Consider the following 267,663-nt stretch of genomic DNA (forward strand, 5'->3'; position numbering starts at 1 on the left):
CACAAAACCTGAAAGACAGAAGCACTTTCTTTTCCTGTAAACATAGAACAATCTCTCTTATTGTAACATGGCACCTCTCATGTTTGCTTTTTCTTACATCACTGTGAAACACCGGTGCACACAATGCCACTGACAGACAGCAAATAAAGTACACCAGAGTGCACTCACTCCACGTGAAAAAAAAGCTTCATTTTGCTCATTTGGAGGAACAAACGCAAATAAATAAACAATTCGATTTCTCCAAAGATTTCATTCTTTCACATTTCAAACACCACAGCAGCTAATTATAGCCTTAAGTCAGGCGCTTTGATGCATTTTCCCTCAGCAGGAATCCCTGGCTTTCTTTTCCTGGAAGTGCTTTTCCGTCGGTCCTGAGGTAAACTGCCCGATGGCGCACAGCAGGCTCTGATCACTCTGAGCATATAGTGCATTTATCTATGTGTGTTATGTGCATCTATGAGAAGAAAAAAAGAGAAGAGAGAGATGACCCCATGCCATGTTGTCTCCAATGTGTAATGGCACAAGATGGAGATTGCAGACTTTGAGGCTCTAAAGAAGAAACCGCAACCCAAACCCGATATTGACATCTTGCAGAAAATGTGCGTCTACATATCAAAAAGAAAAACCAGGAAAAAAAACCCCTTCCTGGTTAAAGTTGTGGACTCTCAGCAGTGTGGCCCTCCACGTCTGACATTGGCAGGCCCTCTGCGTGTGTGCAGCGCGAGCCCAAGATCAACAGCGAAGAAGGAGAAACCACCCCGTGTGTCGGCAGACCGCTGCTGTTGGGCTCGTCACACGCAGGAGGGCTGCTGCTGTCACACTCAAATGCACAAAACCGTAAACTTGTCTGGCCTATATGAAATGCCGAGGAGGGAAGAGGGGTGTGGGGGTAGGGATCTTGTGTTCATGCAGGGGTGGAAGTGTATACCCTGGGCACTGCCGTTTCCTCTTGGCTCCCTTCCCGGTCTGTCTTGAAGCCCACACCCCGCACAGGCATTCAGGCTGCCTCACATGCAAAGAAGTGTGAATGTACTAGGGGGGTTCACTCAAAGGCTACAAAGGTTTCTCCAAGCAGTGACGCAGCTCCATCGCTCTCCCCTCCTATTAAAGTCAACCCAGGGTGACATATGACATCTAGACATGCAGGGAATAATTGTTTTCACTGATGCTCCCTGAGGATGCCCCGTCCATGTATGAGGCTCCTTGTCTCGGCGGACTGATGCTCATGTGTTTCCCATCAGGAAAGTCTGTGGTTACCTTCCTGATTTTGCTGGACTGGAAAAACATAGCTAATATGGTGTGATCTGGAAAAAGCTTTGATGCAGGGGCTTTACAAATAAACCCCCGAATGCCATATGGTTTGCATTCATCTCTTAATTTATTTCCTATAAATGTCTATTGAATATTCTGCCGAGCCAACATGTGTGTAACCAGACTTGGAAAACAGAAGGCCAGGGAGAGCAGTTTGTGGCAAAGTGTGATTATTATGATTTGTCCGTTTTCTTCTCCTTGCTGCATGATAGATGAGTTGCAAAGCCGTTCCAAAGCAAGCAAACAAGAAAACATGCAAACAATTCCCCTCTGAGCTCAACAGAGTCCCGGCTCACCTTACCGTGCCAGGCCCGACACAAAGAAAATTCCACTCAAAGAGCAATTAAAAAGTAATGATTGTAAGCTCGGCGATGACTCATCAACTGACAGACTTTTCCCTATGAAGTTGGATATTGGGTTACCACTGACATAGAAGTCAACAGACAGCAGGCGTCCAGTGGTGGAGGACATGGAAGTGAGCTTTTCCAAACGCAGCAGACTTTCCTACAGCGGCTTCCAACACAGTCAAGATATAACCTGCTTTCTGTGAAAGGCTTCACTCCGACAACAGGGAGCCCAACATTTGTCATCGGCAGCCGTCTGTGTGGGTGTCAGCTTTAGAAAACACACAGTATTTTGTTCCTTTATTATGCTCAAAGGCTTCTATGCAAAAACACCAAGGAACAAACATGTCAAACGTTCATTTCACAGTTGCGGTCAACAGTAAACCTACAATAGACAAATTTTCCACTTGCTTGACCTTTTCCACAATGTGTTTAATCTCTGCTGCTGTATGAAAGCTTGTAGGAAGCGGCTCGGGTGATAGAGTTTCATTTTCTGCCCACTAATACTCAAGAAACACACCAAGAGATAAACCCAGAGAGTGAAAAAAAGGGAAAAAAGGGCAGTAGGTTTGAACAAACAAAACAAAATTATGATTATAGATAGATGGAGGATGGTGGACGCAAAACAGGCGCCTCAGAGAACATGTCACATGGCATTTGGTGGCCACTTTAAGCCAAAATGAGACATTTTTAGCACGTCTGAGGCTCCTGGCAGTGTCAGTGCCACGCTGTGCTGTATACAGAGCAGTGAGCTATTAAAGGATGCACTTGCAGCATGTGACACTTAGCGGCACATGGTAAATATGTACCAGACAGAATATTCATGCCTATCCCTCTGGTCCCACCAAATGCATTTTAGTCCGAGATAGTGGAGTCTCGTATTTACTTTCAGCGGGGCGAGAGGAGGGGAGGCTATAATCACTGATTGAAATGTAAATGTGAGGTAGCTAACTGAAGTATTAGGGCCAGCGAGCGCGCAGAGTGGAGATATGAATTACAATCTGTCTGACAAATTTTTCTCATCGGACATTATGTAAATGGAAGTATAAGTGACTGGTAGTATTTGAAACAAAAATCGATGCAGTAGGCGATAAGTGAGAGTGGTTGACAGAGTGGTTGTAGATATCCACAGATATTTCAAATTCAGGGATGATAATTTGATCATGCAAAGTATATTCATTACATAAGGGCACCTGCATGCTAAAACAAGACATTATGTGTTCTGTAAAGTTAATATTTACTATAGCTGATCATTTATAACTAGATGTTTTTGTCACAGCGTGATTTCTGATTAAACTAAGATTAAATATTTATTGTTGCTAAGAGATTATTATGTATAGATATATAAATGTATCCTTGGTGTTTGTTTTGACTTGTGTACTGATTTGGTGACAATTATAATTAACATGAAGATTATTATTTTTTTTTTTTCTGCAGTAGTGCAGCAAGCATAAATCAAACCATGGTTTTCTCTCATTTTTAATAATGCAAATGACTAAAAATCAAGCTTGGAAACGTCACTTCATATCCACATATCCAGATAAAGATGGTGTTGATCTTGTTTATTTAATCTTTTTACATTTAATAATGTTTTTAGAACCCTTTGACTAACACCACATATGCCTGAGGCGAGCACTGGTGTGTCAAGAGGTTGTGGTCAGTTGACAGACAATTGTTGATTATCGATGATTTCGAACAATACGTTCGACCAGTTCAGTTTTTACGCTGACAAATTCATTGTTGTTTAATGTTGCTAAAATCACAAAAGTTGAAACGCCTCATGATAAATGTTGTAGTGAATTCCCATTAGTCTTTGATTATTGACAGTAAACCTCAGCTAATATGCTAACAGAGTAGGTACACCGGCCTGGTTGTGACATCAGTATTGGGATCCCCCAGTGAGCGCTGCCTGATGATGTTATCACCAATCACTTCAGCTCCAATGGCCACACATGTGTTGACCAACCAACATTGCTAACCAGTTGCTTTAACTTTTGACAGCCTGTCATTTGACATCACTCCAACACATGAAAGTGAGACTGCTAACGCTAGATAGCCCTTTTCCCCTTTTATAATGTGAGACAAATTCAGCAGTGACTGTGCAGGAGCTGCTGATGACAGGCTGTGTTGAAATAACATGCTCCAAACATCATCAAGTGGGATTCACCGCTAATGTTGGCAAGAACTAGCTTCCACTTTCTGACAAATCTGAGCAGCACAAAGGGTCCACCCAAATGTTGACACGTCGTACAGGGGCAGACAGCTTGAATAGCTAACAATGACAGCTAACACTTTGTGGACTTTGAAGTGGAAAAGGACAACATGTACCAATGTTCAAACTGCACCATCAAGTCAGAAGCTTACCACAGAAGTTGAGGCCGTTTCCACCATAGACCGTATAAAACATGGACGTGGTACCTGTGACATCACCAACAGGTTTCTGAAGCTCAGAATGTGGCAATGTAGATCTGAAAATGTACAAAGACATGGAATGTGGGTGATGACACCTGGGTGCTCAAACAAGCTACCTGTAACAGCACCCACCTGTCAATCAAAGCAGCCACACTGTTAATTATGTTAACATAACTTTAAGCCTCAATTTGCAGGCTGTTTAACCAGGCTGTAAACATGTTTATTTCTACTGTGAAGTTGGACATTTTAACATGGGGGCTTATGGAGATTGACTTTCTGTAGCCAGCCTCAAGTGGCAGTTTGAGGAACTGCAGTTAAAGGGTAAACGATGCACAGTAGCTGCTGTATCCATATAATATAGTTTCTTACACAAAAATAGTGAGGACAATGAAAAATGTCTTCTAAAAGTCACTGTGCATTACTGACTGATCCAGTTCTAAGAAGCTGTGATTATGTTTTAATTCAGAGAAGAAATGTTAAAAAAAGAGTCTGATGGAGACCTGAAATAACATCAAAGTGAAGTTCTGCTTGACAGTTTTATCTTTTTCCTTTTCTGTTTAGAAATGGAATAGCCTTGAGAGGCGTGGGTGGAGGTGGGGGGTGGGTGGGAGTAATCGGGGTGGACCGTCCCGGTCTGCACCCAGCCCAGTTCCCCGTCTGTAAACAATAGGGGTGTGGATTAGTTTGGAAACAATGTGTTTATTTAAAAAGCCCACTTCCTGTATGCACTCAGCAAGTCTCCCATTAATTTTATTGGCGGCGGCTCCAGTTCTAAAAATCATTGTTTAGAGGGGGGAAAAAAATACAAAACACGCAAAGGCAAAAAGGAACGCTTTGCATCAGCAGCTTGGTTCCTGTGTGATAGGACGACAGCATTAATAGAATTGGTGCTAGCTATTTGTGTGTTTTTTAATCATCTGGAGGGATCTCACTGTAGGTACAGAGGAACACAAATGAGGAAACATTTCAGTGTTTTTGTTGAGTCTGCTTTGGCATACGATCCCTGCTGCGTGCCCTACGTGTAGAGATGTGAGTTTCATGAAGTTTAAAAAAAAAAGAAAAAGAAAGCCAAACACAGTTTTTCTGCTTAGTCTAAACTGCTATGAGCGGTCTACACAATCTGCCTGCAGGGGCTGAGATTCAGCTGAGGGCTGTGGAGCCCAGAAGCGACGCCCACCATCCCTAACTGCCCAAAGCCACATCCTGTCCAAAAGGAAAAGACTTGCACTTTCTCTTAAAGGAGGAACACATGCATTAATGTGATCTCAATTATCCACAAAGCCGTCGTGCGGCAGCATTCACACCTCACAGCCTCATTCAGCGTTGCTCACATCCTGCCACACACATGCGCTTTAACTTTAGCTGATCTGATTGCTGCTGTGGAAAGTTTTGAGACCCCCAGAGCAGGAAACAAACACAACTCCTGATGTGCCATTACGCCAAACCAATTTTGCAATGCTGAGTAGCCTCGGTGGAGTTTATGAGTTCATTTCTGAGACTGACAGATATGAGGGGGGATGAAAAGGCATTAGGAATAAGCAGAGAAACCTTAGCCCATCCAGGCACACGCTCAGAGGCCAGAGAGTAACAGGTAAACTCGGGGGAGGGTGGTTAAGCCCTAGTTAGGCATGTAAATCCCACCCTTTACAGGCAAAGCGCTCCAGTAGATCCCTGTCAATTTCCTGCAGCTGTGCTTGGGCGGATTTACATGAATACACTCTATCACTAGCGCTTAGCCTCCTGTTTTATACATTTACTCAGTTTACTCGGTTCTAAAATTGGTTATTTTCTTTTTACTTTTTTTGTCCTCTGTAGAGAAAGAATGGTTTTATTTACAAGCCACCCGGCATGGCTTCTTTTGTAAATTGACTCCTCAGTTTTGTCCACGAGCCAGGCACAAGAAGGTTAGCTGCCTGTTTCCTGATAAGCTGGCAGAACCTATCAACCCCGGCAAGAAGATAGTGCTCTGTATTTCTGTCATGCTTTATCATCAGCTGGGGTGAAACTAAACCGGTGTTAAGCGAGAGTAGAGGGACCATTTCCCTGGATTACAGGCGTCAACTTTAATTTCAAAGACCAATGGTGTATCCAGGGAAGGTGCAGGCTTCGCTTGCCACAGATTGGCAGCGGGTTCCTGATAAGGACTCAGTAGCGTTGTTCGCATTCACCACGGGGGCCTATTGATCTCCGAGCCGCTGGTTCATTTCATATAACACAAGGCGAATGGTGTGGCAGTATGGCTCCCTATTCACCACACGCACTGCGCCCTGTGCCAAGCTGTCTCGGCTCTGTGCTGTGGTGAACAGGAAATGCACTGCGGGAAGACAGGGTATTTGTCAGTAGTCATTAAGGAAGGAGGTGACAGTTCAAGCTTTTTGCTCGTAGAATACAGCACAACGGCTTTCAACGGAAAGATGCTTTTTCTTTATAACAAAGCCGAGTCAGGATACAAGCAAAGTTTTGTTCAGAGAATTCCTTCAGCTCGGGGTGAGATGCTCTCACTGGTCAGACCGAACCTGAGCTAAAAGCAGAGCTGTCATCTGAAGGATCAGTGTGATGTACACCATCTGAGAGTGAAATTCATATCAACATATTGAGCACTTATTCATATTGAAATGCCCTTTTTTTAAACCAAATTTATGAAAAGCATAATCACAACATGAGGGCCCTCTTATTTTATTATCAGTGGGTGTTATTATTAGAAAACCATTTCAAATGATATGTCACATGGGAACAAATATCATTTACAAACCACTAATGACTTGCAAACACTCCTCTAGCCTCCGGTGCTGAATGACGCCGTCTCACAGTGTGTGCTCGGCTCGCCTCTCCACGGGGACGTGCAGTGGGACGCTGCACGCTTTCAGAATCAAACAGAATAAACAGGAAGAGCTCTTTCTTCAGCACAGGCCATACAGTGGCAATAACACATTAATTCTTAAAAATCAGCCCATTTAAACCTGTCATTACCACGGCCGTCTGATGGTTTTAAGGTGTGTGTTTGTTGCAAAAATTCAAATGAGACACTAAAATATGTACATATTCTCTGCAGAGATGGATTAGGTTTTGGATATTAATAATTAAGCAGGCATTATTATTATTACACTTTGCATCTTCTGGGTGGATCAAACTCACCTCAGTGCTCGACTGCTAATAATGAGTCATCAATAAAACATTCTCATAATGTCAGGAAGACACTTGTGTAGATGCACAGTCTAATTTTACATGGGCTGACTTGGTCATTAGTTCACTTTGGCGTGAACGCCTCGCCATGCAAAACACAGAGGAGGTTACAAAGGTGGCCTGATGTGGCCTGACAGTCGGTGCATCAAGCTGCTCCTTCATTAATGTTAATCATCTTGAAATTGTGAATAACCAAATGACTGCACCTATATGCAAATGTTTAAAGCATTTTACTTTTTAATGGAAAAAAAGGTGTTTTTTGTTTCTAGCACTGTCATTTGCATAGTAATAGTGTCTATTGTGTCATGTGTCTTTAACCTCGGACTGGCCTGGATGAGCACTGGATAGTCATCTATGTTTGGATTGGAGCTCTAAATGAATAGATAAAGGCTATAGCACACAGACAGAAGAGGAAATCATATTAAAAGTCCATGTAAAAGTTTCCTTCCTCAGCTCAGGAAGCACGCAGGCTGTTGGACTTGAAACCTTCCAAAATTTCACAGAGCTGTAATGAGAAACTAAGAAAAGCACAGACCAGAGGGAGAGAGCCGACTTTATTGCCACCCAGACATAATAACTTAATGCAAATTGTAACTAGTTAAGCACAGCAAAATAATATGATACCATTGTCTGCGGCAGATTGATATTATAATGTTAGCATGTGCAAATAATCACATTTTCTCCCTGATACAATTACATTATTTGTTATGGTTGTATCATACACCAATAAAAGCAAACATCATATTAGGATTCATGGCACTTTTCGCATTGCGTTATCAATATGTGGAAATAATTGTCTGCTGAGAGATTAAATTACATTATTGTGTATCTTTTTCATGCCTAATAAATAATGATGGATGGCTCTTATTTTCATCACCACCTGCAACCATTTTGTCTTCTTCCCCCTGCAAGTTAAAAATGAGAGAATAAATAAAGAAATAAAAGGCGAGAGTGAAGAACCTCGAGCGAGATGAACCCGGAGGTTCTTGTTGAAGTTTTAACGTCTTATCAAGGCGGGGAAACTGCAAATATAAGACAGACAGACACCCTAAAAGTCAACATGCCACTGTTTATTCTTTGTTACATCGTCTGGGAAGCACACACATTAAGATGACGAATTACTGATTGACAAGGAAAAAGCCTTGCAGCGTATTTTCTGTGTATCATGACTTTATGAAATGTTTTTCCTTCAAACTGCAGTGTATTTCACGCAGAAGGAAAAACAGTCAGAGACACTATACAAAAACATTTTTACTTATTTTTCCATATATTTAGATTTTTTAAAAGATAATTTAACAATAGTGTGAGTCATCTGAGGTGTCAGATTCTAAACCCATCACTGACTCATCCAGACCAATTCAGTTGTATATTAAGAAGCCACACTACATATAAATAAATACAAAATCAAGATAATACTTAAAAAGGCACATGGATATATAATGTTTGTATATAGAGTTGCAAAAATGATGAACTGTATGCCATATATCAGTTAATACAAAGAATTATTAAAGGTATAGCTATCGTCAAATTGTTTAAGTACCAAATAGCCTCTCTTTACAGTTACTTAGTTATGTCAATATATCCAAATTTTCAGTTAGCAATCAGCTTACATATTTGTTATGGATGTGTACTTTTTTCTCACGCTATGTAAAAAGTAGCTGAGGGGTGATGCTAGATGCTGAGGTGTGGCTCACAGTAAATACCTGACAGAAATAACTGATCCCATAAATTTCCATACGAAATGAAAACAGTTGAGTTCACAATTCAAAAATGTTGGTTCCTGACAGAGTAGCAGAGGTAAATAGAAATGAATTGATTAATTCATAAACTATGCCTGAAGAATGACATTAAATGCTCTTGGAAATAAATACTGAAACAAAAGATAGCTAGTTGTATTGTAGAGCACTACAGAAAATATTTGACTTTGAAAACCATCTGTGGTTTGAGTTCCCACATTTGAAATGTAATTTAAAATTCTGCAGTTTCTAAAAATTGCTCAAATCTGACAAACTTTTCACATCTAATAAGTCTGGCCCTTGACAAATCTGAAAATTCCCAAGAGGGAAATTCAAAAATATACTTTCGTGTTAATTAATGAATTACTGTCACGCTACATAAAATGTAGCTGAGGCATGATGCTAAAGCGCGGTGGTTCAGGTGTGGTTGACAGTAAATACCTGACAGAAATAACTGATCCTCCTTCCTGCCCTTCTAATCCACACAAATTAGAAGGGCAAAAATTTTGTTGAGAAATGAAAATAGTCACCAAAAGTTGTACTGAATAAAAACGTTCACATCTAATCATTCAAGTCTGCTGAACTTGTACTGGTCAAATTCAGACACCTAAATAATAATAATAATAAAAAAGGTGGAATTCAAATGTGTACTTCCATGTTAATTGTAAATAGTAAATTGTCACGCTATGTAAAATGTATCTGAGGGATGATAAATGCTGAGATGCTGAAGTGAGGTTCGCCTTACAGAAATAAATGCTAAATTGTACTGGTTAACGCCAAAATGAAACAAACAAAAAAAAAAAATTGTGAAACGGCAAGTTTTAAATCATAAAATTGAACCTTTTGGACATTCCAAACCATATACATTCAGATATGAGGTTTGCAGAGAACAATACTTTAATCACTACATTTCAACACAAAATAATCCATGTTGTTCAAATTCCACAATCAGATTTAAAAATCCAATTATCATGGCCTTTCTTAGCTTCCGTAGCGACCTGAGTCCACTGTACTTTTAGCGAGTTGTTTTCTAGTCTTGACAAATGTCTGAGATAAACCTGTATGTCCAGCAGCAGCAGACAGATGTGTGGCCATCTGACTCATTTACAATTCTCTTTCACTCTTTTATTTACATAACCTTAATTTTAATCACTTCATTTGCACTTTAGGAAGATAACAGAATTGATTAGCCACCACTCTCCAAGGGGCTTCGTGTTTGACTTTTATTTTCTTCCAGCCCACCAGTCTTAGTCAATACAGGATGTGATATCTGTCAATACCTGAGACTCTTGTTGCATGTGATGTATTTGTACCGCACTATTATGTGGCGATAAAACCAGGTAAGGACATTATAGTCCCCCCACCAGTTAATTGGCATCAGAGAGAGAAACGCTGTTATAACTTCATAACTTCTTAAGTCATGCCTTGTGCACAGCTAGACATACGGCGTTGTAAAAAATTTACATTTTAATGAAATATTTGAATAAGCACTTGAAATTCACTCTACCAGGTCTCCCGCTTCTAAAACCAACATTTCATGTTTGTGTTTTGAATGGCAGCGTCAGAGAAATTAGCATGCCAGTCATACAGATTAGGAGGGCATCAGTGTAAAGTCACAGGCTTTCTCAATCAAGGTTCACTGCAGGTAAACACTACCCATGACATGTTTAAATGATAGCTTTTTTTTTTTAAAGGAAGGAGCGTGGAAAAGCATTAAATTCACAGTGGAAGGAGAGAAAGACCATACAGGAATCAGATCAGGAGGGAAGTGAATAGAAATTCAGACTGTAGGCAATGAAAGCTATCTACAGTTTCCAATAATGCGCTTCTTTTTAACTAAAGCTGTCAGAGAAACACAAAACTACCATTTACATTTCCACATGGGTGCTGCTTCTACATCAAACATACAATGAAAGCTTGTGTATTCTGAGCGATTAGTGTAGTTGTACATAATTCATAAGCGCTACATATACTAAATATAAAATATATAGTTTCAGTTGGTTTGACGGTTGGATTTGCCACAAGGTTTTTTATTTATGAAATAGTGTAATATTTGATCAGTTTGTTCTAAAGCAATAGGGCGGCATTATCTGCTTTCTGTTAAAGAAATCAATACCACTCTTATGTCTGTACAACAATGACTGCAGTCGGCTATCCTGCCTCTGCCACCTCCCGACTGATCTAAAAATCGTGGATCATCAGATGTGGATCATCGGCAGACCCAAGGAGGGCCGAATAATGCCTGGTTGCTCAAACAAGCCATCTATAATGGCACCCACCTGTCAATCAAAGCGACCACGCTGTTAATTATGCATAACTTCAAACCTTCAGATTCACCCTCAGTACAGTTGTTATGAACGCTGAAATTAGATATAGAGACTACAACCATTTTTTTTGTAAACATGTTCATTTCTGCTGTGAAGTTGAACATTTTAACATGGGGACTTATGGAGACTGAAATGTTCAAGGAACTTGAACATAGAATTTTGCAACTTCCATGTTGGTTTCATTTCCCAGCCATGGAGGTCAAGTTAGTTAGTATTAGCATTTAATCTTATTAAAGCAAAATAAACAGATTTTGCTGTGATTTAAAAATTCACACCACTTATGCCACCAAGATTTGTGTATTTGCATTGACAGCTGTTTCCCCTTGTTTTTTTCACCCGATATACTAACCAGCTGCAAACTGTAGCTTTATTGATTACATAGCTTTGTTGAATACTTAATTCCGATTGGTCAATTATGACATTCTAGATAGCAGATATGTCCGCTGTGAATATGAATTCTGATAATAGACTCTGGAGGAGCAAGAAATCATTTTAAAGGTCCAGTGTGTAAGATTTTGGCGGAACTATCAGCAGTATATGACTAAAATGGAATTTAATATAAGTATATATATCTCTATATATTATATATATATATATAAGTATAATCACCTAAAATAAGAATAGTTGTTGTTACCTCAGAATGATATTTATATCTACAGAGATAGCAGGTCCACCATGTTTCTACAGGAGCCCAGAACAGACTAAGATATTGCTTCAACCATTGTAGGAGGGTGAGGCAAGGGGTATTTATTCAGTTGCAATCTGCAACCTAACTGCTAGATGCCACTAAAGGCTACACACTGAACCTTAAATCAATATTTCATTTCAAATTCTTTTTCTTCAGTATGGGCCACTTATTAAAGGTTTTGCTTCAGGGTTTATTTTACAACAATGACCGGCTTGCTGTACATGATCCCTAAAATGTAGCATACACACATGAAGATGGTAGTGATCTTCTCATCTAACTCTCAGCATTTTCCCCAAATCTCAAACTAATTCCCTTGAATATAGTGTACTGCAATTCCATAAATGTAAATTCAGTGTAAATGTTAAAGTGTAAAAGTGTAAAAGTACATATTATACCAAAAAAACAAACAAAAAATCCAAACCTTGTTCTTGGTGACACTCTTCTCCTCATCTGATCACAAATCTCTTTTAAAAAATGGTCCCAGCAGCAGCTGTCAGCTCTCTCTGTTAATTTGCTATGACGTAAAGTGCATGAGTGACACGTAATTATTCATGTTGTTTTGCATCTCTTCAATTATTCAAACTAAACATTTCTTACAGTGATGCTGGCACATGAGTACAGGTCAGACAGTGAGGGCTAGAGTGCAGTTCATCACCGGAGTCACTTTGTTTGCAGCCGACCAGAGGCGCCGCACTCCACACCTGCTCCACGTGATCAGGTTAAAAGTGATGATGCAGTTCATTATTATACTGATACGTCTCGTAGCTTGTTGACTATCAGATCTAATGGGTTTTTATCTGTGTAGAGTGTAGACCATTTGGATCCTGCATGCACCCTTAAATACTTCTCTTAAGTCTCAAAACGTCTTTGCTGAACTGGGAACTGCCATATAGTGTCGCTTTCAGGCCAACACAGACGAAAAGGCCTAAATATAATGAGCTTACACATCAACTCATCTATCTCCATACCAACTGAGCTGACTGATCCGCTGAAGAAGACAGTATGGTGCGGTTAAAAACCCGAAGAAGAAGTTAGGAAGCGGACATTGAGTTGGGTTCAAAGTCAAAAATAAACTTTAATGCTTGACATAAAACTTCAAAAGTGTTGTTGACTGTTAAAAAAGAATAAAATGCATCACAAACAGCCAAATATTACACTCAAACTGGTAGAAGAAGAGAAGAAAGTTGAACCAACTGAACATTGACATTCAGTTCCCATCACAGCACTTGCATTGTACTGTTAGTCATCTCCATTTAGTGAACTCATCAGTGGATCCAACAGCTCCCCCACCCTTAACCCACTGTTACCAAGAGAAGGAGACATCTGAGCATCTCGGCTATTTACTCAACGAGCGTAATTACCATTGGCTACTCAAACGAGGCCTGATAACTGATGTGATAAGTACCTTTATACTTTCATCTTCCTTTAGTTCCCTTTTTAATTGCTTGGACTCTCTTTGAAACCTAACTGTGCCTTCTAATAAAGAAGAAAGCAGACACAGCTGGGATTGTTGTGTTGGAGCTGGAGCTGCTAGTAAAGCAGGCCTCGTGGTGTTGTTGTGTATGTGTGTAGGTGTGTGTACGTGTGCGTGCGTGTGTGTGTGTAGGGGCGGGGGGGCAGCGAGGCATGCCTTTTGAACAGCAGGTGGTAATTGAAACAAAACAAGGGCTGATTAGGGAAGCGTCTGGCAACTCATGATCCAAACAGTGAGCCGCCGAGGAGCCCAAACACAAGAGCCCTGGAATAAAGTGGTCATCATCTAATTAACAGAACACGTTTTAATTACAGAGTAAACCAAGCAGTGCAGTGTGTCAATTTAACTGATGTGGTAAGTGCCAGTTTACAATATCAGAAACAGACAAATAATTGGAATCTAATTACAAGCAGGTCTATTGCACACCAGCGCCTGCAGCCCATCTTAATAAACAAATTTTTACATCAAACCGTGAATAACAAACACTGCAGGACCGCTAATTGCCTCGCTGCAATGTTGGGAGTTTGCCAGCTTTGACTATTTGACTGACGCTCTTGTGTGAATGGTTGAGGCTGTGCCGCGCTTTAATTAGAATAAAGTGAACAGGAGCCATCCACGTTTGTTTCTGTGATCTAACAGAGCGAAATAATACGACTGGTGATCTGTTCTAGTCACATTTTCTCAGTTACCTCAAGCGGCATCCAGTCATGTTGACGGTTTTAGTTCATTCACACAGGTTTGAAGATATCACTGAGATCTCTACATGATGGAGGTGAATGGAAGTTCATCTGTGGTGCTCACACCATTGAGAAAAATCGACTGGTTCCAACATGAATTATATGGAAGCTCATTTCTGCCAAGAATATAAAAAAATAGATGAAACTTTATGCATGATAACAATAAAAAATAGTCCTGGCTGGTCAAATTATGATATATCGGGTTACAATTTTGAAATTCTGATTCAAATTTGAATCAAATGATCACATAACAAACTATGATACCATATCAACATTTTCATTCGTTATCTCACTTATTTATATATTTTTTAGGGGGCAGAAAATCATCCACATCACCAACCAATTGACCAATCACAACTGCAGTCAGGATTAAGAATGCTGACAGAATAATTAGCTAGCTCCATCCCTAAAAATTAGTACGAGAAAAAAGGCCTACAACAACGCACAGTCAACTTAAAAGTCTTAAATTGGCATATTTCTTTAATAATTGTGAAAAACGTTAAGATAACTGCTCATATAATCATCGCTACTGCAGCTTCCATGTCAAATTAAATTGACATAAAAAGTCTATTTCTCTGGTAGGAAGTAGTTGGACACAGCTGGTTATCTGCAGCAACCACAGCTTGTCTTTAAATGTATCACTGCTGTGAGCACAAGTAAAATTCTATTGACTGAAATGTGGTGAACAGATTGATGCTTTAAGTATTGATATTGCTGATACTAAGTCTTGTTTCAATAGATCACATTCTGGACATGTCAACACTCACGCAGTGCCTGTATTACTGGCTTCTAAGCAGCAGGATTGAAGGAAAAGACGCATTATGTAAAAGCGAGGCGTTGGTTGAAGGGAGGAATCAAAAAACAAAATGGAAAGCTTGCAAGTTATGAATGTGCAATTCAGAGAATTTGTTTGTTTTCATTCTGCGGTTATGAAAACACATACTGAAATAACTCTCTTCTTCATTGATCTCTACTTGAGGCAGAAATCCTGGACATCTCAAGACATGGGCAGATTAAACCCCAAAAATATGTGCAAGACCACAGATAAGATGAGAACAATTCATGTTTGTTATTGGGTGAACTGACATCAGAGAACCGTATTTAAACCCTGGTTTGTTTCATGAACAGGTTGATTAATATAGAATTGCACCAAAACATCATGTTACACTGGTGTGTTGTCGATGGTCTGCAGGGATATTCAGATTTATGTGTAGAGGGCCGGTATTGGCTGATCATGTCACTGCACCAATATATCTGACACAGACACATAGTGTTCCCATAATATTTCATCCACCTTTATGGTCTATATTAATATCATATGTTAATGCCTCTGTGTAAGTTACTGTGCGGAGATTAATTGATGTGAATGCGTCTGCTCTGGCTGACTTCTGAACACAAACATCTTCCATTAGTGTGTGTTCTTCTAACTTTATGCTATCCAGTTTGTGATCAGTGTCATGAAAACAACACGGGTCTGCGTGGATCCTGACCGTCCTGTGAAATACTGCCTACAGAAAGATTGCTTGTGATTTTATATCGTTTCCATTAAATCTTGTCTTTCAAAGGCCTTAATTAATAATACACTTGACATTTATGTTTTCCAGCAATAAGCTAAGCAAGAAACGATTTATGTCACCTAAAGCTTTTTAACAAATCAATGCAACTATTTGTAATTGCTTGTTTCACAAGATTAAAAGTGCTTAGACTTGATCTCTGTCTCCTGTTTAGTGGCCAACATGACCTGTACCTCCGTCGTAAAAATGCAAGTCCTGGTCATCAGCATTAGTTCCCATCACCAAATCCATATCGCTATTATTTCTAGAATTTTAATGCTGTTACAATTTATAGCTTATCAAATGCAGTTACCTAAATTGCTGTTAGGAAAAGACAGTTTAACTGTCTCCTTTTAATTACGATATAATTTAATGTTGAGGCTGAGACAAGAGTCCTGCAGCAAATGACAAACAGGTCTGTAGGAAACAAGCAGAGAGAGGGGTTTTAAAGGTGATACCTGCAAATCTGAACACTCTTGACATGATAATATATTTAGTTATATTATAATCTATCAGTCAGGAGTGTTTTCCTTTAACTTTTGGTGTGCAGAGTCTACTTTGGTTTATAGGTGCTGCAAAGTTCATCTTCCAAGCGCAAGTCATGACAAAAAGTCGTGTAGATGTATTCAAACTTTAGATGACTGCTCAATTCTGCATTAAACCTTTCTCCTGTCATCACTGGAGGTCATGTGATCGAGTTGAAAATGTGCAGCCACACTGTAACCAAACGAATACAATGAGACACTTGGAAGGAAACGATGTGAACAACCAGCATTTTATTGCATGTTTAGAATGCTCACGTCAGTCATCGCCACTGACTACAACAGAGTGGTCTGCATCAGACAGACGAGGAATGATGAGGAGGTTACAGACTGATGGAAGTGATGAGCAATAATATTTCTTATCAAAAAAGAAGGAAAAAAAACAAAACAGGAAAAAAAGAAACTACAGAATACATCTTCAAAGAAGAACAAGGAGAGAAAAGAAAAGCTGCTGCAGGATGAGAGCACCGTGACAGCTCCTGGGCGGCCCCCCACCCCCCCATTTGGGAAAAAAAAAAAAACCCAACCCCAAAAACAAAGTGTGGTGTGAGAGAGAGGGGGACGGTGTGACAGCAGGCTGGATGGTTCGTGATGGATGAAATAATGGCGTTTTAGCTCGGGTGCCAGTGTGTGTGTGTGTGTGTGTGTGTGTGATGTCGAAGGGGGGGGGGTCTGATGCCACACGGCCGCAGTTTGCAGGACGTTAGTCTCCAGCAGCGTCTGACCTTTGACCTGCCTGCTGTGCTTGGTTTGACTCATTTACAATGACCCTTGAGATAAAAATATAAATATCTTGATGCCAAACAAAATGTGCTTCACCTACGTGACATGGATGAGAAGGACACGTCTTTGATGTGCGAGTGAAATGAATTTTTCAAAAAACAAAACAAAAAAACCCCAAAACAAAACAAAAAAAGACAGCATTTAACAATATTCTTTACATCTTGGCACTGCATATTTTTTTTTTGTATTTTTCCTATTGATTTCATATAAAATATCATTAGATTGATACACCCTTATATTATTACTGACCACTTAAACCATATCCCCACCCCTCCCATCTCTGACCCTGGGATTAGTCATGCAAGATATCTCCGCCTTGTCGAGGAAATATACCTGTCTGCCCTTTTCTCAGAGCAGTAATCTTTAACATACAGCCACAGAAGGCAGTGGTTGGACCATCAAAAGGAAGTATCAAAAAACAGCTTAACACAAAGAGGGAAAAAAATCTGTACAAAATGCTTAGGTCAATGATAACAGAGAAAAGTCTGTTTTCTATATTACAGTTTAAAATCCAAAATCGGGGATAATCTCCCCCCCAGCCTGCCCCTGCCCAGCTCACCCAGATGTCTGCGTGGATGATGTGATTTTTTTTTTTTTTTGCCTTTTTTTTTTTTTTTTTTTTTTTTTTGTTTTAAAGCAAGGATTACTAAGTAAAATACATTTGCAGCACAGTTTGCTATTCCAATACATACAGCAGTTTTTTTCTCATAGCTATTTCATAGTTAATACAAAGCAGTCGCGATAAAGCAAACATCATAACACAAATGTATTTTTTGATCTTAAAAAAAAAAAGCAAGAGAAAGAGAGAGAGAGAGCGAGACAGAGAGTCGGGGAGGAAGGACAGGAAAAGACAAAAGGCTATACTGACATGTATGTACAACCTAATATTGGAACACTCTTAAAACAAGCCATCAGTACATCAGAGAACAGGCTTTGACAGGATGAATGGTGCCACACACAGCTGGGTGATATTTGAATGAACAAAAGGCCTGAGGTTTGGATTGGTTTGGCAAAAAAAACAAAACAGGATGAAACGTTTAGGATAAACAAGCTCTAATTTCATTTTTTTTTTTTTGTGTGGTAATTTTCTCTCTACAGTATCAGACTATACATGCAAGACACACAACCAAGTGCAACTGAGTGAAATGTTTGTTTGTTTTCTTTTCTCTCTGGTTTAATTGAATCATTCCCTATAGGTTTGAACTGAGGTATGCGTACAAACGGTTTTCTCATGCTGTTATCTTTAGTAATGTCGAGCTACACATGCTGAGAATGTTCTAATCTACCAGCGCGTTCTCCTCCTTTCTGAATACCAAACAAACCGGCCATGACTGGAGGTTTGTGGACGAGCTAGGCCCCGTTCTCACGATCCTAGCCCGGCTGTAACTGACCCATCCCACAGCTGCCTGGACATTAAATACATCTTCTGGAAACCACAGATTGCCCTTATCCATTTTAATTAATGAGCGGTGAACTTAATAATAATAATAATAATAATAATAATAATAATAATAATGATGATAATAATGATAATAATAACAATAACTGCCATAAAGTACCTTGTACCCAGCTTATTAGTTGACAGGAGTGTTTTTTAATATAAAAAGTAATAAGTTGACAGAAACTAAACACAATCATAAAGTCTTGCCAATCTCAACAAAGACACTAGAACCCCTACAAAGTGGCATACAATCATTACAAAGGATACAGATGAATAAGGAACAAAAGAAGAGAAACATTGAATCATTGTGTGGTCCAGTTGAAGCATAGAATCCGTTTCACATTGTTCTCTGCAAAGCTTTTTCCATTTACCAGTATATTCTTCCTTTATCTACATACCCTTTATGTTGCACACAAATCTGCTCCTGACCAAAAAGCTCCCTTTTCCACTCACTGGCCCAAAGACAAAGAAAAAAAAAATTCCCTAATTTGGTCATAATGTAGTCAGACTATCAGCGCCTCCCATTCAGATTTGGTCACTGCAAACATTACTGCAGCTGTCCTGTTCAAGACACTCCCTTTGGTTTATTTATTTATTTTTTCTATAAAAATGAATGAAAACACCAGTTTGAGGAGCGTTTTCCCTCGATTCGATCTGCCACGGGCTCGATCACGGCTGCTGAGATCGTCCAATGGGAGAGAATGGAGGGGAGATATTTGGCCTTATCTGCTATTGCATGGAACACACAACATTGACTTTGTAGTTTATCTTTGGTAGTCACAGAACAAGATATTCAAACACATCAACAACTAAAAAGGAAAAAAAAGAGCCAAGTAAAACATAAAATAATAACAATACTAATAATAAATAACATGAATTAAAAGTGGTTGATTGCAGTCTTGAAATTCATGGTCTCTTTTAAATTTGACTCTCTACCAAAGCTGGAATTTTTGTTGCTGCATCACAAAACCACATGTGGATTCCACTCGGTTCAATGTTGTGGACTACAACTATTGGCTTTTTGGATGACACTGAAGTCGAGGTTTCCACATTCTCTAAATGGCATGGACTGTATGCTTGGGCCCTTTATGACGGCTGTCAAATGCTGGAATGTGCAATGTTTAGGTCTTATTGCAAGTCTTTTTTTTTTTACCCCTTGATGAAAAAAAAGAGAACATTTTCATCCACTGTGCAATTATTAACACTCACTAAAAAACTTAAAACTAGCCATGCGCGTGATACAAATAAATCTACAGGGAATGCACGTTTATCTTCAAGCACAGAATGAAATTACAGCGTGGAAAAGCAGACACGTTTGATTAACAATGACAGTTGTGTTCTGGAATCACAATTAGTTGGTCTAAATCATTATCTTTGCCGGTGCACACCTGACATTTTCATTTTTCCTTAACGAAAAAAAAAAGAGAAGAAAAAACCCACCCCGGAGCTTGTAAGTGATCAGAAATTCTGTTGCAGCTCAACATGCTCTGCTGTGAGGGGCTGTTTTAAAGTATAATTTCATAAGGATAAATCATAACCTGCATGATTTCTCTGTCATTCATTCGCATCTTAAATTAAACTTCATTGATGCGTGGAGAGAGCCTTCATTATGAGTAGTGCATTGCCAATGGACTTCATGAGCAGGAGGAGGAGGTGGTGGTGGTAGAGGGGGTCAGGGGTGGGGTACATGTTTTTTTCTTTTTCTTTTCTTTTGAAGATTGTGGAATAAATGACAGAAAAATACTACTTGGTATCTGACATTCTGCTTCATGTGTGTGTGTGTGTAAAAGAACAGCATGAAAGGAAATCATAAACATTCATCATCGAGTGCTGACCACACAGAATCTCCACAGCATGGGCATGAGGTCTGATCAGTTTAAAAGAAACAAACACAACAAAAAGATGCGACATCAATAACAGCATTGAATGGAAAGACACATTATGTTGATATTCTATAACCTCTCACCCCCCAAACAAAATAATACACCCCAAATAAAAACAACACCCCTCCCGTCCGAAATGGAAACAAACCAATGAGAAGTGTTGAAGGCAGTGACAATGAACTGAAGTCCGCGCTTGCTCTCCCTCGCACACACACACGGTGTAAATTAAACGTCAGTCATTCTCTCTCTCTTGAGTTTGTGGTCAGAGGTGTGTGTCTGAGAGAGGGAGGCAGAGAGAGAAAGAGAGAGAGAGAGAGAGATACAGAGAGGATGGGGGGTGGGTGGGTGGGGGGAAAGACACAACCCCTCTCTTGCAGTCCGCTGAGTGCAAGTCCATCCTGGCTCCATGGTGAGGGTCTCCGTCCGCGAACACGTCGACCCCGTACCAAACAAGTCCGATCCCACACATGAGTAGAAATGAAGTTTGTTTTCACTTTTTTTTTTAAGCTTTACTTGAATCAAAAGTAGAAAGTAAGCGGAAAAAAATCCCTCGTGTGGGGGCGTATTTTGTTTTTTGTGTGTGTGTGAGTTCTTTGCTATGTTTTTTTTGTAATGGCACTAAAAAGTTAACTTGGAGACATTTGAGCGCTGTCTTCAGTGGCTGAGACTGCAGTTCAGTGTTTGGTATCTGCGGAGAGTTTTCTGTCTCCCAGATGACCCAGACTGCCTCTGCCTCTGAGGCTGTGGGGAAGGGGAGGGGGGGAGGCGGCTCTAGCCTTACAGCATGTCGTCGTGGCCCTGGTCGTCGTCGTAATCTCTGTGGTGATCAAAATCCGGACTGTGATTGGCAGTCGTTACCAGGGAGAGGGGCCCTTCGTGGTCTTCGGGGTCCAGTGGTTCCTCCTTAACGCTGATGTGATGCCTGGAGAGAAGAGAGTGAAAAATGAAGCTCTGCTATCTTTAACTTTCTTAAACCTTTTTTTTTTTTTTTAATAACCTTTCACACACACAAAACGATACAGACCTGTGCTGATTCTGTTTATAAAGAAGGAAACAGGGGAACAAAAACAAATGTCTGGCATCAGTGAGACTGTGAGCGGGGGCCTCACTGGTGCTGATGATAATTTCAGCTTTCTTTTGAGGTATTCCAATCCCGGCAAAGCTGCAGGCTTTTTATTTTCATGGCAACCGACAACAGGGTATTCACTTAGAATTGATAAATGAGGAAGATTAACAACGTGAGACGAGGAGAGGAGAGAATGGACTGCGCGGAGCGAGTGGGCTGCCGCTGTCAGCCTCCTGGTGGCGGAGGATCAGCGGCGCGCTGTGTGTTCCCCTTCCTGCTCGTTAACATGCACAACCTGCGAGGCGGGTCTCCAGAGGACGACCCCGAGCCGGCTTCTATCATTAATCAACTTCAAGCAAACACAGCGACCAGACACCGCCGTACATGCTTTAAACTCCAGAATTAATGCATATTTTCAACCAAGTGTCAATAAGGGAAGAAAAGCGCTGGCAGGAAAGGCGCGCGAGGAGAGCAGCGGCGGCTCACTCAGCACAACACTGTGATAAGAAACAGAGCCCTTATGAGAATAATAACGCTGTCACTTGTAAACAAGGCAAAAACATGAGCCCCCCTCCCCCCACCGCCCCCCTTCACAGCCTGGGCAAAAGAGCCACTAAAGAGATGAGATCTGCCAAATTTCTCATTACAGAAGCAGAGCAGGAATAAAGCACAGGGGGAGAGCAGGCCTGGCTGTGGCAGAAAGGAGAAAGAAAGAAAAAGAAAAAGAAAAAAAAAAAAACTAAAAACATTATGAGCAGCTGCAGGGGACTTGCCGCTCTAACCCGCGGTGCCAGGCTGCCGTAGAGGAGGTAGAGCGGTGTCAGGATGAGGCACCAGGCTCATTTACTACAACAACAAGGGACACTGGCACATTCTTCATCACCAAAGCCACACATTTGATTTATTCACTCCAAGACGTCTTGTGTGATTTGCAACTATTGTGATGGAGACACTCGTATGCTAATGAGCCGACATATTTTTTGTGTAAATTATAAAAAGGGGAAAAAGTAAAGTCAGCTTCTCTATCATTTTCACATCAAAGTAACTCCACAAGTGCTGTAGCCTCGGGTCTGACTCTGTGGCTGCAGGGCAGACATGAAATTGTTATTATGATGCTATTGAACTGCATGCTGATTCTACACTTTGCTTATAATTAGCCGTCTCTGGATACCTGCTTCTCGTCTGGCTGTTTAGGAGAAGTGCTCTGGTTTCCTCACAGTGTTAAAAAGCTGCGTCCTGTCAACCGGCAGCAACGCTGGCACATGTGGAAAACACATGTCGTTACACTGTTAACAGTGGTGATGAACTTGTATCGGGAACACTGTGAGCCGGGGCGTCACAGTAAAACAGGGATATCTTTTGCACATGTCAGTTTATTGCTTCTCCCCTGAGCCAGAGGAGACTTCCAGTGATGGCGCTACTGTATATAGCATTTAATGCTCAATCCGTAGGCATGAAACAGTGGGTATGTTTTGTTAATAAGAGAATAAAGTTCTTTAAAAGCAAGAGAAAACAGACTGAACTCATTTTGTGCTTGAATAAAGCTTATAGACATAATTATGGAGGAAGAGTTTGCGAGCTCCATCAGCCTAAAGATAGAAGCAGAGGGGCAAAGGGAGAAGCAGGCTGCCTTTAGGCCAGCACACCCATCCTGTCTCTGCCTTTCCTGTTCCACAGCCATGCTCAGAGCTATGTTCACAGTGATTAGGGATGGCACTTTCCTCCATTTGGCCAGGAGCTCATTACTGCACCTTTTTTTTTTGTTTTCAGGCACAATTTCCCCCAAGCTCAGACATTTCAGGAGGCCATCCCCGAGTCTACCCGCATCGGTGGTCTGCCCCCACATCTGGAAACGATGCAGCGTGCGCTGTATTATTTTAGGCTTCAAACAACTTAGCAGACACTCCTATACAACAAGTGAATGGGGAGCTGTGGTTTCCAGGCCGACCACAACTTTCCTACATGAGAATCTTGGATGATGTCCTCCAGACTAATTATGCTTTTGTGTTGTGTTTTCCTTTCAGCGGCCCAGAGGCGTTCCTGAAGGTGTCGCGGCTCATGTTTCACCGCGTCGGAGCTCTGTCACTCTGCTTTCCGGCATTTTGAATATTTGAACAAATTGGAATGCTGATTATTAAGACTCCGACAGACAGCAGGACACATGGAGGGGAGTTCATAAACTTGCTGTTAAAATAACAGAGAGGCTCCGCTCTTTTCTTTCTTCGAAAAGGTGGAGTTTCCTCTTCTGCAGGGAGGCGAGCCACAGCTCTGTCCATGACCTCACACACCACTCCAATATCACCCCTCTTCACTTTATTTATTGTCCTCTCCGGCATTGTTTCTGTTTCATCTGATGCCATGCATTAGGTAATATTAGAGCGTTCTGGGTGGGCACTGAAATAATATTCTGTCTAAATCTATTTAGAGTGTTGCTGTCTTGGTGGAGTAGGCAGCTCAAACTCTTTACCCCCACTTCTCTTTTCTTACACAGACTGTAGTGGTGGAGATAGAAAGCGTGTGTGCCACTCACATAGCTGGCAGGGGCGAGCGTCCCGGGCTGCTGTCACTGCCGTTGCTGTTTCCATGGTCCATCGCTCCATTCATCTCCTCACGGATGGCGTTGGCCAGGGAGTTGAGGGTGGGACTTCCAATGGAAGCAGTAGTGTATAGAGGTATGTTGTTTTCTGCCATTGAAGCCTGAAAAGCAAAGCCCGAAGCATTAAATGTGAAGCGGAAGAGAGTTGTCAGCACTTTCTCAGTTGCCCATCACTCTTTTCATACCAGCACAGCCCTTCAAAACAAAGACTAGAGCAGAGACTTTTATTATTCACTCTCTCAAAGTTGGGAGCGTGGCAGCTAAAGATGAAGTCACTTTAGTTTTGTTTTTTTTTACCTGGAAGGCGGCAGAGAGGGTCGGACCATAGCCCAAGCTGGTCTGAATGTTCTTCACTAAGGCTGGACTTCTGCAAACAGACAAATTCAATTACAAACCACAGACTCGTGTCTCACCTAGCATGCATTCTTCAACTACAGTATCTTATTTCATAAAAAGAAATCAATGCACTTTGTATAAGAACTAAACACATTTACTGGTGTAGTAATATGGATATTAAGGCTATAGTTCTAAGATGTTCAATCACTTGACAATACCACACAACTATCTTCAACACATTTCATGGGAAGAAAGAACAGGTTGATGGAGCATGATGGATAGCGAGCCAAACACAAAAAGCATGATGACAACACCGAGGCGGCGGAGAAGGAGGGAGATGGGGGGGCGGCATGCAGGTGGGGCTGGACCCTCTGGAGTTTGCAGAGCAGGCGGAAGTGCTTACTGTACGAGCAGCTCATCAAAGTTCTCATCAGCGACGTATTTCCGAGGGCGGCCTCGCTGTATGTGGCGGCCGCGCTTAAACTCCTCATCATCAACAGTCCAAAAGGACCCAAACTCATCCTCTACTCTCACAAAGCACTTATGCAGGGAAAGGTTGGTGCGAATGGCACCCTGGGAAAACCACACCAGCGAGAAGGGGGGGAGGGGGGGGTAGGCAGCCAGATGCAGATGTAGTGATGGACAGTGATAGAGACAGAGGACAGACACCAGGACAGACAAAAGGAGGACAGAATGTGAGGATCAAAATAAAAAAAAAGCCATTGTTATGAGGCATCACCAAAAGGTTTCTGAAAGCATGAAGGGGAGGCACGCCAATGCAAGCAGGGACGTCATGGCACACAGACAATGACATGAAGCAGCAGCAGCCTTTTCCCATCAGTGAACGGTGAGACACACTCTAGTCGGGGCTAAACAGGCTGAACCTACCCACTGATCTTTTGAGGCCGTCTCTTTTGGAACTCTATTTCGTCGACTGTCCACACAGCCCCTTTTACGTTTTCTACCCGCACAAAACACTTGTGAAGACTAAGATTATGCCGGACTGCATTCTGCAGTTGGTGTAAAGACAAGGAGAGAAAGAAAAGGTTGCTATCAGTACAGTAAACATGTCTGCATGGTTAAAAAAAATCATTTCAAAGAAGAAATATTTTGACAGGAACTGGATGAAACTTGAATGAAAACAATAAATAAACCAGAATCTTATTGGCAGTAAAATGGTCCCGAAAGTTTCAAAAGACTTAAAACAACACAGAAATATTTCTTGGGTTTCCATGGTGATGGGGTTAGTGACATTTCTTTTTTTTTTTTTTTTAATCATTCACAACGTTGCCTTTTCTGATCAGCCGGTAATGAGTTAGATACAGAAACTAACATTTTTATTCTGAATATTTGCACTGACTAGGAAAGGTCATTTAGACATGACCTCATTACAATGTAAGGAGAAAGAGCTATTAAAACTTAAATCCACCGTCCAGTCCAAATCATTTAGGCATGAAAGTAGACCTGCATACATCATCCCTCTGATTGCATGGGTGTATAATAAGTGTGTGTGTGGAGAGAGAGAGAGAGAGAGAGAGAGTTGTGGAATAACACCAATGTGCCCTCTGTCAGTCAATGTAGGAGCTGATGGAGACAGGGGTGAAGCAGGGTGGTGGTGGTATTAGTGTGTGTATGTGACAGATCAGTTAAGGCTGAAGAGAGACTTTCAGTGCTTCATCGCTGTCTTTCTTATCCAAATCTCACTTTTTGACTCAGATTGTTGTTTTGTTTTTGTTGTGTGTGTGTGTGTTTGCATGTGTTTGTGGCCTGGTGGGAAACACAGTGTTCCCTTCAGAAGTGAGTGTGAGAGGCTCAGCCAGGAGTCACTGGCAGAGCACTGCAAAGTTAAACTAATGCCACCCACCACCAGAACATCCCCACATATTACGGGGAGATTTTTCTTTTTTCTTCTCTCTCTCTTTCTCCTTCTTTTTTTCTGTCTTCTCCTTACAAGAATGCACATACTGCTTCTCCACCTCTTTCGGTTTTTCTGTGTGGTTCATATGTTTGTTTAAAGGGCGGTTCATTTGGACAGAATAAGTGGAGTATTGTTATGTGTTAGGATAGAGGCTCATTTATAAAAAGGTATTATGCCTGGCTATCATTTAATTCTCGCTAACATCAACACAATGTCTCCATCTGGTTTAAAGAAGTCGGCAGGAACAGCAAAATTACCTTCCATGTCGCTGCGTTGCGCCTAAAATATGCAAACATTCGTGTGAACCAGTTGTAGATTTCGTTTAGTGTTAGCTGCTTTTCTGGAGATTCGAGGATTGCCTGGATGAGGAACAAGTGACAGAAACAAACACTTACAATATTGCCCATTAATAATTCACAAGAGGCACGCAGGTTTAAGAAAAAACACAGACAACAAGCAGAGGAACTGTGTATGTGAAGTGTTTACAGGAATCTTGAGCACTTTTTCATTCCAAACGGCAGATTTGAATATATTTTTCTTTGTGGGTGTAAATGAAGGGCAAGCGGAAACATTTCTCAGGCAGATTACAGGGCAGCAATTATGACCAGCTCAGATTAATTCCTGAGATCCCAGATTACTGCGGCTGAGCAATAATTGACTGGCCATCTTAAAACAGGTTCATCCCTACTGTTGTGTGAAATGAATTTGGTAATAATCACCGACACTGAAAATGCTTAATCAAATGCAATTGTCATGTGTGGCTGTTTTTGGAATCCTGCACGCATTCTTGCACTCATTTAAAGATGCTTAATCTGCTCCTCTGTCTAAATTGTGTTTGAAATTTAACAGGGGAGGAACACAGAAATGTAGCCGGTGACCTTCTTAATAGCTGAGTGCATCTCTCACTATGACTGTGCAGTGTGGAGGCTGTTAAAGGCTCCTATTTCCCCAAATCTACACAGATTAGTAAAACACAAGCAAAGAGTCCTTACCTGTCTTATTAATGAAGCGTACGTGAACGGCGGTCTAACATCTGCATTCATGTAAAACTCTTTGTTCTGACTGAGATCTGCACACAGGGAACAAACACAAACCGTCAACGTGGGATAAAATACTCAGGTGTCAACAGTAAGTGTCCTATCAGTGACTGAGAGCACAAATTATAGCATGATTACACAGTTGTGTGTATATACAGACACGTTTTGTCACTGAGATGAGTGTGTGTGTGTGTGTGTGTGTGTGTGTGTGTTGTGTGTGTGTTTATCCTGCAGTACCTGGAGAGATGGGCATGTTGTACTTTTCCGAGTAGCGTCGTCGCATGGGGCCCATATTGTGAAGGCTGTTCGGTGTGATGACGGAGTGGGTCTGGGTCAGCGGCGTGAGGGGTGCCGTAGGTGTGGTGGGGGTCTGTGGCAGGCTCAGAGGAGGAGAGGCCTCGGGAGCCGATTTGGACAATGTGACGTTGGACACCAGGTTGAGCTGAGGAGAGGGAGAGCAAACACACAGACAGACAGTCAGACAGGGGCACAGTTAGTCCTCTAATTACCCCTGTGTCTCAAACGCCTCATTGGCTATGCACATCTCTTCTCTAATTGCAGGCGGGCCTTAAGATGATCCATGAACGTTCGCTAAATGTTTGGAAAACAACCCTGGAGGCCCGCTCCTCCACCTCCTCTATTCTCCACGCTCTGCTCCCTCCTCCCTCCCTCTCTGTCGTTGTCGTGTCGGGCACGTTCCCAGCTTTCTGTTTCGTCGCCTTTTGTTACATCTTTTGTCCCTCTTGTCCTGTTTGGACAACACCACCCCACCTCATCCATCCACTGTGGGTCCGCAGCATGCTAACTGGTGTGGGCTGTGAGTATAGAAGGGAAGATGGGCGGCCCCGAAACAGCTCTGAAAAATGACAGTGTGATTCTCACCTACCGCTGAGCAGCCCCGCTAATAAGGCAGCCAGAGGAAGAAGCCAATCTGGGCTAATTACGAGCCGAAATTGTATTGTGAGGACTCTAATTAGGAGCTGCTTATGGAGGTGATCTGATGATTAAGTACTGTATCTGACTGACCTCCATCATCAGGGCCACGATGGCCGCTGTAAAGATGGCCTCATAGTATTTTCACGGACACAGAGGATATTTGGTTTGAACACAGAGCGCTGCATGTGTGTGGATGGGCTGAGGAGAAGGAGGGATTTAAGTAATAATGGCTACAAGGTAAACTAATTATGGCAAGTGCTCCAAAGGTATAGCATGGCTTCCAGCAGCTGTGGCGGCTCTGAGCCAAGTGCCAAGCCTCCATAGTGGAGCAGCAGTCAAGTGGAAAATTCTAGCCTGACCCCCCCCACACTGCTCCAGCTATTAATTGGCAGGAAAACTAATGACACAGATACATATTCCAACAAAATTGTTCTAATTGCTAATTTGCCGAAGGAGGCCAGTTTCCAAATTAAACATGACTTCAGACTGTGAGAAAAAGAGAGAAGAGAAAATACAGAGAGAGAAACGGAGGGCTGGGAAAAGACACATCTCACGCGTGACATCACGTGTTGATCGCGACGGATCTGATGTGTCTTTTTGTGCTGATCATGTCGCAGAGGTGGCAGAGGGTTTGACGACAGACTGTGAACGTGAACTGACGTCTGACTGTACGCATATCCTCTACCCACGCGATTCACTGTTGACATTTCATTGTCACATTTCATTGTATTTTATGGTTTGTTTTGTTTATTGTTAATTTGAACTTATTTTAATTTTTGACCAGAGATATACATCTCTTTTAAATTATTAAGTTTCAAACTGCTCTGATCAAAACTAGAGACAGACATGTGTCCAAGTCCTCACAATGTTTATTTACGTTTTGGAAGCTGAACTCTGGCTTTTTTGGCAGAGTCTCCCCGAATAATTTGGATTACTGCTGGGATGCACAAAAGTACACTACATCCTCACCAACAGTAGCAGAAGACGTGTTATTCTAAATCACGAGCAAAATAAATCACACTAGGGTTCGCGTGTTTCTGACACAATGCTATCAATAGAGTGGGGCTGCTGTGTTGACTTCTCTTCCTGTGGATTAGCAGGCTTTGTTTCATGTTTCATCCATATTCCCTGGCAATAAACACAGAGAGGCTTCAACAATAGGCCAGACAGGCTGGTAATAGCCTTGCCTTTGTTTGCCTCACCATTTGGGCTCACTCCAGTGCCTAGACAAAATGAGACTTCAGACTGAAATTAATTAAATGGTAATTGGTGATCTAATTATACTGGCTTTGACTCGGCAAGCTGCTAAAGAAAATAAACAAAAAGTCCCTCCTTAATTATGTATGGCGTAAAAGGTCAGATTTCTGACAAGAATGCTTAGTGACACCGAGTGCAGACACCCACCCACACACCGAGAGGCAAATACAAACACGCACACACGCGGGCATACACACACACAGAAACAGGCATTGCTAATGTGGCACATTTGGTTTTGATCTTCCTCCCGCCCCCGTCCACCTCAGAAGAATAAAATGAGTCCTATTCATTTGACGCCGTGCATGCACAGTATCAGTTTGTTTGTCTTTAATTATAACTAAATGTAAACCAGCAAATTCATCTGAGCTACTCTGCTATGACAGTTGGCCACTTATAAATGCCTTTATTATATGCAACAGCAGAGAACAGCAGAAAAGCATAACTAGCAATTACTGGAAGAACACAATCGTTTCTTCAGAATGGATCTCCAGTCAGCTCGGAGAATACTTTCATTCTGTATCAACTCAAAGGAGGATTTTTTTTTTCTCTCCTTCGTTTGGTGACCACCTCTGATGCTGCAATCTCACCAAAGCTTCACTGGGGCAAGGGGGGGCCCTGACCTGTGTAAGTCCACCACTCACCCAGCCAAAGCCAGACATATTTATCATAGCATTTCATAGCGGCTTGCAGCAGGCAGAGCGGCGCTGGAGAATGGGAGTCTATTTATTTGAATAAAAATCTCAGCTTGCCCCCTTGAGAGTGTTAACGCTGAGCTCTGACACAGCCATTCTCACAGGCCCCGGGGACAGAGGAGAGGTAGTGAACTCAAGATGCTATCTGCCGCCCCTACCACTTTTCATATACAAATGTCCCTGTGTCAGAGCCCTCGTTCTGCACTCTAATCTACACAATCAGAGTGTGTGTGTGTGTGTGTGTGTGTGTGTGTGTGTGTGTGTGACACAGGCGCAGCTTTTACAGACAGCCTATTGTCGTTCGACATCTCCGGGCGCTTTATGACGACTGGCTGCACTGCGTGGAGCGCACATGCAGCCTCTGTACATCAATAGCCAACTCTCTGACTGTAAATAAATGATCCAAGCTGCACATGGGACAAGACCGCTGCATGTATACTGTGTATCTGTGTGTGTGATTTCAGATTCACGCCCTGCAGTAAAATGATCTTTGCACATTTGGCTCTCTGAATGGACTGTCATACAGGCTGAAATATGGTGCTGAGGCCCCTTCTTAAACATGACAAAATAGCGCAGACACTTAAATGCCATATGTTAAGCCCTTGCCCCTATAGGATAGGGATTAAGCAGCAGGCTTTATGGCATGGCATATATTAAGAGTGATAAGCACGATGTCTGGAATGTATCAAGAAGATAATAATTTGATCTGCTGTTACGTTTATTTAGATTCTCAGTTGTTCACATGCAGCAAAACTTCTCACTGGTCAGACATTTTATTTTATTTACTCATCCTGAAAGATTTGAATTTGCTCTTCATTCTGGCATTGGCTTTGATGCCAAACTCAACTTTAAAAATTGTATCTACAACTTAAATCTGAAAAATGTGAGACATTTTTATTTGTCTGAATGTTTGACTGGAGTAAATTAAACCTCCACCAAAAATTAGCCTCTGTTTGGATCTAATTTTACTGCTTTATTTTATACATGGCCGCGTGTAATTCCTGACCAATTGTCAACTCTAAATGAGGAAGAAAATCAATATTAAAATAAAAATCTGCAAGTGCTACTCACACCAAGATTTTTAAAGACATCAGAATGTTTCTTCAATGTATCTTTAATATACATATCAGTAAAATCAGATTTTCAGCTCCTACTTAAAATATAGCAATTTTAATATATTGCTTCAATTGTTTCATAAAAAAAATAAAATTAAAAATAATAATAATTATAATTAATTTCTTGTTGGTATTTTAATAAATGTTTCTTTAATTTTATGTCTTCTGACAGAAAAGCACTTTTTGCACTAAAATAAAATGTTATATTTGATCTCTTTATAATATATAATGTTTTTATTACTGTGATTCCGCTGTTTCTTGTATTTTCTGTCTGCCTATACATGTGCTGCTTCTCTGAGGCTGAGGCTGTTACAGAGTGTGCATCCAGTTCATCACAGACACCAAATTGAATCTCGGATGTCAGCAGATGTGGTCCAAACAATATTTACTGCCTCCCTCAAGAGAACAGCTGTTTTTATTTAGACAGATAAATAAGAAGATGGAGGAAGGGATTAATGAATACATGTGTGCCAATTAAGACAAACAAAAGGATGGGGGAGGGACGAGAGAGAGAGACGTATGACAGGGCCGCTGCTCACCGGCTGTGGGGTTGCTTTGGGCTCCGTAGACTTGACATGAAGGTGCGTCATCATAGCTTGCAGACGCTCTTTGTCTTTCGCTAGCTGTAATGAGAAAAGAGAACATTTTATGAACAAAAGGAAAAAACATCTTTTATTAATTCTATACATACTATAGATTCCTTGGCATTGTAGGCATCTTTTACAATCATCGATCTTTTTGCCTTCGAGTTTGTCTAATTATTTATTGTCAAAATGCTTTTTGAGGCTGTCAACAACTCTGAACTTCAGAAAACCTAACTACTGTCTCCAATTCAAGGTTAGAAGATACCGTGTCTCATTGCCAATAACAAGCCGAGGCCCTTTCTACCTGTCTGAAACTCAGCGCTGTCTTAGCTGCCAGCTTAAATCATGGTGATAGGCTGCCTGCAGAGGAAGTCTGTGTCTGATAAACCTTCACGCCATCCCTCTGGATCATACACCAACAGAGCGGAAATAACAGGATGTTGGTACGGTGTAATGTTTGAGCAACTTAACTCTCATTGTTTAAGTTTAACATCCTGCAAACCGCAACTGTGTTATACTCATTATCAGTCATTTTCGGGGTATTATGTGGCTAATATGGGAACCAGAAGAGAAAGCTGCACAAAAATCTGGAATGCATTACATTTGATCCTTACTGTGTTTGCGTTGCAACTGCGGCAGCAGAAAATTAATAAAAATACAGTTTAATGGAATGGTTGGTTTTATAATAATAAATAAGTGCAACCTTACATTAACACAGTGGTCGTGTTCGCCATTTAACCCAACGTCGTCACACAGACACTGGCCTTTATAATGACCCCCTAATGGGATGACAGTGATCCATGTTTTTTTCTTAATGTACATGTGCAGATTTTAATTTCTCGAAGAAGTAGAAAGATCACACATATTAGAACTTATTGTCAAAGGTTTTCTACTGTTTTTTGCTTTGAGTCACTCGCCTAGCCACGCTAACACTGACGAGTCATTTCACTAAGTGTTTTATTGTTGGTGCCAAACAGTTAAAAGTCATAAATAACTTTAAAACCCAGTAAAATTCAAAATGTAATTATCTTCTCTACTTAGCCCCGGGCCCTTCATATATCTTTTCCTGGCTGTCATGCATACATAACACATTTTTAATGACTGATTACTTGCAAATGCACAAAATTATTTTATTCTGCCCCCCCTCCCCTAACCACAATGAGTGACCCTGTGATATCAGGGACAGGGAGGGGCTGGGCAGACACTGAGGAAGTGTCAGGAGAAGAAGACACACAAATATTTGGGCCAAAACAAACTCAGAGACAATACCTGCAGCTCCAGCTGTTGTACGACCTGCATTTGCACCCGACACTGGGCCGTGCTCCTGTCATCCAGGGCGTGCTCATTGTTAAGATGCCTGGAAAACAAAAAACAGAGAACACAGACAAAAAGCTGATGTCAGTCTGAGTTTCGCTGTCTGCAGCCTTCTTATACATGTAAGAAACAAAAGTCCTGTGACGTGTCATGCAGTGACACATTCTGGTAATTGAGTCAAAGCGCTATGCATGGAGAATTTGTGGTAACATTTAGGTAAATATTACTCAGAGCTTCGACATGAAACTAACAACATGCTGCAAAAGATTAAACTCGCAAAATCTGCAGCACCAGAAGAATTACTTCTTTTACCGTACAAGAATGATACTTAATATTTCATGACAGTCATGTCTGCACCAACTACAGCTCACAGATAAGACGAGCGATTGAAGAATTTCAGGTTGGACTCCTTTGCTAAATTATGCACCGCTGCCCTAATGCCATTTCTTCTTATTCTTCTTCTTTTGCCCTTTTTTTTTGGGAGTTTTTTTTGTTCTGCTAATCGTGTCATAACAATTAAGAGAATTTGAGCAAAGCCGGACCAAATGCCGAGGACAACAGGGCGAGGAGGTGGGATATGTCACAAACTTGAATTATGGATATAATTATGCGTGATTATTTTATACAGGGAAGATGTTCTCTTTTCCTGTACGTTTATAACTAATCTAAATAAGTAGCTCGCCGGGTAGCAGACAGGGTTTTTTCTGTGATTTATATAAAATGGTGGAGATAAGGTTCACAAGTGAAGGAAATATGATTGGAGGAATTTTATCAGCCGCCGCATGAATTACTGTTTGAAAATGCTTATGCAGGGGCATTTCATTAATCATTTAATCATAATCCGAGCAGGATGTTTGAACTGATTTCACAAATACCCTTTCATTTCACTACTTCATTATGCTCGCTAATGGATCCAATATATTATATATATCATAAATTATATCACATCTTCGGTGACCATGTAGGTCACTGTCACCAGGCATGTCTGTGTGCATAGAGTGGCGCCGGCAGACGGGGGGGGAGAGGTGTGTAAACGTGCCTGCCTTTTCAAATGCACTTTTTCTGTCATTTACTGCAAATCAAAAATAGCCAACGAGTCAACGTGTGATGGCGTGGTGGCAGCGCTGGCGTTATGATAGCCCAATAAATTTGAACGCCGTTGCTTTATGTACAGACAACACGTTTGTGCATTAAACACAGCGCAGACGCTCAGAAAACAAGACACATGTGGAGGGAAGCAGAATTGATAGTGCTCTGCTTGAAATGTGAAGGTTTCTGTTCAGCTGTGGAATTTTCAACCTTGAGGTGAATGATTTAAATCTTTTCAGAAAACGTGCGCCCCTCCATCCCTCCCACCCTCCCACCCTCCACTCTTCAGGTCCTCCCATTGTGTTTTGATAATACATTTTTCAAAATGACTGTGATATACATTCAGCACTTGAAGTTAATTATTGTGACGAAAAGGGAATTAAAACGGCATATTTAAAGAAAGCGTGGGCAATAACCCCCTTTGCTGAAATCAATTCAGACTTCTTCTGGGCTTTCCATTTGTTTGAGTCAAATAAATGCCCCTTTAATTAAGTAGGTCGGAAAATGAAACTGGTAAACATTTCAGGACATCTTACTAAATCTCAAAGAAGAAAATAATAGGTAAAGACGTTTCAACTTCAATTTAACTGGCACAGACTGAATTTTCAATGAAGGGTGGCCTACGTGAGCAGCTTTGGAATTTCTCTGTTCATAGGAGACATGTGCCCTGCTTCTTTTCATCCTTTGTTACATTCCACTTTATTTCTTCTAATGACATGGAGAGTCACAGTGCATAATTAATAGGAAATGAAATATTCAAATGGCCCTAATGCAGCCTTGAGAGGAGTGTCTGGACACGGGAGCAGGGGATACGGGGGAATTGACATCGAGAGAGACTATGAACGTTGGCATGTGTCACTTTCCGGACTTCAATGAAGCCACTTTTAAAAGCTCTCTGGCAGGATGACAGTCCCTAATGTAAATTGCCACAATAAAACAAGTTAAACAGACATCCCTGTAACAGTTGGCTTTTTACATATCAGTTAGTTTGCCTACTAATTTTTTTTTTTTTTTTTGTTTGTTTGTTACGATTTATAATTATATAGACTGGACCCAGAGTTTAAGGCTGTCTTTGAGGGGAGGTTTATCATCTTCACCGTTTGGTGGAATTTAAAATTAAATCACACATCTTTACAGTAGTATTAGCATTTAAAATGCATTAAACATTTCTGATGCATATTTCAATTTTTTTCTTTTTTCTTATTATTTAGTATTAAGTATTAAAATATAGCACAGAGGATTCAAATTTGATGCGACGATTTCAGGTTTTTTAAACACTCGTTTTATTTGATATTTGAGTTATTTCATGTTTGGCTTATTTGTGTTTTTTTCTGAGTGGTGCAATCACCACGTCGTGTCGAGCTGTGAGAGAGGAGTGTTAGTGTTTCCAGCAGACAGACAGTGCAGCACTAGAGGGCACTGCAGTGTTTCACTGGCTCTGACCTCTGACTGGACACTGAAGAGAAGGGGTCCTGACCCCCATAAAAACACCAGGCTCTGCCGTGAACCCAGCCCCACCCTTCTGTGTGCTGAACCCAAAAAACAGGAACAGGGATTTTGGTGCTTTGTATTTATCAAGATAGTGAGTGTAGGTATGTAATGTTTTCTTTAAAAGATAGAATAAATACACACACAGTTTAAAACAACATTTCAGTCCCGTGTTAGTTGTTACTGTTGGCATGTGGAGCTGAAATCTGGTTGACGTTAGAGTCCTCCTCACCTTTCTTTCTCTCTGGTACACTGTGTTGTGCTGACTACACACACACACATATCTTCACTTATATTTTCATAATTTCTCCCAACCTTTGGAGACTTTTGTACGAGCATTATAATGCCTGATGTATTCTTTATTATTATATTTTTGATTGTTTTTGGAGGCCCACAGTATCAGTTGCTGGGATTCATGTGGAAGTGCTTAAGGGTTTGAGAGTTAACACCTTGGTGAGCTGCTCGCACTCTTGCCTGCTGTTAAACAAAGGCAGCTTTGTGGAGACTCTCCCCAAATGTTTTCTTAACATGTTCCAAGCAGTTTGAGCAGGCAACTAAAGTAAACAAGATGTTGCCATGATAAAAACACTTGTAAAAACATTGCAGAGTGCACTTAGAGACTTTTGAAGGCAGAGCTTTACCGGGCACACTGAATTTAATTCCCCTCTCTTCTATAAACAAAGGGTGAGGCAATGTCAGAATACAATAAATAGTGATGGATTTAAGGGGGCACTCCCAAAGCTGAAATATGTGTGTCTATGTGTGAAAGTGCGTACGTGGTTTAATAAGTATGTGTCACAGGATGTTTATAAAATGAAAATAATATTTTAAAAAAAGAACATAACTGCCTGTTTTCATTTTGAACAGAAACTGTACCTATCCAGTGTGATAAGCTTTCCTAAAGCAAACTGCGCTCAAAGTGGATTTAAGTAAACAATCAAAAAGCGAAAAGAGGATTCAAAATGTTGACAAAGAAGTCAAACTTCCAGCTGCCTCCGAGGCATCTCCTCCGCAGCACCTTTCCCTCCTGCGTCTGCGAGGAAACTCTGTGTTCGCTGAGTGCTTGTTTTAGGATAATGGAATTGTGTCATATCTTGTTTAAAGTGCGACTAATCCGGGGTGACAGTGAGCCATTGATCTGCTGCCACAATGCAGATGTTTTCATCCTCTCCGTAACCATGGTGCTGTTATGTGTTGGATTACCTAGGGCGCACTGCAACACAGGGCTGATTAGTGAAGCAGGGGCCTGACTCAGACAGAGAAACACGGCGCAAAACAAAGGCCTATGTCAGGGTGGACAGGGTCAAACCTGTTCCACAGTTCACACTGGAAAGATGCTACGCAGCAGGTGATATTGACTGAGCAGGAGCTCTTTAAGTACAGCATATACTGTTCATTTTAACATAGAGCCGAGGTGTGGGCCTTGAGCCAAGAACAAAAGCATGAGAGAGGAGAGGAAATGACAAATAAACCACAGAGAAAAAGGCAAGACACACACACACACACACACACACACACACACACACATCCCTCTGTCCAGTGACAAGGGCAAACATGCAGAGCGCCCTAAGTGTGGGCTGCCACAGATAAACATCCTACCGTTGTTTGTTTGGGAAAAACGGCCCCCGTCACCATGGGAACTGCACTTATCACGGGAATTAGAGGCCCATGCCGTTCTCAGAAGGAGACCCCGCCACAGTACCCTTGTCAAGAGAGTGCCAACCCAGGCACCCACACTCAGAAATAACAACCAGCTGCACCTGTAGTGCCTCTGAGTCGCCATGGGGGTCACAAAAATGTGTAATCGACCCAACACGAGGAGAAACAAACTGTGACAGAAACACCTCCGGCTAGGACTTTTACTTACTTGAGGAATGAATGGAAATCGTCAAACACCGCCTCACACCCAGGCCACTTGCAAACACCGTGACCGTAGAGAGGGTGACTGTGGTGGGAGGGCTCGTCTAGTGTGGACCTGAAAGAGAAATTCACAGAAAGAGAGAGACGGTTATTAATCTAAACTGATTTTCAGGTTCTCTAGTTGTAGTCACAGTTAAAGGCCTTTGGTCACATAGAATGAGGAAAAGGTCACAGAAGATGGTTTGTCCTGTTAAGCTGGTTAGCACCTCCCTGTGTGTACTGGATGTTCTTTTCCACATGAAAACATGAACCTCGATACGTGTGGAATCAGTGTACCTGCGTGATCTCTGCTTGCTCTTCTCTTAAAAGAGGGGACTCACGTTGTGAAAGCACGACCGAATCAATATGTAATTATTTACTATCACTGAGCCGTGCTGCAATTCACTTTGATCAAGACTACTAGGGGGCTCCCTCAATCGCTGCTTTCCCTGCTGCATCATGTCCCGCAGGCCCACCTGGAGGAGCGTGTACCACAATGTGAAACCCCCGAAAGCATCAGGCACTTTCACGCCGTGCACAAACTGTAAACATCCCCGCCTGGTATCAATTTATATACTGACCAATCCATGTCACCGGGGGGCTGACAAGCATGCATCTATGGGGAGCGTATGGCTTCGTACAATCAGTCTAAATAGCGGGAACATCCCTGAAAAACAAACTTTACAACATCTTCCATATGGCGAGAGGCGTGGAACCACAGCTAACCACAATCAGCACTGAGAGAGAGAGAGAGAGCGGCCCGTGTGGAGGCAGTGTCTGCTAAGAGAGCGAGACAGGCAGCCATATGGACACAGGCACTATACAAGACACACAACTTTCAGCAACAAGAGCCTGGGGGACTGGCCTATATCGCTACCACCTGTGCTTCTGGTGGCTCGTGAGCACAACGCTGCTGCTTCTCCTCCAGTCTGAGCCCTGCTCTCTAAGACAACAGGCCAGATAGGGAGATTCATTACACCACAAACTGTTGTGTTGCCATGTGGGAATAACTCCAGCCAGTAAAATCTCATTCATATACATGTATTAAATAAGAGATAGTGTCTAATGCTACTACTTCAGGGGATGTCTTTAGAGGAAGAACAAATACTGAAAATAACATCTTGCATGGCTTAGCCAATCCATCTGTTGTGATTTAAAAAAAAAAAAAAAAAAAACGGATATAAAAATGAATCAGTGAAAAAAGAAAGTCATCTAATCATGCGTGTGCCAATTTTGCAGGATTAAACAAGCTGATGTTCAGATTAAAATCTCATTTGTATCAATGTTAGTAAAGCTGTAAACCTCAAGTAGGAATTTTCAAAGGTCGTCACAGGTTTCCTTGTGTTATAATTACTTGCTTAAGAGTTCACATTGTTCATAACGTGATAATTGCATTGCAATTAGGAAGCAGTCAAGCATTCATGAATGTGGTTAGCAGCTTTTTTCCCCCCTCCCCTCTTTCAAAAGTCAGAATTTTTTTTTTATTCAATTATGAATTATGCATTCACAAGACCTCTGTTTTGATACAGCTAATAAATAGATGGCAGAAGACCTATTATAATGAGTTTTTAACAAGGAAATGTGTGGACTGTTGAAGGTAGCGCTGGTTTTTAATTTAAAGAGATCCTTTTTTTAATTCTTTGCGAGCAGGCTTGTTGGTTAATTCTGTATTAATAAGATATTGAAATGTGGAGTGCGCTGGGAATCAGTGAGCACAAAGCGCTGTGAGGGGCTGGCGGCAGAAGAGCACTTTTAAACGGTGGATGGCTAAACAGTAGTAAATGACAGAATTTACACCAAATGAGCTACATTAGTGTAATAGGAGAAGAGTGTAGGATTCATGGGGTTTTCTCCCATTTGAGAACATGTTGAAGGAAAAAAAAAGAAAAGAAGAAGAAAACGCTTTGCAGTTCCCTGCGTGGCGTTAAATTTGACTTGCACCCATGACAGGTCTGTCAGGATGTTATTATTGTCAGGCAGCCCGGGGGAAGAGCACTCTAATGATCTTGTAACGGCGATGAGGAAAACCGTGTCATCAGCTTCCTTTAAAAGGAGAAAGGACATTAAAGTGCCTATAGACCTGGACAGAAAGTGCGCAAACCTTCCAGGTTTCCAGGTGTTGCTCTATGTTCATGTGTGGACAGACAGGAGGAACTGCACAGACTCCAACAGCTGCCTGCCAGTTGTTGTTTTTTTTAGTTCACCTCTTGTGATGAGATGCTCGGGCCATAAACAAGTCATGATCTATGGCATTGCGTGCTGATGGACTCAATCTATCAGCAACAGTAAAAAGATTGATGTCCGCCATGCTAGGTCAGAGTCTGGCCACAGTGTGAGAAGCCAGTCACAACAGTCTCCCTCACCACTGGTACTAATGTTAGCCTATTCCCTCGTGTCCTCCCCCTCAATCCTGCATCCACACCGGCTGCCCTCCTCTTTTTAACTCTCTCGGCCCTATACTGGATCCTTTCCTTGTGCCTTCTCTGTGCCACTGCATGTTTTACCCTAAATGATTTAATTATCTTTTTTTCCTAGTGTAAGACAAATGAAAGGCAAGAGAGATGGGAGTGCTGTGCCAAATCTGATAATTTATCTCCTTAACAGATTGCTGTGTTACAGTCCCCGAGCTGTGGTTACTGATGGTTGTTGGGAAGTAAAGTGGGCCAAGCGCTTTGTGAGGATGCTCCCCCTTACAAAGCTGATGCAGCACTGTATTGGGAATTTGTGTCAGATACAGATCAGGCACATTTCATTTAAATAAGCAAATCATTGAATAAAGATGACCTGGCTCACAGGGGTATATCTCTATCTATGCATCACAGTTCGTGGGCCGGGAAACAACACGGGTTGACAGATTCAGTGACTCAGGCCCTGGTCATATCAGGGATGTTGTTCAGACAAACAGAAATCCCAGCCTGCCTTTCCAGAGTGTTCTTTGAGACAAGTAAAAGCAGGCACACGTGCCTCGTCTTCGGTGTGTCAAGCCGGCAGTGATTGAATTTCTCCTCCTTCCTTAAGACGGAAGTGCAAAGCCGGTGAGTGATTCCTGTGGATGCACTTAAGGTTTTAGTTGCAGGCGTCGTTGTGCCTGGGCAGATTTTATATGACACATGAAACTAACTACATGGTACTTAGGGCCTGCTGTAAACCAATCTGAAGCCAGTCGGGAAAACAGGCCCATCAGCAGAGAGGCTTGTTTCTGTTGCATGACAAAAGGACTTGCAAAACCGCATCAATTAAAAGTTCATTAAGTTCAGCGCTGGGAGGATGAGTGGATGCTCTCTATTTACGCCCAGGCCGGCCCAGCCCATTATCTTCAACCTGATTATTCAAATCCCTGGATTATAACAGACGTTTTTCTCAGAGCCTTGCTTAGAATAATCATACTTAATAATATTTAATTTTTCTTCCCATGGAGTCTGATTAGAATTGAGTCTGCATCATCAAAAGAGAGGAACAATACTGTTGATAGTTGTGTGATTCGAATGTGCCAAAATTAACACAAGAGAGGATTATTGGTTGTGTGAATCTAAATTAGCATCATTCAGCGTTTAATATGGAATGTTTTGTGTTCACTTTGTATCAGTCATCTATTCTTAGTCATTTGAAACTCTGGCGAGGTTAATCCACAGCTTCTTGCAGCAGATGGGCTGGATGAGAATCACCTGCTTGTTTTTTTTTTTTCTGACAGATCTAAGATACTGCGAGAATATTCAGTCTGAGGCTGCCTTCTTCACTTAAGCTCGTGTTAAACTGCTGTTGACATCTTCTTTAATCTCTTGACAGTCAGTGCGAGGCAGAGGGGGCTGCCAGCTCTTGCGTTATGTCTTCCCCGATGTTTCATGGAGCCCTCAGCCCAGGCTGGTTCTTGCCGTTTCCTGCCATCGATGCTCACCTTGTTTGCTCGCTCGCGACAATGTGTGATGGAGTGAGCGAGTCAATATCCTCCCCTGCGATTTGTCTTCAGCTGCACAAAAACCAGACATTCAGCCAGACACTGGATGAAGGACTGGGAGCCTGTGGATACTGTCAACTGTGGGAGCAACTAACGCCCTTTTTTTCCTTCTTCTTCAGTGTCTGTGCTGTACGATAACTTTGAAACACAGTAAAGAGGATAAGTCTGCGCAGGTAATATGAATCTGTTTGAAACCGATACCAGTGCTTAAAACGAAATAGCTGCTTTCCGTTTGTATCTCTCCATCAGCGAATCATAGTATTCCCTCTCGAAGTCACTCAGATCCTCTCTGCACACCCCCCCACCCCCACCCCCAGCCAACTAGCAGCCCCTCTTCACCTCCAAAGGCCTGCTGGTTTACTGTGCTAAACATGTTTTCATCGGCATTGCTTTCATAACGATGCGTAGGTTTTGATCACTGAAACACAAGTCAGATGTTATGCAGTGAGCTCATGGTGCCTGGAGGCTCCTCACTAGCAGTTCAAAGATCAGGCTTTGGTGCAAGAAAACAAGCAAATGTGTAAGATGCCAAATTAATTCCTTCCTTAAAGACACAGACACACCGCTCAGAGAGCAAATGCCTTTCAGAGATGATCCACGCCGTTTTTTTAAAATACCATACACCCAGAGTTTGTTTTCTTTTTTAAGTGTACGACCAGAAGTGTTCTTTGTTTTGTTTTTTTAATTTGAATTGCTGAACTGACAGATGAACATGTTGAATTCTACATGTGAACTAGTATACAAAGAAGTGTTTTTTTCCCTTCCTGAACAGACACTGGTAATCTGAATGTCTTCAAGGAACAGCTGCACCGAAACAAAAGCAGGACCCCCTCATTAATACCATGGTGCACATTTCTCCAAATCCCTGCATTCCTTCCAGGTGTTCCTATGAAATCCCTAGCTGCACCCAGGCACATAGAACCTAGTGACCTTAATGGAAATAATACTTACAAAATATAAATTAATAGTAATCTCAGTGCAAACCCTATGGGGACGTGTCCATCAACCGAGGCCCTGTGAGAAATTTCTATTTTAAATGGGCCTTGTGTTTGCTTCACACTAAGATGACAGTGAAGAGCAGTTTAATTACCAGTTGTAGGTTACAAATAACGTGAGAAAAAGTGCTTTTAAAAAATGTGAAGCTTGTGTGTTTCGTGTTCGTGCCAGTGTTTCTTCACTGGCCCGCGTTCTCATTGTGAAACACAGTCAAGCAAAATCAAAGGAAACAAGAAAAAGACCTCGCCAAAGGCAGGACTCACCCTTCTCTCTTGTGACTCATGTACTGCCCGTTGGTGGAGACGTGCTGGTTGAGGAGTGGGTTCTTTGGCGGTGCCGGGGATGACAGGTCAAGGCCCCGGTGGCCGTTGTTGCTGCTGTTGATGTGCTCCTCCTTCACGTGAGCATTTGTCACCTCCTTCCACAGTTGCTGCAGCTCTGCTGGAATCATGCCTGAGACAAACAAATTGGATAATTAAATCAATTAACAGCTAATCCAACTCTTCTTCTTCATCACTTAATTAAATCAAAGCGTCTGTAAACAAAGCCGAGTATTAATTAGAAAATATTCCACTACAGGGTAATGTACTGAGAGCTGTAGCCTCTTCTCCACCCCCTCCTTGCTCCTCACCGCCACCTCCTTCTCTCTCTACCATTTTTCCTGTGATCTGAAGCGTGTTTGTATACACAAATCCCTGGCATTCACGCAAATTTCATGCCCAGGGTAAATAATTAACATCCAGACAAGGCATGAAATCTGAATAATCACCATAATTTTCTCTCAACAACAGAGATGTGCAGAACATACACAACAAAAAAGTTTACAATAGCAACACTAGAAAACATCCCACCCCTGCCTCCTTGAGAAACAGGACCCTGGGGTAATATTCTCAAAAGCGCATTAATGTGCAAAATACTTAAAGCTCTGCACCGCCTCCAATTGACACAGAAGACTTAAACCTCATTTAACAAGTCAAGCACACTGCAGCTCACGCAGCCTTTTGGAAAAAAAAAAAAAAAAAAAAAAAAATCCCTTGAAGACAGAAGACATTTTTTCAGTGTGCTGGAAACACGTCTACGGAGTGCGTGTTTTTTTTTCCGCCTGTGAGTGACAGCGATCCCGACACACAGGGCCAGAGTCAGGATGAAGGATAATGCCGTGTTTGTGCACCCCACTTTCCATGTCTGAGAGAAGAGAGCCTTTGTGTACATGTGTCCAACTATGGTGTGTGTCTGTTGCTGAGAGGTCTTCTTTTATTTGACACAAATGAGGACAAAGCTGATATGTAAAATGAGATAAAGCCTTGTGGGTTCAGAATCTGTGGCTATTTGTGTTTTAAGTCAAAACATACGACATCTGAGAAACTCTGGTTTTAATAGCATACTAAAAAAACTCTAATATGTGTGGATTTGTATTGTACATTCAAATCCATGCTTCAATAAGCCGCGTGTTTTAAGTATGGTGAAAGAAGCCCTTGGATATGTGGTGAATTTAACCACAGAGCAAATGGGCAAGACCATTCGTTTAACATTACAATTAATTAAATCCATTCTCAAAATGAGCACTGGAAAATGAAAGATGATTTGCACATGCTTATCTAACTTGGGTTTATATTCCCCCCCTCTTCTCCCCCTCCCTCCCCATTTCTCATCAGCAGCTCTATAGATACCAGAAGTGCTCCTTTCAAGCACCAGATTGTGTGCAAAATGCTTAGTCTTAATTTATTCCTGTTGTGGAAAATAACTGTGAGGTGAAGATCTCAATACGATCAGCAAAAATATTTTTAATTTGATAAGCTACTAAAGATTTTAATTATGCTGGTAATGGAGAACATTGGCCTAATGAGGCGGAGGACTCCAGAGAGACGCAGGGGCTAAGAACTGTGAAATGAGTCTGATAGGATTGCTGTAAATTCACACTAGATCGTTTGCATATCAAAGAGCAGGAAATGATTACAGGACAAATCAATAACCTTTCCACGTTCCAAGGAGCGTCTTTCCTCATTCGAATATTTCAACACCCTCGCTCTATTCTGCCTGCCTGTATTCTCCCGTATTCTCTTCAATGCCTTGATGTGCCCTAATCGAAGTGCACGTCCATGACAGGCTAAACATGCTTAATATTGCGCTCTGTGTTGTAGCATGCTAATCCACTGCTCGCTGATTTCCAGTGGCATTATCAAAGGATTCATTGTTGTTCTGATGGGATACGGAGACTTTAGAGTAAAAGTCTTTTCTTGTTTCTTTCTTTCTTTTTTTTTTTCTGGTTTGGAAGCGGAAGGTCACTGGTGATGCGAGTGTCCTGCGCTCCGACAGCGGGAACAATCATTTTCCCCCCACTTGGTGCCCGGTGACAGTGGGCGATGTATTTTTAGCCGATGTGCTTGACAGGGCGGCCCACACTGGCTCAATTACCCAGCAGTCCTGGTGACCCCGACACCACTGTTTACTCAGATGAAACCGCAGCGGATAGACCGGTCTGATGAGAGGGGTAACGGAGTGGGACCAGGCTGTCTCTTTCTGGATCTAGTTCGTAGTTTTATTGCTCTCTGTTCGCCTCTTCCCTCTCGGTGCTCCTTATCTAACCCTAACCTCTTCAAACACCACAACAGCTATGGCTCATGATTCCACATAAATGACAATAAAATATCATTACACAAATGTCTCAGAGGGTATTATATTTTGTGTTTGGACAAAATGCATTGGGTTTCTCTCCATCTGATTACTGTGGGACACATAATGACATTGATCTGTAAATCCTGTTTCTTGGGTCCCCAGTTTGTCCATCCTTTAAATGCCGGATTGGTTTATCTTTCCTCTTTCCATTTTTCAACACAACTATTTCACTCATTACGACTGGGAAATACGGACAAGCACTCTAAAAAATGTATGTTGTTGGGACACTTGATTGATCACCGGCCTCCCAACTCAATTTTACCTCTGCAGGTAGCTCTGGCACCGAGACAGGCCGAGCTCTTCAACCTTTTCCTGTCCTTGTCCCCCTGTACCCAGGTGACCATGTTCAAGCAAGCAGAAAGTTGATTTAAGGTTCATAATGACATCAGTTGCAGGCCATCATCCCCCAAATAAAAAATGGCCCCCAGTGCTCCGGGCTCTTTAAACCGAGCTGTTACTTCTCACACACAGTGCCGGTGCCATGGGGGGACGGTGACATCGCTATTAGTTTATTGTTCCGTCAGGCTGGGACCTTTACTGCACCCCTGTTTATGTTGCCGTAATCACTGGCCTGCTGATATGCACCCCTTAGGCCTGAAATATGTCCTGTCCTAATGCTGCAGGAACTATTACCAGTAGCCCACTGCTGGATGTATCAATCACTGACAGGTCAGCCGCATTACCCACCGCTGTCCCTGATGTGCTGCTGTTCTGTGAGCACTTCATGGCTCGCCACATTCTTTGCTTTCATATTACCGACAAATTTGTCTTGTCACTGTCCCACTGGCCTCTCCTAGACAGCTTAAATGATGTTGTGCAGCTACAAGAACTCACTCTCTTGCAGAGCAACCTCTGCCGCTTTAGCCTGGATGTGCACAAACACTGCCAACCACTGTAACACACACACAGCTGCACACATGTGCATAAACATGAACACACACACACACCCGTACAACACCTGAGCAACCTGAGCATGAGCAACTACTGACTCACTTATCAGGTCAAGAGGACAGGCTTTTTTCTGAGGAGGGGGAGGGGAGGTGGATCAAATTTATATTTATGAGAATCATATCCTCCCCAAACACACTGTTGTAATTTATAACAGATACCGTCTGGCCGCTTCCAAGACTTTGAACATTAATGTCAAAAGAATTTATGACAAGAGAAACAAATTATACTCCAGATAATGTGAGCAATTGTTTTTCACTCAAAACGCCTATCTACAAGTTTAGACTTAATTAGTGCTATCAAATGTTTTGAAAAGCTAATTCAAATGCATTCCTTCAGTCCATCGTTTTGGCAGAACAAGACAAAAAAAAAAAAAAAAAAAAAAAAAAAAAAAAAAAAAGAGGGTGTAGTGGCTCAGTGCAAGTGATGCAAAAATAAGCTGCAAACTGCATCACGGTGCCCTAAACACAACTGCAGACGGCACACCTACTTTCCTTTAATTACACTGTTACAGTGACCTATTATTTGAAACCCTTTTGTTCCTTTTCGTTTGTCTCTGCAAAAAGGGAAGCAGTGAGCTGTGTGTGATAACAGCGGCTTTTTGAAATAATCTTATTGATATCTACATTTGGAAATGAAAGAAATAAAAACCATCAGTTAAAAAGTCATGCCAATTTAGCCCCCCCCCCCCCCCCATTCATTAACCATTCTTTGAATCCATAATCACCGGGACGCGAGCAGAGCAGATCAACTCATCACTTCCGACGCAGCGCTAACTGCTAGCTGAATATTGCAGATTAGATCTGAGCACCATAGGCCTGGCCCGCTGATGCATGAAAGAGTTTAGTGATGTGGAAAACAGAAAGGTCATCAATAACTTCAAACAGTCAAGCAGAAAATGTGTAGAATAGGAAGACAAACTGGGGGCCTGAAGCACTAGCCTAAGTGTTGTAACAGCTGTCGGAGGCACAGAGTTAACCATCAATGGATTGCAAGGGCAAACTAACCACGTTCCCCTGGTCGAGACACACTGAGACAAAACATGGAGTGATTCACTTCTTGAATGTTTATGTACATGATGACATCAAGACATGTTCTCTTGTTCTGAGTTCATTTCAATAGATTTTTAAAAGGGGAAAAATTCCATAGAAATTTTTTAACATAATTTTCTTACTCAGAAACTCAAAAGCAAGATTTTATCTCAGGAGACATTTTCTCAACTGAAAATATTTTCTCTGTGACTTCAGTGTGTCCATAGCACCTTATTGTATATGATTCACGTATGAATGTATTCTTGTTACTTGACGATGACAGCTCGGGGATAGATTAAATATATGGTGTGATGCACGAATCCTCCCCATTAAGGCGAGTCATAATTCTAATGCTTTAACAGAGTTAACCGTGCAGCTCTGACCAAGCCTGAAACTGAAAATAAATTAATTCAGTGGACCTAATCTCTTGGTAAAGTGAGATGCCTTGAAGGCATCTGATGATGGCACAGTATAAACAGGATGTTCTGGGGCTGTTGTGAAATCCATCAAGACTACAGTACCTAGTCATATCACCCATATAATGCTTTACTCAAAGGGTGTGTGTGTGTTTGCAAGACATCTGACACAGAGCAATTCACCAATATACACACACACACACACACACACACACACACACACACACACAGGGCTCTACGCCTGTGCCCATGGCAATTGTCTGCGAGTGGATGAGTGATTCCATACCCAGTCCAAACAATAACACCACTGTACAAACCGTGTTTGTGTTTGCCTATTACCTAAGCACCCCCCTTGCTTCAAACCCTCCCATTTTTATCACTCTTATCTTGTTATTTCAAAACTGTTTGTCTTTGCCGGGAATGAATAGTCCATGTCATGTTCTAAAACCCTCGTGACGGTGTCTTTGTCACAAGGCGGCCACTCCTTAGCAAAATATTAAAGAATAAATAAAGACATAAACTTCCTGGCCAAACAACAAGTATTGACTCCCTATCAAGTAACAGGCTGTTTCACAATGACAAGTTCACTGGCAGTTTACGAACAATAGATCCAGTCTTCCTCCAGGCTGAAGGAGACTGCCACCAGGATGCCAATCACACAGACACGGGACAGAGAGTTCAAGGACAAAGCATCGACATCAAGCTCAATCTTCATTTGTAAACACTGCTAAAAATTTCTTCTAGTCTGGTCTAAGTCTGGCATGATAACAAACAAAGTGCAGCATACCTGAAAACTGCTATGTTGCAATAAATAATAGACCAGGACAAAAAGCGTGAGATGCCATTTAGAAAATTAGAGAAATGTAAGTGGGGATTTACAGTAGGTGTGTCCTGAATCAGTGAAACCACATACGTATAAGTATGTGGTTACATACTTAAGTGGGCCATTGTTCATTTTGACTAAGCAAATTTGTGCAGGTTTTGTAGAGCAGAGCAGCATGACAGCAACAGATTAAGCCACTCTGAATATACAGACATATACACTGACAAAAGCTGCAATGGTAAAATAGATTGCCGGTAAAACTGGTTTCTGAAAACCTCCCCAATTTCTAAAATGCCACACCAACAGGTCTTATTGAGGGTTACACACACCGACATTTTTCAACAGGGTGCTTATAGTTTGTGCTGAGATCAGTACAAATGGTACATGTGTGCCAAAAAAAGCCAAATTTTTCTCCGACGACTATTGGAGATTAAAAGGCCCATGAAGCAACATTCATCTTCACGATGATCATGTGACTCTTAAAGCTGGCTCACATAAAAAAATAAAAAAAAAAGATTTTAGATGCGTTTGCAGGTATCACTGTACCTTTTATAGACATTTGATTAAAATCCTCCTACACTACAACTCAATCCTTTCTCTGCTTCCATATTTTAACATTTTTGTCGCCTTACTATAAAAATACAACCCCCATACTGGAGGGTAATGGAGGATATAAACTGACAGATATATTTTAATTACAAGGTCAGGATCATCATCAATTTAGAGATGTATTAGCATAACTCTAATGGCCATTGTTGTTGTCTTATAACCCAAACTGTGTGTCTTCAACAGCAATCAAAATTTCACTTTACGTCAGCAAACATGTTTCCACGTACACTGGAGGTAAAAAGAGGTGTCGGATCATCCGCTGACATAGTTTGTTACCACAAATGCTCCTGTTGAGCAGTTGAGGACTGATGGACAGGACATTTGACAAAGTGCAGTGGGTCAGTAGTTCAGTACAGTGCTGTGATTTTGGGTACTGACCCTGAGTGAGGGAGTGCAGCGGCAGGCTGGTCTGTCCGGGCTGGATCGTGAGCAGCCCTTGCCTCTGAAGGTTGAGCAGATGCTGCTGCTGGACCTGCTGGACCTGCAGGAGCTGCTGCTGGAAGGCCAACTGCTGTGCAGACACCTGCTGCTGATGGCACAAACACACACGGACACATACACAAAGAGAAAGAGGCACACCATCAGCAAACACATATAAATATACATAAAAGCAAAACAGCCAGTGTAAACATGTAAAGTTGAATTTCAGGTTTGTACATTAATGGACTGGACTCGTGTGAGCATTCTGAAGAAAAACAAGTCCAAGGCCACAGAGTTCATAGATCAGGTTGTAAAGATTAACACTTTAGAACACGTTCATTCACAAAACACAAAGCTAATGGATTTTGCGTCTGCTCACACACACACACACACACACACACACACACACACACACACAAGCACAGTGTAATTTTCATAAATTTTGCCTTTAACGGTGGGTTTGTCTGCGCCCACTTAAGACAGGTAGAGTATACATCTCTCTCTCTCTCTTAATTAACGAGGAGTCGGGAGGCAAATGACAAACAATGAAACAACATAGTTAATCATTCATAATAAGAGCCACAGGAATTTAATTACAGCCATTCATAATTCAGCAAACAACGTGTGACTAAATCAAAGTGCTTAATAACCACCCTAGCAACTCTCACAACTCTCCCAGGCATGGCGCTGAGCTCAGGGATACACTCTACACCCCCACCCTCGACCAGCGCAGCAAGCTTTGTTCCATCACATACTGTGGACGGACTGAGAGACGGCTGTTTTGTTGATCTAACTGCTCCGCGCCTGTTTCATCAAGACGTTTTTTAATGAAAAGCTGGTGTGTCCTTACTGATTTAGCGGTTGAGGGGATGGGCGGGGGGCGTTTTGGCTCTGGTAAGTGAAACGTGTGAACTCTGATAGGATGAAAAAGTGATATGAGAGTAGAAAATGGAAAGCAGAAAAAGACAAAGTCAGAATAATAAATAGAAGGAAATTATCTAATATCCCCAATCTCCTTTGAGTCAAAACAAATGAGAGATGTGATCTAGATAACAAGGGCACGGAGGAGAGCGATGACTTTTAACCCTTTCATTAATCCCTGCTCTTAACAACTCACCAAAACGTCTATCATTACCAATTAAAGGACAAACTCCGTCAGAGCGCCTTCTGTCTTTTCTAATAGATAAAAAGAAAATGAGCATGCCTGAAACTTAACGGCACACCAGGCCTGTTTACAAGGCCGGTTGTCAAAGCGGGAAGAGAGGAGGGGGGCACTGAAAGTAGTGCAGGGGCTGCCAAGCTGTGCACCGCACCCTGTTACCAAACACAGGATACACCACTTTGTTTACTTCTCACAATTGAGTGCATACAAAAAAGGTCTCGGCACAACGTGGCTGTCAGGTCACTCGCTGGCGGCTCTGAAGCAGCCAGATAAAACGCGTCCCACCCCCGTTTGGCTTGTCAAAAGGGTCTAGCGGCCTTCCTTTCCCTTCCTCTCCAGCGCCTCCACCCTACTCCTTCCCTCTCCTCCTCCTGCCTCACACCCTGCCCACTGTTCCCGCACTGGCTCACTAAAAATAAAGCTCTGGGCTAGTACTGGTCTATTACAGCGAGCCGGGTCGTCTCATTGGATCAATCAGGGGTAGAAGGCGCGTTGACAGTGGATGGCGGAGGCTCATAATTGAGGAGTAACCACATTCATTCACAGGCTCATGTGTGATCTAACCCAGGAATGAGTGAAGAGAAAAGTGAGGGAGAGTGACACGACAGAGATCGTACAGAGGCTTCAGTGAAATTTGGCATGCAGGTGGCCTGTGATCTCCTATCTGTCCTATTTATGATGGCTGCTTGTTTCTTCCCCTCCATCAGTGTGAGAAAAGTTTCTCATGTCTTCAGTAATTTTCTGTTCTCCTGCTCCTCCCTGACAGCCTGAGACAAAGATAATAGTGCTACGGGGGTGGGAGTTCACAGGGAACAATGTCTTTCATCAAGACGCTAAATAAATAGAGGGTGGCTTTTCAGAAAAAAGAAAGAAAGAAAAATCGAGTATTGCAAATGAATTTAACACTCTCCCCTTCACATTTTTTTTCTCTTCTGGTCCCATCAGCTGACAGGAGCTCCTGTGCGCTCCCAGCATGCAGACACATTTAAAACCCCAGACCCAATAGACCAAATAAGAGGTTAACAAGAAGTGGCACGAGGGAGAGAAAAATACAGTCGTTGACAAATGATAAAGAGTGGCACTGGCAGGCCTTTATTGTCAAGCTTCAAATATAAAGTTAAAGATCTTTGAAAAACTAAATTTTGATGTCTTTAAAATAAAAGAGGCACAAAGCAACAACAGGGGGTTATTGTCTGGCAGCCACAGGGGAGTCACTGCGTAATTCTTATTCTGTCTTTTGATGGCTGCGAGAAATGCGACTGAAAAAAGAGAGAGCGATGGGGAGAGAAAGAAAACATCGGCAGAGGGGGAGAGCCTCTCGAGGCTGCATCCATTTCCTGTGATCATACATAATATGCTTCAAAAGTTGTTTTTTTCTTTTATTCTCATGCTCCATTCAACTGATCAATTGCACCTCCTTGTACCCCCCCACCACCCCCCTCCACCGCCTCCCTCTCTTTTCTCCCTTGCTCCTCTAGTGTTTACATCAGATGCGACTTGGTGACGGCCTATTCGAGGCCGAGGGAGCTCTGCTGTCATGTTGATTTATGGGAGCATCACGCCGCAACTTGTCCAAACTGAAGCCCGCAGTTCATTAATTAGGGAGCTACGACTTTGAAGTTGGGGAGCTTCGACAGCACGCGGACGTGTGTGTGTGTGTGTGAGAGAGCATGCGTAGATGTGTGTGTGTGTTGCGCCTGCTTTTAAACATTGGGCTTAATTTTCTATGGGTCCTCTACTCCTCCAAACATGGAACTCAATGGGGATGAGAGCAAAAAAGAAAAAAAAAAAGAAAAAGAAAAATCCCAGATTGCCTGAACTTTTTCTGACCGCACAATAATAATGCTTTGTCCACAGTGATGCCTGTATCCTCAAGTCATTAACACGCATTAAGCTTCTGCCTATGAGCGAGCCCCGCTCTGTACTGGAGGGAGCGAGAGAAGAGAGAGAGGGAGGGAGAGATGGAGAAAAAAAAGAAGAAGAAAAAAAAAAAACTCAACACAGGCAACAAAGCTGGACGCTCCTGCACTGGATATCTCACAATTACATGCCTTCTCTTCCTCTGCCTTTCCATGTTAAATACCGAGAAAAGCCTCTCAGATTTATGTGCTCCGTGTTCCTGCTCTTTCTCCCTTCTGCCTTTCATAGTCCTACACGAGGCTCACCAGGAACGGTCATCTCTTTGTTGCACAGGACACTTGTTTATTTGGATGGGGGGGGGGGGGGGACTGAACAATGGACTGAGGCTCAGGCTCTATAAAATATTATACATTTAATGCGGAGACGGTTCCAGAAAAAGAGACACTGTATTCTTAGCACAGTATCAGTCAGTTATTCCCATTTATCCACCAAGTCTGACATGCTAATCAGAAGCATGAGTGCACTTGATTCTCCCCCTCTCCTCTCTGCTTTAACCACAGTCTGGAAGCAGATGGGGTTGAGGGAGGGAGCACACATGCCTTCCATGCTCTGTCTGGCCAACGGGTTCGGTAATGGCAGGCGGTTGGAGTGATGTCAGCCTACCTCTTTACTCTGCTTGCTGCCCGCATGCTGCTGCTGCTGTAAAAGCTGGAGGTGGAGCTGTTCCTGCTGCTTTTTGTAGAACTCTTGGAGTTGCTGCTGCAAAAGAGACAGGAAGGCGACGTGTGAGTCTGTCACTCATATAAAGTCAGCAGTGAGCTTAGTGAGAATTTTCAATACTTTGAGGAATGTTGTCTTTGAGGCTCGGAGAAGTAAAAAGAGCAGCAGTTCAAAGTGAATTTATCTTTGTGAAACGCTGTCCATACATGAGAAGCTGTGACAATCCGTCATTAGAAACACGTGTGACAAAATGACTCATGACATGGATGTCAGTCGCACATTACCTGCTGTAACATGAGGGCCTGTTGCTGCTGGAGAAGAACCTGGAGCTGCTGAGGGCTCAGGACTTGCTGCTGAAGGATCTGCTGCATTTGCTGTGGAGTTATCACTTGAGGTGTCATCATAGCCACTGAAACTGGGACCTGCACAGACACAAAACGAGAAGAGGAGATGTTAAAAGAAGACTAACACGGTACAGAAGTGGGCGTCTAAAGCTTTGAAGAGCATTGACAAACTCTCAAATATAGATAACGTAAAAGACAGGCATGAGTACTGCTCAGCTGAATATATATAATATGTATAAAATGGCCTCTTGCTCTTGACTGGATTCTAAGAAGTCATCACAAGTGTCATCTTGATGTGTTACAAGCTGCACACACACGCCCTCACACAAACACATTTCAACCCCTCTAACCGTTATGACACCACACCACACAACACTGAGGCGGGCTAAAGGACACAAGACAGGCAGGCTCAGATCACGCCTGTGGAGCGAATGGCCAACCTCCATCCTCCGACCTTCCCCTTTCTCACACTCACACTCACACTCACACACACACACACACACACACACACACACACACACACACCATCCAATACTTTCTCTGCGTGTGCTGTGACGCTTCTTGGGAGTTTACACCGCTTGGCAAACCTGAGGACGTGCCATACCTGAGGACGTTAAGAGAATAAATAAAGAAATAAAAAAGTGCTGCGGTTGGCTCATCGCGCTCGCTCAACATGTCATGTGAGAAGATTTCATTAGAGACGCTGTCAACAGCGATCTATTATTGTGAAGATATAGAGTGCCTGGAGGAGGAGCCACGGTGAAGAACACGCAGGCCTCTAACTAACTCCCAGCAGAAAGGTGTGAGTGCATGACTCCTCAAAACAAGTGATTTGTTGTGACACTGAAAGAGCCCCCACAGTTGTCAGGGTGCCTTAATTGCTCCGGCGGCGTAGGGGACTCGGAGTGTGTCTGGATGCTGCCACTCACTGCTATGATGTGCAATACCATTAAAAGCTCCTTTCCCTGACATTCGGATGACAAACGGCAACTGAAGATGCACATGATAGTGCCGCGCCTTCACAGGCGTTAACGTGTTTTTTGGCGATCGTTCTCTTGCGTATGTGCACGTATGTATTAGTATGCACGTGCATAAGTGTGCTCCGTGTCTCTGAGGCTGGTGTCAGCAGCTGATGGAGCGGACATAACGGGTGACAGGCTGTCTTCACCAAGGTTACCCAAATTGTGTAGCCACCTTATAGCTAATGACACCCTTTGAATTTTTCATGCATTTCAGAATGTTATTTTGCTATTTAAAACCTCGTCCGCTAACTAAGGGGCTTTTCTTGACACACACCCTGCATGCATATCACCTTATTCGTTCTCCCCGCTGTAGCATAAAACAAAAACAAAGCACTGCCATAATGAACAGCTTGTACTGCAAATGCAGAGGAAAGGGCAGTGATGTCAAATAGGACAGAGTGGCGTTGATGCTCTCCGTTAACTTTATTGAGCAGTGCCAGACTTACACTGTGCTGTCTTCTACCAGCCCCAAGAGAGCAAAAAGAGGTTCAGCCCCACCCAGGACTAACACACACTTCACATCTCTCATCTCCAGCACCCGGCGTAAGGAGCGCGAGCAGGAAAATGCAATATTAATTCCCCCCTGTATTATGTCTTAATATGCAGTTCATCTTGACTTTTGCACATGACTTGTCCTGTCATTTGCATAGCCCCGGCCTCCCATTTCCTAATTTCACAGTCATTATCCACTGAAGTCCTTTTTTTCTGGGCATCGCTAATTTTGATGAACTATTTTGAAGGTCAACCAAAGCAGCCCTGTCTTGCTGACATGCAAGGGCCATACATGATGTGATATATAGTTCCCGTCTAAACATGACATTTACCCCCCCGCGCATACTGAGGATAAATAATAATGCCCCTCCCTCCCTCTCCTCCTTTTTTTTTTTTTTTGAAGCTTTGCTTTAACTGCGTGCATTAAAAACCTACTCCATTCTTGTCATGCTCTATTTTTTACTACCGTGTTAAAGCTGTAAATTTAGTCTTATTTTCAAATGTATAATCATTTTGCCATGCCACATTATATAGAGTGCGATGTGGAAAAAAAGGGAGAGCAAACTCCCAAGTGAGCACAGAGATTTTACACACTTAACCAGCTCTCAATAACTGCCAATTTCATTACAAACTGCGTTCAGTTTAACCGCCTTAATTCTTTACACCTTGGGTGTATATCTCATCATGGTTTCACACTTCGCCTTGTCAGGAGCGTCTGGCTCACAGTAACTACAGCTAGAGCAGCTTTCTCTGTGCACAACCCCAGCAAGAGGCTATTACAGACCCCCATTTTATTACCCATTACTACTGAGGTCATTAGCAGCAAGAGGGATTGTATGCTTCTTAACCTATTGATCAATGTAACTACTACCATTTAATCCTGTGCTGAAGGAGTGAAAATCTGCCTAAGACTGGATCCTATTGAGAGGAAAGGCGGGAGGGAGCACTTTAACTGAAAAATATTGCCCTGGCCGCTGTATCATGCCCATTTAACGCAAACACAGGACGCCAGTCGCCATTTAGAGCACTCCCATATGGTGCACTCCCTTATCTCTTGGATAACATCATGACTCCAGATGATCCACAAAAATATATCACCATCTAAAGATAGTCTAAAAGGAGACTCGTACTGGGCTAATAACTGGAGGGATCCACTGAACCCAGCTCTAATCTACTCTACCAATATGAGGGTGTGAAAAAGAGGACATTCTGAGGATGCCAGAAATAGCTGACGTTTATGAATTTCACGAAGGTGTGGTGCTCTCCAGGTGCCTCCCATACATAAACATTCAAACCTGGAACATTCTCACACAGCTGCAGAGTGACTGGAGGCAATATACTGTACCAGCACAGGCCTGCTGGCCAAACACACACACAAATGTAAACTGTGGCATGTTAACTGTCACAAGCACATACAGGCACATGTGCAGCCCGTAACACAGTGTATATGAGGCAAACAACCAGATTTTCCATATGGAGTAAGAGAGAATGTTCACTGTATTGTATATTTAGTGTAAAAAAATCTATATATATTGCAATAACTTAAAAATAATAAACAAAGAAATGTGATTAATTCAATGATTTAAGATAAAATGTCTAAATATTTATCATCCATTTCTCTGAGCATGCATTGTCACACACACACACACACACACACACACACACACACACACACACACACACACACACACACACACACACACAGAGAAAGCATTTGTCATTAAAGGACACCTGCAGCAAGCTTCTCTTTGTGCATCACCACTCCGACGAAAAGTGCAAAATATGATAATCTAATGAAAGAACACAAACCGCACATCTTAACGCATTGGAGAGCCACTGATGCAGAGTTAATGAAGACGCTCCCCGAGCACCCCCTCCTATCACAAGTCAGAGGTCAAAGCCCGGTGAAAAGGAGTAGGGGTGAACAAGGCTGTAAGACAACCCCTTTCCCCGGCACTGAGGCAATTAAGATGAACAGAAATGAGGGACAAGGAGGTGAACGTCTGTGAGACCGGCACAGGCTTTTCACTGGCTACTAAGGTGCAGCTCGCTGGAAAGAAGAAGAAGAAAAAAAAAAAAAAAAAAAAAAAAAAAAAAAAGCAAGAAAATTATCAAATTTTTATTTGTGCTCCCTGGGGTCATCTTGTTTTGTAAGGGCATCAAATGGAATGAAGAAGTAAAGAAAAAAAAATGAAATAACAAGCCCTGGAGAAATCACTGAGTCTATTCCGTTTGATGCTGTTGTTTTACCTTGGCCTGCAGTGGCGCAAGAAAACGACTTCCCATCCTGAATATCATCTCCTGCATGAAAATGTCGCCGAAATGAGGATTTCACGGGAGCTATTGTACTTAAGTGATGTGTGAACATAATTAGTCGTCGACAGGACTGGAAAGACTAATTCCGTATTACCCATTCAGGTTGATTGAAATCTCTGAGGTGGAGAGCGTTTATTTCCCTATAAAAAAGAAAGAAAGAAAAAAAACCCTCTTTATTCACAACGCTAACCTTTTCTCCTATTAACAGTAATAATATTAATTATGGTGATAATAATAATAATAATAATAATAATATTAATAATAATAACAAATATAATGATATCTTAATATATTAAATGTTACAAAACATTATTTGTGTAAGAAAGCAACACATTTTGCATCTGATTCTTTAAAGAGCCTCCATCCCTGCATGTGTTAAGAATGCCCAGACTGTTAAGGAGTGTTAATTCCTCCCTCGTCATCCACAATCAAGCTGTTTTAAAAATGTTCAGAGCTCAGATAAACAGGATAATCACAGCCACATTTCGTCTCCATTCACCATACACTATACAATCTCAACTGGGTGCAGGGGGGGGGGGCTACAGCAACTGTAAAAACAAAAGTTGAGATTGAATTTTAATTAACTTTTCAACCACAAACAAACAGGTTTTGACCGGGACTGGTCCCAGTGTCGGGTTTAAACAAACAAACTGCATGGAGAAGTGAGCGAGCTCTCACACCAACAATAACAGCTGAGTTGTGAGCTGGACGCCGTTTCCCACACTGGGAGGCAGCCACCACTGCTGCAGGTGACCACTGCTGAGGGGAGAGCACACACAGGGCACCCGCCCTCCATCCACCCCCCACCCCCCCCCCCCCACACCCCACACCCACCACACCCAACAACCACCCACAAACACACACACACACACACACACACACACACACACACACACACACCATGCTTTGCATCACCATCGTTTTTTAGTAATCAAAATTTACTATTTATGATTTTATTTTAGAATAAAAAAAGAAAAAAGGTGAAATCTTTTCTTTTTTTTAAATAGTAGAATTATTAATAGTGCAAATATTAAAATAGTAAATATGACTGATGCAGGTTTATATTTCTGTTTTGTTTTTGTTTGTTTTTTTTTAACCCAAAATATAAAAAAATTAAATGTTAAAATAAAATTTCAAGTTAACATAGAAGTGGTTCGTTACCCTTTGACATGTGACTCAATGTCCTGTCACTTTTTTTTTTTTTTGACCTCTTAAGCCACACCTCCAAGGGCGTACTTCACAGTCACAAGACATTTCAGGTCTTCAACCTGGCTGACTAACTCAAGCTGCCAACTCAGTTCACTATTTTAACCTTTTTCTAGAAATGTCTCGTGAGCAGCGTCGGGGTGAACAGCGTGCCCCGTGATCTATGGTTTACGAGCATTACACGGTTATGCAACAATGCATGTCTTCAGATGCATTATTTGAGTCAGTTGAGATTTAATTAAGATCACAGCCTCTAAAATCCCTTTCAAATGAAACTGTAGTCAAAAGACAATGGCTGACACATCCTCACGCAGATTGTTTCTATTCTCTGCACACCAGCAATGCAAAGCTAATCCTTGTTTCCATGACGGCAGACAAGAGGGCCACAAATTGTGTTGCTTCTTGACACTCTTAATGTTGTTGTGTTATGTGACTCATATAAAGTACACAGCCAATTAACAAAATAATATAGAAAAAGGTATTCAGTGTCAGCAGTTAGGCTGAAAGTGTTAACTAAAAGGCAGGACATGTCAAACTTATTTATGTTCACACACACCCTTATTTTCAAGGTGCAACATGTCAATACCGTCCCGTATTGTTTTAAAAATATATAGGTCGTGACAGAGACGAGTGGTGAAAAAGACCTGCCGCCATAAAACACTCCACACCGTGTAATCTCATCATTATCCGACCATCTCAACCCTTTGAAACACATGGCATCTCAAGTGTAGAGTTAATCTCCCAATCTGAAACAGAGACACACACAGTAATGACCCTTTAAAAAAAAAAAAAAAAAAAAAAAGAAGGCTCGAAAGGCTTTTTCAAGTAAAAACATGTTTTAGTCCGGAAAGCAGAGAATAACAGCAGAGAGCAGCTGGTGGCTCACTATATCACAGCTAAACTATTCCCCCGTCTCTCCTCTCCTCTCTGTCCTGCCTGCTCCAGTACAAAGCCAGAGACCGTCCCTGTAAAGGATATCCCAGCGAGCCGCGAGGCTCTGGCAGCTACCCCCTGTGCCCCCCTCTCTCCGGGTACACGGCTAATATCTGGTTGCCTATGTCATGGTTTAGAAATGACAGGTGCTGGCAGCCCTTCGCCTTGACAGGCCACTGCACAAATAACGCCCCTGCCTGAAAGGGCTAATGCACTACTAATGAACAATAAATCAACTTTGATTACAAACTGTCAACCCAATCAGCTCGCACTCCAGCTCTCCCAAACTGCGAGTCTCGGCACAGCTGCACAGCATTACGGTGCACGCTGGCCCTGTTTGGGCTTAGCTCGCCTCCTCCACAACCATCTGATATTCTCCTCCACTGTTCTCCTCCACCTCTCCCTTCAATCAGGCACACAGTTTCTTAACACTGATGTAAGGGTGCTGAAACATTGCACTACCACCCCAAAATAAAAATAAAAAAATAAATAAAAAACACACACACACACACACACACAAAACATTAAAAAGTTTGTCTAAACGGTGAGCAAGAAAAAAACAGCACTCTGAAAAAGTCTTCTCTATAGTTGCATTACTTGAAATGGTTGCAATAAAAATACTTGAGATCATTAAACAACAGAAAGTCAATAGCTGTCTTATGTGCAAAACCTCAAAGCTTTCAAACAGGACTCAAAGCTGACAGCAGAAAAGATGGAAGAAAATGACCACAACTTTCCCTCCTAGGCGCACTCCCCTTTTGTTGCAGCTACCACAACACACATGCACGTACAAACAACAGAACACACTCTTAACTTTTCAGGAAGATGCGAGCGATGACATTCGGAGTGACAGCGTGTCTCTAACGTGGTTTTGTGGTGACGGTGTCAAATATAGAGCTGTGCCAAAGCCTGTCTTAATTCACTGTGACACCACGAGGAAGAGTGAGGATTAGTTCAGAGCATGTAGCCCGAGAGCAGGCAAAGTCTGCACACTCACCGACTCACACCAACAAATAATCACAAAATAGACTCAATGAAAAAAAAAAACAATAATAATAAAAAAAAGAATATTTTAAATGCCTCAAACAAAACAATTGAGTAATAATCTGGAGATAAATGACGTAAAGGAGAAGGCTCTTCAAACTTTTCATAATTCAAACAGCATACAGTACAACACTGGATCCTGCTGAACTGGTTAGCTCACTATCAGCAAAGTAAACAAAAAGACAAAAATGACAATGGAAACTTATTCTACATGATTATATATCTAATACAGTAAGTGACAAACAGTCAGAGCAAAAGGAAACTGTTGCTTCAACTTTTTTTTTAGTGACATGCTGAAAACCGCCAACCGGACAGACACAGCACAAAAACAAGGAGCTGGTTATCCGTGCAGTCTTATTTTGAAAAGCACAAAGAGTAAATGTAAAGTACATGACACCTGCTCACTGCGCCTCTCCTGTCAGGACAACACTGCAAACTGTCAGCGGCAAAGTCAGCCCCGGATAACCGCCACACACACACACACACACACACATACACGCTGCATGACAAAATTAACCAATTACAATGATAGAACATCAACGATAGACAGACAATAAAGCCTCTATTTCTCTCTTTTTCCCCGGTCAAATTAAATTGTCAAGTTTTTTTTTTTTTTAACACAAGAAAGCTGGCAAAATCACAGAAATCAATCATATTGACAAACCTGACAAACTCCATTTAGCTGGCAGGGTAAACAGAGAGCTGGGCCACGCGGTGTGGAGTGAAGCAGAGCGGAGAGCCGAGCGGAGAGGGAAGGAGAGAGAGAGAGAGAGAGAGAGAGAGAGAGACAGAGAGAGGGAGGGAGGGAGAGTGAGAGAGAGAGCGATAGGGAGAGGTAGGAGCGCGCAGGCTGGCTGGTTACGAGGCTGGGAGAAGCTGGGAGGCTGAGAACAAGCGCCGCTGTGCTGCTGTGAAGTCTCCAACCTTCCTCGGGATACAGACAGATTGCACGCGCAAGGTTGCTCCCCGGCTGACAAGATACAAAACTATCCAATCAACCACGCCCTTCTCAGCCAATCACAAGCAGCCTTCTAAACATAATCAATTCAAATGGGGCCACACAATAGGGAGCCTCGGGCTGGGCTGCAGGTGAACTCGTGCCTTTGTGTAGGGGCCCCTTTAAAAAAAAAAAAGGAAAAAAAAAAGGAGAGAGGAAAAAAAAAAAAAAGACAGTTGACGGCTGTTAACCCTTTGACCCCTGCCGGGACTCCGGCAGTGCTATTGAAACAATGGGAGCCTAAAGAAAAGAGGCCCTTTAATTAAACAACAGATAAGTAAACACAGCTATCCAACAGAAAGAAAGAAAGAAAGAGAGCAGGCTGGCCCCGCTATCAGCCCTTTATTGTTCTGCTAAATGGAATTGTTTACAGTGGCGGAACAAAGACACAACTCATTTCACATGCTGAAAACAACAAAATGCACAAACAGTCGAGACGCTTTGTAGTTATTTGGACTTCTTCTTCCTTTTCAAATTCCCCAAGCCGAGACAATAACACATGTATTTTATTTTCAGAGTGAAATAATGTATTTATGAGAACACTTTGTTTTGCCTTGTGTTTGCTCCACTAACTTTAATGTGTGCTCATGCGCCAGAGCACGCAACTAGTTGCAACGCAATATACTTTGACAAGTTTGTCTGTTTGCTCATAAAATCAACCACAGCAGCATGAACTTTTCTCTCTTTTTTTTCCTGCAGTTTTTAAACACTTATCCTACAATTTGGCCCGAGACAAGCTAAAACCACTTACATTAATAGCTAACATTACACCAGCTACCAAGCAATCCATCCAACTCCATCCCAATGAGAGCAATTAGCTGTCATAATATCATCACACTCTTTAACACCCGTGTGCACTCTTGTAAGGGGAAAAGACAGGAGAGGAAAACAGGACTGTGCCACCTACTGGAGATCTTACTGAACTCGCCAGGAGAGAGAGAAGTCTTGCTCCTGTCAACATGTACACGTTTGAACCTTTTAACTGAGCAAGTGTGTTTCATTCTATAGCACATAAAAAAACATACAGGAACGGAAAGAGCTGTTAATCAGACCTACTTTAAGTAAGAACAATAAAATCAGGTTCACTAACATGTGCAACCCACTTAACAAAGAATTAGAGAAAAGGCATGAGGCTAAATTAACACCTCACTTTGTTAATTATCATGACAATAAACACAGAGCTGAATAACAGAGCTCTAAAACACAGCTCATATCAACAGCTATAAACCCTTGGCCATGGATAAAGGAATGTTCACGGGATGTATTCCAGTCCACAAACACACTGGTAAAATAAACAGAGCGCCTGCATAACAAGCCACTGCTCTCATGTGCTAATAACTAACAATGAGCTCTGCTAAGCTGGCCTGACCTATATAAATTATTGACTGGGACACCTCAAGTGTCAAAAGTGACAATTCCAATACATATCATAGTGAATAATTAAGTGGAAGAAAAGGACGCTTTTATTTTCTATCTGACGGCTCACCCGAAAAGACAGTGACATGCAGGCATGTGCTTACAACTGCATGCACACACACACACACACACACACACACGCACACACATGCACAAAGTGGTTTAGGCTACGGCCACACTCTTCTCCCCCGGCACTCTCCCTGGGGTGGTATGTCGGCGTATTCTCAATAAAACACCTTCTTAGCAGTAATAGGCCACTGTTCTCATTTCAACGCTCCCAAAGGCCTCATGATAAATTTAGCAGACGCACAGTTCAAGCTTCTCCTCTCACACACTGTCTTTCTAATCCATTGCCTCTGTGCCTGCGCCATGTGAAATAATTACACATATGTGTCGATGTGATACACACGCTATATGGATTTTTTATTTATTTTTTTTCTTCCTGTGTGTGTGCACAGGGAAACATCAATATCCTTGAGCCTTGAACCGGCGTCCCCGGTGATAGTTTACAGAGAGTAGTGAGCGATTGTGTTCATGACAGAGTGGATGACATTATAAAATACTCCCATTTCCTGCTTGAGTTAGAGTGAAAGTATGAGTTAATGTCTGGTCTGGCCGGGGCTGTGCTCCGCTCGCAGATAACGACTCGGCTCCAATTACAAAGCCTTCCCAAAACACTAACACAGCCTGTGAATAAGCTGCACCGCCATGCCAACATAATGTCTTACTGCTACTATGGAAAGAGAAGCAGAGAAGTGGAGGGGAAGTGGAGAGGAAAACACAAAACTACAGTCATTTCTTTTCTTGAAAGGCTCTGGTGACCTGTACCATTGTCATGAGAAAACAAACGCAGTCTGTTTCCCTGTGTGGGTGTAGAGTAAATCATTGTTTACTGATGGTGGGAGTCAGCAGGGCAGGTGTGGGACCTATATAAATAACAGCTGCTCTATATAATATTGCCAAGGCAACAAAAATACCTTTTCGATCCTCAACACTACCATAATGTGTGATCTTCCTGTTATTCCTCTCTATTATCTCGACTGTCCCCTATCAAAGTCAGAACAGACGCAGAGCGTTTCATCACACAAATAAATCACACGACTTATGGTTTGTTTGTTTTTTTTTAACTTTGCACTGTTCAAATAGATCCCACGTTTGATTTTGGTGACCCGCTCACTTGCACTGACACCACAAAGGAGGGTGCAGAACGTCATGTCACTTCTGCAGCAGTAAAACAACAGCACGAAATCCTTTCTGAAGAGGCGCAATGGTCCTCTGTATTTCTAATCTCAAGCCAAGGAATGCAAAACTAAAGGTGATACATTTAACACACTTTGATTTGGTTTTCAATGTTATTCAAACTGCATTTATTTAATGCACACTTTAATTTCCCTGTGTTTCAGTGTTTTATTTTTATTTATTTTTATTGCTTGTGCTGTTGGTTTTAAAAAGTTAAAATAAAGTATTTCCACAGTAATGACATGACAGTGAACTCAGCTTTTAACATGTGCAACCCACCAACACTCCCTCTGATACTTAGAATAAGTCATATTTAGAGTGAATGGAGAGCAGAATGGAGTTACAGTAAGTCACGCCTGAGTCACCGTGTTCCTCCTGGTCTGTTATATATGGGTTTGGTTATTTACTTTTAATTTCTGTATTCAGGAACACATTGTTTAGTCAGCACATGTGAACTTTACAAAATATTTCCTGAGGTGATATGCCAGCCAGTGTATAACGGAGTTTATGTTTCAGCGTGTACCGTCTAGTGTGGTTTTTAGTCTTAGTCAAAACAAGAACACTTTGGGTTTGACATCGATTTAAGGAGGTGGGGGAATTTCTGCGCCGTCTTGTTTGGTGATTGATTCATCCTTGATTTACAGATGACAAACTATATTAATACACAAAATTGTTTTTTAATAAGCAATAACACTTGTTCTGTGTGGCCCGTGAAGATAAAAAAAATAACTTAAGCACTAAATCTGAAGCCACAAAAAGTTTGTGTGTTATTTTAATGATAATGTCATACTGTAATTTATAGGCGTTGATATGCAATCACAGATAAATGAGATTTACTATTATAATTATACAGATCCCGAGCAGAGTCTAAGCACGTCTGTCTGTGGGTGGCTCCTCTCATCACTTTTTCAGAAGACTCTGAATGTAGGACGCACAGTAAGCCTACAGCACCGCTAACCACTATGATTAACTGTTTAGCTAACCTTTTCTGTGGTGTTATTAAACTGTATTTGTTAGCCTGTCCTGTTTCCAACACTAACCCATAAAACTCCTCAGGAACATTCCTGGAGGTAACAGATATAGATGAGCACTCTTCATGCAAATTTCTTTGAACCAAAAAGGCAAAAAAAATTTAAGTGCAGCAGCACAGTAATGTTACTCTGACTTGAAGCTTTCTGAAGATTGGGTGTAGCTCGTATGGCTGTGCTGTGCACTGTGATGGTTTACTGTACAATGTCCAACACAAACATAAAACATAAAATACAACTCCAAATTATGTCCTCATGTAGCTGAAGGCCCCTCTGTCTCTGGATCTCTCTCATGCTGTCAGAGCGAGACAATATTTCTCTTTCCTACTCCTGACCAAAAAAGTGAAAATGAAATCAGAGAATCGCCAAGCTGTCAAAACTGTGCAACGGCACCCAGAGAGAAACAGCTTTGTGAGCTGATGCTGACTTGACTGCACCTTGCATAGCTGTTAGTGTTTATTAATGCTATGGTTGACTGTGCATCCATCCATCCTTCCACCCCTTCTGCAAAAGGGCGTGTGAATCACTCCGATCAACGCACGCTTGACATCAAGACATAGTGCCAGAGGATGACACAAAGATACAACAGATTTTAGGGGGAAGCTTATGTGTATCTGTGTGTAGATGGGTGGATGACTGAGTGGGGTGGAGGGTTGAGAGGGCTCACTGCTTGAAGGGAAACATCAGGTCTAAAATGAAAAGAGGGTCCTGAAAATGGTAAGTGGCTCCCAGCACTGAGACTGCAGTCGGTTCGACAGTCATCGTCTTGGCTGGGAGAGAGCTCCTAACATAGCACACCCCCCACCCACCCCACCCCTCCTGACAAGTCTCTGCTTGGCAGCGTGGAAATGGGGACAGATGACTTCATTCTGACAGGATTAACCCAAACCTGGTTCTAATCTATACAGTACACATAATACATTTTTACAATATGACAAGGAAAACAAGCAGTAAAAGAGATGGCCTTGATCCCAGGGTTCCACGCGAGCACCGGCCTTGCTGTCATGTTGATCATTCCTGACAGACTGAATCACAGCAAAGCAACGCACGCTTCAAACAGGAGATTTCTTTACAGCGTCACCTTGGGAACACAAAGAGATGAACTCCTTCTGATGATCACGCATAGATGAATGAATGACGAATTATAGGATTTTACTATTGGGGATTGATAGCGGAGTTCCGAATGACATAAAAATACTGATGGCATCACTGCATGCTGAAGACAAACATTAACCTGGAACCTGGAATCTCTGCTGGGTGTCACTGATGACGAGACTCTATAATAGTGGTTTCCAGTCTTTGCGCTAAGCTAAGCTTCAAGAACTGCGAACACTTGATGTTGCTTGTGGTTGCGTCCACATACTCGTTGAATTATCTCCTGCTCAACCTGCAGAGATTTGATCTTTAATAGACTAAGGCTAATCTTGGCAAGCTTAAAGCAGTCGCTAAGTGAATCAATTAGAAATTGGCAATGCTTTGATTTGGTTCAGCGTTTTGAGAGAGTGCCACCACTCCATCTGTCTCTCTATGTTCAGCACTTCTTTTCTTACACACTTTTTCCTCCCGTCAGTATTATTTCCTTGTCTAAAATTCTTCCACTGTATTTTCACTGAGTATAATTAGGCACTCCTGTTGTCTTAGCCAGCTCTCCTTTTGTGTAAAAGCGAATCTGTATCTCACAGCAACTAACCCAGAACATTAATCCAGTCTCGTGCTCGCCGTCACCTCGCCAGTGGGCTACCACTGCCGTGCCACTTTGGGCCACTGGCTGTGGGAACACCTCGAAATGCTGCCTCAGATCGCCCCTACAGCACTGGCTGAGCTCCAGCTGACAGGCTTCGGCCTAGTGCTCTAATGACTTACAGATTGGAGCGCTGTGGTATACATGTGTCAGGACAATGCCATGGGCCTACTGCAAAAACAGTAGGAGAGGGAGAGAAAGAGAGCCGGCGGCTTCTCCCTGTCCTGTCAGACAGAGGCTTGGCCCCTGGATTGTGTCACATCACGCTTCCCCCCAACAGACCGCAAATGAAGGATGTGAAGAGCGAATGCGGGGAGGAGGGGTGTCGGAGGGGGGCGCTGTACAACTTAAAAGGCTTTCATCCTGTAAACCGAAAAGACATTATCTTTTGACCTGGAGATGCCCTCTGTCAGGCTGTACACTATGGTGTGAAAACACAGGGAGAGAGAGAAAAGAAGGGATATAAAGAAAGGAGTAAGGAGTAAGAAGTCTGGATTGTGGTATCAACTGGTAATAGTATAGATAAGAAAACTGTCTGCTGGCATGGTTTTTGAAACATTATCAGTATTTTCTGATCAGTGTTTGAGGAATAACAAGCGATGCACCTTTGACATCATGAAAATGTTCAATGCAACATTTATCAGAGAATACTGAAGACTGTTTCTCATTTCAAAAACAAAAAGGCCATCACACAATTACAATAAATATGAAAAAACAAAGAAACTCAGAGGACAGAGATGTTCCTTTAGCTTCACATTTTTTGCATAGAAGATCTTCACTTGAAGATGAAACACGAAAGCTCTCAGTAGTCATCCTTCTCTATCAGTAGACTTTGAACCACAAGTAAAAAATGCCTTATATTAAAGCTACAAGTGTTAAACATATCTTTACTTTCCCACATTATCCACCTGCCTCCCCTCAAACTCACTGTTCATGCATCCTCATTACAGTGCAGACGTACTGCAGACAGAAACCAGTCAATGTCATTCAAACAGCGTCCACACAGGGAACTTCAGCTGGCTGCTGGCCATTCCTCACACTGTACCAGTGACATGAATAATGAAGGCCAATCTCAGGCACAATCCTGGATGGAAAACAAGCATAATCTGAGCATTACACTGATAGTGAAGACACCATGTTGACACAACATCTCCAGCCCAGCTGAATGCCACATAATCCCCTGTAGGAGGTGGATGTCTACGTAGGATCTCTTCTGCAATGAGGTGTAGTTAACCAGCCAGGCTCGTGAGCAACGCCACAAACGAGCTTCAATTTCCCCCCCTCCTCCTACCTCGGTGCTGGTGGACTATCAGCGAGGGTCCGACAGTGTTGTTCCTAATTACCTATTTCTCCACTCCTGATCCTGCGGCTGGCATAATTAGTTACCTGGGGCTGCAATCCAATTTGAAGTGATGACAAGAAAGTGATCCATGAAAAAGTAATAAGTTAAATCCAATTTCAGCCTGCCTCTAATTAAATGCACATGGAACTAATGAGTCAAACCCTACCATTTCACTGATAATGGTAATTAGCGGGGTGGGAGTTGCCGGCTCTCGTTGTTGTGCCACTGTAGGTGTGAAGCGCAGAAAGGTAAAAGCGGCATGGATTCTTTTAATCACACGTGTCATTCTGTCAATGTAATTTACTGGCTTTTTGACCAGTCAAGTATGTTTAGCTGCTTTCCAGCCTGCGTAGCAGCTGTTTGTATATCCAGTCTGATTAAAGCGCCTCCAGGCTGCTGAGTATACAGCGGAGGCATCTTCATCCAGAGGCAGGGGTGGGCGGTTTAGGGGTGAGGGGGGTGTGCGTGTGTGGGGGGGGCACCCCTGTTGGAGATATGAAACCAAAGAGCCATTTAATGCTGATCAAGGATTCTGAGGCTTGTTTGACTCATATTTTTTCCTCTTTCACTACTCTATGCAGGTCTTTTTTTTTTTTTTTTTAGATATTCTGGATATACCGTGCTTCATTATTTTTGACTTGAATAAGAATGAATTGGAAAGTGAGTCACATCTCCAAATGAGTAAAAGTCTCTCCGCACATCTCCTTGTGCCTAATGGGAAGACCGCTGAGATGAATGGAGTCTCGTCCGCAGATCAGGTGCTTTTATGGGGTGTCAGCTTACTACACAGCCTCATAATTGTTGGATCATGTCTTTTGATGACCCAGTCCAGCTCAACAGAGAATCATTATCCAGGCTGTGTGATGGAGATAGTGAATGTTCTGTGTGAAGGGGGCTCCTCCAAGCACGGGTTTGTTCTTAAAAGAGGAAGTGAGATGAGACTCAGACCGTTACCCTCTGGTGTTTCACAAAATATGTTTGTGTGTGTGTGTGTGTGAAAGAGAGTGAGAGAGATGGTGCGAGAAAAAAAAGAAAAGAAAAAAAACAAGAGAAATCTCACCACCAGAAAAAAACCCCCAACAAAAACAAATGTAATACATCCTCACACGGAACGGCACACTGATGTTTATGTATGAACGCTTGGCTTTAAACTCTGTGAGTGCGTGTGTGTGCGTATGTGTGTGTGTGTGTGTGTGTGTGTGTGTGTGTGTGTGTGGTTGGGGTGTGTTTAATTAGCAGAATATGTAATTCAGAGATAAACAAACACTTGTCTGGACCTGTGGCTTTTTCATAATGGCAGTTTCAACCCAGCAAAATGTAACATACAACATTAGAGAGAAGGCAATTTACGGTGTTAGTTAGATACTACAGCGAGCCTGCGCTCTCTTCACAAGAACCGGGCAGGAGAGAGGGGAGGGGAAGCGGGGGAAAGGGCCCGACTCTCTTTTCAATAGCTGAGTGACAGCTTGGCCAAGCTCTCTGTATACATTAATAAATTAGAATTTTAATTTTGTCTTTGTCTGCAGGAGATGGTCTAGTACTTCACTATGTACCAACAACTGGCTGTACGCTGGAATCTGCCGTTGTGGTCCCCTCTGTTGACCTCTGCAGCACAATTCCCTGCCAGGCTGGGGAAACTATTTAGTTTGATCCTTTCAACTTATTTGAATCCTGACAAATATGCACACAACTGAAAGGTCATCACAGTCATATTTCATCCTCTGGAGCTATTCCGAAGACATCTGCACAACAAAGAGGCTTTTTCACAACCTGACATTAGACCTAGCTGCTACAATAGCTCATTAAAAAGGGCCCCCAATGGGATAGTAAGGGTATTAAATATTATATATATATACACACATAGAGAACAGGGCCTCCGTATTAATTACCAAATATGCCCTGAAGTCGTTTGCAATTTCACACTGACACAAACAACCGCTCCTTGTTCAAACAAAGATATACATCTCTGAGGCAGCTGATCTGAAATTAACGTAAATATTGCATCAGATACGCAGCGCCAATCATATTAAAAAGCAGAACGGAAAAAAAGAAAAATGAAAGGATTTTTTTCCCCTTTGCATCACAAAAGCAGTCCAAATAACTCTCCCCAACGCCTCTTTACCTCTCCCCACCCTCCCACTTTCCCACCCTTACTCCACCTCCAAAACCCTCCACCTGGATCACCCACCCTGCTCATGGGCTGCTCTATAGCACCTCCTGCTGCCGGTGGTAGGCACCTGCCTCCTCTTTTTTTAAATTTGTATTTCTGCTGTGTGTGTGTGTGTGTGTCTGTGTGCGGGCATGTGCAGGCAAACAGGGAAAGCATGGCGCTTCCTCAGATTGACCCGACTCACTTCTCTATGGGAGGAACGGAGCTCTCTCTCACTTCCTCTCCCCCCCCCCCCTCATTCAACTTCTCTCTATCTCTCTCTCTCTCTCTCTCTCTCTCTCTCTTTCTCTCTCTCAAGCTGCACACCTCCTAAACTTCAGTTCAGTCAATAGAAAAGGCCTTTTCCACTGCAGAGGTCAGCCAGACATGCTGATGTGTGTTCCTGAACTGGAATGATTCTGGCACTACTGGTTGAGCTCGTGATCTAAACTTCTCACACAGAGGCTTTTCTAACATTCTGGACTATATATTTCACATTTCTGCTTCTAACGTTCAATGTCAAGACACATGGTTGATTGCTTGTGTGTGTGTGTGTGTGCGTGTGTGTGTGCAGCTAAATCACACATAATGCGTGAGCATACATAACTGCAAATGTTGCACTGCCAATTTTAATTTCCTGTTTGTGAACTTAGCCTTGCGCTGTTTCTCGCACACTATGTTCTAGAGAGAGTTGCATAAGTTCACTTTGTTTTTTCTTTCTTTTCATTGGATCAACCACAAAGTCAAATAACAGAGCTATCTGATAATGGTGAGTTAATACATGTGAGTGTCTGAGAGCGACAGAACATATTTACGGTACCTGTAGACTTTGCTGCTTGTCGTTGACTTTGGGGGATTTGCGGCCGGTGTTTTGTTGAGACTGCAGTTGCTGTGACTGGGACTGCTGCTGCTGCTGCTGCTGTTGATGTTGTTGCTGCTGCTGGAGGAGTATCTGCCGAGCCACTTGAAGAGCCTATTAGAGAGAAATACATATAGAAAAAAGATTTTAGAAAAAAAAAAAGAAAAGAAAACGTCCAATAAGAATGCTAGAAGTAGAGATGCTGAAAGCCCCTCGAGAACACTTTGATGCCTATTATCAGAGCAGATGTATCCCCTTACAACAATATCCCCTTGGCCTGGTGATAGATAACAAACAAACACTGTAAACCATCTTTTAATACTCTCCCATTCAGAGTCATAAATCTAAAGCCGGCATAAACAATCCCTCTGCAAAAACACAGGCAACAATGATCTGATGTCAAACAAATTCACAGACAGAAAAAAAAAACAAAAAAACAAAAAACAAAACTGCATCCATCCAGAAGAAATATTAATCTGCTGATAACTTAACAGCAAACACAAATTGTCACAGAGACGCTAATCAGTGCTTTTGATCCTCCTTTAACTCAGTCAAACTCCACAAATAAAAGGCTTTATGACTGCTTCAAATATCTGTTAAAGGACACGGCCTTCTCAGTGGAAAACAAAATACAGTGCAGTCACATGTTTATTGCTCCAGCTACTCCCTTTTCCCTTACGATAAATAATCAAACATGCCATCCAGAGCAAACAAAGCTGGAGAGAGCTCGGGGGAAAAAAACACAGTGGTCTTGAAAACGGTCAGCGATACCAAGAAAAGCAAGCGTTGTGTTCCCACAGTGAGCTGGCCAGCCTCACACCTCCACCAGTAAACCATCTGGGTAAATAACTGGCCTCATTCTTTCCGTGTTCCTCAGACGATTGCTCCCACAATTAAACAAACAGTCGGGGGAGGGTGGTGTGTGTGTGTGTGTGTGGGGGGGGGTGGGGGGGGGTGGGGGGGGGGGGGGGAGACATATCCGAGCTCATCTCACAGACAGTGGAGAAGTTCTCCGGTCGATTACTTGAGAAGTTTGAAAATTGTGAAAGGAAATGGTGGAATGTTTAACAAGAAGATAGTGAGATAGGGAGAGAGCACAAAAAAAGGAAAAAGGTTCACGCGACATGTGAACAAGTGAGTGAGACCTATGAAAGGCTGTGTGAAAGTAAAATATCTACAGGGAAAGGGCAAACAGGAAGCTCTGTGGACGGATGAAAAGGTAGACAGAACTATAAGAACTGGTCTTAGTGGTGGTAAAGTCTGACAATACTTTAAGGCAAAAAGGGGAGAGACAGTTCAGGGTTGGAGTGAACAGCTGTATGATGGTCTGTGTGTGGGTGTATGTGCTGACCCTCCCAAACACACGGCTGTCGGATGACATCATGAGGCATAAATATGACCACGGGCTACAAAGAGGCCACACTCCTGGCATTTCACCAAGCTTAACTTTAAAGCACATAAATTGTCCTCCTCTCCGTCCATCTTTGTCTTTCTCTGAGCTCTTGTGAAAAGACAAATGACACCAGAGCAACATATCTCTTTCTGCATGCCTAATTGTTTTTTGGAGGGGAACCCCCTTTTGCAAGCAGGTTTACTCATAAAGCGTATAAATTGAAACTAAGAACTACGTGAGCGAGATTCACTCCCACACGATTTCAATATTTACATTTACATTTGAGGCATTTGGCTTTTTCAAAAAATATGGTGTGAAGAGACATGGGGAGCGGAAAATCTTCTCATGCAGAGGTAATATTGAGAGATTGTCTCTTTGTAGTGACAAAGCGCATGATGATATTTTTATCACGTTATGAAGCCCTTTAATTGTTAAAACAAGTAAAAAAAATTACATTAAAATGGCAAAGTATTATTACATTTTATGTTTGGGGGGGAAATTCACCTTAATTTCCACTCACAATTTAAACCTAAAAATATAATATTTCAGCATCAAATCACAATATCAAAGTTACCAGTGTCACCAGCTTTTAGAATAATATTCATAACAGTAATCTATGTGTGAGATAGAGTGATTACTCTGAATTAGTGGCTCGGATAATCTCCAAATCAATGTTTTGTGTTAGCTTCTGCAGCACCAAAAACTTCAAATGACTAAGATGGCGAAACGCTGATAATTCATGAGGAAATTCAAAAGAAAAGAAATTATTCACGACGACCAAGGCGTGGTATTACGGGCACATTGAAGAGTAAACAAAGTTCACTGTTTTCTTTTCCGCTGTAACTGATGACACATGCAGTGAAATGTGTGTGCGGCATGTGTGTGTGTGTGTCTGGGTTTACAACCGAGGGTGTTGGAACAAAGAGAGTTGAGTCAACAGTAATGGATGAAGAGATACATTTCTGGGAAGTCTTCCTTCACTGTCATCTTCAAATAAAGCAAAGAAGACGAAGATAAAAAGCAGACTGCATCTGCTCTGTGATCAGTTAGCACATGTAGATAAAGACACGCTCTTGAAACGACGCGCTGTTAATGAGTACATGAATATTCTAATATTGTTACTATTAGTTATGATATAACCACACGTTACTCAAAGCGAGGTTGTTTGCAGAGCATTCACCATCCAATCAAAAGGCAGGTAACACCTATATTTGACAGCCACGGTGTCCGTGTGTGTATGTAAGTTTGTTTGCGCTTAAATTATTACAAGAACTGTCTTTGTATTCATCCTTTAGTAACAGGGAAGTTACATGACGGGAGATAATTATGTTTGAATTAAGGTAGAGCCTAATGTGACAGTTTAAACTATGATCACATTTTGCAACATCGCACGAAATTGGGAAAATGAACGTGGCCACCCGATATTCACGTAAGCAGCTTCATCAAATCATTCTTCCAATTAAAGTAAGGGCAATAATTATGCGCTCAGGCACTCCAAAACACAGTCAATGATCATCTCGACACAGACAAATGAAGTTAAATCACATGGTTGCGTGGCAGCACATGCCTGGATATGCAGTTTTAATAACTTAATGTGACTTTTGATAGCCAAACATGAGTAAACGCTGTTGTTGGTATAGGAAAATAATGAGCGGAGAAGGCGAGAGGGGCTGAGAACCTGCGCCGTGAGCTCTGCTCCACTGTTTAGGAATGTTGCTGTCATGTTTGTATTTTTAAAAGGGCACTGGAGCTGGCATGCCTTTGAGAGGCCTAATGCTGAGCTAAAATAACCTATTGTGGAGTGTCACCGCCATGTTTACACAGCAACCACTCCTCGATTTCAGACCTCTTACCCCACCTCTTCCTCCACCTCCTCCTCCTCCTCCTCCTTTGGAATTTATCTTCTTTTGATCTTCCATTCAAAGGTACTGGATGCTTGATAGACACGCATGTGTAAGAGATGCTCCAGGCAAATGTGACAAACTGGAAACTGATGACAGGCACAAGACATCTGAAGCACAGAGAAGTGAGAGAAACATCGTGTTGTGTAGGTGCAATACAAAAGAAGAAGGTTACGTTCAGGTCAAGTAACGATAACTAGAGTAGGTTCCCCTGAGACAAATACAGTGCATGGAAAATGCTCTGCAACTGAACAGAATCATACGTTTTATTGTATCTATTTATGTCTACACAATGTACATAAATTGGATTTGTGTAGGTTTCATCAGTGGCCCTGTTATAACTCAAAATGACGCTGTTTGGGAGGCAAGCTTGTTACTGGAATAAGAACCTAACTGCAAAGCTAGACGCCTACGTCCACACACAATTCACTGTTTGTAGGTCTACACGAGCACAAATACACACACGCACACACACCATAGAGGGAGCGAACCCTCCAGGTGCTTTTGATTAGAAAACACCCTCCAGCACATGACAAAGGTTTTTTCTTTTCTTTTTTTTTATCAGCAACAAAGCTGTTGCAATTTGGTATCCTTGTCATTTGCAGTCCTCTTTTATATTCCCCGTTTCAAATGTGTTCAAAGTTCACACCCTCTTCCCCGTGTTAACGCAACTTCCTCAATAAACAACAGGCATTTTATTTTTTATCTGCATCTACTTTCACACCACATTAGTGAATAGAGGCAGGAGCGTCTCTTATGTCCCTGGGCCATCACGCTGTGATAAGGGAACTGCTAAGTACTAGATGTCTTTATGTGCCGTCTGCACATGTGGATTATTTACAGGCTTTGGGGTTTCCTGCTGCTAAAGCCAGCTCTGGGTGTCTTACAAATCCCAGCTCAGAGCATTGCCACACAGTCAAGCCTTCTCTCTGCCGAATCCCTTGCTACACCTCTTTCCCACTACCACAAGAAACAACATATTTCAGATATTTATCCAACTCTACTGACCCATGGGAAAAATCAAAAACAGTTCTAAGAGGTCAAATCCGTATAACGTAAATAGATTTAAGTGTGACGGACACACACCTTTTCTAAATGAAGGGAATGTGACAAAAGGTCCAGAGAAAATAGAGATGATGTGGGTGTAAATGTTTAGGGGGGAAATCAGAATCAGAGTGTCTCCATCAGGAGTCAGACAGTGAGGAACAGGCCAGCGTTGTTTGTTCAGCCCATCAACAGAGAGACCTCTGTAATTCTATAAACGTCCGGCTCGTCTTGCCACAGCTGGCGGAGACCTTGAACGTGAAATGGTTTCAAGCAGATTGCTCCTAATTGCTAGAAGATGTGCGAGCAGGTGTAACCAGATCCCTGCGGCCACTCAGAGAAGAGGAGATGTGCATCTGTTTGTGCGTTTCTGCACATGTGTGTGTGTGTGTGTGTGTGTGTGTGTGCGATTCGGTGTATTTACTCAGTGGCCACGTTTCACCAGGCTTTAATAGTAAGGAGAGTGTGGCTCAGAGACAGCCAGCAACAACACGACTAATAGGTTAGCTCTTAATGTAGTCTCAGGCTCTGAAGACACCGGGCCCTCTGGTCTCACTCTGCAGCCTCTGCGGGGTTTCCACACCAGCGGCCTAAATGTCAAGGTTATCTGCCTGACTTTTTCTGACTGATCGCACGTCTCAGCTCACCTGACATTTATCACTTGTGCTGTTTCTTTTTCAAAGGCGAGGTCCTCTGCTCCTCAGCGGTAGCCTAAACAGGAAGAGGCCAGGTTCTTCTCTCGCCAGCTCCTCCGCGTAAGTTGCTGATGTGCTAAGACTTTCACACGCAGCCCAAGGAAGCAAAGTGTTTCAGTCGTTTCGGACGTGATATTGGACTGTTGTAATATGGCAGATATGGTGTTAGAGGGGTATGGACTGTGCAAACATATAGAAATTCACTCGGAATACTTGTCATTTTAATTGAAATGCATATGCTTTTTATTTTTTATTTTTTCGGGTTGGATGGGGGGTGGGGTGATTTTTAAACATGTAAGCGGATAAGCAGTGAGGATCATGTCTATTTATATTAATTGCATTTTTTCTCTTTTCCTCAGTAATACAGACGTTTATCTGCAATGCAAAGCAGGCAAAGTCTGCTTTCCCAGTAAGTATATAATTAATGCCATTTCCAAAAAGCCACTCCACATGGAAAACAGGCCCTGATGCTCAAACCTTGCGCATTACAGGGCCCTCGCAACAACACTCTCCAGTCTGTGTTTAGATTTCCAAACTAATTCATGTAGAATACATAAATAAATCAACGTTTTATACCCACTTCAAACCATTAGATTCCCTTCCTTCGCTGCACTTTTCAACTAATCTATTAATATTTATGACAACACTAAACATTTCAAATATCCACGTTTAAACAATAAGGGAGTGCGTGCACTTACATAAGACAAAATCTGACTTCAGTAAAAACCCCATTTTGTTTGTCCAACACATCTCCCCCCGCCTGTAACCCCCTCTCCCCTCCCCTCCCTCCTCTCTCTCTCTCTCTCCCCATAACAGGTAATGCAGTGCCTTGACAAATGTTTTGTAGGGAAAAAAATGACTAAGAAAAACAAGACGAAAGCAAAGTTATTAACTGTGAGTGGAGATAGAAGAGAGGGGGCTGTGAAGCAGGACTGATGATGGAGGGAGTGGAGTGAAAAGAGAGAGGGGGGGCGCAGACAGATGGAGAATAAGAGTGTGAAACAGAAACAGAGAAGAGGAGAGGTAAAAGGGAGATGGAAAGAGAGGGGGGAAAGAGGAGAATGTAGAAAGAGGGGAGGCGGAGGTTGCAGTAGGTGCAGAGGGGAGGGTAAACAGCGCCCCAAGCAGGCGGTGCGGGCGCTCGGAGCCTGGTACAGAGGGGGTCAACCCCCCCTCTCAACACCACAACCCGGCGAGGTCAGCTCAGCTATGCAGGCCTGACAGCTTCCGTTTGCTGTGTGCGCGGCGTTTGTTTGGATTCCCCAGCCTTGCTTAGCCAGCAGCTTAACAACAGATGGCTAAAGAAGGCCTCTATTCAGAGCGGTCTGGATCAGAAAATCACACCAAGGAAAGTACACAGGCTGCAGACAAAACACACAGATGCATCGCAAGCACACACATGCAAATGACATGGATCGTCAGTGTTGCACATGCTGCAAATGGGAGCAACGGCAAATAAGGTTTTTGCTTGCTGCAAACACTTGTTTCATCTGCCCACAAAAATACATGAAAAACACGCGCAAAGACGGGACACACGCAATAATACGCAAGCGAGCACCGCAAGCACATGCACGGCATCGTCTGATCATTCCACAACAACTTCCTGGGACGATTCAATAACTGAGAAAATCTGAGTGAAAGCATTTCCGTCCTCCGCCATTATTAAACGAATACTGTGTTTATTACAGCTTTAGTGCGGTGTAAACTCATAAACACCCTCCCAGAGTACAAGAGGAGCTGTCAACTAAATATTGTTTCTCTCATGAGTCGCTCTTCCACCTCAATTACGCCTTTCAACTTCATAGGCTCAGTATGATAAAGTGGCAGTAAAAATCATTCACATTAATACTCCATTGTGCATCTGCTGCTAAAGGTAATTAAAGAAGTAAATGACTCATAAGAATAGACATATTAGCCGCAAAATGAAAGGCAACTGGGCTGCCTCATGAAAATATGTACCATTAAGATACTGCATTTTCATATTGGGGTAATCAGCTCCACTAGCCTGATGCTGATTTAATCCACTCCAGTGGAAAGTCTATCAGCGCACAGCCGCGTGTCACTGTCTCTCTTATGTCTACCCGCCAAGAGCCAGGCATTCTACTTCAGCATTGCCTATGAATGGCTCTACTAAAGGAGGGAGGTCACACACAGGCAAATCAGTCGGGGAAGCAGTCAATGCTTAGGTGTCATTTGGAGGCAGATGGAGAGAAAGAGAAAAAAAGAAGTATGAGCGTGAGAGGAGGATAAAATGAGCTAAAAAGAGTTTTAAAAAAAGAAGAAGAAAGAAAAGCAGGGGGAAGGCAAAAGCATAAACGATCTGGGAACAATGCAGCGGGCAGATCTCAGCAGCCCCTCTCTCCCTGACCTTAGCTTTTTGTTCTGAGCATATGATGCCTCAGGATGCCCACCACTGAATACGGCGATAAAATCCGTCAAGTTGATGAAGTGGGAGGAAAAGAACAGAGGCATGCCAACTGTGCTGGGTACTTAGATGGACTGTTAGAAAACACGCGCTCCTGCCGATTGCATCTTCGTTGGAAGTGTTGCATCACTTTGTAGCGGGGAGTGTTGTGCTTGGGAAAATGGGTGCTTCCAAAAGCCCAGCGTGAGACCTAGAATACTGTGAACAGATTTTATCATGCGTGAATGATATTGTTTAGAATGGGAAGATCTGTCTGCCCTGGTCTCAAAGACGGAGGACTCAACATTATTGATACGCTCGAGACATCAGGGATATGACCAGTAAAACCCCTAATCTCCCAATTTAGTTGTGGTGAATATAGATGAATGTAGTCCACACTCAGCTATAGAATAGTGTGAGGAGGGGAGGAGTGATCAGGTCATGGAGCGCCACAGTGCTCTTTGGCCTCTGAACAACTCAGTGCAAGTCATCTAGATGAATAATCCACTTAAACAGTAAAACAGACAACAAGCGGTGACACTGTCCAAAGCAAATTTGGACTGTTCCCTCAAGAAAGGGGAATAACATCTGTCCAAAGAGCAGATGGGTCTCCTCTCAACGTCTCCTCTTGATATTGTTAAGACACGGAACTTAAAACCATCTTTTGTTTTCTGCATCTTGCATCCAACAGCCGTACCGTAGCCCGTACGGTGAGGCTTTCTGTGCTTTTCGACTGTACATCTTTTCCCACTGATGCTCACTGCCTTGAACTGTCCTGACCTGAGACCTTACACATCATGAGCTGCTGAGGGAGAATTCCCAGTGTGTGTGTGTGTGTGTGTGTGTGTACGCATGGAGCGAGAGTTCTTCCGAAGAAGAGGATTTTCTATAAATCACAGGCCAGCCCAATTGGCTATGGATTGAGTTGCAGCGGGGAGAGACAGCTCCCTGGGAATAGCAGTGTCTCTGTTGAAGTCATTCCAAGATGGGTAATATGATCCTATGCCGCCAGGAATAAAGGAAGGGAAGAGAAAAGGAAGAAAAAAAATCTGATTGCTCCGGCCATAAAGAGGAGTAATCTCCAGCAGGGTCAGACACATCAGCCATCACACTGGACTGTAATGTATTATAGTCTCAAAGGCAGATGATGTGACACATGGTGGGCCTCACTTTTTTTTTTGGTGGTTCAAGAACTGATTTTTTGGATATTTTTTCATCTTTTTTCTCTTTTATTGGCAAAGTAGAAAAATGTGAAAGGTGTATGGGAAAACAAAGGGTTGCCACTTCTGGTGCAGTGGTAGATGAAGACCCTCAGTCTACTTGATAACACAAAGATCCTGTCATTGTAAGATGGGCAGAGATGAATCTTCCAATGATCCTCCAGCTAATTTAGAGTTATGTTTAATCTCTCTATATGTTATATTTGTGTACGTAAAAATACGTAGAAAGCATGTGGCATTACAAATAAGATGAAATAACAGAGGTAATAAAATAAGTAATAGATCAAATAAATAAAATAAAAAAGGTAATACTGTAAAAGGGGTTTTCCGACTACCATGATGATTTCTAATGTATGCAAATGCTAGTACCAACGGTCTGAAGCCAATAAACAACAAAACTGCCTGGCTGAGGTTAACCTTGGCATAAAGCAATAATGATCCCACACTCATAAACTGTATGTTTGGGCAAGATGTGGTTGAACAACCTCAACTGTAAAGTCCCAACAGCCTATCCAGAATGCAACGATTTGGGCTGTACGTTGTCCTGAAGTAGCATGAACACACCTGAGAAATGGTTTAACACATCCAATGGATGGCAAAACAGGTTTGTATTTAGCAGTGAGGGCGTGTACACGGGGGCTAAGAGTGGTAACAACGGTTTAATGTTACACAACCACCTAAAGCTGCAGCTAAGTAACATTATTTAACTATTTTACCTTAAAGCAGCTTCAAAATCATTTTGATGACTGTATTTGGAATTTTCATTAATACTCTGTGTCCTGAACGCCTGTCCGTGCACTATAGGTAACTAACTATGCACAACTTTGGGTTGAGCGGGTACGATCTCCCATCAGAAGTACGTTACACCAACAAGTATAGGTCTTGAGCTAGCTATGAGAAGAAGATAGCTCAGCTAGCATAGACATCAATGCAGAAATGAAGATACCAAAGAGGATGTTGATGGAGGATGGCAAGAATAGAAAAAGAGAGTGGCCAAGCAAGAGGCCACCAAGAGTAAATCTCAAACTAGCTTTTTTTATTAGTCATTAGTGGGACGTTGTTGTGTAACAGGGCTTTAACGTGGAAAAAACAAGGGACTGCAAGTCATGCTTCTTTGCTTCTTTCAAGTAAACTAGATGGTAAATGAAGCTGACAATCACACATCAATGAAAAAGCTGAGTGGAGAGCAGTCTTCCATCCCAGTCTGTGATAAAACAATTGGCAGCTGTTCAGAACAGAGCATTCGAACCAGGAAATAAATGTAATCAAGTTTAACAGGGGGCAGGGGATTGCTCAACATTTCTAGGAACTGATCACCAACAATATAAACACCCACTTAATGGCACATACATGATATTTTCCAGTAGCCTTAAGCCAAGAGCTGATCCCCAGTTAAGCACAGTTTACCTCCCTTTAAAGATAAAAACTTTGGCCTCCACAAGTATTTAGTCATCTGGGACTTTAGATTGACCAATCACATTCACAGTTCACATTTCCGACTTACAAATCCTCTTTCATTTCAGCCTCTTTTCTCGAGTGTTTATGGACTAACAAGTCATGAAAAAAGGTCCTTTGAGCGTAAGCACTTCTCCAAACCACCTCAGGCTTAATTAACATGCATAGTGCGGTGTGGTGACAGAATTGGCCGCCCTCAATCTGCCTGAGCCACCTTCAGCTTTAGGCGCTGAGACCTGCAGGCTGCAGGCTTCAATAAACGTCTCAGGAGAAGATGATCACAACTCAAATTAAGTTATGTGCTAATCTTGAAGGGCTTACATAAACATGGGATGGAAATATTAACAATATGTAACAACGACAAACTGAGGGAACAGAGAGAGAGAGAAAAAAGCAGGTCCTGATGCAACTTGAAAACCATTTAAAATAATGCAATTGGGTGAATAATTTGCCCAGATGTTAAATTTTCATTGATGACTGAACATTGCATATATACAATAAATCACCACCCTCCTGTTTTTCACAGAGAGGTACTTAGTAGCGGCTGGCGCGAATGAGAGGTAAAAGTGAAATGCAGGTGGCAGAAGTAGCCCAAACAACAAGCACTGCAGGAACCAAGGGCATGTGGGCTATAGAGCTGCTGGGGTGGTGGGCGGGGGGATGACAGACTGCTGTTCAACTCCATTAGCTGCTATGTGAGAGGGGTGCATCTAGCAGCACACGACCTGTGAAGAATCTTAGATCTCACTCTATCTTGGAATGGGGATTGCCGCATTAATTCTAGGAAACTGTAATCTCTCAAGCAAATCAAATTACTCTCATTAAGCGCAAGAAGAAAACTGCCTCTGTAATAAGTATGTATAAAAAGTATTTATTACCAATAATCACCTCTTTAATATGAGCTAGCTTACAACGGCTTTTATTTTTGCTGATTAAGTTTAAAAATGGGGAAACAAGGAAGGGCACATGCTCACGGACGCATATACATGGCATTCTCACACACACACACACACTAATACACACCTCATGGAGTTTATGAGAGCGGCTGATACAGTGATTAAAGGGGAGGGTAGAGGGATACAGTGCTTGAGGGCCTTGGAGAGGACGTGCCTCACCTAGTCATAAAAACACACCTCTGTCTTTAAGCCAGCACCAGAATCGCTCTCAGTGGGTTCACTTGGAGGTGAATCACTAAAGAATTTACATGCAAAGTAGCACATGTCATCACCCCCAGACAGTGGTGCTTGCACACGTAGCGTTGCGCTGTAACTTGGCATACGCGCGCTGACCGCCACATTTTTTGCAACGGTTTGCGAGGTTGACGGCCTGACCCGGGGCAGGCGCTCTCGCTGAACAACGCTATTTTTGAAACACACACAGCTGCTGCTTTTCATTTTTCTTCTCGCTCTGTCATTTGCATAATTTGTGTATCTTTGAGCCGAACTATTCCACTAAACAGCCAACAGTATGTTAATGTTATGTATGTATGATTTTGAAACAGTAAATAAAGCCAAATAGTGTTGTGGGCATAATGACTCTGGTGGGAGGTGAAGCCTTTACTCTTCTTCCAGGATATGACATCATTCCAAAGAGCGCAGGCTGCCAACTATAATTGCCCTGCTGGTAAATGGAAGAGACACAGATTTCATCCAATCCCGTTTCTAGTATTTGATTCTTTGTTCACATAACCAATTAATTACATCTAAAAAAAAAAAAAAAGTTAACAAAAACACATCAAAATGGCTGATAGAAACGATTTGCAGAATCAATTAGGACTGCGGGTCAGTGGGTCATTCATTTACTGGTTCAGCATAATTACCTGTTTTTCTTCCCCTCATTTACTTCTTTATTCATCTGGGACACTGATGTCCCCGCAAACCAAAAGAACACACTTTTTTTTTGTGATTATTCAAATTAAACACAGATTCCTGAGAGAAAACGTCTGTCAAACTACAATGCGGCGAAAGCTAATATGCTCCAAAAACAAACTCCCCTGCAGCCAAATGAGGGAATTCTATTAGATGTCAGCCTACATACTGTAGATTTCAATTTGACATGCCCAATCAGGGAATAAATAAATACTGAATCAAATTAGAAATCACTATTTGATCTTGTGGAATATGAATTATGGCCAAAGATATGCTGCACCTATCTGATATGAGTGCCTGGCAAGAGGACAGGTTACAGCAGTACTGTAGCCCTGTGGCTACAAATCACTGCTGGTGCTTCTTTGACTGTCTATCAAAGAGGCCGCATCCACTCCTGTCTGTCCTGTCTGCTATGATTCATAGTGGGTAGAAACAGGAGGTGAGGCAGAGAGTAGGAGGATCATGGCTGACTAGAGATGTTCTTTCTTTCTTTTGAAGAAAGCGGTAACGACGTCCATAAACTGCGTTGTTCCTGCATGAAGTAAAAGGTGTTGGTCTTTTAACAGACAGAAGCATTTATCATGTTTAACACATAAAAGAAGACTCAGTTAGTCCGCCTGCAGAATATCACATTAACACTTTGTAAACATCCACCCATAAAGATAATTATTTTGATTGTAAGACTCTTGTGAGGCTTTTCTTCCCCTCCTCAACATCTGGTTAAAATATGGGGCAAGTGCTGGCTTCCTGGCTCCCGCTCAGGTGGTTAAAATAGACTGCACAGACACACACACACACACACACACACATACAGACACTCATGTATAAATAGAGTGGTGGGTAACATTTTTCCCCCCACTAGTTTACAATTTTTTTTAATTCTTTTTTTTTTTTTTTTTTTTTTTTTTTTTCATTCGTTGGCGAGTCAGCGAAAAGGCGGGAGCTGTGGCTCCCCGCAACGCACCTGCCAGGAAGTGATCCTTTTCTCTCCAGCCAGAGAGGCTGCTGGGATATGCCAGGACACGCAGCTGTAGCGTGAGCGCTTAGCTCGATGCTCCTACAGGCAGGGCAACGTGGAGTTACAGAGGCACATGTGGCATGAGTTATACAGCAAGTGAAAACCTGATAAATGTGTCTTTGGGCTGAAACATTTTCTTATATTCTTCTAGATTTTTTTTTTCTTTTTTTGCATCTCCTCGTGTTCTTGGTCGTGTAGTGGGCCAGACAGACGGTGAGAGGCCTCAAGAGTAGGACAGAGCAGAGGAGACTGTGATAATTGAGCAAGATGCTGTTACCACTGAGTCCCCTGTCCCCTCACCTCCAAATCCCAGTGGCCCCGTTTTCAATTTAACACAGGACTTGACCAGATTTCGCTCATTGCAGGGCCAAGGCACATCTTTGACACTTTTACATCAGAACCGCAGCTTCCTACTGATTAAAAACCTTCCCTCTGCCTCTCCCTTTTCTCCCGCTGTATGGCGAGAGGTAATGTGAGAGGGGTGTCCATTTCCTGTCCCCCTCCCTTTCCCTCCAAATCAACCACAAATAACTCACAGCCTCCTGCACCTATCTTGATTTCACTCCAGGAGATAAGGACACCATTTATTGTTTTCATTGAGCTTGAGTGCTAAGACAGAGAGCACGAAATTACTCTCAGATCGAGATAAATACGCCACAAATCGCTAATTCAATCCGTCCTCCATGCCGGTGATGTTTTGAAGAGAGGGCAATATCAAAAGATCGCACTTTGAAACCGGAGTCTGGTGGTGCGATACCGGCAAGAGACCTCATCAAATTGAGAAGAAAAGCGAAGTGTAACTCGAGTCAGAATTCCCTTTGGAGAAGCAGAGAGCTGGTACAATATGTCTATGTATTAAATATGAAACGTGGTTTTATGTGCATCCTTCATAGCTGTGATAGAAATGGATTTATAAGAGAATGGGCTTCATGATTTGGGCTCTTAAGATGACACAAAGGGGAGCTGAATCTACAAGATGCATACGTGTGTGTGTGTGTGTGTTTGTGTGTGTGTGTGTGTGTGTGTGTGTGTGTGTGTGTGTGGAGAACAGCGTTGCCCCCGGTAGTGACGGGGCTGAGGAGTGGAGAGTATTTACTGATGTGGTTATCTTGTCCTGTGACAGGCAGGACCACTCAATCAGCCAGCAATGGCCGGGCTCAGGCAAGCATTACACGCACGTCCCCGTACTTCTGGGGAGGAGGCGTCAGCCAAGCCAAATCTGATCAACAAATGCAGTTCCCCTGTGCCACAGCTATCTGAGATGAAGATGATATTATGTGGAAGTGAGCAAAGCGATGGAGACAGCACAGGGAGAAAGAGAGAAGGACAGAAAAAGAGAGAGAGGGAGAGAGAAGGAGACGGAGTGAGACCTGAAGGTGGAACCTCCTCTAAAGCTCGGCTTCTTAAAGGCAAAGCGCCTCTCTACCGGAGAGAAAGGAGATAACACACGCTGGTATATTTTAATAAGAACCATGTGCCTCGCAACACTCCCTTTACCAGATCAAAGAGCTAAGCATTTATATGCTGGAGACAGTCTCCCATTAATTATCAAAAACTTGAATTAAAAAATAAAAACTTGTCTGTCCAGCAGAGTTACATACCAATTAAAAACACAATCCTGGCAGAGTCCAACTGACATTTCTAATGATTCCTTTTTAAAAATTACTGACATGTATATGTTATTAACAGGTTAGAGAAATTTGCATTCAGTGATGAAGGAAAAATAAATATAGTGTTGAGTGTGCAGATAAGAGCTCAGTAATTAGGAGTAGGCATTGCAGTGGTGGAAAACATTTGAAGAATAAACCTGGACTAGTTTGCTTCTTTCTCTGTTGCCCTACAGATATTTTACATTATTCAATCCAAAATACCATCTTTCTGAATCTAACTTTTCTTTTGCATGTTAATGTTTAATAAGAGCCCTTGGCTATCTATGGGCACAATTATTAGATATCCGCAGAGAGAAATTGAAAAATTAATCATACTCTCAGTTTTGTACTTCTCTGATCCGCTGGAAATGGCTGTGGCTCCTCTCCCGTCACAGGCTCCATCTAAACACAATCAATCCGCTACCAGAGATGGGTTGCTTGTGCAACGGAGACAATTGCATCAATACAGTAATTAACTGATTATTTATATGTTGGCGCTTGTCCTGATACGCCACAACACTGATAGGCCTGTTGCAAGCCATGATGATTATAGAGATGTTTCTCTCTGGCCTCGACACAGGAACACCGAGTATGTCTTTAATTATCCAAAATATTATACCAAGTAGAATTGTGGGGCTTGGTGTGACAGGACGTTGTGTCAATAGGTGCACACAGTGGAGAAATATCTGTCTGTTGGCCTTGAGCACATACTGTTAGACGACACATTAACACGCTAACACACTCCCTGGATTACATGCAGTGCCATAATAGGATGCACATTCACTGACAACAGTTGCAAAGACAAAATTGCTTAGACCAGGTGCCTTGTGCAGTTTCACATCCATACAACTCAATTACCCATGCGTGGGCCCTGTAGGTTTTCAATAATCCTTGTTTTGGCTCTCGCCAATGCTGTATGCAATCTATGCTAATATGATGCACCGAGTATAAAATATGCTAATGTGAAGGACAAAACAGCATTAAGTTATAGTTGACAGAGGGATTTATTCCACACTATCAAGTTTCTAAGTGGCAATTTTATCTTTTTGAAAGGGACATATATAATAAGCTATTATGCACAATAACGGTCACTAAAATGTCGGTCCTGCTTAAATACTGCTGTGCCAATGTGACGTGTTGTGCTTTCACCGAAGGTGTTTTAACCACATGAAATTCCAATTCATCACCGCCTCCAAAGTATGCACGCACGTAGACCCAAATATTTACAGTGCACGCAGAAAAAAAGTGCAACTTTCGGTTATTAATTCTGATCCACAAAGATCACCGACCGCATCAAACAACATACTGAGAGGCTCCTTACAATTCAAGCCACTTCAGCCTGTCTGTCCTCTAGTGAGTGTCTGTTTTTAGTTAATGATTATTATTAACTGATGAGACAAATTAAACTGAATGCATAATTGAAGCTGTAACCTTCATACATGTGAGGATTCATCCTTGCAAAAAGCAACACAGATTAAAGTCATCTTCAGTGCTGGTGAGTTCGTTTGACAGTAAATTTACAGAAGCAGGCATAATTGTGTCTGATTTTTTGGGGGGATTTTGCTAATTAAGAAAAATATAGATAGCAATGACTTGCCAAACATGTGAAGCACTAATAGTGTAGAAGGATAATTTGTCCAAATTAACTTAGGCTTGTGGAATTGTAAATTCATTTTAATTACATAAAAGTAAACTACCTTTGGGTCCTTTTAGAGCTGGATGAATACACTGCACACAGTCAACACTTCAGTGTACAGCAATACTGAAGACAGTCTGGTGTTTTGACATTGGACAGTGGCAGGAAAATCAAAGAAATTCAGACTAACATCAACTAGTGGACCCGTCTTAACCCAGTCCACCTGGACTGGTTGCTAAATTTTTACCAGAAGTGACACAGAAACATGCTGCGATGGTGTCCAAAACAAGCTGTTTAGTTTTAGCTCAGTGTGTCGCAGTTATATTAGTGTTTTAGATTTTGACAGTAGCAGTGGCATCTGAGACACATTACTCAGTATGTGTGTGTGTGTGTGTGTGTGTGTGTGTGTGTGTGTGTGTATAAGAGAACAAGACCAGTGATGGATCTTGTGTGCGCTCCATCTGCCTCCCAGTACACTCCTGTTGGACTTACTCAATTTCCTCTACCATGCTTCAAACCCGACTCCCTGGCCCACCCCATCCCACCCACAGACACACAAAGACATGCACGCAGAGCCCCCGGACAGAATGCCCTCCTCCCTAAACAACTCTTTCTTTAACATCTGCCCAGAAGCAGCACTGCTGCCTTTTGTCCACTCACTGTCTCCTAAGGCATGTCATCCAGCTCTAATCAAGCAGAAAATGGTCATAAATATTTCTTTCTGCTAGATTTCACATTCACATTTCACGCAGGGACATGATATCCCCCCCCCCCCCCCCCCCCCCTACCTCCAGGGAGTACCTAATGCAAAAAACAGTTACTTATATTCAAGGCTCATGTTCCTTCAGTCAAATGCAGAACATATTCCCCCGTTTGCAGGGAAAAACAAGAAAAAAAAGTGGGGGGAGAAGAGGAGAAAAGAGGAGGGGGGACACATAAAGGGCCGTCTTATTTTCTGTGCCATTTACTGGCTAGTACTTTCACAGCCATCCCATTACATCATGTCAAAGATTGTAAACAAGCAAATAACAACAGCGCATCAGAGACCACAGCAAGGGAGCGGCACACATTGTCCTGCTCTGGAGGTCTCTCTGCTGCCGAGTGAGGAGGAAAAAAACATTTGTTTTTACTGTCCATTTAAATAATATATATCTTTTTTCTTTTTTTTCTTTTTTTGCACAGAGAAAAGGGTTGCATGAGGATTTATATGAACCATTGTCTGTGGCCTGGCTAAGTATTTATGGCACATGCCATTCACAGGATGCGGAGGTGCCATCACTTTTATTTATGACGAGACATCCCATCATGGCATATCATTCTCTAAATGGTATACAGCTATTCACCAGTGAATACCGACCTGTGCCATTTTTCTTTCAAATAGAGGCCATGTCAGTGCTGAACGTGCAACGTGGGCTTGTTATTAATCACCGATACATACTTTGATGGGTGAATACATGTCAAACAATCAAATTTACTCTAAGAGACCTATACATGGCGTGGCTGTCCATGCATATTTACTTCAATGAAGGCTCATTTGATCACCAGCATCTGTAATTCATCATATTCCTCCCTGCGAGCCAAAAACAGAGCTGTCACTGTTTCTCTACATCACAGAAAAAGGATAGACACTGTGCACAAGCAATGATAACTGACTACATACACAGCTACACAGGGTTTAATTATATATTAGTTTGTTATTTTATTAGTATGTAAAAGTCAACCTTAGCCCCGTAGCATCAAAATGTTATCAGTTACTTCACTGCAGAGCTTCTTGTCCTGTAGTTTGCAATGGACAAGGCTTCCTAACAGGTTCAAAAGGGCCAAGAGAAACTAAACACACACAAAGAATCAGTTTGTGTACGTTATGTGTGTATGTATGGCTCATTTCCAGCTGGAAGATCTGACTGAAACGTTAGATGTTGATATTTTTCAGTCTTGAAATAGCAGTGATGGTATCGAAATGCAGCTTTGATAATATGTGGCATGCAGATATTTACAAACAAATCAAAATATAACCATAGAAGAAAAACACTATCCGTAATGAGCTGCGTGATTAATCATACATGATAATAATCACTGACACTACAAATGTGCATCTTTATCTATTGTGTATACTATTGTACGCTGTATCTACATATATATTTAAACACATCATCATTTGTCACTCTTTTTTGTCATGGCATTAAGCTGATGTATTGATTTTATGGCATTACTACAAACAACTATGGAGACATAATAATGAACTGTCCCTGACCTGTCAGGTCATTAAGTCAGGTCTCATTTAGTTTCAGGCAGGTTTTAGTTTCAGTCTCTTTTCCTCAGTGTAAACAAATATTGACTTAATTTTCCTAAAATCACTTCAGTAAATAATAATAAGTAAAGTAAAAAAAAAAAGAAGACAAAAAAATCTCCGCTCTCTTTTCTTTTCAAGACATCTTATCCTAGTTTCGCGCCATCAGTCAGCTTTCTTGTTAAAATCTAGTCTTTAACGTTGAGTCCTTTCAGAGCTGAGACGCGGTGGGCACAGTTGTCTCGGGATGCTCTGGGGAGCAATATCTGCAGTCTGTGTGCTAACAAACGGCAGCAGGTGGCAAACAAGTATTTTGCTACCATCACCTAGCTCCCCTCTAAAACCTCTCAGCACCTCCCCCCCCTTTGTCATCCAGCACGGCCAGGACTTGCCAAGAATCAACACGCTGATGTCTATTACCCGCATTGTGTCAAGAGATTATGAATAAGATATAAAAGCCAGGCTCGCTACAGGGTTTTCACATTAGCCTGGCTGTGAAGGTAGATGCCCTCTATGCATACATGTATACAAGCAAGTGCACACGTACACAAACGCGCATGCGCACACACACACAACCACAAACACAAATCAACACTTTGCATGCATGTACGGAATCTCCACAAAGCCTCTGAGGCGACTCTACCTTTGTAGCCGTTCACATGCGCACCCAAAAGATGCCTTAATCTGCAACAAGGTTTAGGCCTTATTGAAACAAATAAGTGTTTTAGGAGGAGACAGTCCCAGTTTCAATTTCAATAGCTCATTTAACCCTTATCTGCCCAAATCCTTGGGGTCCATTCTATGTTAATTGGATCTACATTGCACTAGTATTGGGGGTGTTAACAAGCACAGCCTATGAATATTAATTACCCTGAAGTTTTCTGCACAGGAAAGACTTCACTGATACATATTAATTCTATGAAGTTTTTAAAGTAGTGCTCTCATTAAAAATGAATAGGCCCTGTGCTTGAATGTTTTCCCAAGAGGTATTGTGCATCCTTAAGTCTATCCCTAATAAATTGGGTCAGATTGGCTATAGCTTCTCCTTAAAATGGCATTATTATTCAGCTACATGTAAACATTCCATTCGGGTGAAGAAAGGGTTTTGTTGAAACAGTGTTTTGACAATGGCTATTAAAGCCAGTCATGTCTGAGCGTGTACTTCCCCAACCACAGTCTCCTGAGGCCCTGTTAAAACGGTTACTTATTTACAACACTAAACACACAAGTTGTTCAGCTAAACAGCGCAAAATTACTCTGTGTGCCTGTGTGTGTGTGTGTGTGCGCGCGTGATGATTTGTGTGTGCGCCTTGATGTGGAGCGTTCAGAAGCAGTTGTTGGCACTACTTTAAATAAAACATTGAGGATGCATTAGTCCTCTGGCTAGCCGAGGCCTCTCTATAAGCCATTTAATACTGAACTGACGCAGACGTGTTTCCCTGTCTGCCTCCAGCCAGCTGCTTCAGACACCTGCTCAAAGTTTAGAGTTGCCCACTTCAGCACAAACACGCAGACCGCGGCCATCAAAGACCATCCGGGCGCCACACAATGAGAGCCACTTCACTCTTCCTAATGATACCAGCATGCACTTGCATCATTTACATGGGAGGTATTTGTATGTGCACACGTCTTCGAGAGGTTTCCTCATCGCACATTCTTCACAGAGACGCGCAGTGAACCAAACCTTAAACACAGAGGATACACAGAATCACTCTGTCTCTGACCACACGCACTCACAAGAACACCAGGTTAATGTGAGAAATCAGTTCAGGGCCGTTTATTTGCTCCTGTGATCATTCTAAAACCACAGTATCACACAAGAGCATTCAGAGGTTTGTTTGTTTAGTTGGGGCATTTGCTTTAATGGTGGTGTCAGTGAGCAAACTGTAACTGTGAGCACAGCTTCCTTCTCCTTGTGTGTTTAAGTTTGAACTTTTTACACACTTCTGTCTTCTTTGTAATGCACATAAAAAACCAGAGAGAAACCAGTTAGCCAAATGATTTCAAATGGGCTTTAATCAACCCGATGATCTCACTTTGCCCCTGTCCACATTAAGCCACTGGTTTTATTTACTACACAACCTTTTTCTTCTTAGTGGATGGATCTAAAACACTGGCTTTGTGTTTAGGGTGGACAGATAACCTATTAACTATGTGTAATAAACCTTACTGTATATATACTGTACAAAGAAATTATTTACCTGTATTCAATGCTGTGATTTAATTCTGCAGAACAACAAACCAGGTCGTGTCTGAACCGCTTCCTCACTATTCTTTTGTTGCTAGCAACCAAAAACCAAGACAGAGAAAGAGATGTAAGAGTTTCCTTACTGTTTTGGTGTTTCAGTGCGGACGGAGATTTTTACTAACAGCGAAAGTGCAAGTGTGGAGGCGAGTCTATATTCACCTGAACTGCTTATCTGTATTCACTATCTAGTATATACCTTATCTCGATTTAGCTGTAATCTTCTTAAACCAGAAACAGTAAACAGGTTTTCTAATCCAGGTTTTACTTTGTTTTTGGTTCTGGTCTTTGTTTTTTAATAATTAATGGGGATTTCTTAAGTATGGGCTTTGAACAACCTACAGTATCAATTCCTGTAATTCAGCAAAACCTGTGGAGTGATTCATTAAAGATCATCTTTGATCGTCTTTGTATGTTCTATAAATTTAGGGGAAACTTCACTCATCTTACACATCAAAATATGTCTTGAGGAGTACTGCTAAATTATCTCGAGTCAAGTCACTGTGCTTGCTACATTAGCCACGACTAGCTTAACACTCCCAAATCTTCCCAGGTTATTATTATTAATAAAAGGTGCCGGCTTTTGACAAGGAAGAAAAATACTTTTTTATTAAACAGTTCATCACGAGGCCGGCGAGTGCATCTCTAAAACTGTGGAGTAAACATCTTCACATTTTTAGTAAATAAAGGGAAATGTTAATAGGACTAATAATAATATAAATAATAATAATAATAATAATAATAATATAATAATAATAATAATAATAATATAATAACAACAACACCAGGTAATGACTCTCATGTTAGTGTAGAAGGTCTAATAATCAGTCAAATGCATGTTAACACCTTCCCTTTCTTTTCTTTTTTTGTGCTGAAAAGAGACGGAAACTAAGATTCAGTGTGTGTGTGTGTTCGAGTATGTGTGTGTCCATTCTGATTACCACAATGTCAAACAACTCCTGTGATCCCCCCCCCCTCCCGCTGCCCACATAAGCAGGGTGTGTAAACAGGATGTCGACCCGAGCAACAGTCAACTATTTTAAACTATGGCTTCGGCACACATGCAACCTGTGCTTCATCTCTTCCCAGTTGGGGAGCGGCGGCTGGAGGTAGACTCAACAAAATGGATGAGTTCATGGGCTGGCTGTCTTGGAAGGCATCCATAAGACAAAGGAAGAGGTGCTGGGTGGTTTACCTCCCAAAAACATCACTAACAAAACCTGAGTGACAAAAGGATTTGAAAAGTTGCACCTAGACTAAACAGATTTTTCTGCTGATAGAAAAAAAATGCATGCAACTGTGTTTAAGAAAGCAATATGATTCAAGTGAGAGAAGCTTAAGCCTGAGTAAAATACAGCCCTGATATTTTCTCAGACACAGGCTGCGTGTTTTTTTTCCCCTTTAATAATTATTTCCCCCTTTTTTCGACATAGCAGCGCATCACTGTTCAATTTTCACCTCCATCTGTGTGATTATTAATCAGATCACACATCAATTGCCAGAACCAGCAAAGAAATTCAGCCTGTAATAAAACTGTCATGTGCTGTGGTATAAAGACAGATGTTGCCAGTTGTGTGATAACATAATTAAACTGTTCTGTGAGGGATTCCATAAAATTATTCAAATTGGACGAGCACTATCATTTTACCAATAAAGCAATTTAAAGCAATATGCAGTGTCATAACACTGATGTTATCCTCTCTGCCAGATTTTCCAATAAGTTGGAGCCTCTGCTTGGCCTCCTGTGACAATATGAACAGCATACATGAAGATACCTGAGAGCTCCTAGAGATGAAGGAGTGTGCACGGCGTGGACTCACATTCTTTCAGTGCGTGGATGCACACGTGCGTGTGCACGAGCGAGATGACACGGCTCAGGAAGGAAGCGCACATTCAGGAGAATAATGCACCACAGCTATTGGTCAAAAAGCACTGTGGGCAAAGAAGCCTTTATCACACATGTCAAATATTCAGCACTGCGCCGCACAGATATATAATTCTGCAGGGGAGCAAATACGGAGATACTGGCGGGGTTTCAATTCAGAAGTGCGGCGATAAGGCCGCGTTCTTCTTGTGAAACACCATATTTCAATCCAGCCGTAGCACTCTCTCCCTCTCGCCCTCAGCTCTGCGGCAGAGTACATGTCGATTAGTAGAGATCTGAGGCAGCAAATGCTCCCTGACCTCGTCTCTGACCTGATGCTGTTAACTCTCTCAGTCTGACCATTAGCCCATAATGTGGACTGGACGCCATAAACCAGCAGGACCTGCACTGGCAGGCTTGGCCTTTGGGCATCTATTCTGTCTGAGCATGCATGTGTTTATATGTACTGTATATTTGTGTGTGTGTGTCTGAGTTGCTACCTGTCTAAGTGCGCGGTGACAGTGGCGGCTTATCATCTTAGCACCCCCCCCCACCCCCCCCCCCCCACCACCACCTGAAACTCGGCAGAACAGGGCTCGGTGACGGTGGCTAAGACATGCATTTCCACCTTCTCTAGCCTCCACAAGGGACCGTGTAAGCCTTGCATTATGCAAACAGGAAACCTGTGCCCGCTCAGCTCTTTCTGTGGCCACTGTTATGCGTGTCACTCTCTCCTTTCTGCACACGCGACAGGATGGACACCTCAACTGCACAGGCACAGAAAAAGAAGAAGAAAAATAATTGATCTGCCTTATCTTGCCATATGTAACAAAGCTTTAAAGGCACTTGTTTTTACAAAGCTAGACTGGACAGATGCATATGCAAGAAAAGAAAAGTAATTATTCATCCCTGTTATGTTTTTTTCTTTTGAGATATTGTTGGGATGTATTTGTACAGTATCACTGAGAGGAAGAGACAGGCTGATATTTTAGAAATCGCTCTAACTTGATTAAAAAGGGCTCTTCTAAAAGACAGGATATGAATATTTAATGCTCTACAGTTGTATCAGTTGAACCAAATTTCAAGTGAAGAAATCACTTACATGGTTAAACATGTGTGATGTTATAAAGGCTTCACTGAAATTGACCATATATTGCAGGAAATTTGGGTGGGGAGTTACAGTAAATGTCCTGAAGACAGAACCTCCAAAGCTAACAGTATGACTGTGTCACTGTGTGTTTATTAGACTACTACAGCCACGCAACACAACTTCCTGTTGCAAAATCATTTAAATCACAAAACAGGTTATTGCAAAACACTCCTCCTTCATACTATTGTGTTGTGTTGTTTTTTTTCTCTCTCCTACAGTATCTTCACTTCCTCATGAGGATAACGATAAAACCACAACTTCTGCAACGCAAACAAAAACACAGAGAAAATAAACACGCTCATGTTCTGGGGCAAACACACACGTTGTGAAAAAAAATATATATTCATTTTCTTAACAAAAAGTAGATACTCATATATTATACATAGGCAACTACAAACAACAGAGCGCATCCTGAAAAAGCTACAAGACGCACAACAAACAGTTTGTAAGCACCCTCAAACCTCTAACCGTACACAGGCACGCTTCGAGTTCCTCAAAAAGTAAAATCTGATAAATCTTCACAGAAAGAAAAAAAAGAGAGAGAGACAGCGCCTTCTTTTCATCCTTACTTCTTAACAAACCGTATTTGACTTTCTAATAGAGATGCTTAAATCAAGCTTATGGTCCACTTCCCCCAAATCTGACTAGTCCACAAGATGAATTCCCCTGTCAGAATCAAGATGATCAAACAGATTACAATTATTTCATCCCCTATCTTTATTAATGAGGACTGTCTTTCATAGTTATGTTCCCTAATAAGAATAAATGATATGCCACTGCCAGGTTTGTTGTTTGAGCTCACTCAGGGGACTCTCAGACATTTGCACTTTGAGTCGGAGAAAATTTTAGATTGATTTTTGCATCACCTAAAGGGGTAATAGCATCTTGGATGTTGTGGAGAACAAAGAATGAAAAAAAAAGAAAGAAAGAAGAAGAAGAAAAACCCCTCAGTGTGTCAGTTTGAGGCGTATTAGTGCAAGCTGCAAATAAAACTTAAAAGAAAGACTGTGAAATGCCACAAAAGTAAAAAGTTATCAAGTAATTGAGCGAAGATCGTAATGCCCTGGGGACAATTAACATGGTTCATGGTGCATGAGTGAAAATCCTGGGTTAGTCTAATGGGAGAATAAAAAGACTGCCTGCCTGCCTTCCCAGTAACACTACCCTGGTAAGTAGCCTATCAAAGCCCAGTGTCAGGAGCTGAGAGTGAGACATCTCGTCCTTCGTCCCCATGCATGTGCCATTTATCACACACAACAATTAATACGCCTCCCTCTGTTTCAACTCCGACCACAGGCTAGAGAAATTAACCACTGGATTTGTTCAAAAGGCATAGAGTGCTTGCTATTTACCGTGCAGAAAGCAGAGGGCAGAAAATGCGACTGTAATACATTGAATTGGGGAGGAGGGAGTTGCTCGTTTTTCCTTCCTTTAAATGTCAGGGCAGATCCTGGAGAGTAATAGTTCTTTCCGGATGACTAGAAAACAGGGACCATGCTTGGACGGAGAGCTCTATTCTAGCAGGGAGGCTTTATTTCCATCCCTTCTTGGTGTCAAGTGCACATCCATGACACCTCTCTCTCTCTCTCTCTCTCTCTCTCTCTCTCTCTCTCTCTCTATCTCTGTCTGTCTGTCTCTCTTTCTCTCCCCCCTCACGTCAATTCATCAAAGTTGTAACCCTGTTGTCTTTGCAGAGCGAATCAGAATGTGCCCCTGGCAAAGAATGAAGGAAAAGTCAACAGGAATTAAGTTTCAGTGCAACTGTTTACTCAACTGTGGCCTGCAGTTATTGAAATTTTATCCATGGTTTTGTGTGACTACTGCAGTAATGAATTCAGTATGGCTGTGATTTTCTCACTGACGACATGCTCATTTTGAGCTGGAAAAAAGATGGCTGGGAGGTGGGGTCTGGGACTCGGGGTCTGGAGTTGGGGGAGTGGGGATGAGGAGCAGATCTGGTAAAGCCTAAAGGCCTAACACTGAGACTGAGGAGCAGGACGCACGCCGACACACCCTTTCTACTTACTGATCAGCTTACACTTCTGCCCTGGTGTTTATTGAAATACTATCCCACTTAATATCATGGAAAATGCGATTAACAGACTCACACCAATCGACATCATTAAAAATATCACATCTGGCTTGTGCTGTATAGTGCAAAACAGAACAGAACACAATTGTGAGGTCATTTTTCTACTTAAGTAAGATGTATAAGTCGAGTGCACACACTTGAAATAAAGATTTCTTCCATGATCACATGTGTACAACTGACTATCCCTGCATCTACCTCCATATTCCATCAAGTGAAATGTCGAGCAATGTCTTTTCAAAATGTTACATGTAAAAATGTTTCATACTTTGTGTTGCCAACATGAGAAATGACAACATGACTGTGTATCACTGTGTTATAATATCCTATCATCATAATGCCATGATGCTTCTGCTGAAAGATGCTCAATGATAATGCTGAATTATTGCTCAGCTCTATTTGTTACAGTGCCACGTCCTCCCCGTTCCATACTGCAGCGTTGTTGCCCTCCCTGTGCAAACACTGATGGATGTGCTGTGACAACAGACGGCGGCTCGGAGCCTGTGCATCATCACCAAACGGCTCCTGACAACAACCCAAGTCGTCCTGTCGGATAGACCGAGATAGCAGAAGACACACTGATCTTTTCAGTGTTGTTTCCTTAAACGCGCTGTCGTGTGCCACACATAACGCTGACACCAACAGAAAGAGCTTGTCTGTTTGCCTCAAGTCTAAAGACGGTGAAAATGTTTCAGGGCTCCGTCGACGATAAGGCCGGGCGTGCATCTCCGCACCTCATTGGCGAACGTGGCGGAGTGTGGCATTAGTTGTGAGTGTGAGGTGTGTTTACAACGAGCCAGGGGACAATACTGTCATCCTATTGGATGTCATGGTTTCCTAACTGTCTACACAATCCTGTGGCACCTACATACTTAAAATATGTCAGGACATCGCGATAAATATTTCACTGAAATGCAGATGCCGCATGTGATAAACACACTCACAACCAAACACAATCACACAGAGAGAGCACTTCCCCTTCTTTAAATATTCAAAAAGGGCCTCAATATACATAAATAATAATAATAATGTGTTTATATACTAGATGTACTTTGAGGAGTAATTAAATATTAAGTGGCACTTTGAGAGGGGGGTTGGGCCTGCTCTTGACAAGCCTCCATGAAGTGAAGGCAGGTGAGAAAGGGGGACTGGTCTACCTGGTGCTGCTGGAGATGCAGGAGGTCAGTCGCAGTCACCTCCACCGACGGCGTGGCGCTTTTGGGTCGCACCTCCCTGGACCCACCCTCCACGCTGGCTCCTCCATTTTGATTGGCTGGTCCGTTGCTCGTCGCCTCCGTCCCAGATTCTTGCATCATGACTTAAAAACCTGAGAGACGCGGAAAAGAGAGAAAACAGGGACAGAAACAGCTGTTAAAACACACAGAAATGAGGTCGCATTTTAACTCTGGGCCAAACTATAAACATCTGTCATATCCTTCCCACACAATTTCACTTTTATTGCAGGTTTCCCTGTTGGTTTGTGCTTCCCTGTGTCTTGTTTGTTTGCTTGTAGCATATGCAATGAGGCAAACACACACGCTCTCATAGAATAATCAACTGCTCCTTTGTTTTGTCTTTTCCGGTGCGGATCCTATGACAAGTCCATACTGGGCTGGAAGAAGAGTGAGAGGGACTTGGGTTTTGTTTGTGTTCTCCATTATGGGGCGGTGAAGGGGTCCGCAGGGGTGCGGTGAAGGGGTCCGGGTCCGGCGCAGATCGGAGAGGAACCCAACCTGAGTTGAGTGAGAGCAGAGGAGCCCAAGAAAACACTGGACCTCCAAAACAAAACACTTTCTATGGAAATGGATATATTTACTTGCATGGCTCCCAGAAGAACCACGGCAGAATGGCTTTTTAATGGGAAACAGGGCGACTGTGTGAGGCCTGCCAAAGGATCTCCATGAGAAACATCCAATCTGAGGCCAAATGAAAACAGTCAAATCCTTCAAGGGTGCTCAATTAACACCAAAATACAGGTCTGAATATAAATAAAGCCCTTTGAGTTGCTGGAAAAAATGTTGTCTTTCATAACTTCATGTAACTTAAAAGGACACATACAAATAGTGGCAGTGATTGCGAGATCTTTTTGCTTCATGTTAAGATACGACAGCAGCAATCAGTGTTAAATGTGAATACACAGCTATTTGCTTACATCCACTGTTCTGCTTTTGGATATACAAAACCCAGACAGACATGCCAGCCCACCCTCCCCTACCTCTCTGGGGATGAGTGCCAGTGACACTGGTGCATATCTGTGCCTGTATTCTTCAAATCAGTGGAATGATTTACAGCTATTGTGCGTTGGTCGCAGGCCTCGGTGGCGCAACGCGTCTAGCCTCCCAATTCTAGGGCGGTTAATGAAGCTGACCAAGTCAGGCAGAAGCGAATTAACTTGGCTGATTAATTATTTATATGAAGCAGAATAAATGCCTTTAAAACACTGGGCCTCATCATGAAAGAAGGTGGAAATGGAACTAAATGCAGATTTATGGTGTTGCATTTAAGGCGTGTAATAGGAGGGCCAATGTGAATTAATATGTGCTCAACTACACAGGCCCAGTGTCTCCAGAGATCCAGATCTAAACAAGATGCAGACACACACCCAGACACCATGGGGACACACACTCAGGCTGACAGATAGGAAATTGAAGTTGACAACTTGTCATATAAGAATATTTACAGAGCGTAGGTGAGATCATAATCTAGAAACGGCATTATTAAAAAATAAACAGCACTACTAGAAGGAGCACTGCTCTTTTAAATGGTGGTTCTCACGAGCAGTTTCCCAGCTCAGTGTCATCAGTAGCAGTTGTGGGCTACGGTGAGCTAAAACAGTACCAGAGCAAAAAAAAAAAAGAAAAAAGAAAGAAATCAAAACTTCACTATGGTTTACATCTCCTCTCCTGTAGAAGCCCTCCTTGCAAGAAGCATATCCGAGTGAGTCATCTGACACTGTGGCCTGTGCCGGTTCAGTTGTGTGTCACAACGCCCCCACACTCAGGGGCCTGTCTGAGCAGCTTGGACCCGGCCTACAGGGCCTATTCTCTGGGCTAGGGCTAGAGCCGGCCCCCCTCTCCCTTCAGACAGATGTTGACCCGGCTCACCCCTCCAGTCTGGCACGGCCTCCATCCATAATGGGATTTTCTAAACAAGGAGTGAGCAAGAGGAATACTGTGGGATGGGATGCAGCCAGCCACAACTCCATCTACAGGCCCTTGCTTGCACCAACTCCCCTTCTGAGACACCAATTAGAAACACACATTCTCGGGCGAAATTAAATGCCATTTGAAATAAACCATGGGCTGACGTTATTCGCCCCCACTTATTTTTCAAATAAAAGACATTTTTCCACATGCAGAAAAAAAAGAGGGGCCTGCTTTCTTTTCTTTTTTTTTTCCAAAGCTACATAAAAGGGGGGAAAGTAATGACTATTATACATGCACTGTCATTCCATGCAAAATTTTCATAATTATAACGGAAAGGCGTAAATTTCCAAATACATGGCATCTCCAAAAGTAATCAAGAGAATGAGCCGCGGGGCTATTTTAATGTATGCAAAACTAGTGACCCACAATAAAGGAGGGAAAGGCTACAATGAATGCAAAGTAATGCGCGCATGCTTGGAACCGGCACTGATGAGGGGATGGCTAAAATTAACACCCAATTAATTTTCGAATTGACAAACAAATGAAACCCATAAATCTACTTTCTCATTAATTTTTACCACAGAATAATTCAGAGCTGCAATATCATGAGAGAAAAAATTGGAGGAAAAAAGAAAATGGAAAATGGGCATTATCCATCATAAATATCAAGCAGATAGGAAAGAGCCTTATTAGAGAGTTGTGCTGATAACAATGTTAATCTGGGAAGCACTGAGGCAGGGACGCCGTCATCAGCTGGGGGCCCGGGCAACTTGATCACGTGACTTGGCCCCATGTTTGTTTATCTATCTTTTTATTTTCACTTTTGCTCAGGGGATAGCCTTGTCCGTGATGACTCAAAAAAAAAAAAAAAAAAAGATTTTCCATCCGTTCCATTTATACGACACGTACAAATCCGGCAGTAATTATGGGTCAGGAGTCCTGCTAAAAGGGGTGTAGTTAGTGGGGTTAAAAACATAACGTATTCATGCTCCAGACACAAACATTTAAACATAAAACAACACACAAAAGGAGACATGAGAGAAAAAAAAACTCTTCTCTTATTATTAATGGAGCATGTCAGCTTTTTTTCTGAGCTGGAAAAAAAAAAAAAAAAAAAAAAAAAAAAAAGATTCAAAATGATGGAAATTCCAGGAGATCAAAACAAGGCAACAGCATTTTTGTACAAAAAGAACTGGCTGTGCTGTTGATTATTAGATGCCTGTCTGTTCTTTAGGGGGGGAGTTGCTTGCAAAACAAAACAAGTGTTTGGAACAGACGCTGGATAATAAAAAAAGGTCAGAGTTTCTGTTTGTTTACACTTTGTTTTGTTTTTCCTTCCTCAAATATGGGCAGTACAGTACAAACAAGAGTCACATGTGTCTCCCACCTGACCAGACAGGTTGAAGGTTAAGAACAGCCGGCGGCCAGAGCTCATCAGCCCTCCCACCTCCTCTCCTCCCTCCCTCTCCTCACAGGAAATCCAATGCCTGTCCCCCTGTCATGCTTGCCTGGAATTCAACAGCTCAAACAAGTCAGCAGTGGATTCAAGGTAGGGTCGGCCCGGCGCAGCTGTGCTTTGACCCTTCTTCATGTTCTGTTTTTCTTTAATGCTCATGACAGTAAAGCCTCGGCGGCCACCTGCTTCGATTCGCCAAAGTTCTCACACAGCCCTTGTTTACACAAGCACACAACAAAAGCACAACATTTCTTGGGCGGGAGATAAAGACACACCGAGGAGGAGACAACGGGGAGAAGTTCAATTTAGAGCTGTTTAGGTTCAGCTTGGTTGCTAGACTAGACAACACATCGGTGTGTACCAAAGGTGCAGCAACAGAATGTTTCTCAAGGTCTGTCTTGTGTTCTGATGTATTTTGGCTCCTGCTTCTCTGGTAAAGTCAGAAGACAAACACAGGCCGTATGTTAAATAATCCATTATCACAGGCCTCATCACTGATAACAAACTACTCCGAGAATATATATCTTGGAAACATCCAGCAGCCAGCAGACATAGAAATTGGGCTAAATCCCAATAACCTTTCCAAAGTGTAGTCCCACACCCTTTCCATGTATTATCTACACAAAAGGGGCCCTCTGAAAACCAGAACCACCTCAATCAAAGAGCCTCAATCTGGACTCACTTGCCGCTCTGACTACATTTTCTCTGGCCCGCTCTCCGCTGAGAGGAACTAACGGCAGGGATGACATTCTGCCAAAGGAGACTTCACAGTCAGACCAAACAACCATGTAATCTTGTCAGCCACTTCAACCAAGTCACAGATAAGCAAAGCATATCTCCAGACTACTGTGACAATATAGTACGAGCACGCACCCACCCCCCTGCAACTAATACCTCCATTGCAAAAAAAAAAAAAAAACACAGAAAAAAACAAAACACCACATCTCTGCACCACACAAGACACAGAAGCGTTTTCCGAGTTCTTCCCAGACCTTGTACGGGGTATAAGCAGACCACTCATGCTGGCAAACAAAGCAGCTGTTTGTTTAATAAGTGATTGCTGCCATGGCTACAGTAAACAGGGGGAGCGGGGTTTGTGTTTATGAACAAACACATCTCCTTGCAGGAGCCATTTAATATTAACCAGGTGGAATGATCAGCCGATTTCCTAGGTGACACTCGGGGCAGGCATAGTGTAAACAGGTTCTGGGAGGAGTGGGAGGTGGAGGCTGGGTGGAGGGGGGGCCGGGCTTTGGGGAATCAAGGTCGATGCAAATGCAGCTTTCGGCTAAAATAAACAGCAAGGCAGAAGTCAAGATAAACAAAAAGTAATTCTTCTGACATTTGAAGACGCATTAAGCTGGTGTGTTGCAGCTGCTAGCAAGCCGCGGTGAATGAGAACAAGATGGGGGCGACGGCAGGGTGGGCAGCCAGCGATGGTGGTCTCCTATGGAAACACATCATTGTCAGAGGAGAGCAACCAAGTGTTTCTTCCAGACCCAACAAACAGTGGCTCTTCTTCAACAGCGCAGCGAGGAACTTGTAAAAACATGTTAAACATTTACCTCGCTCAATTATTCAGTAACCGGGTTTGTGGAAATAACAAAGGATGTCTGAGGGCTCGGAGAGCGGACACATCAGGGCATGGAGTGAAAAAAACAACAACAAAAAGAGGAATTATGTGGAATTACACCTAACAATGTTATCTATCATAAATCAAAGTGGATGCCTTGACTTCTTGATTCATGTTTGACATCAACAGATCACGGGTTTGTCCATCTGCTACATCAAACACTTCATTGTCCAGAAATAAGCAGTGATTACAAAAGACAACGCAGGCAATGTCGTGTAAGGACTTTCAAGTTGCACGTCACCTTGACCATGAATTTTTCATGTATACAACAACTTGCCATCTGCTGAGCTGAAGCCATCCAATGAGGCTTCCACATCCAGAATCCATAGCTTTCCATCTCCACCTCCCCTACTGATTTCATTCAACACTAAGGAAGGCATAAAATATGAGCAGAGGTGCCAAACACGTATTTATAACACGTCGGGACGACTGTGATAGGATTCTCAAAGCATGAAATCTAGATCCAAACCTATTACTACACCACGAGCAGAGGAAAAGGGACTCGACATCCGAGCGCTACGCGAGTATGATGATTCATATGAATATCAACCTATTATCACGCTACAAGCTCAGATAAATTAACAATAAGAGGGGTACTAGAAGGCAGACTCCAGTGGAGAAGCTGAGTAGATCCATAATTTCAAAAAATACACAAACCAGTTTGTCTCCTTTGCATGGAGCCATCCGAGAAACACCTCTGTGTAAAGGCCTGCTGTGCACAGACAATGACGGAATGTGCCAAAGTAAGGCAGGCCATGGTATTTTTAGTACAACTAGGGCCGATAGAGACTAAGTAAATAGAGAAGTCTAATGAGTTTAAATCTGGTTGTACATGAATGGAATAGTAATTCTGGGATGTGGAGCCTCTTTTAGGAGTGGTTCGCCACACATTTTCTCAGCAACTCTCCTTCATTTGACTTTGATAATCTCGCTCACATGTGGCTCATGCCCATTAACACTACAGCGAGAGGACAGACACCAGGAGACAAGGGGCCTCGTTTTCTGACCACAGGCTCGACGTGCAGGAAAAAAAAGCAGCCGTCGCTCCCATCAAGCTCGTCTTACCAATTAGACCTGTCAAACATGCACAGCCAAAGACAAACACAACTTCAATCTATCAGCATCCTATGGGAACGGCAAAAGCGCTTATTGTTTTAACATTACTTAAAGTGTGTCATATATTTTTAATCATTTTTACCAGAATTCATGTAAGGGTTGTTCCCATGGGTATGGGAATGCGGACTTGTGGAGAGGAAATGTGTCAGGCGCATTTTCCTGGGAAAATCAAGGTTAGCCTTAACGAACTTGTCTAATTAATATCGCGTACCTACGCAAAGAGAGGACAATATTATTAGAACGGCTGTCTTTTGGGGAGACGTCAACTCACTGGAGTGCACGCTTCCTCTGTGAGCTGACAACACATAGCCTAATCAGTTTTTGGGGGGAAAAGCTTAGCCGTTCTGTTAAACCATCAGGACAGACTTGTGGTAAACCAGCGCTCTCCAAGTAAGCCACTAATTACTGTTGAGTAAGTCATCAAGTGTGGTAGATGTATTTATTATGATTCCTCTCTCAGTACCAGGCGTGATAACTGGAAGAAACGGTAGGGTCTGGCCTAACCCCTGCTATTTAAATGATTCTTAGAACTGTTAAATGTTTCTCCACAGACAAAACCCACAGCAGGTTGGGGTCTCCCACCACTTTTATTTAGAGTTACTCACACAGTGATTAAGTTGCGGACACAATCATTAACCTTTACACACAATTAATGGCATGGAAATCCAACGGCAAACGCTATTTTATTTCAACAATATCTCCCGTACGACTGTCGGCGCTCGGCTACTGCTTCCAACGTAGGCATCTGTAACGCAGCAGCCATTTTGCTATTAGGCATCTGATTCACTGTCGCCGGCACGGGAGCGTCTTTACCCATTGACCCCTCCTGCTGCTTCTGAAGGCGTGCGGTACCGGGGTCGTTTAAGCCTAAGAAGCATGTTATTATTTTAAAAGCCCCAGCTTCCCAGAGAGAGGACAAGAGGGTTAAAAAGGGAAGGGAGTTTGTGCCTTCCATTAAACAGTTAAATTGAAGATAAAAGGCGTGGGGCTAAATACCAAAAGACCTTACATGAATTTCTGCGTTTTAATGGAATCAGGTTTTAACAACTCCTTTTTTTTTTTTTTTTTGTTAAATACAGCCCATGTCAGAAGGATGCGTCCCACTCATAAAGCAGCACAATGACAATGTACAGTGGCACTAATACAAGGACATAGTTCATCATGACATTTTCTGCAATTCCCAACTGATTAGGGTCATTATGTTGGAGGCCTGATTTATGTTGTCATTTCCTCTCACCGATCCTGCATCAATGAATCTTAATGAATTGGTAAATAAGGGTGAAGATTACACTGTGTGACACGGCAACATTTCTCACCCTCAACGGCCGAGATTTATGTAGCCAATTAGAGCCTAACAGAGAAAATTGGCTGGCAGAAAAATAATATTCTTTATGGTCCAAAATGGAGGAGCATTTTCAGTGAAGGGCAATTGTATTGTCAGTGTTAAAGTCCATAAACCACCCTCGTAACCCACCTTCAAAGCGCATGGGGATGTCGGACTCGGATGTAAGGGGCAAGTTTAGACCAATGTGAGGCTGTCTGTCCGCAGAGCTGTCGAGCCCCGTGGTGAGCCAAAGTCCTTAACATTCACCGTGGCCCACGTCGCATGTTTGATCAGCATAAATACACCCCTGTAGGACAAACATGTTTACCTTCTCACTGCAAACATCAGACAATCAGACGCCACGAGGTGCTGCTTCTCTAATGAAGACACAGGAGCTTTTTATCAAGGCCAGCCGTGTCCCTCTGTCAGAAACATGGCTCTTTTGTACAGACATCAAAAAGCATTTGTACAAAGCAAAGACGGCAAATTATTTGCTCTAAACACACAACAAGGCAATATTTTTCAATTAGTTTTTTTTCGGTGAAGGGGGAAAAAGAAATCTTAAAAGAACACATCCAAAATGCCCTTCATCTTTATTTCATTTTTCAAAGGAGGAATATGAAAATACAATGCTCTCTTTGAAGATATCTCTGATCAACACATAGAGGAGGACATATACAATGTGATTAGGGCCTTTTTAACTATTCCCGGGTACATCGTTATCACAGCCACGACACTTCTCGTTTCTCATATGCAGATTAAGGAATTCTGAAGATGATTACGGTGAGGGACAAACCTGTTTTTGTGTATCACTACAAAGCACCAAAAGCTTGCCTGCTTATTAATACCAACTTCTTAAAAAGAGCACTTAGAGTCATAATGAGAGCCTTTATGCATTACATATTGTGACTAGATGTGAGGAAGCGGCTCTCCACATCAAACAAGCTGGCCTGCTATTAGGCACCGGGGCTGAGGGATGCTGTGTGAAAAGGAGTGGAAAATTAAAGCTGAAGCAACGCAGGAAAGGGCTTAATTTACTGGCATGTACAGTATGCAAATGAGATTACTCTCAGCTTAACTGCATCATTTATGTCCATAATAACAGCATCATCATTACAGGGCTCAAATTAAATTACACTGTAATTAGCATATCAAAGTGATTGGTTAAAGTTTAAAACAAATACCCAATTTTGTTAATGAACATCTGTAATCACCGTGTAGACTCTCAGTGAAAACATCCAAAACAAATATGTGTTTTGGAGAAGGGGAGGCATATCCCTCCCTAACGTCTGTCTGTCTCTGTACATGAGTGTGTGTGTGTAGTGATGTTGGAAGGACGGGGGGTGTTTTACCTGGAGAGCTCCACACACTCGGGATATATTTCCCAAACTCCAGGAGATCAAAGATCCAATTTCCCACACTTGCCACTTCAGGAGCTCATCAATAAAATACTAATCACTTCACGCCTGATTCTGAGAATGGAGCCGCAGCCGAAGGCTTAAGGAGACTTCCATATCGCAAAAAAAAGCCCTCCGTGCTGACTGTCTTGACTGTTGTTGATTGTGCACAAACTCCTGCACGCACACACACACACACACACACACACACACACACACACACAGATAATTTGCAGTTAGCTTTATCCAATAGCTGTCCGGCTTTTTTGTCCTGATAAACATGGTGAGGTTTTAACCTCTGACACAAATCACACACACCTTATTTCACGCGCATATGAATGAAAGTCAAAACCTTTTGATGTGGCGCTTGATATAATCTAGAATTACGGATTACACAACATAAAAAGTGTTCTTATTTTCACAAAATGTCAGTTAAATACCGCCAGGTCTTTGTTTTCCACTTTCCTCCACCAGTATCAATCTGTTTTTACTCTTAGTTTCACAAAGAAATAAGGCAGCAGTGGTGTACATTATCATAAATGCACTCGTCAAATTTTACAGAAGTGGCATCTTATTTTATTCATTAAGAAATCCATTAAAAGGCCTTATTCCTTGCAAGTATGTAAGAGATGTGCCTTTCAAGGTAGAGCTAGGGCAAATCCACTCCATCAGCTAATGACGGCACTCATTACACAGAGAAGCTCGCTAATGAAGGCGCGGTGGCCGGCCGATCCCCTCACCCAGCATAAAGCCCTATGAAATGCTAATATCTCACTTCTAATTAAAGGATACTAAGTCCAAATGCACCTTCACGGCTAGTAGCTGGCAACATAAATTTTATTTTTCAACACTACACTACACCCAGAGATGTGCCTGAGCAACATTCCATTAATTCATATTTAATACCCCCACTAGTCCTGTGTTTGCCTTGCTATCTCTCCTCTCCTCTCTCCTCTCCTCCTCTCCCCTCCCAGCGTTAGACTGAGAGTATGCACATCATTACGCTTTCTAAGGCTTTTTTTTTTCTGCTTTTTGTTGATGCACATATTACTTTAAAGTGCTTCCAGAAATGTCTGCATGTGTCACAGGGGAAAGGTCAGGAGGAAAACAAAGAGCAAAAAAAAAAAAAAAAAGGAAAACATGGCAGTATCCCCCCACCTGTATACATTTACTGTGTTTACACATCTTTGGCTGTAAATATGTTTACAAGAAAACCTGCTGCCCTTCTCAGAAACTGACCTTGAAGCCAGTAAACAGAGCTTTCACAAAGTTCATTACCGTCAGAGAGGGTATAGCAGAGCTTTCTACTCACATGAAAAAACAAACTAAACAACAAAAGGTTGGTGCCATTAGCTTATCGACCAAATATAAGTGTAATGGAGTGGAAATAGTTTGTGCTCGACAAATACTGAAGAACTGTATGTTACTTTGAACTATGATTCAAACTTGATTTATAGCACAACTGAGTTTTATCAGTGTAATCATATAACTTGTTATCTGTTCCCTTCCTTACGGCTCCCAGTGAGTGAATGCTTCACAAATATCAGTGTGACTCAGAACATGTATTTCATCATTGGCCTTTAGCCAATCATATGAAAACCATGGCTCTCAAGTCTTTTCCAGGAATTCAGAAAAAGTGTCTGGTTTTACTATGAATGTTTATGCATATTAAAAAAAAAAAAAAAAAACTGGCACCGCAGCCGTGATTCACCAACTTCAGAAGTGAATCACCGGGTGTGTATCATCGTTTTATGAAAGGAATCATCATCAGCACACAAGCGAGCTCCATTGTACGACTGCATCATTTTTGCAAATAAATGGCCACTTCGAGAGGCAGTATCTTTCAAACTGAGCTAATTATTAAAAAAAGTAATGCTTCCTTTTAACGTGTGCTTGTCTTGTGAATGTGAAAATACAAATTGTCTCACATTTAGTGCATCATTTGCCAGCGGGGAGTAGTGAAATGCCTGAATTTAAAGGTCAGTGTTAAGAACATATCACATGACGTCTGTTTGATCCCAGCCCAAGTATTTTCCCAAGGATTCTCCGGCTCTGTACTGTGTAAATCACGAAGTCTGACCTTCTACATTCCTCATGCTCTGTCCTCCCATTCATCCACAGGCGCAGATAATGCTGGGCAAATATCATAAACGTGAGGATTTTAGGATTGAGGTGAGGCTGCCATCATCTTCCACCAACTGGGGAAAAGAAAAGTCCATGCATCTGAAAGAACCCTATTTCCACGTACTGCCAGACTAACTTGACCCTAATGCCTGATAGCCCATATACTGATAATCCATAGAGGATACTCGAGGTGATTGGCAATTTGAGTAACGTCCAGATTTAAGATTTTGATGACATTCTGTCAGGATTTGAAACGTTGCACCTCTGCCTAAACACCAAAAAATCACTGCCGTATTCAGTGTGTATTAAAAAGTAGCAAAACCTTTTTACAACTGATACTCCACAAAACTTCACAACAATTAAAATAAAATAGCCACAGCCTCCAGAATGCTGTATTTCCTCTGCTGTATCCCAGGGTTTTCTGAGTTCATCTGAGTATCATAAAAGGCCTCTTAGCGTCGCCAAGATGTTTCCAGTTCAAACGCGTCGTCGTCTTTGGGCCAGGGCGTGACCTGCAGCTGAACCGGCCTCTGCTCGGCCACAGGGAGGAGGGCAACAGCCACTCCAAACACACCACCCCACCCCCTGATAAATAACTTAACACAGCAAACAGAGGCCCATCAGTCAAGCTACACATAGCTAACACCGGGACAGGGACAGAGATCGATGGAGAGATACAGACAAAGACAAGACAGACAGAGGGAAGGGAAGAAAGACAAGAAGAGAGGGGACAGAGGAGTGAGAGGCGGGGGTACATTGTGAGGGCATCTAACAGTGGAGAGTAGATAAATATCACACGGGAGCCTGAGCCAAGCAGCATGGAAGGCCAAGTACTGTAAGGCTGTGAAAGCCAGGCTATTTTGCCGAGCTGTGACATTTGTTTCTTATTGTCTAAGTGGCAGCTGAAAGCGTCTCCCTGCGAGGGCCCCTCGGCTCTGCTCTGGCCCGCTTTGACAGGGAGGTAACCATATTAGGACGTGTATGGTAAAGTAAACAATAACATAGTTGCAATGAGATGGAAATTTTTCAGCTAATGGTGTTTGTCATTCCTGTTTTCAGTGCACTGAGCAGCCCTGTGTTTTTTCGAGCCGGCCAGAGAGACTTTGTTTATGAAAACAACGCAGGAGCCAAGGCTAAAACCAGAGCAAAAAAAAAAAAAAAGAGAGAGAGAGAGAGAAAACTGTAAATAAATATCAGTTTAAAAAATGCCTCCACCTTTTTCATTTGATTACATAAATAAACCCACATTTGGGTAGAAACAGACTTTCACTTCCCGTGTCCCTCCCAGGCCCTGTCCACACTAAGGCGGCTAAATTTAAAAAGCATATTTATCTCCCCGGTTTGGCCTTCTCTCCATGCTAATTCACCATCCGTCACAGATGCAAACTGTATGCTTCGAAAACACTCTGAATGTGAAAACAATGGTGTTGCGTGGGAAGCTAATAAAATCACTATATTATTTGTCTGAGGAAAAGAAGCAGAAAAACATGTCAATGAGAACATCTAAATGTTTTGTTTGTGTGTACACAAGTGATCACGGAGAGTAAGAGTGTGGTTGATGATACCAGCACGCATATTGGAGTTTTTTTTTTTTTCAATACTTCAATTACTTTAAAGAAATTAATATTCAATGTTGTCTTAAAACAGCTGAACAAAACAAGTAAAATACAATCAAAACCATAAGCAGAGTTGAGATTTATGGCCAGAATTTAAAAAACTTTCTTGGGAAACTCTTTAATTACAATGGAATCCCTGCGAACAGTAGATTTTGTCCCAAGGGCAAAGTAAATCTGCATCTTTGACAAGTGAATTCACACCATTGTTCAACAGCAAACCATCTTCACATAATTAACCTTTAAAAAACAAAACAAAACAAAAAAAACAGTATGCTACAATAGCTGTGTTGCACTATTAGCTTTTATTCAAGCCCTCTCTGTGGGAGTTGACTATAACCTGCTCCACAAAAGAGGTACGGCTTACAGAAAGTTATGAAACATGAGTTAATGATACAAATATTTATATTATATATATGTTTATATGTCTATAAACTGTGTGAACTTTCTGACAGTTGCGTAGCTTAACTGTCAGTTAGCAAGCCTCTTAGCTTGGAGAGCTTTTATCCCCCTTACATGACTCATTATTGAATAAAATTATGTACAATACCAATGAATACCACGGGGGAGTAAAATGCCTATTACATAAAAAAAATTAAAAAAATGTACCAGCTAGCGGCTATTCAGACTGAGGCTATTGAGTCTCTCTGAAGTTTAGCTAGTTTCGCGGTACTAGTAGTCGCTACGTCACAAACCACAAACTTCTGCAACAAAATGTTTTGCAGAGACACAAAGATGGAAATGACTGGGCCCAGTCCTAGCCTAAGGCTGTTAAGAATAACTATATATTTATATAGTTATAGTTTATTTATTTATTTGGGTGGGCATTCAATTAAAGCTTTCAACACTTTTAATTATTGGTTTTAGTGTTGGATTCTACGCTCACCAACCAGTAGGAAACCAGCAATAAAGCCGTGGCTGAGGGTGGACGATACATTTTTCATATAGTATTTTCAGATTCATCAGATATCTGTCCCGATATGAACACGGTCTCAATAAAAGGGTTTCACTTAGTTGCATCTCAGTATTCAAAACATATTTTAACATTGTCCAGGCCATCCAACAAGGGAATGAGTGGGAACCAAATTGTTAGCAATATATATTGTGAATCAGAGCAATGAGCAAATTCATGGTTGAATGAAATAACTGAAATACTATTTGATATGCCTGCTTTAAAAGGCTCAATTTCTCACTAATTTCAACAGCATGTTGAGCTATTTAAAAGAAATGTAGCCCTCATTCTGTTTTATGTTTCACTGGTCACTTCTTCTCCTCCCTGTTCACTCCCTTTTCTTTGGCTCTGTTACCACGCTATCTTTTCCAGGTTAAGAAAAGAAATAGCCGCATGTTTTTGTATGTGTGGAAAACAAAGACTCTGATTTTTTTCCAGCCCTTTTGAATAAAGTCCTACTGCTGACTCACTGGTCAGCAATTAAAAAAAAAAAAAAAAAAAGGCTGAAAAAAAGGGAAAGTCCTCAAAGATGTCAACGTGCCAACATTCACGTGCGATCCTTTAGAGTACATACAGTCGACTATACTAGGAAGTAGGAGCAGACATGCAACTCCTCCACTTCTGTCCTCTCCACATGTTGACTTTCTTTGTTTGGCTTTTACCCACCCCGCTGCAGCTCTCTCTCTCTCTCACAGCCCCATTCCTAATCTCACACCAAAAAATGCGAGCTGTTTATTTGCGTAGGGCTGAAGCTATTCCATTAAGTAGCCTCACCAGGTGCTTTATCCCTAAAAGGGATTTGTTTTCTAAAATAAACGGAGAAAGCAAAGGGGCTGCCAAAGTGATATTTACCATGACGTGGCGATTGCAACAAAGTCAAAATTATCCAAATAAGAATCGCTTCACCTTGTAGGAACTTTTTGTAATTTCCTTACATAGTCAGAGACATTCTCTAGTCGGACTGGAAACCATAAACAGGTGTTCTTTTAATGTGTCATAATACATAAATGTGTAATATTGATTTGGGAGCAGGGACAGCATGTACATATATTAAGTTATATTTGATACTCCACCAGTTACAGTACAGTATGTTGTTTAGCAGTAAAGGCAGGCTGTCAGAAGCCGACATAGGTTACCACAAAAAAGAACTCTGTACAGACAACAAATCAATCCAAGTTATTAGTTTCATTTCATCTTTTTCTGAAGCAGAGATGCTAGGCCAAAGCAAAAAAAAAAGGCTCTGACACTCACTTTTGTGATTTTCTTTTCATCTTGCTGTAAGACAACTCATCTGCGGATGGAATTTGCTTACTTCTGTCGCCTCAGTCAATCTCACACAAAGACTGTGTCACGTTAGCCGTCTGCACCTGGTAGCAGGCTGACATTATCAAAGCTCCTCACTCTCCCAGCAAGACCGGAGTTTATACAGCCGTCAATATGTTTCAGACCAAAAGAAGACATGCCTGTTTGATGCTGATAGAAAAAGAAATTGAAACTTGCCGAACGCCACCCCACCTCCCAAAAAAAAAAAGATATTTTAAGTAGATTCAAGATAACACCTCTGTGATAATATTATCAGTGCAATTCTTTCTACCTGAAAGCAAAAGATAATTCACATGAAAGTTGTCGAGGATGCAGGAGGAAATAAGAATGTTGCTCGATCATGTGACATAATATATTCAGCATAAGGCATGCATTTAACTGTGCAACCTGTTTAGCCAGACAATACAGAGGCGGGCAATCTGCCAGGCAGTGTTCTGATAGCAGCTGATGTGGCCATGGGAGCAGAGCATCAGATAGGGAAAGCAGACGGCGGCCAGGTGATGGTGTTTAGAAGCTTTGACACATCCTGTGATCTCAATCAACAGGAAAAGGCAGAAGCATGCCGTCGCTTTATGCCTCTGCCTTTGGTCCCCATTGTGACGTCTTTGTAGGGACGATAATTTTTCATTTTCACGCTGCCTTGCATCTATTCTGCCTGTCACTGTTTTTAACTACAGCAGCCAAGCTCAGAGAGTAGATTACGGCACTTACAGTGCATGAAAAACACAGCAACAAAACTGCCAGTGACAGAAGCGTTTAACTTTCTTGCTAGAAATCTCCCCCATGTGGCACTTTTGCTACAGCGAGTTGTTTATTATGTTCCAAGCTAGGCATAAGCGATTAAAGGAGCTCTTAAGAATCAAAGTGTTATAAATGCATGGAAACACAGCCGGCTGTAAATGCCACAGAATTAGAAGCTTACCAAGCCTAATACTAATACATGGCAATTTTCAGCTTGATGCTGATATAAAGAAATTACTTTTTTAAAGTAAGCAATAAATGCAGTCAAGGGAACTATTACAGATGCCCTATTTTCATCCCAGCATAAATCTGCACACGACCTTTCTGTGGGTCCAACTCATGAATCCACTTGTTTATTCTTAACACTTCCATAAAAAAGTGGATTAAACAAAGCAAACTCAACGGCTAAAACTGAGGCAATATAAACCAAAGTGTTTAAAGCAAGGAAAGAATTGCGAGAAATTGAGCGTTTGCATGATGTGTTCTTCCCTCCCTTACATGGGTTCATGAAATTCAAATGAAGTCCAGTGTGAGACGATAACATTCTGAAGCCCTCAAAACAGAGAAAGATGTTTTTTGGGCATCTGAGAATTCTTCTAAGCAGAGGCACATTTCTGGAAAGTTGGACATCATCAAGACTGAATAAATTGGCCGAGCCTCGTCACATAGATGTGTCCATATGATGATGAAGTGTTCCAGAAGTCTGCTTTTAGACTGCATTTCTAATTCAGAATTCACTTAATTTGCAAACAATTAACGATTAAAAACAGAAAGCACAGTCGGTCCACATACAGTCAAAAATGAACACCATGCTTCCACACACAAACATAGACTGTTTCAAGAGTCTACTGAACTTTAAAGAGCTTTAAACACCAAGACATGCTAATCCCATAAGCTGCCATGGGGATTTGGCATTAGTGATGCGATCAAAATCACAATGGAAAGTTATGTCAATAATTAGGCTGATTTTGTCACATTAACGTTAATTATACAACCATTTGTAAGATTTCAAGGCTGGTCTTACATCTGGAGCAGGCAGCTGAGGGGCCTGCTGGAGTGGACCTCACTATGCAGAGAATGCACTCCAGATAAACAGCAGCAGCATGAATCCTCCGCTTCAATTTTCTCCAAGTCTCTGTTTTCCAAATGTGGGGGTGATTGTCTGAATCAAATCAAGAAGTATGGGCTGTTTAACAGATTGTGGGGATGAGGGCCTCCTCTTGCAGTGAAGAGAATCCTGCAGCAGCCGTTGCTAACTAACGATGACAGTTACAGATGCTTTTGCGCTTTCTAACCTCGACAGAGAAGCCACAGCAGTTAATATTTAAGATGAGAATCTCGTATCAGTAACGGTTTATTGTTAAAAGTCAGAGCAATCTTTCTATCTAGGATGTCACTGTTTGTCTTTGGAAGTTCCTTCTGGGGTAAATGAGTTGTAAGATCCACCTTCTAAATGCTGTTTCTTGGCAGAACACTTGAGCACTTACTGTTTTTGTGGAATTTTGTATCTTTGCTTAAACTTAACAAAAATAAACAAAATATCAATAATTCTATGAAAGCATTCCAACAAGAAAAACAATGAGAACAAGCTGTTATCTTTCCTAATTTCACCCATGTGCTTTGTCAGGGTATTCCTCCTCAAATAAATGAAGTCACACTTCACATATCCTGTTGCCTTGTTGCTTTGTAACTAACAGCCTCAACCGACAAACAACGCTGCTAACTGTACAGTCGTTACTTGGCACATTGCTGCACATGTCCTACCTGTCTACCTGCATGTCACAACATGTTGACAGAGGAAGAGAGAGAGAGAGAAAGAGAGAGAGAGAGAGAGAGAGAGAGAGAGAGAAAGGACGGTGAGAGTGAGGTTGAAGCTGTACGAGACAGAAAACAGACACACTCCTCCTCTGAAGCCCTGAGCTCCTGAAGTGTTAACACCCCCACCACCACCCTCCCTGTTCCACACACACACACACACACACACACACACACACACACACACACACACACACACACACATACACCACCTCACCGGATCACTCCAGCCAAAACTTCACATCCTGGAGGCCCCCCGAACCTTCTCAAGATAGGGAGACGGGCGTAAGGCGCATACGAGATATCCACCAGAATAGCTGAGATGCCAAAAGACAGCATGAGAGAGTGTGGTAACCCCCCCCACACACACACACTTGTTTGGTAAACATGGCATTACCATATTTCAGCTTTTCCAGACAAACAGACAGACAGATATCTCCACGGTGAGGGGGCGTGTAGTTCCCCAGTGCAGCGTAAAGCCAATTCAAAAACCACAAACTTACTCCAAAAGTCCATTCTGACCTTCAGGGGGGAAACGTCCTTTTATTGCTACTCACCGAGCTAGTGTTTAAACGGCAGCATCTCAAACCACACTGACGGAGTGCACCTGTCGAGGCCCCCGCAAACACACACACCCAATATACAGTACACAAACAAGACAACCACACCGCATTCAGTTAATTATTAAGCCACTTCAATACGACATTCACACACATGCAGGGGGCTGGAGTCTGGTGAATGATTGTGTGTTTACCTTCTACGATGACTTGCTTATTTAAAGCAATCTTCAGTTCCAGTGGTGGTAAAACAGCCTCCTCGCCCTGCGGACACAAGATGGAGAATTATTTATAGTTATGAAATAATTACCACTGCGCGCCATAATGCCTGTCATCAACACACACACAAGTCAATTATTAGAAAGACACGGGTGTAAAGCAGCGGTGCCAGTAACAAGTTGTGCACCGGTTGCTATTGATTAGAATGGATAACGTGCACAAACAAACAGTCTGATACATGTTGAGAGAAGTCCTCAGACAGAGATCAATCCTCTGCATTCTGTTGCTGTTTACTCTCCTTTGTTTGTGTGAATCTGTACAAGTCAGCATACCTTCCTTTGCAGCTACAGACGCGCAGCCAGAGCACCTCTCGTTTATCGCCCTGTAGCCTACTATTGTCACCGTCGGACACATGCTCGCATTTCCATCTTTCGTCTGCTAACTACAACTACACCCACTGGTGATAACAAATGAACAATGAGGCTGTCTGATGTGAGTGAATGGTTTATTTGCAAGACAAAAACTTTTGGATATTGCTGACAGCAGAGGCCTTACTTGCTCCCCCCCCCCCTTCCTCCTCCTCCTCCTCCTCCTCCTCCTCCTCCCCTGGTGGTGAACACAGTGTACCTGTACCTGCACTGCCCTGACTCAACTCCCCCTGGGCGGCCCTGATCTGCATGCACACAGCTTTCCTAACTGCGCACTCAACCCAGGCAAAGAAAGATGAAAAAAAAAGAAGAGAGAAGGAAACAAAATCTTATTTTTATGGTAAACTGAGAAGCGACTGTGGGGCAATATCTCAGGTGCATTTGAATAAAAGCATTAAAGCATATCCAAATACGAAAAGAAAAAAAAAAAAACTCAAACTCCCTACCGTTCTTTTCTGCCGCTTACATTTGGCAGTCAAAACTGCGGCCAGGCATTTGTGCAAGTGTTTATCTAAAGCAGACTGCGCATAGATAAAAAACACAGCAGCCCAACATGCCCAGTTTCAGCATTAATTATGTGTTAAATGCCCTTGTTGAAAACGCGAGTCAACATCCAGCTCGCTCTGAACTCTACTGAGGGTTGAACAATCATCGAAAATGGACCATTCCCACACAACTACCCTATTATTGTGATTCATTACACTTCAATTAACATATCATCAATGGAATCGTAAATCAATGGCGAGTGGTGACAAATGACAGATATTTTCAGTTTCAAACTACTAAACATCATTAATTCCCATCACCTGAAAGAGCCCCGGGAGCTAAATGAGTTTACCCAACGCATAACATCCATTTAGATAAATGTTCTATCATTTTAATGATGGAAAATTTGTATCGGAGAGAAAAGGCAACAACGGGATCCTGATAGCAGCTGTACGCCTTTTCTCCTTGTAATATAATGCCCATCTTGTAATGCCTAAACAGATAATTGTCTCCATTTCAAACAGCACAAGGCTGTAATATTGCCATTTAGAGCAGTGGGGGTGCGGAGAACGTAGGGTGAGGATAAACAAGCACACGCTGCTTCACCCGGTTGGGAAAACCGAGCCCATCACACACTCCCACATTGAGATTTTAGGGAATAGAACAACTCCTGGTTGAGATAATTACCCACCTAGGTGGGTTATGTGCATGCTCAGTGAGAGTCTTAGGCTAAGGATATGAATCAAAAAGCAACAATTTTAAAAAGACAAAGGAAAGTGAGGAGCATTTTGCAAGCTTCTCTTGTGATGTCAAAGTGAGTGGATGCTGCAGGTGTACTGTGTTCAACGTGGAAAACAGAATAACAAAGACTTTTGACAAAGAAACAACTCATAGCGGCTGGACGACTCTTACCGTTAGAGGATCAGATGATCCAAATAAATGTTTCATTGCAGCCGGCTTCATTGTAATAGTGGCATGAGGTAAAAAAACAAAACACGCAAACAACCTATTTCTAGAGGAAATGGACAATCAAAGGGTTTTTTGCTATGGTAATGATCTGCTGTGGTTACATCTGAGCACGAACAAAGACTCATTTTATTCTGTCCACAAACCTGTGAAGTGGACTTCCCTATTTGTGAGGGGGTCACGGCTTCACAATATGCTCTCTAGTCCCAGGTATGTTATCAGTGCCTTTGGCTTTGTTGTAAGATTGCATGTTCAAAATATGAATTAATACCCCTCCACTGAAACGCACCCAATCCCAACAAAAGGCCCACATTCACTGTGGACAGCTCTTCAGCTCCTCTAATGGACAGGCTCTCCTCTCTCTTCACACAGTACAGACAAAAAAGATGAGGGCCCATGAATATTTACCACTAAGTAAAGTTATTCCATTAATTACTCTGAGCACGCTTAATACTGTATCTGTGGCTACTTCTGTGGCGGCTCGTTAATGAACCTTCACACATCATTACCATATTAATTAATGCTCTACTCAATGGTTGTCAATAGGAGGCTGCCAGAGTTGTCTCTCGGTTCTTTGCAGCCCGTGCGGGATGTTTCGATCACTTAGTATCAGCATCTGAATAGATTCACACTATTTATCACTCTATTTATCATGCCGGAGCCTACATGTGTTTGCTAGTGGAGCTGGTTAACTCTCCCCAAGGCTGGTGGATCCGTATTAAGAGCATTGTGTAAATAAGAAGAGGGCGTAGGAGGGTTTGAGTTGTGTGGAGTCAGTGATATCTATATACAGGGTCATTGGTGTTTGTTTTTAGGGTGTGTGCAGGAGATTTTCCAAGTCACTGTCTGTGCTCTGAAACACAGGAAAATCTAAAGCATGACTCACTTCTCAACAAGCGCAGCTGCTTACTGTATGATCCGATCTGCTAAAAGGGCTGACTGCACACTATTCTCTCCTTCTTTTCTTCTGGGCTTTTATTAAGACGGACTGATTAAATGAAAAACATGGCTAAGTCTCGTAAAGACCCAAAGAGAAGAAGAAAAAAAAGTGAAAAAACAAGCATAGTTTTTTTCCCTTTTTGATGTGATTGGCAGTATCCTGGCATTATATTGTAACACCCACACAGACTGTAAACAACAGCACTTTCTGACACGCAAACAGACTCAAAACCCACCAATTAAACCCAACTTCAATCCAGCCAGCGCTTTTTTTTTTCTAAGCTTAAAAGGCAACAGTGCAGTCTGGTGAATGTCAGTCCTGTCTGATCCCCCAGATTCGTTGGACCTGCCCTCACATTTTGCTGAGCTAAGAACAAAGTACACAGAGTGCACACAGAGAGCTTTGCTGCATTAATACCAAGGAAGTGGAATTTCACTCCTAACCCAAAACAAACAAGGCCACACATTTCTTTACACTATTTAAATGAGCTCTTTGAATACAAAAAGTCCTATCAAGTTGATATCCAGTGCACACTGCCATGTGTCTTCAGAAAGTCTTATCTATTGATCCAGGAGAACAAAAAGAAAAGTGAACTTTGTGAATCATTGTGTCTGCCGGGAGGTCACAGCAGGGGCATCTCAGGATCAGCACAGTTGAAAGAAGTCTGTCACTTAGCGCGTGAAGTGTCATTTAGAGATTTCAGCCCTGATCACAAGTACAGCACGCACAGGGCTAACACACAGTTAACATTATGCAATCCTATTTTTATAACCAACCCCTTTCCACCTTGTCAAGTAGGAGGACTGTCAATCCTGCCCAGCCATATCAAGTTTCCACTCTCGCCCAGGTCCCAGCTCCTCTCCAACCACAGATCCTGTGCGCTATTAATATCAATAAGCTGTAGATTCCATTTCCCCGGACAAAGACAAAGGGAGATCAAGAGGCGATGAGTGAGGGGAGGAACTAATACCCTCACGCATCACCCATGAGGGGGGGTTACCACTTACTATCACCTCCAACCCTGCTGCACTGACAAAAGGAAAGATTCTGCACATGAACTTGTACACACTCTGTTTCACAACAACAGCGCGCCCACATCAGGGTGACGCAAATATAAGCTAAGTGCTGGCTGATGTTTTACAAAGTTTTAAACTTAGAGGACGCATTCCTCCATTAATCAGGTTAAACCGTACAGTACATCCAACGTTCTTCTTCATTCTCCTCACAATTTAGATGTATTCAAATACACAGTTTGAGGACGCAGGGATGCTGGTGACAGGAACGAAACAAAGTTCATTTTATCAGTCAGCCTCTTTAAATGAGCTTTCATTTCTGTCCTGCACACATTTAGATTTGAAATTAGAATCCCAAACACAAATCTGTGGCTGCAACTATCAATTATGATCATCATTAATAAATCAGCCGATTATTTTCTTGATTAATCAATCAACTGTTTTGTATACAAAATGTCAGAAACCTGTAAAAAAAAGGCTCATCACAATGTCCCAAAACCCAAGATAATGCCTTCATGTTGTTTGTTCTGTTTGGCCAACAGTCTAAACCTCAAAAAATTTAGTTCAGTGTCATGTAGGACAAAACAACTCTGAGATTTTAAGAAAAGCAGCAAATATTTCTTTAAAAAGTAACTCAAACGATCAATAGAATAATTGTTTCAGCTCAACACACAACGTCATATCTACACTCTGTACACCAACTCTGTCAATCACTTACAGAACACACCTACAAACACACCCGCACCGACATGCACACACATACATCCACCAGAGTCCCATAAAAGGCACGAAGGAGGAGGAGGAGGAATAAGAGAAAGTGTGGAAAGATAATGAAATCTTTACAGACTCACCCATGAACAGTTAAACAGACTTTCATCATGTTCATGAAACTGTATATTGATGCAGATTCCCTCCAAGCACTGAGTGTTTTGAAATCCACTTCTGAAGAAGAGGAGAACGCTGCCAGTGAATGCCAGGTATGGAGTAGTTGAAGTGGTGTGTGGTAGTCGCGCGTGTTTGCACGCGCGCGCGTGAGAGAGAGAGAGAGAGAGAGAGAGAGAGAGAGAGAGAGAGAGAGAGAGAGAGAGCCTGGACTGCAGTGTTGAGAGGGACTGGAGGTATGTGGTCTTAACACAACAAAAAAGCTGGTGCCTTGCTCCAGATTAAATATGCAGGAAGAGGCCCCTTTGCATAAACACAAACACTCAGCAAATGAAGAACTGGCACAGAGCAGATGCCTGCTGAGAGCCCTACCTGTCCTGGCCTCTTTTAATTAGACAAGAGCAGGCAGAACAAATGAACATCAACACGGTCACACAAGGCCGAACAAAAGGAAGGAGCGGAGAAAAAAAAAAAGAAAAGACTTCCTCAATCCTCAAAAATGTCCTTAATGAGAAGAGCAGAAGTTTGTAGAGACGGGCGCACAGATTTTTATACATCTGGGTTGATTGTCTTGTCAGATGAGTATTCTACATTTAAATAGACTTTAATGTTACTTTGATAAAACTCACAGAACTGTCTGATATTTTTAAAAAAAATGTAATCAGAGCATGAAGACTTCCACAAGAAACTGCTTAATTACAACCTAAAACACTAATTAAAATCTAAAATATCAAATTTAATTAATTTAAGTAGGTCATTTTTTGGTGTGGGTTTTCATTCAATTATGTCCCCGATAAAAAAAAACATACACCTTGTGATCCTTTAATTCATCTTTACACGTGCTTCTCCTCCGCACACCTCCTAGTGGAAGTGGAGAAAAAATAAAAGTGGAATTTTAATCGGCATAGAAAATTGATTTATACCAAGGTCCACTCTAAACGTCTCTCTTCCTAAAGTCTCTATCCCTTCCTCTCTTTCTCTTCTTCTGTCTCTCCGTTTTTGTTTTTTTTTTTGTTCTTTTTTCTCATTTAAGATAGGAATGCAGAAGTGTGTGCTGTTGGGAGGAGAGGAGGGGGGCTGTCAAGAGGAGAATGGTGAGCTGAGCCCCTCCAGAAAAAAAAGAGTGGCGTCAGATGCTGAGTGACACATACTGATGTGGCCAGTCAAATATGTCATTTTCATGTGAAACCCTCTCGAATGGATCACAGGGTGGTTGGTTGGGTGGGTGGAGGGGGGATGAGGTGACACTAGGTGAAGGGAGGCTGAAAAAAGGGGGGAAGAGAGAAATCGAAGGGGTGAAAGGGAGTCAAAGGGAGAGAGGGAGAGAGAGAGAGAGCAGAAATGAGACCTCTGGAAAATAAACAGGGTGTAGGGTTTCAAAGGCAAGGGGGACACAGGCATTCCATTGTTCAAGCCAATTATCAGTGGAAAATAATAACAACAGATGGATCCAGAGCGGCCAACTTGTGCCGGAGCACCCTGGCGCTGGAGAACAGATGATGAAATGTGAGAGTGCTGTCGGAGGGGTTGGGGCATGTGGAGGAGGAGGAGGAGGAGGTGGAGGAGGTGGAGGAGGGTTGGGTGGGGGAGTGGGACGCTGCCCCACAGTCACACACACATACACATATACACACACCAGATGTGAACTTCCACAAGGACAGTTTAATATGTGCTCTCTGGCCGCCACTTGCGCAGCACGGCTTGGGCATGGCAGGGCGATGGCTCGGTCAACACCTCCATGTGCTCAGGAGGGGCGTCTGAAGTCAGATGACACATATGGCTGCTGTGTTGCCGTGTGATAAATTCAAATCGGCGCGTTTCTTTTCATGTTCGACAGAGCAGGGTCATTCGATGGCGAACACATGCTTGTTGCTGTAAGTGGAGCGCTGTAACAACACTACAATGTGGAGCAGCTAGAATGAAGATATATTCTTTCTTTTTTTCATATTTAAATCAGCCCAGATCCCACATGACCTGTTGTGATGTTTTCATTTGATGTTTTCCAGAGTGCCGAACGTTCACAGGCAGGCAGATGCAGCAGTGCAGCGGAGACAGACCTCATTGACTCTGGCTTCATTCACAGATCCTTCATATCAGCCACAGACTGACAGGCAGCGGAGGGGGCTGCAACCTTAAAACAAAACCAATTCTCTGTGTGCCTTGTCAAGGGGTGGGAGATGTCTGCAGATAGCAGTACAAAAGATCTGCCCTTCTCTTTTCACAAGAAAAGAGAAGTTTTCGTTTCATTAACTCCAGACTAAAGCGTAATTATCTCCCTATAGACCTTAATCACCAACTGAAGGATAATAGAACAAAAAAGAAGAAGCAGTTTCTTCTTCAGTCGTTAAAGTTTTTTTTTTCATGTTGTTGTTCTTTTTTCTCTCCTCCGCACTTTAGATGAGTCAATCAAATAATGCAAAAGAATCGTGGGGGCATGACTAAAGTCTCACTTTCAAATCGTGTCAGGAAGGGTGAAAGATTTTAGCCATAAAATAGACTCCTTTGCTCGAGCGTGCCAACTTTGGCCTTCTCCTATCTGGCTGTTTGGCCTGTTGACTAATGGAGGCCATCGAGAGTAGAGGCCAACACACACACACACACACACACACACACACACACACACACAGATGACTGTGATTGAAAATGGCACCGCTTTGGAATTGTATATGATCTAAATGAGTGAGATTGCTTGAAGGTGCTTGTGATACTGCATCCCCCACCACCACCACAAATGATAAATCCCTGGAGAACAGCACATAAGGATTTCTACAGGAGGAAAAAAAAGAATGGAAAACTTTGCCTAGATTTAATTAGCTTATGAGAAATAATTGCCATTAGCAAATCTCATCAAATGGGGTTGAGACATTTTGCTGTTGGAAAAAAAAAGAGTCATATTTTTGGACAATGAGGAGACAAAGGGTTTTCAAACAAGAACTGGCGAGCCATCAGCCGTTTTAGTGCACTGAGACTGAGGTCGAGTTAATTAGACTATTGTCATTTTAATCAGGACAGCTCGGCGGCCATCACTTCCTGAAAGAGCCAGTGGACTTTAAACAGCTGAGGGGTTGTTGCGTGTGTAAATGTATGTGCGTATGTGCTGTACATATGTATATATGTGTGTGTGTGTGTGTGTGTGTGTGTGTGTGTGTGTGTGTTGAGCCCGGGGTGTCACCCAGCTATGGGGTTATGGCGTATGGTCTGCTTCTCTCACATGCTTAGAACATTAATGAGCTGGAGACACACCAAGGAAACAAAGACGCCCGGAGGATCACCAGGGGAAACTACTCGCCTCTGCTCTACTCATGTCTCTGTTCATTTGAAAATAATTTAAATATCAAATATTTGAAATAATTTGCTTCTCCCTGGCTATCAGATTTTGAATAGAGAGTCTTTCATGTCTTCGTTATTATGTTCTTCACTGGCATTAGCATTTAAAACATAATTAATGTAACCATATTTTCTAGGTGCCTGCCATTATGTTACAATAATGGTTTATTTTTTTCTGATTTCCATATTTTATGAATACAATCGGCAGTTCGTAATAACAAACCAAAGAACGGCAAAATGAAATATCAAATCTTTGCTGAATATCATTAATCTAAAGAGAGTTTTAATCAAAACTGACAAAGCGCTGGATTTAACCTCCTCCAGGCTAGATTAAATTTACTTTGTGCCACCTTTTGTGACAAAAAAAATAAAAGATGGCAAAGCGGACTCCGGCCTCTTATCCGAGTTCAGCCACCAGCCCTCAGAGCGAGAGCAGGGAGGTGGAGCTGAAGACCAGAGCTGGCAGAGGAGCTCTGCCAATCAGCAGGGGTGATAAAAGGCCCGGCCCAATATTAACACCAAAACATCTTTGCAACTTTTCCCCTGGCCATAGTTCAGGTCAACTGTGGACAAGGTGACAATGGTAACCTGCAGACAAATGCCGGTGAACTTCCCCCTGTGACACTGGTGTCAGCCCCGGGGCAGGACTGGCCAATGACATTAACCGAGCGTCTGAGTACAAAGTCGACTGGTGCAATATTTCATATTCACCGACCTCAAGGGAAACTGCATTAAAAGGGACCCGAGCACTTCTAGCACATTTGACTCCATGCCACTTTTTACTGTGTCTGTTTATGATTATATTAATAGCTCCCTAAGTTCATCGTTTTTAACATTAGTCATTAATATTTCACAGGGAGTTAATATTAATCTGATCAGAAATTATCTTCCTTCAATAATTCAATATACACGCATTAATAATTCAATAAAAAGAATGTTCAGCATATTTGAGGGAGGGGTGAAAAAAAACTGGAGACATTCAATAACTAACTGTGAGAAAATGAAGTCAAAGAAGTCACACAGGAGAGCTAAATAAGTCAAAGCTAAATCTAAATGCCAGGGCTGCATGAGTCACTTCAGCTGGAATGCAGCTTGTTAGCAAGGAAAGCTAACAGGCACATGTACGTATTTCAAAAAAAGACATCATGGAGAAAAAAAAAATGACAGCAACCTTCTTGTTTCACCTTAAACTTCTTTGTAATCCTGACTTAAGTGCATTGTCTAATGAGGGGCTGCAGGTTTAGGTATGTACTTGTGTGCGTTCACAGATAAAGAAGACATGCACACTGTGAAGCCTCTGTGCCATTAAAACCCCAGAACTGCCCATGTTCCTCCGTAGGAGATTTACAGGGATTAGATGGTGAAATACGGGCCTAATCTTTATTTGACAGGGAAGCCAATCTCTGGCTCACTGGTCAACCCCTTTTTGCGGTAGGCCCCCTCTCTCACAACTCACTTTCACTGTTACATACCTCAGGCTTACTTAAAAGCACGTTTAGGATGCATGTTGTGCCTCACATGAGGTCTCAATCTAATTTTTGTACAAGAAGTAGAAGTGTCATTTTTCCACAGAGTAGTGTGCAGATGTGTAGTGCTAGAATAAATGATGTCCTATATTGGGTCACAGCCTTACCTGCATGTGAGTACATCTTGATGGCTATTTCCTTTTGTAATTTTCATTCTTTTTTTTTTTTTGGTCTAAGCTATGCCTGATTGAAAATCTAACCAATTTCCATGTGCAGTTTAATGACAGATGGAAAGAGATATTTCATGGAGATGTATAGTCGAGACTGATAAACTATTAATCACACCGCTGGACAATGACACCAGCTAAATTTAAACGCAAAGTGAAAAAGCCTCTCTTATTCCTTAAATTATTCATTACTGGGGGCTGTTATTGCAGCATATAGAATTAAAAATTGGAGATTCCACTTAATTACATCGCGTGTTGATGGCGGCTACAGATGTCAGCTTGTACCGGCAATCCTTTACTATGTTTAACCCTGTCACGTAGTGGCCTCCTCCTGCCCTTCTGTCCCTCTTCCTCTCGCCGTCCCTCTGTGTCTCTGCTCAACGTTTGACCTACAGAATCCCTGCCAAGAAAACGAAGAAGGACGTCGGAGTGAAGAGAGGAAGAGTCACCTGCTTATTTAATGTAATGTCGAAAAATTTACAAATGTTCCCATGTGACATTTCTTTGTTCACGAGGGGCTGCAGGTCTAGGTAGCATTGCATTCCAACACGTCACGTTTTTCCGTTGGTGGCACTATTTTCTTTGTTTGCCTATGATGGCTAAAACACTCACGCTAAATATTAAGCGTATATTTTATGCATTCAAAAGAAGCCACCCACTGGTGCTGTGGTTATTAATGGAAAATGCATCCCTTCTGGAGAATTCTTTCCAAGGAAAGACCAGCCAGACACCAGAAACCAGGTTTTATTATCAAAATTTCCATTATGGTTTTATTTCCATAAGGATCTATTTTTTTAGTGGAAAAAGCTCTGCTTGGAGCGGTTGAGAGGAGAAATTATTATTTTTTAAAGTTCTGTAGCACCTTGTTTGTTTCTATAGTAAAATACTGATCATTTCAGTTTACCTGTGGCTCCACTGTATGTCATCCCACCACTTAGTGTGCTGCAGACCTTCAACAAGTAGTCTACACTCTCACATTCTCTGTGTTTGTAGTTTGCTCTTCACTGTGATTGGCTGAGAAGAAATTAGTGTCACTCAGCATTTTCAGATTTTTTGAAAGTTCTGCTTTTCCAAAACAACACGGGTGCAAGGTGCACTTTTTCAAAAAGTAACCGCATTCTGAGCAACTTAGGTCACTTTCGCTTTGATTTTTCGTGTAAAAAACAGTAAGTGTGAAAACACCTGTTGAAATCTGCATCTACAAAATGGTAAATATATTCTGTTGTGCGGTGGAAGGAGAGTGCACCAAGCAGAAGCTTTGTCAGGTGACACGTTATCTCTAAATCGGCAGTTTTATTTTCTCTGTTTTTACTCTGCAAAGATGTAGAAAATAATGTTAGTAATAATGTTTTGCTCTTATTTAAGAGGTAGCAGGCTATATTAACACATGTAAATAAAAGTCAGACTGGACCGATGTATCATGTACAGTCATGACACTTAGAGCAACATGTTAGGTTTGTATTTAAAGAACTAGTATACAAAGTCCTGAGAATGATCACGTCTTTTCCTATAACTGGCAGACAAAGGCTTTATTTGTGCACTCCACATCCTCCACTCACTGTTTCTCCCTCACTATCTCTCCGCCTTGCTCTTCCTTGTATCACACTCCCGAGCTCACAGCAGCAAACAGTTGTACGCAAATACTAAGAGCCATAATGCCATTATATTGTTTGGTGTTAACATTTGAATATTTAAATGCCGTGTTTTAGATCTAGATGTTCCGCCTTCTCAATTTCCATATACTAAATGCCGACGGTTAAATTTGCCCACATGGCAGGCTGAAGACTCTGTGTGCGCATTTGCATCTTTTTTTTTTGACACAATATTGGTTGGACACACCATCGTTTTCATGATTATGTTCTTGCGTCACGCGCACTTGTTAACAATGCAAGTTACCTATGTTTAATAAATGACTGTATGTGGCCTGTGACAGAGCCACACGGCTGAATATGTGAATCACCCACGTACATGCCACTTAACCAAATTGGCACAGCTGATAAGCCATATTTACATAGCAGTGTTGCTGGGCGTGATTACTATCAGTAAAACTTCCCCCCCACGCTTTAATGGAAAGTTGGGATATAACTTAGTGCAGGTTACAGCTGCCCTCGGGAAAATAGCTCAATTACACCCGTGGATATAAACACTTGTGTGGCTGTCAGAGTGGTAAACAGATGTGGGGTGACAGCCTGTAGTACGCGATCAGTCAAGCAGCTGTTGCTGCACCTTCATTCATTCACTTGTTCTGATGATGGATCCCTATTTCTCCCACCCCACAGCTCGACATGCAGCCACACTATTTGCTTATGGGGCAGTGGCAATAGGCAGATTAAATTGCAGAGAATATCATTAACTGTGCAAAGCTAACGCCTGCTGCACTTCTACTGTGGCTGTCAAACACAACAATGAGTTTGCATGAAGTGGACACCATGCAGTGTGACTTTAGTGTGCTGCTCTCTGTTCTGTGTCGCCAACCTCTTTCCAAACTGAAAAAAGGACAACATAAGAGCTTTCAGAATGATGTCACACTACGTTATGTTGTCTTAGCGCACTGTGCATTTGTGCTCGCACCGTGTATTGAAAAGGACATCGCCGTTGGCTGTTGTGTCATTGAGAGCCTACCTGTCACGCGGCTGATGTGACGCTCTTTGAATGTGGCGTGTTGGCGTGATCAGAGCTGTGGCGAGCACCCCAGATGACAAAGCGACTAGGGGTGTCAAAGCAGCCTACGAACGGGCCTGTCCTCTGCCAGACAGGAAGCTAGGAGCAGCGGAGGCGCTGCCTTGTCTCATCTGCCAGCAGCGCCTCGGCAGCCTTCCCGCCTCATCACAGCAACCTCTGTGTCTGATGGTGTGCACGACTCCGTGCTGGACGGCTGTTTTGATTTCAGCCTGTGTGACACATCTGTTGCTTGTCAGGTTGCGTTGTGCCTGTCTTGCAAGCTGAGCGCGACCGGGGCACGTGTACCTCTCATCCTTCTGTCCGTGTTTACTAACAGGGCTCGCGCCTTAAAACGGGGCCAGCGTGTACACATCACGTGGAAGGTCAGGAGGCCTTAGGAGACACTATGCACACCTGTGCGTCTGGCATCTATCCCGCTGCAAATGTGCGGCCGCAGAGTGCTCTGTATTAAAAGATGCATTATGTGCTAATAAACCCCGTATGAAAGCTTAAGTGTGAGTCAAAAGTAGCCACAGTGTTGATTGTATATAATAGGAAAAGAAAAAAGGTATGGATCCCACTCACTGTCTTTGAAGCATTCGCCATCACTGTCTACTGACAATAAATGATTTCCTACCCATGTCTAATTGAGAAAAGCTGTAAATCAAATCTCCATCTATCTCTCATGCATCCCTCACAATGTGCTCTTTATGGGCTTTTAAAGTGCTTTGCAAGAGCATTTCACCAAACTACCAAAAATCAAGGAGATTCTATGAAAGACTCCTGCTGTCAGCTTAAATACACGAGCAATGACCATGGCTAATTGGATCCATCCCATCCATCCACCTATGAAGTACACATGCTATATCAGCGAAAATCAAACGACATTGTTTCACTCAGTGTAAGGCAAGCCCGGCACTAAAGAGCCAGAGAGGTATTTATTAATGGGTTGTTACAGTAGCTTAGGAGGGCTGCATTCACAAGTGCTTCATTTCTATGTCCTTGTCTTTCCAATCAATATTCAAAAGTGCCTCGTAATTACACGTTTAGGATTCATTTACATGCAAAGTGCCAGTGTGCCCATAAATTGCAGCGGAAAAGTTACTGTCAGTGAGATTTATTTATTTATTTATTTATTTCAGGCTATTTTTTCTCACTCTTTGCTATTTTTATTATTTATTCCATTATTATTATTTTTAATCATTTTCAATCAAACTGAAAACAGCAAAAATGAGAAAACTAAGGTTTGTCTACATGAACGATTTGCATGAGCACCAAACCTCAGCCTGTTATGTAAATGCAATCCGTCTTAAGAGGGTGGGGAAAAATTTGAGATGGCTCATTTACATTGTCAAATAACACAACACTCATACTTTCCATTTACTATCAAACTGTTTTGCAGAAGCACTAACGTGGGAACATTCGGTGTGTGTGTGTGTGTGTGTGTGTGTGTGTGTGTGTGTGCGTGTAGTAACTTGTCGTTGTCGCCACCACCGAGACCAAACTGAAATCTGGTTGGATGGCGTACGACGTGATTGAACACCGTGACTGCCATTTTGACCAGCCTCGTCAGACCACAAGACAACACGTAGCGGAGCTGGCACAGCGGGGAGGCACACCGCTGCTCTGGGGGCTCTAATATATTCAAAGAGGGATCATTTACTTAAGGCTTGCATCCAAGGATCAGTCTGGCCTTCATTAGCCTCAATCTGACACGGATGTGAACAACATGTTGGCTTGCCACATGAACACTGCCCCTCCTTCTTTTCCAAACCCCAAACACTCCGACTCCCCTCCCCTCTCGGAGACCTGCGCAGCAAATTCCTCTGGAAATATCACAGGTTGTTAGCATTCCGGGGAGAATTTTACATGGGTGTACACTCAGGCCTTAATTAGAGACACTATTTGATCATTCAGCAGCTGGGCTTTATTAAAAATACGAGTTCGCGTCGGCCTACAGTCACCCCCGGCTCGGTGTGAACGAGCTCACAGAGTGTGTGAAACAAGAATATGAATATTCATTACTGGATATACAGGGTCCCTGTACGGGAAATCTACACCCCAGCAAATCAGTGTCTACACCCTGTTTAAAACAACATTTGACGATATGGTATTTCATTTTTTATCACTCTGTGTCATCTACATCTCATATGAAGAAGGAAGTAGGTGGATGTTGTGTGGGTGTGTGTTTTTTCCTTCTTTTTTTTCGGTATCACTTTTATTTTGAAAAGCTGATCTTATTGATTGATAACACTGATCAATAAATGAGTTGGTATGGCTTCGAGTGAGAGTTCTGACGGTCTAAATGAGCTGTCACTATGCTAACTTTGCAAAAACCTACATGAAAGCCTAAATGTCAGTGCAGAAGCTGAGCTACATCGACCTGAAGAAAACCAGAGAGATGTAAACTACTGTATATCTGACCAAGGTCGACAGGGACTATAAAACAAACAGCAGGTTTAAGGTGAAGTCTTCCCTGCGTGAAGGTTAGCCATGTTTCGTGTTTACACTACACTGCAGCCTTTGAAATTGTTTTGCAGTGTGGAGTCTGCCCAGGGTCATTGTTTGTTTTTGACGTGTTTATACACCACACAAGGAGTAATGACTTCTAGGATAGTCAGGGGGATGCAGACACGATCCAGCACACTGTCCATAAACCTTTTTTTTTACTCTTCAGGTTCACAGTCGACTCTCTGCGGCCAAACTCTGGCCTCGTCTCTCTGTCGTCATGTTCTGCATCGCTCAAAGAGATGGAAATGAGCAACTGCATGAGGAAATGAGGAAATCGGTTGCTATGCAAAACCTTTCTTATCACGCCAAACTCACAACAATTTCCTCATGACGGCTTCATTTGAAAAGTGACAAAGCAGTTTGACCAAAAGTTAGCAAATAAGCAGTTTAACACACCTTGGTGTGTTTTAACTGACTGGAGCTGCAGACTGACATCTGTGTACTTACTTTGATGTGTGGCTCCACAGGATGTCACCACCGGAGTCTCCTGGCTGGACCGGCAAAGCAGCAGTAGATACAAAGGGGAGGAGAGAAGGAGAGAGAGTGGAGGTAAGAAGGAAAGGCAGGGAGGTGGGGTGAGGTGTTAGAAAAAGAGAGGGGGGGGGGGCAGTGGAAATAATTTGAAACATGAAGGTGACTAACAAAAACGCACACACAAAACACAACCTCCCTTATTAAATTACCAGCGGAGTCACACGCACAACTCTGAGCTGAGTGGAGGGACACAAAACATGTCGCTTTCAAATTAATATTCATCAAGGCTGAATTAATGTGTCCCCCCTTTCAATATCTGTGGATACATATTTAGCATCTCAAACGTGAACTCCCTTGATTAAACAAATAATGACACATTCCAAAAACTGTAACCGAGTCTAAATTAATTTGAGAATTGCACTAATTGCATTTAAACACTGCTCCTCTCTAACCTTAGATCAAGCACTTTTTAATTACTGCCTTCTGATGACTGAATCCCTGCAGTGTTGATGAGAAAATATAAACAGATTTATTCACACAGATTTTGTTCATATCATATGTAAGAAGCTCCAACACCCAAGTGTCCTCAAATAGCTTGTTCGCGTTATTAAACTGCACATTAACGCTCAGCCTCTCACAGCTGAGCTCTTTCGTTCAGTCGCGGCTGCCCCGTGCCCCTTAGCCTCAACTCCTTCCCTCCGTTTGCAAACACGGAGGAAAGAAACAGCGAAATGTGTTTCCTGAAAGGGAGGAGAGGTGGAAAAAGCCCATCCTGCCCTGAGAATCACCGCCGCCCCACCAGAGCCGCCGCCACTGGCCTTTCTGCAGAGGCAGCAAAAGTTCCCAGAGAGGGGGAGTGTCTGCCAACTCAAACAGGGCTCATTCTCCTCTCTGTGGGCCGCCAGCCGCCCATGTGGGCCTGCATTGGGTTTCCTGAGGGCTCGCTGCAGCTGGAGCACTTTGAATAAAGGTAACAGCAATGTCACAGCTACTGTAAACTTGCTGGGCTGCTCCTGTCAGCAGGACGTTCCCAATCAAAGCAGAAACAACCCCACCTAAAACACAACAGTTCTTCTTTTTTTCTTTTTTTTTTTCCACTGGCCCCAAATCCAAACTTCCCACGAATCACAAAGAGAGCGCACAGGCGAGAGGGCAACCGCTGTTCCCTGATCTTGCCAAACAAAATGCCAAGAGACCGGGAGTGACATTCAGCTCTGGGGTTTAAAAATACGAGCAATTTGAAAATGATTAGAGTCTTATTTTATTGTTGAGCGCCTGACACAGGAGAGGAAACCAGAACAATCAAGCCGGCTGACTTTTTTTTTTTTTTTCGCTGAATTTAGAAACACTAATTAGTTTTGCTCTCGTAAAGCCAACCTGAAAACGACCAATTAGAAAGTGAAAATGAGACGTGCAGAAGAAACAAGAGCTTGTCATTTCCACTGTTCAAGTCCCATATGCACAACTTTACTGTGATGACTTACACACACACACACACACACACACACTCGAGGTGACTGGCATGCCGCCTACTAAACCTGATGTCACGTACACGCTCTGACCAGTTAATGGCACTTTAAATCAAATAGCATTTTGCTTAGTTAGAAGGAAACTATTACAGATCTGTATGGCCACATCAAACCCAGGCAGAGCAGCTTGGCCATGCAGATGTCTGAAGCACCAGTGTGAGGAGAGGATACAGCCCACCAGGCTGACCACAGCACCAGCTGCTTTCAGCTATAGACCTACCAGGGCCAAAATGTTACCCCTCGCAGGTGCCTTGTTTCTATGAATTTCCTCTTTCAAGGGTACTGGAATAATTCCTCTACATGTGAAATTGTTTCGTACAAACCTCGGGGGCTGCTACCTTCATGTATTCTCGCGCGCATACAGTATATTTCACCTGCTGAGTGGTGCTGGCTCGTGTTTAGCCTGCTCATTATAGAAATGAACGTTAAAAACTTGTGGAAATTATCTTCAGGAATTCCACTGCTAACCCCCGAGCGAACAGTGGCAAGTGTTTCATCACTGTCGGGCCAAAGACGGATGAGCTGTCAGTGCCTTCCCCCTGTCCAGCATCCAGCTCCTGGGCTGGGAAGTGGCTAAAAAAGGCCGGGGCTACGCTTTCCAGGCCTGCGCCTTTTACTGGGAGTAATTCTCAGATGCCAGGTCGCTGCCAACGTCCTTGCAGCCAATGGCAGAGAGGCCAGTAAGTTCACATTAACTGCAGAGTGTAACTGCGCTGAACATCTGCTCATGAATGAGAGCGCTGCCCACTAACTCAGCGAGTTGAGGCCCACTGATGAAAAATTCAACGTTCTCCTGGCTGGCACGCTTGTTTTGCACAATTCTCCTGAGCCCCCAGAATTATATTAAGAGAATTTCAGCACGGCCTGGTGTATCTGAGAGAACAGCTGGCACTGAAAAGGGATCTGCCGCTCTGCGAGAGCTCAGGGACTTCACACGGGATCTGCCTTCTCCTACAACCATTTGTCCTTGAAGGAAAAAAAAATACCAGTGTTAAGCACCCAGGTAATAATAAGAAAGCAGAGGCTACATTTAGCTGATTACACCACCCATGTGCGCTACAGCGGACGGAGCATAACCAATGAAGACATGAATCGATATCGAGTGGAAAGAGAAGACAGACGGGCAATTGTGACAATAAGTAGCTCCCTCAGGAGACCTATTCACTATATCTCTCCTCTGTTTGGCTTGTTTAGCTCATTAGATTGTTAACTAGGAAGGATCTGCCCCCAACCCCGCAATATGGAATCAATGTAATCAGAAACAGGAGCAGCCTGTTCGGGGGGCGACTACATGAAAGACTTTGGAAAATATGAAGGCAGTCCCACAATCCTGTCCTTCATTTGCTGCAATTATGTGCCTCATAAGTTTATGATATTACTGGAGACAAAAAGGACAAAATATATGACTGACTGTAGCCTAAGACAGCTTTTTTTTTACCACAGGATAAAATTAAAAGAAAATGACACATGAAGTGACACATCTTTCCCCTAAGGATGATGAAATATTTTCTCAGTTTAAAAATGTTGAAGGTTTAAGGAAGTGATGACTCCTAGCCCACACTAAGAATAAAAGATTACCACACTCTGTAATTTCACTTCTGTCTTTCTGTGAAATACAGTTAACTGTTTTCTATATGTCAGCACACAACACATTATCTCATTTGATCTTGATCTAGGTTTCTTTGTAGTCTGCACTGAATCACGTGGATATCAGGGCAAAAATCCCCCCTGTCTCCACCCTCGTAAAAAAAAAAAAAAAAAAAAAAAAAAAAAAAAGGATCTGTGAATATAATATAATATTGCCAGCGAAAACCAAGAGGATGTCTGGAGAGAAGCTCATTTAGCCGGTGACAAATGACAGCACTTTGTCTTCCTGACAAGATCCCTCCTTCATCAAATGTCCAACTTCACATGGAAATAGGAAATCACACATTATCACACTGACAAACAATTACAACCATGTCATTAGCAGCAACCCTGGGCCCGAAACCATTAACAAAACACAATGTTGCACACCACGCGAACCATCAGAAGAAACACAGGATGTTAGATGAAAACACGCTGATAAATCAATCATGACACAAACAACCTGATGCTTAGAGTTTTGGGAAGGATCTAAACGTTGGGAATGAGGGGTGAGACCAGTCGTGTGTGCCAACAAATGAATCACAGAATAATCTCAAGCAATCAAAAGTGCCTCATCTCTGAATAAAGATTCATGTCTGCGCTGATGACAGAGCAGTGCTTGCTTTATATTAAAAGTCAACACTTTAGAGGAGTTTCTCTCTAAGTGACTTAATCAGATACAGAGCATTAGTATCTTTTTCAATACATCTCCCAGTGTCAGGCAGCAAATGAAAAAGCTAGCCTCTGTAAATATGACTGCTTACTTCTAACACAAACATTGTTGACACCTAATTTAATTTCAGCGGGACATTCAACTGAAAGCGCACCGGGGTAATATAATGCTCTTAATGAGAATTCCTTCCAGCTTGAGACCTTGGCGAGATAGCCATAATGCATGGCTTCTCTTTTTAATAAAATAATTGTTACAGTTATTAAAGTTGAATCTCATCACAGTCGAGATGACAAAATAATTCATTACCAAAACCAAAGGCTTTAAATAGCTGCAAATTATTACCGAAAACACACTCGCAGATAAATGGGTTCGTTATTTCGTATAAATATTACATATATACTGCCCTTGAGAGGAGGGAAATATTGCAACTGTCTGTTAAGAAGTTTGCAGACGCACGATGCGCAACTCACATTTAATCAATGTGAAAAAAGCTTTCAAGAAGCAACAAGCATCCACCAAAACTATGATGAATTTAATTTTGGAACTCATGACTCATAATTGTTCTTTTCTATCTATTGTGGTTATTATTGTTATTTACAGTGCGGTCATAGCTTTGTATTAAATCATAATCTACATTTAATATCTATCAGATCTTACACATTATATCAGCGGCAGTTACGATACATGCTTGTGCAAACACATGCTAAACGTTATGCTTTGCATGCTCACACACATAGCTGCATCTCAAAACGGATTCAAAAGATTCATATATAAGTTGACATGGCAATAGCACAACACCGGTCTTGCTACTGTTTATCTTTTAGGTTGCAGCGTTCCTCCTCACAGGACCTCCACGTGTGAACGCACGTTTGTACAAACCTGACGACCTGACGACGTTCCCCCCACCCTCCTTCCCATTCGCAGCTCACTCCTAGCTTTATTTATGTATTCAAAAGAGATAATTTACAGTGATGGCATGGAAACTTCCCAGCATGCCTTTTAACCTGTCGTTTTTCACTCTCTCCGCAGCAGGATGTCCAGAGGAAATGCTTTATTAAGATCCTGCCGACATGAAGAGCTGCTGTGACTTACTGGTGCATTACTGTCTAAAAGGCAAAGTTATTTAGACCAATAAAAGGCTAATATATTGTTGGAGTGGAATTACACAGAAGTTATCTCTGCCTTAATAACATCACCGCAACCCCTGATGTTGTTTAGATCAATAAAGCCCATTAAAGTACAGACCTCAAGCGCAGATAAGACTGCACTGCCACAGCAAAATACCGCTCGCTGGCATCTGAGAGAGCAGAGGTCTTTCACTGGCAAACAAAAAGTGGCCAAAATGAGAAAAAACACTTCAGACTTAATACCATAAAAACTTTAAATCCAATGAAGTTCATTGTCTGCCTTATGGAGCCGTCGGGTGTGCTGGCAAGGCAGATAAACAAGAGGAAAGATGCTAATGGATTTTAGATACCGGTCAGACAAAGCAAAGTAAACGTGTGTGTGTATGTGTGTGTGTGTGTGTGTGTGTGTGTGTGTGTGTGTGTGAGAGTGTGTGTGTGTGTGTGAGAGAGAGAGAGAGAGAGAGAGAGAGAGAGAGAGAGAGAGAGTTCCATCACTGTACTGAGAATCACTTTGAGAAGAGGAGGGCTTTAAAATGTTTCAACACTTCCAACAACAACCTTCCTTTGGTGCCCCTCATCATTATTATAATCTAGTGTGATGATGTCATTGTAAACAATTGTGAGGCCTTAGATTGAATCTACTTTTGACAAAAAGACTGAATGAAGTCAGAGTAAAGTCAGCAGACTATGGTCTCTGTGTTTTGGTGTTTTTTCCCCCATCATGCTGTGCTCATTCTTAACAATGTCCACCAGGTGATGCACTAAATCATCTGTGCAGCAACTGTCCATCAGCCCCCCTAAGGTGTGATGACCAGAGTCTGTCAACCCTCCCCCTGAAGCTCCGCCCTGAGTCATGATGACAACACGAAAAGGAGAAGAAGATTCAGGAGTGTGTGAGTGTTTGTGTGTGTGTGTTTGCGCGCGTGTGTGCAGATGTGCGCATTCGCTTTTGGGAGTGCAGACAAGCATTCACGTGCATTCGTAAATTGCAGCACACAGAGACACCACAGTTCTCCACAGGAAACCACAGGAAACAGTTTTGACGCTATCGGTGTAAGCACACAAAAAGACAAACAAGATTTTTTTTTTTTTCTTAAAGTACAGCATGTCCCCTATGGCTTACGTGCTGTCAATAGGAAGTTTACAGACATACAGTAAGCTACTCGGGTGGGGAAACTGCACTCAGAACAGACATAATACCGTGCTCGACAGCAACCACTGCCAGGTTGCCACTGGCAACCAATTCTTGGCCTTTTTAACATGTGAAACTGGGGACAGCAGACAGCACCCCAAAATAAATCACTTCTAAATCTGTTGCATTAGTGATAATATTGTTGGTACAGTCAGAACCAGAACCAGACAACACTGCGCAGGTTCGGGTGTGTTTACAAGTTGACAACAGCTGCACTGCTGGTATACTGTATACCAGGAATAGATGGTGGACACGTTAAGTTAAGAGTTATTGTGTCCACGAATAACTTAATCTGTTTCTTAAGTACAGAAAATATAAGGTGACCTTTGGCAACCAAAGTTTGATGCCTGGTTACCAGCCTGGAAACAACTGTGGAAGGTGAGTGTCGAGCCCTGTGAAAAAAAAAAAAAAAAAAAAAAAACCTTTTAAAAGGTTTCTGGTGCTCTTTGCGCCCTCTCACCTCAGTGTGTATTTCACAGGACCACTCTGGCAGACACTGTAATGTTAGTCCTGGAAAGCAGCAGCACTAAGACAAAAAAAAAAATGTTTATTCCTTTATTCCTTTGCTCTTTTTTTTTCTCTTCTCGCTGTTGTCATCTAGCAGCTGCGCTGTAGTCACTGTTAGACATTATTGATCACAGCAGCCGGGCCATTTCACTGACAAATAGGAGATTGTTATTACACTAACTTTACAGTCACATAGTCAATGACAGTTCCAGTTTTGTTTACATGTAGGGAAATTTGGGAGGAGTTCTCTCAGATTTGGATCCGGCTGCACTCCTGTCCATTTTCAGACCTACAGTCTGAAACAACAGACGCAGACTCACATTTCACATATATGTTATAAAAAGCTAAGTTTAAAAAAAGATAGGTAGAAATGAGCAGCATCGGACGAAATGCAAGATCTTTAAGAGGTTTGGATAATTTCATCTAAATCGCTTTAGAAAGCTGTGACAGTGAATACAGAGACAGGACACACACACACAGGCCACGGTAATGATTGTGAATAATATCCTTGCAAAATGATCAACTCTGACAATGTAATATTACCCAACAATAAATACATCATGGACAAAAAAAGGAGAGAGGAAAGGAGATCTTCTAGCAGCCCCAAGTGAAAGCATAAATAAAGTGTGGGACATCTTTTACCTTCTTCAATTATCTGCCTTTTGACATGCAAGCTGAGCACAGTGTAATTAACATCTCAGGAGATAATGGGGTCGCTACTCACTGATCAATCTCACACATATATTATTTGCCTTTTACCAGTCCAACCTCCTGTTACTCTAGGACGGAAATATTCCACAACGTTTTTTTTCCTCTTCTTTTGGGTGGGGGCATTTAATAAAATTCTGGTAATAGGCCTAATGACTCATCCAATTGAGCTCATCTTCCAAAACATCAATTAGTCTAAGACCCGGCTTGCACTCAAAATGAGCCTTCGCTATCACAATAAATAACAAATCTTTTCCGATTCATGCAAGATGTAACCGTGTTGTCATTATCAATCACAGGCACTGTTGCAAGACAGAGAAGAGAACATTGTCGGCTCTTAAAGATTGTTCCTCTGCGCCTTTAGCAGTAACAGGTGTTGTAGCTGGACCCTCTGACCTGGTAAAAACACTTAACAATACAATCTGGAATTTATTTGACCTTCTCAGTGTTGGCTAAATTCTCTTGTTTTTGAACAGGCTTAGTTTGGCTCATGAATGGAAATAAGCTTGGAGGCACATTCTTAACTCATTACAACTGAAGACACGTCTCTTTACTCCAATATATACAAATATTACAGAGTCACTCCAATCTTTTCTGAAATCAAACTCTGTGTACTTTACACATATTAAGGCTTCGACTAACAATGATTTCCATCATCAGTTAATCTGTCGATCATTTCTTTTGATTAACGGATTCGTTGTTTGGTCCATGATGGTGCAAAATGTTGTTCACAGTTTCCTGAAACCTGAGATGATGTCCTCAAATGTCTTTTTTGTTCAAAACCCAAAGATATTCAGTTTACTGTCAAAGGATAAAAAAACTTAAACAATATTCACGTTTGAGAAACTGAAATCAGAGAATTTAGACAATTATTCTTAAACAATGATGATTAATCAATTATTAATATAGCTGGTGATTAATATAATAGTTGACAACTAATTGATTGCAGCTCTGTCCATAAGGGGAGCAGTATTTCAACAGGTGGTGCTACACTTTAAAGCTCTTACATTTGCTTTGATATAAAAGGAGGTCAATCTATACTGACTCATTAATAAAACCCCTTCCACAGGTAATCTCTGGTCATCTCCATTCACAGAATATCCAGTCTGCAACAGCGGATCAATCAATAAACTGATAAATAAAAAAACAAGCCTACTCCAAGTACAGATGAAATCTTTTGCAATCATATCTCTGTAACACTGACAAAATATACTGTTAACTGCAACAAGTTCCAGTAAAACAAAAACTGTGTAATACTTTGTTCTGTTACTACCCACCACCAACCAACAACATCTGTATGTCATGGCTATTCAGGCACGGTGACACTGTGCACACGACAGAGCTGCACAGTGCTTCTCTCTGCTTATCTGCCACATGTCTTTGAACAAACCTCAAAATCAGCCCCGAGATTTATATTGTTTCGCTTGTGCGTACCTCCCTCCCCCGCCCCAGGTTCAAAGCTAAGTGTCTGTCCCCTGAAAGAAGTCACTGGCACACACCTAACCAACACGGGTGGAGGGAGCAGGGAGGGCACAGACCAACATACAGTACAGTACAGATACGAGCAATGATTGAACACCTTAAGGGGAGAAACCACACTTCCTCTTTAAGAGACTGAGCTGGCATAAGTGCGTAATAACTGTGTCCCTGTAATGACAACTGCTGCTTACGTTGCATCACCCACAGATCTGTTAATAGTAGCTGGAGCTGTGTTGTTAACCTCAAGACTGAGCACAATACTTGCCATTATTTAGTAACGCTACTAGCCTTTTTTAGCACCGCAGCAACCTTCTATTATAGCTGTATTTATCGCTCTGTGTCAGTCATTCTTTCACTCAAATGAAGCTGTTTAATGTGCAGGGAGTGGTCGGCCTTCACTGTAAAAAACAAAACAAAACAAAAAAAATTATGCAAGCAGGGTTAGCCATTGTGACCGAAAGTTGACTCCATTAAATGTACCCAGAAGTCAATTTTCAGCACTTTCAGTCAGGAAACAAAACAGATTTTAAGCAGGTGTTCACAAGGAACTACGCTCACTCGTCAGCTTCACCGAAAACTGTAATATGATGATGGACTCCTTCACGAAACCACTGCTAGCTTTTTAGCCTTTCTGTCTAACTCTGAAGGTCAAGAACTTTTGTAAAAGACATGAAATGGGGGGGACATGAGCTGATCAAAAGAAATGAATCTAAAGCAATCAGTGCTGTTGTTGCTGCGGGGAGTGTTATGGGGTGTACTTGAAGTGTATTATTAACTCGACGCTGCCTGGACACGCGGGGGCTGTTTTACAATTTAGACTTTAACAGATGTGCGTTTTATGTGGCAGGTTCTCCAGAGTTTAGATGCCGCTGTCCACGTAGATGAGGCCGTAAGGCAGGTCATAAAACCTGCCTTTGAAACTTTGGGCGGATTAATGTCGACATGACAGTCAAGCGAGCAGAGATCTGAACGGCTTACCTTTTCGACACACACACACACACACACACGTGTTACTGCTCAGTATCCCACCAGATGAAAGTCAGAGATGGCAGGACTCGTGGCCAGGTGAAAAGTTGTGCCTGCTGCATGTTCAATCCTATCTAATAACGTAACGATTTCTGTGTATCTACTCTTGGGTGGTATGAAAGTATGTTACACACACTTTTACCATAATGTGAATACTGTGTTGTGGGGTGACGACAAAGGTAATTGTACTGCAACCACACTGTACAGTGTAATTACTGGGATTTACAAACCTTCAGCCACCCCCCCAACCCCTGCTTTACAAGGTGGAATTCCTGGCAGGACACACACACACACACTCTTTTGGAGTAACACTCACACTTTTCTGACACACTTGAATTTCTTAATGTTCTTCTCTACACAGGTTACAGTTTTCCTACCATCTCAGACACACAATGCAATCTCAAAGCTTCACACTCCTGTTCCTCAGTGACCTGTGCTGACTTTGATACCTCCTCCTGGGCCGGGCAGGAAGGCACGCTGAGTGAGCTCTCCGCTGGCTGTATCCAGACCCAGCCTCTTACACAATACAGCCTGGATGGCCCTGCAGCAGGCCAACCCCTCCTCCCCAATAACCCACTTCCCATTCTTGATCAAACCTGGGGATTGTAGTGTGAGGGTGGAGATGAGAAAGATGGGAGGAGGTGTGCATGTGGGGTGTGTGTGTGTGTGTGAGTGGGGCGGGGTGGGGGGGAGGGAGAGGGAACGGCACATCCTGCGTGAAACCGCATCCTGAACAAGCATCGCTACATCTCACTGTAAATAAATACTCTCTCCTCCGCGTAGCTTCCGTCAACTGTCACCGCCTTGGCTCCCAATCACCTTCAAGTCCAAACAGGAAAGTGCAGGGAGGCGAGGGAGATGGCAGATATGAGCTTTAATTTGCTTCTCGCTGCACTTTAGCCCGGGTGCACACCGCTTCCTATTCTCCTGTTCTGACCAGCTGCCCCGGCTTCGTTCCAGACCCTGAGTCCTTCCTGTCACCTTTCATTACCACATTATCCAGGAGGAGGCTCCCTGTGTAGCTGGGAAATCACCATTTGGTGGTGCTCCCTCCCTCCCTCCTCCTCCCGTTTATGTAGTATTGTGCGAGACATTCAAAGCCACGCGCAACATCCTCAAAGGAGCGCTGCTGCCTTGTTACCTGCTAATCCCCTGTGCATTATCACAGGAGACGCGACTGAACAACAGAGCATGACGAAGGCAACAACTGAGACATGACAAGCTCTCAGTCCATAAATTGCTTTGTGTTGCAAGGCTCTCGTCAGGGCGGCTTCAGTGTGCGAATATCTATTATTTGATTAAGTATTAAAGGCCTGCTTGTTGTGATGACAGACTGACGTGCGTGTTATATGACAAAATGTTTCTGATTACAGACAAAACCAAGACGACAGGCATCCAGTCAATGAAAGGAATTTATATGGTAGCAGCTCAACTTTATGTTTATACTGTTGTCCTATTTCCTATTTGAGTTTTGCCTTCATGAGTGAGAGAATCCAGGCCCACAGTCCTCCAGCACTTCTTGCATTGTTTTATTACACTTGAATGAGTTGAGCTGAAAATTGCATGCAGCTGCCGACTGCAGCGCATCAGTGTATGGCCTGGGCTTAGCACTGCCCAGCAGGCTTGAAAAATCATTCAGTAACTGATCTGTCAAGATCCACGTCTAAGCTTTCTGTACAGGGGCTTGTATGTTGTGTGTATAGAAACAGAATGGTTATATATACATTAATATAATGTATATTTACAGGACACCAAAGAGGGTAATACATATTTTACAAAATTGTTTTTAGGCTGATAAATAACATTAGTCAACTGGGATTAAGACGAGGCTCCAGACAGTTTAATCCATACACAAAACCTTTGTTAAAACAGCAGAAGTGCGCTGCTTAACAGTGATGACATTCTACATGCAAAAGATGCAATGCAAGACTGCTTCTATTCAAAACCATAAAAATAATGATCTGAGGATAAAGGATGAAGGAAGTAAGACTAGGCTAAATTAGCCGCATGGTTAAACATTCTGTGTACAACAAAACATAAGCTGTTTCAGTAAAGTAGCTGCTCTCTGTTTGAAACAGGAAGAGGTGATAACTATTATTATTTTCCAACCAAATTAGCAGTTAAGATATATACCACATGCAAACTCGTACATGGGAATGTTTTGCAGAAGGAACTAGAGAAAATAAAATGAGCAGGCGATAGATGTAAAGCCAAAGATTTAGTGCCATCTGTCCGTAATCCCGCTTTTTAAATCTTGTCAGAAATCAGCTGAATGTGATTCAGCAGGTTGCTGACATATTGGGCCTCTCTCTTCCTCTCTCTCTTCAAAGCGTCAGCAGTGTTAAGTGAGCCATGCTGCATAGCTGTTGCATGTTAAGTTGTGCCATCTTGATCAGACGGTTAACAGGCAACCCTCCTCTTTGCCTGAGGAGAAGTTTCACTGGCCAGACGCATTACTTTAAAGAGCAGCATCTTACTGAGCATGTCACAACCTGCCCAGGGGGGGGGGGGGGGGGGGGGGGGGGGGGGGGGGTGTAGGGTGAGTGTCTGTGAGTTTGGGTGTGTTTATGTGTTTATGTTTTATCCTCGGGACCCCCGATTGTTGTTCATTTCCTGTGCAAAGGCAAAATAAGCACATAAAGGCCAAAATGTGCTCTTTCCCCTGCCTTCATCCACATCACAGCACTTTTCTGCACAAGTGGCTAGCCACAGATAATTATGCAATTAAAACAATTTTCCGCATCTATCTGTCAGGCTGATCTAATTCACCGTTCGAATGACACTAATGGCGTAAGCCTCTTTCGCTCTCCTTCCCCAAAGCAAAGCCTTTTCCTCTGTATCACACAACGCAGCAAAACCATCTGCAACAGAGGAAAACAGAGGGAGCCAAGAGGAATACTGTTGTATTTGTTCAGCAGGATGTTAGTGAATAAAGTTAAGACCCAGCAGTTTTCACTACGACACATAGTGCGGTAAGGAAATAGGGAGGTTCATTTGAGTGTTGGTTCAAATTAACCCTTGGGTGAAGAAGAAAGAAGAAATAGAGTGACCCTCTTATTTTCTGAGACAACACTCACTTCAACCGACGCTGACATTAATAATTCATCATGACAAAACACATTACCAGGGAGGCTGAATGTGAAACGTGACAGAAAAACAGTCAGATTAAAAGCACTCGGCAGCAGCATGTGAAAAATAAAACATTATCTTTGTTTTTGTTTTTTTAAATGAACTGGAACATGCATTCGCAATTTAATATTCACATTGAATCGTGTGTCCAGCGTTTGGGTCTGAGGACAAGTGTGAACTAAGACTGTGCCACTTAGACAGAGCCAGGCAGGGTGTGAACCACACAGGGAGGATTTAGCCAAACCTTGACCTGGATATCCTGCATCTCCGTCCACCCAGTGTGGACGAGGAACACAGATGCTCCTACCCCTGAGTTCAAGGGAAATGCTTGCATGGCGTAGCTCTGTCCTTCCCAAACCAGCTACACCAAGCACAATGGCAGCAGAGAGTTTTTCTTTATGTTTATGAGCTATCCTGATGGGCATACACATATCCATTAGATAGGAGTCAGCCTACAGAGGGGGTCTAGTATTAACCCAGAAGCAAGTGCCCCATCAGCAGAGAGGAGAAAGCTGCCTTTTATGGCAACAGCTCACAGACTCAAGCCATTGGCCACAAAGCCCACAAATGAGGCGTTAAGTGTAGTGGCAGGGCAGCGGAGAAAGAGGAGCAGAGAGATATGACCCTCTCCTCATCCATGCATGAATCTGCCCTCTGCCTCCTGTTTTTTTTTCTGACTTGCTCTCCACATCTCCCCCTTAAAATGATCAAAACATGTTTAACCAGCCAACAACAATCACCACAAAATAACGACTGTCACCTCCAGCAGAATTCATCAGAGATTATGTTGCAGGCCTGTAATGTGATTTTTATAACTGAATATTAATTCTTATACAATATTTAGAGAGATTCTATAATGGATGTTTTCTGTAATTAATTGCCAGATAGAGGCAGGGCCGGTGCAGCACAGTTTAAAAACACAACCTGACATGGAGATTGGGAAAGAGAGTGCGGCGAGGGGCCTGCTGGGAAGGTTTCATCATCGCGCCTGACCCCCCCTGCTGCTGGCAATGGCAGGAGATGGGGGGGGGGCAGGGAGGAGATAGACTCCTCTTCACAGTCAGAGATTTAATTGCACGCAGATTCCATTACCTCTGCACAAATGTCACATTCTCTTCTGATCAGGGGGCACGGCAGCCACTGGCAGCGTGGCTGGCGAGCAGCCAGACTATAGTGCAGAAAGTGTTCAGCCAATCAGGGATCCCAGGGCGGACAGAGGTGAGGAGAGGGACAGAACGACTACAGTACGCCAGAGATATTAAAAAACAAAGGAGAGTCACGAACACAAAGCTGCTGACGGTGCAACAATCAGGCAGAGGGTAATATGCTGTATGCCAACAGATGTCAAATGTTTAATTGATTTCAGGTGAGCAATTAGCTGCATTTATGACTATTATCGCTACACGACTGAAGTTGGCAAAGGTTGGCAAAAATAGGTGTACTAATTGTCATATTCATTTATTTACAAGACGATACAAATGATGAGCAGGCGGTTTAATGTGAAAATAACCCTCACTTGTCATATTGTATTAATAGTTTTAACCACTAAACCTCTTTGAAGAAGACCTCCAGGCATTCTGGACAATTAATCATGTTTATATCAAGATAGTATTTGGAATTTAAATTTAAGCTCTGGGTTAATGAAGATGCCACTAACTTTTATTTTTATTATGGATTTATCTGATAATTACTTTTACCAAGTTCCGAGAGCCCAGGGACATGTCTTCAAATGTCCTGTGTCCTGTGTGTTTGTGTCCAAACTCAAAGACTCTCACAGAAGACTAGGAAAATCAGCAAGAACTCTAAGACCTTTGAGTTGGTACCAGTCAATTTTTGCAAATTCTGTTAACATTATCTTTGTTTTTTTTTAAAGAAATGAGCTAAATGCTAAAGGGAAATAGCTGCAGATTATTGCTATATTATTCACAGTTACTGACATGGTAATCTTAAAATGGTCTAAGGATGTGAAACTTTTAGTCAGAAATCCAAGTTCAAAGCCAAAGTTGAAATTCTTTTCTGTTTGCTAAAAGTAAAACTGTAGCCAACATCACTTCTGTTTTTGTTTTATTTCCGATATTTGAAGACACTCTGTGAACAGAACCAACAGAGTGGTGACTATTCTCTAAATATACGAAGATCATATCAAGGTTTTAACCTTATTAATTGAATAGCTCTGAACCAGGACCTTCAGGATGAGGTGTTGTGAGGTAGCTCTGGTTGGCTCTGCTGACTTTAAACTGGGAAAGTGGCCATCCACAAGAGCAATCCCAGACCTTTTTAAAACGCTGGCAAAATCAGACACATGGGCAACAAATCAGAGGCGGCCTGGAACCAGTCTACACGAATAGAGGCCTGGAGAGTAATTTCTACAATATAATTGTAATATTGGTCAGTAAAAATGCAATTAGATATTTTCCCCCCAAAAAAACATTCAGCCTTATTCTGTACTATTCGTTTCATTTCACGTTTCGTTTTGCTCATTGGCTTAAAGTGCTTAACAATTAAACCGATGAAAAGCTCAGAATACATCTTTTGGGATCTACTTCAAGCTAATTATGGCCTGATAGAAACAAGCCTAATAGTCGTACCTAACTGTGTTTTGGAGTCACTTCACAGACAAACAGCACACACATTACTGTATGAAACAAGAGAAGGGCCGGTGGGAGGACTTAGGCCACATACCCTTATCACTGGTGCAGGACAGACTGGCACTCCATTCCTCCAATCAGAATTCGGCTCACAGTCTTGAGGGCAGGGCAGGGTTTCACAGAGGACACTGAGAGAGGGAGAGAGAGAGAGAGAGAGAGAGAGAGAGAGAGAGGAGGAAGGAAGGGGAAAGATACAACTATTACAAACAGGAAGTGAAAAGGTGGGGAAAGCCCCTACACTGGTCCATTGTGCCCACATGTACAGAAATGACATAAGGACAGGCAAAAGTAAAAGTGATTGTCAGCCACAAGTATTTGATATATTATGACACACCGATTCCTGTTGGCATCTCCTGGCCTACATGCATATCAAGTTATCTTTCATATCTGAACATGTAGATAAGACATTATGACATATGCGCCATGTAAAGTACTAGCATGTATCAAAGTTTCTGTGGTTCCGTTCTGACTTTAGAACGGTAAATATGTCACACAGTTGCCCTTTATTAACTTTAAACTTTGCACACGTTTGCGTTACCCACATCAAAAAACATGCTGCATTCATTTCATGTGTTCTCAGTCAGTGGTTAGAAAATGGACATGAGCATGATAAAATAAACAGCCAACCACACACTTTCCACTGACTACAGGATTTACAGGCTGTATATACACATATATATATATAGATATATATATAATATTTACAGGCTGTATATATATATATATATAATATAATATATATATATATTATATATATATATATATATATATATATATATATATATATATATACATGTCACAAAAATTCAATTACAAGGTACTATGAAAAGGTAATTTAAGCACGGAGTCTGATTGCTCTGGAGAATGCATTCACATTAATACAGTGACCCACAAACCCTGCAGTGATCTCCACCTCAGTAAAAAAAAAAAAAAAAAAACAGACAAATATTTGCGATATTACATGGTTTTTTACATAAATGATGCATGACTTGTACCTCCTACAAAAACATCTGAAACAAACTGAACATTTTGTTTATTCAAAAAGCCGGTGTTAAGCTCAAAAGCATTCATCTGGAGCCAGATAAACAAGTGGAAAGATGCTAATGACTTCCAGATACGCTTCAGATCATGCAAATGAGGCAGCAGAATGGATGGCTTCTGGTTTTGTCCCTGTCACAGGAGTCATGGCTGCATGTGTGGCTTGTTGGCCTGTGATATATGTGTGTACCACTTTGCTGTTTAATGTGGCTGTGTCTCCGGCAGCACAGTGAAGCAATTCGGCTCCCAGTTAATTGGCCTGTTCTATGAGAGAGCGTGTCAAAAACCAAATCTATAACTCTGTTTTCTGTGTGGAGCGGTGTAGCTCTCCAACCAGACACAACAAACCACAGCCCCGACGTCCCAGCTCCTCATAATTCACCAATGTGGAATTCAACTAACCCCATTAGTGCAGCCGTTGTTTCCACAGCCCGTCCACATTCCTGGGCCTGCCATCAGCCCCCAGATAAGACCCCTCTGATTACTCGGTTGCATCTCTGTCATTACTCCCAAAAATATGTTGATCCTAACAGACAGCTCAAAACCCCCCCTTTAAGGATTTATGGCTGCACTATTGTATCTTCATGCCACTCAAAAGGAGGACTGGCTTCTAAAAGTCCCCTCCTCACTTTCAGATCGACAACAGGGGTGCCCTCAGCGGCTTGAGCCCATTGCCATGCAGCTTACTCAAATGTTCTTGATGAGAAGATTAAAAAAAAAGATAGGATTTATGTGCTGTCTCATAAAAACAATGTTAAAATAGCACAGGAGGGCATAGAATTAAGAAGTAGCTCAGACTTGAGTCTTGCAAATTAACGAGCACTGGATTTTAAAAAGCGGTTAGCTTTTATAGTGTAATCTGTCCATAAAAAAAAGACTAAACAAGCAAACACTTTGAGATAAACTGCACCCTAAGACGCTGACATAAAGTTAAACATCACCTCAAACTGTAAAGTGTTCTCACTTTGCGGCCTTTTGCATGCCAGCTGCTCAACACTCAACTCGCTGCCTCTCTGGAAACATGTGGTTGTAATCCCCCCTTTTCACTCAAATTACAAACTATGTCAGTTCCTGAAGAAACTCCACATCCAGCCACTTTGCAGCACGTGCGTTAATTGCCACTCATTTGGGAGTTTCCAGGCAAACTAGACGGGCATTTGAAGCTGTCCATCCTTGTTGAGGAATATGAGTAGGGTCAGAAATTAGCAGCCGTCAGGTGCCAAATGATGGTTTTCGCTATATAAATCACAAGGGGCCACCTGCTGCACGCTTGAAAACACAAATTTGCTGTGTACTGTCACTGACAAACAGATACTCCGGTGACTGTGAGACTTTGCCATATAAATCAGGCTGTTCTTATAAAAGAGTACACTTGATGATGAAAAGTTTTAATGAATGATTTTTATTTTAGCACCTAGCCCACCTTTGCTTGTCTCATTTTTTGAGACCTGATTGCATCCAGAAGCAAAAAGCATATGATCCTCTAAGACTTCACAATCTCCCATTCCAAAGTACTTCAATTTCTGCAGAACCTCCTTCTTAGCGTCTCATATACTATCACTTGATGTTGCCATGGGTGTTTCATAGGAAATAAGAGCCGAAGCCAAAATCAGGAAGAAACATCTACAGTGATGTAAGTGAGACATGCTCTGTCAGATTTTGACACTGGCTATAAGTTATCGTTACATTACCACTGTGAGACAGCTGGACTCACTATGTTATGAAATTACGTGAGAAAACATCTTACTAAACTTCAAGCAAGGCATTTGTGTCCGCGCGCAGAGGTTATAGACCGATCGACGTCCTATCACAAAACACTGGAGGTTCCAGCATGAGTTACAGGAATGTTCGGTTGCTGAAGTGGGTAGTACAGCTGCTGCTAGCATCAGTTGGAATACTGGAAAGTATTGAATTTTCGCTCTTCTCCTGACTGGTTTTGACTACATCATATGGTTCGTTGATCTAAGTGGTTTAAGTTGCCCGTGATAGATGGAGATACTTGTGTAACATACTCAAATACTCCAAAAAAAAGAAAATCTGAAAGTGAAAAAGGAGATAAGCAACACATTAACAAGAGGGGAGAGATTCGCAAAAGACTGCAGACCAGGCATCCATAAAGTGCAGAGCAGTGTAGTAACCTAACTGAGAACACCAGTGATCAGGTATTGCAGAGCACTGTGACTGCACTGGGGGACACTGGTGCTGATCGGATCAATGGCTTGACCCATTAAGTCACACCACTCCCAGTACCTCATCTAATAAGAGCTGGTCTTAGGTAACACCCATGGCTGACCCATGCTGCTGAGGACAATTACAAGAGAGTGGTCTTTCAGGGCCGACGCCCACTTGACCCGGTAGCGTAAAGACACTGACGAGATCCACATGATTTAAACTCCTCCCCAAGACGTGCTGACAAGGTTAGAGGGTCAACGCAGACATTAACAGGTCAGTGTGTGGCCCACTTGGGAACAATTACTCCCAGTCACAGCTAAGTGGACACTTGATTGAACACGACGGAGGCAGGACACACTTCCCACAGATAACAATCCCCAGAGCCATTTAGGATAAAAAGCCCTTGTGATACAGCCTTTATGGGCAAAATTCATCTTCCTTTTCCCTTTTAAAAGAATGTGAGAGTGTGATAGAGAGCCATTCTCTGGGAGAGATGAGTCTCTCAAAGCATTACCATTTTCTAGCAATACTAATAGCTGCTTATGACACAGAAACAATTACAAGGTGACTGGGAGAAAAGGCTAAACAATGGGACGAGCTGTTAAGATTTCATTTTTCATTCATGGAAAAAACAGAGACCTCACAAAAGAAATTGTTGTGTCTTGCAACAGACTTTGTCAGAACACTCATATTTTACAGCGAGGTTCAACAGAACAGCAGCAAAACCAATAGAAGTGAACACACCGACATAAATATAACACTCCTCGATAAATCTCTCATCTCTAATTAACTGTGTGGGTGCTGCACTTTTTTATGCTTTTCAACCTTTGACCTACTGACAGTTTGACCCCTCTTCCCACCACAATGACTAAAACTTTGCCTCGAACATCTGGCGTCTCATGTGCAGACGGCACCCTCCCCAATTTTGAGTTGTTTCATGCCACAACTCAACAACAAATAGTTTGTGTGTTTCATCATAACGATGAAGAGGAAGAGGAAAAACTAAACAGATGTTCGGGGGCTACTGCAGATAAAATAGCAAACTTAGCAATGTGCATCTCTGTGCAAAACGGTCACTCTCGTCCTACAGTCTCTTCGTACACAAATAGGGCTTATCGATTCGCCAACACATTTCCACCGGCATTTGCATAAGCTGTGTGTTGTTTGTGGTATTGTTTCTTTTTTTTCCAGGGGCTTTGTTTATTTATTTCTCTGGGTTAGAAAATCAGTTTCACATTGCCCCCCCCCCCCCCCCGATCTGTAGCGGTGGCTGGTGCTGCAGCTGTTGGTTGTTAGTGGCTGGAGATGACACAGTTCACCACTTCTCCAGGAGAGAGCCGGGCCCAGAGACCAGGACAGCTGCAGAGCAGGAGGAGGATTACAAAATCCACGGAGAGAAGACAGGAGGAGGGGGGAGAATTTGCCTTTTTTAAGAGAAAAAGGTAAAGAACTCACTTTGTTGACAGACTTATACGACTCTAGAGGAAGAAGCTCTTTTCTTAGGAATCAAGAAGGCCAACATTAGCAGAGAAAAAAAACAACTCCTGCAGAGAATCTCTCTCCCCCTATCTGTCTAACCCGCCCTCCTCATTAACGGGGCTCTTTTCCAATTTAGGACCCCTGAGCACCAACCTACCCAAAGAATTCAGCAAAGTGACACACAACATTAACCCATTTGCACATGCAGAGTGCAAACGCAACAGGCTCGCCGGCTGACCCATTGGTTATTGTGGCAGTCAGCTTTATTTCCCAGGACCGTTTTGTAACCAAGTGGGCATCATGTGAATACCATCTGGGTACCACTTATTTAAAGCTGGCAGAAGTCCCGTGGCAGCCAGCCTGGCAATGAGGAGAAGGGAATAAATTGCATCATTTACTTAACATGCATTTACCATTGTGCCCGTTAAAAGCCCATGACTAAATAATTTGTTTTTTTCGGGTGCCAGTTTCCGCCGTCAGCCAAATTGCGTTGTATGTGCAGCAAACAGAGCAACTGTCAAAGGGCTGATAAAGGAGATATCGAGATGTTAAGCACATGAAATCGCGTTTACCACCAAGTATATTAACAGCCCCGAATCCACTTACACCAAAGAAATCTCCCAGTGCGTTTTGCACTGCACAAAACCCATAAACAGACAATAAACACATTGTAATTATAATGCCAACTCTTTAATTACGTGTGTCATTTGGGGATGGTCGGGCTCACTAATTGTCAGAGTGATGTGAAAGGATTGGGGGGGGGCAAGAAGGAGATCGAGCCTCAGGCCCAATGAGAACCATATTCCCCACTCTCCAAGCGTGTTAGAAGGCAGAAAATTCAATTGGCATGGATCCAAAGAAGAACAGTCCAAACAGCCTTAATCAGCAGGGACAAACTCCATGCAAATCATTTACATTAGCACAAGTGGAGAGAAATATCTTACGTTTCACTTCCAGAACATGAAAGTGAGGAAAAGCTTTGCCTGCCGTAACCTTGTTGCCATATGTCTTCATATGTTTGGCTCAGTTGCCACTGACTAGATGTTATAGGCATAAAAGGAAGAAGGCACCTACAACTTTCAGTTAGCAGCAGGATAGACCCTCCTTTTACTTTCCATAGCAAAAACATGGATGACACACTTTAATCCTATTATGTTGCCAGTAAGCAGTAGACTTACAGCGACAAAATGTCTCAATGTTACTCGTCTACATAAATGTTTGACTCAACATCATGGTTCGGTATGTTCAGTGCACTGTTGACTCTCGTTAGATGTTTTTGTTCACATTTATAAGCAGCTAATCAACCAAGATATTTATGTTGCGTTACATTGTTTCATAAATGACCTTTGACTGAAGTAGTGAGAAAATCAGTTTCTCCACAAAATTGCTAAACACCTTTCTTCAGTGCTAGATATGAACTCATCAGAGCTCTAATTCAGCAGAATTGGTGAAGCAACATGGGAGTGGATGATATGAATATGTATGCATATGTAACTTTGGCTGTATATTTTGCAACACATTCAGTTGCTGTGGTGAAGTTGTTGAACTTTCTGGATGACGTTGTCCTGTTACTTTAACTGATGGCAAGCTCAGAACAGTGGTACAGGAAAAGGTGTGATGGTTGACAAATTTCAATATTACAGATTAAGAATTGTAATCTCTGATTGATGGGTTACACTGAAAGAGTGGCATGAAACTGTTTCTATGGGCGTATTAATACGATCTTCACTTTAACTCTGGGTCAACATTGGAATTAAATTTTTACAATTTGTAATTAGATACAACAAATCTTTCACTAGAGTATTCTTTTAAAAATGCAGTTTTTGTAGCAGTATCAGCCAACCCCACTGTTATTGAAGTATTAGTTGGCCATATTTTGATTGCAAATTCTATGCAAACATATGCATTTTTATATCTCCAGTTTGATCCAAGTAAACCACTTTTTGTTAAATTAAATAAAATAAGATTCTTATTTTAGTGAGGCCTAAGAAGACTCACATGAAGAAACAAGCCACACAATGTTTCATCTATTACCTTCAGCAATTCAGTTATTTTTGACATGAACAGGCCGCTGTCTGGCCACTTCCTATGCTCAACAGACATACTAAATGTGTTCATGGGTTTACTTGTGTGTTTCAGCAATGCAAAGCTATTGGGATAGGACAGTTCACAGTTGATCAACATCTCATGCACAATTCTCCGCTATATTTAAAGTGATCACCTCCACCCTGATGAACTTTATGACCTTTACGACAACACACGGAGCTGTAGCTACAAACAATATTGTCTGTTTAAGCAAGAACTTGTTTTTCCAAGTCTGGTCACATGATGTGAAATATCAGAGTCCAAACAAGAAGTGAGTGGCCTTGAATAACTCACTGCATTAGCATATACAGTTACAGCTGCGAATATGGTGGACAAAGATCATCGAGTGAATTATTGAAACTGCCGTGAGTACAGTGCACCCTGAAAACACTCTGTGAGATGACATCTCGGAGATGAATCATCAGCCGAGCACTGAGAAAAGTCAGTTAGGCCATGAGAAACTGTCTCCACCATTGTTTACATATTGACTGGCACTATGTGGTTGAGCCCTGATGAGAACAACACACACTCTTCAATGGTATGATCTCACTTGGTGGAAAAAGAGCTGTCACCGTGAATCTGGTAGGAGGGGTGTGGCATTGCAATCAATGAAGGTGGAGAGACTTAAACACAAAGAAAACAAATCTATTATTGGTCCCGCAGCATGAAATCATACATTAGCTAAGCTGGTCCTGAAACAGTCGAGGCTGCACCAGCTACTCTACAATTTACTGCTAAAATTGTTCTCACCTCTGCTTTTTCCATTCCTCTGTCTATGTGAGGTTCAACTGAACACTTCACTGTGGCCCGCAAGGTCTTTTACACAGGACCACTATTGATGAAAGAGATCAGAGTGACTGAGTGAAAGAGAAAGAGTGTATGAAGGATACAGAATTTTCATCTACTATCCATCTCATATTCTAATGTAGCTATTATGCTCTAAAAAGAGACCGCTCATCTATTCATTTTACAAGGGAATCTGCAAAAAAAATATGACACCGCAAGAGGGCTGTTCAGAGTGATTAAAATTCTTTGAATTAGCCCTTCAATCACTGCATACGATTGTGTATAAAGTACACAGAAATGCACTCAAAATCCTGGCCCAACTCCTTTCTGCAGCGCGATATGAAAAGATTGATTTGCTCATTTCTAACTGTGAGTTGTTTTCGGGCGTGAGGAATTGATTGGTCAACACATTAAAAGCTTGTACATCATGCACTCCATATACACAACATGAAAAGGCTTTTAGAAAAATATCCAATAACTCTGGACGGCCGGTTGCTTAAACCACAATATACTTGTGACAGTTTTCCAACAAAAGGCTGTAAACATGCTTAACAGTGGCGAGTTGTGAAGAAAAGTGTGGAACATGTGTGTGTGATGCAGGAGGCACTTTGTCAGTGTCAGTCTATTCCTCCTGGATTTCACAAACTCTGTGCTTGCAGCAGGAAAACACTGGAATAATGTCTGTCATTTGAAGACAACGTGATCATTCATGAATATGGGTTAGGGTTCGGTTTGTTTAGGGTTAGAATATTTTCCAATATTGCCAAGATTCTACAACATTTGACATTTGCTTAAGTTTTGAGTGCAGCTAACTGAACACTAAAATACACACTACACATAAATAAGAGAATAAATAGATCGTGAAACTAATTTGGGTTTCTTTCATAAACAAACTCCACGTCTGATGTGGTGTACGATACGCGCTTTCTACACATGTCTGACCAATACGTAAGCCACTGCTATCACTGGTTGATCTCTGGTGCGACAGGCCGTCGTCACAGAGACTCACATCTGCAACTGATGTTCTATTCACATCACATCAGAGAGTTTTTTCTCAGGCTTTTCACTATAGTACCTGGAACAAAATAAGTACAAATAAAGTTTCAGTTCCAGTTCAGTTTCTCTCTCTCGCTCACCCACTCATACACTCTTTGTCTTTTTTTGGACTAGTAAGGTAGACAAATGTGTTGCAAGCCACAGTAAACTAAAAATAAAAAAAATGAAAGAAAATTTCCACCCTGAATATAAAACTGTGTTCACTCATTCATAAGAAGGAGAGCACTGTCAGGGTGTTTGTAACGTTAAACTATGTACGTCTAAGTCAACTTTCTGCTGCCCTTTTGTCCTCGCCACCTCCAGCACTCATTTTGTTTTTGACAGATCACGTTTTACAGCATGAGCTGCATACCTGTTTTTCACGGCCTGCTGTTATGTCACCTGACTGCCAGCGTGCGTGCACTCTTACTGTCAAGAGGTAGAGCACATCGGTGTCGCTGGAAACAGGGGAGCGCTACCAGCACGAGGTTATTACACAGAATGCTGCTGAAGCGTCCCCTATAATCATTCCAAATGCATTTAAGACCAGTTGACAGCACAATTGTGATTTGATAAATCGTGCAGCGATTCATAACCATTCATTTCCTTTTATTGAAGTTTTGAGTAAGTGTGGGTTTTTTCCTTATATCGTATTCGGCTGAGTAAATTGCTCGTACTAATGTACTAGTGAGAGTGAGTCTTGTATTACACAGTGCAGAGAGAAATGTGTACGTATATGCCAGGTTAACAAAGTCATTTTTATTACTTTATTACTATTTTTATTTAACCATGTACAATGATACTGATTGTTGTTGTGCCATAACAATATGCAGTACTTGAGTATGTGAGAAGTCACAGCTGTATTTAGCTGGCTGTATCTGTAGCCAATGCAGCTGTTATCCGCCCCTGTATTCACTGGAACACTAAGTTTGCAGTAGCGGCACAGCTGGAGGATGTGTTTCCCACTCACAAACTTTGGGCCCAGAAATTTCCAAATTTCTGCTAACTTGCCGCTTGACGCGGCCGTGCTCGCTGCTGTTTGTTTCTATTGAGACCTTTGCAGGATCAGCGGCAGCCTCTGCGGCTGCTGCCTCCCATCTAAAAGGGACTTTACACACATCTGCAGCCTCAGCTACTCTGTGAAAGCCACAGATGTATCATACCTGACAAGGGTCTTTGTGCGGATCTTAACTTTTCACACACGATAAACAGGAGATTAAGTTTATATAAATCCAAATACTACTTTAAATTTTGAAGTTGCAGTTGTTTTCTAGGCGTTTTCTACCATGATTCAACTAGTGCGTGTCAGGAAGAATGTCAAGCGAGCCATGGGTGTGTTAAGCCAGTTGACTGATAAACAAAAATGTTTTGAAAACTGGGCTGGGACTTGAATTAGTTTTCCACTCGACTTTTTGACATTTAACTGAAATCTTAATATTGAAATTGTTTCTGGTAAAACCACATCTGAGGTTCATTCTTTTCCTCTGACAAAAAGACAAAGTTAGTCACAAAATGATGTCATAGACTGAGACTCTGCTGAAAGTAGCCCATCTTATCAGCTGGGAGATAATAATGCTCAAAAATTCTAAACTCTAATCATAGTTTGAGAGTTTTAGAGCCATTATTATGTCACAATGTTCAAAATCTCCCTTTGATTTTTAACTGGTGTCAAAGTGGAAATACACTTTCTCACTATCTTGTTATTGATATTTTATAGGGTTGTCAAGATTTTCACTACACGATTATTGTGTCCAAAAGAATTCACAATAACAATACGATAGTTCTATAAGTATTGTGATACAAGATATTACGATACTTAGAGAAATATCATGTAGCAGAAATTTGAAAAAAATACTTTTTAAATTAATTACAATTCTACTATATGTATGCATTTGTTAGATGCTGAATGCCGTCTATATTTAACCGTTTACATCTATTTATATTTCTTTATATTTTCATATTTATTGCTTGTTTTTTCACCGGAGATATGAGAGAATTGTAATTTCAATCCTCTGTATGTCCATCTACATATGGCAGTGTTGACAAATAAAACTAATGACTAATTACTTTCACGTTGATCTTCAACTTTTATTGTGCATTTTTTTGGCAAATGAATTACACTTTCCTATAACCCTGGCAACCAGCAATAATGTGTTATTAATCAGCGCCACCTTCTATGTTGGAGTGTGAACCACAGGACAGACAGAAACTCAAATGATTTAGGAGACACTGGATTATTCACACAATATCAATATTTAATTTTTAAGTATCACTTTTATCATCAATATTAGTATACCACAACACCACTAATCTGTTACTGTATTTGAAAGTATTCAGAATACCCTAAAGTTAAGTTAATAACAAGCACACAATTCTGTCAAGAAATCTTACTTAGTTGTTTAAAATTCATAAGTAAAATTAGAAGTATAATCATATGGAAAGACAGTGAATTATTAGCCCGTCCTAACAAAGTTAGAGATATCAACAAACCAAAGCTGAGTGCTTCTTTAATCACAAAAACAACAGTGACAAAGTGTTTATCTAGTCAGCACATGCAGCAAATGGTTAGCCACAGTATCTGCTCCAACACATAATTCCAGCCCAGCCTAATCTATTGACCGAAATGATAAACAAAACAAAAAAAAAAGAACTCCTGTGAAAATAACCTTCTCCAACTGAGTGGTTTGGGAATGGAGCCCCACCCTGTTTACAACACTGAGAACAAAAACAAACTCCCTCCAAGGAGCTCGGGCAAATGCAAGTCACACACTCCAACCAATAAAGGCAAACAACAACAATGTCTGAAGATCTACTGGGAGAGCGGGCTATCAAACAACAGCAGCCGGCACACAAACAAGGTGTGTGTGTGCGTGTCTGTATGTTCGAGGGAGCGAACTGAGTGAGAGAAAGAGTCTGCGAGAAGGAGAGAGAGAGAGAGAGAGAGAGAGAGAGAGAGAGAGAGAGAGAGAGAGAGAGAGAGAGAGAGAGAGAAAGCGAGAGTTAGTGTGAAAGTGGAATTGAGTAGCAAACAAAAGTCAAATACCACCCCCACCACCCCGCTCTCAGGTCAACTGAATCATCAGGAGTCAGGGAAGATACCGCCACCACCTTCCATGAATAGCTCACGAAAACCACATCAGTATGACTTCACCGTGGCAAAGCCAGTAGTTTGAGAACAGTCTCCCTCAATATCCAGGGGACTCTGAATGAAGAGGTAATGAATCTCAGTTAACAAGGCCATTATCAGTGAAGGAACTACATCATCAGGAGGGACTCCAAATCCACCAGGCCCTTACATCTACTGGCCTTTTATTGTTGCTATTAACCGCTCAGGTATACTGCTAACAATTGTGCCCGAAAAAAGATAAAAGTATCACGCTTGTGATCTCACGCTGTACATCATCACAGTAAACAATGAGACTATATAAAAAGGGACACAGGCCCAATTAGCCATCTCTGCTCTCAGGTATTTAAGCAGCCTGCGAGGATGATAATAGTAACCTGCATACTTTCATCTGTGCTCCTGGTTCATCACCTCTGCAGAAGGCAAGAGCACTCTGCACTGCATCTTGGGTAATTACTGCTTCCCAATTACCACCCAGCTGGTAAATATATATCAAATAAACAAGCAACAACCCGTCAATTAGAAGCACCCTTTCATAATGGGGGGGTTCACAATGATGTTTTATGCACAGGCGGAAGAAAGCAGAACCAAAACGGAGCGTTCCACTTCAAAAGTGAACTTGTACCAGTTAGCATGGGCACACCTGAATGTTAACAGTTTGTGAAATAATGAAACCGTGTGTGTTTTTCAGGCGACTAATACGCTAATTTAAAGACGGTTTTAATCGCCACGGTGGGCAAAACACACGACACGGGAACAGTGACGCTCCGTGAATAAAAGCCTCAAAAATGGAACGTGGCCTTTTCCTTTCACGGAACGAGCGAAGATGGACAGTAACATTGTTGAATTCAAAAGGCGAAAGAGAACAGCTGCACTAACAGTCTGTCAACAAAAATTTGCATTGCTGCTCTCTCCTCATCTCCATTGCTCTCTCCTGTCTCTCCTCAAGCCCACGGAGCTGCCGGCTTAGATCTGAGTACTCTGATGGCTTATCACATAGCGAGCAGCAGGCTAAGCCGGAGTGATGCGCCCAAAAGACATGATCAAAGCGCACCAACTTTTTCCACCAAGCAATGATGATGGAAGAGCAGGCCCTGCCATGTTATGTTTCTTATTAGGCTGGGACTGCCAACTGAAAACACAGCCAAGAAGTCAAGGATGAGGCCCTTAAAGATGTGCTCCTGCAACCTCGTCTTACATTACGCTGCCTACTGTTAACAGGGTTTAAGTAATAGTCTGTGACATTTCCACATTAGTAAATGTCAGTTTTGCTACTCTCGTTCTCACGTTGATGTGGCATAATAATGATTTAACCTATAGCCAGATTAGAGAAGCATTTATTTCATGCAGTTCTAAGCTGTGGGAAGGTCTTGTGATCTAGAAACTCTGGTGCAGGTGAAGTGAAGACATTTCCAGCAGCAGGAACGTTGCTTTGTTTAGCCTATAGTGGGGCATGAACCGCCACCACAGCTGCACAGAAAAGGAAGAATGCCACCACTAGAAACTCAAACTTTAGAAACAGACCAAGACAAAATAATCTCACCGCGCCGTTTGACTCAACACTGATTTCTGGCAAGGGCAGCACAAAAATATCAAACCATGCAACTTATTTAAAAATTAGTCTAGCCGTCACAAATGACTGTTTTATCTTCTTACACGATCAAGTCGCACACTACGTGATATTTCCCCATTTCAGGTAAATATCACGTCGCAGATCATTGAGGCCACCTTTTCAACATGCACATCCAACATATGAGCTCAGGGTATGTAATGTTTACGTCTCTAAATCAAAGTGAGAGATATTTTTTGGAGAGCGCAAACTTTTGGAATGCTTAAACTGAGAATTACAAAACAGCTACAGTAAGACAGCACATGAGCATGTCAGGTTATGTCAAAGGAATAACTAGAGCCTGACAGATATATGGGTCAGATAAACTGCATATATGTTACATATGTTATCTGATATGCACTGATACGAAAACTGTTTTTTTCCGATATATAATGCAGAACAAAAGAGCCTTGTGATAATATACTGTTGTCACTGCAAAGTTTATCCAGCAGACTAAACTGTGATTTACAATACTGCGCAGAGTGAGAGAGAAAAAGCAGCTCTCAGAAGTGGCTGACAATGTTAAATTATTTAGGAATATTTCACTTAAGTATTCTTTGATTAAGTGTGAGTTGATATTTGTTAAAGAACGCAAACTTCACAGTACCTTTGCACACTCATACCAGTGTAAAATCAGCGCACAGTCGACACAGAAAAAGATCTGTTTTCATTCCAGCTCAATAACGTATATAATGGCAGCCACATCCGTGATCAGCGGAGTCTTCTCTAAAACCAGTATTGGTATCGGCCTCAGAAATCCTGTATCAGTCACTTAGTAATAACTCAACCTTGTCTCTGTTAGCATTCATCAGCACATATCTGATCATTTCTGAATTCCTGAAAAAAGTCCACGTCGTGTGTCAGGCCATCGAAGCCGCATCATAAACATGCAGGCTGGACAGCTGATGGAAACAGGTGCAGAGGTTTCTCCTGGCAGCTGAGCACAGCTTGTAGCATATGGCTGAGCCCCTCATGTCTGGACCAAAATGTTTGCTGCTTTACCTGCAGCATTCCCAAAACAGACGAGCGCAGAGCTGTTAAAGAAACTCTGATTTTAAAACACGTATGATACTTGCATGCTAGAAGGGCTCTTGCATTCACTCAAAATGGCATCACGTGCTTAAAACAACAACCAGTATAATACATATGAGCACATAAAGATGACACAATTCATCTCATTAATTATCTGATTTATTTATAAGACATGTCTGAACATGAAAGAAGTAAACGTATACATCTCAAATAGTTTTATGCCACCTTCTATTATTACCTTAATAAAGATGTCAAATGCAAACCACCAGTGCCAACTCCATTTCATCTCTCTCTCCTCTTTGTTCCATCTTTATCTTGTTTGAGAAGAGGCCATCAGCAGCACGCTCTGTCAAATCAGCTGTTTCCTGCAGCAGTGTGCTCGAGTGCCAGATGAGCATTTACAAAAAACACATTTTACTTTTGGATTCAAATCCAAGGCGAAATATGTCAGTGTAACTACTAAATACTAAAGTAATTATTAAAAGCCACCATGCATGCAAAGGGACTGAGCAAAATATTGTTTACTTGCACCGGTATAGCTTTTTAATCCAGCAGAGGCAGTGCAGCCCATCAAGTCTAATCCAAACGTAACCACTTGTACAACATGCAGATTATTTACTAAAAAATAACAACACTAATTTTACTAATTTAAAGCCACAAACCAACAACTTATTTCATACACCAACTTGACAGATATAAAATAGACAGGAAATTTTTCCACAGTGGACAATCTGCATCCCAGTGTTGTAGTGAATTCCTGACACAAGACACCAGTCGCAAATTCATTCTGTAACGCAACTTAATTGATTGTAGTCACATGCTCTCTTCTCCATCCATGCAGATTTTCTTTGTCAGCATCCCTCCTTTTATTACGGACAGATGACAGTAGAAGACAATAATTAATGGCCGCATAAGTTAATGGCCGTCCTGAGCATTTTTTGTAGTCTCCATAGAGACGGAGGAGCTGCGCAGAGCACACCTGAAGCTGTCCACCCTATGACCAATCGCCTTCCCTGGCATGGAGAAGCGTCTGCCTGGGCACGCCACAGGGGCCGGGACACACTAACCTTTACCCTGGAAATATTGTTCTGCTTTCCTTTGTTATCACTTCCATTCATGTAATACAGCACTAATGAGTGTGCCGTACTCGCATTCATATTGCCAGTACTCTTCCCCCCCTTTGTGCTGTGTGAATCAAACATGCAAAAATTACATGACAAATTCATTTACTAGAAAATTCCCTTTATTCATCTGTCACTTGTCTCGCTTTGTGCAAAAAAAAAGGTTTCAAGCAACTGGTTTGAGGGCGTTGTGTATCTGAAATCAAATGAAGGGTGAAGCCGGCAAATCTGAAAAAAACAAAAAAAAACAAAAAAACAACAATACAACAAAATGCAGAACCTTATTCCCACACTGGGCCAAAAATAACTATCCTTATCATTCAGCTGCAAGCGAGGGTGCACAGTCAGTTTACAGCCCTCCGTACCCAGCACAGGGTATTTCAGTGTGTGTTCACAAATACTGAGCCGTCAGATGAAAGAGAGTGCCGCTCCACTCAGGGATGGGAGTCCCCACACTGAATGCATGAGTGACTGATTACTTTCTTACCAGTTGAACCTCGACTCTCTACAAAGAAGAGCCTTAGCCTCAGCCTGAAGAGGCCAAACTAGAAACAAGGGCTTTCCAAATAACACAAAATCACAGAGTGGTGCGTTAAAGGATCTTGCGTCATTACAATGCGTTCGGCCGCTCTTCCTCAAATTTCAAGCGGGGCAGGCCTGGAAAAGTTGCAAAGAAAGTTCACCCTGTGTTTTAAAACCTGGGTCAGCATTTGCGAAGGTCCATTTCTGCATAAGTGAGCACACAAACCCCAGTGCCTGTTCAAATAGTCTGCAGCCCTCTCTCAGGCAGCTCATGACAACAGCCCAGCAGCAGCACTGTTTGATCTCCAATGTTTTCCTTAATCTGGGTTGTCAAGGTTCGCTTGTTGGAGGCTGTTTACTTTACTTCTCCTACAAAAAAAAGTGTTTTTTTTCCCCTCAGACAATGACTAATCCAAAGACCAAGAAGGAGGGAGCACTGCCAGCAATAGTTGTTAAAGCTGCAGTTTCCCTTTTGTAAATTTTCAGATGGTTTTAGTCCTGCTGTTGCCAGCCGCAGACTTACTGTAGAAAATATTAGGGTAATATTTCATACTCATATGTATGCAGTTCACTCTCACAGACTTATATAATCTCTATCTGTTTATATGAAATTGTTTTTTGGGGGGTGAAAATACAATTCTGTCTGATTTTACAAATGCCTAATTAATGCACATTTGTTTAGAATATGCACACATATTTTCAAAAGTTGCATATACATATCATACATCAATACACCTGTTGTAAAAAGTGAATTCAGACTAAAATAATACATCTAAAATATTTAACAAAGTTCACTGCATTGCTCTGAATCTATTTTTCACAAGTCCAAATAGTTTTGCTCAGTACATTCCTTTGGACAGTGTGTTAGAGTAACATAGTGTTAGTTTAGAAATCCATTCACTCCAGTCACACACCGTGGAAACTACAGGTAAATTTTATTCACTAATTTAGCTAAATATAAACACTTTTTTCACACGTGATAATAAAGTGATGTGCTACTTTAACGTATTTACAGTTGGGTAAATGTGCTGCTGTAACCCACAGCATATCTGACTCTGACTCTAACTTACAGACACAGCGTCAGAGACTTTTAATGTCCACGCGTGACTTCAAGTGGCCACGATTAAAAATGAATTCACTAAAAAGCACTTGCGTTAATTAAAAGTTGACCGAAACGAGGCGAATGTCCGCTTTAAATGCATTGTGTGGAGCCTTATCGCTGAGCAGACGAGCCACGCCAAAAAAAAAAAAGAAAAAAAAACAGCCTTCAATAACGCGAATGATGGACAGCCGAATAAAAAGCTGGCCTTCCTGTTTAGTTAAAGCTCTATTACGGCTCTAATAAGCGGAGTTTAAGGGCCGGTTGTAATGCCCGTGCTCCGGTCTTTCGGAGTTTGGAGGACAGCTAACACGTGGGGAAAAGCTCCTTCCCCTGGTCTCACTCCAAAGAAATCACGGCACTCAAACTTCTCTTTCTCCGTGTAAAGTTTAAAAAGAAAAAACTTCATGGCGCTATCTTTAACAGGTAGGACCGTAATTACGGTAGTGTTTACGGTTAACGCTAAAGCAGCACTTTATAACCGACTGACGTTATAAAGATGCATTTCCCCCCCGGGGTTTTGTGAGTAGCCTCAACTAAGTTAGAAACCCAACTTTCCAAAAAAAAAAAAAAAAAAAAAAAAAGTAGAGGATACAACAACTCGTAGCATAGTTACAAAATAAGACTCCCGTAACAGCGGCTCGTAACAGAGACGTTAAACAGCGCGAGCAGCCCGCCTTCGTGATAACAACACAGGTGTTTTGTTTGTTTGTTTATTTCGCTAATTGCGAGAATGCTAGAAAACAGCAGAAAACAAGCCCCGAAGACAAACTCGTGTGTGTGCTGTGTGTGTGTGTGTGTGTGCGTGTGTGTATTAGAGTGCAGCAGCAGCAGCAGCAGCGGCAGCAGCAACAGCAGCAGCAGGTATCTATTTACGATACAACAAAGCTAATGTTCACATCATGATAATAGTGAAACTTACCCGAATGGAAAAACGCTTTACAGCAGCTAAAACAGGCGCACGCGGAGGGGTACCGATTCAGACCAGTGTGAGATAACGAACACCCGTGCACGCGAGCTTGTGTACCGAGAAACGCATGCGACAACAAACCGTGTGTATACTACTCCGCCTCTGGTGGTCTAACTAACAAACTTAACTACAAGGAGAAAGAGATAATCTTACCGAGGGCGTCGAAAAAAAGGGGCAAAATGTGGAGAGTTTCACACTCGCTCGGGGTCGCTGTCTGCCTCGCGGGGGGAAAGGCGCGAGCTCCCTTTTTCTTAATGTTGTTATTAGGTTTTTTTTTTTTTTGAGAAGAAGGAGGAAAAAAAAAAAAAAAGGAAGAATCGCGGATTTGGATGTGTTGTTGTTTTGATGTTCCGTCCGTCCGTCCGTGACGTCATATCCACCTGCTTTTAACGTAAACAACGTTCATTGCATCGCGGATCCTTCACAGAAACATCACAGTCACAAGTACAATTCAGTAGCACTTAGTAGCACTTAGTAGGTCCTTTCTATGGGGAAATGTAATGATATGCATTAGTTTTAGCTGAAAGTATGACAGGGGAGAGGGGGCTGTCAGAAAAGCTAAAATGTCTGAGCTGACTAATTACAAGTGAGGCAGAATGAACTTATTATTTCAGAAAAATCTCCTTTTTTGGATCTGAGATTTATCATGACTGTTCCACAGCCTTTCACTAAAAAAAAAGAGAGAGAGAGAGAGAGAGAAAGAAAAAAATGAAATGCTTTGGCATAATCATCAAAGATGTTTTAATCTCAACTGTGAGGAGTTTTAACTATTAACAGGGGTGGTATTATGGTTTTTCAAAAATGACAGTGTGGATAACCGGAGTGCAGGCTCCTTCAGTTTGCTGTGGTTCTGACATTCTTCATAATATTTCAAGGGGGGAAGGGGGCTGCATCTACATTTAAAGTTATTAAAGAATCTCTGCTCCCTTTTTTGTGGTTTGAAAAAGTTTTCCCTCAACATCTCCGTCAGAAGAAGTGCAAAAAGAAAGAAAGAAAAAAGCATTATGACAGTAATTAAAATCTGTCACTTGCCCCCCTGAAGATGAGAATTATCACGGGCCAGTTCAACAGTCCAGTTAACACTCATTGTAAAGCAACATTAATTTAACCTCAAGAGAAAATATTTTAAGTCGTTTTTTTGTCCTTGATCAAGGTCTGAGAGGCACGGCTCATTTTGCTGTGAACGACATTACATTTATCATGGCTGCATCTGGGAGGAATGCTGCTGATGGACCCTGCGAGCAAAGTCTTTTTCTTAGTAGAGAGCGCCACCCTCTGACCATGCCCAGTAACAAGAAAAATGATTACTTTCAACAGAATAACCACTTCATCTGTAGTATGTACATTTATAAGGATTGTGCTCAATATTCTCAACCCTCTGTTGTGTCTTTGGACTATTTATTACCTATATTTCCTCTGTAATGTCATTAAACCTTCAGCGTATGTGCACTTTGCCTCAGTGACTGGCACCAAATCGCAATTACAGCAAAATGTTTGCATTACACACAGAGGTGAAAGGTCAGGCTCCAAATCTGCTTCTGAATGTGTGATTGATCACGTACACAGAAATATAATCAGGCACGTATTCATTTTCAGTGTCAACGCCACACCGACATAAGCTTAAGAAACTTCTTCATGCTTTTGTCTGTGTGTTAATTCATACTAACACACAGTTACACAAAATGAGGAAACAGGAAAGCACGTTACCTTCTACTTCCTGTTACCTACATACAGAGAAGAAAAACACAAACAAACAAAAAAGAAGAAAAAAAACACTGCCTAGCTTCAGTCCTTAAAAGCACCATAAACATTTCAGAGGGGTAGATTTAAACAATCATTTTGACATAGGAGAATTGTTAAAAACAGGACATTACTAGACCTGCTGTAACATGGCCTCAGGTCTCTAAATGCCTTTAAGCTTAAATTTGTATTATGTACACCATTTATCATAGTAATGTTCACATATTACTTATGCTATATGCAGAAAATAGTGATATAGCAATAAGTTGGCGAGCTATAAACAAGCCATATTCTCACTTTAAAGACGCAGTGTATATGTTGAAGGTACACAATCTGCAACCAGGATGTTGTCTTTAATGACCTCAGGTCCCACGAAACCACATATACACAAAGATGTTCTCTGAGTCATTTGGCTGGTTTAAATATATGAACGAGGGCATGCAACACACACACACACGCACACACACACACACATGGATACATGCAAAACAGAACTGAAAGAACTTCATAATTAAAATGTATGATAAAAAATCATGCAAACACAAAAGCAACAAAACATTCTTGACATGAAAGATTTGACCTTGACAACAATCTTATCTGGCTTTTGAATGTCTGTGATTGATTTGTATATCGAGCCAATCCGACACTCTTTGATAGGATTACTGCAGTTTCTTTTTTTTTAAGTTGTAAACATGATTGTCTGGTGTAATTAATGAGAACATATCCAATGTATGTACAGTGTTAGGAAGACACAATCTAACACACGATCTAAGCTTTCTAATTCTACAGAGGGTCTTGATCTGCATGTCAATACCGGATCTGCGAGCTCAGCGGAGCCCAGCGGCCACATGCCTGGCCCTGAATTTATTATCATGTTTAGTTGGTGTCACGCTGGTGATGTGTTCTGTGGATTAAAGCCCTGACTTGATGGACTGTAGTTAACAAATTAATTGAGGATCACTATCGCTTACGTAACAGCCTCTCCACACATACACGTGCACACAACAAAGTAATTAGCTTTCTGTTAATTAGGTAATTAACCAAATGAATAGGGGCTCCTCTTGATTCCCAAAGGGGGACGGATGGCTTTCATACGGTGTTTTTTCCCTTGCTGCTGGGGGCTGTAGCATTCAACATGTAATGAAAGGGCGAGGACTTCTGGAGAAGCTGTTAAGATAATGAGCAGGAGAGAACTCTCAAATGAGTGAAAGACAGAGTAAGTAGAGAACACAATACCTCACACACATCTAACGATTATTGCCATTAACTGTCAGTCACTAGCTTGATTAATGGATTAGTTGTTTGGTCCAGAAAATGGTGAAAAATATTGATCACAAAACCCGAGGTTATCCCAAATGTTTTCCACAACCCAAAGACATTCAGTTTGCTGTCATAGAGGAATAATACCCCAGAAAAGAAAGCTTAAATCAAAGAATATGGACTTTTTTTTTTATCGACAATCAAAATGTTTGGTGATAATCTCAAAGCAACATTGTGCAATTATACAATGTGCATTCTACCATAGTTTTTTACAGTTTTTAAATAATTTTGATGTTACACTGACATGTCATTGAGAGAATCTCTCACATCAACAACTATTTGATTGATTTTGGTGAAACTGGGTCATATTTTATAGAGAAAATGTTTTCTAGTTTTCTCTCCGATTCTCCTCTGGCTGCTGTGCATCAGCTATATGTGATTTACAGAGTTTCCTGATGGACAGTGAAGTAAACTGTTGTGAATTATAGCTGCTGTTAGCTAATGTTAGCCCAGTTTGTTAGCCAGGCTGTGTGGACTGTAAGCTCAGAGCACCAAGGGAGTGCATTATTCTAAAGACACAGCAAAAAGACCTTATTATTTAGGGAAGGAAGTTGTCTCGGCGCAGCATCAATAATGTGGGCCGTTTTATTTTCAGTCCCATAAAACACACACACACTGATATATTTTAACTTCCTTCCTTGTTGAGAAATCTGATGATATATTTACTTTGTTGTGTTTCGGTGTTTTTCTCTGCTCAGATCTAAAACAGATTCCATGTAATCAAAATCTAAATGTAGAAAGACTGAAGGGATTTCCTACATTTTGCACAATCTATCTTAAATGTGGCTTCTGAATATTTTGAATATGCTAATTTTAGGTCTTTCTCTTGTCTTAACATGTGAAACTTTTTACACAACTGTTGATTTGAAAAAAATATGTTTGATCATGAATGTAGCTGATACAGTACCTGCTTACCAATTGGCCTAAAATCAGCCTGCTAACATGAAGCATAATTACAGTAGTATAGTGTAATACAACTCTTTTGTCATTTACATTATTAAAAAGTGTCCATGTTGACTGGAAACTGGAAGCCCTCCTATCAAACATTCTTTGTCAAACATGCAAACATGAGCTGTCAGCTTTTTTTCATCTCAGTGTTTATAACAAATATGTCTGATGTCACTGTTACCATGGTAAGGGCTAATAACAACTTTTGATACCACATCCCATTTTTGGGGGGAGTGTAAAACCATAACACTTACCTCATTTTAGAAGCATGTAGGTGATTTGTATCTATGTACTTTCTTTTGGTTGTCTTTCATTCAATTCATAATCTGTGTAAGAAATGTATAAATGCCAATTTCATCAACGAAAGTTTTTGGTTCTTAGTTCTTTAAAAAAAAAAAAACTAATTTGGAACATCCAACAAGTTTTCATGCAAGGGTTTGTTTAGCTAAAGATCACCAGGCTCTACTTTGTAGTTGCTGTTAGCAGAGTAAGCTGTTCAATGTCTCTGAACAGCATGAGCCACTGGCTGGTGAATTCTTCTAACGTCTGACTGTAGATAAAATCGAGTTGGTCTAAGTTGAAAGGTGGTCTATAGATTTTTTTTAATAAAGTGGAGCTCAGTGGGTATGATCAGCACACAGTGGAGGTAGGTGGCGCACTCTGCACTGGCTTTCTAAATTACTGACGAGCCGTCTGAATGCATTTTATAACCACAGGGGACTAGCTGTTGACACATTGTGAAACCAAAACAAGCTGTGCATGAAATTTCCCGTCCTCATCTCCCGCACAGAAGACGTTCACACCACCTCTTGTATATTTGGTAGTCAAACACGTTCAGAGATCAGAACAACTCATTTGATGTGGTTTGGCTCGAGCTTGTATTACACTAAGCTCACTGTGGACAATCACAGAATTGTCAGTGGGTTTCCTGTCAAACATCTGAATCAGGCAGCACACTTTTTTTAAAGACAGATTTAATTCTTTTGAAGACCAAATGCATCCTTTTGTAACAACCTTTGACACATATGGAACATTAAAACTTAAAGTTATCATTTCAGTTGATTTTAATTATAGTTTGCTTGGTCAATAAACAACTGTAAAAGAATAACGCAACATGCAATACACTATATTGTGCATGACTGACTGTATTTATGCACATGAGAACAATCAGGCCTGTCAAAACCAGCCCAGTGTGAGACTGAGCACAGACAAGTCCAAGTCAAGAGAGAGACTCTAGAACAAGCCAACAACGACAGTCTTAACACACAGCACTTTTATTATTGTTTTTTCAGAATCAATAAAAAGTAATTACTCACTGAAGCAACTAAACTGGTTTTAAACATCCAGGATTAGGAAATCATTAATAGTCATGGTCTGAAGTTCTGCGTCAGGGCCATACATTCAGCAGGCTACAATAAAATGGAAGGAAACTAAACTCAGTTCTGCTTGAATATTCAAATTAATTATGTTAAAGGGGAACTTTTTTTGACCTGGACCATTTTGTCCCATGTTTTTGTGTTATAGTGAGTAACAAAGAGACTGGCTGCAACATAATCCATATATCTCCCTACAGAGATTGACCTTTTTGTGAAAGAGTAGAGCAGATGTGTTACGACCAGATATTGGGGTATGAAGAAGTAAGATGCTTTTTTGTTTAACCAGAAACAGCAGTCACATAACTGTATATAGTTTTATTTCACCAAACCTTTACCTCACAGATCATCATAACACCATAACACTTTATTCAAACTCAGTCAACTTGACAAAAAGCAAAATAAACTATAGTCTGTCCGCTGTTCCAACAATGACATTGAAATTAACCCATAATTCATTCACAGAGTTTGATTTGAAAATATCAAGAGAGCAGGCAGCACATAAGGAAGATACACATATATATATCTTTTTAAATATTAATAATTCAGCTTTAATGTGACAGTAGAAAAATGATGAATAATGGCTAATCTGTTTTAAAGTTTTGGGCATGCTGTCACATTATCAAGATTTATTAACAGAAAGGAGCCATCAATAATGTTATTAGTAATAATTAGAACAAGTCAAAATGTCAGCTGTGAAACGGTGTACTAACACAATGAGCAAACAAAAGTGGTTTGAACAGTCACAAATGAAAGACAAGTTATAAAAATCTTGACTTCACTGTAAATTGAGGAACCTACCTTAATTGCCGAGCCACTTTTCACTGCTTTTCTGACATTTACAATGTTTCATTGAAACATATTTTCCCAGAACACAAACCAGAAAGTCTGTGCAAGTGCTACAATTAAATGTGATGAGTCAGCACTAAACTGTCGGCACGAGTGAAAGATGAGATATTAATACACATACCAGAATAGCAACACTGTTCTTTCAACATACATCTGTCAGTGGTGACTGTGCTGTGAAAGAAAGAACACAGATGATACTTGGATTTTCTTTTTTATTGACTTTGTCCATGTCACTGCAAAAAATCATGTTTACAAAGGAAATATCGTCCCCTTATAACTAACTTATCAACCAATCCAAAGTTGATCTATAAAAGTGGTGTGATAATAATACCACAAGCATTCAGTTTGCTGTAGTCTGCACTGCAATAAATCAAAAGCATGTTAACTGTGTTAGTGACGGGAACTCCGACCGGGTGATGATTCGTAAAGGGATCTGATAGAAAAATACATTTTTCTATTTTCTCTATGAGCAGTGGTGCTTCTTATCATTATGGACATGATCACATAGCTGAGGTCAGTGTTACGTCTAGTTTAAAGTGTATGTGAAGCAGCAGTCTACATTGACTATTAAAATCTATTCAAAGTCTATTTTGACTTTTTCTAATGAGATCAGATCATGATATGTTGTGTCTACAAATCACGCTGGATATGGGAATAGCGTGACCTCCTGTTACTTTAAAGCAAATAATGCTGCATTTTTCTCTATGGTGTTATGATTAGAAGGACACAGTTCAGTAAGCAAACTAGATTCAGTGGTAGAGGAACAAGCACAGACAAGTACTAAAGAGCACCACTAGTTAAGCACAAAAATGTGCAGTATCTCTTCAGAGTAATACACTAAACAATCCATGACTCCATTTAGGGCAGAGCACAGGGTCTATTTTCAGTACGTGTACGGAGAGAGATGGCTGAGAACATCCAAAGAGGCACCTTTCAGGATGGGCTTTGCTCTGTGAATAAAACTATTAGAAATAATAAAAAAGGGCCACATCTGTGATAACTCTAACTAATGATTGGAATAGGCAGCCATGTGCAATACTTCCAAGTGTTACCCTGATTTAAGTTCGACGTACAGTTGGTACAAGTCTCGAGAAACCAAATGGGACATTTACAAACGCCGGCAAAAAAGTGCTTTGGCACCGAGTGAGCTGACTTAATGAAAAACATGATATGAACTGAGATATCATACATAATCGAAGGGTTAAAACACACTAGATTATGTAGCTGCTACCTCAACACCAGGTATAAATCGAAGTCCACGTGCCGTGCAGAAAGCAGGGCAATGACAGTGCAGTTCAGTATAGCACAGAGTCAAAACCCGACATGAACTAATGAACTCTGGATGGGATTTCTGCTGGATATACACATTCTCTGAAGAGTTTAGAGCTGTACGCCAAAATGAAACAAGGCATCAGTCGTTGAAAGTTATAAAAATATATTGATAACATTTCCTCGTTGAATGCAAAATAATATCCTTGATTAGGTTGTGGATGGGGCCTTTGCGATAAGGCAGGTACAGAGTTCAGGTTAAAATTCAAATAAAAGTGCGTTACAATCTAATGTCTTGAGCGTCCTCCTTCAAAGGCATGATGTTCCATGTGAGCTGCAAAAGCCAAAAGGGATTCATGGTGAGTATAAACCCTCCTGTTAGCATTTGAGATTATCAGTTTACATGCATTGTTTTAATGGAACTGGTAGAGTCAACAAACACCTTCTCTGCCCCGCAGGTAAAGCATTCAGACAATACAATCTCAGCAGTTTAAGCAGTAGCTCGTGCTAATTTTGGGAACAAATACTTAACATGTAGTAACAGGACTAGCCTATGTGAGTGTGCAGATATGAAGGCATACGATGCCTTTCACAGCATGAGTGCAGCCCTGATCAGCCTGCGGCCACGTATCCTCCTTAAATCATCCTCTGGCATGCTTACATGCTTCGGTTGGAGCCTTGTCCTTCAAATGTGCACAGCTGAATCCACAGTACTGATGCCTGACTTTTACGCAATCGTGTCTGGCAGGGCATCTGTAAAGCTCATCTTCATTTCTAAATCCAAAAGCTAAAGTACAAAAAAAAAGGCCATACTTACACTTATAAAAAACAGCTTTAAAAGATATGGAAGGGAGGAGCTCGTAGACTTTCCCCAAGATATTTGCTTCGTTAGCAAGAGATGCATCTCTATTCCAGATTTGTACAACGTCTTCCCGATCTCGAACGCTAACACTGACGCCAACAACCTCGTCGTCTGGAAGACAAACAGAGAGTAAACAAATGCTCATTAATGCAATTGCTGTGTTGGCAAAAAATACTTTTTTCCTCTCCACCGAGGATGAATATATCTTCTCCTGACAACACAAACATGTTGCACTTACCTGAGGCACAGTAATCTGCAAACTGCTCCCCAATAGTAGCAAGTAACAATTCTTTCCAAACTGCAGACTGAAACAAGATGACCACAGAGGAGTTAATTAATCATTATTTATGTAATTATTATCATCAACTTTATGTGACATTAGTGCACGTAGTGGAGCACAACACCTACAGCGCTTTCTTTTGGTATTTTCATCTTCCATACTCCTCCTTTTGCATTGCTTTCTTCTTCCCTGTTGGTGTAATAGATTAAAAGAATAATTGTTTGCTATATTACACAGCCTGAACCCAGTGATCAGATTTAAATATACATTTGACTTCATTCAACAGACATACAGATTAATATTGGATGATGGAACAAGTTATCACGATACAAAAACCTTCATGAGAATGGGTCATAAAATCTGTTCATGTCACAAACACCTGCAGCAAAAATGCTGATTTTCCCCAAATCATTTGAATGGGAGTACTGAGTTTGGACTGCAGCAGCAGCCGCAGCAATGCAACGACCTACAGCACAGAAGCTGAGCTAGATTCATCTAACGATGTCACGCTGCAGCGGTCAATACAACGATCAGCGCAGTCAAACTCCTCCACAGCCAGCCTGAAATGTCACGGAAACCGGCTGTTATCCAGGCGGAGTTCATGGACTAAACTATGATACTCTCACATTATTCTGGCCTGGTTTATTTCATGTATGCATTTACATTACAGCTTTTACATTTTCTGATCTGGTCTGAATACAGCCTTACTCAACAAACTGCAATTGAGGTCTGTCAATCATGTTGAATGCATTTTCTTCACGGTTGAAAGAGTATTTTCAATCTCAGTAGTAGTCTCAGAAAATATCCTGGTCTCACGGTATAACAGTGGACGAGTTGCAGCGACTCTTATTAGAATGAAAACTAAATCATTTTCATGGTGGGTTTAAACAAAAGCTTTATTATAATTCCACAAATATTATGCCCTATGATTATTCTTTAATATATCAATATATGCCAAAATATTATGTAACATATTTAACTGATGCTCTTATAATAACTATGTTATGATTCCAAAATAATGCATCTTTTATGACATACTTGAATATATTTTACATCCCTTCCGAGCTGAGTGGGTGATGAGTTGTAATTATGTTCAGTGCAGCTGGAGGATAATGTCTATTAAAGTTATTACATTACATTACAGTTACTCAGTCAGAATCTGCCTTACGCAGTGTTAAGAGATGATATCATAATATAATAATAATAATAATAATAATAAAATTAAGAATAAACTCACCACAGTGGCCTCCGTTCTCCACGCATTAAGTGATAGCTACATCTCAAAGGCAGGGCTGTGACCGGAGGGATGTTGTTGTATACACTCCAGAACATCTGCAAACAGGAGAGCGCACAGGTAATACCTACAACACGTCGGAGAGAGCGGGCTCCTTCCTAAAAGTCACTGTTACAGCCACACAATAACTTTATGCACTTTGTGTTTGCTTTGTCTACAACACTGTTACTGTTTACATGACAATAAAGCCAAATCCAAAAAAGAGCTGCCACGCTTAAAGCAAAGCATTTTAACTGTTGTTTTGTATTTTCACACATCAAACATAAGGCCGCTTATATCACACTCCGCTTGTTAGGGTATTTCTTGGTTTCGTTACAGCTGATTGAGATGGCAGCCTTCCCTGGAACCACACAGTGCACTAATTTAGAAACCTCCAGCCCTGTCTCACCGTGCCGTGTTTTACAAACTTCATATTTTCTTATGTGTGAGGCACTTTGTAAATTTGTGGGGAGGTTAGAGGTGGTTATATATATATATATATATACAAACTTTTCCAGAGCACCAAACTGGAACACCTCAGCCCTTAAATCGACCTAATGAATATGCAGATCATGCAGATGACAGAGCGAATAGGCGTAGGTATAACTGTGTGCTATGTGTTATGAGTTGTTTATACTCATTCTTTTTAATCATCACCTACATTGATTTTCTTCACTGCTAAACCATCTAGAACCTTAGAACTCTATCTAAATGTATGTACAGTTTGGACCGGTTTATGAATGTGAGCTTTACTGTCACTTTTCTGTATATTAATGACATAAATGTTTATTATATAACGTGTCATGTGTTGTAGGAAATGTGTGGGCTGCAGGAAGGACATGGCTTCAGCTAGTAGGGATCCTTGGAATAAACAGGTAAATAAACAAAACTTTGCTTACATGTAATCTGAGAGTTTATGTGTGTTTCGGCTTATTCAAACTGAAACTATACGACTCTTTCACTTCTGTGCTCAACTCGTTTAAATGAGGCCGTTGTGAGGCACATCTTCATATTAACATATCTGTGCATTGTGACTCTCATGTCCCCATCAAACCAAAACAATGACTTTCCCTTAATGTAATACAAGCCGTCAGAGCGTACAGTGTGTCAGACTAATCAGTCACTTTTACCACATGACAATATGTTACTCAACAAGAACTTTGCCGTTTGCAGTAACGGCAGCAACAGTCCGAAGCTGGTTGAGTTTCACAAGAAAAATCTGATGTAACCTGCCGTCAATAAGCCGTGCACGACATGTTCATGCTTTGTGACTAAACAGATCATTTCCCCTACACCCCCCGTCCCCGCTGCAGCTCTAAGTGCCAAGGAAATGCTTATTGTCTTCCATCAAAGAAGGCAGAATGAACTCCAAGCCAGGTCACACTCTCGATCACTCTGCTGCCAGGTCTCACCTGAACGCTTTGCACCGTGTAGATCTTCTTCAGGTTGGATTCACATTCTGCGGCCGTCGTGCCCGGTAATGACCTGCGAGTGAAGACAAGTGGAGAGTCTCTGAGTCCACAGTGATGACACGGTGACAGACACAAGGAGGGAAACACACCGACTGTGCTGCTCACACACACACAACACACACACACACAACAGGGTCAGGTTTCAGGGTTCAAGTTTTTTCGAGGCAGCTAATCTAGTCTAATGAGTGCGTACGGTAATTAACAGCAATTACTTGCACACATTGTATACAAGTTGATAAGTAGGTTAATGGCTCATGGAGAGCAGCCTTTCAGGGCGGCTGGGTCGCATTCCTCATTTCTACCTTTTTTAAAACAATGACTCCTTTATGCACACATGCAGGATCAGAAATCATATCCCATTATAGTTTTTGATTGCACAGCCCTAACGACACGACCACAGGGACTTAAACTCTGCAGACGCTGATCTGTCTTGATTCATTTATGATTATTGTTCAATTAACTGTTCAGTCATGATTAAAGCACTAAAAGCCCCGCGTGCCATCTTCAGACCCAAACATGTTCATGTGATGATTTTTATTCTTTTTTTAAATGTTGCTAATTCATTCATTGATTCAGTCATTTTAAATGTTTTAGGGCAGTGGTCTGTGACCCTTAGGGGGTGCGCAGATGTACTGCAGGGGAGGGGGGGTGATCCAAACTGTGGGAACCTTTGGTCCATGGCAAAACATAAAACAATCAACACAGTAAACATGGCTGAACATTAAACAGAGCATTCCTCTCATAAAGAGGACAGACCATGCATGCAACTGAAACACTTTGGACCGAGCACTGTATTTTGACTGGAAAAAGCAAGGTCAGAAATATAGCACGGCTCGGCATCAGACTAAACTAGCCTTGGTTACATATCTGCTCATTGGAAAACTGTGCTACTTTTTTAGAAATCTCTCAAAGTGAACTGAGTTCCCCCTCAAAGCCTGTCAGGCTGCCCTGCTGGGAAACACAGCTAAACTAACTCCAACAAAATAACAACACGTCCTAACACGGTGTAGCGTTAACGAGTCGTTACCTTGGACAACTACATAACCGGGGAAGAGCTAACTTTTCCGGGGGCAGACGCGGGTTTCGTCCGCACAACACGGCGGGGTTAAACGCAAACCCTCTCCCGCTACCTCCGCTCCCGGAGGCCTGTGGAAAGCTGTGGCCTTCACTGATCATTTTTCCTCCATCATTCCCCGCTCGTCCCGACTCTGTGAAGTCACGGACAAAGGCGGGAAGACGGCACAAACGTTACCTGTCCAGCCAAAACGTCCAAGGTGAGTGCAGAGGCAGCGTCGTCGCCTCGTCCTGTCGGTGTTTCTTTGTGATATTCTCCAACTCTTTCTCGTCGATGTCAATGTTGTTCTCGGAGGAAACTGTCTGTCCGCTCAGCGCGCCTCTGTCCATCTGTACGTCTGTCTGAGCCGCAGGGACCGCCATTGGAGCAGGCTAACAGGCTGAATGTTTGTTTATATCCTCCGTATGAACGTCCTTATTAAAAACACCCGGTTTGCCTTTATCTCCAGATACAGACACACACATACACACACACACCGCAGCCGCTTTTCCGCCTACCGACTGCTGACGTATCTGCGTCACTGGGCAGAAACGTCGCAGTTGGTCCGTCCCAGAGAGAGAGCTGGAAAAACGGCGAGACACCTCACTCTGACCGCTTTTTCTGAGACACACAAACCCCCAGCAACATCTCACTCCATCATGGAAACAGACTGGATAACTGGTCCCACACAAATACATGTGTTGGACTAAGTGGTCATATAAAGCAAACTACAACTGCTGTGGTTGTTTATCACTGTATGTCTAGTGCAAGTTGGAGTTTAAATGTAGGTTACTTTTGCTCGTTTAGGTCACCATAGGTTCTGTTACCAGTGGCACTAATTCAGGTCAAACAGGGTCATGCTACTGCTGTGGATCATGTTGGCTCACTGGAAAGTCTCTGTACATAATTTGATCTGTAGGTCAATATCATAGCTTGACCTGTATATGATATCGGCTGATATTTGCTTTCATACCATATCATATTTTATATCTACTTTCCTGTATATAATAACTTTCCTTTTATCTTTGTTGTCTGCCTGCGTTTCTGTCCTCGGTCATGTGTCTACACTGAGAGACAAACAAGGTCAGATGTCTGTCTACTTGGCCAATAAAGTTCATTTTGTCTCCATTATTCTTCTCATGATTTTAAGATTGAACCCTACTTATATTTATCAATATTACATTTCCCTGCATACCATTGAATGCCCTTCCTGACCATCTGAGGGCATCACAGACCCTTGAAAGTTTTAAAAAAGGACTTTCCGTTTTTTCCAAATCATATTGTTTTTAACCTAATTTCTTTGTTGTGATATACTGTATTTGTTGCTTTGTCTGCGCGTATTACTTGTGTGTATTATAGCACTTTGAGATTTGCTTCAAATGTAAAGTGCATTATAAATTAAATCTATTATTATTATTTTTTTCTTCTTATTATTATTATTATTGTTTGCAGCTCCAAGAGAGGACTGGTACTAGCAGAGTATTTGCAGTAACCTTGATACATGAGACTTCCCCTCACCAACAGTATCTTCTCTTCTGGGTGATGGTTCAGCAAATCCAGTAGGACACACAGCTGACGCAGAACTCTCAGAAAGGTCAGTTGGAATTTCGAGAAGGAATATGGGCTCAGCCCCGTCCCGTTGGCCATTAGTGAACACCCACCTTCCAAAGAAACAAGAGTTTCTTTTTCGTTTCATTGCAAAATGGCTTTTAGTTGCATGTGTCTTGACCAGAAGTCGTCTGTCTTCAGGCTCAGCTGCAGCCGTTTAGATAGCTAGATAACAATTTTATTGTTATGGAGGTTTTTTATTTATTCATTAAAATTAATTATTTAATATCTTAGCAAGCAACCGGACTGTCCATTTCTACCCATGGAAGAGAAGCTAACCTGGACGACAGTGTCCAGAGAGGAGAATAGTTCATTCATTTTGTTAAGCATAATGTAATATATAATGAAACTGCTTCCTGAAAAAGTCGTGTTGTGCAGAAAAACAGTCTCAGAAGGCATGCCACCAGGGAGAGGAGAGGTTGTTCAGTGTCTGGTTTAACTGAAATTTATCTGTCAGCCCGCTAAGAGAGAACAATTTGGCTTTTAGTGTAGACATTTTGTGCTGATAGACCTCAGTGAGCCTGAGAATTGCATTAATCTTACCAAAATATTAAGCATGCCTTGCCAGAGAACCAAGAGAGAGTGATGAAGCCTGCTGTTTGTTGCTCTGAGTGAAGCATCATCTCATTTCACTCTCTTCAGTCTCAAGCCCCCTGGTGCGTGTTTTAGGGCACTTTGGTAAAAAGAACTTTGCAAGCTCCAACAAGACAGTTGTTGTTGTTGAAGCCCCTTCCCCAGGGACATCTGTGTGTGAGCATATCAGTGAGCTTTAGCAGGCCGAGCAGTGCTCACGAATACAGAAAGACAAATGTGTGCGACTTATTTTAAGAGCTCCTATTAGTGTCTGGATATTTTTATTTGTGTTATAACAGTGTTGTGTTTGTGCTTTTAAGCACTCAAGCAGACAAGAAGCTTCATAAATCTACATCCCACAAATTCCAGCTGTTATCCATCCAGCCAGATCCTTACTGTGAACATAACTGTACCTTAATGTCAAAGTTAACTATGTCTAATCTAATACCCAAACATAACTGTTTCTGTGTGTGTCTAAGTTCAGTGGTAAGCCTAACCTTCTTGGACCTGCACCTGCCTAGAAACCAACCACTGGGATTAACATCCTTATTTAATTATTTACTTATCCTTATTTAACTCTGGACTTGATTGGATCAGGTTTGGTCACAGGGTCATACATGAAAACCTGGAAAATGGAGAGTCTGTTGATCTGATGTTGGGTTGATCTTAAGCATGACAAATGTGGGCTCTGGTCTTTTTTTTTTTTTGGTCCTGATTCGAGTGTTAATTCCTGACATGGCCCACATTAGTCTGTGAGGGTTAATATGTCTGATGTGTCATGATGCTGCTTGGAGCTGGCTGCAGGGGGAGCTGGTGAATCACTGCAGCAGGTGCAGCCCTGTCATATGATGGGGAGTTCAAAGTACACAAGTTGTGCTGAGAGCAAGATTTTATAAAAAAAAAATTGAAAGACCTTTATCTTTATCCTGAAAAGTCACAGGGCAGTCAGGCGGTGCTTTTCAAGAGAACAACTTTATCTTTCTCTGAGTTCACAATGCTTTCTGCTGTTTTAGAGCTTCTTGTCAAATCCCCTGCCATTACTCTTAAAGGCATCAAATGTCTGTGTCTCTGTCAGATCCACTTTTCCTCTGCAGAATAATCATCTGAGGTACCGCTCTGCACACGACTGCTGGATTATGCAACTGTTTACCTCATTTGAACTCACACTGTTAGCTCTGTGTCATCCCCCAGTCTGCCTCATCAGATACAGCTCTGTGATAGCTCTCATCCTGTGTGGTCGCTGTCACTTGTGCACTGCACCTCATATGTGCAATATTCAAAAGAGGAGGATTACAGGAGATCTGGAGTAGTGGTCTAGATATTTTTGCTTTGGATGGATCAATGATGTTTAGTTTAGTGCATAACAAGGATCTGCAGGGTTCAGCCCTGAGTTTATTTTGCAGATTATGTATAAGAAGTACATAAAAAACTACTTTTGAGACACTATATAATATATTGATATGATGTAGACATGTTATAATGAATATGTTAAGAGGTAGAATATTTTATTTCTTTTATAATTGACCAATATATTTCTTTATTTTTGTCTGGTAATGAACTCATTTTGAGAGAGAGGTGTTAGTAGTAGAGCAGCAGTATGTTATGGGCTGCTTCTGTGTGTGTGCATATGTGTGTGAAAATGAAATGTGCCTGACCCCCTTTTGAATAATTCTAAAATGACCATACATTGTATAATAATCGCAGATTTGCATCGCAAGTCTCTGCCAGTCTGTCCACATTTGCATCTCATCAGCGCGCATAGGCAGACTTCCTATAGCCCCTGCTTCACACAAGGACCGGCAATGAGACTCCGAACTGATCCCAGGCCTGCTCACTATACATGCAAGCGGACGTGCGTCGCATAGGCTAGACGCTGCTGCTGCTGTGTGAGATCCACCGTACAGAGCCATATGGCGCTCCCCTCCTCTGCTGCGAGCTCCCAACCTGCACTCAGCTCCTCCAAACATTTTTCACCTTTCCTCCCTCTTTATATGTCAAACCGCTGCTTTAACTGCCTGATGCCGGTGAGGCTGTCGGTGCGTAATTGCGCCATGCTTCCGCGCAACACGGTCTGTTTTTTTATTTCTCAAGACGAACGGGAGACCTCCGCCATCGGTGGAAATTGAGATGTATTTTCTGAGGCGCTGGTGTGCTGAACGGATCCCTTCCGAGATGCTGTATGAACCCAAACCGGGCTGCCCCTATTCAGCAGAGAACGGATCACCAGGCAGGGACAGTTCTTGTACCGGACACTTGTGAGATGAAGGACAAGAAGAAAAAGAAGAAATACTGAATGCTTTTTTTGTTTGTTTGTTTTCGGTGGGGATCACGGCACATCGGGATGGATGTGAACCGGTGTTAACGGATGTTTCTGAGTGGATATTATCCCTGAGTGTTTTTTGTTGTTGTTGTTTTCTTTTTCCCGGCGGATCGTGTTCGATTTTGTTTTCCTTTCAGCCCTGCCAGGATACTAGCGCTAGTCGATGAATTGATGTGGGGATACACTCGACCTCGGCTGCATAGATGGCGAACACAAGTGAGTTTGGGGGGAGCAGCCCGTCCTTACAGAACTATGCGTCCACGGCCTCTGCGGTCAAGCTTGCCTCTCTGGGTCTGATCATGGGCATCAGCCTGCTGGGCAACGCGTCGCTGTCGCTGCTGCTGCTGAAGGACAGCTCGCTGCACAAGGCGCCCTACTATTTCCTACTGGATCTGTGCCTGGCGGACGTGGTGCGCTCCGCCGTCTGTTTCCCCTTTGTGATGGCATCGATCGGCGGCGACTCGACCTGGCCGTACAGCGCGCTCATCTGCAAGATCGTCGCCTTCATGTCGGTGCTCTTCTGTTTCCACGTCGCCTTCCTGCTCTTCTGCGTCAGCGTCACCCGGTACATGGCGATCGCCCACCACAGGTTCTACTACAAGCGGATGAATCTCTGTACGTGCGTGGCGGTGATCTGCATGGTGTGGACTCTCTCAGTGGCCATGGCTTTCCCACCGGTTTTCGACGTGGGCACCTACAAGTTCATCAGCGAGGAGGAGCAGTGCATCTTCGAGCACCGCTACGTGAAGGCGAACGACACCCTGGGCTTCATGTTGATGCTGGCTGTCATCGTGGGGACGACCCATGTGGTTTACATCAAGATGCTGTGCTTCGTGTACGATCACCGCAAGATGAAGCCCGCACAGCTGGTCCCCGCAATCAGCCAGAACTGGACCTTCCATGGACCGGGAGCCACCGGGCAGGCCGCCGCAAACTGGATCGCCGGCTTCGGCCGCGGACCCACCCCGCCTACGCTTGTGGGCATCAGGCAAGCTTCACACCTCGGCAACAGGAGGCTGCTGGTGCTGGACGAGTTTAAGATGGAGAAACGGATCGGGAAGATGTACTACATGATCACACTGACCTTCCTTATCCTCTGGGCTCCTTATATAAGCGCCTGCTACCTGAGAATATTTGTGCGGGGTGCTCCGGTCCCGCAGCTCTACCTGACCGCAGCGGTGTGGATGAGCTTCGCTCAGGCTGGAGCGAACCCCATCATCAGCTTCCTGTTCAACAAGGAGCTCCGGGTGCGCCTCAGAGCCTGTTTCCCCTGCTGCCTGGGGACACAGACACCCATGGAGCCGTACTGTGTTATCTGAGCCCCCAAAACACACACTGCCAAAGACGCATTAGTTTCAGAATGTACACAGACTGCTCTCCAAAATGTGTCTGCACAGGCAGACAGGGGTGATGTGGAGGGTGAACACACTCCAGTTCATTTTTTTTATGAATGGTGACAAAGATTCTGACAAAAACTTGAATATGATCTGCTATATTTTGCTTATCAGAATCAGACTAATCAAAGCGATGAGAGGCTTTTTAATGGTTAGAATCTGATACTTTTATAAAAAATATAATCTGTTATGACAGGGCGCAAAATTAACTTGTTTGTCCACTTGCCAAATGGCTAGTGAAAGTTTCAATTCACCAGCCATTCAGTACATCATCATTGTTTTTCTGTTTGGTTGGTGAGTGAAGCAAATCCTCCAGCGTCTTGCATATTTCTCCAGCGTTTGGCCGGTGGCCGGTGCTAATTTTGTGCCCTGCCTCACCATCGTCATTTCATTTACACCTTTTGCATGTGCTGTAGGTGACATTCACTCCAAATATAGAGGAGATCCATGACAGTCATGTTGCGTCCTACCTTTGGAGACAGTTTTTATTGCCCTCTTGAGTATACCAACCTTTTTGGTCGACTACAGAACTGTACATGAATGTCACTTTGGCTAATTGTTTGTATATTTTAAAAATTCTACCCCGGTGCACTCGTTTTGAGGTTGTTTGCCTTTTTGCAGAAACTGATGAGCGAAACACAACCCGGACTATTTTATCAGCCGATGAGTTTCTCGAGCATCTGTGACACGCTTGGTTTCTAATTGTTTGGATACCACAGATGAGATTAAAATATCTCAGTATATTTTTAATGAGAACAATGTCACATTTGTAAATACTGTAAAGCTTGTTGTCCCTCTTTCCTTCCTGCTTTTTTAAAACCAGATATGTTGTATATTTCATAATCTCTTAGATCCTCTGTGTTGAAAAGGTGTTGAAACTCACTTTGAAGGTATTTTGCAAATTCTTATTGTTTTTCATGGGTCAGTTGTGTTGAGAAATGGGTTGATTCACGTTCCCTGCAGGATATCTTTTTTTTTTCTATGGATGTGTACTTTGGGACTTTGGGAAAATGTTAACATTATGGTGCTTTGGAAAGGGTGTTTGAATTGTTTGTATTTCTTAGCAAATAAACGAGAAATGGATGATAAGTTGTTTGGACTCTATAATCTGTTTTTAACAAGACGTCTCTACTTGATCTGCCTTGGCTCTTAAATGCATCTCAGGTCATGTATTTTCACTTTCTTTGCATGCTCACTTGCCCTCATCTTCTCCTGTTTACTCTTGTTGCATTAAGCCTTGGATTTTAAATAGAGAGGGTTATAAACATATTTAGAGATTTTCCAGTTGTACCCTATGTTTGGTAAAATTCAAAATCAATACAGCTGTCATATTTTTATTGTGGATTTCTCCTTTTGGGGCCATAGCTACGTTTAAGGACACATCATGGGCATTCTGTCCTTGGTTTTTATTCTGGGATTTGAGAGGTTTTAAAGAGGCACACCGGAAATTTAGCATTGCTCAAGTAAAGTTAGGGGGCTCACAAGAGAAAGACTAAAATAAGAATGGTCAAAATTGAAGCAGCGAAGGCAGAGATATCTTGATTTTTTTTAGTCTTTTGAGTGTGTCAAGCTCCAAATCCTACATTTTCCATAAAGCAACTGGATAGCATCTAAATGTATACTTATTTAAAACCCTACAACTTCAGTTTGTAAAGCCCATTTTGTTTTGAGTATTGAGTATTTGTACCATTTCAACAGCACATTAGCTGAGATTCCTGATATTTTATCTATTTCATGTTTTCCTGATATTACACCTCTGTGGTTAAGGTTTGGTTAGGTTAAGCACAATCTTGGCTAGGGTATATTCATGAATTGTTACATATACATATATTAGACTATTGCAAACTTTCCAAAGAAATTGTGACCCTGAATCATATTTCTTGAGATCAGAGAACTGAACTTCATGTGTACAGTCAACAGAGAGCCCCTTTAAGCCTCTGGGGTCCTTTCAATTACTTTTGCAATCAAGGCTGATTGCTCAGATTCCAAAGAGTAATAACCAGAGGGTAGTTACATTCTATTAAAGATGTGCACGTGGTCAGTAGATTTTAGACTAATTCCAGTATTTTAAATGTAATATAAAATAAAAGTAAAAATCTAAACAAACCATTAACAAATGTGAAAAATCCAAACATTTAAAGAAATATAGACATTTGGGGTTCATTAATGGAACCTAGGGTGAATAATGACCTCAGTATTCATAAGATCCATCAAATCTGACAGCAAACATACATTTAGCTTTTGTACAGCACCGTATGTCAGTGTCATGTCATAGTGCACAGCACAAAACAACATAATGCTTAAATGTTTAGAGGTTCCACCTCATCATTTTAAACAGAGCACTGCATTTGATTTGTTTCAACAGGCTGTTTGTGTGCCACCTGCTCTTTAATCAAACTCCTGATCCCGATCCCCTCCTTCCTCCTTAGGCCAGTAGCAGGCTATTGATTCAGCTAATTGCTGTTGCATTCATTGACATTGGCCTCGATTACACCAATCTGTAGCTTTTACGGAGAGGCTGAGCAGTTCTCTCAGTACACACTTTAATCACTGTGAATTAGTGAGGTGTTTCTGAGCTCTGACCCCTCCGTCACTCTGATCTTCTGCACAACACCGAGTACCTCAACACACTCAGTGCATCCATAACCATTAGCATCACAACGTGCCTGCTTGTTCCTAACAGCTGGCCCTGCTTTGCTACCAGTGTGCTGAGGTCTCCCGGTGTAATTGCCGTGGCTTCTCAGCTGCAGGAAGTCCCTCACCTGCACGTGCGCTCGTGCGATGTGAATGCAGGTCGAGGTATTCTTGGTACAGCGCGTTTGTCTTCAGGGCACGCGGGCTCTGTTGTGATGCTGTGGAAATGTGACTCTTTTTGCTGGGCTTTTACTGCTGGTTCTTTTATTGACCTTTTCAGTCTCTCTAACGACTGAACAACTGTGATGACATCTGTCCTCCTCACTGGGTTTCCTAAAATACAAGTAGGACAGCTGGGGGGGAGAAAATGGTATCAACTGATGAGGTTAGGATGCAGTCAACGGATGGAGTTGAGCTCAGTAATGAGGAGCTCTAGACATCCAGTGTACTGGAACAGAAGACAATTCACATGTCATTAAGAAGCTGAAATGAGGTAATGTTTGACATTCATTCTTAAAAATAACTAATGATTTATCGATGAACAAAACAGCTGAATCAACCGATGGATTAACTGACTTATTGTTTCAGCTCTTATTGGGTGACATACAATTAGAATCACGACATTTTCAAGGTTCTCGACGGTTCATGGCTCATTTTAATTGTCATATTTTACATGTTGTAAGCTGCTACAGTTGATTAGAACAAAGTCTGTATTAAGATATTAACAGTATCTGTTCTCTTTTTTTAAAGATATGTTTTTGGCCTTTTTGAACTTTTTATTTAATAGAGACAGCTGAAGAGTGACAGGAAATGTGGGAAGAGAGAGAGATGGGGAATGACATGCGGGAAAGAGCCACAGGTCGGATTCGAATCCTGGGCCGCCACGGCACGCCACACCACATGGAGCGGCTGCTCTACCAACTGAGCTAGACGTCACCTAGTATCTCTTCTCTTTTATACACTTGTAAGCTTCCATATAGACTTCCATTATCTGGGGCATCACAGATCACTCCACTGAGGATTTTAGGCTGTTTGAATGCTCTCCTGTTTTGAGCCACAGAAGACCAATATCCATTTCCAAAGAATGAGATTGATGTGACTCATTGCTTTACACATTGGGCAAATCTAATTATAGCTTTGAGCCTTGAATAAATGCTGTGAATCACAGCCTGACAGTGATTAATTTCATAGCCGCCTCACTGTTTCCTGGCATTATAAAGACCTGATGCTAAGGTGGATGTGAGAAAAGGCCCGTTTCCCCTTGTCTTTTAACCCCAATTAAAATGTTCTCGCAGTTTTTAATTTTCTTTACTTTGTGGTTTGGAAAGCAATTAAGCACAAAAGGTACTATCACATGTGCGTTTCAGTTATGAGTGTATAATGAGAGTGTAACCAACCGACTTGCACATCTCACTCAGCGTGTCACTTTACTGCCACTGAAATAAATGTGTGTTTCTCCTCATGTTTCCCTAGAGGGCACCTGAAAGCTCACCAGAAACTCCACCTCTGCACAGTGTGTGCAGTTTCACATAGAGCATGTGTCTTTTTGCCTAAAATAGAAGAAGAAGGCTTGTGTCCATGTGTGTTTTAATTGAACTGAAAAAATCTAAAGACATGTAAATAACAATATTAAATCAAATTAATCAGAGAAACGATTCACTGTGAGCCACATCTGATCAGTTACTGTGAGGTGTCTGTTTCACACAATGCAACTGTCTGTTTTCTGAAGGACTAACTGAAACAATCAAAGTAAATATAGAATGTAGAAATAAACATTCGATGTGCATTAATAAAAGAACATTCAAGTTTGTAAACAGGCAAAATTGTGCATGTTAAGCCAGAAACAGCACCTGGTGCGGTCTTAATATCTAATAATATAATAAATAATATTTGCAAGGGTGCAGTCATCTCCCCTCACCTGGCATCATGTTCAATATTTGATTGGCTCAAAGGGTCAAAGTTGAGAACTTCTCCCTTTTATATATAAAGTTCCATTGAACCAAAAATCTTTTTATTCAAAACAAATTTAAAAAACAAAGTGGAAATAGGCTTTTAAATATGGTTACAGTGCAGGTAACAAATAGTGTAACACTAAGTGTTGGTCCTCAGAGGTATAGGTCTGGATACTCGTACGTTGAGAGACATTTGGATCTCCCCTCCTCTATGGTGATACACGACAGGTTGGGCAGACAGGGGCAAGTATGGTGGACCCTCTTCCCAAAGAAAGGAACCTGGAGGCAGAAAGAGAGACACATTTGGGATGAGATTCATTTACAGAGATGTGTTCCTCTGGCCTCTTGTGGGAATTTTAAAGGGGAGGGTCTAGACACTTTTAGAGTGCTCACACAAAAATCATAATACTAGCTACCTCAATTTTAAAGTAGCTCTAGGCCACAAGGTTAAGTCAACCAAACCTCATTAACAAACTTCCTCTGCTGCTAGAGCCTAAAACCTGCCTCATCAATGCAGTGGAGACAGATCAATGACATGTGACACCTTTGCAGCCGACACTACAGTCACTCACCGTGTGGCTCATTGGGTGACAGTCGTCTCCTTCCTGTCCCATGGGCGTGCACATACGCAGGCTGCGGATCCACAAGCTCACCGCACAACACATCCCTCCTCCACACTGAGAGTCCTTTTCACAGGCCTGTATGCACACACACACACACACACACACACATTCATGCATCAGTGCATATTAATGACTTATTCAAACGAAAAGACTTTTTTGTTTTAGTTAATATTGTTAAAGGTTATCATGATCATAAAAATGTTGAATGAACAGCTGAAAGTTGAATGAACACCTGATACCGCTGTATCTAATAAAGGAGAGATGTAGTCTGTAATTACGTATGTAATTATATAATGCATGCATATGTGTAATGTTATGTAATGTAATCAAACACAACTATGTGAATTATATTAACATAAAAAGGCAGCTAGTGCAGCAGTGAGTTTTTAGATATGTAAGAGCCGTGTTTCAATGCACAGAGTGAACTGGTGTTACTTTAATCAAAGTGTTATTGCAGCATTCATCATATCATACCTCCACAAACTTGAGGATCCGTAGTGATTTATTGTTTGGAGTGTCGGGGTGAGAAACTGAGTGACAGCTCTCACTTTGGATGAGATGGAGGGAACACAACGAGGAGGAACAAGAAGTGATTTCATGTGACAGACGTGCATGAAAGTCACTTTCTGTTTTATGGCTGCCTGCTCCTCTCGCGATTCACATCGACGGCACAGTGTGAGCGGCTTGTTGTGACAGTGATGGGTGTTTTATTAGCAGGTCATGGCCATAATTTGTGCTCATGGAATTATGTAAATCCTTACTCGGATAGGGAAATTATTCAAAGGATAAGTTTGCAACTCCGCTGGTGGGTTGTTATAAATTGATACCTATTAATGGATAAACTGATAGATATACTGCACTTGTCATTTCACATTGTAATAGCACTTCATGCTTTTACAATTGCAAAAACGTGCAATTATAGACTCTATGTGTGGCATCTTTGAAATTTGTATTATAATGCAAAAAATGTTTTCATTATATAATAATTCATATCTTTAGGTCAGGATATGGTCACATTTTTAGCTTTTAGTTAGATTATAAAAGCAGTAAAATTCAAATAATTTTAAGAATTATTTGGAGAATCATTTGACATCAATCAAAGGATGAACATTACAACAAGGCTTTGGTCTAAGCATGAATAAGACATAGAAGTCTAATTCCTGCAGTATATATTGATTTATTGTATATTTGTCCTTTATGCTACTGAAGAGATTAATTTCATACCACAGCATCATGCATTCTTAATAGTATAACCAATGTTAAATATTTTGTCATTAAGACCAAAGAAAGTATTAAGCAATGCACATTTTCTTTTCAGAAAACAGCAGTTTTTGAAGCAAGAAAATACTTGTCCTGCATGCTCCCATCACTGCACCAGCTTCATAATGCCCCATGAGGTATGAACCTGTTTGCTCCCACTTACCCCTGTGATGACCGCTGAAGAGCCGTGAGACACCAACAACAGGGAGACGAGCAGAAGGAAGAAGGACCTCATGATGAAGGGCTGTCTGTCCGTGCCCTCCAGGGTGAAAAGTAAGGATGCTGAGGCTGTCGGACCTCGCTGCATGTGCATACGTGACGGGCGGCAGAGACAAGTGGCCTCCAAACTCATGTGTTGAGGGGCTGGCGGAGGTTTATAAACCCAGCCCGCCATTCAAAAAACTCTGTGACTCACTCACACCAGCATCACTCCACTGAGACGACCAAAAAAAAAAAGAAAGAAAGATAGAAGATCAAGGTAAACGTTATCCTGCTTTTCATCTGTCACACAATTCTTTCTCGCCATAAGATGAATTTACATTTTCATACCAAAAATGAAGCTCATGTTAAGAAATGCTAAAGCTGCTAAGTGCAGAGATATTCAGTGTTGCATCCTGTTATATTTGTGTCTGTTTTTTCCTCTCACCTTTTCACACTCCAAGGCCACAGTTTTGAATACATCTTTTCAGTCCCACTCTTAGCATTGTTCACCATTGATGAATTGAGGCCACAGCACTCCAGAAAATAAATACACTCACACAATAAGTGGTGCTGGCCATGTATTATCTTAATTCATAATAAACCTTGAAATGAGTGAGGTGAAAACAGTAGTAGTGAAATAATGAATCGATTCCCTGATAAAGAAACGTGTACACCAACAGTTTTATTTATCACTTATACATTTAAGTAATTCAAGAAAAGTGTGACTTTCTCAAGTGTGATCATTTGCTCATTTTCTGTTTTTCTATCACTGTAAATCAAAAATCTTTGCATCCCTCCATAATATTCTTGTGTTTCACTGATTGCAGTTTATCAGTGCAACTTTTCAGGCAACCATATTTGAATGTTTTTATGCAAGCGTTTAAAATATGATGAGTAGCAACAAAAAAGTTCAAAACCTTTGAAGCTTTTATTTATTGAGTTTTATTCATTCAGGATTAAAATGAACAGTTAGATATTTTTAGACAATAACAGCATATCCTTAAAGCTCTGCTGCTTCTGTTATTAATTATATACACACAATATGACTCATTACTGAGATAATATCCATATTAGTGTGTGAAGGTTCTCAGTCGTTCAGGTCATCTTTCTTTGAGAAAGTTGAAATCTGGGGCAACTGGACTTGGTTGTAGACGTAGTTTGTCAGCGCTCCTAACACTGACAAGCACTAATGAGGAAGTAAAAACAATGGCCTGATTAATAACTCCACCAAGGCTATGTAACTAGACCCCACCAGTCAGTCAGAACTGAATAAGCCTCTTGGATGAGAAGTGAGACGTCTTCACGGATCTACAACCAAGCGCAGTCATTAGGAATTGAGTGAGCTCTATCCAGTGCATCACAATTCCTGCCACAGTGCCAAAATCTTTAATGACTTGGCATGTATAATGTCAACAGTTCAACTCTCATTACTGTCTATTGAATAGACACCAAACAAATGACTAGTCTGCTCGCACATTTCATCACCTGGACAGAGGAACACGAGAGAAACAAACATTTCAGAAAACAGTTGAAGGAAAGGTTGCAGCTTTGTGAGCACTCACAGTCATCACAGAGAGTAAAAAACATTTTCTGTTTGCAGAGTATTGCATGCAGCTCTAATAAATGTTGCTCTGCAGCAAGGAAGTTAAATCAAAGACCATAAGAATAAACAGGAGCCGAGGGCCTTAAAACAGACTGCTGTTTGAAGGAAATGGATCGGTCTGATTTGAAGTGAAGATGAACATCAGTGGAAACAAATTTAGTTCACTGCAGTTTAATTGCTGTTTATTTAGAATCCCCTAAGTGTTATTACAAGAAAGATCTTTATTCACTGCTGCAGCTTGAGAGACGATGAGTGGTGGACAACCCTGTGAGGTGTTTTGTGATCTTTAGGGAGGGTGGGGTTGAAGGAAGTGTTTGGCAACTTGACAGACAAGCTCGACACCCTCTGCTCCTGTGTCAACAGACATTACTGGCTCCCTTTTGGCAGCATTTTCTTTTTTTGCATCAATAGTTATGATCTAATGAAGAAAGAGAGGCATGACATAGTGCGTGACAAATGATGCGTCCCTGGGCAGCTGGAGGATGAACCACGTCTTTCATCACTATAAATATACAAGTAGACAAGTCCCCTTCTCCACCATCTCTAATGGCATTAGTTCCACATCCATAAACACGTGAGAGGGAAACATGCCAGTAGATTATGGAGTTGCGACGAATATCAGATTCTTTCTGCCAGGACATGTCACATCAGAGGATGACATAATGTCACTGCTGTTGCCGTGTCATACTCCCAGCGGGACTCCTTCATCATTTTGTGCTAGAAAACAGATCAGCATCTCTTGCTCACACATAATCTGCCCCCCCCCTTTCCGTCTGTCTTTATTACATGAGCCTTGTACAAGGTTTGATGTTGGCTAAATCTGGGTAATGCCCAGCCCCCACCTGCTGGGACAATCCCAGCAAAGAGATTAGGGATGAATATGGGTGAGCACTGTCTATATCTCTTTTTTTAGCATTTAAACTCTTAGGTAACAGGAAATGACAGAAAAAGGAAAGAGTGAGATGCTCAAAGGGTTTTTAAAGAAAGCCACGATGATTACACATTCTTCAGCCGTTGCACCTCTGCACAATCCACATGGAAAATTATCATTTCTATCAAAGAAGCTCAGAGGCTTCCTTTCTTTGCTGCCTTATTACTTGTCTTTCATACAGTAGCGTAAACAGATTTTTGTCCTTGGCTGTTGAAATAACAGCGGAGAACTGGATGTTCCAAAATCGAAGGACACGAAAAACAGCTACGGATTGTCCATCCGAGAAATCGTTCTGAATCACTCATTCAAGGTCAATGTTGACACCATTTTGCATTTCGCAAAAATTGGGAGTTTGGCTATCAACAAAAGCCACAGTTTGAAATGGCACTTTCATAGATAGATAGATAGATAGATAGATAGATAGATAGATAGATAGATAGATAGATAGATAGATAGATAGATAGATAGATAGATAGATAGATAGATAGATAATTTACTTTATTGATCCCCAAACACATATTGTAGAATTATGATAAAATTGCATAACTATTCAAGTAGAACACTTCACTTGCCATTTGACGTCTGCTTTCCATCACATTTGAAAAAAAAAGTCACAGCTGTCTTCCATTACCATGCAAGGTCATAGCTAATCCATTCATAGGGGTGTCCTTGCTTTGCTTTCATGCCCTCCTTCAATAAAAACTTCCTCTCGCGGCTGCCATCGTTGGATAAGGTTGCACCAACTATACATGAACCAATCACTAAGCTTGGATGTACTGGTCCTCTGCTAGAGTCTCCTAGAGCTTTGACAGCCACGCAAAGCAAATTCACAGCCTTCTGTGAAAGTTTATGTGTGTTAAATTTGTTGTAAGATTAGCTAAGATAGCAACTCAGAGAGGCTGCATCTCTGATGCGTGTGTCTGGAACTGTCGGTATGGCTATGTAGCAGGCCAGTGTCTGCTGGAGACAGTGGTTACGGACAAAACGGGTCCAATAAGGTACTGCTGGCAGCTACGTCATAAGCTTTGGGTGTGTGTGCTGGATGACACACATGAGAATTGTCTATTTGCTTGAAAATAGCAATGGCGGCTGGCAAATAGGTTAGCGAAGACGCCGCTAACATCAGTCATATCAGAACCGGAGAATAGAGGAGCAAAGAGTGATACTCTTCTTCCAACTGGTAAGAGTTTGATTGTGTTATATGGTTTCTTGATCTAACTAGTTGCAGCTAAACTGTGATAGACAGATGGTCCATCCAATCACCTGGCCTATACTTTCAAAAATGGTCCGATGCATTCAGTTCAGCATGGTGCACTGGTAAAGATGAAAGCAAGGGCTCTCATGAAAAATTTGCACAAGCCTGTGGAAGTATTGTTAATATTTGGTCAACCAAATATCAACAATATTAATGTCCTTAACATGTTTTGAGAAGTTTAAAGCTGTGTGCTTAACTGTTATCCAAGATGACAATGGTTGTCGTCTGTGAAAGTTTGATCCTCTTGTAAACTCTTACAGCCATAGACTGACACAGTAAACCAGTCACATTATAATGTAGCTTCAATATAATGGTGATGATATGTGATCCCACAGTCCCAAAACCATTTGAAACAGTGAGATAGCGCATGTAGGACACTTTCCTTGGACACATGAGAGCTTCCATTACAAATGAGTGTCATTAAATATCAGACAGCACAACATATCTTTATCAGCAGTTAGGCCCGTCCCAGCAGCGGCAGACTGAATTGACAAACCGAGCTTTGAAGTTTTCTGTGTGGAATTTGTATTGTTGGAGTCTCTCTCCAGAGTCAAAGGCATGCAGGTAGAATAAATTCTCTGAATCTCTTATATCTTTTGACAATGTGAACGAAACTGGCTATGCTTTATTTCTTGGAGTTTTTGTGCGATATATTCAATGTGAAAAAAAAACCCAGTATACATATTGCAGGTTAACTCCTTTACATAACAATATAAATAAAAGGCTGCAACAATGAATGCATTTAAATAGGCAGTTACATTCATCTCTATTCACAGTCACATCCAATGCTATCTTTTTACATGTTGGAGTGTCTACATAGAGCTGCTGTTGAGAGTACAAAGAAGCACTTGCCGCTATTCAGTGTGCATAAAGCATCTGCTACTCAAAATTCAATGTGAGTAGAATGCAATTATCCCCTGTCTGATTAATGCTTTTTCTTTTTTTTTTTGCTGAGGGAAAGTGGATTGGATGGCGCTGCCACGTTTCAGTGCAGTTCATAGCTATGAGTCAGTAGATTTGGCACTTCAACAAAAGATAAATGCCAAACCAAACGCACCTTTGTGTTAGTTTGATATGTTTATTTACTGTCATAGAACTACGATGAACTTTAGGCAGTTTGATCACCGTACCCAACATGTGACAAATCTGTTGCATGGAAACACTTTGTGCTTATGTCTGATTTTTATTCCTTGGTTCTTGGCTCCTGAAAACAAAATGTCATTCCTAATGGTGTTGGCTAATGATGAAGATACTCGTTAGCTATGTAAACAAGTAAACAAGCCTGGCTGGCAGCTCTAGATGTCTCATTAATTTAAAGGTACAGATATATGCTAGATGCTCATTATCTCACAACAGCACTGCGACATACATTTAAAAGTCTTTTGAGCCACCATACACAGACACATGGTACAAGCACAAGCAACAAGCAACACAAGCAACTTCAAAAAGGATTTCATAGAATGCATGAATCACAATCATTTCACCTTGACATCAATCTGTGACAGTGACATGGTCAAAGGACATGCTGCTTACTCACACAGTAAAGGCTTGGGTTAGGTTCTTTGTATAAGTAAACTCAGCACAGATATCGCACACACAAAATACTGAGACTGGTGGATACATGTTGTATGCCCGCGCGCTGCAGCATGATGCTAACACACGTTGGCGCGGGAAGCATGGGTGGCTCCCGGGCCTGACACTTCATCACATGGGTGAAATCATTTCAGGGCCTGAGTAAGTGGAGTGTCATGGCGTATCGGTCCTGAACACATTCAAGGATTCATAAATCCTACTATCATTACAGATAGAGCCGGGCCATGACATGATTTATTAAGGATCCTACAAGAGCTTCAACATGTGCAATGATCTATGTTATAAAGAGGGGATGACTAGGAAAAACACACCTTTTAGTGTCCCTGGGCTCCATTTGTGGAAATGACAAATGCTGCTTTATGTGTAGGGGCACCACACAAGCAAGAAATGATTTAAAGGAATCAAACTGATGCAGAAAAATACAAATCAGTTTGAAAATAAAAGGTATACTGCCAGCAAAGCAGTCAGTGTTGGCAGAGCTTCATATTTTATTTAAATATCATTGCTGACTCTGGCCTTCTTCAGCGCATGAGGAAGGCCGGGGAATGAGGATGTAAAGTGGACTATTTCAAGACAAAGAGCTTTTAAACATGTCATGCCAACTTCAAAACTTTGCTCAAAAAGAACACGTGATGACGTGATGATTCTTCCCTCACTGTATGTCATTGAGTTCTTCAATGGTGGATATGAACAACAGCCTCATGTACAGTCTGTAGCCTGACCCGCTGAGTCAGGTTGAAAATGTTGCATGTTATTCCTCCTGAATGTAGCCAAGATTATTCGCTTCCTTAGGAGGTCGCTTCACTAAGACCCTTGGTGGACCCCTACAGTGTGCATGGTGATGGTAGCCAAGCTAGCACTGTTGGTAGCGAGCTAATCTGCTTAAATGCAAGCTGTTTCTTCAGACGATGATGTGAATGATGTGCAGTTTTAGACCTACATTAAACAATATAAGGAAAAGAGTCATTAAAAATAGAGCTGCAATGCAGAAATTAAGAAGTAACTTACAATATTGGGAAGGATCGTTACATGTGGGTATTCATAATCTGATTAAATAATGTTAGTATTCATTATTCTAATGAATATGATGTCACCTTTTGACGGGCAGTTAGTTACAGCTTGTTTTCACATGTGTTTGTCACACACTTTTACATGTCAGTTTTACTCATTTTCTGGTGTAATGTTGTGTGCCTCTTCACTGCCACTGTCCTCAACAGCATGAGTCAACAAGGACACTGGAAATGTGTGTATATGCGGATGTATGAAAAGAAATGGGGGATCTGTTCATTGTCATAGAAGCTGTCCAGTGGCACATGAAGCCAAAAAAGTTTCATTTCTGGACATAAAATGAATCAGATTGCATTTTGGGCCCCATGGAACGGGCACACTAAAGCTACAAACTTGGATGTAGATGAAATGATTTAATTTATTACTCTGATAGCGAAATGTGTCATTTCAGGGGGACTGTGATGCTCCTATGCATTGATGACAGTTGCTATTGCGATCATTACACAGGTTGGCCGCTATTTCAGGCTTCACAGCCCGCCGTTCTCCCTGGGAGCTTAGTGCTGTCGCCTTCAGCTCTCTGCATTGTTCACATGATTCTTCCTTTGGGTTGGAGCAGTCCTTTGAGAGTCTACCGCCTCACACATGTGTTACATTGGTCTGAGTGATATTTAAGAGGTGGTTATTCTATTATAATGTCTATTCATATAACACAAGTTTTGTCTTGTTCTCTTCTGGATCATTATTAATAAATTATTGCTATGCAAATGTGGGTTTCTGAACTTAATTATGTTGGGCACACACGGGTGGCTGAGCTCTATATGAGGGGAGATGTGGATGATGTCACAGCTGACCCGTACATTGCTAATGAAGACTAATTGTGCCCAGGGGTTTCATGACCTTATTTTAAAAGTAGTGAGCATAGATTTTCTCTGGATATAGGAGTAAGCTTTCCACATGCTGTAACTCTGCTTGGGAAGACATGTTTTTTTTTTTATTAGAAATGACTTTCCACGTCCTCCATCTCTTCCCCAAACATCAGACTAACCAGCTTTGACTCCAGTAAAGACATTTTTACTTTAAAAACCTCAACTAACCCCCAGCAGAGTCTCAGATGCACAGACTAACACAAAAACAGCATGCATTACCAGAGGAGGCTACGTTTGCCGGAGCTGCAGAGAGATGTAGAGAGAGTATTTTGAAGATGCAGGCCACACTCTCTGTGTCCCCAGCAGCAAACAAAAAAAAAAACAGAACAGGAGTGCAGACGCTGGGTTAGTCTGTTTCATCCAAGGAGGCAATCATGGCCTTAAATACCCGTTATCTTACCAGGAACATTGGGGAACAGGTCCTAATCTGCCTGCCCTAACTCTCCTTTTTCGTTTGCGGAGTGATCTTTTGATGTTGAATGTTAAAAAAGATAGAACGTGTATGGAGGTTTGATGCCTGAGGTGTCAGCTCTTGAAAGCACTGCAGAATGTTTCACCATAGCTGTTTTTAACTGAGCGGTTCATCTGTGGCTGTCATATCATTTATGATTTCATTCATCAACATTTATTACACTTGGGGATGTTTCCTAGATTGACAGCTGTCTCTGCCTACATTCAGATGTTGTGGCTGATGCTTGCCTGTCCCTCTTCACCTACATTCAGGCTCCACTAGTTGGCCAAATTTTGATTTTCTGCTTCTACGCAACTGACGAGCAATAAATCCAAACACAGCCATCAGAGCATCTCTCAGGGACACTAAGTCAGTGTTTTTCTACAGTCTAATTTGAGACAGATTAGCTGATTCATTTCTGTGAATGACACATTCACACACCTGGTATTAATAAGTGACCTGTATCTGTATTCATTATGTGAATAATTACACCCGATCCTTGTTCCTCTCCAAACACCTGGTATCAACACACGTTATAATTTTCTTGATTTTGCTGCATTTTGATGAGAGCTCAATATGCAAAACAGTCAGGTGCTGCTGGTGGACCTAAATCAAAAAATGCAATGCCATGAATGATTTTTTTTGCGAGGCAAGACATGCATGCCATTGCTTCTAGTTGCATCTTTGCCGGGTTCGCTTGAGCTATCAGGAAGAGGCAGAGTTTGGTGACTTTTCATTTTACATTTGAGAAGCTGAAATCTTGAAATGTTTGTCATTAAGATTAACTTCATGAAGCTGAAGTCACGAAATGGAAATACTCAAATAAAGTATAGGCACCTTAAATTTGCATTGTGTACAGCACTTGTATTTTACCACCACAGTGAGAGAGACAGAAATGTGGGTATGTATACATGTATCATGTTTGCCCCTCCATCCCCCATCCTAAGCTTACTTAGTCAAGACATCTGCCCCAGGGTAAGACAGAGACAGCATGAGTCCTGGATGACAAGGTGCACCTCTCATTAAAGGCAAGGCCTGGCAAATCCTCCTTACCTCCTGTATATCGAGGAACATTCCCCTCCTCCTCATCTGGAAGCCTTGACTTTTTCTTTTTCTTCTTTTTTATCTTTCTGTCGCATCCTGTAATGGGAACCCCCCCAACACTACAAAATGTTTTTTATCCCTCCAGTCCCTTTTTATCCCTCCTCAAACACGTGTTTGAGGAGGGATAAAAACATGATGCGTGGCTATATCCTGAGAGCTTGTGCGGCATGTCAAACAACCTCAAGGAGTAAAAATACAGCGTCTGTGGGGAGAACTGTAGCAGCAGTTACTGTGCATAAATATGCAGACTGGTCCATAGATAGCTTCACTGCGTGCTAATGAGTGCTGTTATTCATGTACAGAATTACAGCAGCTAGGTCTGGCTCCTTAATTGCAAAGGAAACCTCACACTTGACTGCACAGTCAAGTGAGAAGTGTCAGGCCGGGACTCGAATGAGGACTCAGATGCAGAGTTCAGGCGGAAAGAAGCTTTTATTTGGGTCTTCAATAACCCTCGAAAGAATGAGGCTATAAAAGTAGGCCTGAATACGGAGAAACAAAAAATCACTCCGAAGAGGAAAAACACTGGACTAGGTAAATCAAAAAAATAAACAAAATCAAAATCACTCTCAACGAGGAAAACAACAAAGGGGCATAAACTAAGGACGCTCTGACAAAACTCTAAGCTAATCTCTCAGAAACAAAAAGGGCTAGGCTAAGGAAATACAACAGAAAATCACTCTATCGAGGAAAGAAACAAAAGATCTCTGGAACTATGAAGCTAATACTAAGGCTACGAAATTACAACAAAAAATCACTCTTACGAGGAAAAACAAGAAGATCTCAAAAGCAAGGCTATGACTTTGGTTCAGGAACGAGGCTTTGGTGTACGCTGAGACAGACGAAACACTTCGGCACAGGACAAAGGGAGACGCAGACAATATATACACAGGGTAATGGGGAACAGGTGGAAACAATCAGGGCGGGGAAGACAATCAGACCGGTGACACATGAGGAAGGGCAAGTGACCTGAAACGAGAGGAGAGTTAACTATCAAAATAAAACAGGAAATGACAAGACATAACAAAAACCCAGCTTGACCTCACCTGTGACAAGAAGGGAATAAAACAATGCAGCATGATGAAAAACTGTACAGTAGACTGTAGACTGTACGGTCATTTGATATGTGATCTTTATCAATGAGGAACTCTTCGAAGAGGAACTGCTCAAAATACAATTAGGAATTCACCATATTTCTGCAATAAATCTAAAAGGCATCAATGGACATTTCACAAGAGCTGCTTCGGTTCTGGCACGGTTCTCCACTTCCCATCCCCACGCCCCTGACCCTGAAAATCTCTTCTTTCTGGTGGCCCAAAATGCATGTGGTTCAAACTCACACTGCCGCGGTGCTCTGAACTCATAATCTGGACAGCCAGGCTAACATACTGAGCTAACATTAGCTTACAGCAGCTACAGTTCTAGCAGTATAGTTTACTGACCAACAGGAAACTCTGTAAATCACAGAGAGTTGAGGCAGAGCAGTCGGAGGACATCAGAGGGAAAACCAGAAAATATTTTCTCCAGAAAGTATAATAATCGGTGGTGTGTGACTTAGTGCCGTAAAGCAGAAACAGACGTACAGGGCACAGAGTGGGAATGACAGCAACACCATTCACCTGATTACAAGTCAGTGTACCATCAAAATGAGTTTAAATCTGCTAATTTATGAAAACTTATACCATGTTGTTTAAAACTGCAAAAATCAATATTATTTTGACATTAAGACGGACTCTGGGCAGCACGGTGGTGCAGTCACCACTATCACCTCACAGCTGGAAGATTTCTGCTTCGAACCTCAGCTGGGGCCTTTCTGTGTGGAGTTTTCATGTTCTCTCTCTCTCTCTCTCCTCTTCGGTGACTCTATCTAACCTAAAGAGGCTGTGTGTGGAATCCACAATTGCACTTTGTAGATTTTTTGTTCTGTGTTCTGATCAGGGGTCTACTCAAATATTATTCAGTTATTCAGGTATGAACACATCATATTATGGCAAAACCTTAATATTATGGAATTTCAGGGGATTTGTTGTTACCATTAATTGTACAGTAATATACTTCCATATTAAATGACTTATTATATTCATGTTAATAATATGATAACAGATATTCTTGCTGGCAGTTGGTAGCTTTTCTACATAATATCAGTTTACCCACAGTTTTATCTGTGAAATGATTTAGTCAGCTTTTTGTTTTTCTGTGAATGACTCATACAGTGACTGAGTGTGAATTCACAGTGAAAGGTGTGAGTGTGCTGGCACTGTTTCAGACACATCGTGACTTCTGCAGCTTAGCATGACACCCTTATGTTGGTATCACTATGTCTGAACTTAGTGTACTTGTATGCTGCATTCTTTCATTCGGAAATGAATAATGACCCATTATTATGATCAGAATGGATTAAACTAGTTTCTCATATTTGTCTGTATTGAACCATGTTATTGTAGAAGACAACATTATAGCTATAAGTTAAGTCTGTGTCTGAAATTATTATTATTAACATTTTAGCAATGTTATCTAGAACATGCACACTAAATATCAATCTTCATTTCAAATCACAAGTGTAGTAACTTTTAGCTGCTTAAGAGGATTAAGCATTTACTTAAAACAAACCAGAGTTGGACAAAACGACTAAATAAGATGGTTCTGTTGAGTTTATTTAGTTTTTGTCCAGTTTAAATGAAGTTATGACAATCTGTGAGGTTGTCATTTTGTCTGGTGGCAAGTGATTGCAATAACTCTTCAGTAAAAAGGATCTTACTCTTAGAAAAGGGCTCTATTGCTGTAGGAATTCTTTCCATAATGTTGTCAGACAATTAGGATAATAATCTGAGCCTGTCAGTGGGAAAGCTGATATTGGTTAAAAACTGTACTGTATAGTAAAGTAGGTTAGATAAAACAAACCATTCAGTGGAGAATCTGTGTTTCAGTGTTTTTCTCAGTTGTCAGTCAGAAAAGAAAATTCTGACATACCTGAATAACCAAGTTAGAAAACCTATAATTTTATTCAATCCATCATAAAAAGTAAAATAAAATCTCTGTTCTATTGTGGTTATCAGGGGCGTGCAATTATCCTCAGTAGCTGCCCATTCAAACACATTCCGCTTTATTCCCCTAATATTTTTAGAAATACAATTTCCGCCCTGTACAAGGGCATCACATATATTATGCAAGATGCTGTGGAACAGTGCAGCCTTTCACCTTTTATCTTTTCAGCCAATTTCATTATCCTTTCATTTTATTCTATTTCCAGAAAATCAGATTCTTCACTTTTTCATTCATTCATTTGGGATGAAAGTGTCTTATGAAAGAGTGTAAAATGTTTTTTACAAGCAGAACATCAATACACCTGGATACTGTGTGGGTCCCTTTCAAATGCAAGGTTGACTAAGTTCTTTATCTCATTCCTTGTTGATGTGGGGGGTGAAGGTGCGAAAATTATGGATTTTGAGGACAATGGTAGCCTCTATTAATAATTAAAGTACCAGCACAGTATCCCTCAGAATTACATCCATATTTTATTTTTATAATGAGAGTTCCTGACAGATAGTCCCCCCCCCCACCCCCCCCCCCCCCACACACACTCACACACACCTTTCCGTCACTGCAATAGGGGAAGCTGCATCTGACAATTTTGAAAAAAAAAAAAGGCATCAGATTCCATGTGGAGGTGAAAACATATGCAAGGTTTGAACTCCACACCAGTGTGTGTGTTGCTGCTGTTTATATTCCTCCAGATGCATTTTAAAAAAAACATGTAATCACCTAAATTCCACCAGCATGTCCACATCCCCACCAGGGGGAGAAATACCCTGAACCATGTTTACACAAACATTCCTGGCAGTTACAAAGCTCTCCCTGGTCCCCATTTTAGTCAATCAGACCGCATTTCCCTACTTCCCTTGCCTACAGGGCTATTTGAGCGGACTGGCAAAAGTTCAGAGATGTCGCCACCCAGGAGAACCACATCAGTCTTAAGGAATAAACATCAACAGTGACATTTGTTACAACCCCAAGGTGAACGTTTTCTGTGTATGTGCTTTAATCACAAAAGTTTTGGATCTCTCTCTTTTTGCTTGCTGCATGCGTCCGTTGGGCTGCAGGAGAGATTTAGTTTGGCTGATTGAATAATTGACCGTGTGAGTGTATAGGTTTGTTCCAGGGAGCTGATAGGTAAGTCTGAGATAACAGCCCAGCTCAGGCAGGTAGCTTTTGTCTTTTTCTGCTGTTTTTATAGGACTTAGGTTAAGGGTTGTGTCTTTGTTTCTTTTATTTCAGTAGGTAAGTTTAGGTTGCTCAACTTTAATTCCTTTTTGTTTATTGTTTTGAGGGTTAGCCCACCCTGAAGCTAAAAGATTTGGGCTGCCACCTCTTTGTGTGGTGGTTCTTGGAGCATGTTGCACCAGGGTTTCCTCTAGCCCGGGTTGTAACACATCATATATATAAGCAAATGTGCATCACAAATACAACTGGAATCATTATCCAACCAGAATAGTGGAGAGGTGAGGACCCTATCCAGAGACAGAGAAGCTGCCTTTCAGACAGATGGCAAGGAATCATACAACATACAAAAGCATGCAAGAAACTGATAAAGGTAGCACTATGGGCTTGAGTACCACACTCCACAACTGGAATTTTGGACTTAAACAGTCCCCAGACCATTCAGATAGGCAGTCACACTTCCTCAACTCTTGTACTCAACACCAAAGTCCCTCAGGGTTGTGTACTCAGCCCCCTCCTCTTCATGCTGTATACCCATGACTGCAACCCCCAGTGATTGATATGAGTCTGATGACACCATCATCATCAGACTCATATCAAAAAGGATGAAAATAGAGGCAAAGACCCCACACACACACACATCAGTAAAGGTGAGGTGGTGGCTGAAGGTAAACACTTTAAGGTTACTGAGTATCAGCATCACAGAGACCTGTCATAGACATCCCCACCATGCCGAAAAAAAACTCAGAAGCTACTATACTAAAAGAAACGTAAGAAGGCAAGTCAAGTGTCAAGTTCTTAAGTTTTACAGAGGAGCAATAGATAGCTTCCTGACTGGAAACATTAGTTGGCAGTAAGCCAGCAGCAGCTTGTTCATCCTGTTGCCATCTGGCAAGTGATACAGAAGTATCCACTGGCATACCACCACACTACAGAGCGGCTTCTCTCCAACCATAAAAAATTATTTTTATTACACATTTATTTGTCCATTTATATATATTTTTTGTTTTGTGATTAGAATAAAGAGACTACAGCTTGAAATTCATTGTACAGCCCTGTGTTGAGGAATGATAATGAATGTTGAACACAATGAATGGCTTTGAAGAGATATCGTGCTCATATCTTCCTTTTATCTATGAGAGCAGGCTTTTTACCTAATGGAGACCTTTGTTGCATCTATCTCTGTAAATGCAGAAGTGTCCAAAACTGTTCCTCAAACAGCCACTGGAGGCTGGCTACAGAACGTGTCAGCTCCCATATTAAAATGTCCATCTTCACAGCAGAAATAAACGTGTTTACAGCCTGGTACAAAAAAAAACATTTTACTCTCTATAACCCGTTCTCTGTGTACTGAGTCTTTATCCAGTCTTTATACTTTACGCTCTTTATACTACCAGTCTTTATGGGCATAATAATACCCATAAAAGACTTCAGGCAGGAGACGGGAGTTTGCATTCTGTCACAAACCTGCATTAATGTATCACTACTAGATGTATTGAGCTCAGCTAATAAAACAAGTCTTGAATGTGAAGTGGACCTAGATGTTGTTTTCTACAGTATAAGTCCCTCATATTTGGCCAAACAAAGTCAGCTAACCATGATGTCTGTTGCCATTTGTTACATGTGTATTGAGATAGCAGTCAGTATGAATCACTGGGATCAATATTGGCTATCAACCCAAGAATACAAATCCATTTTACAGGTTGATTTTCACTTCCTTCATTCCTCAGACGACATTTCATATTGAAATCAGTATCCACTACATGTAGTTTGGACTGTGACAGCAGCACAAGGGGGAATCAAAGATGATCCGCAGTACACTGTCCCTGTTTCTCACACTCACACTGACACGTACAGCTTTGTGTGTAACACTGTTATCGACTCTCAAAGATAGCTTAGTGCGTATATGCCCACAGGGGAACAGCTGACTGCTTTGTCGAGAGTCTCTGTCAGAAGCTCCAGTCTGTGTGAGAGATGTGCCAGTCTGACAGTAAGGAATATGAATAGAGACAGAGGAAGTTTTATGAAAGGAGAGTTGTGACAGTTATTTATATTTTTGTGCCTACGCTTAAAGGTACAATTGTATTTCATGCTTTTGGGCTTAACTGGGATGAATCAGATCCAGATGTCCCTGGATATGACGTGGCAGGACATCTCACACACACACACACACACACACACAGACACACAGACACACACAAAGCCTTCTCTCCATCACTTACTGTCACAATCTAAAAAAAAAGTAAACAGTATCTTTTGACAATATAACAACAAATATAAACAGCTCCTTTTATATTGTGATTGTCTTCTAATTTTATAACCATCTACCTCAGTAGATTATGCAAAGTAGAGGTAAATTGATGTGTTTTCACTTAAGCTTAGCAGTTCAAACAGGAAGACTAACTTCATTTAACCAGGACCCCTTTCTTTGTAATTAGCTGGCTATGGGCATTTATTTTGCCATAATCTTCATCAACCAACCATATTATTGCTGTCAAGCCTTCAATCTTTTCTTCTCCTCTGCTGACAGCTGTCATTTTCTCCACCAGAATCCCTTCATCACCACCACCACCACCCATGTCGGGTCCTTCAAGAAAGTATCCTTTACCACACACAGCTTCACTACCTCATATGTTGACGTCACTGTATGCCTCATATGGGGTCACAGAGGGTCGAGCATATGTCTTGAGGTCACTGTAGGGACAGTGTTAAATCTCAAATCTCTTGTTACAGGAACACTGACTTATCTTCCTGAGATACAGATCAGCTGTATATGCAGGGCCGGTCCTAGCTATGGGCAATGTGGGCGGCCGCCCAGGGCGCATTCTCCGTGGGGGGCGCACGAACGCCCGAAAAAGCAAAAAAACGGTAATTTTCGATACCGCTCATTAAGTTAGCGGAGCGGGCGCCCCGGGAGCGGGGTGTTGACAAGGCAGAGGGGGGCGTCGGACAGACCAATGGGGGCGCACGGCACATCCAGGGGCGCACGGGCGGCCGTTAGGGCGCACGAGAAAATGTTCGCCTCGGGGGGGGGGTTGTTCGCCCAGGGCGCAAATGTGGCCAGGACCGGCGCTGTGTATATGTGTGTGTTTTGGTCATTATTATGGTAACCGAGGTCACAGGTTAAGGCTGTCTCACTCACTAGACACAATGGATGGGCACATACTGTAGAAGAAGAGTCCGATAACCATGTCGGACCACTAAAGGCAAAACATACAGTATGTCCTTGTGTGTAGACTAATGAGCATTTCTGGACATTGGAGAGTTGTGTCATTGTCCTGATGGCATGTAGATTAGCCAGAGAGGACGACTTCTTCAGAAATGAGGCTGCATCTATTCATTCTTCTTCAATAAACCTTTTAACATAAAACATCTTGGACTCCTGTGCACTTTGTCTCCTCTGACTGAACTGAAGATTGATGAATAGAAATCTTGATTTCCCAATTCTCCTCTCTTAGTGCTGCTGAGATCAACACCACTCTGCCATTAGCCTTCTAATTTTAGAGAATCTGGAGACCCCCGCCCCTCTTCAGGCTTGGGAATGTTTGTCTTGCATGTCTTGTATATGTTGTTATTTCAAAAAATGTCCAGATGGGGTCTAATCACCAAAATTTCTCATCTTTACTGGGCATAGGTCAGTAAATATTGTTCGCTCTCTCCTGACTGAAATATATGGAGGAACGATGGCGCTCTAAGGCACAGAGGTTGCACACACAATACTTGTTAGTCGGATGAATTCATTCTGGGTTTTGTAACCTTTTTTGGGAGCAAAATTTAAGAAGATATTCTTTAAAAACACTGTGTGCACGTAAGTATGTGAGCAAATGTGAACATAATTTATTACTGTGTGCATGTATGTGGCTGTTGAAAGTGTAGTAGTGGTGTGTCTTGACTCCTCTCTAGTCCCATTGGCTCTGAACTCCGAGCTCACACAGAGGCAGCTCTATGATTAAAAACCCCGCCTGCCGTTTACTCCTCCAAGATCTCTGCATTTCACCTGCCGCAGGCCAAGGCTATCACCTCTAATACACTCCCCTCTCTCCAGATGATAATCTTGACTTCCTGCCTTTTTGTCAATGTCACTTTAATGGCTCTCGTCCCATTCATCAGACTCCCCTCCTCCATGTACGACTCCTCTGGAGTACATCGCCTACCTACAGCTCCTCCCTGCCCGCCTTTGGACGCATCTGGCGTATCCTTAAAAAGACCCCGCTGTGTTTATTCATGTTTGGCAGGAGGAAAGTGCTTCTTCTATATTTCAGAGGGTAAGTGCTCTGTTTCAAGACATGCTTGACGATGACATCTCAACAGTGGATTCATGTTGAGTAGGAAGTCAAGGACACTGACCTGTAGATACTGGTTCTCATTCATCCAGCAAATGTACGCATGAGGCAAACAAACTAAGCAGGGGTTCAGACAGGATTGTTTACCATGGAACGTAAACATCTTGCATTCTAGTAGCAATCGCAAGAAGCTTCTTTACATTGGGATCAATCTGTTTTGGTTCAAGGATAGGAAATGAAGAAAAAGCTCCGGGTCAAAGTTCTTAAGGGCTTCTTCTCTTCTTCTTCTTTAGGAAAACATTTTTTTTGCCGGTTTCCCTGATCCTGTCTGAATGCGCACTAATAAACTAGGGCTGTCAATCGATTAAAAAAAATTAACTAATTAATCGCAAAAATTTCTGGAATTAATCGCGATTAATCGCGATTAATCTATCAATAAATGTATCAATAAATTAAATGCATTTTTCTGAGACTGAAGCTTATAATGAATATTTATTTATGTAAAATGATCAAATTAATGTAGAATAAACACAGATAAAGTATATGAAATTCATTCATTTTATTGGCTTAAGGTGCACATATGCACAGTGCAAACAGAAAAAAGCCAGAATGAGGAAATATACTGACTAGTGCCACACTCCTGTAGTGTAGACTGGGTGTTTTGCTTTGAGGTGATTTGTTAAAGTCGTGTTACTTCTGTGGAATTTAAATTCGGCTTTGCAAACTGTGCAAATTGCCTTGTTTTTGTCCAACGAGCCATCGGGCAACTTTTTAAAATGAAATGTTCCCCCTAAAAGTCCTTATGCATCTTTACACCACAGACTCTCCTTTAGTTAGGATAGATCATAGACATATATACATAGACGCCTCACTGAGCAGGTTGGTCCGTTGCTGCGATACGTTAACATGTCCGCCATATTGGATGTGGCAGATCTGCCCGTAAACTAATACAAACAGGGCCGGTTTTAGCTGTGGGCAATGTGGGCGACCGCCCAGGGCGCAGTCTCCGTGAGGGCTTTAAGTTAATGCCTCTTATACACCCATTCACACACACACACTAATATATCTGGGAAACAAAGCTCTACTTTGCCACATCCAAAATGGCGGCCGCCACCGGAAGTAAACAAAACCGCGTTAATTGCGTTAATTTTTTTTAACGCGTTAATTCTTTAAAATTAATCGACAAAATTAACGCGTTAATTTTGACAGCACTATAATAAACACAAGTTGCTCAAATGAGCAAGGGCAACATTTTGTTAATTATATTCTGACCAATCAAAGAGGACCTCTTTTTGTCTCTCTGTTGACTTATCAGAGTGCATCAATCAATAAACTGGATTAGACACAAGGTGAAGTCACATGCTTCAGCTTCTAATTAGATGGTTTATTGAGTTTGCCTCCTCTATATTACAGGACACGACAGGGTGTCCATTTAATTAACCCAGCCTCGCTGTTAATATAGTAATGCAGTTCAGTAATGGAGAACCTCAGACAGGCACTCAGTTGTTTTATATGCAGCTATAGCATCTGTTTGTGCTCCTATTGAGACTTATTTAGCCTTAATGCCAGCAAAGAAGTTTGTGGCTAAAACACAGTCTCCTGCCTTTCTCGACAATGAATAAGACATCACTGTATGTAACATTACCTAAGAGATGCTTTGGTCCGAAAATATAGGCCACACACACACACACACGCAATTCAAATGTGATGCCTGTAGTCAACATCCCACCAGATCACATGGAAGTGAAGATGTGACTTCACCACATTGTTCAGCTAAACTGCCAGAGTGCTTCTCTAAAAATAGGGCACACAGCTGAGAGCTCTGGGGGATGTGGCACACAGCAGGGGAAAAAAAGGCTTTCACGGAAAAGCAGGAGAAAAGAGAGATTCTTCTAAAGCTCCAGCAGAGCGATGATGTAAACAGTAGGCTACACAGGGAAACAAATTTTTCAAAATGTGGGGAGAGAAAAAAAAATCAAACTGTCAACAAAGCTGCTCTAAAAACCCCTACTTGCCCTTCATATAGGCTCAACTTAAAAGGATGGAGGCGTCCCACTCAACTGCCTGCGGGTTGCAGGTCCAACGCAATTTAAGTTTTCAATTTCCTGCCAAAAATGAGATTGTACAAAGCCCCAGGAGAGCACGAGCACAGAGCAGGGATGATCTTTTTCTCTGAGTCAATGTGAATCAAAGGAATGCTTAATGACGTCTTCAGGAGCGGAGCTAGGCTCCACACTGCAGCTAATTCAATAATAACTCTTGATTTCTGGGGTAGGAGAAGCATCTGAGAAAGAAACTTATTTCAGAGCAGTTAAAAGCATACTGGGAAGTGATGTGGCCTATAAACAACACGCAGAATGGGGAAACATCGATGTAGAGATCCAAATGGAATATATATAGACAGCAGTTGTTTACCATATGTGGTTTTGACCAAAACTTTATACATTATAATCTTTATACAGCTTTGACCATCTGTCGGTCTGTCCTGTCTATATCTAAATAAACTATGATGCAGGTTTTTTTCTTTTGGTTGTTGTTTTTTCTGTTTTGTTTAGTGTTTTTGTTTTTTTTCCAATATTCCTTATGTTTCTGCACATATTTGTACGTGGAGATGATAGCCAACGTCTTGTTCTTGTCTGATAAATGCGATATAGCATAGCATACCAGAGCATAATATAGCAAAGAATAGTACAGTATAGTGTGGCATAGCATAGTATTGTACTGTATATATAATTACCAAGATAAAAGAAACGGTTTGATCTGATAGCCGAATACTTGTTTTGCAAAAAAGAAAGGTTGTGTTAGTGTTTTGCAAATTGTGCTTTTTCTCTCTTTGTTGAAATGTTCCTCTTTTGTGCTTTGTTCCTTTGTACTTTTATCGCTCACTTGTAAAATAGACTTCAGTCTCAGAGGAATAGATGAAAAAAGGGGTACATAAACAAAAACATCTCTTAGATGTGATGCAACAATGTGACACAACAGAGCTTCTTTTGGTTAAGACCGTTACCTGTGTGTATAATAATGAAATGTAATTAATGAACAGTGGTGGAAAACTCATGCCTTGTGAGAAAACTCTCATCCTTGAATTGCTCAAACACTCGGGGCAGCATTTAGCTCAGTTGGTAGAGCAGCCGCCCCATTTGCCAAGGCTCAGTCCTTGCTGTGGAAGCCCAGGGTTCGGATCCGACCTGTGGCTCTTTCTCGCATGTCATTCCCCATCTCTCTCTCCCCGCATTCCTGTCACTCTTCAGCTGTCTCTATCAAATAAAGCTTGAAAAGGACAAAAAAATAATCTTTAAGAATTGCTCAAACACTCCAGAGGTGAAGGAACCATAAAAGAAAAATAGTTACGGAAAAAGACAACAAACTGAACAGAGACTATCAAACTGCCTGAGTAAAGAGTTTCCCACCGTAATAACCTGTTTGTTTATTTATTATTAATCAAGTTTCACTCTGAGTGTCGAATATTGTGGGAACTGTTTATACATGTTCTTGTGAGCATGAATTTCTTTTTATTGGATCAGCCTCCCACTCTTGCCTTGAGTGTGTGATTACATTGTTTTTGGCTCATTCCCATATCTCCTGGACTGTAAAGTATTGTAGATACAGAGGAATGACCAGAAGGCACGACTGCAATCCTTTGGGAAGCACTTCTCTGTCTGGTGCCAACAACTGGCCCACTGTGATATCCAGCATCAGCTGGACATTTCACTGCAATAGTGGGAAATGAGATGACATGGAGCAGTGTTTACTTCCTCTGGGGGGTTGTGTAGTGAGTACTGTGCACAGCATAGTCTTTTCGAATATGACAATTTAAGGAACTCCTGTATTTAATTTGTCTTCTGTCTGTGTTCCTCAGTGTACCTTTAGCCAAGGGAGCGGAGGGGTAGTAATCATAATCAGTCAGTCAATCACCCAAACCAAAGTACTGTATAAAACATAGATGTAGTATCTGTGTTGTCACCCACACATTTCTTAAGAGCCGCTGTGAAGCTCAGAGTATGGTGGCTCTGAACAATGCCATCTTGGAAGTTGTGCCTCGTACCTGGAGCATAGGTAGAGTCCTAATATAATGTGAACAGGTGAGTTCTATATAAATTCACCCTCAGTACAGTTGTCATGAACGGGGAAATTAGCTATAGAGACCAAAACTGTTTTTGTACCAGGCTGTAAACATGTTTATTTCTGCTGTGAAGTTGGACATTTGAACATGGGGACTGCTGGGGATGGACTTGTTCTGTAGCCAGCCTCAAGTGGACGTTCGAGGAATTGCAGTTTTTTTGGCACTTTCACAATGGCTTCACTTCACAGCCATGAAGGTTGCTGATTGGTCCAGACTGAAGTACTGTGTTTTGACAACTGTTTGATGGATTGCCATGGAATTCGGTGCAGATGTTCATGGATCGTTTGTACATTCTGATGAATTTCATGACCCTCCATCAGCCTTAGCTCTAGTGTTAACTATTTGAGCATATAACTGTGAGCATATTAGCATGCTGATGTTAACATTTAGCTCAGCACTCAGCACCACTATGTACTGTTCAGCCTGGCAGAGTTGTGAGCGTGGCTGTATTACATCATGTTTGCCAGACATTTGTCTCAATTTTAATGCCGTTCAAAGCACATGACTGAGTGATCCAATTGTTCTTGAGATTTTGTCTTCACCTGCCCACCTTCAAATCTCTAACAAAAACACACCTTTTTAAAATTGCTTTTAATGTTTAATGTCTAATGTGTTTTTAGTGCACTGTCTTATATTGTTTTGATGATTTAATGTTCTTCTCTGTAAAGTGTCTTTGAGTACCCTGAAAAGCGCTTTCAAATAAAATGTATTATTATTAAAATGTATTATTATCTTTGGTGCTAAGCCTGGGGTGTTTTTGCACAGCACTCAGACCTCTGCTGTCAGTTTCCAGGGATTCTTCCATTCTTACAATTCTCATAATGTACACACATATCCCTTTTCAGAGCCCTTATTGTAACCAATTTTAAGGATATAAAAGTGAATTACAGTATAGTAACTAATTAGATTAATAGTAAAAGCTGGACCAGAATCAGAAGATACTAAATTCGACAGGAGCCACGGTATGAGCAACAATAAGGAGACAGACACAAGTATAAAAGTGTAATAGTTGAGTAGCCACTCTTATAATTTTTAACAGTGGACAAGATCATTTGTCTGGTTTATACAGAATTCAAAATTACCCAAACAATTAGGAAAAATGAAAAAGTAGTGAGCACACTAGAAAATAAGAAAAATGTCCGTGGGGGCCCTTAAACAAAATAAAATGTTTCAAGTTAATTTGTTGTAGAGTTACTGCAGTGTAATGTTTGTGTGAATAGGTGTGTACGTGGATCTCCTCAGTGCTGGACTTTCTTCAGGGTACTTGGCTTGCCATCAGTTTCAGCAGGAAGCATGTCCTGAACCACATTCAGTCCTCCAAAAAAACCCTGACCTATAGACAGGGTCAGAAAATATACATTCAACACCATTCTTTCTCAGATGCATCATTAGGGATATTCTGTCAAAAGATTCACACCTTTACATCTAATTCCAAAATTAATATTATCTTATCTCTATTCAAATCTTAAATCTGTTTTAGTTGTACAACATTCAGTCTTAAGTTTCATTTATGAGAACTACACAAGTGCTCACACATTGACCTGCTGTTCCTGTGAACAGGGTTTCAATAATAGCTACGGTAAGTAACTATTAACATTCAAAATATCATTTATCATAAACATATCAGAACCATGTGCAAATAAATTAACAGTACACATTCTGAGTAAAGACTTAGAGGTATTGAAGAAGTGTGCTTAATTTACTCTTACACTATATTCATGAAAGAGAAATGCACCAAAAATTACCCTCTAGTAACTTTAAGCTCAGTTAAAGTAACATAGATGCCTTCAATAAACTACATACAACAAATAAAATGTTGTTACATTCATCACATTTGAAATTACTAATTTTCCCTTTTAAATTGGCATCAGGAAAATTTAAACACTTCTCCTTTAAATATATTCACATCAGCATGAAATGATAACCTCAATGTTAATATGTTCAGAGAAATTGCACCATTATTCACTTCAGTTTATTCTCATAACTTTAATATCACCAATGCTTTCTTTCAGCACTCGGATAAACAAGAGTAGAATAGCACCAGAGCAGCTAAATGCACATTTCTCACATTGCTCGGTGTGTCAGACAGGCTGAGCATGGCGTGCATAGCCTCCGATTGGCTGCTGAGACTAGGTACCCCCCTACGTGGGGCTACGTGAACTGTGTGGTGCATTTAACTATAATGAGAAAATTAACACTTTAGCGATTTAACATTACAAATAAAGATAATATAAGAAAATAAAAAGTCTCTCTTTCTTTTGTTATAGTTGAATGTATTTACACCTGGCTACATTATGTTGCAGGAAAGCTCAGAGAACAATGTGTCAAGCTTTCTCAAGGACTCCCTCTGTCACTTGAGAGAACAGTTACAGGAGTGGGCCTCGCTCGCCCCTCTTTCCCCATCTCTGCCGGAAACACACCTTCGTGTGTGGGCAATGAACCAAGGCTGTGAGTCACTCACAATAGTCCTCTGGCTTCCCAGGATCCTGCGCTGCTACATCTTGTGTGCCTCTGAGGTATCTTCGGGGAGGCGTTGGCGTCAGCACGGCTAATTGAGCCAAGGATGTATCGTCAGAAAGAGCCAGCAGGAAGCACAGAGGCAAATGAACCACGAACAGCCTCAAAGGGCCGAGAACAGAGCTCGAGGTGTCTCTGAGTGTTGGAGAACAATAAAAAGACAACAAAGGTGAAAATGTAAAGTGGTTTAAAAGACTTGTCAGATTATTTAAATATGAATTCTATTAATTCTTATTATTAAAACATAGCACAGTGGATGTGGGGTACTTCTACGATAACAAGAGCTGCTGTAAGGTGACTTATTACTGTGAGGAAATGCCAACACATCTCAGGAAGAGCTCAGGAAAACTGTCAAATGCAGAAGTGATGCCAAAAGAGCTCATGTTTCGCAGTCACAGCACTTCATTCGCATTCATTGTTTAGCGTGTGTTTAATATTTATATCAAAATCTGCACAGCAACATGAAACAAGTGACCTCTTTTCTGACTGTGAATATTGTTGCATTTAATATTAGTTTACTTGTCAAATGGATATGATATATAGATGCTTGTGGAGGGTATTTGTTTTGTATATAGGATGTAATTTCATCCTGAGGTGATCAGGATCTTGCACGTGAGACCTGAGGTTCTCATGGCAGGGTTCATTGGAGGAGATGAGGCAGCTTCTCTCTGGCTGCCACACACACCTGGACCACACACCCCTACCCCAGCCCCGAGACATGGTGGGAGGATGGGAAACTGAGGAGCCTCTTAAACATTTATCGCAAAGTGACACTCCAAGCACTCATTTTCTCTGTGAAATTTCATCTGACGTTACCCTCCAACACTGATCCTTAAGCAACCTTTACGACATTAGCCTTTACTCAACAGCTCCCTGCCTGCCACTGAGTCTGCCAGCCAGGATTAAATGTTTGATTTGCTGCCACGCTAAAAATTCAAGCACTCACAGAACTGCGATGCACTTTGAATGAAAGCAACCACCAAATGGCAGTGCGTTATGTTATATCCACATCGATGGGAGGAACAGCAGCCGGTGTACTGCATATTTACTCCCAAGAAAATTTCATGTTTCCTTAACTGACTTGGCTTCACAGCTTGCCTCTCAGCTCCAGCTGACGCCTTCAACCACTTACAAGTGAAGATTGCCACCGCCTCCATATGCTGCATGTGTCTGCATCTCACCAATCGCGTGAGTTAACATCCATGAGATTAGTGCATGTGTGCGGCCGCTGCTCATAGGTTCCACGCATGTGTGTGCACATTTTTAATGCTGGTGATGGTGCACGCTTGGACAGAGAGCTGCTTTCACCTCAGAGGCAGCTCAGCCAGTGAGAAAGGCAGGAAGCAGGGACGGGCAGAGAGAAAGATGAATTTGACTCCAGGCAACAGATGCCCAATTAACATATCCTCATAATTAGGATGATGTGGAAGGATGAAGATGAAGATGTAAGGGCACAGCTGTTGTTGTCCATCTTGGGTAGCGTAGAGCCGCCTGAATATTCATGTGACATTTTTATGACTTTTCAATTTCTTGCTGCTTACTACGACGATGCTGTGTTCACCAATTAGACGACCTTGGTGCTTATGCTCATTAAAGATGAAGGGGATCTTATTAGTGCAAAATGAAAGGGACCACCAGTGTTGAGTTGCTAGAAGGGGGTTGAATTGTGATACAAACACAAGAAAAGGCAGCCACCAAGAAACACAAAAGTTGTTTTATGTTTTGCATGTGAACAGACTGTACCCTCTCTATACATTTTCATGTTTGCATTGTGTGCAGTGTAAATGTTTGACTCATTTACAATTCCCCCTGCAGCAATTTAAAATGTGGAAATTAGTGCAAATTTATACCGAAGTGCCAGAGTTTAAACATTTGTAATAATGTGGTTAAATGAAATTACGCTCCAGAACGGCGACTGTGATCTGTAGCACACATAGGGGAGAAGCCGAACGAAAGCAGACAAACACAAGCTCCAAATAGCTGTCAGCTCAGCAGTGGAAAGTGCTGCACTCACTCCTCCGTCTTTGTCGCAAACTTCTGCTCCAGTAACTCCATCGGCACAGCTACCAGCCTTTTCTTTGTGCCCTTGTGAGGCAGTGGCCGGCTACTTCAACTTCCAGATCAATTATTCAGATGACTCTCCTATAAATATCAGTTCGTTAAAAGGAGGAGATACCCATCTGAGGGGCTTTAGAGAGCACTAAACTTAGACCAACTATTTCATGTCAGAGGACAAATTACAGTGTCTAATCTGCTACATGACATATGGCTTTTTGAGAGCCCACATTTAAAATTCAATACGTTTAAGTTATGAAATCTATGGCCTGAAACAGCAGAGATGTTCCACAGTTATTTTAGGAAAAGTGTGAATTTTAAAACACTGATGTAACACAAAAAGTAAAAAATGAATATGTCAAGTCTGTTTAATATAACCACAAATCACATTTCCTCACGCGTTTTTTACAATCTGTATCAAACATGCAAGAACCATCATGTGTACAGAATAGACAAACTGTTAAATTACACTCTGGACAATCAACATGACTAATCATAAAACCAGTATTAGAACAAACAGTTCCCAGGTATGCTCACAGCTCTGGGAGGCTAATATGCTCACAGTGACAGTGCTAACATGCTGGTTTACCATGTTCACCATTTTATTTTAGCATGCTAACATTTGCTAGTTAGGGAAGTTCATTTGTTTCAGAACTATCACTTGATTACAATTCAGTCTCTAGGCCAGGGACCGTGGCCAATGTTTTGAGGCTTCCGCAACATGTGAAAAAAGGGATAATGCATATCCGGGGCAGAAATAGAAATGCAAGAATGAAGAGAAAGACACATTTCAACTAATCTCTATTAAAAAAAGCTACCAAAAAGTTACGTAAATTACCATCAGACAATAGCTGACTGTTTGTAACGTTACATTTTGCCCAATGCTTTCCACCTCTTTTGCTCTCTCTACATGGACTGTTTTTCTGCACGCAACCAAAGCCTGTTCAAACATCAATACGACCACACAGATGGGAACCAGAACGCCACTCAAAATCTTGGCCTCTTGCCTACAGATTATTCATTCATATGCAAATACAGATGCATATATCAAAGTATTATACACACGCAAAGGAGCATTTGATCTAATGATGGCGCGGGCAGATCATGGGGATCATCAAAGTTATTAAAGCTCATCCTGGGAGGGACATGAAGGTCACATTTAATTTACCTCATAGTAAACCACCTCAGTCAGTAGGACATGTCTTCTAGGGACCAGGAATGTCTGTACAAACCTTTATGGCAATCCATCTGGTATTTGTTGAGTTATTTCAGTCTGAAAGGAAATGGTAGAGATACTGACCGCCATCGCTATCCCTTGGAGGTACAAGCGTGACTGCTAATGTCATGAAAGTTAACATTCAGGTCGTGCATCTTGTCCTTCAATTTGAAATGAGGTTAAGTGATTTTGAGTGCAGATCAGCACTCAAATATGTGTATGTATACATCTGTAAAGATGGGGCCTTGATAGTCGCACAGAGTAGCACAGAGCTACAGAGCTGGATGAGAATATGACTGAAGAAACATAATGAATGCAGACACAACCACACATGGCCAGAGGGCACAACTGAAAATGATGTAAATCATATGCCATGGCCTTCACCAGATCACAACACTCTCCACCACCACCACCACCACCACCACCACCATCAAACACTGAATGGGGGAAATATCTATTGGATGAATGGTCCCTGCGGCACAACTCCTCCTCCTTTCTGTGGGTCTTTCATTCAGCTTGTTACCCATGTGTAATTGCAATCCAGCAACAAAAAGGTTCATAAAGTGAAAAGTTTTGTGTTTACTGCCATGACGTCATATCGTGACGTCTGACAGGAACATTGGGGTTCAGAAATCTCTATGCATTTACATCTTCATGGGTCATTCTATTTCCAGCATCACCGGCAGGCAGCAATAGACAGTAGGTGAAATGGCACTTCCTCTACTGGTGAGCAAAAGAAAGACAGGATGACAGGAGTCTGAAGAGCCTCCTGCAGACAGAAGCCCACACTGCCTGATGCTCGACCCCCAGCTGAAGTCAAAACTTGCCCTGCACAGTGGAGTGCCTGTCAGGTCAGCTGGTGCTGAAATAGAGAGATGGCTTTTAATAACTTGCCCTGTCACACTGAGACAGACTTGAGGAATCATTTTATAACCGTTGGCAGTGTTGTTTTTTCTGGAAATGCTCAAATATTCACAGCCAGTTTGATATTATGGTTTGATGAAGAGGCATGGATCTAATCAGTGAGTGTGGGGAGCCTCAAAAATGGCGACGAAAAAACAGCACCATCTGACAGCAGCTCAGGTTTAGTGCCAGAGTGCTGTCGACAGACTCATAAGTGGCGCATGATGATAATTAACAAGCCAATTAGACATCTGCTGTGTTTCCAATGCTGTCTTGAGAATAATGTGTTTACAATTAAGAGGAGAGCTCAAATGAGCAAAGAGGCTCACATCATCCTCCTTAATGGCCAACGTTCAACAGGACGACGGACCCGGGTGTGACAGGTCAACCAGTCGCCTGTGATTGTTTTGTAAGTGGAGGCCTGGGGAGCTTGTCATATCTGATTAAGTGGAGGGAGATGCAGGGGCCAAATGAGTTGGATGGAGCAGCAAGCGCCAGGAGCGACACATTACCACTGGGTGTCACCACTGATCACATCATATCATCACTCCCCTCCACCCCTGACAACTCAATCAATGGCCTAATTGACTGGGACCGGGGCCGCTGTCACAACAGGTTCCAGCACTCAGGGGATGGCACGGCTGCAGCTCTGATTTATGCCCAGATTAAAAAAATGGATTAGAGCTCAAGAGCAAGGCTGGAGTTTAAGAGTAACTTTTCTTTTTACTTCTAATTTAACCACAAGATGGCATAGTTGGACTATAAAAGTAATGGGCTGCTCTTTCCTTTCCTGCTGGGTGTTTTTGTGCCTTTGTTTTATCTCACATCATAAAGTTTTTACTGTTCTTCATCTATCTGTGTGGAGTAGACTTAGACCTGGAGATGTGAACATCATGCCTGAAGAAAAAGCAGCAGGTTTTATTTTCTCTTTTTGTGGAGAAGAATCTCTCATCTTGTTGTTAAAGGGTTAGGGTTTTCCACCTATAGAATTTAAATGGATTTTGACCTGAAGTGTACTCTATCTTTCTCGAAAAAGTGTGCATGTACTGTATGTTATTAGAGCAAAGAGTCCATATGAAAACCTTGCATCTACCAATTTGTTATTCACCATGGAAACTAAATGAATGAACTTAAAATGCTCAATAAATTAAGACTGGAACATCTACATTTCCATGACATCTTGTTGACTCCATCTGTTCAGGAAGATTGTTCATTTTGATCAAAAGCTTCAGAACAGATACTGAAGGGATGAGATGGTGAAATTGTTTCTGACAATTTCCATCTCTACTTTGAACAATTTTCACACTTTGAGATAAGCTGAAGTTTGACATTTGACTAACACAATCTTCTTTCCCCTAAGGATAATAAAAACCTTCCAAAACACTTCACAAAGTTCAAACTGCAGTGTCATCCAGAACCAAGCACATTTTTCTTCTTCTTCTTCTTCTTCTTCTTCTTCTTCTTCTTCTTCTTCTTCTTCTTCTTCTTTTCTTATTGTGGAGATACAAGATTTTCATCTGACACCAGTGATACGGTTCAGCAAAATTACTGGCCGGCGAAACGACAGAGATGGGAATACTGGAATTTTCAATAAAAAATGCCCTCTTAGATTACATACTCAGTCTACAGCTGGTGGAGACTGGCCAAGTGCACACGCGCACATGCACACACAAACACACACACAGAATTTCCCAAAGCTTGTTTTTATTTACAATCCCTGTATCTGAGTGAGCAGCAGGAATCCTACAGTTGAATGTTACCTTTAATTATTTTCTAAAAATATACTTCCAAGCATGTTCGTCAATAATTGGGTGCGTTAGTGTATTTCAAAAGTTTTTGCTTTAAGTCATATACCCTTTATTCTGGCTTTGCTTGTTGCTGGTAGTGCATGCACAAATCTGCCCATGTGAATGTGTTTCCAGCTTTCCTGCTGTGCAGGCGAGAAGGAGCCTGGATTTCCACTGGCTGGCAGTGAAACAGATACATGGTGTTTGACTGATTGAGCCTTTCCTGTTTCTGTCTGCATCCTCCTTGGAAGCTTGGTGGGTGGTTATCTGCCAACAAAGTCACGTTCGAGCAAAACTCTCCATCTGCCAGGTATTCTGTCTGGGTATGCATATGTTTATCTCTTTAATAATGGCCAAAACACCAAAACACAGACACAAAAGAACATACAGGCACACACATAAATGAATGTCCAGAAATCCAATTGTCAAATGACAATTCTGAGGTTACGAAAAACCTAAATGATGAGTCTCTCTACTGGTTCGCAGACATTCTTTCTAATAACGTTATGAAATCATTTATTCATACACATTTTGCTAAATAAGATATGGTGATACATATTGAAACAGAATGTGCTGAGGTAAATGTACTGTACAGTGCTGCTCTATCTGTGGACTACCAACAAGCATGAATTTTTCAGGACTTTAATGAGGATGTCCAGGGATCACACTGTTCAGCCTCCTTGGGCAATGCTGGAGCACTGCAACTGAGACCAAAAGTTGCACCTCAGATTCAGGAACAAAACAGATTTTGCCCAAAAGTTGGAGAAAAGCATAAAAGTTCTGGATCCACTCGGATAATGGAGGAATTGTGGATCTTTGCAAATAGTTTTGTTTTGCAGTCTACTGCTGCAAGCCATTTGGTCTCTATCATATCCAAGTTAGAGTTAGGTTTTCTAACCTTAAATCAAGTATATATGTGATGTGTCCCCCTCTGCAGGTTATTAATCCAGTTCATTGTTCTCTGTAAGAAAACAGGAACCTGCCCCATCCTGGTAAGAGAGGAGCTGTTATCCTAAGGAGATAAATTAAGTAATAACATATAATGGTAATAGGGATTGTTAGACACATTGACTTCATCAGTTCTGGCATTGTTCCAGACTATAATGGAAAACCGAAAGCCATTAAGCAAAGCTCTTCATTTACCTTTGACCTACCTTGACCTACTGAATGTTCATAGGCTCTGGGTACTGACTGGAACCAGAGGAGGCTAATGGTTGGCAGTGCTCGATAGAAATTCACAAGGACCTCTATATCAAGCTGTTCCTCGTCCATACCAAGACGCGACATATTTCCTGGGGGTAGGTTAGGATGTCCCCGAAGTGTTTCCATCCATACAAAATCAGACGGGAAGCGACGACCTCAGGGCAGACCCAGGAATTACCATGGGGACTATATCTCCCAGCAAGCAAGCAAGTTGCCCTTTTGACCTGACCCTAGTACTCACTAAAATAATGCATGTGTGGATAATCCCTGTGGGTAAATCTGTCTGCTGCGTCAAACACAGTGGAAAAGGAGGAGATTAGAACAGGAGGCAATACAACAAATGGATTGTATATTTAACAAGTCACTGAGCACATTGACATAAAATATAGCAAGTGAAATAAACAATTTCAGTAGAATTGGAGGATTGTTCAATTGAAATTGACACACACACACACACACACACACACACCACCACAGAGGGGTGGATATACCATAATTGGCTTATTTGCTTTCTTAACAAAGAGTCAGATACAATGATCAATACCAATCCAATAACAACCCACTATTATGGAGCTGGAGCCAGGAGGTGATTAGCTTAGCTTAGCATTAGCATCACCACGGTCCAATGAATGAATTAAAAATTAACAATTGACCAGCACCGCTAGAGCTCGCTAATTATCACCTTGTATCTTGTTCGTTTGATGCAGTGTTGAAAAAACCACAAGTTGTTGCATGTTGAACCATGTCTTGGGGCAGGAGCGCTGACTGTCTGAGGTTCGCGCTGGTTGCCTGGTAACCTCACAGAGTCTACACCATTACAGGAACTTCTGTTTCTGTTTGTGTACAGATTAAACAAATGAGATGCAAAGTGTTAATTAGTCCGCACTGACCACTGGTGAACATTTATCGTTTTCCATTGTCTTTTCCCCTAGCTTCCAGTTCTCATGCTAAGCTAAGCTAATTGGTATCAGTCTTATCTTATCTCTGGACAAATAAGTGTGTCTCCAAAATGTCTAACTATTCATGTAAAAGGCACAAGAACACCAGCACTAGGAAACTGGTGCACCAAGCAGTGGACCCACTGACAGTGACATTGAATGACATTGCAGGCAACCTGTTGATAAGGGTTAGCCACTAAATGTCTAATATAAGGGACCACTGGTTTGATGAACGGTATCTTTTTATGGGTAGAACATAGAGATAAGGGGATAACCTTACTAGACAGATTACATGTCTCTGTTGAATATTATAGGAATGCTATGATCAAACTCGAGCAGCTGTGAATGTGAAACACATAAAACATTATGAAGTCACTGCAGACTCACTAAACTGACTAAGATGATAGGAGTATGTTAATGATTCTTGGTTAAGTGTCTATCTGCTGTAGCTGGCTGCTTCCCTGTTTCCACGGCAGCACGAAGCAGCAGAGGTGCATATAACAGCACAGCAGCCTGCTTTCACATTCATAGAAATCCTAGCCATTAATTCCCAAGAATGGAGGTGAGTTCCATTGCTGATGAAATATATGAGAGGAGCAGAGGCAATTTCTATCTTTAAGCCAACAGACCACTTCATTCTGTCTTGACTGGTTGAGGTGGTGTGGTGAGGTGTAGCGAGGTGATGTAGAGAGAGTGGACTGATCAAGTTTTTTGGGAGGGGGTTGGATTTATTTATTTATTATTTTCTGCCTGTAAGTCTCCTGCATCTCAATCAGACTGTGAAAACATCAGTCTGACTGAGCCTGTGAGGGAGGAAGGCAGGAGGCTGCTCGGCTGGTGATGTAAACAAAACTGCAATTCATGAATGCTGCAAACAAAACTGAAGTACAACATTTCCGCTCTGCAGATATATTTGTCTCACCTCTAAATCTCCTTACAGTGCATTGCAAAAAAAGTGTGTCATACAAGCGTTGGCAAGTTGGAGCGCTAACATAAATGATTCACCGGATCGCTGACTCCGAGGGGCCCACGATGCTCTGTGGGCGCTGCAGGAGAGGCACTCAATATGCAGTGCCGGTCGTGCCAGTTGGCAGCGGGGTGCCGTCGGTTGGCACTGCTCAAATCCCTTGTAGGTACTGACATCTTCAACAGGATTGTAACATCCCATATGCCCCCCATTCTTCCACCCCCGCTCCTGAATCCAGACAACCATCCTCACCGGAGCCTGAAATAAGACTGGGGCTCATACATACTGCGCTCTATCTCCTCTCACCATCTCATTATGCTCCCTGCTGCAGAGAAGAAGGGTTTCCACTGTTACACATAAGCCTTGGAAAATAATCAGCCAGCAGCTAAGGCACTTTTCAATCACACCAGTGCATGACAGCCGCTCTATTGTGAATTAAATGTCGCAGCAGAAGCACCTTTATTTTGCCTCCCCTAAGATTTCAAACCCTCCCTCCTCCTCCTGCTCCTCCTCCTCCTCCTCCTCTTCCTCCTGCTTGTCTCCTGCATCGTCTTCATTATCAGCCGCTGTTAGCAGCCGCTGCAGCAGCAGTAGCAGCGCAGGCAGCAGCTGCTTCGTTCATTGTCGCCTCTATGAAGATCAGAAGGCTCCAAATGCTCCTGTCTGGAACCTGTACACAGATAAACATCAAGGTGTTATGAGCAACTTCACAGACACTGTCAGGTAAAAACTCACAGATTCTGTTATCTGTGAGGTGATAACGTTGCACTCTCATCCTGATATGAGGTATTTCATGAAATAGTCTCCTCATGTGGCAATCCAGCAACTCTGCTCCTTCAAACAGGCTTTGCATTTGACGCATTTAAAAATGCACGATTCACTCTGCTGCATGATAAAGAAGTCACCAAATGTTTGCCAGCAAAGCCAAGTTGATGCCTTGATTATGAGTGGAAATGCTGAAGTTGTACTGTAATGACACTTGTAAAGAGGAAGCGAGAGATATGTAGATTTTTCGGGTGTTGTACGTGTTTAATTTGACAGCTGCAGGAACAGAGGTGTAGTTGCAAATGTACCCTGACGGCACAGGTTTCCCCCAGTTGGAAAAAAATGTTGAAAGTAATGCTCTCAGCACTTCATTATCTCATCTCTACCTCAAACACTGAATGGAAAAGCTGTCAGACTGTGATCTTCAGGGCTAAATAATCTTGTTGGTGTGTTAGAGTACATTTCAGAGAAACAGTTCAACCTCAAAGTGGATTCCTTTTCCTCTGCTGTGATATTTGGATTCCAGGGGAAAAAATGTTTTCTTGAAGCCCAGGGTCGTCCAAGTGAATGAGTTCAAGTTAGCCTACCTCACGTTCCCTGGATCGCTCATTAGGAGCTTGGCTGAGCACTCAGGGTTTTGTTTGGATGGCTCCCAAATGGAAACACACATTTGGAGCCGAGCCAAGCTGTCAGCCCTGCGCATGATTTGCAGCGTGAATGATGGCCGGCTGCTTGGATAGAGCAGTCCTCCAGGCCTGTCGATGGAACAAACTTTGTGTCCAAATGAGTAAAGCACTAATCACTCAGAGCAGCTTGTCCAAATACTCATTCAAATCTGACACAGAACAACAGCTGAACATGAGGGGTTTCAGATATTTTGTTAAAGGTCTGTCTTCCTGCTTTCAGCAGTCTAGAGACTTCCAGTTTACAGCTGAGGGTGCACACGCAGCAGGAGGGCTGCAAGAGCCTGCCACAATAGGCAGTATTTATGTGTTAAGAAATAAAGGAACTTCCTAAAAGCCTGTAAAATGACTGGTTTCTACCAAGCTCCAAGCTCCATGGCTGTGAAGTGAAGCCAATGTGGAAGTGCCAAAAAACTGCAGTTCCTCAAACAGTGACTGACTTGAGGCTGGCTACAGAATGAGTCAGTCTCCATAAGTCACCATGTTAAAGTAAAAACTTCACAGCAGAAATAAACATGTTTACAGCCTGGTACAAAAAACAGTTCTGGTCTCTATAGCTAATTTACCTGTTCACCACAACTGTACTGAGGGTGCATTTTTATACAACTCACCTGTTCAAATGATATTAAGGCTTAAAGTTATGCATAGTTAACAGCATGGTTGCATGATTGACAGGTGGGTACGCTGTTTGTGCACCCAGGTGTAATTCAGCCCAACTCAGACCCACCAACAAAGACGGTAGGCGGCGGCGGCCAAAGCCACCGCACTCTGATCTTTACACAATGTAAATATGTGTTTGTTTGTCAGCTAAGTTAGATCTTGTAGGTAGTTAGAAATGTATGGGGGTTCCAATCTATCAAGAGGCAGCATGGGTTAAAAGCACCAAATCCCTCCTCCTGAACGTGTTGTTAGCATTAATGCACATCAGATGGATGACCAAAGCACTGACTGACACCCTGATGAACTTTTTATTAACATTTGTTAAACAGCCATAAACACAGTCATATTATCAGCAGGCGTTTCTTGCCAAACAGTTTCCAAACTCTGCAAAACTATCCACCACCTTCATAAAATCTGGGCCTGTGATCAGAGAGCTAGATGCTAATAGGTAGGAGGTTTTCCTCTTAGCGAAAACATTCCACATTAGTTTTATTGCTGTTTATTTTCCCCGCTCATGTGTACGCATCTCCCGATAATGTCGTTCGTTAACCTGTCCATCTATGAACATTTTGGCAGGGAGAAAAATAGCAGGTAGATCAGTTTTCCACTCATCTGCTTTTTCCATACTTTTCTTTTTATATTCAGAGTTTTGCATATTTTCTGCTTGGATCAGATCTGGTTCTCATTCCTTCATCCTGGCACCACTTGCTCTCCCTCTCCCCTGACTTCACTGGGCTGTGCAACTGTAGTTATTAGGAGCACAGATTAAATGGATGGTGCATCCCACACAGTTTGGTCCTATTAATAATTAAGCAGGGAGAATATTATACAGTTCACATACTTAAAACATGGAGTTCAGTGAGTAGGTCAAGAATGATTACACACTGCACGCTGACAGGCAGCGAGGAACCATTTATTCTGCTGTAATTAGCCTAAATGATAAAGTAATGCACCCCCATTAAGAGAGAGAAGACAGAGCATTCAGGAGGAGGCTAAAACTGCCGATTAGCCACAACAACACAGACGGCAGTGCAGATCAAGGATTTATTCAAGCGGAGACAGCGTAATCTACTCAGCCCTGTGTGTGTGTGTACTCCTGAGGCTGAGAAACAATCCTGAACCATACATGTCTAAACAAAAACCTACACTCAATCAAATCAAATCTGCAGTGTGATGTCTAAATGGTGTCAGAAAACAGTGAGCAGGCCCCGAGAGCGAGCTGTGACAGACATCACAGGCTGTGTTTCTGACCTCCAGGTGAAGCTGCTTTACAAGCCTCTCAAGGCTCCGAGGTTCATCAATAATTTACTGCACCGCCGGTCATGTTAACACTATCTTTAAGCGCGTTCATTATGTACCGCTGAAGCGTACACATGCACTGACTGACACGTTTGTTAGTTCGCTCCCTCCTCCACACACACACACACACAGGCGTTGGATCGAGGTTATAAAATGATCCTCATTATTTTGCATCAAGCTGCAGATAGCAACAAAGAGGGCAACACCATTCGCAATGAAGGGGGGTTTTAATGTCAAATATTCTAAGATGTACTGGATTGTTTGAAATGAGCATTTTCTTTTTCTGTATAGCTCTTGGCACAAAACAAGAAGAAAATATGCAGCAGCTGTAAAAGAAAAAAAAAAGAGTCCTCTCACAGACAGGCTGGGAAAAAAGAGGTAAAGTTCTTCAACAGAGATTTACTGTTCCACTTTATGAGCACTGAGGTTGCTGCTCAATAAATCCTTTATCATTGTGCTTTTATTAGGAGATTTGATCTCAGCAGGCAGATGGGGGGCAGCGTTCGAAAAAAAAATCTGTCTGACTCCGCTCTGGGTTTGTGTTGTGTGAGCAGACGGGCACAGGAGCACGAGTTGACTGGAACCCCACATCGATGTGATGACGCTGGTGGCTGAGTGGAGCTCGCTCATGTGGTGAGTAATCACGGCTGAAGCTGGAGCTTTCCCCCGTAGACCTGTGAGCTCCCACGGCTCCGTGCATGAGCTCCAGAGGGTTGTGGTGCAACACGAAGTCTGACTGAGACATCTTCATCTGCTCTATCATAATCACGTCAATAGAAATACAGCACGAAGCTCTTTAGTCACATGCCTGGCCATAAATACACATCTCTGAAATGAGCTATCATGACCGCCCAGCCACAATTACACAGCACCGTTCACAAAGAGGAATTCATTCCCTCAGAGTGGAGGTCGATGTCATATTGATTAATAGGCACCAAATAAGTGGTTCTCTCCACTGTTTACAGCTGTAAAGGTTAAATAAGGACTACTGGGGTTTATATTTCACAGTATGCTTTTTATATGAAGCGTTGCCCACACGCATGAGTCTGATTACTGTGTTGAGAACATCAAGTTCAGCATAAGAAAAACTCTGGCAATCGTTATTTCAGCTCAGTTTGCACAGCTGATGAATGTCAAACAGACAGACAGTCTTGCTGCTCTAATAATAATACTTGTTGAAGGACGGCTCTATCATATAGTTTAAGATACAATTCATCTTTGTGATTGTTGAAACCATGCGTGAGCACAGCCTTATTGACTTTTAGCATGGTGAAGTTGTTTTCTATCGATGGTGTGGTCTATAGAAGCCCCAAACCAAAATAAAGGTCTGATTTCCAAGGTGTAGACACACAGAACATGACCACAGTATACTGCACGATAGCTAACAAGCTGGGGGCTCCTGCCAGACGGCTTTTCAAATGACTCAATGCCACCTCATATAATGGGTCTGGAATTATTTGCTGAGAAAACCGCGACAGTTTGAGCCGGTTTATCATTCCCAAACAAAAGAAGAGAAATATGAAATAGAAAAGAAATATGAAGCAGGAGATTTTTACCTGCAAGCAAGTCAATGCAGACACAGCAATACAAAGAAAATGTCCTCCCATTTTGACCGTATTTGTGAAAGACAAGGTGGTAGGCAGAGTGTCTGTGTCTGTCCTTTAGTCACTAAGCTTAGTTAACCTTCTGGGGTCCGAGCAATCGCCCACGATTGCAAAAGGATTGATAGGGACATTGATAGAACACCAGATGGTTAAAAAGTGGTTCTTACATAGAGATGTGTTGTTACTGTACTGTATATTTACATCCAGTAAATGCTAGATGTAACTGATCCGTAGAGCTAACGGACAAAATCTAACATTAACTTGTTGATATCGGACCCGATTAGAGCGAAGAGTAAAGGAGATGTGGAATAAGGTCGAAACATCTCATGTTTGTAAGATTTTAGTTCCATTTCACAGACAATATTCACTCAGTCTTAACTGCATGAGCAAACATTTCTGCATTTACTTGGAGAGGAAAAAGCCACAAACTCAGTACTGGATTCACAAAAATAATGTAATCCAATCCTTTATTCTATACTCAAGTAAGCTAAGTCATTGCTGTTTCAAGCTGGAACTAAATAGATTTTTTTACTTTTAAATTTTTTTTTTCTTTTTTTTTTTAAACTCAGCACCACACACACACACACACACACACACACACACACACACATTCAGAGGCAGAGTTGAATTAGACCAAAAATATAATTTGATGCAGCCTCTGACAGTATTATTATCTGCAACAATATATTTTCTGTTCTTGACAAATATTGAAACACGCAGCAGGTGCTTCCTGCTGAAACACAAACCAAAAGAAATGAATTCAAACAACAGCTGCAACAGACCAGTAGTGTTTTTTGTTACCTAACACTATTTATGGGCTCCATGTATCCTGTAACTGTGAGCTGTGAGGCAACTCTGACACACAATTGGAATCAATGTATTTGTCACAAATAACCATAAAAGAACAAACATAGCAAAATATATTTCAATGATCTCCCACTAAAGTTTAATGTAACTAAATAAGTATAAGCAATTCTAATATTTAATCAGCAGTAATAATAGAATAATAACAACAACAACAGCAAGAAGCTCTTCCTGAGCCCCTCAGTGCTTCTGTATCTGGAACCAGGTGGCATGGATCCTTAAAGATTCTTCTAGCCTTATTTTGGCAGTGTCCGGTATCGATGTCTTTTGGGCAGAGTAGAACACCACCTTGAACTAACCACTTTTGCTGGGCCATGTGGCCATGTGGTCTTGTTCTGTGCCATTTCCATACCGGACAGTGATATTCCCCATCAGGATGATCTCAGTGGTGTAGGAGAAGAAATTCCTCAGTATTTGAGATGACACCTGGAACTTCTTCATGCGTCTGAGGTGAAACAGTCTCTGCTTTGTCTTTCTCACTAGAGTCAGTATGCAGCATCCAGGTCAGGTCCTCGGTGATGTGGACGCCATGGTACTCCAAGCTCTCCACGAGGATCCATTAATATTAAGGGGTGTGTAGTTCTTCCTTCTTCCCATAGTCCTCTATCATCTCCTTTATCTTGTTGACATTCAGGAGGGTCAGGTTCTCTGCTTTACTCAGACAGACCTCTGCATTGTTTTCAGTGATCCACCACAGCTCCGTCTTCAGAAAACTTGACATTGGTGTTGGAGTCAAAAGTGGTTTCCAGTCGTGTGTGTACAGGGAGTACAGCAGGGGCAAAGCCAGAGGCAGAGGGCCAAACCATGTTGTGAGGACTGTGGCCACATGGTCCAATTTAGCTAAACTTCTTGGATCCAGGGAGAAATTATCCTCAACCTCTCCTTCACCAGCATTCAAACTCTTTCTAGGACATGGTTGATTGTGAGTGGAGACAACAGCAAAACACTAACTACTACTGGGAAGGAGAGTCAGTGATAAGGAGGGTTGGGTAAGATGAATTGCTGACAGAGATCCTCTTCAGCTTTTGAAAAATGACCCAGAAACCCAGGCAGTCAGGTAGGTTTTGGAGGCTGGTGGCAGCAATCAGGGAGTCGGAGTCTGGAGTCCTGCAATGACAGCATGTTGAATTACTTTAAAAAGTGTTTGAGGGTCCTTCCACAAGGTCACCCCATGTTGAATATTTGGATTCTGATTGGCCGAGTGTGCGCATGCAAATTTTCAGTGCGCAGATCCACAAAGATGAGCCCACAGAGTTTTGTTACAGAGCTGTCTCTGTGTGTGAAATAGAACATCATTTTTACCATCGCTTGTTGCCAAGGTTTCCATAACCTCCATCTGTAAATGTCACAGCTTACCAACAATCCCAGACTGAACTGCTGTGAAGACTGTGGAATAAGTGAGAACTTTAGTTGGGATTATCAAGAGTAAACTATCAAGCTTCTCTTTAAAAATCAACACAGACAAGATGTCCTGTTGGTGTTCGAAGGAATGGAAAGTTTAAGCATGTTCAGTTCCAGGACAACTGAGCAAACTCGCCTGATGAAGACAGTGTGGAAAGCCTGTGTACTTTTGACAGATGCAGTTTATGTCTGAAACTTTGAAGTAGAGTCTTTTTTTCTTTGTCTCTCACTGTTGCTGTTGCTTTGACATAAAAACTATGCACAGTGAATACACAGTCATGTAGCCCAGCTTCATGCTCCTGGATCGATGAATAAATGTGCGTGTGATTTTAAGTTTTTATATGCATTCATATTTTACTTCTTTTTAGCAGTTATATTTTCTCTGTGAGGCAGAAACGTGAACACGTGAAACATGATTTTTGCACAGTGCAGATGGAGGGGTGTAGTGAATAAGAACTGGATTTAATGACTCACATGAATTTGCCTCTTGGTGACTACAGCTCACTGGTAAAAATAAACGGCAGTGAGCTGAAAGTGATGATGATACACCGCTATTTAAACCACCTGTCTCCCTCAGTACTTCCGGACCACGAGCGCAGGCTCCACTGTAAACATCACAGAATTTGTGGTTTGAAAGGAAATATGGCTCACTTCACCTTCTGCTTCACACATTGCCAGAGTTCTACATCAAGCCTCTTGATTTCCTTTTCACATAAAAGTGGTGGTTTTTCTATCTGCAGATGTTCAACTCTTCCACAACATATGGATCTGGTAGAGAGGTCGACTTTAACGGAAGGCACCCATCTGTTTGGACCTTAACCTGAATGTAAATGATCCCAGAGAAGCGTTCTTTGAATTGAGAAAGAAAGGAAATGAGGTTTGATTTTGTTGTTTAAATGAAGGCCTACATTTCACCCTCATAATTCTTTTAAAGCATCCCAAAGAGTACACTAATGGATTACTAATATCCTGCCTGCTCTGCTTGGACATACTTTCACAACATTTGAGGAAGGACTTATGAACCTTATGAACAAACATCAGGATGGGACCTTCAAAGCAAACACCAATTTGTTCCTTTTTATTCCATCACATCAAATGGCACAATTATATTTTATGGGTTTAAAGCCGCCTTATATGTTAGGTTTTTGCCCTTGCTACTTGGCCAGTGACCTGAAAGCAATTTTCTTTTTATGATATACTTCATTTATCCCTCAAGGGAGAATTTCTCTGTGCTCCCTCCTCTGCATTCTCTGGAGGAGGTGCAGGTTAAGTATCAGAGTAAGGATACCTGCGGATATATAGCCAAAGGTGGAGAGGATGTCAAAATATCCTGCTTAGACTGAGGCTTGGGCTATTTTAATGGGCACATCTGTGAAGAACATAAACAACTAGTACATTCATCTCTGCTTCTTCAATGATTCCATAATTGTTGGATGTACTATTCTCCAGTTTCCTCTTTATTAGCGCAGAGTGCTTAATTGGCATCTAACAATCTGGTGATGGCTCTGGATTATAATAAGGTGGTGGACTTAGTTAAGGAAGATGATGTTGGAGCCAGGATGGAGGAAAGAGAACCAGAGCTGATCCAAGTGCAAGGACTATAGTAAAATGTGATGGACGGCAAAACAGAAGTGAAATAAAAGTATGGAAAAAGAAGCTAATATTTGGCAGGAAATCTACTTTTTTCACACGTTAACGATATAAACTCTAGTATAAACAATATATGTTTTCCTTCGTGCCAGAAGGGTCACACATAGACAGGTTTCAGAAGAATGTTATAGTGAGCTGGGCACGCACGAGGGGGTACAAAACTGTTAACATCATACTTTTTTTTTCCATAAACTGGACAAAATTTAAAAGTAATGTGGAAAAAGCTCTGTACTCCAAGAAGTGAGGTGGTGAAATGTTTGGCACAAAAACTGAATCGGAAACATGTTGAGGAGGAGCAGGAAGTTCAGACATACTAACAGCTCATTCAGGCTTTTATTTACGTGTATATGCTATACACCATAAAACAAATACTGTAAAATAGTCCCCCAAAGTACATACATATAAAAGTTTCCATATCTCCTAAAAATAGTGTGTTGTGCCACACATCAAGGGCTCTGAAATCATCAGTATCCAGGATATGACAAGTACAGCAAGGCAACGATGCAATTTGTTGTCATTTTGAGATTTTAAAATGAAAATGTGGACTGCTAGGAGCATGAAAATTTGTGTGAAAATGTGTCTAAATGGGAGAATTTCATATGCAAAATTCGAAGTTCCTTCCATTTTGTCTTCGTGTTTCCATTTTCAGCGATGAGTAATGAAAAACATGACATCTCCTTGTGCCTTCCAATCATTTGGATCTGTTGTGCACAGTTCTGTCTGTGCTCCAAGCTCCATGACTTTTAGGAGTTGTATTTCTGAAGATATTGAAGTGAAAATAAAAAATCTAAAATGTAAACAGAAACGTCTATCTGATTTGACACGGAACACACTAATGTTATTAATATCCAGGATGCGGAAGCTTATGTGCTTTTAATCTGAGCAGGCAAAAAGACAGAATTTCAGACGTGCCAGTGTTTTTTTTTTCACTTTCCTTTCATTCCTTGTGACAAGGATGAGTCCTGTGTACAAATTTACCTCTTAAAAGTACATTTACTGTTGTGTTTAGCAGGTTATAAGTTATTATTAGTTATAAGTACTGCAAATGTTCACGTATAAAATGACGTAACATGGTAGAAAAAGGCTTTCATACATTAACTTGAATGCACCATAAGATACGTTTTTATACAGGATATTTGGCTTGTGATCAGGACTAAATCAAGTCAAGATGTAACATTTATTCTAAAATAAGACATCAACCACTCTTCTGATGCATTATTTATTTAAAGAAAGATATATTATTCATCAAAATCCCTTATTCTGATCTATTAATCGATGAAATTCAAGAGGAAAGAATTAAAAAAAAGTTTTGGAATCAAATTCTTTAAAAATATGAAACCATAAAACTGTTTTTCAACACCAGAGCAAAAGAGCTTTTTGGACAAAGTGTACTGATAAATAAATCATAAATCTCTTGGTGAATAATCTCCGCACTGAAGTGAATCTGCTTTTAAAACAAATGTGAGGATCAACTCTTCTCCTCAGCATATCTGTATAGATCATCAGTGGCGACAGAGGAATGCAGTCATTGGTCGGAGCTTTTAGATGGCACATTAGTGAGCTGCTAAGCGGCCTCTGGAGGGAGACATGATTGAAAGCTGTTGTCAATATGAGGGCTCCCTCATGTCATATGTCACTGCACTGTGGAGGCTTCCTCTGCTATGAACACACACTCTCTGGGACATCTCAATCAATAGTCTGCCGTCTCAGATCCAAACTCACTTCCTGTTGTCTGATAGTGACTGAGGACTGAACTGAGCATGTGTGTGCGTGTGTGTGTGTGTGTGTGTACACAAGGGGTGAACATCATCAATAAGGACACAAAACAACCAAAAAATAGATAACTTTAACAATTTTATTTGTGAAAAACTACAAGCAAAATTCATAAATAGACATTTCTATTTGAAGCGGAGGAAAATGATCAGGTTAGCCTATAAGCGCAAAGTCGTGCACATGCCAGAAACATGTATTATTTTAACATTATAAGCTAGACAAGGAGCCGTGATCCGCTGAAAATGCTGCGTACATTTCCACACCAGGAACATAATGTGACCATTTCACAAGGGGAAACAATGACACATCAGCTATAAGTTAAAAAAGAAAATAAAATAAGAAAAATGAAAACTGGATTAAACAAAGAATGGATTATTGTACTGTCCCTAAAACTTTTTTTTTGTCATTTTTTTATTTTAAAACCGAGCAATAACTTTAAAAGCATTGTACAAGACATTGTTATAGGAAGAAATTAGTTTGTATAATACACTTAATTGGAAATTCACGGTTAAGGTTATACAGTCAGTAAACAAGCCTTCTATATTTGGGTCTCTGACAAACAAAGCTAAAAAATGTAACCATCTTTACACAGTAAATTAAGGTTACTGGTCGCACACAAGAACAGAACTGCTTGCGCGGAAAGGAAACAGGAAACAAAAGACTTCAGCTCCAATGCCATTATTCATAGTGTTTGCTTTTGCACCTTTTTAAAATTCTATATACAAGCAATAATTCATATACTCAGCAAATGGCCATTTGTCAATAATTTAACAATGAATCCTTTCTGTTGGAGTACTCAGTCAAGAGAATGTGGTTGCAGATAAGGCAGGTGAAAAGATGGCTTTTTAGGCCCATTTCTAATCGATTGCATTACAAAGCAGGCTTTTGTTCTCAGTCAAAATTGGACAAAGCATTTCACCCCTCTGACCCAACAGCTCTCGCCTCGATTCACATTGCTTTTCCTCACTTTGAACACTGATTCCATAGTTGTATGCATTAAAGTACATAACTACATATTAACCATAGCTTAAAAGCAGGAAAAAAAACAAACATGAACACGTATCTCTTGGGCTTCGAACATTGCGTACGACACACATATGAACCCTACGTGTGAAACCGCAAAAGGTTTTTAAGTCGACACAGATCAAAACCTGCCCCTCGGATCCAGAGTGTTTCTTTTTGGGACTTGTTGACCTCACCTAACCTGGTTTTGGTTGCTCTGGGAGCGGCTCAAAAGACGAGTTGGGGCCTCTGTTAGGGGAGCTACCTGCACTGCGGAGCCGGTAGCGGTCTTGGACTCGGCTCACAGTATTGACAGTTCTCTGCCCCAGTTTAGCCGTGCACAGAGACAAGTGGACAATAAGAACACCATTTACATGGATTATATTAGTCTTTATTTAAACTGTTATTCATCTCACACATTAGATAGTTGCATTTCAAATTGTTATTTATCTGTCTATTTATCATGTCATTATGAAATTCCTTTGGTCCTTCAATAAATAAAACTAAGATATCATATACACATTTATTCTTTATACAATTTCATACAGTTAAAAAGGAAATTATGTTGGTCTAGTATCAGCTAAGGTGAAAGTAAATTAAAACCCTTAAATAAGCCTTGCTGTTCTAAAAATTGAAAGAGCATCGATGTGTTCTATTCACTACTGTAATATTTTTTGCCTTCAATGACAGGAGTCTTAAATTAATAATTTAAAAAAAAAAAAGAAAAGTTCAATTGAATTGTCAGTCTTTGCAAATTGTTTCACGTCTTTGTTTTTTCAGGTTGAGAGAGTGAAGAGTCGAAAAAAGTTTGTCTTCAGGACCACAACGAAAAAAGAAAGATGAAAAAAAACAAAACAAAAAAAATTGATTCACAACAGCTTGACACAACAGGCCTATTTTACAGTTCGATATGGTTTTACCAAGTGGAACTGTGTGTAACCTTCCTTCAGTCACAACAGAAAAGAACTCCGGCTCGAGAGCTGAGAGGAGCTCTGACTTTCAGCCAGAAAACATATCGAAGTACGGAATGCCGAAAATATCAACAGCTTTTAGTGTTTTACACAACAGCCTACACTGTACAGTTAAGGACATAAGATACTGTATAAGAGATCTGCTATAGCATACTAAATCAGAGACAATCTAGTGTGTGAACCTCAGGTGACCTTCTTCTCGATGCACATTGACCTGTACAGAACTAGTAGACGGACGTGGTGGAGGTCCCGACAGTGTTCAGAGTGAGACAGTGTTGTTGAGAAAAGTGAATGAGAATTTGATTTATCAGCACTTTGTCACATTGAGTGAATGGGCAATCCCACATCTGCAAAACCGCTTCACAGTGTATCTAGCACCAGTGTGTGTGTGTGTGTGTGTGTGTGTGTGTGTGTGTGTGTGGGTGTGTTTGTTTGTGTGTGTGACTCGAGTCCTGTCCTATCATTTTCAAACTGTAATAAAAACACTGAAGGAATGATCGATCGGCAGAGCTACACAGCAAAGCTTCAACATAAAAAAGGAGAACATCAAAGTATACAGGTGCAACAGGTAATAAATAAGGGTAATAATAGTTTAAAGTTATTGAAATGATGGTGGTTATTGTGCCCAGCGGAGAATTCTTCTTTACAAAAAACAAACAAAAAAAAAAAAGTCGACTTGGCCTCACATCCACGTACGAATATAAAACAATACATACAAGTGTCTGGATGCTACCGCAGGGGAGGCTGGGGATAGGGATGGGGATGGGGGGCGTTATTCCTTGTAGCCCGGCTCTCCTCGCCTCTCCTCGCCTATGCCACACGGGTGTAACCACGAGGGAAGGTCCCCCGCCAGGGCGTTTGTTTCCCCCATGCAGCAAGGCGCATCGCACTATTCCTTCCAGCATCCGGGGGTTGGTCATGGAAATGGAGGCAGGGCAGCAATGGGAAAGGTGAAATCTCTCCCCCTATGGGATCCATAGTGTCCAGAAACATGGAGGGAGGAAGAGGGGGGTCGGAAAGGGGGTGGGGGGGTGTAGCGGTTTGAGGACGGGTCAGGTGGGGAGCAATGGGGACGGGACCTCAGAACGACTCGTCGTGCCCCACAGAGAGATCCCCTTTAGGCGTGGAGGCGCGCGACGAGCCCTTGTCCATGCTCTCGGAGCCGGAGCTCTGGTGCTGCTGTTCGGAGCCCGCGCTGGACGTAATGGTGGACGAGGACGTGGAGGAGGAGCGGGTCTTCTCTTTAAAGTCTGTTATGATCACTGTCACGTTTCCGACAGTGATGGCCAACTGCTGGGCGGTGCTCCGGTCGATGTTCTTCAGTTTGGGCCTGAGAAAAAAAACAAATGTTAATAACCAGAAACGGCAACCACAATATGTGTGCCTCAGCAACAACAAAGGGGGGAGGCTGCCAGCACTGCGGGGGCAGTTACACTAAATTGCTCAATTCATCGGGTGACACATGAACAGTCAGAACAAGTGTATATAAAAGTGAGAGTGGGTGTTTAGTGTAAAAGATCATTTGTGAATCATTTGAGGTTTCCCACTAGCTTGAGCTGCTGAGTGTTTTTTTTTTTTTCAGAAAGGAAGCGCTGTGTAGTCAGAGATGTGAAACCATGTGTTCTATCAAAGACACGCACAGTGTGCGAGGCGGCTACACACCTGGAAATGTGAGAGTTCTTGTTGGTCTTGGTTGCTGATTTGCCAGACTGTATGCTGTGTTTGTCGCTGGGTGGGCTCTGATGGTTGTCTGATTTGGGTCTGGAAGGACAAACAGAACACGTGTGAGGAACACCGGCACAGATTACATCCAGAGACGCGTCAAGCCTCTGCACATACACTGACCTGGTCTTTTTGCTGCTGGGCTTCTTCGTGATGGCTGGGCTGATGTCCTTCTCTGTGTCGGGTTTGTCTTTGATTGGCTGCTCCTTGTCACTCTTCTCCTTCTCGGGGGTGTCTCCTTCTGGCCTCACTCTCTCTGGACGCTCGCCCTCCGGGCGTCCCTCAGGGCGTCCCTCGGGGCGTCCCTCGGGTCGTCCCTCGGGTCGTCCCTCGGGTCGTCCCTCGGGGCGTCCCTCGGGGCGTCCTTCACTGTTGGTGCGCTCCCCTTCGCCATCCGGGCGCTCCTTGTCCGTGCGCTCGCTCCTCTCCCTCCGCTCCTTCTTGGGCGGGGGAGGCATCGGGTACTGCTGAGCCACCTGCTGGGCGACCAGCTGGGAGTTGATCCTGGGTTTCCTGTGGAGGAGATCCAAGGTACAAACATGGATTAGCCTCGTAGTGGAGCTGTGTGACTGACACAGTCGCACCGTGGCTGACAAAGAGGAGGTGAGTGAACCTAGAGGCCGGCGACGGTGAAGGGAGGGAGGAGGAGGCTGCTTCTCCCAGCTGCTGCAGAGGTGAGAGTATGCAGCCGCTTCCTGACGCAGCAGCCCTGTTTTGAGGGCTAATCTCATTAGCTCACGGCTGTAATAAAATGAATGCACGGGACCATGAGGTGGGACATTTGCAGCACGTCACTTAGGTCCTCTAATCTGATTACTGCGGGGTTGGCCCTGTTTGTCACAGACTAGAAATTGAGTTGGACATGGTGTAGCTGCTCCGCTCGCTGAGCTCACCAGCAGCCATGGAGCTCTCTGTCCACACAAACCAGGACCATCTTTTAGAGTTTCATTATTCTCATTCAGCAAAAACAATAAAGACACATGTCAGGCTCAACATTCAAACAATCCCATCGTTTTCTGCAATTTTCACTCCAGACATGCGTGCAGCAACAGCAGCATCTCGCTCCATCAGCCGTGCAGATGAACAGGGCTCGAGCTTGTGAGGCAAAAAAAAACCCTCCGAAGTCAGGCTGCCTGAGCCAACGCACACACCTGCAGCATAATGGACACCAGCTGGCAGCATCTGGGGGGGGGGGGGGGGGGGGGCACAGAGGACCTCAGGGGGAGAGGGAGGGATGACTGCAGCCTTCCAGAGACTCCCGACTCAGCTGAGACCAAACTGCAGCCAGCAAACATGGATAATCACAGGCCAGCACTGGGCAAGTAAACCACAAGTACACTCACACACACACACAAACGTGCACTCGAAAAGCTTAGCATGCAAACAAACAGCCTGGCACAGCTCGACGACTGCTCAGGACGCCTTTCAACAGGAACGCCAGTTAGACTAGCTCGCTGTGTGTACCAGAGTGTCCAAAAAAAAAAGAAAATCTAGTCTTGGCAGGAAGAGTTTTGTGATATCCCAGGAGTGCAGAGGCAGTCCCTCCATCCTCTGGACCACTTTTTTTTTTTTGGAGGCCTGTGGTCAAAGTTGTTGAAACTCTGTCAATCTAAGCATCGGGCCAGATAAACAAGTGTTACTGCTGGAAAATGAAGCTCTCATGGTGAAAACTAAATGTTTTCAGCTTTGCCATGAGAATGGGCCCAAGCACAAAAAAGGGGGCGTAGGAGCAAGCGCATGTGGCAAAAACAGACAAGGCTCAATAGTGTGTCAGACTGATGACGCTGATTTCAGTGGCTTGTTGGGGAGAGTGGTTTTCAGACAGCTGCTTAAGTGGTTAGCCTCAGGGTTTCAATTTGGCTGCATTGCATTGCCAGTCCAGTTACTCTGGTTTCTGCACTTCCATCCTCGTGTGTCTTTCGCAACTGACACTCCGCTCCCTCCGTCCTTCTATCTTTTAGTAGCCGAGGACTTTTAAAAGTCTGAACACTCCCATTCTTTCGCAACTTTCCTCTGCAGCTCAATTAATCTGCTCCTGCTCTCACAGACACACTTCTTGAGGAGTGAGGATGGAGGTGGGGAGGCGATCAGAAGGCGATCAATGGGCAGAATAATAGAGCATCATGTCGTAACGCTCGTACTATGCGCCAATCAATACACCAGCTGTGGCGAATGCTGACGAGCCCCGGGCTGTTGATCCAGTCTCCCATTAGTCGCCACACTCTGGGCTCTTTCTACCTGACGCCCTTCCTCTGGAGGCCTCCGGGTGGGTGAGAATTAAAAGGGTGGTGCGGGAGTGAGATATTCTTCCCTTCCAATCCCAGCTTCATAATTGCCAACCCCGTCCTGTTCCCATCAAATTGATTCCATTTCAATCTGGAGTAATTACTTCCCATGTCGAGCGTTATAGCTCCCGCTCATAGTGCTAACTACGCTCTGCAATGCTTTTAAGTGCTTAAGTGATTAAGCTGATAACTAATTAATTAGGAAGTGATGATGTTGAGTTTAGAGCATGGACCTTCTTATGTGTACTGTACGAGACTGAAGTTCTGTATTTAGAAAATAAATAATCCGTCTCTCTGCTGAATTTGGCTGTGACACCTTAAACAAATGTTATTAACATGAATTCCTTCAGTACACTTCTGCGCCTTGGTTTCCTCCGTCCTGTCACTACTGGCGACACAACGCAGCCCACCCCACGGGACACTTGCAAGTCCTTGGGGTATCACCGGATTCCTGTTCCAATGTGAACATCTGGTGGGAAACGGCGAACGTGCTGTTGAGAAAGTGCCACAAAGAATTCAGAAAGATTTTTTTTTTGTGGCTTGGGATACATGAGAAAACAGCAGCGATGGTGACATGCGCTCGCCCACATATACCCTTTGTGCAAAAAATAAATCTCTAACCCGCAGTCGCAAGTAAACAGATTGCGAACGCAGACGGCGTCCGACAGCACCAGAAATCATTTTGTTTGGCAGTCGGGGCTGTTGGCCGAGGAGGTGGTGAATGAGTGATTGATTGACTGATAAGCTCCACGCCTCTTTTGCCCTGTTGCGGAGTTGAAGCCCCGGTCAGAGCCTGAGATTTGTGTCAGCAGCAGCGGCGGCGGCGGCGGCAGTGGTGTCAGAAGCGGGCCCTGGTAGTTAAGCAGCAATTCAGTGCCAGCTGTAAGTCAGCCATGAGCTGCTGCTGGCATGATGGAGCCATCGCTCTCTCTTTGCCACATTATTTATTTACTGACCACCCATCATGGCTTCGCACAGCTATGCTCTGTGGCTCATTACCATGGCTGCAGACACTATATGCATGTGTCACTAGTATTTATTAAACAGTGGTGGCTGGAAAAGGCCTGCTTAAAAACTACTTTTCAAAATTTGAAATTAATTATACTCCATATTTAAATAATTGGCCCACGATGTTGTATTAATTAAACTACGACGTTGCTGGAAATGACTCAGCATAGCGCAACAGGATCATGACAACTGAACCATGTCGTTTTGCAAACGTCCAAATCAAATAAACATCTATATTTCACAAGACGTCCTGGAAATGATCCTGGGAGCAGGACCAGGAGTGAACCCCGAGGTCCAATTGCAGAAATTGCTCCAACCTCCCACTGCTGCCAATATATTCCTGGGGAATAAGCGTGTGTGTGTGTGTGAGTGTGAGTGTGTCAAGTGTGTAAAGCCTGCTGTCGAATCATTTCCCACTGTGAGGGCTCACAGCTTATTACCTCCCCTCTGCACAACAATAGGCCATGATTGACAGCTCCTCCTATGCTTGCCCCTAAATTCCACTCAATAGGGGGAGGGAGGAGTGGGGAGACTCCCTCCGCGGGATGCCCTGAAATAACTATCATCATGCTTAAAAGCTCCTAATTCAGTCAGACTGACACCCATAGTTAGACTGCTCCATTCGGCCTGAACCATCCTGGAGACAGACACACCTCTGCTCGGCTGGAGCCGGAGCTGGAGCTGGCCACGAGTAGCCAACACTTGCGAGGCGCGGGCTGAAGCTGAAGCTGCCGTTTCATGGGGAACCCTTTCTAGAGAAAGCAAAAACAATGAACCTGAGCACTTGGTGGAGAGGCAGAGTAATGAAGAGAGCGATGGAGAGCGTGATAGAGTGAGAGAGAGGCGCAGGAAAGCCCTCATTAACACAGCTCTTTTATTTGAAGTGCTGTGTGGAGGACAAGCAATTATTTCCTGCCAGGCTGAGTGAATGCAGTGGCAGACAGCTGAGCGGAGAGGAGAGAGAGAACGAGAGCGAGACAGCCGACAGACAACAGAGTTCTTCCAACACGGACGGCCTACTGAAGAGCTCAGACTATTTAACATCGCCCACTCTTCTCATTCAGACTTTGTAAATAACCGCGTCCACACAGCACAGGCGTGGGCTCCTTGTCCTCCGTGACGTACAAACTTCTTCGTACTCATTCGACGGTGACCTGGTTTTCCCACCACCACCTCTCCCACCACACAGGGACAGAGAGAGACCACCACAGCCACCGCCTGGAGCGCGTCAGCATGTGAGAATGCCACAGGGCTTTGGTTTGATCACAGCAGCTCCCTGTGACGCGCTGGCAGCCATGTAATCAATGATCTACATGCACTCGCCTGCTCGCCCTGATCCTTATGTAGAAACATGTGACGGCTCTCTGTCCCCCCGCTAGAATGGAGGGGTGGATTGAGCAAAGCCCGGAGCTGCCTGGCAGTGTTGCTTCAAATGTGAGATATGGATACATACTGTATATGTATGCTCCATTGTTCTATTGTTAAATGTTTCTTTCCAGGAAGACTTGAAGTCTTCGCAGGCCCCTGCCTGACCCACTTCATGAGTCGACAAGCTGACAGAAGTTTGCCTCGAACATTTCAAAAGTGCACAAAAGTGCTATCTGTGTTATCTGTGCATATTTGTCTTTGCAGTAAATTGATGTTTAGTAAACTTTTAAAGGGGGTGGGCTTGGACTGTTGGCCATTTTAAATGTGTCACTCTGAGCCTGGAATTATCAACTAATCAGTCAGTGACTGTCTCAGTTATTTTATTAGTCAGACAGGAAGTAAACAATGACAGAGAGCAGCCAAAATGTCCGTCAAAAGTTCCCAGAGCCAAAAGGTGACATCTTCACGTTTCGTCCAACAGACCAAAACATCTGATCATCGCTCTAATAAAACACTAACTTTTAAAAGTGGCTGTCAGGCTGGCTGAAACTGAAAATACAGTTGGCGTTTTTAGTCACTCGACATTTTGAGTAATAAAGATACTCTCTGGTTATAGCCGGCTTATTGGTGATTAAAGCTTTATTACAGGAACTGAACAGAATTCTTAATTCGCGATTTGTCTGATGTAGACCAGTTCCAGTATACAGAACACCACCACGTTGTCGTGTTCGTCACAGATGTCTCAAAGATGTGCTGAATGTGAGCGACACACCAGCACTCACAACCACTAATGCACCGAATATTTAAAATGTATTTATTTTGCTGTCTGTGTCAAAAAAAAAAAAGATTGCCAATTACGGCAACTGAAGTCCAAGAATTGTTTGCCAATTTCTCAGAGTGGTTGCCAATGGCAACCGGGCAACTGTTGCTGTCCAGCCGTGAATAAAAACAGAAAAAAAGAAAAGCTGCAAATCATTTCACATTTGGAAGCAGCAAAATGTGTCTGGATAAGTGGCTTTATGTCGACTCGGTTTGCAAAGCTAAATCTAAGTCCAGCCTAAACTTGTCAGCGGCCTTTGGGCTCATCCTGAGCTGCAGACCTCTGTCTGCTCAGATAAGCGACCACAGATTGGAGCTATCGGTCCTAAACAGAATCGTTTCTGACCTCTATCAGTGCACATGGACAAACTATTCATTTGTTTACTGGGATGTTGAAATGAGAAACGTTTTTGACCGTTCTGATCCTGAAGTGACAGGAGCTGTGTCACCTGCAGCCACCCATGGGTAACATAATCTGTGTGTGTGTGTGTGTGTGTGTGTGTGTGTGTGTGTGTGTGTGTGTGTGTGTGTGTGTGTGTGTGTTGTGGAGGTCGAATGAGGATAACACCTGAAGAGCAGCCTGGGGCTATAGAGCTTCTCGATTCATTCCACTGCCCACCAGAGGCATTAAGCATTCATCCCTTCACGAGCCCCCTCCAGTCAGGGCTTTAAGGGCTTAATGTTACTGTCATTTCTCCCCCCTCCATCCCCTCCACCTTTACACTCCTTGTCTCTAGAACCCCAACAAACCCATCAAATTTCTTCAGGTGCTCTGTATGCACAGCAGGCTCCCAGAGAGCATCTGCACCACGCACATTTTTTCCACAAACAGCCAAAGAGCTCAACAGTCAGGCATGACATTTAGTTGCCGCTGTACTAAGCACTATCAGTGCTGGACAGAGCGAAGGAATTGACGGAAATCTCTCAAAGATATCCCCTCCTTGTCTGAAATAACTGTAAACCCTGTGCTGGCTGCAGAGTGTCTGTTTTTTCAGCGTCTCCTGACAGGCTCCAGGAGTCAGACAGTCTGTGCTTTTGAGTGAGCCAGACATACGCAAGAAGAAAAGGAGGTCTATGGCAGAGGAATTAAAAGAGGAAACGGTGTCGGTTGTCTAAGTTTGTGTCTGCTCTTGTGTAAAAAAAAAAAAAAAAAAAAGTCTTCATCTTCACACTGAGTATTTTCTCTCCACGGCTGACCTTTCAGGCTACGAAATGCTTGGCATCAGGCAGACTGACAGCGAGTCACTGCAGAGGCGCTGAGCACGTATGAGCTCTTTCCATCAGCAGCACTGTGTCACATCGCTCAGAATCACTCATTTGTTTCCCTCCTCTCCGTGGCCTCTCCATCATTCTCTCTTTGTCTCCTTTCCTGCTCTCTCTCTCTCTACTTTCTCTCCCCGCACATTAACCCACACCACCAGCACACATCCCGTTCCCCACTGGCTTTAAGTAGGTCTTCTTCACCTCTCTTCACCCTCTTTCCTGCTGTTTGCCTCTGCTGTGCGTGAGTGATCTGTCAAGTAGACCCCGTCTTCACCCCCATCTTGCTGCTGTGCTGCCGTCCTCTTTCGTATTGAAACGGGGGCTGGTTTGAATTCGCTCGACAAACCACGCGGTGCTGCCAAAAGGGACGTGGCACCTTCACAGCAGGCTCACAACAAGAGGAAGAACGTCAAGCAGGCAAACAAAAACATGAAGTGACGGAAAGCTGACACCGAGAGGTCAAATCCAGGCTCGGCTCAGACAAACCATAGCACGACAGGATCAAAACCTTCAGCTCTGAGAACGACTTTGCCAAAAGTTACTTTACCACGGGAACAGGGCGAGCTCTGTGTTTGCTCTTGATGTCATCCGTTAGCGAACAGCATGTCAAGCGGTCCCATTCTTTCCCCATGTGTGGACGGTGCTGCTGGTAGAAACAGGAGAGCCTGTCCAGCCCAGCTAGCTCTCTCCCTCCCTGGGTAATGATGTGGCTCACTCTGCTTTAGCCCCTGGAGACTCCTGGTTGAGTGAGCACAACCCCCTCGCAGCCATCCGTGCCCCCCCCTCCCCTCCTTCCTTCAAAACACACACACATAAATGTCCACACCGTACACTCCTCTCCGCCCCCTCTGCGCTCTGTTTCCCCCCTTGTCCTTTCCTGCCCTCCTCTCCTCTCTCCTTACTCCTCAGCTAGCTGCGACTCCACATTAACTCCTCTCTCCTTGTCCTCGTATGCCTTTTTCCTGGATTTTCCCTGAGACTGCTCACTCCCTCACTGTCACATTCGTTCGCTTGCCTCATCTTTTTTTTTTTTTTTTTTTTTTTTCGGGCTGGAGGAGTCCACGACTCAACAGCTCTCTCAACATTTCTCTGTTTTGTCAGATTGCCAAATTGGCTACTGTATTTAATCACTCACACTCCGCCAAATCCCATGAAGTAATTAAGAAGTTTTAAATCCGGCAATTAACATGTAAAGATTAGGACTACCCGCTCGTGCTTAGGGTTTTCAGTGCAGATGCTGATAATGCTGGATAAGCAAAAGCGGTTTCCTCTGGGCGGGGGCTGCTGCGGGGGCAGGGAGGGGAGGGGAGGGTGGTGGGCGAGGAAGTGCAGATATAAATTGAGCGCCAGCATGTCCCTCTTATGTAATTCCATTATCCTGGACAATTTGCCTTAATGTGACAGTGGTAGAATCCACGGATTATAATGACTCCATTCCATCATTGTAAAAGACAGAGAGGCACACACACACACACACACACACACACACACACACACACACACACACACACACACACACACACACACACACACAGCAATCATTTTCCAATAATTGCGCAGCCTCGACTCTTAAACAGAGATGTGCACTTTTACTTTTTTAGCCCCCGTGTTAACTCGACTCGTGGCTCTAGGGTTGGGTATGATTCTGCTTTCATAATCCGTGGATTTATGGGTTATCCTTATGGTCTTATTACAAACACACAGACTCAATACAAAAGCTATTTACTCACACAGATTCACACCTGTGAAGATCTACACTAACAGACTGATTACAGTAACTATGGAAGATTTGTAATGCCCTTCATACTTGTGTTGATATTTGCGTGTGCATTATTCAGACGTCAGTCTATAAAAGTTACAGGTGACTGAAAAAACTCACCTGTTGCCTGATGCTGATGCCAATAAAAGCTGGTTGGTGTAAAGCTCCAGCCTCATGGCGTGCACAAATTCTGCACAATGAAATGTAACGGCCATTTAACCAAACTCTGCCCTTTCTTCCACAGTGAAACCTTTACAACATATTTAATGCTGCCAATTCAGATTTCTATGACGGGTCAGGTGTCGTTTCACTGAGTCACCTGGATTCCACCTGAAAATAGATCAGCTCTGTATGCTTTTTTTTTTTTTTACTTTGAGCCTCTCTGTGTGATAAATGGAAGAGCATGAAAGAGTACGAAGTTGCTTTGATTTCTGTTCAAATTAGGTTTGTTTAAACATTCACTAGTAAGGACATTCTTACCTTTAATGTTGGCAGTATAGCTGACGCTGCTGTAAACACAGTGGATCAGCTGCTGTGGTTCAGGTTCTGTGTCTGAGTTCCACATAAATTAAAGTCCACGTTAGTTTATTTCTAGTCACAGCGCTGCAGTTTTCCAACAAGTGAGAGACACCCATTTGTTCTGTTTTATATAAAGCACAGATGGAAGCTGCTCGAAATGGTTGACAACAGAGCCGCGGCGCACAGCAGTCAAAGACTGAGGTACCTCAAGACTTCCTGTGATCCCCACCATCAATCAACTTTAGAGGGCTCCTAATGGTTTCTCCCTGGGCCCCCGGGGCTGACAGAGGTGCATACCAAACACCGCCACACAGCAAACTGATGTACAGCGACGCGGTGTCACGTTCGCACAGAGATCGGGTTCGGAATGCCAGAAACATTTAAATATGATAGTGCGCACCTCACAGGTGATGCTAATGCGAGCCCTTCTCCAATTACTGAAGCAGCGGCGGAGGCTGAACACTTTGCCTACTTGGACTTGTAGATTAGCGTCCAGGTCAGGTGCAAAACGCAGAGTGCTTTCTTGTTTAAGAGTCAGAGTGGCAGAGGCTAGATTTAGCCTACTTGGGCATCAGGTTACATCACCGAGCTGGACCGGGTCAACAGGTTCGTTAGGCTGCGCTCAACAGGGACAAACGGGCCTCTCCCTGCATGCTGATGCCACGGACAGTTTTGCTCTTGTTAACACTCACACACTTTCTTCCATGTGCACAAATCAGAGCTGCATGACCCACAGTTACCTGGCATACCTACCACTGGCAGGGGACAAAGTGCAACCGGGGCCTCCCCACTATCTGTCAATCATCGCGCGTCATGTTAATTGAGTAAAGTCCATCAACACCTGTAGAAACCGCTGGTGTATCAATGACTCGGTGCAGACTGTGAGAGATGGATGTATCGAGTACAAGAGGATAGGTAGGTGGACCATGTATGAATCAATGCTGGATGACCTTTGTTTCAGGACACAGGAAAAGAAAGCTGCGGGACTGTGTGGAAGGAGCATGGAAAAAAAAGAAAAAAGAAAAAAAAAAAAAAGACATCCACACCACCCAAAATAATAATGTCACACTGACTGCGCAAATCAATACCTAAGCTCGATGATCTTGTAGTAAAAACAAACCGGAGATCAAAATCAAACTTCAACGCTGAGAAAAGAAGTGTTTTGACTCCTACCAGCGACGAGGAAACTCTAATTAGTGTCCTGAATAAAAGCACATTGAAAACAGCCTCAGATAAAAGAAAGACAAAACATCCACGCGCAGCCTTAAGTGTGAATCGTTTAGCTGAGAGCGTGCTGCTCCGTCCCATGCTTCGCTGGAATACATCAAACGGTGAAGAGGAGACAGCTAATTAGTACTCATTAGAATAACAACTATACAACTGCACTAATCAAAGGTTAACTACTCGGATCAAACAGGCATGTGTGTGACAACCACTCATGTGATGTCATGTGCTGCCATTTACCAAACAGAGGCAACTGGGCTGTTGCCAAAGCACAGTGGCAGGATGGCTATGACACGCTCAGTCTCTGCTTCCTGCCTTCACACAGCAGGCTCAGCCTGCATCATCAGCTGTGGTCTTAAGCTACACGCTGCTAGGAAAAAGATCAGAGGAGAAAGGAGGGGGGCCAGACAATTAAGACTGAGCGAGCTCAATCTTTTGGATTCTCAGTAAAGCGGTGTCAGTGTGCTCCGTTTTGCGGTGCGCCATGGGGTGTCAGTCGAGCCACTCATTGTAAAACCACAGCTGGAAAGGTTAGAGTGCAGGGGACTTGTCAACAAACCCACAAATGACTCATCTATCTCGCCATCTCATCGTGCAACTCATGACACGAGTAAACAAAGTCACACTGTGGCACACACACTCACACACACACACAAGTTCTCAGCACAAAATTGAAGAAAAAAAAAAACATTCCCCAGAACAGAAGGAGGAGGCGTCACTACACGCAAAAACCGAAAGGGAATCCCGTCACGATATTCGAGGTAGACGGCGTTTTCATCTCATGTTTCCCATAAAACACTGTGGTCTGCTGACATCACAGAAACGCATTCTGGGGGTGAGCTCAGGGGAAATGTCTGGGACTTACGAAGCCTGTTACTATAAATGCTGATTAATCTGGAGACATTTTCAGAAGGCAAACATGAGTGAGCTCACTTGTAAACACATTCGGGAACAAAGCACATCTGTGGCAGACTGAGATTTGACAAATGATTCATCATAGACGTGACATGTGTGGACTCATTTAAAAAAAAACGAAAAATTGGATTTTTTGGGAACATTTGGGGGGAAAACTGGTGAAGGTCCTCTGCACCAGGCGTGAGAGGACACTGACTTCAACTACATGGGACAAGGGGGGATAAAGAAATGCACATCTGGACACATCGCCAACCCTCATTACAACCACTAAGAAATCTGTCCATGCCCTTACTGTACACCCACCTCACGTACAAAACATCCGCCTGCTCTGACCATGAAAAGAACCTCTGCAATCCTACAGGTAGGTGAGATGCACACACTTGTTTCTGCTCCATGAAGAGAAAAAAGATGCCCTTTTTTTTTTTTTGCTCTGTTGATGCACTGTAGCTGTACAGCCACATCCTGAAGTATGGTCCCCTCTTCCCCACCCCATCCTCCTCCCACCACCACCACCACCCTCACCCACTCTGGCTATAGTGAAGCAGCCAGCTTAACCTAGACGCACGCATAAAAAAAAAAAAGCAATGCAAATGTTCCGTCGCATAAAATGAGAAAAAAAACTACGGGATGATCCGCGACGACGACGACAACAACAACGACTGGAGGATGTTTGGAGAGACTTGTCCATCAACAAGTCGCCGGTGTCGCTCACAGACAAACAAGGCTGTCGATCAAAGTTGTCATTCCACAGAAATTGCGATGCAATGCTGCTGCAGCCGAGCCGAGCAGGGGGGGAAAAACGAGACGCTCAGACGAGAGAGAGTGAAAGAGAGAGAGAGAGAGAGAGAGGGAGCGCTACGTTACCTTGTGGATGTGCCCTTCCTCACATCGCAGATGCTGCATTTGAAAGCCTCGGCGGTGTTCCTGAAGGTGCACACGCTACAGTCCCAGTAGCCGTCATCAGCGGTCTGTTTGGCTTGTCTTTTTGGCCTTACAAATTTAAAAACACATGTTAAGGTCAAGTTAGTTTATTATTATTTTTTATTATTTTTATTCATTTCAAACTGTCACCAACAGATTTCATGAAATGACAAGAAATGAGACTGTGACAAACATAACACGTTGTCTAATACACGGGGGGCTACTTCTAACGCGGCACGTATCGTGGTGGTGTTGTCATTAATATTGGGTTCGAGTCCCGGCCAGTACAGCTCCGTGGTTAATAAATCCCCACAGTGGCGAAGCTCCACACCGTCCGATTGTATCGCCAGCTAAGGCTAGCAGGCAGGCAGGCAGGCAGGCAGGCATTGCTAAAAATTTTCGGCATCGAAAGCTTAGCACGTCGGCTAACAAAAGCAATATCAAACAATGTCCATTTCGACATTGACTCTCCGAAAGGCTTCGTCCAGACGGAAGAGCGTTTCGGGGAATGCCAGGCGTCTCCTCTGAAAAATTTCCCTTTGTCTGTTAAGTGACTGGGTTATGGGGAGCGAGAAGCCGCCATAGTGACTGCACTGTTCTAGCTAGCTGTGGCATACCAACTGAAAAAGGGAGAAACGATCCCTGCGTGAGGAAGACGCATCCAAATATCGAGCCCGAAACGCACCAAACAATCAGAAATCGACAGCGGGCGGTCGCATTACCTGGTAGGGCTCTTTTTGTCGCCCATGGTGAAGAATAATCCACGGAAATAAGAAGAAAAAGGGGCCTCCTTTAATTGTCAGTGAGTGTATAGTGGGTTCAGATAGAGCCGCTGCTGAAGCTGCTGGCAGACAGGCTCCACTCAGCGCTGGCTCGAGGCACGGCACAGCGACTGACTGCACTGCGCCACGTGACCGCCGGCCGGCCAATCACGGTGCGAGTAGGTTTAAAAGTCTGGATGGATATTTGGGAGCTATTTTAATAACTACGAGAGAGATTTGACAGAAATCACCTCAACCCTGCGTACGTGCATAAAGATTACACGGCGTTGCGACGTCGATATCGTTCACAGCGCCTGCAATGAAGCTGATGTGTGCGTAACTTTCAAAACGCAGTCAAAGTTTTACGAGAGGAGAAGAGAAAAAGGAGTGAAAGGAAACAATGCGCGCATAGAAAAAACTGTTACATGAAGACAATATAGAGAAGAAAAGGAAAATAAACACATTGTGCACGTTTGTCACGTACTAACACGTCATTATATAATTTATTACACTATGACTTCAGACAGGTGGGGTTCTGATCAGGGACCTGCTGATAACCACAGGCAGCAGTCATGCTTGTGCATGGTTGAAAATAATACTACCACTAGTAACAGCAGTGTTACAGGTGTATCCATGACTACAAGAGACAGGAGTTACATTTTGCGTCACAGGATGCATCATGCTCTGCTTGTTGAGCATCTCCCAGCATGCACTGGATAATAATAAAAAAAGAGTGGGGAAATATCTGGATGGTTTCTCCAAATCTATCAGAGTTTAAACACGGACACATTTGCACTCAATTTCAAACATATGGCCAATTTAGAGTTTCATGTTCACCAGAGCTGTGGGAGGAAGCCAAAGGGTACCTGGAGGAAGCAATGCAAACTCCACATAAAACACAGAGGCTGTGTTCTCAACACATTCTTCTTTTATGGTGAAGTAATGTTGCAGATCATTTAAGCAATCCTGCTAACAATTTAACTCCATAAAGTAGTGCTTTTCACACACAGACCTTAATTTGACCCGTATAAAGTAATGCAGTGTGGATTAGACATATCTATTGTATTTAATTGTGAATAGTCATATTCAAAAACATTACCTCGTGTATTTTTTCCACCAAGAGTTTTCTGGAATATCAGGTGGGAAAGATAGATCCTTACCGGACACATTGTCCTCCCCTGTTTACTGAAATAAACATTCAAGAGCCTAATAAGACACAGAAGAGCTCCATTCATCCAGCACTTGCTAGAGAAACTTTTAATGGCCCCTTTACCCTCCTGGCTCTGACAGGCTGCGTCATGGAATGTGTTGGAGCAAGCACTGCACCTCTTGCGCGCCTCCGCTCTGCCCAGGACAAGGCTCTCGGTGGGGGAGACCAAGAGTGAATCATGTAGGCTCATTAGTTGCTCTCCACGGCTCCAGGTCCTATTGTGAATCCCTCGCCTTTTCTACTCAGAGTGAATATCCGTGCCTCCACATAAGTCTGCCCTCCGCCCAGTGATTACCTCTGCTTAGCTCATAACATGCTGCTCTAATTGAGCTTCATCACAGTAGCCTACTGATAACTACAATTCAGTCAAAATAACATTAAGCCCTGCCTCGCTGGTTCTGTAATGAGTTCCTGGGAAAACGGTGCTTTTTTTTTTTTTTGTTTGTTTTAACTTCATGCAAAACATACAGCATTCAAATAGAGTGGAGCAAGTGGAGCTCATCTGTATTCATAGGTAGGATGAGTCCTTGCAGCTACATGTGTTGTTTTTTTTTTAGAAAGACTAAAATATCTATGCAGACTGGTTAATTCATTGATAAAACAGAGGTGAGCAAACAGTTATTGAGAACAGCTGGCCTAAAGGTGAGAGTGGAGCAGATTCTTCCCTCCCTCATCAACTACACCCTTGAGCAAGGCGCTTACATTACTCGCAGACGATTTCACAAGACAGTTAGCACTCATTCATTATTTATGAGAGGTTAGTAGCCGAGTTTGAAACAGCAAGACACTGAGGTGGTAAAACAAATCAGGGGTGAGGCACACTAAAAAGGAATAATATCATCACATGATGCAAAGGAGGATGACAGCCATGCTAATCATGTTTGTGCAAAACTGCAAAATGTCATCCCAGCAGACTCACGGAAAGTGAGAGTCACTGTCAAGCTGTTGGCTTCCCAACAATACAAAACTGCTCAGACCGACTCTGACTGCATCTATTGTCTCAAACAGCACTTTGTTTGAAGCATGCAGCAGCCTTGAATTCCAGTAAATCCTAGAGGGATGCTCAGTGTCTGACAGTAGAAGATTGAGGTTGTACTGCTCCTAGGCATGAATGTGTAACAATTGAGTAATGTCTAGTGTTTGGAGAAATCACATATCGCTGCAGCAGCCAATCTGCCCGTTAAACATCAGCAGAGTGACAGGACATACGCAGAGCAGTATTCTTAGAAATATGTACATATTGGACAATCACACAGCTCCTCGTTTATGTCCAGTGCCAGTGTGTTGTCCAACATGGTTATCGTCGTGAACAGCTACACTTGGAGTGAGAAGCCAGCCCTCATGGAGAACAGTGAGGCATGATGTCGCTTAAATATGTGGGTGATGGCACACATTTTCAGACAGTCTCTCCTGGAGGACATTCATAGTGTTGCACTTGGTCGTTCATGTGAAAAGTGGCAGCGGTGCTCGTGTAGAGAATGAAAAAAAGGAGAGAGAGAAGTTCACCCTACATCACGGCCTGAGATGAGTGTGAACGTTGGATTGTCAGTTTCAGAAGGTTACAGAAATGGTTGAACGCGACCCCCACTAATCTGAAGTTGGTAAGGTGTGGGGGATGGGAGGGCTTTCTGAAGCTATTCAGCCATCCGACAGGCACTTCTGATGAAGCATACTGGCAGCTTAATGTGTGGAGGGAGGGATGGTGAGAAGCAAGTCGTGCTTTGATGCAGAAGACCGGAGTTTGCATCACATCACATTAACTATGTCTTATGGTTACCTAATCATAACCATACCATAACCATATAACCACTTTTTCCCCAGCAGTCATATAGGTTTCTGTATGCTCAAAATGAACCAGTCTTTACAATGTGTCAGAAGGAAAAAGTGTTTGTTATTCACTCAAAAGTGAGGCGAAAAGTTGGCCGTCAGAGAGAGAAAGGAGACAGAATATCTGTTTAAATGTGGAAAACAGCAACCATTTTCAGAAAAAGATATAAATGGTGATGCTGGTTTGTACATATATATGGCAAGTGATTTAATTCATTAAGGTAAAAATGTAAAGACGTGAGAGAGACACTCCAATCCTTCTCACTTATTGATTCTAACATAGCTTCTTGTTGAAGCATACCTGCCTTACCATGGCATAGTTGGCTTGAGCACACACCGTAGAAAGCAACAATTTTAAAATGTAGATTTTCTTTGAAATCCACGGCTTTGCAGAATGTGTAGAGTTAGAGCCCTTGATGTAACGGCTGGAGAAAAGAAATGAAAACCAAGCAACCATCTACCTTTTTACTTATAATTTGATATAATATGATACAGAGAAATTCACTCAATGCTAATAGTTTTTTTGCTGTGATCATAGCATATTTAAAGCCATTAAACTGTTCAATGAAAACTTTACAGGCAGGACGAAAACAAACGAAATTCCCAAGGATCCTTTTCAAAGCTCGAGCAGTAAAAAATGAGAAACTCGAGTATGTGGCAATTGAACTTCGTGAGGAATAAATCTGTTCAACATCTTAAAGACTAGTCCTCTTTCCTCATGTACTCCAGTTTGTATCGAGCATCCAACGTTTGACCTGAATCTCGAAACTCCTCTGCAATTTTACCAGCAGAGCCCACTCTGTAATTTCAATATGCCACTGAATCATTTATGTGGGCACACAAAAAAGATGCTGTGCCACGTATCTGCCTGGTGAGCACAACCACCCAGGAAAGAAAGGAGACAAGAAATCAGTTTCTCAAAATCTCTGTCTGGGCAATTTCACTCTGTTTATTTGTTCCTCGAAAACATCCAGAAACTGAGGAGTGGAGATAAGATGGAGAGAGCCGGAGCAGAAGTGGGAGAATTGGCTGCTAAAAAGGCAGCGGGACAGCAGACTGAGAGGACACATCCTCTCCCTCTCTCTCTCTCTCTGGCACTGATCCATACTCACAGAGGAGAAAAGTGACTTATGATTAATCATCTCTCACAGAATTCCCCAATAACATTCCCCAATCAATACAACCCGCATGCCAGGACAGAAAACAGAGAGCTTAGAAATAAGATTTTAAATGATTTAAAGCCTTCTTTTGTCCGTCTGAATCCCAGTTTTAGTTTGACTCTTTGTTCACAATACGACTCTCATGGTTTCTTCCTCCCATGCCTACTAATTACACCGTTTATTTTGTCCTCACAGCGACGCTGCCTTTGTCATTAAGAGCTCCATCATGACGACAACCAGACTGCTGCTGCGTCTGTCCTGGTCCCACTGTGTTACCATGATTAGACCTACTTGACCTTCCACTTGCAGATGACGCTTCTGTAACATTCCATCTCTCTGAATCTCACCGCATTTATCAAAATTAACAGATCATTCTTTGGATATATTGCTTTTTTTTTCCCTCCTCAGGCCTGCTGTCTGGTTTCAAAGAGCCCTGCTGCAATGTTAAACAAATTTACTCTTCTAACAGGCACATAACAGCCCTCCAACTCCTCTCTCAGTACTCTTCGCGGTGATGTTTGCGTTTCAACAAAAGCTTTCATAGATTTCCAATAAAAAAATAAATTAAAAAAAGCACAGTAGAAGAACCTCTCCAACAGCTTATGGACAAGTGCAGTGAATAAGTGCATTAAAGAGAAGTTTTTCATTTCACAGTCCCGCTCTGAGAGCAAAGTTTTAATGTGACGGTACATGATGATAAATGAGATGGAAGAAGTTGATGATAGACTTCTTTATAAAATTAATTTACAATCCTTTTTGTGGACTCTCTCTCTCTCATACATACCCATGCACGCACACATTGTGTCTCCCCCCCATAAATAGTCACACACTCTTTCTCCCACTATTTCTGTTTCTCTCACACTCACACTCAGCCTCGCAGCCGTCTTCATTTCCATGTCCATGGATGTGTTGAATGGCTGTAGTCTGTCCCCGCTCTCATGTGTCTGTGCATGTTTGTGTGTGTTTATGCGTCCTGATTGTCCAGTGGTCAAGCCCCGGCGGTGCTGTGTGGGATGTGTGGAAGCGTATATGGGGTATTGGAAAAGAGGGGGAGGGCGGTTGAGGACACTGTTTCCTTCAGCGGTGGAATGTCTTCATGCGTGTTCCTGTTTGGAGAGGCTGCTCACGGCTCCCAGAAGTTGGCAGGAAACCACATGCTGCTTACACTGGGGCCGATAAGGAGGAGGAGGAGGAGGTGGGAGGAGAGAGAAGGGAGGAGAAGAAGAAGTGGGGTTGTGGTGGGAAGGGAGGGAGGGAAGGGCGCTTTAGCAAACCTTCAGGAAGGTAGATTATCCCACGAAATGCTGGCAGGGCTTCAGCCTTTGTGCATGCATGTGTGTGTGTGGGTGCATGTGTGTGTGTGTGTGTGTGTGTGTGTGTGTGTGTGTGTGTGTGTGTGTGTGTGTGTGTTGAGTAAAGAATGAGGGTGTGTGACAAAAAAGCAGCTCCTTCAGCTCTCTCAGCAGCGGAGAGTTTCAATAAATCCGGGGCAGGCTCCACAAAAGGCTGCAGAACAAAAGGCCTGCAAGCTGAGAATGTGCAGCGTAGAGGCACGGCCCAATCTCACGCTTTGTTAACTCTCAAACATAACACTGAATAAAGACTAAGACAATCATGCCTCACTTGTCAATTACCTGCCTGTTGATTACAAATCTGACAGCTCAACACCTCCGAGTGCAGAATTCATACATGGCTCCCGCTGTAGTTCAATGCGGAACAACTATGCAACTCATTGTTTTTTTGTTTTGCCCAATCAAATTGATGTCAATTGGCTTTCATCTGATGATGATTTAGCCTCTGGGGTTAACAGCCAGTGTTTATCTGCGTCCAGTCTAGCCATCAGATATCCGGAAAATGGATATATCCGAGACAAGTCTTCCTCTGCAGTCCGATTAACAACTTGATACACGCGAGTTACGAGAAAGATTCATTTCGGCTACAGATATCTGCATATGAATGGAGTTCAATTTTTTAAAAAAGAAGCTAAATCATCAACAGATGAAAGCTGATGGGTTCTGACATTGCATTTTGGCCGATGCGTTCCGCCTCTTCTGCTTTGTACACAGACTGTTGCAGCCAAAGCTTGCTCAAATATATCTCCCAACTAAACTCAACTGGTTGCAGCAGATGGCTGGGCACCATGAGTCGGGTTCAACCCACCGTTTCCGCCTTTTAAAGGAAGTTTTTCTTTGCCAGTGTTGCCAAGTGCTTGGTCATGGTGGGAATTGTTGGCTCTCTGTAAGTATAAAGAGAACGGTCTCGACATGTTCTATAGGGAAGGTGTCGTAAGATAACTTCTGTTATGATTTGGTGCTATATAAATAAAAATTAACTGGACAGAACCTGATTGTCAATACCATGCGGACTACAAACAGAAACCAAGAAACCAGAACCAGAACTGCCCCTGGTGCCAAAATCTGGTCCCTTGCTTATAGATTCTGTGTTCATATGCAGGTATCTGTTTATACAGATTGTATTTGTGTCTCAGTGAGCGTACCATTGGGCATTTATTCTGTTTTATTCATTTATTTGACAAGGACAAAACATGTAGGCATTTTTACATTCCAATAAAATCCAGCTGATTCAGAGTATATAGGCATTAGTCATAGCTAATTTGCAGTCCTTGTCCCTGGTTAGGGTTTTAAAGAATAAAACACAGAACACACACGCTGAGACTAAAAATAAAACAGGCAAAGACAAACAGCCACTGCACACAGCAACTGAGACAACAATGACTGAAAACGATTATATGCATTAAAAATGCAGATAAATTAGCACCAAGTGGTGTCAAGAATAAATTATTCAGAGCTCAAATAAATACTCTAGGCTCAATAAATGTATTTTCATTTTCATTTTGGCTCCTATCCAATGGCTAGCAGGATGGTCGGTCAGTAGGGAAATAGTTTAATCTATTCTGTTCTAGTTAGAGAGCACAGAATCACGTTTTGTCTGCTCAATTTAAATCATTCTTTGCCTCATGATAAAACAATAAAACAAAATATTATCTATGTACTCCAAAATGTCCAATGCCCTGCTCAGAGTTAAGACACATATAGAACTGGGGTTGACTCATTATGATGCTGCACTTTATTACAGTGAATCAAATGAGATAATGAACCTAATCTTCATAATAGCCATGCACAAAGAGACGTGACAAATCGGATTGGATAAAAGGGTCGTCATGGGTCGCCAATTTCCTCTACGCAAAGCTTCTCTTAAAGGAGTGGATGGACCAAGAAAAATGGCAAAGACACACTGTTTGGTCCACGTTTGGATCATGCTTTTCCGAGTGCATGAGTCTTTTTACCCCTTCAACACAATTGCATGGGCTGAGCCCTGCATGTCCAACCACAGTCTATAGTAATTCCCACAAGTGCAAACAAACAATCCAGGGGATTATAAATCACAGGCACTTGGGAAAGGTTTCAGATGACTACGGCTGGTGTTTATGGTTTTCTATGACTGAATCCAGCTGTTCGGAGCCGCACAATGCTCCGAGAGGCGCAGTCAATTTGGCAGATTAGTGTATTGACAGATGGTGCGCCATCCATCCAGCAATCAATATGTTTTATTTTAATCCCTTCAAATGTTTACTCAAGAATCTGGACTGGAATGCCTCTCTCCCCAGGCTCCAGTGGCTATTATACAGTATCTCCGCCCTCCTATTAGACATCCTACTTTCCCTGCACCAAATTTTCTGTCCTGCTAGGAATGACTTTTCTGACCAACGGCACAAAAGCAACACTCTCCCCTCACTCAGAAAGTGCAATGGGATACACTCCCCCTTTTTAAGTAGGGCAGCCAAATCAAGCAATCAGACAAGACATCCATCACTATCCTGTGGGGTGGAGCAAATGACCTTGATGCAGTCTTCACACTCAATTTCAGATACCCTTGGGCTCCATTATGGGGAGATTTAAGCAGCAAGAGCGTGGCCGGCCTTCACATTTGATTCTTACGATACTAGATGTGATAAGTGTGTGATGCAGCACAGAGAAAGAGAGTAATACAGGAGGTACAGGGAGGAGGAGGAGGGTGAGATGGAGAGGGTGAGTCAGCAGGTGATGAAAGCGCTGAAGAAAATTAAGATGGAGTAAGAGGATTTCAGGAGATGAGAAGAGGAGACGGTTGAAAATATCTGGAAGAGCGAGCAGCGAGAAGGTGGCTGTGGACGGAAGAGGATAGATTGCTTTTCAAGGACTTTTCTCACCTCCCCCGAAACAGAGCTCTACCTCAAAAACCAACAGTTCTCCAGGTAGAGTAGACACAATATAAGGGTAATTTACAGACAGGAAAAAAAAGATCTGGAGAGTGATCCATCATGGCGGCAGCACATGAGTGAATTTAAGCATCTGTGAATGTAAAAACCTGGTGCACACTCTGTCTCTTTCCTCTCCACTAGCTGGTGGAGAAGAAAGCCAGTCTATGAACGGGTAAGTGCCCCCCCCCAACTCTCTTTGCCGGCTTGTGGGAGGAAAAAAAAAAGTAGGCACACAGATGAGCGCTCGCGAATAAAAAATGTTTGCATACAAACAACACACACAGGAATAATTGGTGCAAGACATCAGATCTGTTCTGACAAGGCGTCAAAAGAGTGACTCGCCTAAAAAAAAGAAAAAGAAAAGCTAAGTGGCCCTTGATGTGAAGTGATTCGAACAGTGGTTCTCTTTTATTTTACGCTTTTTCCACCTCTGGCTGAGTGTGTGTTCTTTTAGTCAGGAAGAATGAGCCGTTTTAGCACAGCAGCAAAACACGGCGATCCCCCGGGATTTCATTCGAGAAACACCACCTGCAGGTTTGAGTGGCATCATTAACAAAGGTCAGATGTGCTCACTGTGAAATTATACACACATGAATTTCTCATTGACTTGTTAATACACCTGATTTCCTTGCCCAGGGTGACAGTTTGCCCTTTGCTGTCTTCCAGGGGGGAGAGCTGCAGACGAGAATGCAACACGTGGGCACCTCGCATTTGATTTAATTAAGAGGCCGCTGATAACACTTGAGTTAAACAAGCATGTAAATAAAATCAACATCATTAATGAACCAAGCAGCAAAACAAATCAATATGAGTGTTCAGTGGATTGTGGCACCTTAATCCCTGACTGAGGCTGCTTGCTCTTATCTGTCCTTTAGGAATTGAAGACTTTGGGACAGTTAGTTGTTGTTGAGTGAGGCAAATATGATATATTTTTTAATTAAGTTTAACATAATGAATGTTTTTTTTGTTTTAAGTCAAAAGGTGATACAAATCATTTTTCTTTATATGTGTCTTATGGGTGTTCTTCAACAAACCCAGGGTTACATGATACGAGCTAGCTAAAGTGATGGTGTTAGCACTCATAACATGCTACCAATGACCAATGACCACCTCCAGTGGGTGGCCGGGGTCAGCCTTAAAAATATGGTTAGGAACTTGGACATCCAGAGGGAGCTCGGAGTAGAGCCAGCTAAGGTGGTCCAGGCATCTGATTAGGTGGTGTTATGGGCACCTTCAACTGGGAGGAGACCCATGGCAGACCCAGAACCCATTAGAGGGACTACATAGCCCATTTAGCTTGGGAACAATAGGAGGATCTAGAATGCATCGTTCAGGACGTCTAGAACACCCAGCTAAACCTGCTGCCACGGTGACCCAACCCTGGATAAGCAGAAGAAAATGGATGGACGGATGGATGAATGTTTACCATGTTCTCCATCTTAGTTTGTTATCTGGCTAAAATATGCTAATTAATGGCAAACACAAAGTACAGCTGAGGCTGATGGGAATTTAATTAGTTCTTCAGGCACTTGGTCATAAACCAGAGTAATGGACAAATTAAAATGGCACTAGATGAAAAATTGTTTGATATAAGTACTAAATTTGATTAACTGAAAAACCATGCATGTGATCACCAAAGTTATTAGGATTCATTCTCTGAAGGACATGATTCCCTGTACCTCTCTGTTGATTGTTGTCAAGACATTTTCAGATACAGTGGTCCCTCGTTTATCGCGGGGGATACGTTCTAAAAATAACCAACAATAAACGAAATCCGCGAAGTAAGTTTTACAATTATTATACATGTTTTAAGGCCATAAAACCCCTAACCACACACTTTTATACACCTTTTTACACACATTTTGTACAGTACTCCCTTAGTTAATCAGGATGCAGAACACATGTGCGGTCCTCCCTTAGCCAATTTAGGACGCAGCACACAATGCGCGTTCATACTGTACAGTACGCTGTAAAAAAAAACATGCAAAATTACACAAAAAAAATCCGCAAAACAGGGAGTCCGCGAAAAGTGAACCGCGTTATAGTGAGGGACGACTGTATTACATGTTTTGGCCTTTTCAAGCTTTATTTTGATAGAGACAGCAGAAGAGTGACAGGAATGTGGGGAGAGAGACATGGGGAATGACATGCAGGAAAGAACCACAGGTCGGATTCAAACCCTGGCACATGGAGCGGCTGCTCTACCAACTGAGCTAAACATCGCCCCAAGACATTTTAATAAGAACAATAAAATATCAACTTCATGGTGGTGCTAGAGGGAAAGTCATGGGATCACCAAAGTCATAAAGATCCATCCTCTGGGAACAACGAATGACAATGGAAATCCATCTAAATGTGAGAGCCAAGTGGTACACTGACTGACAGACCAATAAACCCACAGTGGCATCGACCATCCGCAGAGCCCTGCGAACGGCACTGGCTTGACTAAAAAAACAGGTTTGTATCAAATCAGCAACAATCAAATCAAGCTAACTCTGTTAACCACATTCAAACAATTGGACCCAGGATTCCTGGAGAGGCTGCTTCCAACGATTTAACACAGGGGGAAAGACACCTATTCACACATTTCTTATCACCAGTGAGGTCAAAGAAGCACTTCCAGTTTCACCCTATGTGCTCATCTCCCTAATGGTCCCACATAGCATGAACAATCTGCGGTCATAACATTGTGAGAAGTGCTGTCATGTGAGGGGAAACACACCATTAAGAGTCAAGCAGCTGTGTCAGATCAGACTTTTACACAGCCCGCTGCTTTGTCATGTCAGAGAAGGTTGCGGCTTGTCCTTGTCCACTGAAGCGAGTGTTTGCACAGTGGATACAGGCCCAGGGCAGGTTACGTGTGCTGCACTCATCCATGTAACTGTAACATATAAAATACTACACGGTGCCTCTACTTTTTCTGCCATGTAAGTGTTACTTTTAGAGGCTCGTGTGGCTGAAATGTAATCATAGTAACACGGTGGAACGAGGACAGACGCAACAGCACTGTGTGTCATTGCAACAAGGCTTGTGTTGAGCGCATGAAATATGACTCGTCCTGCTGATGACAGAGATAACACTGTCACAAGGGAGGAAGACTAAATAACTGGAAAATTTCATAACACAAGAAAAAATATGGGGGATCACTTGAGACCATTTAAAAACAACACAGGGTCTATAGTCATTTCGGAAATCTCCTAGGCTTAGTGTATAGACCTAGGGTTCAGGTCAGGTTATTGGGGTCAGGATTATGCTGTCCACTCAGGTTTCCTGGAGGGCAGGACGGCTGTCCTGTAAACTGATCCAGTCTAAGTCTGACCCAATAAGAAAACCCCATGTGTTGGAAAAGAAAAAGAGAGGTGTATCTGTATATTTGTTCATATTTGTGTCTTGGCGTCTGTGGGTGTCACTGAGGCTGCAGAAAGATGTCTCTCAAACTGTTAAAAACAAAAAGCTTCAATACAATGATCACTTTGTTTCATGTGATCATGCAATGTCATGTGATTGCATTTTTAGCCATCATGGCTCTAGGGGTGGCAATGTTGGTCAGTTGGTCCGTCCACCCTTTTGGTCCAGAAATATCCCAATAACTATTTGATGGATTGCTGTTAAAACTTGTGCTGACATTTGTGGTCTGCAGAGGATCCTTAACTCTTTTTTTTTTTTACTAGCACCACCACGAGTTTCACATTTGTGGTTTTCAGTGTAATTTCTTAACAACTTTTGCACTGATTGCCGTGTAATTTGGTACAGACGTTCACATCCTTCCCTGAGCAATGACTTTTACTTACTTTGGTGATCCCTTCACTTTTTTCCTAGCACCGTCATCAGGTCAAAACATTTTAGTTTATAATCGAACACCTGCAAAAAATATCCCTAACATCGACAGTATACTTTGTGTTTAATGCTAACTGGTAAATGTTAGTATGTGAACATGCTAAACTGAGATGTTGAGCATGGTAAACATTAAACCTGAGCATGTTAGCATGCTGACATTAGCATTAACTTGAAGCACAACCATGCCTACAGCCCCATAAAGCTGCTAGCATGTGTCTTTGCCTGTTTCTTACAGACGAACTCATCTGTCATAGAAACCTTTAATCCAATACAACGTCCTAGTGAGGACTATGAGTTAAATATAAACTCTTATGCAAACTACAGGCCTTAACGCTGACAAAAAAGATGGAGGTAGCTGATAATATTAATCATAAGTATGTTTTCATTAGTGTATAATGACCTGAAAATAAGAATCACTGTGTTTTTGTTGCATAGATATGAGAACTCTGTATCTACATAAAGAGCGGGTTCTCTTCCACGGAGGCCAAACAAACACTGGCTTTAGATATGTCCCTTTGCTTTTTATGTGAATTCCGAAGCCTGCGTTTTACCTATGTGCATGGAAGGAGAGGATGAGGTGTGAGATTCATTTGGTTGCAATCTGCAACTTCACTACTAAGTGGCAATGTATCCTACACATTAGACCTTTAACATAAAATTGATTTGATGGATCAGTAAAGAAATGATCAATTCCAAGTTAACAAAGATTTCAAATGTATCTTGTTTTACTAGATTCCTTGTAAGAGCCAGCCAATTAGTCTGCCTAGTTACAAAGTAAATTCAAACATACATGTCCACAGTGAAAATCAGCAGAAAATATGGATGTATAGTACGGGAATGAAAACATATTCAGAGATCGAGCTGTAGTTTCTTCATCTCTCAAAGTAAAAGGTCTCCATTCACTTTATTAAAGGTCAGCAAATACTACCAACACGGAGCTTATATGCAATAATGATGCCATGAGCTGCTGACAAGTTGACAGCAGTGCAGCATACTTTCACTATCAGGTTCTAAATAGCCATCATCTCACAGTTTGGAAGATGACAAGATGCTCATTTTCTCTCGAAACTGGTGTCCAGAAACGAGGTCTGTTCTCAATTAGAGCCTGTCACGGTGCCTTCTGCCACATTCTTACATCCTCCAACAGGCTGGATGGTTGTGATACTGCCAAGCTGTACATTTCCAAGAATGACGCTGTTGGTAGTAGACTCTCTGCTATATGTTGTTCTTCATCTATCTCTCCCTCTGTCACCCTCAGATGAACACAGAATCTCAACTTTTTTTATTCACTGCTGTTTTTGCTGACCTCCTATGAGAGGTGGAATGTTTCTGTCAGTGTGAATACTGAGTGCTTGTCCAGCCTGACTGTCTAGACTGGTGTTGCAGCTATTAATTTGTAATGCTTTAGGGATATCTTTCTTTGAAAAAAAATATGTTTTTTTAAGTGATGGCCCTGTTGTCTGCATAAAAGTTCCATATTAATGAGAAAAAAACCTGATTTACTCAAAATCATTTAACAAGAGTTAAAAAGTTCCTAAAAGAAACAGCAAAAATTGGAGGAAATATACTTTCTTGAAGTATGATACCACTCTCATGTCTGAACCATAGTATATATAAGATGGACGGCTTGTCTCCACCTCCTCCCACTGTACACAAAGGAAGTCAAAGTACCACGGATATGGGCGCTGCCATCTGGTGATGTCATTTGGAACCAGGGTTTGTGCAGTAGTGATCAGGGTTGGAGCCACAGTATCAAGGTACTGTCCATGTACCCGAACTGAATCAATCGTGAACAGGGCTCAGCTGTCAATCATGACATGAAACCCCTTTTTTTCATCAGATAGCTAATTAAAATCAAACTTATTAGATAAAACTATCACATAAACATAAATCAGTATGATAAAAGCTACCTAAAATGACTTTGGGGAAAATAGATTTGACATGTACTATGATTTTTTTTTTGTTTGGCTCATGTGTGCATTCGCTAACATACTACAGCCGCAGTTCACCACCGAGATTTTTTGGCTTCACTTTTTGGAAGCCGTCGTCTTTCTTCATAGTCAGTGTTCTATATGCTAAATATGAAGCTGGGGGCAGCAGGCTATCTTAACCTAAAGACTGGATATATACCAGTTATAGTATAGCAAGATATAGCATACTAACTGGTGAGGGACCAGTTAGTATGCTAGATCTTGTTTAATCTATTGTAAAAACAAGTTGTGGTTACATGAAGTTTCATACTGATCCCTAATTCCTGGTCCTTGTTCTAGGCTGAACTAACCATCTGTTGGCTCTACCTTTATATTTAGCATTGTGACATAACAATGAATCTTCTTTGGTAACTCTCAGCAAAAAAAAAAAAAGCAGTTAAAGATGTAGTGTGAAGGATTTAGTGATATCTAGCAGTGAAGTTGCAGATTGCAACTAACTGAATAGCACTCGCCTCACCGTCCCAATCATGAAAAAAACAGAAAAGGTCTTATCTAGAGCCACTGTTTGACTTGTCTGTTCTGGGTTTGTAGAAACAGGATGGTTCAACATGGCAGAGGGCTCATCTATGAAGGCTCAATTAAAAAAAACATAAAATTTCTTATTTTGAGGTTAATATACACAAATGAAAACATAGTAATGCTTATTATCATCCATTTCTGTGCCTCCTCCTTAAATGTTACACACTGGACCTGTAAGTGTATGTAGAAGTCTATTTACTATTTTAAAGCTGCTCACCATATGAGAACACATAAATATTTGCCTATCAAAGCATTTATTAGCTTCATGACTTCAGTAGCTGTTTTGTGGTGAATATGGTGGGACAGCTCAGTGTGTTTTACTTCTTGTCAACAACAGAAATATTATCCCAGTGCACTACTTTTTCTAATAAACAGTAGTTTGTTCTGAATACAATATGCGTTTATGAGCTCCACTTGACCCCTTGAGGCAAAATGACATATTATCTCACATTTCCGTACAGTTGAAAAAACTGTACTTGTCTCCTGATAAGACATGTAGTGTGTGTCCTGATGTAACCCAGGAATGAGGAGAGGTGTGTGAGTAAGCATGCTTGCTTTGTCAACACACTAGTAAAAATCCATGCATGACGCTAACATCCCACAGATGTGTGAAGGCTGGAGTCTTCTGACTCAATGTCAGAGATGAATGCAGTGCGGGTGGGCGTGCGCCTCATTGATTTTTGTGTTGGAGAGATTAGAGCTTGTTAAGGTTAATGCACGCAGAGCATGGGATATATTAAAGAGGAACATACACTAGCCTGACTGCAAATCCTGCTTTCCATCAACGCCCAGTTCTCTCTCTGTGTGTGTGTGTTCATTGAAATCAGAAGATGAGCTGAACCAGGCTGCAAACAGATGTATTACCAAAATATGCATCTCAAGTCTTTTGATCTAATAGAGAATGTCAACGTTGTTCAAGTGAGAAAATCTGGGATGAAATAAATGCACGTGTTTCTGATTCAAATCAAGAGAGCTCTCTGAGGTTGGAAGTTCAGGCTTCAGTTTTGGGAACAGAATATGTAACAAAATACTCAAACGTTCACTTGCTACCTTTGGGGTCTTTCATCTTATGTTCTTTATTCAGCAAATCGAGCTGGCTTAGTTGTCATTAAGTGACAAACTTCGGTTCCTCCAGCTGAGTGAGGAGGGGTCACATGATAACAAGTAGTCATAAGTATGGAAATCATAACCTTTGTCTTTGTTCAAGAATAGCTGCTGCTGATATGAATGGCCTGTTTATGTCTGCTGTGAAGATGGACATTTTGGACTTACTAATTCTGCAGCCAGCCTCAAGTGGCTGCTCAGGGAACAGCAGTTCCACAGTGGCTTCTCTTCACAGTCACAGATGTTGGCGCTTGGTACCACTCTCAGAGGACCACAAAAAAATTAGAGCTACAGGGATTAGAATTCCAACATAGTTTGGCACAGTGTGCCGTCAGAGGCATTCATGGTGTTGCGCTTGGTTGTAGACGTGTGAAGAATGCTTGTAAGAGAAGTTCATATCCTGCCCACATTATCACCTCTGTGCACCTGGGCCAATCACTCTGTCAAATTACCGTGCTTGTCAGATTGTCAGTTTTGTCTGGCACAGATACCTGATTCTGATGTAGGAAAGGT

General features: G+C 42.1%; 5 protein-coding genes across 14 annotated transcripts; 1 reads left to right on the plus strand and 4 right to left on the minus strand.

The window, feature by feature from the left end:
• Positions 1 to 16,526: 16,526 nt before the first annotated feature.
• Positions 16,527 to 167,007, minus strand: foxp1b (forkhead box P1b). Of its 9 annotated transcripts, none has more exons than XM_019267268.2 (20): positions 165,872 to 167,006; positions 147,882 to 147,975; positions 132,177 to 132,220; positions 116,801 to 116,867; positions 98,564 to 98,733; positions 71,447 to 71,599; positions 53,642 to 53,779; positions 53,301 to 53,396; positions 49,574 to 49,724; positions 42,956 to 43,145; positions 37,710 to 37,817; positions 33,221 to 33,308; positions 31,907 to 31,990; positions 27,605 to 27,809; positions 27,323 to 27,399; positions 26,588 to 26,689; positions 25,301 to 25,422; positions 24,374 to 24,440; positions 24,011 to 24,177; positions 16,527 to 21,336 (listed from the first exon to the last, which is right to left on the minus strand). In XM_019267268.2, the coding sequence occupies exons 5-20, from the start codon at positions 98,720 to 98,722 to the stop codon at positions 21,192 to 21,194; spliced, it is 2,052 nt and encodes a 683-aa protein (XP_019122813.1). In that variant the 5' UTR covers positions 98,723 to 98,733; positions 116,801 to 116,867; positions 132,177 to 132,220; positions 147,882 to 147,975; positions 165,872 to 167,006; the 3' UTR covers positions 16,527 to 21,191. The 9 variants fall into 9 exon arrangements, with proteins under 9 accessions (XP_019122813.1, XP_010733251.1, XP_010733252.1 ...); XM_010734949.3 differs by having other exon boundaries at positions 24,374 to 24,443; positions 165,872 to 167,005; XM_010734950.3 differs by having other exon boundaries at positions 21,192 to 21,336; positions 24,374 to 24,443; positions 166,073 to 167,007.
• Positions 167,008 to 172,357: 5,350 nt separating this feature from the next.
• On the minus strand, positions 172,358 to 178,930 carry LOC104922192 (eukaryotic translation initiation factor 4E type 3). Its single transcript, XM_010734948.3, has 7 exons — positions 178,558 to 178,930; positions 177,246 to 177,318; positions 175,798 to 175,892; positions 174,689 to 174,749; positions 174,519 to 174,585; positions 174,236 to 174,391; positions 172,358 to 173,752 (listed from the first exon to the last, which is right to left on the minus strand). Exons 1-7 carry the CDS (start codon positions 178,740 to 178,742, stop codon positions 173,706 to 173,708), a joined length of 684 nt encoding a protein of 227 aa, XP_010733250.2. The 5' UTR covers positions 178,743 to 178,930; the 3' UTR covers positions 172,358 to 173,705.
• Positions 178,931 to 180,866: 1,936 nt separating this feature from the next.
• Positions 180,867 to 185,343, plus strand: gpr27 (G protein-coupled receptor 27). The gene has a single exon (XM_010734947.3). The coding sequence runs from the start codon at positions 183,064 to 183,066 to the stop codon at positions 184,177 to 184,179; it is 1,116 nt and encodes a 371-aa protein (XP_010733249.1). The 5' UTR covers positions 180,867 to 183,063; the 3' UTR covers positions 184,180 to 185,343.
• Positions 185,344 to 188,799: 3,456 nt separating this feature from the next.
• On the minus strand, positions 188,800 to 191,463 carry prok2 (prokineticin 2). 2 transcript variants are annotated; one of them, XM_027283529.1, is made up of 4 exons: positions 191,370 to 191,449; positions 190,887 to 191,157; positions 189,413 to 189,538; positions 188,800 to 189,119 (listed from the first exon to the last, which is right to left on the minus strand). In XM_027283529.1, the coding sequence occupies exons 2-4, from the start codon at positions 191,115 to 191,117 to the stop codon at positions 188,994 to 188,996; spliced, it is 483 nt and encodes a 160-aa protein (XP_027139330.1). In that variant the 5' UTR covers positions 191,118 to 191,157; positions 191,370 to 191,449; the 3' UTR covers positions 188,800 to 188,993. The 2 variants fall into 2 exon arrangements, with proteins under 2 accessions (XP_027139330.1, XP_010733275.2); XM_010734973.3 differs by having other exon boundaries at positions 190,887 to 191,463.
• Positions 191,464 to 236,081: 44,618 nt separating this feature from the next.
• On the minus strand, positions 236,082 to 251,420 carry rybpb (RING1 and YY1 binding protein b). The gene is made up of 5 exons (XM_019267319.2): positions 251,203 to 251,420; positions 250,424 to 250,549; positions 238,523 to 238,912; positions 238,340 to 238,438; positions 236,082 to 238,007 (listed from the first exon to the last, which is right to left on the minus strand). The coding sequence occupies exons 1-5, from the start codon at positions 251,226 to 251,228 to the stop codon at positions 237,758 to 237,760; spliced, it is 891 nt and encodes a 296-aa protein (XP_019122864.2). The 5' UTR covers positions 251,229 to 251,420; the 3' UTR covers positions 236,082 to 237,757.
• Positions 251,421 to 267,663: the final 16,243 nt, after the last annotated feature.

Source organism: Larimichthys crocea, chromosome I (genome assembly GCF_000972845.2).
Source record: "Larimichthys crocea isolate SSNF chromosome I, L_crocea_2.0, whole genome shotgun sequence".
Classification (NCBI taxonomy): Eukaryota; Metazoa; Chordata; class Actinopteri; family Sciaenidae; genus Larimichthys; species Larimichthys crocea.

What these genes read in the sequence shown, in the direction of transcription:
- foxp1b (XM_010734949.3), bottom strand. Translation starts at nt 98,722, where the DNA reads ATGATGCAAGAATCTGGGACGGAGGCGACGAGCAACGGACCAGCCAAT. An exon ending in TGCATCTCCAGCAGCACCAG is followed by an intron (nt 71,600 to 98,563) that starts GTAGACCAGTCC and finishes TCTCTCTAATAG; the next exon opens with GCTCTTCAAGTGGCTCGGCA. An exon ending in GCAGCAAGCAGAGTAAAGAG is followed by an intron (nt 49,725 to 53,300) that starts GTAGGCTGACAT and finishes TTGTGCCATCAG; the next exon opens with CAGCAGGTGTCTGCACAGCA.
- prok2 (XM_010734973.3), bottom strand. Translation starts at nt 191,117, where the DNA reads ATGGCGGGCTGGGTTTATAAACCTCCGCCAGCCCCTCAACACATGAGT. An exon ending in CTTCAGCGGTCATCACAGGG is followed by an intron (nt 189,539 to 190,886) that starts GTAAGTGGGAGC and finishes GTGTGCATACAG; the next exon opens with GCCTGTGAAAAGGACTCTCA. An exon ending in GTCACCCAATGAGCCACACG is followed by an intron (nt 189,120 to 189,412) that starts GTGAGTGACTGT and finishes TTCTGCCTCCAG; the next exon opens with GTTCCTTTCTTTGGGAAGAG.
- gpr27 (XM_010734947.3), top strand. Translation starts at nt 183,064, where the DNA reads ATGGCGAACACAAGTGAGTTTGGGGGGAGCAGCCCGTCCTTACAGAAC.
- rybpb (XM_019267319.2), bottom strand. Translation starts at nt 251,228, where the DNA reads ATGGGCGACAAAAAGAGCCCTACCAG. An exon ending in GACAAAAAGAGCCCTACCAG is followed by an intron (nt 250,550 to 251,202) that starts GTAATGCGACCG and finishes TAAATTTGTAAG; the next exon opens with GCCAAAAAGACAAGCCAAAC. An exon ending in CCCAGCAGCAAAAAGACCAG is followed by an intron (nt 238,439 to 238,522) that starts GTCAGTGTATGT and finishes TTGTCCTTCCAG; the next exon opens with ACCCAAATCAGACAACCATC.
- LOC104922192 (XM_010734948.3), bottom strand. Translation starts at nt 178,742, where the DNA reads ATGGCGGTCCCTGCGGCTCAGACAGACGTACAGATGGACAGAGGCGCG. An exon ending in TGCAGATTACTGTGCCTCAG is followed by an intron (nt 174,392 to 174,518) that starts GTAAGTGCAACA and finishes TTTGTCTTCCAG; the next exon opens with ACGACGAGGTTGTTGGCGTC. An exon ending in TAAAGCTGTTTTTTATAAGT is followed by an intron (nt 173,753 to 174,235) that starts GTAAGTATGGCC and finishes TGGCTTTTGCAG; the next exon opens with CTCACATGGAACATCATGCC.